We start from the raw sequence: 235,505 nt of genomic DNA, 5'->3' as shown, positions 1-235,505 counted from the left end.
GGGCTAGCTATTTATAAGCCCTATCAACTGACATGAGTCTCATTTCTGGGAAAATTGCAGGAGCTCCATAATATTCATAAGAAAAATGGCAGATAATTTCTAAAAAACCATGTTTTTCACAATTTTCTCGAAAACAGTTCTAACGATTTTCTTCAAATTATACCATAGATAGCTATTCAAAAGCCCTATCAACTGACATGAAACTCATTTCTGGGAAAATTGCAGGAGCTCCGTAATATTCTTGAGAAAAATGGTGGATAATTACTAAAAAACCATGTCTTTCACGATTTTCTCAAAAACGGCTCTAACGTTTTTCTTTTAATTAATACCATAGATACCTATCCAAAAGCCCTATCAACTGACTTGAAACTCATTTCTGGGAAAATTGCAGGAGCTCCGTAATATACTAGAGAAAAATGGGGATAATTACTAAAAAACCATGTTTTTCATGGTTTTATCAAAAACGGCTCCAACGATTTTCTTCAATTGATACCATAGATAGCTATTCAAAAGCCCTATCAACTGACATGAAACTCATTTCTGGAAAATTGCAGGAGCTCCGTAATATTCTTGAGAAAAATGGTGGATAATTACTAAAAAACCATGTCTTTCACGATTTTCTCAAAAACGGCTCTAACGATTTTCTTCAAATTAATACCATAGATACCTATCCAAAAGCCCTATCAACTGACTTGAAACTCATTTCTGGGAAAATTGCAGGAGCTCCGTAATATACTAGAGAAAAATGGGGGATAATTACTAAAAAACCATGTTTTTCATGGTTTTATCAAAAACGGCTCCAACGATTTTCTTCAAATTTATACCATAGATAGCTATTTATAAGCCCTATCAACTGACATGAGTCTCATTTCTGGGAAAATTGCAGGAGCTCCATAATATTCATAAGAAAAATGGCAGATAATTTCTAAAAAACCATGTTTTTCACAATTTTCTCGAAAACAGTTCTAACGATTTTCTCCAAATTGATACCATAGATAGCTATTCAAAAGCCCTATCAACTGACATGAAACTCATTTCTGGGAAAATTGCAGGAGCTCCGTAATATTCTTGAGAAAAATGGCGGATAATTACTAAAAAACCATGTCTTTCACGATTTTCTCAAAAACGGCTCTAACGTTTTTCTTTTAATTAATACCATAGATACCTATTCAAAAGCCCTATCAACTGACTTGAAACTCATTTCTGGGAAAATTGCAGGAGCTCCGTAATATACTAGAGAAAAATGGGGGATAATTACTAAAAAACCATGTTTTTCATGGTTTTATCAAAAACGGCTCCAACGATTTTCTTCAAATTTATACCATAGATAGCTATTCATAAGCCCTATCAACTGACATGAGTCTCATTTCTGGGAAAATTGCAGGAGCTCCATAATATTCATAAGAAAAATGGTGGATAGTTACTCAAAAACCATGTTTTTCACAGTTTTCTCGAAAACGGTTCCAACGATTTTCTCCAAATTAATACCATAGATAGCTATTCAAAAGCCCTATCAACTGACATGAAACTCATTTCTGGGAAAATTGCAGGAGGTCCGTAATATTCTATAGAAAAATGGCGGATAATTACTAAAAAACCATGTCTTTCACGATTTTCTCAAAAACGGCTCTAACGTTTTTCTTCAAATTAATACCATAGATACCTATTTAAAAGCCCTATCAACTGACATGATACTCATTTCTGGGAAAATTGCAGGAGCTCCGTAATATTCTTGAGAAAAATGGCGGATAATTACTAAAAAACCATGTTTTTCACGGTTTTATCAAAAATGGCTCTAACGATTTTCTTCAAATTTATATCATAGATAGCTATTTATAAGCCCTATCAACTGACATGAAACTCATTTCTGGAAAAATTCAGGAGGTCCGTAATATTCTTTAGAAAAATGGCGGATAATTACTAAAAAACCATGTTTTTCACGGTTTTATCAAAAACGGCTCTAACGATTTTCTTCAAATTAATACCATAGATAGCTATTCAAAAGCCCTATCAACTGACATGAAACTCATATCTGGAAAAATTCAGGAGGTCCGTAATATTCTTTAGAAAAATGGCGGATAATTTCTAAAAAACCATGTTTTACACGATTTTCTCAAAAACGGCTCTAACGATTTTCTTCAAATTTATACCATAGATAGCTATTCAAAAGCCCTATCAACTGACATGATACTCATTCCTGGGAAAATTGCAGGAGCTCCGTAATATTCTTGAGAAAAAATTGTGGATAATTTCTAAAAAACCATGTTTTTCACAGTTTTCTCGAAAACGGTTATAACGATTTTCTTCAAATTAATAACATAGATAGGCTAGCTATTTATAAGCCCTATCAACTGATATGAGTCTCATTTCTGGGAAAATTGCAGGAGCTCCATAATATTCATAAGAAAAATGGCAGATAATTTCTAAAAAACCATGTTTTTCACAATTTTCTCGAAAACGGCTCTAACGATTTTCTTCAAATTAATACCATAGATAGCTATTCAAAAGCCCTATCAACTGACATGAAACTCATTTCTGGGAAAATTGCAGGAGCTCCGTAATATTCTTGAGAAAAATGGCGGATAATTACTAAAAAACCATGTCTTTCACGATTTTCTCAAAAACGGCTCTAACGTTTTTCTTTTAATTAATACCATAGATACCTATTCAAAAGCCCTATCAACTGACTTGAAACTCATTTCTGGGAAAATTGCAGGAGCTCCGTAATATACTAGAGAAAAATGGGGGATAATTACTAAAAAACCATGTTTTTCATGGTTTTATCAAAAACGGCTCCAACGATTTTCTTCAAATTTATACCATAGATAGCTATTTATAAGCCCTATCAACTGACATGAAACTCATTTCTGGGAAAATTGCAGGAGCTCCATAATATTCATAAGAAAAATGGTGGATAGTTACTCAAAAACCATGTTTTTCACAGTTTTCTCGAAAACGGTTCCAACGATTTTCTCCAAATTAATACCATAGATAGCTATTCAAAAGCCCTATCAACTGACATGAAACTCATTTCTGGGAAAATTGCAGGAGGTCCGTAATATTCTATAGAAAAATGGCGGATAATTACTAAAAAACCATGTCTTTCACGATTTTCTCAAAAACGGCTCTAACGTTTTTCTTCAAATTAATACCATAGATACCTATTTAAAAGCCCTATCAACTGACATGAAACTCATTTCTGGGAAAATTGCAGGAGGTCCGTAATATTCTTTAGAAAAATGGCGGATAATTACTAAAAAACCATGTTTTTCACGGTTTTATCAAAAACGGCTCTAACGATTTTCTTCAAATTAATACCATAGATAGCTATTCAAAAGCCCTATCAACTGACATGAAACTCATATCTGGAAAAATTCAGGAGGTCCGTAATATTCTTTAGAAAAATGGCGGATAATTTCTAAAAAACCATGTTTTACACGATTTTCTCAAAAACGGCTCTAACGATTTTCTTCAAATTTATACCATAGATAGCTATTCAAAAGCCCTATCAACTGACATGATACTCATTTCTGGGAAAATTGCAGGAGCTCCGTAATATTCTTGAGAAAAATTGTGGATAATTTCTAAAAAACCATGTTTTTCACAGTTTTCTCGAAAACGGTTATAACGATTTTCTTCAAATTAATACCATAGATAGGCTAGCTATTTATAAGCCCTATCAACTGACATGAGTCTCATTTCTGGGAAAATTGCAGGAGCTCCATAATATTCATAAGAAAAATGGCAGATAATTTCTAAAAAACCATGTTTTTCACAATTTTCTCGAAAACGGTTCTAACGATTTTCTCCAAATTAATACCATAGATAGCTATTCAAAAGCCCTATCAACTGACATGAAACTCATTTCTGGGAAAATTGCAGGAGCTCCGTAATATTCTTGAGAAAAATGGCGGATAATTACTAAAAAACCATGTCTTTCACGATTTTCTCAAAAACGGCTCTAACGTTTTTCTTCAAATTAATACCATAGATACCTATTTAAAAGCCCTATCAACTGACATGAAACTCATTTCTGGGAAAATTGCAGGAGGTCCGTAATATTCTTGAGAAAAATGGCGGATAATTACTAAAAAACCATGTTTTTCACGGTTTTATCAAAAATGGCTCTAACGATTTTCTTCAAATTTATACCATAGATAGCTATTTATAAGCCCTATCAACTGACATGAAACTCATTTCTGGAAAAATTCAGGAGGTCCGTAATATTCTTTAGAAAAATGGTGGATAATTACTAAAAAACCATGTTTTTCACGGTTTTATCAAAAACGGCTCTAACGATTTTCTTCAAATTAATACCATAGATACCTATTTAAAAGCCCTATCAACTGACATGAAACTCATTTCTGGGAAAATTGCAGGAGGTCCGTAATATTCTATAGAAAAATGGCGGATAATTACTAAAAAACCATGTTTTTCACGATTTTATCAAAAACGGCTCCATCGTTTTTCTTCAAATTAATACCATACATACCTATTACAAAGCCCCATCAACTGACATGAAACTCATTTCTGGAAAATTACAGGAGCTCTGTAATATTCTTGAGAAAAATGGCGGATAATTACTAAAAAACCATGTTTTTCACGGTTTTATCAAAAACGGCTCCAACGATTTTCTCAAAAACGGCTCTAACGATTTTCTTCAAATTAATAACATAGATAGGCTAGCTATTTATAAGCCCTATCAACTGATATGAGTCTCATTTCTGGAAAATTGCAGGAGGTCCATAATATTCATAAGAAAAATGGCGGATAGTTACTAAAAAACCATGTTTTTCACAGTTTTCTCGAAAACGGTTATAACGATTTTCTTCAAATCAATACCATAGATAGGCTAGCTATTTTAAAGCCCTATCAACTGACATGAGTCTCATTCTGGGAAAAATGCAGGAGGTCCGTGATATTCTTTAGAAAAATGGCAGATAATTACTAAAAAACCATGTTTTTCACGATTTTCTCAAAAACGGATCTAACGTTTTTCTTCAAATTAATACCATAGATACCTATTTAAAAGCCCTTTCAACTGACATGAACTCATTTCTGGGAAAATTGCAGGAGGTCCGTAATATTCTTGAGAAAAATGGCGGATAATACTAAAAAAACCATGTTTTTCACGGTTTTATCAAAAACGGCTCCAACGATTTTCTTCAAATTATACCATAGATAGCTATTTTAAAAGCCCTATCAACTGACATGAACTCATTTCTGGGAAAATTGCAGGAGCTCCATAATATTCATAAGAAAAATGGTGGATAGTTACTCAAAAACCATGTTTTTCACAGTTTTCTCGAAAACGGTTCCAACGATTTTCTCCAAATTAATACCATAGATAGCTATTCAAAAGCCCTATCAACTGACATGAAACTCATTTCTGGGAAAATTGCAGGAGGTCCGTAATATTCTATAGAAAAATGGCGGATAATTACTAAAAAACCATGTCTTTCACGATTTTCTCAAAAACGGCTCTAACGTTTTTCTTCAAATTAATACCATAGATACCTATTTAAAAGCCCTATCAACTGACATGATACTCATTTCTGGGAAAATTGCAGGAGGTCCGTAATATTCTTGAGAAAAATGGCGGATAATTACTAAAAAACCATGTTTTTCACGGTTTTATCAAAAATGGCTCTAACGATTTTCTTCAAATTTATATCATAGATAGCTATTTATAAGCCCTATCAACTGACATGAAACTCATTTCTGGAAAATTGCAGGAGGTCCGTAATATTCTTGAGAAAAATGGCGGATAATTACTAAAAAACCATGTTTTTCACAATTTTCTCAAAAACGGCTTTAACGATTTTCTTCAAATTTATACCATAGATAGCTATTCATAAGCCCTATCAACTGACATGAGTCTCATTTCTGGGAAAATTGCAGGAGCTCCGTAATATTCCTGAGAAGAATGAATTTTGTTAAATTTCTATCACGATTTTCTCGGAAATGACTTGACCAATTTTTTCTTAATTCATACCCTGTATAGTTATATATCAGCTCTATTAACTGGAATGAGTCTCCTCCCTGAGAAACTAACAGGGGGTCCACCCCATCCCTTAGAAATTCACTTTGTAACCTCTTTCTCGTGCATGAGGTAGGTAGGTAGAGCAGTTTATTCAAAACAACACATGTAGATATTTTATTTGTCGAACAGCATTATGTGTGAGTGTACCACACCAGATTTTTGATGAATTGTAACTCTGAATTTATTGAAGATAGAAAGCTGGAAATGATTTCATTTTATTCGAAATTCAATTATTTAAATAAAGGCTGAAACAAAGGAGATAGTGATCTTTCAAGTCCAATGACTTGATTTGGCGAAACTCACAGAAAATTGGAAAAGGAACCCAAAATTCGAGTATTTTTAGGCAACTTGTGACAAGCTCTAGGGATAGAAAGTCTACTTTTCGTATTTGTGCTGTCCAATTCTCCAGATTAATTGCACGAAAAATTCAGCTTGTTAGGAATTAATTCAAAGATTTCACTTTTTTACTACCATACCTCATGAATGGACTATTTTATCAATAATTTAATTTGAATATAAATGTATCATTGTGGACACATGCTTAATTCAATTGTATAATATATGTTCAACCTTTTACAAGGATGTGCTTGAAATTATATCAGTATTCTGTATATCAGTGTAATATTTTTTTCACCCCACTTGGATGTAATGAACTGGTTTTCTTGCATCATATGGAGGCTGAAATAGTTATTTGTATATCTAGAGTGAAAAGTACGACTTTTTCTCTCTGTGGGAAAAAGTTTGAAGCCCGAGGTGAAGCCGAGGGCAACAATTTTCCTGAGGGAGAAAATGTATTTTTCGCTTGTGATGTACACAACATTTTTCCTCCATCTACATTTTTTTATAGAAACTGGAAATGATTTCATTTTATTCGAAATTCAATTATTTAAATAAAGGCTGAAACAAAGGAGATAGTGATCTTTCAAGTCCAATGACTTGATTTGGCGAAACTCACAGAAAATTGGAAAAGGAACCCAAAATTCGAGTATTTTTAGGCAACTTGTGACAAGCTCTAGGGATAGAAAGTCTACTTTTCGTATTTGTGCTGTCCAATTCTCCAGATTAATTGCACGAAAAATTCAGCTTGTTAGGAATTAATTCAAAGATTTCACTTTTTTACTACCATACCTCATGAATGGACTATTTTATCAATAATTTAATTTGAATATAAATGTATCATTGTGGACACATGCTTAATTCAATTGTATAATATATGTTCAACCTTTTACAAGGATGTGCTTGAAATTATATCAGTATTCTGTATATCAGTGTAATATTTTTTTCACCCCACTTGGATGTAATGAACTGGTTTTCTTGCATCATATGGAGGCTGAAATAGTTATTTGTATATCTAGAGTGAAAAGTACGACTTTTTCTCTCTGTGGGAAAAAGTTTGAAGCCCGAGGTGAAGCCGAGGGCAACAATTTTCCTGAGGGAGAAAATGTATTTTTCGCTTGTGATGTACACAACATTTTTCCTCCATCTACATTTTTTTATAGAAACTGCAAATAATATCATTTTAATAACTTATGTATTGGTGACAATGTTTCCTAACAACATAACCTAAAATATGAAACCTAAAAACTGGTTGTCTGATTGACACTGCCAATTGCACTATCTATCAGCAAAAGTTGTAACAATTATATCAGCTGGGCGTCTACCAAAAATGGCTGACTCCAGATCATGCGGTTCAGATTTGAATTGCAGATCAAAAATATTTGTTGGGTGGTATTTTGAATAGAATAAAATATTTTTAAAATTGTATAAATTTTTATTGTCTACTAATATTAAGAATATAATATCATACAAACATAAATATTTCATGAGCTGATCAAATTTCTGGTGTGGTATTGAATTCAGTTGACTCAATGACAGACACCTCTATTATGATTTCTCATCTGAGCTTAGACCTTCTAACCTATTACAATGTAAGTTTTAAGATAGAGATGCTTCCCATGTTATTTAAATGGGGTCACTTTTCCTCCCTAGGGAGTTTTTCTGTTTTTTACTACCGAGAGCGAAAAAGTGACATTTTAGTATTATGTTTCAGGGAGTAAAGTAAGTACTTTAGACAGTAGGTGGAGGAAAATGATTGTTCTCTGACCAGGCCAGTAAAAGTTTTATGGCCCTAGGGCTGTAAAATAACCTTGAAGTCAGCTGATTCTGATTTGATGTGAACGTGTTTACAAAATGGTTTATGAAACGGAATCAGTTTATGCTTCTAGTAATTGAATAAAGTATTTTGCAATAAGATACTTATTTTATTTGGATGAATGAAATACAAATAAGATAGCCTATTATAAACTATTCCAATTCAATTTTCAGAGTATAATAGAATCCGACCTCTTAAGACAAAAAAATAAAAGATCAAAATATTTTTCAACATTTCTCTGAATTTTTCCTTTGAAATAGCCTGAAAACACCCTTCCTGAGTCTTGGGGGTGGACCTTCTTTTGAGTAACCTCATAAACCCCCCCCCCATCCAAAGGAACATTGCCTTTTACGATAGATCAGTCTGGCGGCAGCCGAACGAAACAGTCGCTTCTTATCGTTTCGATTAGAAATATGGATGAAACAGTGAAAGTGAGATAGGAGCCTTCTGACTGTGCTGCATAACCATAAAGTGATTTCGAAAACAACGGTTTATTGTGTGTAAATACAGGAATTTCAATTATATACCCATTTGTGGGATCTTAAAAGTATATATTATCACAATGTCGGTGTGTGGGAAGTGCCAGCAAACAGTAGTTAGGGTGGAGAAGGATAAAATAGAGTGTAATAGATGCGCTACTCTTTTTCACGGAAAGTGTGTGGATTTAACAGCTACTGAGATTGAGTTGCTGAGTAAAAAACCTTGGTCATGTGTGGGTTGCGAGAAGGATTTTCGTTTAGCTCGTGCAAGCGATTTTTCAACTCCAGTTAGGGTGACTGATAATGTGATGAATAGTTTGTCTGTTTCTGAACTGACTGTTGATTCTTTGAATAAAATTCTCGCGAAGTTCAAGGATGACATACTGGCTGGTCAAGACAGGATTTACAATGAACTTTCGGCATCTGTGAGGGAGTGTAAGGATAAGTTAACTGAGTTTGGCAATGTTTTGCTTACACAGGACGATCTTATTAGAACACAAAATGAAGTCATTCAACAACTGCGAACGGAAAATGAACTCTTGAAAAATAAGGTAATTGACTTGGATGCTCGTGTCAATGACCAGGAGCAATACTCACGGCGAAACATGCTTGAGATTTCGGTATTCCCGAGTCTCGGGGTGAGAACGTGGAGGGGTTGGTCTTGGACGTGTGTAAGGAGCTGGAATTGAACTTCAGTGCTGATGCAATCAGCGTTGCGCATCGCTTGAAAATATTTGGTAACCAGCATTTGGCGGGTATTATTGTAAAATTTGTGCGGAGGAAGGATGCAGATGAACTTTCAAAAAAGCGCAAGGAGAAGCATAATTTGGCGGCGCAAAATATTGGGTTTCCTGGAGACAAAAGCCCAATATTCATAGATCAATCATTATCTCCAGGACGTCGTAAATTGTTTGCGGTGGCAAGGAAAGTCAGTACACAAAAAAAACTTTGCTATGTGTGGGTCGACCGATCAGGGGTAATCAAATTGAGAGCAACCGAAACTAGCAAGGTGGTCTCCATGGGGATGTTTCACAGAGACAAGTTCTCACAGAGACAAGTAGTGTTTTTGAACGATATTAGTGTCACAGAGACAAGTTTCACAGGAGCAAGTATTTCTATAAATGGCAGTCTCACAGGAACAAGTTCCCACAGAGACAAGCAGTTTCATAGAGACAAGGTCTCCGTCCAAAGTAGTAGCGCTATAAATGGCAGTCTCACAGAAGCAAGTTCCCACTGGAACAAGGTGTTTCACAGAAGCAAGGTCAGTGTCATAGAGACAAGGTAGCGAATGTAGGAAGAAGTTAGGCGTGTTGCCTACATCTGAACTTGAAGGCACTCCATTATTTGTTCTAGTAAATTGAATGTCTGCTGTTTTTTAATCATGCAGGTATATGATTATGATTGAAGGTTTATCATATAAGATAGGGATGGGTTGGTAACCTATTAGAATTAGATAGAAGATAACTTAAATAAATAAATAAATAAATTGAGTTCTATGCAAATGTAATATATTTCTACCAAACTCCAAGATAACTATTCCAATATATCTAATACGTATACATATAACCTTCAACCCGAAAGAATAATCAATATGAATATGAAATGGAATATATAAAAGCCAAATAGCCTACCACTGACCTATTCATCACCGCTTCTTAAAAACCACATGGCCAAAATAGTTTTTCATTATAATTCCTTCTTTTGTAATGAATTGTTTATGCTTTTGTACTCCTGAGCGAAGCTCGGTCCCCGATATTATGAGCTAATCATCTCTTCTTTTTCCGAGCTGCGGTCTCGAATTGTAAATCCAAATTGATATAATATTAACTCCAGACAGTCACAGAGTAAAGCTGCGTCAACACAAATAGATTCTATGAATTCTATTAGATTGAACATAACTTATCATACACATGATGAACATATGTGTTTTTCATGTGCCGTTTAATCTATAATAATCTGTGAGGATTAAGTTATTAACATTTTGTTAATAACTTTGGTGTAAACGCAGCTTTAGATGCCAAGATTTATCATGGCGTTCCGAGATACGGATGATAATGTCAATGAAAAACTTCATTTTCCTCATGAAATCTTTCCCATAAAAAATTTAACAGATTGTTGTTCTACAAGCGTCTCTACATGTTACAAAATGAAAATCCCAGTGAAAAACAAAAAGTGCCACTTGATAATTCCCAAATCATCTTTTTAATCGTAGCTCTGATTCAACTGAGCAATAACTTTCTGAACTTACTGAGTTAATAAAGTAACATTTAAAATTATCATAAGCGCAATGGGACTTGGGATTCCATCAATTCAGAATAAGTATTATACCGGTATTCATTTTTACAGGATTGAAGTAGTGCAACATTTAGATTAGCTCACCAATAGATTTTATTTGTAGCGGAGTGAGTTCATTACTTTCATATCAAAGTTCTACTTTTTCCATTATGATATAGTACGACTACTGCAAAACAATGTCTGGTAGCCCTGGTAATGTAATGTAATGTAATGTAATGTAATGTAATGTATGGTTGATTGGAAGTCTCCAACCAGCCTGATCAGATTTCTTAGTGGGACCATTGGCAAACATTTTAAAAAAGCCCTGATATTATTACAATGACTTTATTCCTAGTAGATAGCATTTCTAGTAGATGGCTGAATATTCTCGTTACCACATTGCAAAGGATGTTCAGTGAGGTCTACTGTTATCTGGACTACTAGAGTATTGTAACTCCTAATGTCAGATCGAGTAAGAGCTTGAAATTTATTCCTATCTAGTGTACTCCATGTTCAATAATCTGCCTTTATCTTATATTAGAAGAAACTTGCCTCTGAATAAATTAAAAAACGCACTAAATGTAATTCTGAATGAAAATGCTTATTGTTCCGTAAATTAATTTTCAAATTGTTGAAAATGTGATATTCAGTGCTGTGAGTTTATAAATAGTTTATGTCTTTTTTCAATGTATGACTTAATTTATTCAATTGTACTGGGTGATGATAATTATGACTTGATAAGACTGATTTGATGAATGATTACACTATTCATAAGATGACTACTAAGATGTTATGAATTGAATTGCTCATTTATTGTATAACAGACTATAAGCTGAATCCTTTAGACAAGGCCTATTCGCCTAATCTACATCCAAATTGTTTGTATTTATCGGTCAATATATTTCTTATTCCTAGGCGCCAGCTAAGAAAGGGGTTTCAATTTCCGTAGAATAAGCACGTAATTCAAAACTGTATGTTTTTCAAAAAATGTTGTGATTTCAAATTCAAATTTCGTTTATCACACACATAGGCTATACGAGAATTAAGAATTAATGAGAAAGTGTCCCGGAATAAGGTTTATGATTTTTGTTCTTCTGTATTTATACTAAGTGACATATTTATCAGTGATGGCTCTGAAACTGTAGGTTTATTGTTAAATAACGAGTTTGGAGCACCAGAAAAATGGGATTATATTCTATTATAATACATATTCAAAATTACGTTTCCAACCCACAATTATTGTCATGTCCTTAAAGTTACTGTAAACCATATCGGTTGAGACCAATCAAGGTTTATTTAGGGTGGTTTTAATTATTAGTTTATGTGTTACAAATAGTTCACCTAGATTTAGATGGCAATTGAAACATTATTGATCCAACTAAAGCATGATATTAGTGTCAAAGACAGAAATCTGCGTTTTAATTCATTATCATATGAGAGAGAGAGAGAGAGAGAGAGAGAGAGAGAGAGAGAGAGAGAGAGAGAGAGAGAGAGAGCGAGAGAGAGTGAGTGAGAGAGAGTGAGCCCGAAGGAAAGGGTATGTGTAAGAGAGTGATGTGGTTGAGTGGGAGTGACAGAGTTCGATATATTATATGCTATATGGTGGGTGAGGAATAATAGTGTGTCCCTTACGCTACACTCACAGATATATATATATATATATATTATATATATATATATATATTACATAAACCATATCCATAGATTTTGGAAGCGGCATGCTATCTTTTCAATCTTTTGAAACAGCATTTATTGTCTAAGGTTGGTGAAAGAAGTTTTCTGCATTCCATAACAACAATCTGCAGACTGACGTCTCGGGTAGGCTATGTGAAATTGCATATATGAGGAGTACTGTATGTTTAATTTGTTTGTTATCCACGTCTGCATCTATTTTCAGTTTGAAGAACTGGATATCAATCTTGATTATTCAAATTTTTTATTGTTCAACATACACACACATTATTTACATACATATAAAAACAAGATGATACACAATTTTTTTAGAACAATAATGCTCAAGGTAAAAACCTGTGAGGGGAGAAAAATCTAAATTTTCACATGAAAACGTCACTCGAGAATAATTATATCACCCGGCCTCACAACAGAGAGTCTTAGGGGCGATTGCTGAGATCGGGATTATCTCTTGCGCTCGGCTAAAAACCGGTTTTTGCGCCGCAGATCAAAGATCGGTTTGCTGAGTTCGGGATTAACCACGCTCGAGCGCAAAAGTTGGCCGACCGGCAATTATCGCAGGGAAAAACCTGCAGTCTAAAAATCGGTTTGCTGAGTTCCAGTCTAGGCTAAAAATTAATCTCGGTGGATTGCTGAGTTCAAGCGTAGATCAACTCGGGTTTAAAAGATAATCTCGGTGGATTGCTGAGATCGGGATCAGGCTAAAATGTGATAATCTCGGGAGCAAAAATGATGATTTTAGACTCCAACTTAGACCTGCTAGGAGGCAGGTTTAAGTTCGGGATTAAGCTATTAACTTGCTATTGTTTCGATTTTATCAAAAACCAGTGTCAAATTGGGGTTCATCTTTGAATTCTGAACAATTTCATTACCCATAAAGTCATATATTTGAAATGTTTTTCTACTGATTTTTAAAATATTATAACATAAGAGAGTGAAAATGAAAATACCTTCAAATAACAAGAAAATTCTTTACCTCTCACGAGAAGGGGTCCGAGGGGCCTCCCCCGGAAAATTTTAGAAAAATACCCTCAATTTGGTATGATTTCAAGCAATTTCTACTAGAAAATCTACATCCTAATAATGAAGTTCCTTCATGTTCAGTGGGCTTATTATTATTCATTTTTTCATAGAAAATAATATATCATAGGCCTATGATATTTCAGTTCATATAACAAATAGAATGGAAATATAATTTTATTAGTCATTCAATTGTTTCAAAAAATAGTTTCAAAGTTATAGTCTTCAAACCTATGATTTTCATGATTTTTACTCAAGTACAAACAAATATTTTGGGGGGGGATATATCCATGTTCCCAGATATTACAGGAGATTTGTATATCCTCCTGTCCCCGGTGGAAACTACTCTTTAATCATAACATTACTGGGACATTTTGTGGGTACCATACTAAAAAAAGGTGCTGAAGCATTGGCTGAGGGAACTACGTTTCAATCACATGAAATGATTTACATCCATGATCTATTCATATTCATGCATGAAACTGAATGAACAATTATCAATACATTTTATATTGAACTTTCAATTAGATTATATAAAACTTTCAATTTAAATTAGAGTCCTTGACTTGGAATAGTTAATCTCACAGTTGTACAGTCAGTGTGAGTGAGATTTTCTGCACACATCATGCGTGAATACGCCGGATGGATCGACTCGTATAATTTGAGGATGGTGATAATGATGAGGAAACATGATTCTGTTAAAAGGAATAGTCTCCATCTCCATTATATTCTTAGGGATTTGCTTGTGATCATGTTTCTATAATTTTATCAATTCGAAGATCAGCCTTCAAAAATTTAGGTCAACTTATACATTTCAACTCACGTTGCTACACGTTTCAACTTAGCAAAAGGACAGAGGGGATTAGTATTATTATTCTCTAGAGCCCTGGAAATATCTCTGTTATTGTTCTTGGTACCTTATACAAAAGGGACTCCATAATACAAAAACAAATCAGTCCTTGCCGGACAAAGCTAGAGGAAGAAGAAAAAGAAGAAGAAGAAGAAGAAGAAGAAGAAGAAGAAGAAGAAGAAGAAGAAGAGAAGAAGAAGAAGAAGATGACAGGAGGAGAAGAAGAACAAGCGAGAAGAAGAAGAAGATAATAGAAAAAGGAGACAGAAGAATAAGGAAGAAGAGGAAGAAGATGAACAATAATAAGAAGAAAAAATATAGATAGGAGAAGATTATAACCGTTGAGTACACTATTTTATCTATAACCACTCTTTTGACGAATTGAAAACTTATAAATTACTGGTGGTACTCCCATACAGTAACAGTCAGGGGTGTATTCAAATACCGTTGGATAACATCTTTCCAATATTGTTACATTCATCTAGAAGTATATAATCTGTTCTTTCTTACATTGATATCACTTATGTATAAGTTACTGCAGAATCAAAATTATTTTATATTGACTGAACAATTAAAAGTCACATTGAAATAGTTATTTTGGAGTTTGGTAGAAATAATACATTTACATGAAACTCAATTTATTCATTAAAGGCAATCTACATAATTATTTCTAATAGGTTCTGATAACACATAATGATAAAATAGGTGTTCAATGAATTAATGAAGCCTAACAACTTGAAATATATTTCAAATTATTTAAGATTAAATTGATTCTACCTCGGTGCAAGTCAGCTTCACATTTGTACATGTATCATTGTATCGAATTATTAAATATTTGATGATTTTGGTAAAACAACATTTTAATCCTGAACTAGTAGTTCTATGAACAGTAGACCTCGCGCAGTTATAAAACACAGCCTCGTCTCATACTGTCCATAAGAGTAAATCCTGTTTGTATGTTGTGTCGGCAAGATGTCGGTGTGAAAACGGCTAATGGCTGTTGGGGTTAGTGTATCAAAAATATGCTAACATCAAAATCTAATCTCCTTCAACTTACTGGCAACAGGTCAGACCGAGTTGAAAGCAGATAAAGGTCGAGAGAAAATACTATGTTTTCTTTCCGTTATTAATTGCATGCGTCATTGCATGCAATGAATAGTCAACACGACAGCTGATTTTTTACTAAGTTACATTGATATATTAATTGCATGCGTTATTGCATGCAATTAAAAATCCACTCAACAGCTGAATTATTATGGATGATTCTATTCTGATTTTTACTGTAATATTGGCGTTCGAAGGAGACTTTACCTATTGTATTAACCTTAAAATGCAAAATTTTCAAAAAACCTTGTATATACGTCGAGGCACAATTTAAAAAGAAATATACCTGTCAAATTTCATGGTAATCTATTGCTGCGTTTCGCCGTAATTGCGGAACATATAAACATAAAGAGAAATGCAAAGCCGTCGACTTGAATCTTAGAACTCATTTCGCTCGGTCAATAAATCGAAATTTTAAGAAACCACAAATATCCTGGATGAAAAGGGGAATCAATTGTTATGTATAGATTTGAATCTGAATGTCTAGGATCCACTAAACAGTCTACTAAATTCATCATTTTTTCTCCATAGGAGAAACGTTTAAAGCTGGCTTCAAATGATGTCACCACATTATTAACATATGTAAATTATATATTTATATATGTATGTCACGTGGATTGAAGGAGCGTTGTTTGTGAAGTTGTTTGTTGATTGAAGGAAGATTCTATTTTACTATTTAAATAAATCATAATGTAATTTACTTATCCACTTCGAGATTTACATAGTGATAATAAGTAGGAAATGAAATGTATAGCAAACACTTCAGTTGCTATGTAGGCCTACTGTATTGTATTCTGTAGTATCTTATTTTTTACTAAAGTGATGAAGTATCAGAAAATACTATCATTCAGCATTGTTATGTATTATTTTCAATGTCATTTTTTCTCTTTCTTTTCAATAATTTAAATTTGTTATTATTTTAAATAAGTAGATAACTTAACTATTGTTTGTTTTTAATTATATTATTTGTATTTATTTTTTTCGTATTGTTATAATACTTGATAGAGAGTTGAGTGTAAGAGAGGGTCGACTGCGCCCTAACTTCGCTTTCTAAGAAAAATAAAGACAGTCATTCTATTCTATTCATGTCACCATAATATATATGTATATGTATTAAAAAACAGACGCTTTCTAAGAAAAATAAAGGCAGTCATTCTATTCTATTCATGTCACCATAATATATATGTATATATATCAAAAAACAGATGACATCCAATTCATTAGAGCAAATGGAATGCCTTCATCTTCATGTGTAGGCAACACACCACACCAACCTTGTTCCTGTGAGACTGACCTTGTCTCTGTGACACTACACTTGTTCGAATGGGACTCTACCCCTCTTCTTGTTCCACTGACACTACTTGTTCCAGTGAAACAGACCTTGTCTCTGTGAGACTCACCTTGTCTCTGTGAGACTCACCTTGTCTCTGTGAGACTCAACTTGTCTCTGTGGGAACTTGTTCCTGTGAGACTGCCATTTATAAAACTACTTGTCCTTTATATATATATATATATATATATATATATATATATATATATATATATATATATATATATATATATATATATATATATATATATATATATATATATATATATATATATATATATATATATATATATATATATATATATATATATATATATATATATATATATATATATATATATATATATATATATATATATATATATATATATATATATATATATATATATATATATATATATATATATATATATATATATATATATATATATATATATATATATATATATATATATATATATATATATATATATATATATATATATATATATATATATATATATATATATATATATATATATATATATATATATATATATATATATATATATATATATATATATATATATATATATATATATATATATATATATATATATATATATATATATATATATATATATATATATATATATATATATATATATATATATATATATATATATATATATATATATATATATATATATATATATATATATATATATATATATATATATATATATATATATATATATATATATATATATATATATATATATATATATATATATATATATATATATATATATATATATATATATATATATATATATATATATATATATATATATATATATATATATATATATATATATATATATATATATATATATATATATATATATATATATATATATATATATATATATATATATATATATATATATATATATATATATATATATATATATATATATATATATATATATATATATATATATATATATATATATATATATATATATATATATATATATATATATATATATATATATATATATATATATATATATATATATATATATATATATATATATATATATATATATATATATATATATATATATATATATATATATATATATATATAATAGTAAAAAGACTATAGTAACATGCGAATGAACTCACATCTCTTTTTCTTTATAGTATATTGTAAGATCTAGTAGAGCAATTTATTTTATTTTTTGTTTGTTATGTACCATGCTTATCCTTTCTTTTATGTACTGTAAATTTCGCAATCAATATTCATGTTATCCTAATAATAATATGAATATTCATGTTATCCTAATAATAATATGAATATAATTTATTCACTGCAGCTGATGATAAACTGTATTACTGAAGGCAATCAGGTCCTCCCAGGGCACAGCGGCCTGTTGGCTGCCGTCCCTAATCTACCATCCTCCTAGGGCACAGCAGCCCGTTGGCCGCCATCCCTATCCTCTCACCCTCCCAGGGCACAGTGGCCCATTGGCTGCCGTCCCTAACCTTCCATCCTCCCAGGGCACAGCGGCCTGTCGGCTGCCATCCCTAACCTTTCATCCTCCCAGGGCACAGCGGCCCATTGGCTGCCGTCCCTATCCTCTCACCCTCCCAGGGCACAGTGGCCTGTTGGCTGCCATCCCTATCCTTCCATCTCCCCAGGGCACAGCGGCCCGTCGGCTGCCATCCCTAACCTTCTATTCTTCCCAGGGCACAGCGGCCCATTGGCTGCCGTCCCTATCCTTCCATCCTCCCAGGGCACAACGGCCCATTGGCTGCCGTCCCTATCCTTCTATCCTCTCCGGGCACAGCAGCCCGTTGGCTGCCGTCCCTCCTGTCTATCCTTCCTCTTCCTACTATACTGGAGCAGAACCGAGGCCATAAGGCCAATACAAAATTACATCAAAGTGGTGTCATCAGAGAAGAGAGCGACCTTCACGCCGTCAGAAGCACCAGGAGGTGCTGTCCATGCCAGCTGAGGCACAAAGAAGAAAGAAGAGGAACTTCGACTTGCCTCCTTTCCCCGCCCACATTACGACTGAGGTAAGTCATCCAGGAGCAACACCTGGGTATCAATCACCCACCTCTGAAGCTACTCAAGGTGTACGTGATAGATTGGCGCCCGCACTTGGGGCACAAGGCAACGAAGTAAGAACCACTCAGCAACAGGTGCCCAAGCTGAGTTCAGAACCAACATTTACACAAACTCCACTCATGGACACAGGCGTGGTATGTGACAAAGTAAGAATGGAGACTGTCATTCGATGGCCAGTCAGATGCTCCCAGCTTCTTAGAAAGGCTAGACGAGCTACAACAAGCCTATGGGCTCACTGGCAACCAACTACTAGTCGCACTACCTGAGTTACTAGTTGGTAAAACTACTCTATGGATGCGTAATCGTCGTGACCAGTGGAAATCATGGGACAATTTTGTGACAGATTTCAAATCACGCTACTACCCACTTACCTATGAGGAAGACCTCGAGAATCTAATTCAGGCAAGGAAGCAAAGGGAAGGTGAATTGTTTGACGAATTTCTCGAAGATGTACTGACACTCATGAGGCGTTGAGGAGGTTTACAGACGAGAATAAATTACAGAGAGTGTATAAGAATCTCCTCCCATGGTACAAATTATATATTCGGCAATCAGATGTTCATAGTATCAACGAATTGGAAAAATTCGCGAGGGAGTATGAACAAATCAAAGCAGAGGAGAAACAGAATAGACAGAATTCGAGAGTTCACATGACTGAGGACACGAAAAAGATTACAAGGCTCAAGGTTGAGACAGTTATAACCCCTACTAGTAACAGACCATCTCTTAGTGAGTCTGAACCCATGTGTGGGCAATACAAGAGAACGGGGCACTGGAGATCACACTGTCCCGATATCCCACCATGTAAAAGGCGCGGAAAGAGAGCACTGAAATGTGTCTGTGATATGCAGAAGGAGAATAAAACTCCAAATAAGACAGCAGTGATGCGAACAGCACACAGGATTCCTGTGATTGAAGAGTCATCAAGGGACAACAGACTATTCATTACTGTGACAATCGGTGGTAAAAAGTGTCGGGCGTTGCTAGATACTGGCGCTGAAGCTAATTATATGAGTAATGAGCTTTATGAAGTTCTCCAAAAAATAGGGATGATAAGGAAGGTACCAACTCATCACCACGCAATATTAGCTGATGGTCGATCTACCCCATGAAATGGGAAGCTGACAACTAATGTAACTATAGAACAAATCACAGTTCCACTAGCGGCATCTATAATGGAATGACTTGGACAAGAGTTGCTATTAGGCATGGAATTTATGTGTGAAAACAAAGTGAATATTCACACATTCACGAGAGAGGTGGAGTGGGATTCTCCCCAATTGAATCCTTCAAAACAGCGAATTATGTCACGATTGCTTTTATTGAGGACTAAGACAACATCAGTCCCAACGATAGCGGCTGTAGACTCCAAATCTCCGGACAACTAAAGTCGCAACAGAAGGATGTTCAAGCAGGTTGGTTTGAACAGAGTCGAACCCAATGCCTTGATTGATAGAAAGGCAGAGTTGTCATATATTCCAAGACAAGAATCCTGGGATGACATAGTTGACTGTGATGCCGTCCTGCCGGCCTGTTGGCTGCCGTCCCTAATCTACCATCCTCCTAGGGCACAGCGGCCCGTCGGCTGCCGTCCCTAACCTTCCATCCTCCCAGGGCACAGCGGCCATTGGCTGCCGTCCCTATCCTCTCACCCTCCCAGGGCACAGTGGCCTGTTGGCTGCCATCCCTATCCTTCCATCTCCCCAGGGCACAGCGGCCCGTCGGCTGCCATCCCTAACCTTCTATTCTTCCCAGGGCACAGCGGCCCATTGGCTGCCGTCCCTATCCTTCCATCCTCCCAGGGCACAACGGCCCATTGGCTGCCGTCCCTATCCTTCTATCCTCTCCGGGCACAGCAGCCCGTTGGCTGCCGTCCCTCCTGTCTATCCTTCCTCTTCCTACTATACTGGAGCAGAACCGAGGCCATAAGGCCAATACAAAATTACATCAAAGTGGTGTCATCAGAGAAGAGAGCGACCTTCACGCCGTCAGAAGCACCAGGAGGTGCTGTCCATGCCAGCTGAGGCACAAAGAAGAAAGAAGAGGAACTTCGACTTGCCTCCTTCCCCCGCCCACATTACGACTGAGGTAAGTCATCCAGGAGCAACACCTGGGTATCAATCACCCAACTCTGAAGCTACTCAGGGTGTACGTGATAGATTGGCGCCCGCACTTGGGGCACAAGGCAACGAAGTAAGAACCACTCAGCAACAGGTGCCCAAGCTGAGTTCAGAACCAACATTTACACAAACTCCACTCATGGACACAGGCGTGGTATGTGACAAAGTAAGAATGGAGACTGTCATTCGATGGCCAGTCAGATGCTCCCAGCTTCTTAGAAAGGCTAGACGAGCTACAACAAGCCTATGGGCTCACTGGCAACCAACTACTAGTCGCACTACCTGAGTTACTAGTTGGTAAAACTACTCTATGGATGCGTAATCGTCGTGACCAGTGGAAATCATGGGACAATTTTGTGACAGATTTCAAATCACGCTACTACCCACTTACCTATGAGGAAGACCTCGAGAATCTAATTCAGGCAAGGAAGCAAAGGGAAGGTGAATTGTTTGACGAATTTCTCGAAGATGTACTGACACTCATGAGGCGTTGAGGAGGTTTACAGACGAGAATAAATTACAGAGAGTGTATAAGAATCTCCTCCATGGTACAAATTATATATTCGGCAATCAGATGTTCATAGTATCAACGAATTGGAAAAATTCGCGAGGGAGTATGAACAAATCAAAGCAGAGGAGAAACAGAATAGACAGAATTCGAGAGTTCACATGACTGAGGACACGAAAAAGATTACAAGGCTCAAGGTTGAGACAGTTATAACCCCTACTAGTAACAGACCATCTCTTAGTGAGTCTGAACCCATGTGTGGGCAATACAAGAGAACGGGGCACTGGAGATCACACTGTCCCGATATCCCACCATGTAAAAGGCGCGGAAAGAGAGCACTGAAATGTGTCTGTGATATGCAGAAGGAGAATAAAACTCCAAATAAGACAGCAGTGATGCGAACAGCACACAGGATTCCTGTGATTGAAGAGTCATCAAGGGACAACAGACTATTCATTACTGTGACAATCGGTGGTAAAAAGTGTCGGGCGTTGCTAGATACTGGCGCTGAAGCTAATTATATGAGTAATGAGCTTTATGAAGTTCTCCAAAAAATAGGGATGATAAGGAAGGTACCAACTCATCACCACGCAATATTAGCTGATGGTCGATCTACCCCATGAAATGGGAAGCTGACAACTAATGTAACTATAGAACAAATCACAGTTCCACTAGCGGCATCTATAATGGAATGACTTGGACAAGAGTTGCTATTAGGCATGGAATTTATGTGTGAAAACAAAGTGAATATTCACACATTCACGAGAGAGGTGGAGTGGGATTCTCCCCAATTGAATCCTTCAAAACAGCGAATTATGTCACGATTGCTTTTATTGAGGACTAAGACAACATCAGTCCCAACGATAGCGGCTGTAGACTCCAAATCTCCGGACAACTAAAGTCGCAACAGAAGGATGTTCAAGCAGGTTGGTTTGAACAGAGTCGAACCCAATGCCTTGATTGATAGAAAGGCAGAGTTGTCATATATTCCAAGACAAGAATCCTGGGATGACATAGTTGACTGTGATGCCGTCCTGCCGGCCTGTTGGCTGCCGTCCCTAATCTACCATCCTCCTAGGGCACAGCGGCCCGTCGGCTGCCGTCCCTAACCTTCCATCCTCCCAGGGCACAGCGGCCCATTGGCTGCCGTCCCTATCCTCTCACCCTCCCAGGGCACAGCGGCCCGTTGGCTGCCGTCCCTAATCTTCCATCCTCTCAGGGCACAGCGGCCCGTTGGCTGCCGTCCCTAACCTTCCATCCTCCCAGGGCACAGCGGCCCATTGGCTGCCGCTCTATCCTTCCATCCTCCCAGGGCACAGCGGCCCGTTGGCTGCCGTCCCTATCCTTCTATCCTCTCCGGGCACAGCGGCCCGTTGGCTGCCGTCCCTCCTGTCTATCCTTCCTCTTCCTACTATACTGGAGCGGAACCGAGGCCGTAAGGCCAATACAAAATTACATCGAAGTGGTGTCATCAGAGAAGAGAGCGGCCTTCACGCCGGTCAGAAGCACCAGGAGGTGCTGTCCACGCCAGCTGAGGCATAAAGAAGAAAGAAGAGGAACTTCGACTTGCCTCCTTTCCCCGCCCACATTACGACTGAGCTAAGTCATCCAGGAGCAACACCTGGGTATCAATCACCCACCTCTGAAGCTACTCAGGGTGTACGTGATAGCTTGAGTCGGTGATAGATAGAGGTGCTCATTGTTGGATATTTCATTTCTATCTCTGTAGATTAGTAGCAGCTGTTGGATTAGAGGGAGAATAGTGAGCTCTAAAATAATCATGACTGATATTCTTATCGCTACAGTGGCATTCCATTCCATCTGAACCGAGCTCGTAAACAAGCGTTTAATTCTTTTCTAAATTAGCTGTAAAAGGTATTATTTCATAGGGCAGAACAGCTTAGTTGCTTCTATTTTGTTTTGTTTATGTTGTTGTTTATTAAATTTCATATATATATTTTTTTAAAGTTGTTTTACACTATTCATATAGTTATATTAGTTTTGTTATATATTATACAGATAGGAGTAAGTATAATCATATACTTATGATTAAGAACGAAAGAGAACTAGATAATCTTAATAATGTTGTTTGTCAGGAATATGATAGTTTCTCTAGTTTCAATAATTTTTTTCAAGGTGGTGATGACAATCTAAGAATTTTTCATGTTAATATTAGAAGCTACAACAATAATTTTGATGATTTAACGGTAGGAATGAGTAGCTTAAAAGAGAGTTTCGATCTTATAATTTTAACAGAAACTTGGCTAAGTGAGGATGATATAGGACAAAACTTGGATGGTTATGATGTGATAAGGACACAGAAGAAGGTCAACCGAAATGATGGTGTTCTTATTTATGTGAAGAAGTCTCTTGCGGCGGTAGGCCGTGATGTAGAAATAGGAGGAGTGATAGCAATTGATTTGAATTTTAAATACCACAATAAACCTTATAATATAATTGCGGCCTATAGAACTCATGAATCATACGTTTATACATTTATTGACGAACTGAAACTTTATTTTGCTCAACTGAATAATACATCTAAGTACATTATTTTTATAGGAGATATAAATATAGACATATTACAGAGGGACGCCAAATCAGAACTCTACCTTGGCACATTGTATGATGCTGGATTTATGTCCTGCATTGATAAGCCCACTAGAGTATCCACAATCACAGGTAGTAGCACGTGTCTTGATCACATATTTATCAAACAGTCAAGTAATGGCTTTAGGCCTATCCATACCGGTATTCTCCGGGTTGATATAACTGACCATTTCGGAATTGCAATTGAGATTATCACAAATGAGCAGACAAAGTTAATTCAGGACAAGGTAATTTTTTTCATTAATAAACAATGTTTAATAGCTGAATTGGAAAGGCAAAGTTGGGAGATTGTAACTAATGTCCATGATGTTAATCAGTCCGCGAGCAGCTTTTTTGATATCATTGCGAACGCCATAGATAATTCGAAAAAATATTAAAAAAGCCTAATGCGAAAAGTAAGCGACTCAAGCCTTGGATAACTCAAGATTTGGTTCGTTTGATAAGAGAGAGAGATAAATTAGGAAAACAGTTAAGAAGGCAACCTACTGATGTTCAATTGCAAAGAAAATTTAAGGACTTTAGAAATGAGTTACATACTTTGATAAGGACAGCCAAAAAAGATTTATTACCGAAGTAGGATAAATGAAAGTAAGAATGATCCGAAATTTTTCTGGCAAACAGTTAATGAAATAGCAGGCAGGATAAATACAAAAGATTCATTTCCTTTTGAAGGTTTCTCGAATGATTTAGATATTAGCGGAACAACAGACATAAGAGAGGCAGTTGCTGATAAATTTAATAAATATTTTTCTTCAATTGGAGGTGTTCTGGCAGATAAAATCAGAGAAAGAATAGGTGATCCAATAGATGATTTTGATCAGAACTATGTATGTAATTCTCAATTCATCCTACAGCCTGTAACCGATGATGATATAACACAGATTGCAAGTGAATTGAGGGGTGGATCAGCTCCAGGACATGATAATATATCAGCTAATTTCCTGAAGAATAATATTAGTCTATTCATTGTTCCCTTGAGACCCATTTTCAATTTTAAGTCTTAGTACTGGTGTTTTTCCTGATGTTTTTGAAGTGGCTAAGGTTTTCCCACTATACAAGGGAGGTAATAAATCTGAATTGGGCAACTTCAGACCAATCTCTTTGCTCAGTGTATTTTCAAAAATATTGGAAAAAATAGTCAAAAACCTGCTTACCAAATTCTTAATGGAGGAGACAATTTTGTCAGATAGACAGTTTGGGTTTAGAACGGATAGGAATGTGTCGGATGCCTTTTTTAGGTTGAATGAGGAGATCAATATGAACTTTGAATGTAACCAGCGAAGCTTACTAATTTTCATGGGCCTTGCTAAGGCATTTGACACGGTTGATAGGACAATATTGCTTAGGAAGTTGTATTCATATGGAATTTGCGGTGAGTCTCATGATTGGTTCAAGTCATACCTGAGCAATAGGAAACAGTTTATCCAAATTGATGATGTGCATAGTAGCCTGGAAACAATCAGGTATGGACTAGTTCAAGGAAGCACATTGGGGCCTCTCCTATTTTTGTTGTACATAAATGATCTGTCGAGAGTAAGATTACAAGGTAGCCTGTATATGTTTGCTGACGATACTGCATTGTTGCTGTCGGGTAGAAATGTTGAAGAGGTTTACAATAAGGCTCGTAGTGACCTTGAGAAACTAAAAGATTGGTTCGATAAAAATATAATGACCCTTAATGTTAATAAAACAAAGTGTATGGACTTAAAATTGAGGAATAGGACAGATGATGGCTCGAATAGTATTGTATTACATTGTTGCAATATTCAACAGGGGGGTTTTTGCAACTGTCCATCTATTGAAAAAGTAGGCACATATAAATATCCTGAGGTAATATTTGATGACAGAATGAATTGGTCCTCTCACATTTCATACATTAAAAGCAAAATTCTTAAAGCAATATTTCTGATTCATGGGCTTAAGAATATACTTAATGTACAGGAGCTTAGGAATGTCTATTTTGCATATGTACAATCAATGTTACAGTGGGGAATAATTGCGTGGGGGGGGGGTGCTATAAAACTGTTCTTGAGCCTTTAAAAGTTTCTCAAAATTCTATCTTGAGGGTCGCATTGCAGAGAGGTCCCAGATGTTCCACTAAAGAATTATATGAGGACTTTAAAGTGTTCAATGTAAGGCAGCTATTTGTGAGATCTGCCTTAATTTACATGCACTCTCACCATAACCAAATTTTTAACAATACAATAGATCATAGATACCCCACCAGAGCATCACATATAAACAATATACAGACTCCAAGATTAAATAAAACATATTCAACAACTAATATTCAGTACCTGTTACACATAATACTTAGAAACATACCTGACTATCTTAAAACTTTTCAAAATTACAGATCAGGCCAGTATAAGCGACTTGTTGAGAAGTGGTTAATTATAAGTGACCAAGAGGAGTCTGAACGCGTGCTGCTCTCTGTATATAGGTGGGGAATGTGGAACTTGGTGATCTTGTCTGTGGTCCTTCGAAATCCAAGTCCCACAGTGCTTATTATTATTATTTTATTTTATATATATTTTTTTTGTAGCCAGTGTAGTTTACTGTTACAGTATTACATGTTTTTGATTGGATTGTCCATCGTCATCACCATCTTTCATTCTAAGTTTGGAAAATTCTTTATAACTTGGTATTTAATTGCATTGCTATAGTCTATCTACCTTTTAGTTTTACTAACTTTTAGTCTTTAATTATAACTGGCTGTTTCTGCAGCCAATTATTTGTTTTTCTGCCTATAATATCAACATTTACTCATATCTTTTTTTTCAATCTGTATTTTTCTCAATTTAGTTTAATATAATATCAATTTTCATTATTTAGTTTATCGATTTTAAATTCAGCGAATTACGCCAGGCCCTCACAAACACAGGCTTTTGCGTACATGTGAGTCTCTCATAACGTAAGGGTATATATAAATGTACTGTAACTGTACTGTATTATTTGTAAATTGTGAGAATAAAAATTTGATTTGATTGCATAGCCCAACCTATATTTTCACAAAAACAGCACTGAATCCATCTAAGCATGAGAAAGTTTTCCCGGCGGAAAAAATATGAATTGAACGGAAAATATACGAGAATTTTGTGAGCCTGATTTAGAGGACACCCTGATTTAAGAACACGACCTGCAAACTCGAATTAATAATTAATATTACCAATTATTAATTAAATAGTTAATTATTATCACTTGCCTATCTCGTGAGGCTCAGATTACAGTAATTAGGAATCCATAGCTGAGGAGAACGCTCCCTCCTTCACCAATGGTATACAATCATACACTGCTGGGACACTAAAATGTGGTTTTAGTGTCATTCGCTTGACACTTAAGACACTCGCTTACTTAGTGTTGCTTGTGTCCTAATGTAATGCCAGTCCTGAGAGCTAATGCCCGCTCAAACACAAAGCTCTACTCATTCCTGGTATCTCACTGGTGTCCCAAGCCTGATGCTATAATATATAATATAATACGAGCATAAACGTATGTAATATATTCATAAATTAAATAATATATTCATTGGTAAACTATATGCAATACAATTGCAGAATAGAATGCATTTCTTTTATCGACGTGATGAATCGTGGACAAATTGTGAATCAAACTGGATCATCACATATCAGAATCAGCTCCATAGGCCCTATCATATATGTGTTTGGTACATAGGGGTATGTGTCCGGTACAGTGATATTATTATCATGAGTTCTAATGGAAATATTTATAGTCGCTCGGCTGTACTGAGTGCGATTAAATCATTACAACTCATAGAAATAATATTTTCACGGTAATGGACACATACCCTGATACTGATATGTGGGAATCCAGCTTGTTCACTTCATCACTGAGCCGTTGCTATGTGTTCACATTTTCCATTTTAGAACTTGATAAAATTTCAAGTTAATCCACTTGAAATTGACGCAGCATTAAACATTTTAAGAAACAAGTTACTACAACATTATCAATCTCTACTTTAATGAAAGCTTAAACATCGAGCAGCAGAATACGTAGTAAAGTTGGTAGTTAGTTTACCTATCAGTTATTTCTGCAACTTGAACTAGTCATTAGACCTCTGCTCAATGCTCCGTCCACTGTGGGCGTGTCTTGTCTCAGCCAAAAGCAGAGATTTTCAACATGAATTGTTTTTAGCGAATGGAGTAAGCGATCGCGTAGTCCACAGCTGGCTTGCAGCTTCTCATTCTCTATTCTTGAATTATGAAAACGTGTTTGATGTCTCGTGAACAGGTTACAATCAGCTGTTAAATTCTGTTGTTCTGTTTTTGGTAAAATTTGAACACGCAAAACCAGTTGAAAACACATGCCTTGGATATTCATGATGCAGTAACGCATCTATAGAGTTTTCCATTGAGGACTTCCTAACTGACTGACAGCTGATTGCGGTTATCTAGTTGAAGCTACAGGTGTCTAATTGGCTCTCATCTATTCAGTATGTCTTGCCAAATTACCAAGTTTTAGCGTTCAACAGCAAGTGCAAATAATGGAATTATTTATCAAAATAGTAATTTTCTTCGCAAGCGAAGTTTCGTGAGTTTCGCAAAATTTACGGTCGCATAATGGTCCTTAGGATTTGATAAGTTGAGAAACCATACGTATCCATCCGGAACACCGGAGTGACACGAGAAAAATATATTGGTCGAGCCGGGATTCGATCCGGGGACCTCTGAACCAACTCGACTACGGCCATTCCTTTTTTGTGAATCAGAAGGACACCATGCTCAGTTCAGTCGTTATGGTTGTAGGGGTTTTCAATGTACGGGTTTTAAGAGAGAAAGTAGAAAGAATAAAATAGAGGTCTTCCCCTTTTTCAAAATTTCTCTCCTACAATGTGACGTCTGATCTGAGAGCATTGGCTGGCGATATAAACCTTAGAATTAATCCCTACGGTCCAAGTATTAAATCAAAATAATAAATGCTAAGTTGAAAGAACCTTTAAAATGTTGTAAATGAAGATGAACAGAATATGGTTATTCATCAGTTCTAGTTCGGAGTTCGATGAGTGAGCATCGTCTATCAGAGCGCCTGATAAGTAGCTAGTTTGTTCCTTATCTGTCACTCGGCTTATTTTGTCCGTGTTTAAACTCAATAGTATTTCATAGTGTTTGACCTATAAATTAAACTTATTCCGCATCGAAAATGGTTAATAAGTGCAAAAAGTGTTTAAACGACGTAGCTCTAAAGCAAGATAATTTCAAGTGTAAAGATTGTGATTGGTTATTCCACGCCGGGTGCATAAATATGGACGCTTCAAAATCCGTCGCAACACGTAACAACTGGAGGTGTGATAAGTGCAGCGCTGCTACATGTGCTGGTCGCGAGGGTGAGTTATCACGTGAGGACAGTACTGTTCTCCAAGCAATAGCTGCTCTTCGAAAAGAAAATAATGAGCGATGGACATTATTAAAGCCACACTCGACGATTTTAAAATTGTTAAGGAAGACGTGAATACTCTAAAAGAAACGTCGAATCGTAACTCAGCAGCAGTGCTCGAGCTAACTCAAAAAGACGAGAATCTAAGAGGTCAAATTGCGGTATTAAAAAGGGAAGTGGCGGATTTGCAACAACAAACGTGCAAGAACAATATTGTAATAACGGGCGTACCGGTTACAACGCAGGAAAATGTGTATGCGATAATGGAAAAACTGGCAAGTGTTTTGGGTGTAGAGTATAATGGATTGACTTATCGATTGCACACAGACTTCGCCAAGGTTCAGCTGTACCCGGGAAAAACCGTGTTCCACCGTCCATTGTGGTGAATTTCGTTTCGAGATCAATCAAGTCCATCTGGTTGACAGCTAGAAAGCACAAGAAAAGACTGTCAGCAAGTGAAATTAATCCCAATTTTCCGGATCATCCTGTTTATATGAACGATCACCTAGCTCCACACACAAGGGAGATGCTCAACGCAGCAAGAAATCTCGTTAAAACCCGTAAGCTGGTGTCTGTCTGGACCAATGATAGCAAAATATTGGTGAGGAGATCAACTATTGAGAAACCATTCAGGATATATGATTTGGACGATATACGTAAAATTGATGAGACGGCGGCTGAGCAGCGGACGCAGCCCCCTCCTTCGACGGCAACTCTTCAAACAAGTTCAGGATAAGGCAAGAAGACCTTTTTGCAATTTCACTCTTATTATAAATCATGAACATTTGATTTATTATTCATTCACATTGATGTTATATTCCATTTTCATAATAATATTCATTAAGTAATATTATGATACGGTCTACTGATAATAATAATAATCGAATGAAAATATAGGATTCCTCATTGGTCTTTTATGAAATCAATTTTGGTTTGATGTATTGAATTCAAGGAGAATATAGTATTTTATATAGGTAATATTTTAGGAGAATACAAAAAAATAATTTCCTGGTTCATTAATGCAACAATAAATAAGCTTTTAAATCAAAAGATACTTGTATTATATGTTGTGTGGTTTCCGTAAAGGTAGCTCCATTTATAACATCACAAATGAATCTTCAATCTAATTAAATCTTCATAATTATCACAGTATTAAGAATGATCAATGATGAATACAAGATTTTCGTACCATAGGAATGAATGAATTGCCACAGTGATATTGATTACAGTATCAGCTGATTCAAAATAGCGTTAGAGATTATCGTGAATACTGATAAACTTGAAAGCAAAAATAATATCTTCCATTGTCAGTACCGTCAGGCCCGGCCCCAGGGGTGGGCGGACCGGGCGGCCGCACAGGGCGGCAGGTTTTGGGGGCGGCAAATTTAAAGGAACGGAAAATTTCAAAATACAAATAAATAATAAATTCTTAATATCAAATGTGAATGGTAAAATTATATAAGAAGCTTTTCAACCTCGAGCTAATGAAGAATTTTCTAAGATCAACAATGTCCCAGGAACGTCTGAGTGGTCTAGCGAACATAAAATAGTTCAGTCCAGATCTTGAAGAATTGGTGAAGGACCCCATGCAAAGGTCAGACTAGTTCTACTTAATTAAACAGGTGTGTTAAACAAACTTGTAGAAATTGCAGTTCTAATTACTTAGCAAGTTAAGTAGGCCTAAAACTATGTTGCAGTCTACGTCTTAAGGCTGTGCAAAGGCTAAAAATAAACTTTCTTGTACTGGTGATATTTTTCAAAGTTTTTCGATTTGTACCGGTATATATATCAAAATGAAAAAGTTTTCTTAGGAAAACAATTTCTTCCAATCATTACTTTTTGAGATATAAACGCCTAAAGTTTAAATTTTTGGGACAGGACATTCCAAATTCGGTACGAGATAAATTCTTCATGCTATTGTTGATTGAATAAAATAAGAGAATTTTGAAACATTTTCTGAAAATATCAATTTTTGAAAAAGTTATTCAATTTACAAAAAAAATCAACTAAACACTATTTTTGGTCATTTTTAGTAAATTGAATAACTTTCTTAAAAATTGATATTTTCAGAAAATTTTTGTTTTATTAAATCAAAAATACCATGAAGAATTTATACTTTGAATTTTATGGATTCATCTCGTACCGAATTTGACATGTTCTGTCCCAAAAATTTAAACTTTAGGCGCTCATGTCTCAGAAAGTAATGATTGAAAAAAAATGTTTTCCTAAGAAAACTTTTTCATTTTGATAGCTTGATCTTTAAGCGATCCTTGATCGTGTCCTCGCGCGCCTCTCCACTAGGAAATACTGAAATGAAGTGCAACTAACGTTTGATTCTCATAGAACATAATCTCATGAGCTTATATCATTGTGCGAAATATCACTGTGACGACAATATAGATGGTGATGATGGTTGAAGATAAAAATAAGGTGTTTTTCACAATACAATGAGCATTGTTGTCAAGTGTACCTGGAAATCTATTTGAGATAGAGCCTATACCTAGTCTCAGATTTTAGAGCACAAAATTACGCCCAGAGGGATTTTGAATTTTACATCTAGATTGTAATCGGGATATATTGTTGATCAAATACTAAATATGATCAAAATTGTATTTTTTTTTTAATATCACTCATATTTGAAAAATCATAACTCAGTACTCATTGGAGATAGAGAGTTCCGAATGATCTCATTTCATTCAGAATTTTATGATCTTAAAAAAGGAAAGAGCAAATTTTTCTGTCCGATTACTGATTTTGCCGGAAATAGCTGAAAACTGGAAAATGAACCTAAAATACGAACTTTTTGGGCCACTTTGTATTAGCACAAGGGAATTTTACATGAAGAATTTGGTTCTGAACTTCTCTCATGTATCCAAATAAAATATTAAAAAATCAGAACTATAATATAAATTGCAAGCAAACCCCCATTTTTATGTCTATATTGGCTGGACTTTACTGTTCCCCAATATTTATATTTGTCAAATATTTGTTCAAATGTCAATAAAAAATATTGTTAAACATAATTTTTTAGAGTTTACTGAGACTCTGTGGTGTCGCATCACAGCGGAGACACAATAGTAACGCTGGTTACACACTGGGCGGTTTCTGCCGCGGCGGCGAAACTGCCGTCGCCGCCTCGAAAAAAAGTCGAGCTTACACATTCAGCGGAAAAAATACCGCCAAACATCGAGCGGAAAAATTACCGCCACGTATGATAAGTAGCCAAAATAATTCTTGTAGTTCTTCATCGCAAATGTGTTGTAACTTCTCTGTTTCATGAGTGTTCAGTTAATTGTATTTTGCACATTTTTCAAAAGTATATATTATTAAGTGTTTAACTTAAAATGGAAAGGCAACAACTTTTACCACTTTTGATGTACCGTCGAAGGAAAAGAAGACAGCAGAGGAATCGCTTTGCTTGGATTCATTGAAATGAACGTTTTTATTAAATCGACAGCGATATACAACATATTACAGTTTTTTCCTTGTCTTCCAGAGTTTCTAAATCCCCCCTAATCTTCATACACACTTCCTTCCACGCATTTCTTGTTGCATCTCGATCCTTAAATGTGTCGAGGGTTTTGTCCCACAAAACTGGCCTCTGTTCTACAAATGATATTAACAACTCATTGTCTATTAACTTACTCATTTTCTCACACTCGTCAACCACTAACACTTGTAACAATAAATGAATGTTATAAACAACTTACAAACTTCACAACAAGACACAAATTAAAAGGCTGATTTTCAAAGACCTCTGACTTGGAGCAACTGGGAAAGACGACTGATCAGTGGCGACGGTAGACAACCGCCAAATGTGTTAACGCCCATTTGGTCACGTATGCCACTGCGTAGACAAGAGCGGCAAAAACACCGCCAGCCGCAGTGGCAGTGGACGGCTGCAAAGCTGCCGCCAACGGCAATATAGCCGCGCGGCGTTTCTGCCGCCCAGTGTGTAAGCTTCAATTCAAGTCCATAGACTACTGCTCGAACGGCGGCGACGGCGAAATTACCGCCCCGGCAGAAACCGCCCTATGTGTAACCGGCGTTAGGCGATCGTTCAAGGAGGGGTGGAACCCGGTATTAACAATTAAAGACGGGATACTTGCGGGGGGGGGGGCGGCAGTTGCCGATCTCGCCCAGGGCGGCAAAGTCCCTAGGGCCGTGCCTGAGTACCGTTACGCTCATAACGCCAAGTATTTTATCAGCTCTATTTACACTCAGATGGAAAAATTATTAGATCAATCAAGTATACTGAGCTTGTTATTATACTATAACATTATTTATTTACTGAACTCGAACAAGCAATTCAATATTGATTGAGGGTCCAATATTATAGTAAAATGGCTGATCAATATAGTCAAAGTTTCATTTTTCTTTCCATTTTAATATCCTTTTAATTATGTTTGCAGTTTGCAATCTGGATCTTATTCTATCCTACATTTTATTTTATTTTTTTACTCTTATAATAATTTTATTATTTGTTTTATGCTAGTGGGGTTTAATATTAGTTGAAATATTCTTTACTTGAATTATTATTATCGGTTTTCGTTAATATATTGATTTGATAAGAAATTATAGGCTCAATATTGCAATACAAATGGGTGTCTAATCACTGAGTAATTTTCGTTTATTCTAATTTTTAAATGTTTCCTTTATACCCTTTCTAATTCAGATTGAAGTTTGTAATCTGAGTCTTGTTTTATTTTTTATTTCATTTATAATTTTTATTTCCGGGTTAACATGCTCACTTTGTACCCATTCTATATTATTTGTTAGTTTAATATTAGAAATAATATTCTTATCTTTTTTCAGTAATAAAGGTTCCAATATCGCATTTCAATTGGATGATTAAAAGCCAAAGTCTTGAATTTCGTTGATTTTATTCAGTATTATTTCTGGTTATTCTGATTGCAGTTTGTGATCTGGACTTTTTTATATTTTATCTTTACAAATTTGTGATGCAAATTGGACTGATCATGCTTATTTTGTATTAATTTCTATAATATTTTTCAGTAGGATTATTAGAATAATGTTTCAGTAATTAAGAGTCCAATTAGCTAATTGCTTAGCAACTAAAATCTTCGTTTACGTTGATTTTATGCATTTTAAAAATTTTTTCCTGTACTCTCTATTGCGTTTTTTAGTATGAAACGATTACTGTTTTTACATTATATTTTAATTGGAGTTGAATATTAGAATTCATTTTAACAATACAATATCTATATAAAGCCGGGTGACAGAAGAATGATGTGCCTCTCATGTTCTTCACCGACGATGAATGCATTATAGAATCCAATTTAATTGACAGTTCAACATTCAATAGTACTCAAGCATTAGACAGATATTTTGAAATAGGAAGCATAAAATATGAATTCTATACACTCCATATGAATATACGTAGCTATAATAGAAACTTTGATGAATTCACAGTATTTTTAAATAGTTTCAACAAACTTAAAATGAGTTGTATTGTTTTAATCGAAACCTGGTTGGATGATGATGATGTAGTGATGCAGCTCCCTGAATATAATTATTTTCGAACAACAAATAAATTAAATCAGAATGACGGTGTTGTGGTCTACATTGTTGGCCGTTACCTCCTGTGATCAGCTGTGCCTGGGGAGAGTCGCCAACTGCCTAGCCCTGACCTTTAATCTGAACGGCGTGCCTTGCCACCTGTTGTTCGCCTATCATAGCCCTAACTTTTGTCTCGATTCGTTTGTTTTGGCGCTTCAGAGCTATTTTCTTAACATAAACGGTAAGGATCATTTACAATTATTCTGTGGTGATGTCAATATTAACATTCTGAATGTTCCTCCGAATTCCCCGCGGGACTGTTATCTTGATATGATGCATGAGTTGGGATTTATAAGTTTAATCAACAGGGTAACACGTCCCGCGGGAAACTCCTGTTTAGACCATTTCTTCCTGAAAAATGACAAGAAACTTCAAATGAAATCTGCTATCATAGAATCATCAATTACCGATCACTATCCCATATTAGCTCAACTTAGCTCTGGAGCGCCCAACGATCTTGGACATAGTCACGGGAGAGATCCACCAACTTACAGGGTTACTGATTGGAATGCCGTTGGCGCTGCCTTGTTGTCGACTGATTGGGGCTGTGTAACTGATGTAAGGGATGATGTTGATTATTCAACTGATACTTTTATTAGCGTTTCCAGTCAGCCATAGAAGGCAATACACGGACCAATTCAGTAACAGCTAAAAACAGGAAAATAAAACCTTGGATAACTCAGAGCCTTGTTAATTCTATTAGATTCCGAGACAGATTAAGCAAAAGAGTATTAATGCAACATTTCAATATTCAATTGCGTCAGCAATACCGCACTTATAGGATCATTTTACATTCAACAATCAGAAATGCAAAAACAAACTACTTTAAGGAAAAAATTAATAGTGCAGGAGGGAATCCTAAAAAGTTTTGGTCAGTGGTAAATGAGTTGGCATGCAGGCCGGGTGTGGCTGGGGGATTCCCCTTGGCACGGTTTCACGGGGATGAAGTTCCATCAGAGTCAGACATCAAGCGAATTAGTAATTCATTCAATAATTTCTTTTCAAATGTTGGAGCTCGTTTGGCGGGTGCAATTCCGGAGCGTGGTCCACTATTGGTGAGTGATGTAGATCATTGATCTACCGATGTGACTTTTGAGTTGCAACCTGTGACACGACTTGATATTTTTAAAATAGTCAAGAATATGCGGGGAGGCTCTGCTCCGGGTCAGGATGGCATCCATACTAAATTTATTAAAGAACACATAAATGCTGTGATCGAGCCTCTCTCCCACATTATTAATGAAAGTATCCGAACAGGCAAATTCCCAAATGCATTCATAATTGCCAAGGTCATTCCCATTTTTAAATCCGGCTCTAAATCTTCAATCAATAATTTTCGGCCCATTTTCATGTTAAGTGTATTTTCCAAAATTCTTGAAAAAATTGTTAAAATTTAATTACAGTCTTATTTAGAATCAAATAATTTGTTAGTTTCCAATCAGTATGGCTTCAGATTAAACAAGAATACATCAAATGCTGTGTTCGATATCACCAACGAAAAAGTGCAATAGGTGGGCGAAGGTAATAATGTACTTATTACCTTCCTTGATATTGCCAAGGCATTTGATGCTGTGAACCGACCAAAACTATTGCAGAAATTGGAATGCTGTGGGGTCAGAGGTGTGACACTGCAATGGTTTCAAAGCTATCTACATGAACGTAAAAAGACCACCTGTATTAATAATATTTCCAGTGATATGTATAATGTAGATTACGGTGTGATTCAGGGAAGCACACTAGGCCCTTTGCTTTTTCTGGTCTACATCAATAACCTCAGTAAAGTTCCCCTAGATAGCAAGATATTTCTCTTTGCAGACGACACTGTAGTTGTATCATTTGGGACTACCTGGGAGGATGCTTTCAGTAAGGCTACCAAGGATCTCTTTGGTGTCAGGAAGTGGCTCGATCAGAACAAACTTACTCTGAATGTTGACAAAACTAAGAATTTGCCTATTTATTTCAAATCAAACAGTAGCCCAGTTCAGGAGATCCTCAGGCTCCACTCATGTGATGACTATCAGTCCACTACGTGTGACTGTGGGGTATTGCAGCGAGTGGAGCAGTACAGGTACCTTGGCGTTCTGATTGACCACAAATTAAGCTGGGCTCCACTAGCTATTTCACTGAAGCAGCGAGTGCGCAAAATGATATATGCTGCCTTCAGACAGCTAAGAGAGGTCCTCCCTTTACATCAATTGCGGGTGGCGCATATATCCAGTCAGTTCTTATGTATGGTATCATAGCTTGGGGTGGAGCCTCCTTGTTTGCCTTGGAGCCGGTGGCGGTGGCACAGCGAGCAGTCATCAAGACATGTCTCAGGCGAGACTATCGCTACCCATCTAATCTTGTTTACCAAGAGTTTCATGTTTTTAATATTAGACAGCTTTACATACGAGTTTTAATGAATTACATATACTACAACAAACACTTCACTTTCAATAATTTAGCTCATACTCAAATACAAGAAATATAATTAACTTTGGTATTGCTCATCCCCGACTCCTACATAACTGCTTCAAAAATAATAGTAAATACATCTGTCATATATTATATAGAAACGTTCCCAATCATTTAAAACAGTCTGAAAATTACAGTATTAACTCCTACAAGCAACATTTGAGTAGATGGTTATTAGAAATTGGCAGGGATGCTGCAGAGCAACTGATTCAATCCGCCTTCTTATTCAGAACTGATTTTGCCATTCATAATGATTAAGTATAGCCTTTAAGCTACTATTTATATATTTGTCTGTATATACTTATTACCAGTATGGAATTTCATTGTGTGCAATTTATATTCTTGATTTGCTGATGAATGTTAGTTGATTCAATTACAATAGTTCTAATTATAATATGTACAAAACATGAAAACATAATCTCAATTTGAAAGAACTCACTCTCCACTCACAGACTCAAGTCTTTGTGGAGAGTATTCACTGTTGAATGTGTAAATGAATTTTATAAATTTGTACTATGTTTTGTGAATAAAAAGTTATTTGATTTGATTTGATGAGGTGAAGGGGTAAACGAATTGAAGAAGGATGGTATTAGGAAGAAGAAGCGAGGATGATAAGTTGTAGGAGACAAAAATATAGTATGAATGAGGAGAAATAAATTAAGAGAAGAAGGAGCTGAGGAGGTGGAAGTGGAAATGAAAATGAAAGAGGAAGAGAAAGGGCGGACAAGGAAAGGAAGAGTTAGGTGGAGGAGGTGGGAATGAGGAAGAAAATAGATTGAGTTTATGATAAGGGAGATGCTTGAGTTTGCCCCCCCCCACCATCTGCTTATGTCCCTACTCAGTACTCATTCCAGTTGAGTCTGTGAACTGATGAGAGGAACACGGCTGACTAGATACCACTCTTCAACTTCACTCAAGGACATTGACAGTTTTGAAATTGTGAGTTTATTAGTTTTATTTGTTCTATTTTTGTGGCGGCATGGCATTTTTCTGTCTCCCTTTAGGGACTCTTAAGAAGATTGACAATTTTGTAATTGTAAGGTTAGCGATTCCCTATTTTTCTTTACCTTTAAACTTTAAAGCGTCTCAATATTATTAGTTAATGAAGAAGATTGACAATTTTGTAAATTGTAATTTTACGATCAACTCTTCTGATGAGTTTATAGAAATGAAATCTGCACCATAAAATCTGGTAAGAAAAAACACTCTTTAGGTCTTATTCACTTATTAGTATTATTACAGTCTTATTCTTATTAGTCTTTGGTCATTCAAAGTAGCCTTTCTAGAGAATTAATTTTTCTTCCATCAACATTCAATCAATTCAAGCCCATTGAAACTAAACCAAAGAGAAGAAATAAGCATTATCAATAATTCCTTCTAAATTTTATTAAATCATCAAAATTATTGATAGAAAAAAATAATGATGTAAAAAAGTAAAAACAAAATAATGATGAAAGAGCAGAAAATAGAGAATATATTTTTGTGTCTCATACAACACAACGCTTTATGAAGCCATTAGAAAAACTTTCACAAATGATAAGTTCAATTTAGGGTATAGAACATCAGATAATAGTTCTGAATTGATCAAATGTAGAAGTACTACACTCCAAAAATCTGGAATTCATAAAGTTGAATTGTTGAAAATTCTACATTGGTTAGGCTAGTAGCACAAGATTTCAAGGGCATATTCAAGCTTAAAAATCAAGGGATATAACACAAAACTCGGCTTTTGGTGAACAATTAATCGAATGTAATTATAATTATATAGATATAAATTCTAACTTTAAAAATATCAAATTATGAAAAATGGAAATAAAAACGGTAGACCACATGTAAAAGAAGAATTACATATTTATGTAGCAGCAAAATAGAATATAAATAAATTAATAAATATAATACATTGAATTGATCAACCCCATTTTCAATAAATTCCGAAAACTAAATAATATGGATCATGTAAACATGATCCAATTGATCATCATAATATTATGAATCTAGGATCATGTGATCATATGGATCATGTCTATGTTCATCAATCATATGAACATAAACTAGCATATTCTGTGTTGTTGATTTTGTATCATTTCCACTTGAAAATCATTCTTATGAGCTGAAACTAGTTGTGATTTAATAAAATAAAGAAGGGTACTTGATATGTTTTATTATTTTCAGTAATTCTAGTAACCCTATTGAGAAAACTCAGTATAAAGGTAAACCAAAGAGCTACTTTATCAATATCTGCAAGTCATTGCATTTAGCAATGGAGTCATTGAAACATCTATTATCGTCATTTACAAAAATGAAGCAACTACTATTTTGGAGCTGGAAAAAAGCTTTAGAGAAAACCTTTAGAAAAGCCAATTTCGCTAGAAAAAGTTGTTATTGATTCTTTATTCCAACATATATGGAATATGTAGCTTCTAAACTCCAAAGAATTCAATCAATTCCTAAAATATGAAACAATGTACCATAAACATGGGGCCCATGTTATCTTGCAAGTTCATTATTCGGTTCCGAATGATGATCTAAATGTCGGATAACCCAGCCTGACTTATCGTCATTTTAGAGGCTCGTATACAAAACTTGCAATTTATATTTGACACCTTTCTCCTAATCTTTTTCATGATCGTCAACCATTTATTGGCAAGATTATCAGATATTTACGTTTTTATCATCTTTGAAAAAGTCCATTAGATTCACAAACATTATAATTCAATGGTGAGTTTGAGTAATTCAAATTTGAGTTGCATGAAATGAAGAAAAACTTTTATTTAATGCATTTTTATGATCCTGAAAGGGACGAGGTACTTTTTCCATAGATTTTGGCCACTGAGATAAGATGCAAATTTTTCACATTTGTTGTATTTTTGTACATATTGTTGAAATGCAGGAAAAGTATTTTAACTAAATCTTTGTCGTCTCCAATCAAAGAGTTGATTATAAACTCTTTTTTATCCTTAGTATAGTTGATTTGTGCTAAATTTGATGTATAATCAATCATTGATTGTTTGATAACGTCAATGTTTATTCTATTCTAAAGCTAATATAGGCCATTTTCATGAGATTATGGGTTACACTCTTCTCAATAAATTTTAGATTAGAGTGATAGATTTATGAATGTGACGCAATAGGTTGCTTTCCGTTCAAGTGTTCGTAATGTTATTTATTACTTGCAGTTGTTTATAAGTCTTCTTTTCATTGGAAAAATAATATAAAATGCGTAAATATGGAAAATAAGATAAAAAAGGTTCCCACAATAACTGACTCTTCTTTTGAATTGTATCAATAGAATCGTTTTCTAAACAGGAAAGTGATACACAAACTTTATTCCAATAATGTATGATGAGCATATGGGGATTGATATACATTATTTCATGCTGGAGTGTAACATTTTGTGTGCATTATACTCATTCAGAAGTTTTACTATTAATATTTTTATCTGAATTATTTTCTTGTTTGACTATGACTATTCCTAGTAATTGAAATTTTACAATTTTGAAATTATTTGAAAAAATTCAATTGGCAATCAATCATTGGGGTATCTATTTCTTATTGAAATTTATATGACTGTCTACTCTACAGTTTTTCTCTCCTGAACAAGATATTTGAAATGATGTATTACAAGGTGGAGGTTTACATTTAAAATTTTTTAGTTGCAACCCCTAAATATCACTTATGGGTGGGTGCCTTGATAATTCAAAAAGATGATTTCTATAATCTAATGCCTGCAGGATTTGTCTCATTCTTTAATTGATTTACAAAATATTGAACCGCTCTAAGATTTGTTGGATACTCTGTATATTTTATCATTCAAATACAGAAACTGCTAATTTGTCCCCTTCAAGATCATTTGTAAAAATTCAGTTTAAGAATCTGAAAAAGCTTTTAACAACATCAAGTGTTATTAAAAAAAAATATTTCTAATAACCTGTAGGCCTATTATAGGAATGCTCTTTTCTCCTATAAGACTTGTGGAATAGGCTCCTGAGCAAGTTCTTGACATTTTTAATACTATTGATTCAACTTTAAAATTAATTGATTCAATGAATAGTCACCTCAATCCTATTCAAATTTTTTTCTTGAGGTAAAAAGTGGATCTTTTGTGGTTCATTGTAGTTCTGTACATTAAACTATAATGTTTGTTGTGACTAATATGACATAGTCGGGAAAGATTTCATGAGTTAATGGTTATTCAACTAGTAACTAGTTTCCAAGACGATTCTGTATGAAAGTATGATAACAACAGCTTGGATTCTTCCCTGTATAATGGCTGGTGGTTGGCCTTTTGAAAGGGCATCTGGAATCTGTTTATACAATAGTATTTTATTGCTACTTAAAGGCTTGAATTTCTCCCCAACAACCAGTACATTTTTGAGGATTTGATACCTATCTAAATTTTCTTTTCTTAAAATGCAATTTTCATAGCAATTTTGCATTATAAATGAATAAAGTGTCACTCCAAGGTATTTGGCTTCATTAGCGAATGGGTACATCAATGTTGTTTATTCTGATTGGGACGTTCACATAGTTAAGACGTTTTGTTAAGAGACAACATGGACGAACTTGCTTTCATGGAAAATTCAAGTCCTGTCCTGAGTAGCTATCTCCTTGTTTTACTATAAATAATCCGAATAATTCTATCCAACAGGATAAAATTTCGATAACGAGGCATATTGCTGAGGTAACATATTTTGAAGTTACTTATTTAGACCCTCAAGCCACACTTTATGTCACTTTTTCCCAATTTTTGCTTGTGCAAAGTCTTGAGAAGATAGCGGTACAATATATTTTCTCTTCCAGAGCTTTCTCAATCGCATTCACTTGCTGAATTGTTCAATGCTTTCCTTTGAATCTAAGCTGATGGTCAGGATTGAGTGGCTTACTCTCTATAATAGGTTTAAATCGGGTGAGAAAAACATTTTCAAAAATCTTGGCCTTTTAATTGAGATATCTTGGTGATTTCAATTGAGATTTCCTTGGACATGTGTCTAGAAGGAAAGTGACCAGTAATTGTCAGTTGACTTCATATTGTCATGCAGTTGACTCGTTATGAAGAAAATTGCTAATCATCTGCTTGATGCCAGTTCATTGTAATGTTTTCCGAAACAATAGAATTGAGAGTATTTTTTTCAACAATTTGATTATTTTTCCATAAACTCACTAAATAGATCTTATTGTGCAAGATCTATTGTGGGGTCAGTCGAGGCTTTAACCGTTGGTTCTTACTACTTATAACTTCAATGTCTATTTTTCAATCATTTCAAATATTCTTGGTATCACTTGAGCTTATGCGTCTAAAGTTCAGAAGGTTTATTTTCCTGCTCCAACTTGTTATTCATACAGTTAATATTTCTACTCATAATCTATACTATTTATATTATGTTTGATTGTTAATGATACTTCTCAGTAATGTTAATTTATTAATGCTATGCTTTTTATGCTTATCTGTTTGATATTTTTTCCTTCTAAGGTTGAAAGAGGTAATTACTATTTTCAGAAATAACCAATAAAACCCCCCTATTTTCCGATTATAATAATAAATTCTTGGTACAATCTGAACCATGTGTTTTTTCACAAAATAATAATGTTCACCATTAATTTCCTCGTTTAATAGTCTGGGCGCAAAAATGTCATTCCGCGGTCATTTTTGGGTAACAGCCGTGAAAGATGTAACCAATCCTGTACTTGCACCGTTCAAGTCTGATCCAAGAATAGAAGATTCTATCATTGCAAATGTTGTTTGAAAAAGGCATGATATCTCATTATAGTCCGGGCGCAAATGTCATGAATAAGGCACTCCGTGGTCATTTTTGGTAACAGCCGTGGAAGATGTCTCAATTTCGTCGTTAGATCTAGCATAATAAGGATCGTGATTATGATAAGTCGAAATCACAGGCATACACCTCGGAAACAAGATGGCCGCCAAAATTTTCAGGGTTTTGCTATTTCGCTTGTATTTCAATAACCGTTTAAGATATCAACCGTTTTTAGACGAAAATATTTTTTAAATCTTCCTCTACAATTTTTTTTAAATAAAATTTTCCTCTAAAACGCATATTTTTTCTAGTTATAACTAGAAAAAAAGCCCGAAAAACTTTTTTTCTTAATTTTTTCAATTTCTCATTCCATTATAACTTTTTTTTGTGCAAGAGATACAGAGAAATTTTGAATCTATGAAATTCAGAGCGTTTTTTAAACTTTGGAACGATATATCTTAATGCGCTGTACGTCAAAAAAAATGAGTTCTCCAAAGAAAACCCTGCATGTTTTCTGATGCGTTTTTCCATACGCATAAGGTTACAAGCTAGAACTATAAAATCGATTCAAACTATAAAATCCAAAAGAGGAACCAATACTGCAATTCGTAATTTTGTGAAAGCTTGTGTGGATGCTTTAGATAGTAGAGAAAATGTCATGGGGAGCTGGTATGATATGAGTAGAGCATTCGACACAATATCCCATGATATATTGTTATATAAGTTTAAATACTATGGCTTTGATCGGTTTGCTTTACAACTTTTTAAAGAATATTTGTCAGGGAGGTACCAATCGGTTTATTTTAATGGGCATATCTGTCTCTCAAATCAGGGGTACCTCAGGGATCCATATTAGGACCCACATTGTTTATAATATATGTTAATGACTTACCAGCGATAGGAGACGATAGAGTGAATACATACATGTATGCTGATGACTTGGCAATTCAGGTAAATAATAAATGTTTAAATTCAGTCGAACGTTTTATAAATGATGCAAATACTGTTATAAAAGAATGGACAGCAGCCAACTCACTTAGTCTGAACAGCAACAAAACCCAAACGATGAATTTTTCCTTGGCTAATTATTCAGAAAATGGGGAGGTGAAGTTTTTGGGTGTGACGTTAGAGTCAAACATGAAATGGGGCATACACATTGAAAATATAAGTAAAAGAGTTGCTAGGGGCGTATTTCTCATCAGGAAATTTAGACCTTTTGTGAATGTTGATGTATTGCTGTCAATTTACTATGCACACATTCAAAGTCATTTGTCATATGGCATAGTGGTTTGGGGACACTCGTCTGAAATGAAAAAGCTCATGATTTTACAAAAAAGAGCTGTGAGAGCTATTTTCAATGTCCACTGTAGAACTCATTGTAAACCTTTGATCAGAGAGCTAAGAATACTAACGGTTCCATCTCTTTTTATTCTTGAGTGTCTGTTGTATGTAAAAAGTTACATGCATGAAATGCAGACAAATAATTACATTCACAATTATGGAACACGCCAGAAGACATTGTTGCATAGAAGTCAATGTAATTTACAACTAACTCTGAACAGTTTTCATGAATTTGGTAAGAAAATTTATAACTTGTTGCCAACGAAAGTCAGAGAATTAAATATGAGCAGTTTAAAAAATGCGTGAAAGATATGTTGTGTGAGCTTTGTGTCTATAGTGTTGATGAGTTTGTAGAATGTTTGACACTTGATAACACATCTATAGACATATAGAATATTATTGTTGTTGTCCTGTTTTTATATTGTTGATTTGTTATCACTATTATTATTGTTAGTGTTACAAAACGTTACCATACTTATTCATGTATTGATGAATGAAGAATGTTATAAATTGTAAATGTACCTGACCTTGTTATACAATTTGTTTTGTAATGACAATAAAAAATTTTGATTTGATTTGATATTATGTGTTAAGAGAGCAATTATGGGATATTATCCTTGTGCTCTCATATGTATCTCAAATAAATAAATATAGTTTTCTTTTCCCGAGACCTTACTTATCATAAGATGCCCTAGATAACAATCTATCCACTATGACTCTTTCCTATTATTCAAAACTGTATCAGTTAAAATGCAGGTTTTTGTTGGATGATTTTGAAAGTGCTGTGAGTATCCGCATTAGGAATATTTTCCTCGAGTTCCCCCATTTATTGATTCGTATTCAGTTGGATTAATATTGATTACCAATCTATTCGCAATATTTTCGTCATTATGAATACTACTAGTAAAAAACATTGCTGTTCTAAAGCTTCAAGCATTGTGTACTTTTTAAGAGAAAAGTGAGAGAATGACTCCACGCGAAAATATTACAAACATTTTCCTTCTGAATCATAGAAATTTATTAATAAATTTTGAAAAGATCTATATTTTCTATATTCTATAGATCTATGATCTATATTTTTCTATAGACAAGTTTGATTTTCAACTGTGATAGGTTTGTATTGTAATATGTAAGTAATTATTGTAATGTTTTAGGAATGTGGACAAGCAGCGTTTAAACAGTATGCGGCTTGCGGCTAAGAGTGTTTGCTCAGGCGGCAGCAGCAGCATAGCAGTTGCGCTCCTCGTGACTTTGGCATTGGCATCGTTCCTGGGATGCAGCCATGCCGACGAACAAGAGAGCTTCCAATGCTCTACCGGATTCACCACAAAAGGAGGTGAGTTTCATGTCATCTAAATTCAGGAGACAAGTAGTTCATGGTCCGCCTTTTCCCTCTCCAAGTAAAGAATAAATAATAAAAGTGTATTACATTGTTGAACGAAATATTCACAAGAAAACAAGAAGTCAATAAACTTCTTATAAACCAATTTATAAAATCTTATTTTTCTAGTTTGCAGTTTCAAAAATGTTTTTCAATTACATTATAACAAAATCACTGATTCGAACATTTTACACGGTTTAAATAGAGAAGGACCACATGTTTCTTATGAGTAAATTGATCAGTTTCGAACATTTTCTATGTACTATGAAAAAGGCATAATATCAGCAAGGCACTTACTAAATTATTCATAATATAAGAATAATAAATTTTACATGAACATATTTTATTTACATATTTATGAAAAAGGCATAATATCAGCAAGGCACTCATAAATACTGATATTCATGAATGTGCATAATGAATGTTTAATATGATGTCCATTTGCCGTTTTCACACTCACCGATTGTCGGCTGACATTCTTTGTCGTGACACCCAAAATCCGATTGTCCTCCGATTGGCTGAAAATCAGTTGTTAGTTAGGATTAGCCAATCGGATGACATGCTGGGTGTGGGCCAACAATCAGTAAGTGTGAAAAAGGCCATTTAGCTGCAAAGACAAGTAGCTCACAAAGCTGCTAGTTGTCGTTAGTGAAAAATGCCGTTGCCAGCTATAGTAAGGTCCACGTTATAATGGCAGTGGAGAAAGATAGGAGAACAGCGTGGCCAATTCTTTGCCTTCTATAAAGGATAGCTGATACCGGTATATCTGATGTAATATTAACTATTCATTATTGTTTAAAATAATCAATTATATTTTTTTGTCAAGAAATATATTTTTCAATGATCAAATAATAAATGCTCTTAATCAAGATCAAATATTTTGATAATTGATTATATTTCTACATCTTTGAAAAACTATCTGGCAACGTTGTGGAGGTAGAGAAGGATAACCTCATCTACTTTGTTAATGATAAGGATAATATCACCAATGTTAATCAATACTGCCATAATGTGGACCTGACTATAGTAATATGTTTTGTGTGTATGGTGCTCTCTGCCTTCCAAGTTACAGCAGCTGATATCTGTTTTTGAATACAAAAACATATGTACAGGTGAAGTAATATGTACAGGTAAAGGAAAAATACAAATAAAAAGGAAATAGTATTTATGTTCCTCCTTTCCATGTGATATTGGAAAACAGGTGACTTTTTTAGCTTTTGTGGCTGTGGATATTTTTATGCAGACTTTGCTATGAATTTTAGATTGCTAGGTTTTGTCTGTGCACCTAATGGGTGACATACTGAATATTTATAATGTATTCCAATTAGCTTTTTCTAGGAGTAATTTAGTACTGGTAAGTGATTTGTTCATGTTGACTCTTTTTCATTGTAGTCTATATATTATTGACCGAACGTAGTGAGGTCTATGTTTTAACTCAGATTTTCTTTTGTCTGTTCCCCTGCCAAATCTCATCGAGCTCTATCAATGCGTTTGGACGTAATTGCGTTACATACAGACAGACAAAAGAAAATCTAAAACATAGACCGCACATTTTTCAACTGCACGTTGATCTATACAAAAGATTTTTCGAAATTTTTCATTTTAATGATAATATAAAAAGAAAAGAAAAGGAATTCCTCCATACTCCGATATCACTATATATATATATATATATCATCTACTCTGAAGATAGGATTAATCAGACTATAGAATTATTCATAATCAATCAGCTGACAAGTTGATTACACAGATGGCTGGAGAAGCCGTGTCTATTTCACTTGACACTGGGGAGCGACACAAGAGAAATGCACCGTTTAACGGCGCATGCGCTTTGTATTCAATCGTACTTCATAGCCACTTTTTCATGAGCTGTCTAATGGTCTCATATATACAGCGCGAATTCGAGCGAGACCACTACACCTCAGAATTTTGCATTCATTCATTCATTCATTCTGCATTCATAAACTGATGCACTAATGTGTGTATAGGGCATTCCTATTGCTTTCTCTCTTAAATAAATGAGTCTTTCTCAATTTGAATAGGCTAATAATAATTATTGTACCTGATAAACTGAAAATTCAGTTAGAAAATTACTTTAAAAAATAACTGATAATTCTGAATAAAAAAAATTGGAGATTACAGAAATGTTTATGATGTTAAATATTGTCTACAACTAAAATAGTTGTTGATTTATTAGTAGATTAATTTTTATGATTATAAATATTGTCCACAGAAATAATTTAATGAAAATTAAAGATAAAAATTGAGTAAATAAATAAATTAAAAATAATTAAATGAACTGAATAATGCTGGAGAAATTATAATATTTTTGACTGAAAAAATTCAAATATTCGAGGAAAGGTTATCACGGAAATGAACAAATTCAAACGTGCACTGAGTTTGTTAACATTTCAAACAGGTGACATTAGATACTTGTGGATGAGAAAACTGCTTGAGGTTTACTGTTCACAGAACTACTAGTAAATATATTAGAAATTGTAGCATTAATTTAGTAACATCATGCATTTAAATCAAATAACTGGCTGAAAAACTTGTCAAATTGAATAAATTTATTCTTGATCTGAAACAAAACATATATCAAACTATTATCCTGGTACTAACAATTATTTGTCGTGAAACAAATCCCTAAACACCATTATGCAAAGAGCTCCGTATACTTTATTTGAATCACTAAATCTAAAAAGGAATTAGTAAATTGTACAAACATTTGTAGAGTGATCCTAAATGAAGACATATTCTATGTGAATAATTCCGACGTTGAAAAATGTCAGGGGTTGACTGTTATTTGTCACGAATTTGCAAACTTCATTTTTCTCTTGCATCTTGCATGTAGATCCACTTGAATCTGACACTTATCTAGGATAAATAAAATGAAATATGTGCGGAATTCTTAAAATTCGTATCAACTGGATGTGTGTTTTGAACTTGATTGCGAATTTTTTGATTGCTTATCATGAAGAATTTCTGGAAATCTTCAAATTCGTGGAATACAAAGCCCGTAAAAATGTCATGTCCAACTTGTCTAACACTGGTTCGCTTTGGTGGATATGATATCTGGTTGGGCATTGATTAGGAGAGAAGAGGTAGATCGATACTATGTATTCCTAGAATGCCAAAATTTATTATTATTTCCGGAAACTGCGCTAATAAAGTTCAAGAAAAATGATCAACTGTTCTTTTGGCCTTTGGTATGGACTCTATTTCCCAGTATCAAAACATGGTATCCATTTATATCAGATTTTATAGAAGATGACAAATACCTCATAAGTATTCATAGTACATTATACATGCACAGATTGTTTCTGAAATAGAACGACTAACTCCGTGAGTGGTATCCTTATATAAATATATTTCAAGTATACATGGTTCTTAAAATGATTTGTTACCGAGATAATGATAGCGGAAGATTGCATATTCTCCAAATTCATGATTTTATTGCATTTTTTTAGTATGAGGATACTAAATGATCAATTCTCATGTAAATACAGCGCCCCCGTTCATGGCTACTGAGGAATGTTCCAGTGCTCGCGAATAGCAATCTGATGAGTGTTCTCAAAGAGAGAGATTGATTGATTGATTGAGTACTTTATTTATGTAGATTACAATATATACTGGCTTATACACTTATATACAATAGCTTACAATACAGCAAAATTATAGAAGAATTTACATAATATAGACTAAGAAAATAATTATTGAACTGTATATGATATGAAAAAGTAATTTGTAATATAATAACTATAGATAATTATATTGTTATGCATCTACATAAATTGGCGGAGCTTTGGACATATCAATGTCCATTCTTCGGAAAGAATATTAAAAATATCCTCCTCCCCACTAACTCTCTACCAAAACGTTAATTTAATTAATTAAACTAAGGATTTATTTATTAATGGAAATATTGTAAAAGTTTTAATTAATATAAATATTTAAGAGAAAAAAACAGAAAATTGATAGAGTAAAATAATTATATAGGTAGATAAGATCAAATTATTGATTAATAAAATGAAGTAGGCTGAAAGTAGAACAGGGTAATCAACTTTCAGTAATATACAGAGAGAGAGAGAGAGAGAGAGAGAGAGAGAGAGAGAGAGAGAGAGAGAGAGAGAGAGAGAGAGAGAGAGAGAGAGAGAGAGAGAGAGAGAGAGAGAGAGAGAGACATTACATTTAATACTTTTTGATCGAAAAGCGGATTATCTACAAATTATTGTTGATGATCAGCTTTTTTTGTTTGAACGCAGGAAAGGAATTACAAATGAAAGAAGTTAAATCCACCAAAGATGCTGTCTTAGACTTGACAAATTTAATAGATAAAAATTTTGATAGTAATAGGAAACACTGGCTATATTTTTGGACTTGGCAAAGGCCTTTGATTCCATACCACATTCTATCATTTTTCATAAGCTAGAGTGTTGTTGGATTAGAGAAATAACAAAAGAACTATTTGCAAGCTATTTGACAGATCGAATCCAAATATTAACACTAAATGATTAAACTGACATTCAAAATATTAAAGAGTTTGGACTCCCACAAGGAACTGTACTATCGCCGCTACTTTTTTTGATTTATGTCAATGACTTATTGAAAAATGATATTCAAATGGTATTACACTATCCTTTGCCGATGACTCTGCTTTAATCTTCTCAGGCTTATCATGGAATGAAACATTTAACTCTGCTAATCGTGGTCTTGAAATAGTTAAATTGTGGTTGAACAGCCATATTTTAACACTAAATGCGACTAAAACTGAATACATATATTTCTCCCCTAACAGAAGTGGTCAGCCTCCAGATGAGCTTGAGCTGATAATACACAGTCATAACAACATCACTGTTAACTGTACTGTTAAAAGTAATCTAAATTGTAAACACCAATTTGAATATCAGAGTAATAAACTAATAAATAAAATTCTGGAAGACTTTATTAAGGATAAAATAACAAAAACCAAATTGAGATTAATAAAATCGTGGGTAAAACAAAACTATTATTTTAAAATTGAGAACTGAGTTGCTGAATCACCAATTTTGGCTAAATTGATTATTCATTATTGTGTAAACATTATTATAACTCGACAATTATTATATTATTTTTCTGTGCACTTATATTTTGTTTATCAAGTACTAGGATTATTGAAAAAAATCAAAATCGGTAGATTGTCGTCCATCAACAGAATTGTTTCATTTGTACTGATGTTATTAGATTTAAAAAAATATTTCTTATTTTTAGAACTCGTGGCTGGAGCTCAAGGCTTCTTTTTCCAGTCACGCCAAAAACTATTGTATTTTTAATGATTATTTTTATTTGTAAAAATATTTCTTGTATTTGGCAATTAATTCATTATTCATCATTCATATTCATAAGTAATAATAATAATTCAACATGTTATTTAAGATTTAAGATTCAAGATTCTTTATTGCCAGAGCAACTTTACATTGTATAAGCACGTCAAAATAATAACAATAATGTAACACTTGTGAAATAAAAGAGAAATTATGATATAAAATTAAAATTTCTATGACAAAAGAAATCATGTAATAAGTTATATGAAAATATTCAAACCATGTGAAACATGCTACTACAATAAAATATTGTCTTAGTATTAGTTAGAAACAAACTACAATTCATATTAATAATGGTAATTGATAAGCTATTCAGTGTTTTCAAAAAATTAAAAGGTACATGTTGCATCATCAGCATTCATTATAATATTGAACACTGAAGATACTCATCTACCGAATATTATGCCCTCTCTGTGAGTTTATTTTTTAAAATTTGTTTGAGTTCATAGATTGGCAGCTCTCTCTAAAATTGTTATAAATTTTTGCTTGTTGAAAAATATGGCTACCTCTTGTCTTGGAGAGTCTTATTTGAGGCAGTGATAAATCATTGCCACGTTGGGAAGCGATTGGCTCCCAGACGCGGAAAAGATTCTATATTCATTTTAACATATAGCAATTTATGAAGAATAAAGAGAGAAGGAAACGTTATAATTTTTAGACTTCGGAAACTTTCTATCTATTTATTGCAGTCGAGTCGGAATGTTTGAGTAGGAAGGACACTGGTTTTTCTTGTACGCGTGCTGTAAGTGGAGATATAGTGTTTTATTTATTCTAATTTCGTTAGTGAAGAACGATTTCTACAAAGTTAACCATGCCTCCAAAAAGGAATACCAGTAGCAGTAGCGATAAAACAGGCGGAGCTGATAAGACAGAAGCAACGGCAGATTGTGATAGCGACGAAGTAGATAAGCAGACTGTAAGTGACTCAACAACAGACGACAAACTGAACACTATTATTAATAATTTAAAAACTATTAAGACGACAAACTGAACACTATTATTAATAATTTAAAAACTATTAAGTCTGATATTCAAAAGATGCGATGTAATCACGAGGAAATGACCAGCTCGCTCGAACTCTGTCATTCATTGATTGATGAAAATAAAAAATCTATAGCGAAACAAAAGGATTTGGTGAAAACATGTTCTGATAACATTAGCTCTACTACGGAGGAAGTGTATAAATTAAAAGCTGAACTCTCAGAAGCGAAATTAGATGTCCGTTCTTTGCAACAATATACGCTAAAGAACTGTATTAACATTGTAGGTGTACGTTTCAGGAATGGTGAAAATATAATCGAGATGATAACAGTGATTTCCAATCTCATTAATTTCGATTTCAAACCGAGTATGATAAATAACTGTCATAGACTATCTAATGATGCAACTCGCAAATCCCCACCTTCAATTATCGTCAAATTTCATAGCTATCCGGACAAACAAAACTTCATGAAGAAAAAACTGAAAAAGGCAAAATCATTCTGAGTGAAATTGGTTGGAAGGATAACTCACAAACTTTCTACATAAATGATACCATGTCTCCACATAATCGTCAGCTGTTTTTTAAAGGAAAGGAACTTCAAAAGCAGAGAATCATCAAATATGTTTGGTTCAAGAATGGCAATGTCTTCATTCGAAGGGATGATTCATCTAGGGCTATTGCTATTAAGGACATCTCGGACTTTCCAACTAGTTAAGGACTTCAACTTTTTCAACTAATTATCAAAGCACAGAATTTTAATTGTGTCTATATTTATATTAGATCAGACATTGACTTTCTATTTATTCTTTTTTGATATTCAATAATTTTTATTATTTTTTTATTTTTCAATTACTCTTTTCTGAATGATTCACTCAAGTCACACATTAATATAGTTTCAAATTAATCAAGAAATGAAATTCTCATCTAGTTCAAATATTTGATCATTTTATATTTATTATTATTATTTTTATTATTCTTTTCTGAATGATTCAATTTAGTCACTCATTTACATCGTTTTTATATTAACCTAGAATTGAAATTTTTAACTAGTTTATCTATTTGATACTTATTTCCATTATCATTTCAATAATAAATTCTTGCTCTATACTATACAGTTGACAGTCATGCTCTCACTGCTTGTTTATTTCTATGCTTATTTCTGGCAAAGTCGTAATTTATTTTTCTCAATATGAGATTCGTTGTATGAATGTGTTTTGTATGAATGTTGTAATTTTTTCAAAATCAAATGGTAAGGACTCACTTATAATTATTATTGGTTATTGGACTTTTTTATTAAAAAACATGCAAACTTGTTAGGTGTAACTGCAATAAGGGAGATGATTTATTTGTGCTATATGAGTGTAATTTATATTAAATCCATTTGTTGCTATGGCGGAGGATAACTGTAGTTATATTGTAGGAATTGATGAAATTAATTCATCTCCTCTAGCGGAAGATGGTGGCAGAACCATAATGCATCAGAATATACGTAGTATAGGTAAAAATTTTGACAATTTTCTCGCATATATTAATTCTTGGAAGAAGCTACCTTCAATTATTGTTTTGTCAGAGACATGGCTACAATGTTTTGATGACAACCGTCTCTTTAATATTGAAGGCTATGAGAGCTTTCATGCTGGTAGCGAATTCACTGCGGCATCAGGAGTTATGGTTTATGTTTCTGTGGAGAGTGGCCTTCGTTGCTCTAGAATGGATTGCAGAATTGAGGGCTCTGACTATTTTCCTGGAGTGTGAGCTTCTTAATTATAAATTTACTGTTTTGTGTGTGTGTATAGGTGGCATGGATTTGATTCAAAAACCAATGGAAGGAAATAAATAAGTTGTGCGGCCAATCTTCAAATAAAAAGCAAACTATTAAACTAAAGATAGATCACATTGAAATCTCTGATGAACAAACAGTAGCAGACACTTTTAATACATATTTTATTGAAGTACCTACTAGACTTATTTCTTTCTTCTATGAGAGTAATAGATCAAAATACTATTAATAATTATAAAGATTGCTTCATATCAGACAATGTTTGTAATTTTTTTTTTAAGACCAATAGATTATCATGAGATTCTCACTGAGATACAGTCTTTGAGGATTGGTAAGTCTCCTGGTCACGATTGTATATCTTCCTATCTTTTAAAAAGAATTGCTATACCATTGGTTCCAGTATTGTATGCTATATTCAATGCAAGTAGAATTGCGGGTATCTTTCCGGATGTCTTGAAGACAGCTGCTAAGGTCATTCCCATTTTCAAAAGTGGAAATCATTTAGATCCTTCCAATTACATACCTATATCTCTCCTGTCTGTCTTCTCTAAAATATTTGAGAAGATTGTTAGAAGGAGAATTTTCAATTTTTTGAATAACTTTTCCTACAAGGGTAAATTTGGATTCCAAGAGGGTTTAAGTACTGAGATGGCTTTATATAACTTTATGTCTCAAATATATTCAGGATTAAATGTTAGGAATTCCAAGGTTACTGGTCTGTTTCTCGATATAAAGAAGGCGTTCGACACAGTTGACCATTCAATTCTTCTTGAAAAGCTGAATGCTGCTGGTATCCGTGGTAAGGCTTTGAAATGGATGACATCCCACCTGGAGAACAGACACCAGTATGTGTGTATTGGCGGTGTAAATAGTAAAACCCTCAGGATTAATAACGGTGTGCCCCAAAGTTCTGTTCTTGGGCCACTTCTGTTTCTTGTATATAAAAATGATTTGTTCTCTTATAAGTTCAATGGCTATGCAACGTCGTTTGCTGATGACACTGCCTTCTCCTACACATCTAGAAAATCTCTTGAATTACAGGTATTGATGAAGCAAGATCTTGATGTACTGCGCCTCTGGTTTGATTATAATAAATTGACGTTGAATGCCACTAAAACAAATTATTTAATTTTCTCCTGGTCATCGTCATTTGTTTTAGATGTCCCTCTACTATATCATGAGATTGATTGTGGAAGAGTGCGGTGCAAATGTACTGTTGTGGAGAGAGCTCAGTCCATGAAATACCTCGGTCTGGTTGTGGATGACAGATTGACATGGAGTATTCATGTTCTTGGTCTAAGAAAACACTTACTCAATCTGTTAAGAGTCTTTTATAATCTAAAGCAATTTCTTCCTTCTAGGTGTTTTGCGTCAGCTCTACTTTGCATTTGTAAATTTCAAATTAGATTATGGGATTGCATGTTGGGCTGCAACATACATTTCTCACTTTAAATCAATAATAACATTACAAAAGGCAGCAATTAGGGTCATAGTCGGGGTTCATAGACGAACACATTCTTTTCCTTACTTTAAACAAATGAATGCATTTCCTCTTCGATATTTGTATGTTTTCAAGGTGCTGGCTCTGTTTTACAGGATGAGTGGAAGCTATGATCAACCTATAATAATTGAGAATAATCATACCCAGCAGACACGTCAGGCAACTCTGGGTTTGTTGAGAGGTCCTAGGGCAAAATGTACTCTTTTCCAAAAAAGCTTTCTGTTTCTGGGCCCCAAGTTTTATAATATTCTGCCACCTGACATGAAAAGTATAAATACATATAGAAAGCTCAAATCGAAATTGAGGCCTTGGCTTTTTGAATATCTTCCAGATGATGTTGAGCAATGGTTTACTGTCTTGAGATGAGCCCACATAGACCAGCACTTTGAAATTATCAATTTCAGATTTTTTCTTTCCTATTTATTAATTTCAATTATCGAATCAAATTTGTTTCATCTTGATCTATTGTTCAGTTGACTGATATCTGAGTCTTGCCCTGATAATTAATTATTGTGTGTGTATGAGAGAGAGAGTGAGTGTGTGTGCGTTTGTTATTTGCAGCTAAAATCTATTATTGACTCCTACTTGCACTCAAGTGTTATTATTTACCACTTTGCAAGTAGTAATTTGTTTCACTTGCCCTAATCATCATTTGTTTCTAATATTTTACTTAGTTAGACTGATTGCAAAAAGATCAAAATTTTATTTTACTGTACGTGGTTAGGCTATAATTCTATGTATTTTTCTGATATTATGCAGTGTAAATTTATTTAAACTACTACATTTTTTTAAGTTGATATGTAAAACTTTTTTTGTTGTTATGAGCAAGTGAAATAAAAATATTCTATTCTATTCTATTCTATTTCCTTACAAGACAGTTTTTCAAGTTATTCAATACTCTAACTGCCTTTTTCTGCCTTTTCTCTGCCCCAGAGACGAATTCCATAGGAGATGAGGGATTGGAAAAGTCCATAATACACAAGTAACAAAGATTCAGCATTTAAAGATAACTTGAGTCTCCTAAGAAGAAAAACAGCTCTGAGGAGTCTCTTGCACAAACTCAAGATATGAGGCTCCCAACCCAATCTTCTCTCCAATGTAAATCGCAACAGTTTGACATTATTCTTGACACTAGTATCCTCAGGGGGGCCCCTGAACATGTTTATAAGCTGTTTTTCAAGTGTGTAATATGTATACTAGAAATCTTGTTATAGTGTATATTTTTAAAGCAATAAAACTATTCCATTCAATGTGAAATTAGCTAAGAAATCTAATAAAAGCAATTAGTCCAGGCGCTGGCTTACATTGAGAATACATGAGAGAGGCAGAGAATTTGACTTCGGATTATTGTTAGGGGGTCTTTAGTGTATATGAAACTCGATGTCGTCACGTCCCAGGGTGGTCGACAGCTTGGGGGGAGGGGGGTAAGTTGTAAAAAACGCGCGCTTATAAAATCGCCTGTCCTGCAATTAATATTCATAGTACAGCTTTTAATTTCTTCTCAATATTATGTACACATAACTGGCTTTCAATGTGATCATCTACATTTTTGCGATAAACCGCATAGTTTTTCCGTAAAAAAATAAAATATCTCGAAAAATGTATTTTTTTATTATGGACTTCTCGAATATTTAAGTTATTAGCCGACTTAGAGGAAAAGGTTCCCAATAAACGTTGTAGGCCGTTTCTTCCTGAATCCAATGATATATATATATAGTTTGGGGGTTACGATCATAGATGCGGCGATGGGAGGGGGATAAGTATCACTGTTCCTCCCCCATGAATAATGCGCGTAGTGGCCTGTCTATCGCATCGCTCCTACTAGTCTATGCATTCAAATTATGTTTTTCAGGAACGCTATCTTATGTATTTTCGGTCGCTGAACACGATTTTTCAACTCTCAAGCCTCAATAATTGATAATTCTCATCATAATATACAAATTATGGTCATAATTACAAACTTCATCTCATTCTGCAAGGAAACTAAGAAATGACTGTTTGAAATAAACGAAATTTGGGTTTCAAGAAATATATTAAGATAGAATAATGATAATATTTATATGTGTTTATGTTTTATTGTTTTTATTTCAAATTAATTTATTGTGATGCGCTGCAGGCTAAATTATATTATTAATTACACACTGGCCACGCTTACTTGATATAGTGGTCAGTTAATTTCCAAGATATGTTTGTGGAATTTCTTAGTTCTTTTTGGTGGAAATGGAATTCATCATTCATTCATTATCATAATAATTATGTTTAGTATGAAAATGTTAATCTTTCGTGAATCTTCAGTTTGTCGTGAACTTTCAAGTAATTATATCCAATATAATAATAGATATTTGTCAAATCAAAAAAATGAAATTTTAAATATTCATTCAAATTATTTCTAACAGTATTATTATAATGGTATTTCACTAAATTTTGATTGATTCATCCATTATGGTATCCCCGTTCAGACTGTTTTGAAATGGTAACAAGTTATTCAGTATCTAAATTTGGGAATAGAATAGTTTTGGGCCATGCCTGTTATTCTTTCCCAAACATATTTATATGATTTGTAATTTTATCCACAAATGAATGAATGAATGTATTCCTGCACGTAGCTAAAGTATTGATTATTCCTTCATTGATTCTTGTCACAATTATAAATCTCTGCCACAGATTTAGAAATCAAGTCTCGATGGTTGGAGAGCATATTATTGGAGTGATTCTTTTACTCTGCTGCTTCTAGTATGTTCACTACCTTTGTTTGAATTTAGACCATATACATGAATAGCTATGTCCACCTGTATCACTCCTTCTTCATTGAGAATTTCCATAACTCTTCTCATCCAAAGTTTCCATAATCTTGCAGCGTATTGAAGTTTTGAAAAGTGAAGTAGGAGTTGAATTCAGGAGAGCCATGTCATCATTATGCGAATTTGTCAACGATATTTAGGGATTTAGTCAAATCCACAACTAGTTTCATTTACAATTCATGGTCCAAGCGTGATTAAGCGTTTTTTCAAATATCCATCGGTTGTTGACAGAGATTGCGGTTATTATAGAAATGCATGCTGCACTAAAACATCAATGCTGAATTATCTTTAAACAGCTACCTAGTAAAAATACAGAGATCAGATCTTTTTGTTCTAGAATGAACTAAGACTAGGATTTTTTGTTCGATTGTATCGTGGAGAATGACAGAACTCTGTTTCTTTTTATAGCTGAGAATACACTTTTACAATTTGCCACAACTATGTTCAGATAAAAATCGTTAGAGACCGAATAATTATTTCTTTCTACGTTCAAAAGAGAATCACACACTTCTTCACTTGCTTCCAGACCATTGATAATATTATGCAGATTCTGGTGTCCATCAGAGTCTTGAAGAAAAATGTTATGTTCTCATGAGAAGGTTATGCTTCTGGAAATCATCCTCATCTCTCATTATTCTTGTTTTACTTCCTTCGATGACTTTCGTCACAATCTCCAGTGATATCCATAATGACGTCAACATACTTGAACAAAATATCTTTGATGGAAGATTTATTTATATAGTAGCAGCCATTTTAGGAAAGCCTTTGAAGGACTAGCTGTTTCAATCACTCACCTATGATTTTTAGATGATCGAATGAGGGTTTGCTCCAAAGCATGATCGGTTGTCACATTATTAAATTTTCTTTTTACAGAGAGTCAATGTATTGACTGTATACAGTTAATGTTTCCTTATTGGAAATGATTTTCTACTTCTGTGGTTTATTTTTCATATTTTATAGATATAATACAGACTCCATAACATACTTTGTGTGATTGAATGAAAAAAGTATGGGATTATTTCTCGTACAGTTTCTATGTGCAATACCAGAGTCCTTCCTTATGAGCACGAATACAATTCAAGATAATTTAAACTATGTTACAATAAACAGTCATAAATTTCAAGCAGTCATTGATTTTGCACTGTGATTCTAAAAAAACTCCACAAATAGCTTCTGACTTCTTTCAAATATACTTTGACATTCTCTCATATTTGAACCGTTCATGAGTCTTTCTTGTAGTTGTTTCATTGAATTGATTGCTTGCTCTCACGCCTTGATTATACTGATCTCCCCTCAATAGAGGGTATTCCAACAGTACTCTTTCCAAATTTTTCAGATTCAACAAAGATATATCCTATTCCACTTCCATTCAAGTACCAACCCAAGACAATCAGTCAAACTCAGCCAGATGAAAAGTATCTATTCGTAGATATAAGTTACAGAAATTAGTTGATAAAGCTGCGTTTACACCAAAGTTATTAACAAAATGTTAATAACTTAATCTTTATATATTCTATTAGCAAAATTTAGAGGACCACATTGAAAGCCAGTTATGTGTACATGATATTGAGAAAAAATTCAAAGCTGTACCATGAATAGTAACTGCAGGACAGGCGAGTTTAAAAGCGCGCGTTTTTTACAACGAACCCCCTCCCCCCAATCCGTCGACCACCCTGGGACGTGACGACATCGACTGGACTAATTATAATAATACTGATGGACATAATTTGAATGAATATTTGAATTTTCATTTCATTTTGATTTGACACATATCTATTATTATATTGGATATAATTACTTGAAAGTTCACGACAAACTGAAGATTCACGAAAGATTAACATTTTCATACTAAACATAATTATTATGATAATGAATGAATGATGAATTCCATTTCCACCAAAAAGAACTAAGAAATTCCACAAACATATCTTGGAAATTAACTGACCACTATATCAAGTAAGCGTGGCCAGTGTGTAATTAATAATATAATTTAGCCTGCAGCGCATCACAATAAATTAATTTGAAATAAAAACAATAAAACATAAACACATATAAATATTATCATTATTCTATCTTAATATATTTCTTGAAACCCAAATTTCGTTTATTTCAAACAGTCATTTCTTAGTTTCCTTGCAGAATGAGATGAAGTTTGTAATTATGACCATAATTTGTATATTATGATGAGAATTATCAATTATTGAGGCTTGAGAGTTGAAAAATCGTGTTCAGCGACCGAAAATACATAAGGTATTTTGAATCAGTTGAAATTGAAGATGATTAATTCTGAAGATAGAAAATGTTGAGTGAATTTCTTGTCCCAGACGTTTAAACCTCATAATTCCGGGTTTTTATTGTTCAAAGCATAGATTTTGCAAATATTCCATTTTTGTTCTTTGAATCCTGATTTATGAGGTTTGGGTGCGTTTCAGACAAAAAGTTAACTGAACATACTTTTTCTGAATTTATCTAAAATTTCCTTAGATTTAAAATAACGGTAAACAATAACAACAAGTATCCTATAGTGAGGTCCACGTTATAATGACAGTGGATAAAGATAGGAGAATAGCGATGCCGATTCTCTGCATCAATTAATTATATTTCTACACTGTCAAAAACATAATTGGAATCTTTGTGGACCTAGAAAAGGATAGTACCACCGGCTTTGTCGAATGATAGACAAGGATAGCAATTCTAAAGTTGAACAAATACTGTCATTATAACGTGGGCCTCACTATAGTTAAAATGAAAAATCATGCTCTTTTGGCATGTTCCCCAATATATCAATGATAATTATTGAAGTTACATACTTCCAATTGGTTTTATTCGATTTCTCTGTAAATTTTACATGGGAATTTGATCAATCAACCAAATATATTCACAAATTTATAAAATGAAAAATTTCAAGAAGAGTGTGCAGGAAACCACTCACAAAGTTTTTCGGTCTATTTCAGAAAGTCTGTTAAAAAATATCAAGTGAAAATATTTACTTTCCAACCCCTCAGTTAAAATGAGTGTGCTCGGTCATCGTATTTGAGAAATGGAGAATATAAATTGAATAAAAATCTGGTGTGGCGCACTCACACAACTTTCCTTACCGTTATGAAAATTTCCAATATAATTTAAAATCAATCAGCTGACGAGATAGATTCTATGTTGGGAAATTAAAAACTACATACTTTTAATTTTTTGCAATATTGCAGGTTGTGAATAAATTATTGATTCATTCATGAATTAATCTATAATGAACTCATGTTGTTTGTTTCATTTTGGTGGTAATTTTGTTTCAGTTACTATACCAAGAGGGGATATTGTCCTGCTGTATGGCAATCCCCTGGAGATGTACTGCAAATTGAATCCTCAGTTGACCGATCTCACTGCTGAATCGTTGGTATTTTACAACAATACTCATCGGATGGACCAAAAGCATTTGCAGATCATCAATTCGACAACATTGCGTCTTTTCATAGAAAAGCCGGAGCCTTCGTTCTCTTGGTACACTTGCAAGGTGCTCGTGCCACTCGGCAATGCAACTACTAGGGAAGAAAATATCTGTCTAAATCAAGTGTCCATTGGATGTAAGTACGAAATTATTTCAAACATTTTATCCTGCCTACATTTGCATGATAATTGAACAACAGAATTCTCAGTCAGAACTGTTCCCTTACAGTGTATATGTTCATAGATCTTTTAATAGATATTTGAGCAACTTGTGCAAAAGCAATCATTGCCAAACGAGGTACAATTGGGCCTTCTGTCGATTTTGGCAAATCGTTTTCACATCAGTTGCACTCAATATTTTTCCCTACACTCATGTTATTGTCATCCTTATAGTATTATTTGGAACTGTACTGATATCGATGTTATTTATTGAAACGGTATGTAGGAATTAGTTGTTTTTAGTTCAATAATGACAGGTTTTGCGATCGAGTGTTGGCAAAATAATTTTTATCTCTGATTAAGAATCAATTGATAACTTTAATGTTGTCAGTTTTGAAATCACGTTTATCAGTCTACTTAGAATAAAGCTGTAAAAATGCTATATTTCGTATTACACTTTCCGCTTAATTATTTTTAACAATTGATCGTCCATTTCGTAGTATAATCAGGTTATCAGATTCAATTACGATTTATCAGAATTATTATTCAGACAAGAATAAACTATTACTGTGCACGCTTTAGAGCGATAATTCATTGATAAAACGAAATTTTTTTAATGAAAGGCCAAATTATGTTAACGAAAAATTAATGTCAGAAATAATTCACTCTCATTAATTATATCTATTGAAAATGTCGATTCACATTACAAGTAATCACAACCCATCAAAATGAGAAAAAATCCTTGATTTTCCCATTCATACATCAACAACTGTTCTAAGAATGATGAATTTCAGACACTTTTTCATTGAGTTTATAGCTTATAATTTACATCTAATTCGGTTTTTTCTATTTGTTATCTGTCATTTTTTATTATAAAAGACGTTAGTTCGAGAACAAGATATTCTATTTCTAACGGGTGGTTTTAATTGAAATTTATTCTATCAATGACTTCTCCTCCTCCTCTCTGTTGATTCTAATTAAAATGTATAATATCAATTAATATTTCTACATAGCTTTGATTCTGTGTAACGAGAAGGGAAATATTACAATCAAATCATTTATCTTTCAAAGACCCCAATATACGAGGGTGAATTTTTTAAACCTCCGATCACTTATCATAAGACATAGACAAGGGGTAGAGGGATGATTTCCACAGAGCTGAACAGCTTGTAGTTTGTCATCTCCACCAAACGCCCTGAGATCGGTGCGGCCAGATCGTCAATTGCCGATTTATTGACCCACAAACATTGCCACGTCACTTGCGTCACTCTCTAAGTGCTAGTTGAGTAGTTACTAGTTTTTGCAAGAAAAAGACAATAGTTCAGAATAAATCTACCGAAGAATGATTCAAGATTACTCATAAAACGTTATGGGTGATGATGGTGTCGGAAAATTAGTCATCAGTTGAAATGACTTGCGGTATCTTTGTGACACATGACAACTCGGCCTCACAGTGCTGGTGCAACGATACGTGACCCATGACAACTCGGCCTCACAGTGCTGGTGCAACGATACGTGACCCATGACAACTCGGCCTCACAGTGCTGGTGCAACGACACGTGACCCATGACAACTCGGCCTCACAGTGCTGGTGCAACGATACGTGACCCATGACAACTCGGCCTCACAGTGCTGGTGCAACGATACGTGACCCATGACAACTCGGCCTCACAGTGCTGGTGCAACGATACGTGACCCATGACAACTCGGCCTCACAGTGCTGGTGCAACGATACGTGACCCATGACAACTCGGCTCACAGTGCTGGTGCAACGATACGTGACCATGACAACTCGGCCTCACAGTGCTGGTGCAACGATACGTGACCCATGACAACTCGGCCTCACAGTGCTGTGCAACGATACGTGACCCATGACAACTCGGCCTCACAGTGCTGGTGCAACGATACGTGACCCATGACAACTCGGCCTCACAGTGCTGGTGCAACGATACGTGACCCATGACAACTCGGCCTCACAGTGCTGGTGCACCCAAAAGGTTTCTTCAGAAAATCAAATGGCATATTTTCGATCAGCCGCCATACAAATTTGACTTGGCCACTACTAACTTGTACCTTTTCCCCAAACTCACGACATGATTTTGAGGGCAGAACTTCCAAACTAACAAGGAGCTCCAAAACAACGGCCACTTAAATTCATCTGGTGTCAACATTCTATGAAGAGGGCTTTGGTGGGCTGGTCCGTGCCTGTTATGACAAATGCCTCAAATGACAATGCCTCTTCACGGAAATTATGTTGAAGAATAATCATAATATAATTGTAAGTAAATTTCAGTGAAAAAAATATTTTATATACATTCGTCTTCTATTCATGACCAATCGGAGGTTGGAAAAATTACCCTCGTAATACAATTTCAACAATTTAAGTACAAAACTATTCAAAATATACTTGAAGCTATACCCGTGAAAGTAGAACTTGTACGTTGATTGTTTGTAGAATTAGACAACTATTAGTCAATTAATAAACCAATTAATAGTGTGAAGTTAGGTGAATATATGATTTTCCATAATTTCATCAAATTCAGAAATTCGTTATCTCTGTAATTTACAACTAATAGATGCATTACATTTTGCTGTGTTCCAGTTAAACCAAAAGAAGTTACGAATTTCACATGCTTATCTTACAATTGGGAGAATTTGACTTGTACTTGGGACATTTCTTACAATCCGGTAAAAACAAGCTACAATTTACGTTACCTCTTACCCAGCAGAAACATTGAACGGTGAGTAAAATGTGATAATTTTTATTTATTTATCTCTTTTTTCTGTATAATCCATATCTAATAACATATGCAGTGGTATTAGATGAACATTTGAAAAATTATTTTTGTCATTTCTGGCCACTTGTCTGGCATGAACTGTCTATACTTTATAACACTACATTGCTGATTGATTTAGATCTTGAATGGTGAATGTTGTTATACATTGATAATATGGTTTCGTGTTTTTTCTCTGTTTATCATTCTTTGAAATTATTGTTGAAAAGTTGGTCATATTATTGAAAGTTAGCTTATATTATGAACTTGATTCCTAAATTATTGAACATAATCGTTGACTGTGTGTAGTGAGTAGTGAGGAGTAAATCATCACAAAATTCATAAACTTGATTATAAATACATAACAATTTGACTTTATTCAAGTGTAAAATTAGTCATTCCCGAAGAAATAACTCCGTGGGATTTACAATCTTGAATAAAGTCATTTCTCTTTGCATTATGATTTGAATTGAAATTCATTTTATTTGTAAAAACGATACATGATTCATAGATTTGGAAATAGTTGACGATGAATGAATAATACTCCTCACCGGAGGATTCGAATTGTATAATTTCAGCTGGTTGGTGGAGGTTGAAAGTTTGATTTAATTATTTGCCAGCTTAAACATGGTGGTGGTACGCAATGTGTGGTACTGGTAATGTGATAATGCATTGCTGTATGTTGATGATTTTAGGTTCCCATATCCATGTCCTGATATCAGTGTCAACAATAACATTGATAAAAAAAGTTGCTATTGGGATAAATCGACTAAAATATTGTACAGATTACCATTCGAAATCTACTACTTCAGGATGGTCGTTTCAAATCCGTTGGGGAAAATCACCCAAAACATAACTTTTAAGCATTATGCCCACGGTATGTATTGATTTTGTTTGTGTCAGTTTATTCAGTTGTCAAGTCTATGTGGAGGATAATGTGTGTTATTGGAATCAATCTTCTCACCTGCAATTTCCTCGCTCTGCTTTTTACTCTTTCCGGATGCACGTATCAAATTTTTTCGGACACTTTACACAGACTCTAAAGTACAAACTTTTTCAAAGTGGTATGTATCTGCTTTTGCTTCTACATAGATGTCTTTGTGTCCGTCCTCCTAAGTGTTTGTCATCGTCCTTCTACATTATTTATACTTTTATTTTTTGCTTACACTTTCACTATATTTCTAAATTTGTCATTTCTGAAATTGTTAAATATTTTTTTACTTGAAATTAATAAGAAGAAAGTTCTTTGAATAATGCTTATATTACTTGCTAGGAGTGAGTTTATTAAGTCTGTGAATTTGCTGTATTTTCAAATAGTACACAATTTTAAATGTCATAAAACAGTAAAATTATTTTTAAATATTCATTTTTTCAACTCCTGCTTGTGTTCGAAAGCTTTGAAATGTGCTTTTAGTATAGTTCAATATTATTTTCAAGTATCTAATCATAAAAATATTGTGTGATTGTGAATATCTTTTGCAACTTGGCTTCGTATGTTCTGAAGCTTTATAATTAGCTGAGAAATGTCTTTGAAGTGTTCTTCAGCATAGTCTGTACTTTTCTAATGAACAAAATGTTGTATTCTCATGTTTCGAGCCTACACTTGTATAAAATTTATATATCCAGTGGAATAGTAATTCTGGCTGTCCAAGAGAAGGCATTGATCACATTTGTTCTATGAGATATTGAATATTTCAATGTCCAATTATTGTTATCATGATTTTTATTCTTATTAGAACATTTGTAAGTTGAGGAGTAGATTGACTTTTACTTCATTATCAAATGATGAATTATCAGTATCAGATGATTCGAAGAAAGTTTATTCAACAACGACTTACAGTTCAAAGACTCATGCCCCGTTGCAGAGTCGTCACATAAAGTTAAAAACAGGCAGTTAACTCATTTACGAAGCCATAAATTCACTTTCCGTTGCACAGATTTCAAAGTAAACTATAGCTCCCATAAAACTAAAAACGCCCAATCAGACACATGATTTCGTTGCACAGTCGTCAAAAAGAGCTTATTTATGTCTTCAATAGCTAAAAACGGTCAGTTAAGTTATGGGCCCGAAGTCGTGCTGTTAAATCTACTCCCACCAAATGCATTTTAGAGGTTGTGATAGCTTTTTTGAAAGATGTTTACGAAAAACCATCTGTATGTAAGTGAATTATTTTCTCTCTCCCTATGTTTTTTTAAGTTGTTTATAAAGTCCAAATCGCTAAATATGGTGAGACATCACGCCAAAAGCCAAGAGTAGCCATATTGTTTATCAATTTTATGTGAGGTCTTTTAGGTCTGTTGACAGTGATGTCGATTGAAACTTTCCCCGATGCCAAGACATTGGTTGGAAAGAAGCATGTACAGAAATGTTCGGAAAAAAGTGAATAGAGCTGCAGTGTGACTTATGTGTGATTCTAATTCGAGGTATAGCTAAATGGGGTTCGTGCAACGACCAACCATTTATGTCAGTGATTTTAAACTATGTCTCACATAGCTGTTTGATTTTATGTAACGAAGTCGAAAATGAGTGAACGTTTTTTCGAATACAAAAACCGATAATTCTATGTAGGCTGTTTAAAATAACTATAAATAGTAAATTCACATATAATTAATAAATTATTGAATTACTATCTCAGATTTCTGCTGATTTTTAAAATCTTAAAATGTTATATTTTAGATATGTTTTATGATTCTGATTTTATTTGTTCATTGATGCGGTTGTTGTTTGTAGTGATTCCTGCCAAACCTTTGAATTTATCGTTTGTGAATAAAACCGCCGATGCAGTAACAATTAAGTGGGAAGTCGGTCATCCAATGCTAACTTTCCCGCCCGGACTTGTTCAAAGAGTAGAGTATCGGTCGCAGTGGGATAAGGATGTTCATTGGCAGGTCAGTTCAACTTTAAGTTTCTGATAAACTTCAAATCAACTTATTACACTGGTGGTTCAAAACAAATGACCCGATTTCCAACAGTATTATATATTAACAGCAGGAATTAACAAATATTTACCAATTGTGTATATATTAAAATATAAATTGAAAGATCCTAGACAATTTATTACAAATTTTCTATATGCTCTTCAATCTATCATCTGTTAAATAAAATACAAATTGTTTTTATTAATTTATTTATTTATTCATGTACTATTGAGACTTTCCTTATAATTTATGTGTATAAGAAAGTTGTTCAAAGTGTTTGTTAGCCTTTCAAAAGTGGATTACTGATTGCGCTATGTAGAGGAGCTTCGTACTCAGAAGCATGTGTTATGAATCTCATATAGAAATTGAGCATGCCAAGAAAACGGCGGAGCCCTTGAGCGGTTTTTGGTAAAGGATATTCTTGGATTACCTTTACACGGTCTTCAGGTGCTCGAATACCGGCAGCAGATAAGCTGTATCAAAGTGTTTGTTAGCCTTTCAAAAGTGGATTACTGATTGCGCTATGTAGAGGAGCTTCGTACTCAGAAGCATGTGTTATGAATCTCATATAGAAATTGAGCATGCCAAGAAAACGGCGGAGCCCTTGAGCGGTTTTTGGTAAAGGATATTCTTGGATTACCTTTACACGGTCTTCAGGTGCTCGAATACCGGCAGCAGATAAGCTGTATCCAATAAAAGTAATCTCGGAGACACCAAAGATGCATTTTAGTGGGTTGATGACCAGGCCATACTTTACAAGACGTTTCAAAACACTTCGAATGTGATCTTCATGCTCCGCTTTAGAACGTGAATAGATGAGAATGTCATCCATATAAACAAAGCAAAAATCCAATCCGTGTAAAACTTCATCCATAAATCGTTGAAAGTTTTGTCCAGCATTCCGCAGACCAAATGTCATAAAAGGAAATTCAAATAGGCCAAATGGAGTGATAATTGCGGTTTTACCGATATCTTCCTCAGCAACTGGTATCTGCTGATAAGCTTTGATCAAATCAATTTTCGAAAATATTGTGCATCCATCAATAATATAAGTAGCATCTTGTTCATGGTGAACTAGATAACAATCTGGGATTGTTCGAGCATTCAACCTGTGAAAATCGCCACTGGGATGCCAAGTTGAGTCACTTTTCGGTGCTAAGTGTAATGGAGACGACCAAGAACTCTCTGAAGGGTGAGTTGTTCCAGCTTTTAACATGTCATCAAATTCTTTGCAAGCAATTTTCAATTTTTCAGGGCATAACTGGTGAACTCTACTTGAAACTGGAGGTCCCGGAGTTGTTTGAATGTGATGGACAGTCTCATGTTTTATATGTCATGGTAAACCAGGTGGACGAGTGACCTCTGCGAACTCAGAAAGGAGAGAAGAATAAGCAGAAGAATGTTGGATGGTTGTAATGCTGCTCTGTGACAGGTCAAGAGTTAAGCCAGGAGCTCTAAGTCCGGTGGAGGCATCAATGATATGTTTTGTGCGACAGTCTGGTACAAGGTGATAATGAGAAAAAAAATCAGAACCAATAATTGGTATGTCAACGTCAGCTACTACAAATCTCCATAACAAAAATAGCGTCGGAGTTCTAAGTCAAGACTCCAGGTTAGGAACCCATAAGTTTTGATTTTGCTTCATAGCATTTTGCAGCATAGGCCCTCTTCTGATTTGTGCGCCTTTTCATGTGCAGTGGATTTGTTTACATTTTTAGTGTTGCGGTTAGAGCTGAGTGAACGAAAACGATATTGACGTGATTGAGAAGCAGATAATTCAGCGACTTGCTTCTGTAAGTCGACAATCGCCTTTAGTAACTCATTCTCCGTACATTTCCCATGAACTGCTGCATTGACGGAAAAAGTAGATGTGTATGGTATAATCTCACTAACCTTGTCAGCCAGTTCAGCTTGTTTGTCAAGCGCCAACTCCGGTTGCGATGCGAGAATAGTTTGAACATTTTGCGGAAGGCGAGGAAGCCATAATTGACGCAACAAATTGTCGCATTCGCCAGAGAGCGGATATGGCGAAGAAACTGTGACGGTTTGCGATCGCCGAGCTCCTCCGTACTGATTAGCTGTCGAATGCGTTGCTCCTCGGACGCGGATAAACGTTCAATAATCTTGTCGCGCAAGAACGTGTATGGGTTGAGCAGAGGATGGTTCGCAATAACGTCCTCAACTTCGGCTGCCGTGCGTTGGTCCAATTGAGACACAACATGATGGAATTTGGTTATCTCGTTTACGATGTTGGACAGTGTGAACTGGGATTCTGCCTGAAGGAACCATAAACGAGGTTTGTTCAACCAAAATGGTGGCAACTTTATAGATACCCGATGTACTTCGTGGTTTTGAATGGGTTGCTGCAACTGTGCATCACGTTCACGCGGATCCGCAATTTGTTCATCCATCATGACTCAAATACTCACGCTAAAGATTTGTGAAAATTCTTGCTTTTCAATCGTCGGGGTCCTCAATATAGAAATTTAATTTGATGATTTCCTATGTTGAAATTGATTAAATGGAACTAAATGAATGATGAAATAATTTTAATGTTTGGAATCACAAAATTGAACTCTGACTGAATATGAAAATAAAACTGTTACAAGTGATAAACAAACTATGCTAGTTGAAAACATCACAGGTGGCGGTGGCAATCATATGATTTGCCACAGTTTGAATAACATCTTAATGGTAGGCCAAGCTACTCTCATGTTGTCAATTCCTAAGCGAAGACTACTCTAGTTGTTTTGTATTAACGGCTGTTGGCTTTTACTGTATAATATACAGTCTATATATGACTACTACAGCCGTTAATAAAGCACGGTTAGAGTCGTTACAGTCGTCGCTTAGGAATTTGAACTTTCTTCAACTGAAGCTACTGCCACGGTTATTGTGTATTCGTAGGCCAAGCCATAAGAGGCGTCTTTTCAATTGGCACGACAGGACAGAAAGCTCTCTGATTGGCTGATTGGGTTGGCGTATCGAGAGGAAGCTCTATAGACAGGCTGCTCGCTCGAATCAGCCAATCGGAGAGTCTCCTGTCCTGTCGTGCCGATTCGTCCAAAAACGCCTCGTGTGGTTTAGCCCTAATTCATCGATTTCATGAAGTAAGAGTAGAAAATAAATAAGTATAGAAGAGAATAATGTCGATGGAACAATAGTGACAGCAACTTCAGGTTTGGGATGCTATTGATTTTGCTGGTGAAGGGAATTTAAAAATTTGTCATCAATAATTTACGTCTGAAAAGTTTCTATTTTTTTGAGAATCTTTATATTCAGTAATATAACTTATTTAAATCGTGTAACCTTTATTTAATAGATTTTTGCTACCATTCAACCTTTTAGAAAATAAATCTTATTTATGAATTTTTCTTATATACCGTATTGTTTTTTGTTGGTTTTTTGAAGGTTGTGGACACGGGTCACTTGAGCAGGAAATCAAAGCATAAAATACTGACGATAAAAGGGTTGAAATATCCACACTCCAAATACGATATACGAGTTTTTATGAGATCTGCGGATGCTATTGGAAATGAAAGCTGGTCCGAACCGTCAACACTTACCATTACAACTATGTCAACTGGTCAGATATCTATGTTTACATTTCTTACTTCTGTTTTAGTTATTGAAAATATTGATGGTGATATGTTCACCCTTCTATAGTCTAAGTTGAGAAACTTGAGCCTCCAGTCGAACAAATATTGGCGTTGCCATAATGTGCAATTTTAGTAATTGTGAATTACTAAAATTTATTAATTGAACCTCAGATGGATGATCAGTATTTAAAATTGCATTCCTGATATGTTGGTATTACTAAGAATGCTTTAGGATTGAAGTGTTGTGAATAAGAAAATACTTTTTTGCATAAATGAAATTTGTTGGACAAATTTTGATGTTATAAAACCTCTCTAAAATTAAATAAATTGATTGCTTGTGAAACCAGGAATTTATACACTTTACTCTTAAATTTTTTTATATCAGACAAGGACTGCAGTTCGGTAGGTAAGTCGTTAAACAACCTAGCTCCAATATAAGGGGGCATTCTCTCGTACAGCTGCAGTCGGTGTTGTCTCAAAGACAGTTTATTCCTCCTTTCTTCCTTTACTTCCCCACAACTCTATGCCATAAGCCACATGTGAATAGAGCACTGAAAAATATACCATTCTTGAAACTGACATTGGAACAAGTCTCACAATGTTTCTGATAACAAATAAGCCTTTACTGACCTTGTCGATAATAAAATTTACATGCTCATCCCATGCAAGTTTTGAATCAAACTTCAAACCAAGTAATTTTACATACTCTGAATTGCTAATAACATCGTCCCCTATGTACAACTGAGGTTCAAAAGCGTTATGTCTTCGGCTGAAGTCAATGAGACTACTCTTCTTTGAGTTAACTGTGAGGAAAGTGAGTTGAAAAATTGATCGACTCTATTGCTTATCAAGTTACAATTAATCTCCATCTCATTCAAGTTTTTATGTAAAAAATCAAAGATGTGTCATCTGCATATAATGTAAGTTTATTAAGAGGAACAAGTGAACAGATGTCATCTATGTACAGTATAAAGAGAAGTGGTCCCAGAATAGATCCCTGTGGTACCCCTGATGATATTCTGATTAGGTTTGAAGCTATAACTATTATTCAACGAAAATCCTAAATAAATGCTGCAAATCACCCCGAAGACTTCTGCTACTGCAGACATTGACAACAGGGTTAACAGCTAGATGGAAATTCGATGAGAACTACTATCTAAAAATTAGTTTTTAGTGTTAGTTTAATTAGGTTTGAAGCTGTTTGTCCGTCACTACCATGAATTGAAACATACTGATACCGATCAGAAAGGTAAGATCTTATTAAATCATGCACTTTTCCTCTTAAGCCAAGCATCAGTTAATTTTTTCAAAAGCAACTCATGATCTACACACTCGAAAGCTTTAGAGAGGTCGAGCATTACTCCAGAAGTGTAGTTGCCACCTTCGATATATTTTATTATACCTTCAAAAACCCCGATGAGGGCTGTACTAGTTGACCTGTTCTTTACAAATCCATGCTGGTTTGGTGAAATTTGATTATGTTCAGAGAGGTAAGTTACCAGTCTAATAAGAATCACCGTTTCAAAAATATTTGAAAAAGCTGTCAATAACGAAATAGGTCTATAATTGTTAATGTCATGTTTGCTGCCCTCTTTGAAAAGTGGAAGTACCTTGGCAATCTTCAAAATTTTGGGAAATACCCCGCTCTCGAACATGGAGTTGATAATGCAAACAAGCGGCTGGGCAACCGCCTAACAACAGTTCCTTAATACCTTCAACGGGATGTCATCATGTCCTGTGCTACTTTTAAGTTAAGTTTTGGCTTTAAGTTATTGATTATGCGTGAGATTTCCTCTTCATTTGTAGGTGTTAGAATAAAGTGATCAGGCGGCAAAACATGGGAGCTAGGAACGCTATCAGGAGTACTATTAGATAAGTGGTGTGTTTTTTTAATTTTCTTATTTATTCTTTGAGCAGTAGACGCAAAAAAGCTATTAAATTCAGCTGCAATTTCCTCTTGATCAGTCATAAGTACGTTATCAATATCAAGCGCTAAAGATTCAATTTTCTTTCCAGTACATTTACCTCTAAATTGATTAATTACATTCCAACTCGTTCTAGATTTATTTGATGAATTTTTTATCATATCTCCATAGAAACGTTTTTTAGCTTCAGTTACTGATCGTAATACATTTTTATGTTTTTAATGAGGGATAAATTGAAATTGGGAATAGGATGCCCATTTCCCGTTGCAAATTTAAGCAATAGTCTAATTTGCTTAATTTCTTGTGTTATCCAATGAGCACTACGCGACTTCCTAACTGAGGATAGAGCTTTGGTCATGACAGGGCAATGAATATTGTAGTAGTGGAGGAAGGCGCAATGGAATAACCCGTATTTTCTGTTTGTGTCCTTTTCCTCGGTAATGAAATTCCAATTTATTCCAGACAAAACCGCTCTCAAATTGGCCAGATTATGAACACTACAATTACGGAAGGTGGTGCGTGTATCATTCTTTGGTTGGCCCATACGAATACCTTTTTGTTAGATGCAATTATATGGACTGGGCTGTATGATCAGAAAGCCAAGAATCTATGACGTTAACATTCTTATGCATTAATGTAGAGCTGGTGATTATATTATCTATAGTCGTTTTACTGGTTACTGTTATCCTAGTGGGAACTCTGACGTTATATTCCAAATTGAATTGATCCAAAATATTCAAAAAAGTCCTACGTTGAAAAGAGTCAACCAAAAAATCAACATTAAAATCTCCTGCACATATTAATTTAGTTCCAATATTGATCGACAGATTTTCTAAAACATTTATAAAATTGTTAAAAAACAAATGTATGTTACCATTAGGAGGCCGGTAAACACCTAGGAGCACGTATGGTACCTTATTTATATTGAATTTACAACATGCTAGTTCGATGCAACCCTCCTCACAGAGATCACTCACAATTAGTTGAGCAATATTTCGGAGCTGTTTATTGCAGATTATTTTGTGAAAAATTGCAACACCACCCATGCTCTACAATAACAATCAATGAGATGCATATTTCCTATATTGATACAACCTAGTTCATAATTTTTTAGGCCATGCTCAGTCAGTGAATGAATATTTCCAATCTATCTATTTTATTGCTCAACGAACGTATGTTTTGGTGAATAACCTTGACCATCAGAGAACCTGACTTTGATTTAGACAGAAATTGATTGTTGCAAGTACTATTAATTGGAAAATCAGAAAGGTTATAAGTAGTACAACTAATAGGTTGTAAAGCTGACCGAATTATATTTTTCAGTCTGACAAGATATGGCATAATCATCCCTATAGTTCATGTTAACTGTTTTATTTATATTATTCTCTATTAATTGTGCTCTTTGGTCGTGCCTAACTAATCGTTTAATTTCTTGCTTTCCACAAGCAGGACCGTAATTTAGTTTCCCACAAAGCTATGAAATCCTAAACATTTTTTTTTCTGCGACTGCAATCCTCCCTTTACTATTTAAATGCAGCCCATGCCTTGTGAATTTGTCTCTCTCAAGGTCAGTGATATCAATAATTCGTACATGATTAATTTCGTCACAAATTCTTTTTATTTTCCCATTGATTTTCGCATCTCGCGGCTCACACTGGACCAGTCAGGAAGATCATATCGGATAGGTATGGTGGTAACAAGGACATTTGTGAAATTCATCACAAGAAGAAGAGGAACCTTTTAGAACGACTGAAAACTGATTGCAATATACATCATTGGCCCCTCCCATAACAATTACATGATCGCTTTTGGAGAGATCCTTACTATCACTCATGATGTTAGTTGCAATCGAATTGAATTTCGCCCCTGGTTTAACTAATCCACTTACTGAATGCTTGAAATCAGATTCAAAGCAATTAACAATGTCACGGCCATGGCTACTCCCAAAAATTTTCACTACACCCTTGGTACTTTTTCTCCTAGCCGCCCTCGGATTCCTCTGATCAATTTCATAATTATTTGCGTAATTTGAGGTAATCTCAGAAGTGTAACAATTAGCCACATCAATCGTCGAAAATATCGTCGAAGTGGAACAATTAACCACATCAATCTGTGTGATGATACATGCGACTTAACGTAAGTATCTGACTTGGGTTTTAGAAACTTACATACGTTACTAAGCAATCTCCATCTATACCCAATAACATCAAAATTAGAATTTCCCAATAGGCTCTCCTTGAAACATTTTGTCCTATTTATTCTACGAAATTTGAATACCTCTTCTATGAAATCTCTCTCTCTCTCTCTCTCCAATGGCGCTACAGCCCAAATCGGGCTCTGGCCTCAACCAAAATACGCCTCCATCCATCTCTATCTAACGCCGCTCTCTTCCATCCCCTTAATTGTAACATTTCATTAGCATCCTTCTGCACTCTATCCTCCCATCGCTCCCTTGGTCTCCCCACAGGTCGTCTTCCTCCAGGCTGACCAACTAACACTTTCCTTGGCACTCGTGTTTCAGGCATTCTTTGCACATGCCCTGCCCATCGGAGGCGCAACAATTTAATGTGGGCCGATAATTGGGGCTCTGCATAAAGCTCTTTCAATTCAGCATTCAATGAAATACAAAGCAAATATCCCACAGTCAAAATTGTTAGTTTGTTGAATACAGGGCAGTTTAATCAGTTCATTAGTATTGAATATAGAGCTCACTTTTCCAATCAATGCTGTGGAAAACCTATCATTATAACTACCCATTGAGTCTAGACTATAAAAACGTTTTTGGGCATTGTCATACAGTAATATGCTCCAATGTGAGCCTGACCATCCGTTATTAGATCCTGCTTGGAGACTATCATTTACGATAAAGACAATAACATTATTCTGCTCAATTATTCTATTCAGAAACGATAAATCCGCTCCTTCATCGTTAATAATCATTGTTGTAACTGCCGGTAAGATTATGTAATTGCCTGGGAAAGATTCATTAAGGTAATTACAAAAACAATATATATCAGCATCAGTGAAAAGCTCTGATCTGAGAAAGGAGCTCAATCGGTCGATGAGGGCGCTGCCATGCGACGTTGGAGAAACATTTTCCTCGTTTTTCTGCACTTGCGACTCGGACAATGACATTTCCATGAGACGGATGTCCAGCTCCATCGAACGATTTATAGCGGCGCTCCACTGCTCCCCAAGTACTTCCATCCGCGCTCTCAATCGCTCGTTCTCCCGTTCAAGATTGTACAAAAAAATGAATATTGTACAATGAAGTGAATAAAAGTTATTATTATTATTATTATTATTATTATTAGATCTGCCTGCTTGGAATGATCGTGTGTGTCTGGTGCTGAAGTCAGTTACACACTATCTTCGTTATCCTCCACCGAGTCATGCGAGTGCGACCCCGAAACATCCCGCACAGTAGACAAATCGTTGTTTGTTATGAGTGAGACAGAACACCCTTTTGCTAAACATCGCCAAACATCACCCTTACTAGTTGACGGTGCCTTTCTGAACTTGAATCCCTTATACAGAATCGCTGGGTTGCCCTTGGATGTTTTACACGATTTTATTTCGGAGTTCATATTTATTAATAGTTCATTATCCATAGGCCTATATCACTGTATTTGAAAGTTTGCAGTCTACGAAATGGATGGAATCAACAAGTGTCAATAACACAGCTGACACTCGAACGACATATAACAAAAACAGGAGATAATAGGATTCCGTAAATGCTTCAGCTTACTATGTACAGAGTACCGTTCCCATAACTATCATTGATAAGCTCTTATCTTTTATCGCCATTGTGAAAAATGTTCGTAGCAATCCAAACCGTTACACAGTCAGTCAATGAATCGATAACAAAACTGTACTTATCACAATACACCGGTGGGACCAAAAAGGCGCCAACTTTTTCCCAGCAGCATTAAGTCACTCAAGAAACCTAACCTAACCTCACCGTCGTAACAAACTTTTCACACTACAAAGAGATAAGATGAAAAGAATTTGTAATTATTTTGCATCTACAACACAACACAACTTGTAGTTTCACTCATAGCAAAAACACCACCTAATTTAACTTTAAACTATTTGAAATGGAAAATTAACTCAGAACCGACGTTAACTACAGGTTCACCTAGCACATCAGGCGTGACAAACCATTCTGAGCCAATTCATCTGGCATGTGGTCCTGAACTATTATAATTATTCTATAAATTTAATTTACATTTCCTTCAATGAAATATTGATGTTGAAAGAATAAGACGTTGATGTTGTCAATACCACTATCTTTCAATACGTCAATACCACTGTCAATTCGTCTTATTCTTTCAATTATGGAGAAATACAAAAACATTACATACCATACAATCGAAATATTGAAGGTTGGGCCTGCTCAATGACTCTTTTAAATAGATAAAATACTATATTATATTATCTAATTGTATTTTAATATTTCTAATAATTCATAATAATAGAACATAACATAATAGTGACCTAAAATATTGATTAGACGTGCTCTCCCAAAAGAGCTATTCGAAAAAATGAAAAATATTTTTTAAAATTATTTAAAAAATAACAACTTTTAGTTATAGAAAAATATTTATAGCGCTATTCATATTATAATTGTATGCCATATTTCTCTTGTATTGTATTGTGTCTGTGAGAAATAGAATTTCATCATTCATTTATTAATCTGTATAATAGTGCAAAGGTAGCATAATTGTAATCTCACGAGAAATAAAACTACTTTGATGAGATGGATTGAATTCACTTAGCTAATTTGTACCTGAATTCAGTATTAATGAATACACATCTCATTCTCGTGTTACTAAGTTTACATGATCCAATAAATTTGAAAATATGTGTTGAATCGTGCAGCTCCGGCCGCTCCTCCGAAACTCACCCCAGGATGCTTTGAGGTGGTCGACTCGTACAATAACGAAATCTACGACGCAAGAGATGTCTACATTTACTGGCAGCAGCTTCCTGAGAGAATGCGCAATGGCGATCACTTCAGCTACAGAGTCAAACAACTCAATCCCGTTAATGGAGAGGAGAAGTAAGAATACACATCTTTCCAATTGAATTATAATCAACCAATAAATATTAACTCACTTGTAGAATAAGCATAATGCTGCGGGCAAACTGCATTTAAAGTCAGTTACACACACATCGATTTTTGGACATACGACTTTTTGCCGTCCTTATAGAATAACATAACATAATAGTGACCCAGCGTAGCTAGAAATACTTCTTGGGAAGACGCTACATTGATGTGCGATGGTCATTAAATCTATTCTGATGTACCATCAAACCTATCGATTTAATGGTTTATTAGATTCAATAAGGGTCCTAAAAACCGGGCCTTGAAGTGTTAGAGGATGTTCTAGAAATCAAAATATACATTTAATGGAACATTAACTTATGAGCGTCCTAGAAACTAGGCATCAGAAAATTGGCATTAAGCTATTCTATTACCGCTATTTTTAATATTATCTGCAATTTTAAAAATATAATGATGATTTATGACCATAATAAAAAGTATTGGATGAATGATAATGACAGTAAAAACATACTTAATAGTTTTGAATTCAATTCCATTCATAAGAGAAGTTGCTATAAATTGCAAGCACACCCCCTTTTTTATGTCTATATTGACTGGACTACTATGCTACGTTTGGTGAATGATGTCCTTAATAAGTGTTTCCGGAAACCAGGCATAAATCATGCATTAAATTAACCGGCCGACAGATGTTTATAGCTGGATTAGAGAGTGAAAATCCGTAAACAGCTGATCATAGTAGGCTATAGGTAGCGCATAACAAGAAGGCCTATTCCAACAATGACCAAAGACAAAATTTCCCTTTCTAATGTTCCATTAACTAATTGGGAATTGAAATCTATAGATAAATCAAATATATTTAGCTGTCATTTTGACTGATATTTATTTCAATTCTCAATGCTTAAATTTGTATTTTATTCAGAATTTTGTTTTTATTTGTAATTCAGCCTTTTGTTTAAACAAATTGATGAAATATCTGTCTCAAGGGTTTTCTGTAATTTGGACGTTTATGTAACTAAGGAGAACTAAATTAATTTTCGTAGTAAGTCCTTCTAAGTTTTTTTCTACTTTTTTTCAGAGAACTTGTTGCCAACGAAACTAGTCCGGCGTTTGCGAGGTTCCTGCACTTCCCCAGAGAGGCCACTCACTTGAAAATCTACTCAGTAAACAGCGAAGGCTATTCTAAGAATGGATCTTATCTTTTCATCCCAAGCGCAATTGATTGTACGTATCGTTGAAGAACAATTGTCATTATTTATCAATATTAAATCATATAATATAATTATGATGGAAAGATTGAATTATCACTTTTTGATTGATATTGGGGACTTGATCATGACATTGATTAACACTAACATTATTCAAGACACTAACCTTCATTTCCTTTCTTCATTTATACTGTTTTAGCTGTACTGTTTCAAGTTGTAAACTTACCTATTATATATCATACCTGAACCTACCATACTCATAACCATACATTCCTTAAATAATGTGATGCGATTTACGATTCCAGTGTTTTCCGTTGGCTTATGAAATTTTTGGTAAATTATACTTTCCTTTTCAGATGTACCGGAACCTCTTGCTTTCACAAAAATGTTATTGGAAAAGGAAGGCCATTTTAGTTTATCTTGGAAGAAACCTCAGATGAAGGATATAAAAGTAACTGGTTACACTGTGTATTGGTGTGAAAACAACAACGATAGACCTTATCCTTGTAAAGTAAGTTGAAATTTCTCAATTGAATATCAACTGAGTACTCAATGACGTACAGTATTTACCATACTCTCGATTTATTTGAACAATGATATTTCATATGTTCACATGTTATACAGAGTCATATGTATGGGAACCCTTCAATACGTTGGAGACTGTTGTAGATATAATACTGTAACTTTCAGGATAAGTTATTGGTCAAATACTCTACCTTTTGACGTACAACTGAATTTCAACCCATCATAAGGGGGTGACTTAGGGGTTGTAACTCGAATATTTTAAATGTAAACACTCATTGTGTGGTACATCATTTTAAAGGCCTTTTCGAAACATGAATGATAACATCAATTATAATTTTCTATGATACTTGTATCCAAAATGGCGGCTGATTGAAGCTCTAGTTTTTAAAGAAATGATGGGTTGTAACTCAAATATTTTGAATGTAAACACCCATTTTGTGATACATCATTTTAAAGGCCTTTTCAAAACAAGAAAGATTACATTAATAAAAAAGTTCTATGATACTTTATCAAAAATGGCGGCTGATTGAACTTTGTCATTTATTTCTTTAAAAACTAAAAATTCAATCAGCCGCCATTTTGGATACAAGTATCTTGAAAATTTCAATTGATGTCATCTTTCATGTTTTGAAAAGGTATTTAAAATGCTGTAGCACTCAATGGGTGTTTACATTTGAAATATTCGAGTTACTACCCCTAAGTCACCCCCCTTATGAGGGGTTGAAATTCAGTTGTACGTCAAAAGGTAGACTATCTGACTAATAACTTATCCTGAAAGTTACAGTATTAAATCTATAACAGTCTTCAATTTATTGAAGGGTTCCCATACATATGACTCACTCTGTATAATATGTGTCTAACAGACTCTGTTATGCTTAGAATAGATGAGACAAGTGACATTCATAATTATAATCACTTGAATTGAATTCTAAAAAATGAAATTTAGTATCCTCTCTCATTTAATTAAACACATTTTTCTATTAAAAATGATGAGTCTCATTAATTTATAATAATGTAAAAAAATGCATGACATAACCAAGACTATAATTCAAATAAGGTCTTATCCAACTAATTCCAACAGTGTGCAATACAATCAGTTGAACTATACATAAGTTACAAAGAACAACTTTCCTTAATAAATTGTTGTCTACGTTCACAAATCACAAATCACCAAAATCTCAAATCATACTGTGGATAATCTGTGAGTAATATGTGGATAATGAATTTGTCAATGACACATTTATAATACTAAAACTTCAGACGTGAATCACACTATAGTTTACGGATCTAACTAATTATATAATCCTGTTATAAGAGGATAATTTTTCCAAACTCCGATTGGCTATTACGAATGTATGAAAAAGAATAATTTTTTGACTTAAATTTACTTACACTTATGATTATTCTTCAACATAATTGCCGTGAAGATTGAGGTCAGTGGACCAGCCTACCAAAACCATCTTCATAAAATGTTGTCGCCAAATTAGTTTGATTGGGCTATAACGTTGTTTTGTAGCTCCTTGTTAGTTTGGAAGCTCTGGGTCAAACTTGAAGTCATTTCTCCAAATTGAAGGAATGGTATAATTTACTGACGGCCAAGTCAGACTCTTATGACGAGTGATCGGAAATATCCCATTTGATTTTCTGAAGAAGCCTTTTTGGTACACCAGCACTGTGTGGCTGAGTTGTCATGGATTACATAGTTTCCGAAAGTCATTTCAACTGGCGACTTTAATTTTCCGACACCATTCACATACAATATCATCACTCATAACGTTTCCTGCATTAACTTCAATAATTTATCGTTATATTCATGCTGAACTATTGCTTATTCCTTGCAAAAACGAATGTTTTACGCAACTATCACTTGGCGAGAGTAAGTAAGGCGGCCATGTTTCGGGGTCTATACCTTGACAACAATTGGCGATCTGGCCGCATCGATCACAGGGCGTTTGGTGGGATGGCAAACTGACCAGGTCTGGGAAAATCGCCCCCTTTCACTTGTTTGTGTCTTGAAAATTACCCTCTAGTATCTTACCCTGCTAGTTATTTAACACACCCAAACACAAAGCCCATGGTTTTTTATATTTGTAGCATTTTATTGTGTTTTATTTGTTTCTTAATTCTTTGTAATTTTGTTTTGTCTTGTTTCGTGTGTTTTTAATAAATTGAAAGAAATAAATTAAAATAAAAAAAAATTGTGTTCTAATAACCCTTCACTAATGTGTGGCCCAATAAGGTCCTTATTAGGCCACTTATTCCCTCTTTAGTTTTTCGGATGTTTCATCAAATATCTAAATGTTTTTCAGGGATATCTGGATTGGGTGCATGTATCAAAGGATACATTCAACTACTCAATTACTGTACCAAGTGACACCATCTATCAATTCGCTGTTTCTGCTGAAACAATATCTCAGAGCAGCAATCTTGTTTGGGCATCATGTACCATAATTCGAAATCAAGGTGAGTTTTTTTGTATTTACATTTCATGTATGATGAACTCAATAAGCTGACAAAACATGTTTTTGTGTCAATGTCGGCCACATAAGTCCTTGAATTGAGTTTCGTCATTGAAGTATTGCGGTACGACTCTTATAGTTTAAGTCTTATAATAAAAAACTTATCTTTATTGATTGATTTGATCAAATTATAACTATTAATTTTGGAATGCTTGCAACCGGCACTTGTTTAAGTTACTTAGTTTAGAAAAAGAGCTGCAATTCATATAAGTAGATTCTCTGTCTCGTCTATTAGAAATATTTTTCCCATCACCTGATAGCATAATTACTCATTTCACAACTGTAAATGACTGTTTGTAAACTAGAATTTGCAAAAGCTATTCTTGTATAATATATGGTTTGATGATCTCTGGTGTTTTTCAATATGTTTTATACTGATGTGAAACGTGAAGTTCTATTTGATTTTTATGCGGAAATGTTGGATCGCTTCAATGCATTTTTAGAAATAATAATTCCTTCTATTTTTATTTATTTCAGACTCACATTCCTACTAATATTCATGTTTTGTTTGCAGTGAGTAAAATAAAGAATATGTGGGTAACGGACGTGGGATCAACCTATATTGTTCTCAACTGGAAGCTTGAGTGCTCTGACAGAGTTGGCCAAATCAAGGGCTATCTAATCCAATATTGCGAGGCTAAAGAACCAGGATCTCCCATTTGTAAAGGTACAAAACATTCTAGTAAAACAATCATAATTGCTATCATAAAATTAAATTATTATAACGTATCATAACACGCCGAAGTTCAAGCAAAACAAACCAGTCTCGTATTTTGTTTCTCTTGAAGATTCCTTAATCAATAAGGTTTTCTGCTCTCTACAGAAAAATTCAATAATAATTATGCAGTAATCGTTGCAGTTGAAGCCCAAATTTCTAGCTGCCAAATATTACTGCGATTTTAGGCTGCGGTATTCTACATGCAATATTTTGCTAGCTTCAGGCTCCGGCTGGAAGTCGCAGAGCTTCCAGGTGTCAGTTGCTGTTAAGGCTGTTTAACACGCTAAGAAAACGTTTAACTTGTGATATTTTTCAAAGTTTTTTGATTTGTATACTATCAAGCTATCATAATAACAAAGTTCTCTCAGGATTTTTTTCCGATTATTACTTTTTGAGATATGAGCGCCTCAGGTTCAAATTTTTGGGACGGATCATTTCAAATTCGGTAAGAGATAAATTCATGAAATTTTGAGGATAAATTCTCGATTAAATAAATCAAAAATTTCCTGAAAATATCATTTTTTGTGAAAGTTATTCCATTTACAAAAAATAACTTTTAGTTGGAGTTATTTTTGGTAATTTCTTATAAATGGAATAACTTTCACAAAAAAATGATATTTTCAGGATTTTTTTGTTTTATTCAATGGAGAATTCATCCTCAAAATTTCATTGATTTATCTCCTACCGAATTTGAAATGATCCGTACCAATAATTTAAACTTTATGCGTTCATCCAAGAAGGTTCCTGGGAAGATGTTATCAAGCAAACAAAAGTGGGTTACTATAAGGTTTCTCAGTGGCTAAAATGTAATTATTTGAGACTAAATCTTGGTAAAACAAAATGTATGACCTTCAGTCCAACAACAAGAGGAGATCTAGATATGAACAGGCTTTGTTTGAATAATGCTTGTAACAGGTATCCATGTGATTCTTGCAATGAGGTTATTGAGAGTGTAAACAATTACAAGTATCTTGGTATTTTTGTTGATAAGCATCTACGCTGGTCACCTCAGATTAGCTACCTTTGTAGAAAATTAAGGGTGGTCAATTTAAAAATGTACATGCTTAGAAGTATTTTGAGTCTAAAATTACTAAAATCTGTTTATTTTGCTCTATTCCAATCCTTAGTTCAGTATGGTAATTCTATATGGGGAGGAACTTTTGATTCAACTTTAAAACCTCTATTTGTTTTACAAAAGTTAGTTATCAAAACAATAATGAGGTATCCGAGAGATTTCCCAAGTGTCACATTGTTTCAAAATTCCAATCTGTTCACTATAAGACAATTGTTCATTTTAAAGACTATTAAGAAACATGTACTCAAATTAAAAAATATTCAAAATTTTCAAAGAGTAACTAGACAAGTCGCTCAAAACTTGATCACAATTGAAAGAGTTGATAGCACCCTATCCCGTAGAAGTATTTCATATTTGAGAAATAAACTCTATAATAAAGTTCCAAGAGGATGGTTGTTAAAGAAGCCTAAAATAAAAGATTTCCATACCTGGGTGAAAGAAAATTATTTTTATTCAATTAATGATTTGGTTTAATATTGATTGATGTTATATGAATCTTAAATTCAGCTTTATGTATATCTTTAATTTATTGTTATTTCTTAGAATGGAATATTTAGTTGGTTGAATGTTAATTACTGTTAGCCTATATTATAATATTGTAGGATCATTTTATATATTAATATTAATGTATAAGTGAATAAGTTATATTAAGACTCCACGTTGGCGTACAAGTTTTCTTTTGCCGACGTGTAGCACAAAGTTGTCAATTTCCTTTCAGTTGTATTCTGTATATATTTTTGTGCAATAAACGATTTGATTTGATTTGATTCATATCTCAGAAAGTAATAATCGGGATAATTTTTTTATTTTGGTAGCTTGATAGTATAAGAATCGAATAAAATTGAAAAATATAATCAGTAAAAGGTTTTTTCAGCATGTTGCACAGCCTTAAATGCCGCTCGTGTTTGTTGTATTTTTCTACACTATGTCCAATGAAGTCAGGATAGCCGGAATTATCTAGAGCCGGCCAAGATAACCAATTCGACTAAGTCATTTCACCCTTCAGTCTGTCAGCGCTACCTGGTCGCGGGCTCCATGCCTACCGGCGGGACGTTTGAATAACTCATCTAATCATCCTCGAACTTCTCATTACTCACGCACAAGCAATCAGCTTATATGGGCATCATTCGCAATAAAAAAAACCAAGGCTTCACCGTCTGAGGAAGAAAAATTTATTTTCTTGTTTAGGACAAACATTGCTCCTATGTTCAACAACTGGCTTGTATGCACCCACTCCGGAGAAAACGCATCGTATTCTAAAATGGTCTTTCCAGGAAAATGCTCATGCTGAGAATGTAGTACCTTTCACTTCCAGATCTCCGGATTTATCTCCAAAACCGCCTGAGGTAGCTTTGAAAGTGAATGATATTATAATGGATAGTTTGAAATGTCCATTGTTTTAATATTGATATCCCGTTACGAATTCAAGCTGGATAGAACGTGGTGCATTTCACTCTCTATTATAAGAATGCTTAAATAATAGAAATGCAATCGCTATTATTCCAGTTTGTTGAAAGTATTTGTTGTATTCTCTCTTTCACACTAGTTTGTGAAACTAGAAACTCAATATGCGATATTCAATAGCATACGCAACTTGATTCAGCATTGTTTTTGGCGGCTAGGAAATCAGACCTTTATGGCATGTTATCATTCAGATTATTCTATAGATGATTCACATTGTAGAATGCTTATGTAAGTCAAGTAAAATTATATTTCATTTCTAAATGTCCAATTCCTAAGCGACGACTGTAGCCGCGCTGTTTAAACTGATATAGTCGACCGACATATATTGACGCCTATAATATACGGTAAGTTAATAGACTACAGCCGTTAATACAGTAGTCGCGCGGCAAGAGTTGTACAGTTTGAAATTAATATTGGTTATGAAAAAAGAACCCTTGAGAAGCCGGGGTGAGATTAATACATCACTTCTATATTGCACCTTCTCTCTTCTGATTGTTTTGACAACATTTTGCAACATATCGCGATGTTTGAATCCTACTAGTAGGTGTCAGTAGTATCTGCTTAATATTTTTAAATATCTTCGTCGTCTTCTTATTTTACTTTAGCTCCTTCTCTTCGTCTTCCTTTTTACCCACCACCTCTCTTCTCCGTATCCTTCTCTTCATGCCTGGATTCACGTCTGGACGTCTAGTTTATTGGGTTATTCAATTCCATTGACATAATTTGAATATCTATTTAGTTGAACTCATTATTATAGCAGCAAACTAGCCATTGGTTTTGCTAGCAACGCCTGTACGATTATTTGAGAAAAATATCTATTATTTCATTATTTGACTTCATTTCAATGTTGAGGAGCACTGATAAATTAAATAACCCCTGGCATCATTTATTTTATTAATCTCGGATATTTGACTAGTGCTTTTGTTTTTGGATATTGTTTGGCATCATTGCAAATAAATAAGTTTGGAATGTGTTTGAATTTTACAGATAACAAAGCTACAACAATGCGCGTGCCAGACACGGAACCAGCTAAAGGAAACATCACAGGCTTGAATCCATACAAAACGTACTTGCTGTCAGTTGCCATTCTGATGACGAACGATGAAAAGGGAGTATTCAGCAAGGCACTTGTTTTCCCAACTTTGGAAGGCGGTTAGTGTGTTTTTATCCAGTTAGAACTATGAAAATACTGCGTGTTTCAAAATGCATCACTCAATTTCAAACGGTTTCATTTACCACAAAAAATCGCATAGTATCAACATATCACTTACTAAAAAGATTATGATACTATTTTTCAATATCATGCAAATATAGATGGTAGAGAAATTATTATTTTTATGGCGAATATGATTGCTGAGATCCTGATTTTGCTATTTGAAATTAAGTTGAGCTTGCAATGTGAATTATTGCAATGTCTGATCTCAGTCTTCAGCCATCTGAAACTGAATAACATTCCTCCCTGATACTGAATGATACTGATTAACAGTGACAGTGGATAATTTGCTATGTTGCTTGTTGTCGTTTGTGAGCCTACTGGAGAGCATACTTAACGTTTTTATGATCCAATTCTATATGCGCAAGTGTCTTGTGTTATTGATGAAATGAATACTATTAAATGAATAAAAATTTCTTCATTTATGAATGAAAAGATGAAACGTACGTTACAATGGAAAAGCAATTTCATTGAACTAAAATTTGAAATTTCATTTTTTCTTCGTCACTCACATGCAGTGTACAACAAAAATATACAAACAGTATGAAGAAGGCTCCTCATATTGGCTAATTCCTGTGATTGAGTAGTGATAACCAGAAAGCAAGACGTTGTACCGGAATAAACGTGATATCTGTAAATTACTGTATTCCTCAAAAGGAATTCCTAAACTAATTGATTTCTTCTTCAATTGAAATTAGTTCAAAAAACGTACTCCTTTTAGATTACATGATAATTGAAGTACGCATTTACACAATTTCATATTTGGTTTTCTTTTTGTGCAGCTCCATCATCACCTCCCAGGAACATGAGCGTGTCAGATGTTACCAATACGTCTGTGGTCTTGACCTGGCTTCCGCCTTCAAAAGACCAAAGAAATGGTGTGCTGCAAGAATATAGAATCAATATAAATAATTTAACTGAAATCACAGTGCCTGTCAATGGAACTGACGAGCTGGATCAGATGAAACCGGTAAAATTAATTTGAAATTACATTTTTAGACTTACTTACCAAAAACTCACAATACGAAAGAATTTCATTTATAAACATCTATCCAAACAGAAATTCAACGAAAATCACTGATAATATGTTTTAATGATTTTCATATTGTATTAAATTGGATATTATTAAATACATAAATAATTATTGTCAAAAACATGAAAATGTCATAACAACGTCAGTTCAAACTTACAGTAGTCTAATAACACATCATATATAAATATATATACACATAGTTTAATAGACATGTATTGCCAATTCTTTTGCGATCCTGCATACTGACAATAATTAACTCTAATATTATTTCTATGCCTAGTTCCATAGCTATGTACATTACTGTTCAACACATATTCACTAATAGTTCTCTTCATTGATGTTAGGCATGCCAGTATATACAATGATGGCACTGTCAACAGTCCCATACTAACAAATAAATCTGTGCATGGTGTGAGAGGGCCCTTCTTACATATTATTCTCAAAGCCTTTTTTTGAAGCTTGAACAAGACATGGGAGGATGAGGAATTTCCCCATAGTTGAATGCCATAAATTAGATGGCTATGAATATGCGCAAAGTACACATTCATTAATACTGAGGTATCTACAATTTGGCTCAGTCTCCGAAGAAGATAGATGCCTTTGTTAATTCTTTTTGAAATGTGTCTAACATGTTCATTCCATGTTAAATTTGTGTCCAGCATCATTCCTAGAAATTTCATGGATGTTATTTCTGTTGTACTCCTATCAAAGCTAAATTTCATGTCAATTGTTTTCTCAACGTTCAAGCTCAAATTATTAGCCGCACACCAATCATTTATCAATGAATTACATTTATCGCTTACATAGTCCATAGAACGTAAGGTATTTGTCAATATATTTTCATTTCATGCAACATTTTTATAGGTACCAAACTCAAAAATCATTTTTAATTATCTTAGTACTTCCATAGTATTGGTTTCCTTACTAATGTAATTTGAAGCTATAATTATAATTTTTATCCTATTTAATTTTTAATTTTGGCTAATTCAATAATTTATTGTTTTATTTTCTCAAAAATATTGGAAATTTGATTATTGTTTTGAATAATTTATTTATTTTATGCAATTGCTTTTTCAGGGCACCATAGTTCTCGAGGATTTGCTGAGTTTTACAACATACAAAGTCAGCTTGAAGGCGTGTTGTGCACGATTTCAATGCTCTCAGTACTCTCCAGTAATGAATTTCACGACTCTCACAGGAAGTGAGTAAATCAACAATTCATTCAGTTAATCAACCATTCACTTCAATTTACATACATCAAAAATTCAAATAAGTCTTATTGTAAGAACATTAAAACCACCAAATATGATGGGAAGAATCTAAGCTTATTTAGAATCGTCTTGATAACAGTTAACTTCTGCATTTTGAAAAAATCTCTCAAATGATAATAATTTCAATAGCCTATACAGTTATTCCAAATTGCATTATTGCCTACACATTGAAAAATAAAACATCATTAGGTGCGTTTAATTGCTTTGTTTTTTGCTTCATTATATTTGTAGAAAAGGTTTTCTTCTGCAAACATATTTTTCATGAATGTCTTGTTTTAAATGGTCTTATATAGAACCACTTATGCCAACTTTTTAGTATTATGTAATCCATAGGCTCTACAGTCTTGGTTAAAATAATGGAGTTTTGTAGTAGAATTTCCATCATGATTTCAATATAAATAGAAGCTGTTAAATTATAATGAAAAGTTAAAGTAGGTTTAAAGCTCAAAGTATTAACTTTTTTCCAGAAACTTTTTCTTTCCCGAATTTTTATAACACCATGGTCTAACATTATAACATGAGTCTATTGCTTCTTTGTGCTTCATGTAATATAAGGTTAATTTGTTTCTAAGTTCTGTATTTCATCTAGCTAAATCCATGTTGTTAATTTTTCAGAGCCCGGTGCAATTGACACCATTCAGAGAGAAACGAGAAATGGCTCCAAAGTGTTGATATCATGGAATCCACCTTCGTACCGCGGGGGACCAATTAACTACTATGAACTCATGATAAGGACTTCGAAAGGGACCAACCAGCCTATCAACTCTTCCTTTACTACTGGAATAAATAGTAAGCGCTGGCTACTTTTGATTAATTCTGTTAATTAATTACAGTACATTCAATTACTTTCGATTCTCATGTTAAAAGGTGAATTTCTAACTGATTACCTCAATAATGCTTGAAGTCAATTCCCTTAACTAAGAGTTATGAGCTTTCCGGTGGTTCCACTTAAAACTGTTGGCCTATTCATGTTTTATATCGAATTCCCTCCCATTCCCCACGCTCAATCCTAGAACTCATTTGGGTAACACCTCAGTATTCTAAATCCAGAGCAATGAATAAACTCATACTGGACAAAATCTGCAAAACATTGATTTTTTAACATATTTGTTGCTTTTTTAATAGTATCATAGTATGTCTTATTGAAATTTATTATAAACATTCATCAATTTTCAATTGTTTTGAATTATGTAAATTATGTGAAGTTAGTTCTCTTTTCAGTTGCGTTCACTGATTATGCATCTGTTATGAATAATTATCCTCATTTTTTCTCCCCTACTTAACCAACTCATTTTTTCTCCCCTACATAACCATCTTATTTGTGTACTACACATTATCATGTTACGTGTTTTTTCAAGTACTACACATCTTATTCATCTACTTTTGTGATGTACTTTCTCCCATAATATGAAATTGGTTTGTTGCAGAAACGGAGAGATACGTTGAAGAAAAATGTGATGAGGATGAGGTTTCGTCAACCATGTATTACTATTATGTTCGTGCTGTGAACATCGGCGATGATGACAACATCACTTATTATGGTAACTGGTCGAAAGCTGCTGATCATAGTTGCCACACTAAGGGTGAGTTCTCAACGCCAAAAAATAATGCATACATTTCAGAAGCTTAAGAAAATCGCTGATATAACCTCGTTAACTGAATTATTTTACAAAGTTGTTAATTAATGAAAACTTTTGAAATTGAAACTGACTTTTGATTGAATTTCTACTAGTAACCTGTTTCAAAATTACTGTAATTTAATTCTTAAATGTTGATTGTCACTCAAGACGCTTAATACTCAGTTTGTTTTTGGAGATTGGCCTTATTCTTTACTTTCATTGCCCTACTACCAATATTGCTTTCACAAAACCATAAAGTTACGAAAATTTCATGATTTCTGTACGTTTTGAGGCCTCCTGAGAAGTTTTTCCACTTCTACCTGAGTAATAATAGTATTGCTTACAAAAAATAAGCGTTGATCAAGCAACATGTCGTCTTTTTTTAAAATAAATAATATTGAATATCATCTGTGCCTATGTAAACGTACCTATTATGATATTTTATATTTTCCGTTGTGAAATATTGTAATGTCTGTATTCCTAGAACATTTTGATGCATTCTTTTAGAACATATTTTTTCAAATCGCATAACATGATAAATGAAATTTTACAAGTTTGCTTAAGTGATTCAGTATGAGGAATTCATGATAATATCATATTATGTTTCAAAATTTGAGCTTCAAATTTGAACTAGTTTAGTGCTTGTTTAAGTTGTGTCCAGTGAGAGAGCAGAGCAGTGATTAATTGGATCCAGCTCCTATAATAGTGCAGTCAATTAGTTTTCATTTTAATTAATGGCAGTAAGAATTTTTGATGAGAAATTTTATGTTTAATTTTTCAAGTATTTTGTTAGGATAGAAAAAACTAGTTCATTAGTCTTTAGACTAGATGGTTATAGTATTGACAAAAAAATTAGTTTCCTCAAAATCAGCCCAATTAGAGGTATTGAAAGTCCATATAGGTATATTAAAGTCCATTCACTTTCAATTTCCCTTCATACTCATATTGGATGTAATGATACTTGCATGAGAGAAACTGAGAGCTAATAGTAATAATTATGAGTTTGTATAGAATTTTACAAATATAAAGTTCGCCATTAATATTTTCAATTTTCGCACAAATATCGGATTGAAATAGTTGTCAAAACTTCCTTTTCATGTTCTGAGAATATTTGAACTTTTCAATAGCTATCCTATTTTTTAAAACTGTAATTAACAAAAATCTTTACAAAAACAAACAAATAATAGTAAATAATGAATCCATGATTGAACGAAAACAGCTAGTGTCAACAGAATCAAACCTGCAGCATCTGCTATCTCACATGGTAATTTCCTTCAATGATAGGAATATCAAGCTGAGAAAATTGAATAAGAACTTGTAGAACAGCTGGTCAAGGTGGAGATTAGGAATATCATTTGAATATAATAGCCCATCCTAATTCTTCAAACATTTTTTACTTGGAGAAAAAATTCTGTTTGTGACTTTATTCATTCATACAATAAGTACATAATCAAAATGATAGGAAGAGAAAAAATAAGGTAGCCTTGTGATATTCCTCTCCCAAATTCAGATAAGGTTACACATAGTCCGAAATAGATCAAGTCTTGAAGTTCTTCACTTCACAACATTTTCAGTCCTTAATTATTTTCACAAAGTAGATTGAAATAAGTGAAATATTATAAAAAATCATGGCAAGGAAAGTAGTGTGAGTGTGCCACACCAGATTCCATAGATTGCAATTTTTCAGCTCACTAACTTCATGATTTCTTTGTTCCAGGTTTTCCAAAATCTGTTATTCTTATCATCATAACGAGCTTTTTAATCATTCTCATCGGACTTATTGGCTACCTTGGAAAAAGGCAAGTTTTCTCAGTAGTCTCATTTGATTCTATTATATTACCAATGCAATTATAAAGTGTAAATTGTCAAACCGTGGTGGAAAATATCATTCTGTGTTACTTTCCAAACAAAAATTTGAATTGTGTTTATTACAATAATTAGTATTTTTGTATTTTAGTATAGGAGTTTTTGCAGTATTTGCAGTTAACAGTATTCAAAATAGATAGATTCACGCAATGTATTGGTATGATTTTTCAATGCTTTGATGTCAGTGGAATTTACATAAATTGGCTTAGTTCACATGTGTTGTTGGTCTAGATGTCTTGAGGGACCGGAAATTGAGAGATCCCGGGTTCGAATCCTTGCCCAGACAAATATTTTTATAACGATCATTGCCCAGACAAATAACGATCTTAGAACTTTCTCCAGCTATAGTGAGGTCCACGTTATAATGGTAGTGTGTAATTTGCAATGGTGTTGCTATCCTTGTCTATCATTCAAAAAAGCAGATGGCGCTATCTCTTTCACGCTTTGCGATTTTGCCACATCGTTTATCAACAATGTAGAAATTCAACAAATTGACAAAATATTTAATCTCAATCATGAAAATTTTTTATCACATCTTTAAAAAATATATTTTCTTGAGAATTAAAATATGATTAACTATTTTCAACAATAATGAACAGTTGAATTCATCAGATATACCAGTATCAGCTGTTTAGGTGGCAAGGCTGAGATCTGGCAACCCTTTTCTCCTATCTTCCTACACTGCCATTATAACGTGGACCTCGCTATACCTCTTCTGTTGAGTTTGTTTTCATTTATGTTTATATTTGTCAGCATTATTTGCAGAAGTCAGAGGATCTACATAAGTCAGAGTACCACTTATTCAGGGGTTTGCTCAATCTATGATGTAATTCTATTATATCTGGTGAAATAACTCGCGTTCTTTCCACATTCCGAATATTATTTTGTAGTCTCATGATATTGTTATAATTTGAAAACTTGGATCCACAGAACTTGGACATGGGCGAATTCGAAGTTTTTTGCCAGTCTTGGAGTGAAGTTGCCACCCGGACTTGATCCTCCCAAAAGAGTGAGTACAATATTAACTATACTTGTATGATTATCAAATAGTCTCATATAGTGAACAGCAGACTGTGCGCACACATGTGAATCACTTTTACCGCGCCAAAGTTAAAGAGCAAAAATACAAAATACTGTGTATCTTCTCCTCTCATCATGGATTACTACAAAGTATTCTAGGGAGAGAGAGTATTCAAAGGAGCCTCACGGTTCTCTGAATGAAAATATCTAGAACTTTTCTTTATTCGGAATAAGCTCGAAATTATAAATTTATTTAAATAGGAACATGATGTTGCCTCTTCTATCAATGCTTTTCATTGCTTTCTGGAGAACTATGGTGAAAAGCAAGGCCGATAGTACATCTCCCTGTCTTACGCCTTCAGTGATAATGAATTCCATGCCCTAATTAGTACCATGCCCTTTGTGTCAGTCGAGGTCATTTTCTCCAGACTGATTAATTTTCTAAGGAATCCAAAACCTTCTAGCGCCTCCCAACACTTCCACCTTCTTTATTTGGTCAAAAGCCTGCCTGAAATCGATAAACAGCATGTGCAAGTTTATGTTGTGCTCGTAGAACCTCTCCATTATTTACCCCATGGTAAATGTTTGGTCTGTAGTACCTCTGCCAGGTCGGAATCCACACTGATGCGTTCAACCTAAATGTCAGTTTGCGAGTGAAAATTTTATAGGCTAGTAAAGTGATGCCTGGATAGTTATCAGTGTGATTAACTCATGCATCCACTTTACCAAAGCTTCTCCTCCATATTTCCTCATTTCTGCAGTAATCTTATTCTCTCCAGCTGCCTTCCCATTTTTCAACTTGATTATGGCCTCTATATGTCCTCAAGGCTTGGTTCTGCTACTTCCACGTCAACAGTATGCTACTTTGCTAAACATTTGTCCACGTCTGGAGGTTCTTCTGAGCTTGTGCCAATCTTTTCAAAATGCTCGGCCCACCTGCTCATTATTTGGGTTTCCTCTATGATCACATTAAGATCTTTGTCCATGCATGCCTTTACCTTGGAATGGAAACCTAAGCTTATGACTTTCTGGGCTTTGTAGAATTTTCTTGTCTCATTCAGGGTGTTCAATTCTTCTAAATGCTGAAGCTTACCTTTCATATATTCACGTTTTGCTTTTCTTTTAATTTTATTGGCAATTGTCCTTCTCTCTTCATATGTCTCCAGCTTCTGACGGGTTTCTCTTTGAATCATTGATGCTCTGGTCTCATTATTTTTAAGCAATGCTTCTCTACATTCCTCATCATACCAATCTGCACATCTTCCGCTTCTCCTTTCTCCTATTGTCTGTTTGGTCACTTGTATTATTGCTTGTCTCATTCCATTCCACAATCTCTCAACATTACTGTCATCATGTTCCATGACATCCAATGCTTGGTCAAGTTCTATGCTCATTGCATTCTCGAATTGTTGTCTTGATTCTGCATTAGCCAGTTTCTCTAGATCTCATTTGCATCTATCTTTTTCATGTACTTATCTGCCATTGATAATCGCTGAAGAAATGTTGTTCTCACCATGAAATGATCTGAATCCCAGTTTGGACCTCTTGCAGTTCTTACATCTTCTATAGAACTTGCGTGACAGTTTGAGACAAGAACATGATCTATCTGGTTAACAACATTAAACACAAATTTTGTTCCTGGCATTTTCCAAGTACCCAGTTGTATAATTTTGTGCTGGCAATAACAAGAGAATGTTCCTCAGCAAACTCAGCTTTTTCGTTGGATTCATCATTGAGGCTATTTTTTCTTCAACCTCTGCCAGGAAGACTTCTTTCCCTATTTCAGCATTAAAGTCTACTAGCAGTTGTCATATCATGTTTTGGAATTGTGCCGCATACAGCTGCTAGTTGATCATAGAAGGCTAATTTTGTCATCTTCTGATGACTCTTCTGTGGGAACATAATTGATGTATTCCAGAAACGACCCTTGATCCTTATCCTGCACACTCTATCTGATATTGGATCAAAGTCAATCAGACTTTTCCTTAGAAATAATTTATCATGATTGCAGACTTTTCCTTAGAAATCATTCAACATGATCGCTGCTCAATACATTCCAGACTTGTATAGGTTTCCACTGTAATAAAGGCTGAAGTCTTTTTGTCAATTCTCCCTGATCCTTTCCATCTGACTTTTTGCAGGGCTAAAATATTCATTTTGAACTTTCTTTACTCATTACATACTTCCATTGTCTCTCCCGTCTTCAGTAGTCTGCACGTTCCAGGATGCTATCTTCACATTATGTTTTTGTTTCCATTTCCTTCCATTTATTTGGGGTCCATTTCTAATTTCCGTTTTTCCTGCCCTAGTCCGAGGCTGATTGCTTGTGCTGAAGCGTGAGTTAATTTTGACAGGGTGAGGCTGTTAACCTCACGCCCAAAACCCAACCGGCAGGACCAGGGTCTATTGTTTTTAGTTGCCATCTCCCAGGCACTTGCTTTCACCATAGCTTTCAGAGCGTAACCTACCCTGGATTTAATTTGGGTTTACTCCCTAGGCTCTTCCGCCCTCTCCGCCGTTCGGATTTCTCCTTATACGCCTTCGAGGCTGTTGACCGGTTTGCTAGTTTTGGTCCGCCCCGACTTCATTCACCCATTCATGATCCATTCACTTCATTCATTTCACCCGGTACCACCCATATCTGGGAGGCATTCCCCTATCCACCAACACCTGGGGATTATTATCTACTAGTAGGTAACCTGTGCTTCGCAAGGGTCTATTTTAAATCTTTGCAAACTGAAAACTTGACGTAATAAAAAATTCGAAATTTGAAAATAGGTCTATAACCATCCTCGGTTAATAAAGAATCTTTATGCAAAATTTCAAATCAATCAGTCCAGTAGTTCAGATGTGATGATGCGTCAAACATAATTTCACGTACGTGTATGAGCCAGCTCTTCCCATTATTATAGTAAAGATGATGGATAGATGGATGATTTATCAACAGTATCTTTGAATGACAATAACTTTTGAACGGTTTGAGAAATCGGTGCGGTTTTCACCATTCATTTTCTCTTGAAATTCTGTATTATAAATGACCAGCGTTAGCTTTCTGTCTTTTAACTTTGTCATATCTCCAATTTAAAAAAATGAAATTGAATTCAAATTGGCAGAACAAAATTTTGATGCGACAGAAAATCAGTTATTTTTATTGGAATAGGATCCCCAATCATCTGATTAGCTATCATCTAATGTCCCTTTTAAAAAAAATGTTCAGCTGCTTCTATACAACAACTGGAAGCATGACAAATTGAAAACTTGACGTAATGAAATCTTCTTGAAGAACTGAAAATAGGCATATAACCATCCTCGGTTAATTAAGAATCTATATGCAAAATTTCAAATTAATCAGTTGAGTAGTTCAGACGTGATTATGTGTCAAACATAATTCCCTATTCCTTACATGTATAAGCCAGTTCTTCCCTTTATTATAGAAAACTGAAGAAGACATAATACTTGAAAACCACACAGAATCATATTGATTTTTTCAATACATCAATAAATTATAGTATCGATTAGATCCTCCTCAATTTGAATCAGGCAGCCTTTTGTTTTCCCAATTCCAAACAAAATACCTAAAATATTCGTTTCACTGCGAATTTGTGTCTGATAGTACATTATAACTGAAGAATATAAATTATTACTTATTTTATTGTGATCTATTCATGTATTTCTTATGAAATTCAATGATAGGCCTACAGCATGAAGACTATGTCCATTTTATTTGTACTGTTGACAAAATTTCACATTGAAAATAATTATTTGATAAAATCCAAGTTCAATTGTAATGAAACAAATTCCTTCAAAAAATAATTGATAATAATACGTTTCGAGGAAAAAAATTAAGAACAAAAAAATTGGGAAGAATCAGGATTCGAAACGAGGAACCGAAAGCGAGCGTTTTACCGTTATGCTACACGGCTCCGTTCGAAAATGATTGTCTTGTAACAGCATTATAACCTCCCCATGAAAAAACACACTTCTGGGCTACAACAATGTAGCCTACGGAACTTCATATACGGTAGCATGAATGAAATTTGAACATTAATTCTGAAAAATCTAGAAGGAAAATTGAAATTTGGGCTACCAGTTGCACGAGATTGATATTTTTAGAATCTATGTGCAAAATTTGGAGATCTAAAAGATTCCCGTTTTTCCGGTATGCAATCCTCAAGTTAACATGTTTTGATGCAAAAAATCGAACAAATGAACACACAACCAAACACAACCCTACTCTCTTTTATTATATAGATATAATAAGAGAGAGTAGGGTTGAGTTTGTTTGTGTGTTCGTTTGTTCGCATCAAAACATGTTCCTCGTTTCGAATCCTGATTCTTCCCAATTTTTTTGTTCTTAATTTTTTTCTTCGAAATGTATTATTATCAATTATTTTTTTAAGGAATTTGTTTCATTACAATTGAACTTGGATTTTATCAAATAATTATTTTCAATGTGAAATTTTGTCAACAGTACAAATGAAATGGACATAGTCTTCATGCTGTAGGCCTATCATTGAATTTCATCAATCTCGTGCACCTCGAAGCCCAAATTTCAATTTTTCTTCTAGATTTTTCAGAATTAATGTTCAAATTTCATTAACGGTACATACGATTTCATAAAAAATAACCAAATCATATGATCAAAATTAAAAAAGGAACATCTGTTTTATTATTGCTTTCTACCTGATACCACTTAACCTCAATAAAATTTTTTTTGATAATTGATAAATATTTTTAATAATAATGATAATATTCTTATCATAAATATAATAATAGTATTGCTTTGATAATTATTAAATATTTTCATTTTCACAAACTCTGTATAATAATATGGTGAATGTGAAACAGCTGCATCAAAGAAAATACCTCAAAAACATCTGTTTAGAAAAAACATATGGCTAGTTGTACGTAGGTCGGCGTTAATGGACATTAACGCCGATTAACAAATCAGCGTTAGTTTTATGGATTAATTTCTGTTCCACAAAGATCGGCTAGTTTTTAATTACGATTAATTTTTCCAGTTAACTAACCAAGATTTTGACGGTTTCACAATCCGGCAACTCTGTAGTTTAACCGACAGATGTTATTATTCTGAACAGTTATAGAATTATTAATCGCGCTTCGCGCTCGGCGGGGACTTCGCCCCCTGCACCCCTATTTGGGGTGGGTCAGCAGCCTCCGCGCTTCGCGCTCCGGCTGGAAGGCGGGCTTCGCCCGCTCAATCGTCTTTTATTACTGTATAGTGTTGGGTAGCAGCCTCTGCGCTTAGTGCTCCGGCTGGGAGGCGGGCTTTGCCTGCCCAATCGTGGGAAGGTTAGGTAGAGTAGGTTAGATAGGGTGGGATAGGTGTTTAGGAAAAGTAGGTTTGGTAAAGTGGGGTGGGTTATGTGGGATTTGTTTGTTAGAATGGATCAAGTATAGTTAGGTTGAATAGGCTGGATAGAGTTGGGTAGTTGGATTGCATTGGTGAGGTAGGGTGGTTAGGTTGCAGAAATTAGGTTGGGTAGGTTAGGTAAGATGGCTCATGTAGCGTTTGTTAGGTTGTGTAGGTTAGGTAGTGTGGGGTAGGTAATCAGGTAGAGTAGGTTGGGTAGGATAGTTTAGGTGTGGTGGGTTAGGTAGGGTAGGTTAGGTAGGGTGGGAAAGGTAGTAAGGTGGAGTAGGTTGGGTGGGGTAGTTTAGGTTGGGTGGGTTAGGTAGAGTAGGTCAGGTAGTGTGGGATATGTAGAGTAGGTTGAGTAGGGTGCAACTGTATAGGTTCGGGTTGCAGCCTCTGTCTTCACAACCCGATTGTCTTTTACAACTGTATGGGTGAAAGCTGTTTAATTAGTTCAGGTAGAGTATCTTAGGTAGGGTAGGTTGTGAAGAGTAGGTCAGGTTGCAAATATTATGTTGAGAAGGTTAGGTAGGTTAGTTCAGGTAGGGTGGGTTAGGTAGAGTAGGTTAATGGGCGTTTTAATGGGTTTGTGGTGTTGGGGATAGGTTATACAGCATAGGTTAGTTATTGAAGATTTTTTAGATTGTAGATTTAGATTGTCAGTAGATAGCAGACTCAATCTAATGAGAGATTCGTTTATGTCATGGCCATCACACTTTCAACCTAGTACACATAACTAACTTCATTACTTATTCAATGAAACTGTAATGATGGCAGGTTATGTTACTTGGTTATTTCCAGACTTTGGACCAGCATCATATGAAGCAAACATTCCTCGCATTTAGTTATACAACTATTCAATATTTTGTAAGTTAATCATCTGTTCCAATTGTAATCAATATGTAGTACATTTCAAATAGACAAACAAAACAATGAAGAATGTATGCATCAGATGGAGGTGGTTTAACATGCTTGTTTTTCAATTCTATAGCTACTGTTTGGTTAAAATTTACACAAATACTAAGGATTAGTCTGTCACAGCTAGAAAATTTGCTAGATTCAACAATCCCATGATATTAGGTTAAATAGTGGAAGCATTATATGCATTCTATGGCAGAAGATTGATTGTTTGTTCCATCATGAAGGTTGAGTTGGGGCTAGAATTAAAGAGGTTGAGCAAGCTGATTTTAAAATAATGTTATAATTTGAGTACAACTTTTCAACTGATTTAGGTTCAGTACTAATATAACTACAACTGATACAATTATTCGGTTATAATTATTTTTCAAAATTCATATTTCATAAAGCTATTTATCAAATATTGTTAACTTTGATCAATCCAGAATTGAATGATAAGATCTAACAAGAAGAAACGATATCTCTAACAAATATAAACATTTCCAATTCATATTTTATTGGAAATAGCAATTATTGATGGTTCGAATATGATATTTTGGTAGATAGATTACATCTATAACATTCTAGAAGGACATAACAGTCTTGAACATTTAAAAATATCCAGAAAAATATGTGATATCCCATTCATTCTAAGATACCATTGTTGGTTGAAGAAGAATATATTATAAGATTATAGTCATGTTTGACTTTCCTTTAAAATTAACAATTGAAAAGGTGAAAAAATTGAGGGGGTCCTGGGTGGCCCCCAAAGTAGAATATCTCGTATGTAATATTTTTTGGCTGCCAAATTGTGAGTCAAAAAGTTCCTTGACCAGAGTTAAAAGAAAATCAAATTAATGCCCTAACATCCTTCATCTATCATCTCTTTGAGTTATCATATGATGAATAGCCTCATTTTAATGTGCTGGGTAAGATAGTTCCTCTTAACTTTGCTATAAAATTAACCATTGAAAAGCTGGAAGAATTGAGGGGATCCTGGGTAACCCCCAAGTAGAATCTCTCATATGTGTAATTTTTTTCTTTCATTAAGATCACTTTCAATAATTTTTTAACATATTTAAACATCATTATACCGTCCAGTGTAACTGCAGATTTTTCAAAATTGCCAAAAATCACACAGCCCCCCTCGAGTGCCCCCTGGATGTAATTTTGGGGCTTATGATACAATATCAGTTGCATAGACGGAAGGTTGAGTGATTTCAACATTGAAAACTGATGTGAAAAATACAGAGACAGTCAATTCTTGGCTGCAAAAATCCTGGAAAATGAGCCAAAATTGACAAAAATCGAAAAATCACCCTCCCACCACCACTATCTTTTTTTTCAGTTAGTTTTTAGGATAGTAATGCTTTTTCAGCTGCTGGATTCAATTTTGAGAATGGAAATCCAGTAAATGTGATCCATGACCAGCACTGTATATGAGGGTCTGCCCCACGCCACTGGAGTTTGTTATCTTGGGTAGGGTATGTTAGGGTGTCAAGATTGAGTTAAATAGTTTAGGAAGGTTAGTTATGGTAGGGTGGCTTAGGTTGGGTAGTATTTTTTGATAAGGTGGGTTAGGTAGGGTAGATTAAGTAGGTTATATTGGGTAGGGTAGGTTTGGTTGTCAAGATTATGTTGAATAGTTTAGGAAGATTATTTCAGGTAGGGTGGCTTAGGTTGAGTGGGTTGGGTAGGGTGGGGTAGGTAGAGTAGTTTAAGTAGGGTACAATAGAGTTGGTTGAATAGCATAATTTATGTAGGGTGGCTTAGGTGGGGTAGGTTAAGTAGATTGACTGATAGAGGGTTGAATAGGTAGGTTGGGTGAAGAAGGATAGATAGGGTAGGGTTCGTGGGATTGGTTTGGTAGGCCAGGTGGAGTATAGGCTGGGTTCAATTTTTAAAATGGAAATTTCGAAAAATCTAGAGGCACTGAACAAAAGATTTCTTTTGCACTTTGCTAAGAAATGTGCAGTTCAAAAGTTGAAAATATTGGGGGGTCCAGGAGGACCCCCAAGGTGAAATGGGTTATTTTTGCTATTTTTCATTCACTTTTGGTCATTTTTTGACATATGACAACATCATTTCACAGTTCAGTGCGACTTCAGATTTTTCGAAATTACCAAAATTCCTACTACCCCCCTCGACTGCCCCTGGATTTAATTTTTGGATGGTTGATACACCATCAGTTCAATCCATCCAGTTCTCATTTATGATAGATAGCCTTATTCCGATATGCTGAGTAAAATTGTTCCTCTTGACTTTGCTTTGAAATCAAGCATTGAAAAGTTGAAAAAATTTAGGGGGTCCTTGGTCCCTCCCAATGTAAATTCTGTCATATTTTTTCATCACTTCCAATCATTGTCTGACATATTCTAACATCATTATACCGTTCAGTGTGACTGCAGATTATGTGACTGCAGAAACAATGTTTCAAGTGGGCAATCCTTGCTAAACATGTGCAAGGAGTAAATCCTCAACGAATCAATGAGAGATATCATCATCTCATTGAAAAATACAATTTCAATGGAATTTCTTTCCCTACCACCCATCAATCAAATTGACCGTTTCAAGAGGGATAATCCAAGTGTGTGTAACTGTCAATATATATGGGATGGATTCCAAGTGTATTATTTATCCGAGACATGTTGCCAAAGAAATTTCAATTAACTACTCCTCCATGACAATGATGGTAGTGAAGCCACCACCACCACCAGGACAGCAGTGAATCCACCACCTCTACAACTCAGGACAGCAGTGAAGCTACCACCACTACTCTTGAAGAAGACGAAGAGGAAAATATCAACAGTCACTACTGTTTCATAAAAAACTTCAAAAGAATAGTAAGATCTCAGCTCACAAAACATTAAAGAGGGATAATCATTTGTTGTAGATGTTTCACACACTACACCATCAACAATAATGGCAAGCAGAGGATGAAAGATCATGAGGAGTACTGTGCCAACAACAAGACTGTTAGGATCATCATGCCTCAACTCAAGGAAGATGGAAGCCCACCAACGTTGAAATTCGAGAAACATTTGAATAAATTTAGACCACCATTGGTGGCCTATGCAGATTTTGAATGTCTACTGAAGAAGCCTGAGGAAGAGCAGCAATGAATTGGGAAGGTGACCAAGGTGATCCAGCATCACACAGCAATGAGCTACTGCCTCTACTTTGTTAGAGATAAGAACCTATTTCCATCATGGCTGACACTCACCAACCTCATCCCTAAGGATCCAATTGTCTACAGAGGACCTGATGCAGCCGAACACTTCATCAAAACTCTGACCATGCATGCAAGAGACCTGGATGAGGCAATCAATCATTGTCAAATAAAGATACTTCTTTTGAGAGGGAGAAAGCCAGACAAAATGCTGCCACCAACTGTGAAGCCTGCGAGAAACCATTCAATGGTGACAAGTTGTATGACCATTGTCATATAACAGGAGTCTACCGGAATGCTCTGTGCAACAAGTGCAACCTTCAAAGATGTCGTACAACATTTATCCCTGTTTTTCTTCACAACTCTTCCAATTACGATACTCACTTGATTATACCACACCTTGGAACCGATAAAGAGCAGCTGTTTGTCATCCCAAACACATCAGAAAAGTACATATCATTCACCAAACGAATTTCCCAACAACTGCACCTACTATTCATTGAACCCTTCATATAGGTAAGAAATCACCTTGCTATGCTTTCAACAAAGGCTGTTTCAACGACCCCCACCCCACCTCCCCTTGTCACATGACCAATGGCCACGCCCACCAGTCTTTATCAGCATCCACTTCCAGTTCCAACAAGTTTGTATGACGTCATCTCTCAACTATGCCTATACATCTCAATAATGTTCCCACTGTAGGGCTAAGAGTGAGAGAGGATGAGAGTGAACAGTGAGTGATCAGCGAGTGAACAGTGGGTGAGGGAGTGAGACAGTGAGTGAGAGAGAGAGAGAGAGTGAGAGTCACACAAAACTATCACTATACAATCCTCATGCCAATTGTACAATGTTTTGCAATCAATTATTTACAATTTTCCTTGTTCAAGTCATCTCACAATGCCAAATGTAGGCAGTCTGACATCTATAATTAAACTTGAGTGCAAAGTGTAAAGCTGAGTTACACATACCTCTATTGTAAGCATTCTTGCAAGTTGACTAATGTGAAAGTAGGGTTCACATCCACTGTTATCTGTTGCACTGTAACCAATGCTGAGTGCATTACTAAATAAATAATACTTGACTTTGAGAATTGAGTCTCAATTTCATCTTATTGGAAATTTGTATCTTTGGATAGGATAGAATAGGAAACAAAAGATAACACACAAGGTTACAATAATTTTCTTTACTTTTTTAATAAATTATTATACAAACATCAAGGCATATCTATGTCAATCAGATACAAAAAATAACTCATTCCTTATTTATACTGGGTGTATATTTCAAAACATCTAGCTTGATTCTAATCTTATAATTCAAATCTATGTTAGGGTTCTCAAATTCTTCCTCTAACCAATAGTTTGACATATACAATGCTTTCAGGTTTTCAAACTGTAAAATATATCGACTCTTGTTTCTACAGTATACCTGTTTGATTGCAATAATGACCAATTCTGTCCCTTCTTGTAACTCTTCCAATCTTCTGCAATCCCCTACTTTCACTTTACCTTTGATTTCCAGCATTGTGATGTTATTATACTGCTCCACTTATTTTTGTGTAAAAGGAGTGTCTTCCAAGTTTTTCCATACATCTGATATAAACTCAAGTGATTCTATTCTAGGAAATGTATGACCATTATAGCTTGTCATACCATTGTTCTCTCCCCTTGGTAGACAAATGATTTCTTTTTTGTCACTGTAAGGGATTACAAAATAGCCCTCTTTCTTAAGAGTTTCTATAGCTTTGTATGCTTTGATAAAAACATTTCAATGGTACCCCTTTATAAAGTAGACATTTTTCAAACCATCTTTCTCCCCCAGAACACCTACATATGGGAATTTCCCAGTATTATTCACAGTAAATGCAGTCACATTATACACCCCACTTAGATCAAAATTTAGCCAGTGTGAGTGGAAATATGGTTCAAGTTCCTCCCTCAATTTTTTTATTTCTTTCTCAAATTCTGCCAGCTGCTTATGCTGCACCCTAAATGATTGTGTGGCTCCTAAAAACTCAATTTTCCTCCGTTTTAGATCAATTTCATCTAGTTCCAGCTTAGGCTTCTTGGCTGATAGCACTGTGATAGGAGACAAGGGCTGTATCTCTTAATGAGGTATGGAAGAAGCTTACAGGTTATGTTTGCTTGTTTCCTTAAGACTTGTGGTATCAAGTTACCTGTATCTACAAGACCCAACTTATCTAGGTTAACAACTTTGGATATGGTAGAGAAAACTGTGGTTGACTTGGAGAAATATGTCTCACCACTCTTAATGTAGCACTCTTGTGAGAAACTGATATTATTCTTGTTGGATGCATCCTCGAAAATTTCTACATAATTGATAGGTAGTAAATTGAAACTGAATGCAGAAATAACATAAGAAATTATTTTATCTCTATGTTGTGGGTCAGTACATTTTCAATCTCCAGTCAATTTCTTGGTATTGCTATTACCTCAGTAAACATACTGTAGAAGATCATTATAGACCAAACAGCAACTATTTTTTAGATTATCTGTCAGTTTTGTCCACATTTTGGCCAAGGACACAGAATAAATTGGAGCCTTTTGTAAATAATTTCTACCATTATTCAAAAGTGACAAGCTATCCTGAATAGGGTCAAAGTTTTTGCTATTGTCTCTATTTGCTAAACTGTAGTTATAGATTGTAGCTTCCAAACGTGTAATACCATGCATTTTGGCTGCATCAGAGGTAAAAGTTTCCCATAATCTTGTATCTGGACAGGCAATAAAGTCTACAATATGGTTACCTAACTGCTTGTTCACACCAGGGCTTGTGATTTCATATACAAACTTATTATAAATTTTCACCCTCACATTACTATTAACCCAGGTCAAGTAGTCAATCCCAACAGTTTTGTTGTTATCCACTATCACATTATAGTCTTCTTTATATTCTCCTTGGAAGCAGAAACAATGATTTGTAGTTAGAAAGTCACACATCCCATATTGTCCTGACTTGTAGAGGTGGTGGCTTCACTGCTGTCCTGAGTGGTGGTGGTGGTGGCTTCACTACCATCATTGTCATGGAGGTAGTAGTAAATCGAAATGATTCTCCTTCATTTCTTTGGCAACATGTCTTGGATAAATAATACACTTGGAATCCATCCCATATATATTGACAGTTACAATTGGATTATCCCTCTTGAAACAGTCATAGTTCGGTGTCTTGAAGGCTATGTTCTGAAATTCTTCCTGCTCAATGTTCTTCTCATCAAGGTGGCTGTATTGGTATGTAGCCTCCAACACCAGGTTGACCTTGATTGGCCCATGTGTCTGGAACTCCTGACCTATCACATCAACAATCTTTGTCTGCAGGCTGTTCAGCAGAGAGTGGAAATCCTTTGCTGGGTTGGGTGAAGAGTTGTTGTTGTTGTAGAAGAGTGTCCGAAGGTTGTTGTTGAAGGCCTCCTCCAATGTACAAAACTCTCCTGATGAGCTGCTGGTCTGCTGGCATCTGGTAGCTTTGTTCATCTGTAACATACATACAAGCAGATTAATAATGATGCAATGTAGGCAGCGATCATCTAGAGTGACACAGTCATCTTGAATGACATGTCTTGCACTCAATCTAGATGTTTACTATATATATATATATATATATATATATATATATATATATATATATATATATATATATTATATATATATATATATATATATGCTACTGAGAACCAATCATAATATGGTAGTATGTTCGGAAAGAACAATGTTTGAAATCAATATTTTGAGGTTAGGTTAGGTCAGAAGAAGTTACTAGTAACTTCTACAGACCTAACCTAACCACAGTTCATTGTCTACAATTGTTGACTTATTGTTCATAGAGCTCTACAGGCAGAAACATACTTATTCACAAAATATATTATGCATTACATTATGAGGTGACATACTTGAAATCATTGGAAGGTTAGGTCAGGAGAAGTTACTAGTAAATTCTGCAGACCTAACCTAATCACAGTTCATTGTCTACAATCATATCAACCTGTTGACTTATTGTTCATAGCTCCACAGGCAGAAACATACTTATTCACAAAATATATTATGCATTACATTGTGAGGTGACATACTTGAAATAATCATATGAATCTGCTGACATTTTGTTTATAGAGCTCAACAGGTATGGAGACTAAATTAATTATATAAATATCTATTTTTATAAGTAGAATAAGACAAATTTCTTCATCTCTTTTCAAAACATATCATAAAAAACATTTGTGTACTGACCTTTTTTATACAATTGAAGATCAAAATGGCAGCCATGTGTGTTAGGATACTTTTTCACAAAGAGAAGTGTGTGGTTGTGTGCTGAAATGCTGGGTCCTAGAACTGAACATGGGAGATGTGTCTTCTATAGCTCTTGACTGAACACTGATGGTCCCCCCACTGTTGTGAACACTATATATATAATCCAGAGTGGGTGGGAAGCCTCCTGATTTATTTTTAATTTTTCATTATTATTATTATTTTTTTGAATTTCATTATTCATTTTTTTTCTCTAATTTTTTTTTATATTTTTTTAAAGTATTTTTTCTTTTTTTTTTGAAGTTTTGACCTTGACCTTAAGGTTAGGTTGAAAATTTTTTCCTAAGTTAGGTTAGGTAAGGTGGAGAAGTCTGGCGCATGGTGTGCCAGACTTCTCATTTTTATACTACTCAAGCTGATCAAAAAAATAAGGTCCTATGCACCTTTCCGTTATATCTTCAAATGAAAAATGAGTTTTGTGGGTTGTCAAAACTCCCTCTGAAAGGGAAACTATTCAACTTATTCTATCTTTTAGTGAAATAACAATAATCATCCAACCATCTATCTTCTTCTATACTATAATAAAGGAAAGAACTTGATTATGCACGTTTACACGTGTAAAATATAGGAAAATTATTTTTGACGCATCATCACGTCTGAACTACTGGACTGATAAACTTGAAATTTTGCATATAGATCTTGCTTAACCGAGGATGGTTATAGACCTATTTTCAATTCTTCAAGATTTGATTACATCAAGTTTTCAGTTTGTCAAGTTTTCAATTATTTGTCAAGCTTCCAGTAGTTGTATGGAAGCAGCTGAACATTTCTCTTAAAAGGGAACTTAGAAGATAGATATGATAGAAGATATGTATGATTGGGGATCCTTTTCGAATGATAAAAACAGGTTTTCCGTCCACCCAAATTTTTTCCGCCATTTTGGAACCGCCATTTTGAATCCAACTTATTTTTTTTAATTGAAAGGTGGGCATATGATACATGATTCCGATACAGGATTTCCAGAGAAAAGGTGTGGTGAAAAACGCACATCGATATCTCAAACCTTTCAAAATTTATTCTTATTCATTTTTTTTTTTTTTTTTTTTTTTTTTTATTTATTGTTGAAAACACTTAACAATGTTATAACAACGTCAGAACAGTAGCTAGAAAATTACAGAAGAATAAGGTTAAAATTATACAAATGATACAAGAAACATGTAACAGTAGCAAACTTAAAGACACTCTAACTCTCTCTACTCATTGTAAAATCAGAATTCAAATAATCTTCAATAGAGTAAAAACACTTTTCAATCAGTATTCTCTTTATAAAAGACTTAAAATGATTTTTATCCATAATTCTAACCTCAAATGGTAATTTATTAAACAGCTTAATAGTCATGTAACGCCAATTTTTCTGAGCAGTAGTCCAATAGTGAGAGTCAATCCTTATATTTAGCCTACTTCTTGTATTGTAATCGTGAGTCTCGGCATTCAGAGTATATTTGTGCACATGCTTCCTCATATATAACAAGCATGTAAATATATATAGAGAGGGAAGAGTCAACATTTTTAAGTTCAAGAAAAGGGGCTTACAAGTTGCCAGTGGTGGCGCATGACAAATTATTCTTATTGCTTTCTTCTGAAGCTTGAAGAGTGTCGGTAGTTAAGGAACTGGAATAACCAACCGGCTTTTTAAAAAGAATTATTTATTTCGACATACTAATACATCTAATACATGGTTATAAGCGATGTACGCTCTACGAGCTCTGGCAACAGACTGACTCGAAAAAGCAACTAAACTAATGGCTAGTAAATAACAATGCATAGCTACATCAGCATTATAAAGGGGGTTACCAAATGTAACTCCTCCCCCCCAAGTGTGAAGCTGCCCTCAGCTTCAAAAATAAAATAGTATTAAGTCCAAGTACAAAAATTAAGTATTAGTTACATGGCAATCTTGGATACATTTGTTGGGAATCGGTATTAACAATATCGTTATCCACGCCAGAATTACAATTATTTGAGTTAGAAATGGACAGTTTTTGCCAAATTATTTTAATAAAAATGAATATCAATAAAATTACAACCAAAATAAATAATATAGTAATTACAACAATATAGATGATTCTATTGTCTTGTAGAGGTAATTCATCAATAATATCAAGTTGTTGAAATTTTATGTTTGCAGTATGTACTTCATCAAAACTAAAATTAGAAATCTTCTTATTTTCTATAAGTTTAGTTGGCACAATAACTTCATTTTCCCAAAATATGTTTGGTCTGTAATATCCAATTAAAGTCTCTGAGTTATCAATTTTTAACAATTTAGTTTTTCTGTTTGGAAAGAGAGTAACATTTTTCTTCTTGGCAGAACTGTAAATTATACATGAACTTACATTAAATAATATAAAACTATCAATTATGTTAATATATTTCACTAAAGAAGATCCATCTTTTAAAACTAATTTATTACATCCATTTAAATCTCTATCATCTAACAATTGTTCAATACATAAATTTTCAATACGACTTATATTACTACAATAATAATTATCATTGATAAGTTCGCAAGTTCCAAAAAATAATTTATCATTACGGAGTACAAAAGAAGGATGTACAATTGTTGTTACAATTTCATTTTCTTGAATGACAGGATATGACAACAGGAAAAATGTTTCATAAATTGCCGACTGTAGCGGTACTTCAATGAAATAAGAAATGTGGTCTTTAAACATTGCACAATGGACTTTGCTGAGTTTCCATATTACACTGACATCGTTTGAAATGAAGCTAAAATTCGAATTTCGGTGCATGAGAAAAAGTTCATCGTGAGAAATAATAGTCGAGTGGAGTACATTCAATTTACAAAATTCTAAGCTTGTTACAATATCAGAAATTTTATTATTTAAAAGCAAGAGAGAGTCAAATAACAATGAGGATTGCTGATTAAGTTCGATTCTGTTTGATTCATTATACAATGAATTAAAGTAATTACTGATTTTCATATTATTTGATCGTATTGTTTTCATTTCATTGTTGAATTCCTCCATTAATTTATGATTAACAGCAAATTGTTTTTCTACATTATTACTAAGATGGTATTCGTTTGATTGCACAGTTTGTAAAATTTTATCATATCGTTCCTTATCGTTAGCGTCCATATTACCAGTGAGCCAAGAAAGTGCAGATCCTACACTATTAAAAAGGCCTCGTTTTTGTCTATAATTAATTGATTGGATTTGATTTAATTTACTCTTCGTATACTTTAAATTTAATTTCATGATGCTTAGGCGACTCTTATCAATATCCTTATTAGCTAAAAAATCAATAAATGTTTCTATATTACTTAATTCTAATCTTAAATAGCTAGTACTTATTTTATGAACATATGTGTATGTCGTGTTAACAATAAAGGAGTTCTGAATTTTAATGGGAGCAACACCGGAGGATTTGCTCAGATCAATCATTTCATAAGGTGCTGCTGGGGCCAGCAACAGGAGAAGTAGGATTGGTATCATCGTGTCCTGTAACACATAAGTTCTTTCGTTTCACCAGTTTTTTGGGGCGTTTCATTCTATTGGGGTGTACTTTAAATGGGCGTTTCTGAATTGCTCGAGGGTTCGTAGCTAGTTTATCGTCTTTACTGTAGTTTACTTTGAAGAATTTCGGTTTAGTTTTTTTGTTAAAAGTTGTTTTAATGTAAGGTTCTTTTTCAATTTCTACATCCTTTTCACGATTGACATTCAGTTGTTCAGTGCGTGTTTGTTTTTCGGATTCAATTTTATTCTTTATCAACTTGTGAACTAAGTTCATTCTTTCTAAATATTGTTGAGACTGTTGTTCTGTTACCAATCTTTCCGTAACTCTGTTAACAAAAGGATTGTTTGATATGCCATAAGTTATTTCCATGGGAGTCATTTTCAGAGTTGAGTTGAGCGTATTATTAAATGCTATAACTGCTAGTTTCATGTTTGTTTCTGTTGAATTGTTTTTATTCTCCAATTGAATTGCATTTAGGATTTCGATAAGCGTAGAATGAGCTCTTTCAATTAAGCCCTGAGAGTCTGGGTGTCCAGGAGTGACATAGTATGCTTCAACACCGTACAATCTCAAAAAGTCGCGTAAACCTGCATTGTCAAACTCACGGCCGTTGTCCATTTGTATAATTTTGGGTAGGGGAAAAGATGAAAAATAATCATTCAGGCGTTCTTGAATATCGATTTGGTTCAAACTTTTTAGGGGATGGACTGTTAATCGTTTGGAAAAACAATCAATCATTGTCAAAAACTTTATTTTATCGTATTGGAAACAGTCAATTTGTAGTTTTTCAAATGGTTTATCTGGAGTAGGAGTGACTTTATATGTGACTCTAACAGGTTGTCTATCATACTTTACTTTCAGGCATACAGCACACTTGTTAATGTAATCTGTTACGTCTCGTAGCATTGATGGCCAGTAATATCTTCTTCTTACCTGATTATACGTTTCATTGATACCTCTGTGGTACGTCTTTCCTTCATGGTGATTTGAAATTATCTGTTTTTGTTCATCAGTATCCACTATATCTAAATTCATTTTCTTATACCTTTTCAGTTTTATCGAATCGAACGTTTCTAATAACACATTTTTAAAATTGTTGAAAATTTTCTCGTACTCATCATACAAAACACCTTCTCGCGAACAGAAAACTCCATATACTGTTTTTGGTTTCAAAAACTCAATACATTTATTTTTCATGTCATCATAATCGTTAGCGTTCCTAAAATAAATGGTCAATCGTCTTTTACCAAAAATTTTTCTTAATTGAGGGGCTTGGTCACCTCTTTCAAGAATAAGTTGGTTATGCTCAATATTAAGCAACTTATCATCATCAGCTATAACTACCTGTTCATTTGAGCTTTCTTGCGAGTGTATCGTAGCTAAGCTGCGATTATCGTTCTCGGCTTCTTGTTCGTCATCATTATTATCATTACTCACGATATTCTCACGATCAATGTCATCATAAGCATTATTATTTACAAAGTTTCCTTGATTAGCATTATTTACTAAGTTATCATTACCAGTATTATCATTCCGCTCGCCTAATGTACCTATTCGTTGAAAAAAATCTTCGTAGGTACTACTATCTATCGAGGGTACGTCAGTGTTAGTATTGAACCTTATCAAATCGTCTATACTTATATCATCATATTCGTGGGGGTCATCACTAGTATTCTCCAAACCTTGAAAATCATTCACAAAACCTCGAAAACCATCCTCGAAACCTCGAAAACCATTCTCTTCATTTTCCATCATAGTGACGTCATAAGGACGGGACAAAGCATCCGCTACAAAGTTGGTTTTCCCTTTTATGTAGGTAATGTCAAAATCGAATTCTTCTAACAAAAGTTTCCATCTTATCAATTGGAATTTGGCTCTTTAATACTATGAAGCCATTGGAGAGGTTTGTGATCAGTCTGAATTAAAAACTTACGTCCATATAAGTAGGGCCTAAAATATTTACAACACCACACAATAGCCAATAGTTCTTTTTCTATGGTTGAAAGATTGATCTCATTTTTGTTCAATGTCCTTGAAGCATAGGCAACAGGTAGATCTTTACCATTGAAAATCTGTGAAAGCACTCCTCCAATAGCAAAATTGCTAGCGTCAGTAGTAACTATGAATTGTTTAGAAAAATCGGGTAACTGCAATATTGGACTGTTTTGTAGCATTGTTTTCAGTTTTTCAAATGCATTAACGTACTCCTTATTAGAAATGTCAACCTTGACATCTTTTTTCAAAGCTTGAGTCAGAGGCTTAGCGATTTTTGCATAGTTTTTGATCATTTTTCTGTAGTAACCAGTTAATCCTAAAAATTGTTTTATTTGTTTTTCGGTTTTGGGAATCGGGAAGTCTTTGATTGCTTTCAATTTGGCGGGATTTGGTTGAATTCCTTCTTCTGAGATTACATGTCCTAGGTACAACAATTCTCTTTTGAAAAATTCAGTTTTATCGAGCTGTATTTTAAGATTGTGTTCTTTCAATTTTTTGAAAACGGATCTCAAATGTTTCAAATGCTCCTCTAAATTGTCAGAGAATACAATTATGTCGTCCATATACACTAAAACATTCGGCATTCTAGCAAATAGTATGTTCATATTACGCTGAAAAAATGGGGGTGCATTTTTCAATCCAAAGGGAAGCCTTAGAAATTCGAAGTGGCCGTCTTCTGTTGAAAAAGCTGTTTTTGGGACAGACTCTGGGTCCATTTCAATCTGATGGAAACCAGAATATAAATCTATCGTCGAGAAATACGTAGCTCGTCCTATTTTTCCAAATAGATCTTCAATATTTGGTAGAGGATATTTGTCAGCTATAGTTTTTTCATTGAGTTTTCTGTAATCGATTACCATTCTAATTTTCTTTTGACCAGAAGCATCCATTTTCTTGGGAACTACCCATATTGGAGAGTTGTATGGGGAGTTTGAGGGTTGAATTATTTTGTTCTTTAGCAACTTTTCTATCTCAATTTGAACGTCTTTCTTGAAAATTTGAGGGTACCTATAATTTCTTGTGTATACAGGATTGTCATCAACTGTGTTGATTTTGTGTTTGAGTAAGTTCGTCGACCCTAGAGGGATATTTTCAAGTTTGATTATTTCGGGAAATTTAATTACTAAATCAAATATCTCCCTTTTCTCTTCATCATTCATATGATCTGTACGCAAAGTTTCAAAAATCAAATTCTTCACTAATGCAAAATGTTCGGGACTCTCGGTCACTGATTCATTAGTTGGCTCATAAATAGTTTCTATCTCATCTATTTCCATGGGTTCAGGACTGATGGTCATGAGTTCATGAGAAAACGCTAGACATGTACATTCATCATTAACTATATCTACTATACCTTCTTCAATACTAAATTTATCATTTGTTACAGGTTTAAGCAATCCTCGTCCTACATTGGGAATAGACCTAACTGGGACAGTTATCACATTAAAACCTGGTTTCAATTCAATTTCGTTACTACTAGAATTCATTACAAATAATAATTTTTTCGATCCATTATCATAATCTAACGTCTTATCCTTGAAATTAACATTGGCATTGAGTACACTTAGAGTTTCATGTCCTAATAAAATGTCATACTTCTTAGAAAATTCAAATAAATACATCTTAATTCTAGCACACATTGGAAACACTTGTGACGAGTTCATAAAAATATACTCATCTCCTTTTCTTTCACCAGCAGGTGTCTTCACGATAAATTCTTCCTTAAATCTAGTCACATCAGGTGGTACAATAGCGGGATTTATATAGTTCTTCACTGATCCAGTGTCAACAAGCCATTTTAGATTAGAATCATCGACAAAGTACGGGAGGGATTTGTTGATAATCTTCAACTCGAACTGATTGGCGGGTCCCCCGAAGGAGCTGGGCCTAATCCTAAAAAACGGTCTGCCAATTCGTTTACAGCTGAAGTGAGAGAATCGATTTGAGTTTGCATAGATTGAACGAAACTAGTTTCATCAAGTGGAGTGACATTTACGTTAGATTCGTCAATGCAATTTCCTTCCATATAATGAACATCGTGGAACGAATTGTTCCGTGCAGAGTTGTTACTACGATTGGTTGAAACAGTACGCATTGAGACAGTATTTTGAGAATTCCAATTTGGAGACTGTCGAACGTTTTGTGCACCGCCTTGGAAATTACGAAAGTTACTGTTGAAGGATTTTGGTTGGACAGTTTGAAATTGAGACTGCTGAAATCTTGCGTTAAATGGTACTAGATTCTGTTGAGGCTGTTGAGATTGGATTTGTGGAGGTTGTTGGAATTGGTTGTGTTGAAACCTATATTGGTTAAAAGGAGCAAAAGTTTGCTTGAAGGGTTGTTGGAAACTTCGAGGTGAATACTGCCTGAATTGGGGAAACACTGATCGCGGTTGAAAGAAGTTACGCTGCCGAAATTGAGGATTGATAACTGCATTATCAGACACAGATTCCGTAAGTTTCAATTGATTTAGCACAATACTGCAATCACTGCGAAGGGTGTCGCGGGCTTCGTCCAAGTTCTTAAGCTTGTAGACTTGGAGATGAGCTCCGAGTGTTGGATGAACACCGTGAATAAGTGTCCTTACAAGTGTCATGTCAAGTTGTTCAAGAAGGTTTTTGAGTAAGTCGCCGGATACACCGTCTAATTTGTAGCGAGTAACTACCCTGGTTCGTTTTTCGTTTAGTCTGTCAAGAAAGTCAAGGGGATGTTCATGTTGAAAAGTTTTCATGATAGCAATCTCTGCTATGAGGTCTGGAACAGTACGTTTATCGGAAAAGTGTTTCTTTATGAGTTGAATAAGTTCGATTACATTGGAGCACTCACTATTTTGAACTACGCTATCAGCTGTGCCTTCTAAGTTGTGAAGTGCAGCGGTATACAAAAGCCAGTGGTTCTGGTCACGTTGAGTTTTTTCGATAGCATCATTACAGTAAAGTCTGAAAAGTTCTTCAATGGATCTGAGAAATTTGGGAATTTTATCAGGTGTCCCATCGAACTTGGGAATAAAGTCCAACAGATGTTTGGGGATAGTTGCCATAGTGGAAGAGTCTAATTTGGAGGGCTTGATGAGTTGATTTGAAGCAGAAGAAAGTGAAGCTGAGGTAGAAGAATTCATTCGTTACTTACAGTAGCAGCAATGGTAAGAACTGGATTTACTTCCGGTTGTTGGATGAAAGCGTTCCGGAAGGAGTCTGCCAGTGTGGTTGCCAAGATGAAAGGAGTCCGGTGGCGTGGTTATCCCGTGTAGAAGTTCCGTTGAAGTTGAAGGTTCACCTCACTTAGTCCTCCGATAGGTTCCTTTTCAAAGTCGAAATAAGCGATCGCGACACGAATCGGAAAACTAATATTGTCAAACGAACAACATCGGAAAACTGCGCGAGGGTGGTTCGGGCGCCAGTTAAGGAACTGGAATAACCAACCGGCTTTTTAAAAAGAATTATTTATTTCGACATACTAATACATCTAATACATGGTTATAAGCGATGTACGCTCTACGAGCTCTGGCAACAGACTGACTCGAAAAAGCAACTAAACTAATGGCTAGTAAATAACAATGCATAGCTACATCAGCATTATAAAGGGGGTTACCAAATGTAACTGGTGACATAGAGCTATTTCCCCACAATTGAATACCGTATGCCAAATGACTATAAATATGAGCATAATATACATTTATCATCACCTCATGTCTTACAATATTTCTTAACCTACGTAACATGAAAATTCCCTTTGCAAGCTTACTACATACATCAAGAACATGATCTTTCCAATTAAGATTGGTGTCAAGTGTTAATCCTAGAAATTTGAAGGAACTGAGTTTTTCTGATTTTCTGCTGAAAGTGAATTGCAGGTCCTTTGTTTTAAGCTTGTTAAGACATAGAGCGTTAGAAGCACACCAATCTTCAATTGCTGTTGTGCAATTCTCAGTTGTAGTGTTGATTGAAGCTTCATTAAGACCACTAACTCTTAGTCCTAAATCATCTGCAAAAAGGTATGGGTGACTATCATTACAACATTCATTGATAAAATTAGGCAAGTCATTTATATAGATTATAAATAGAAGTGGTCCCAGTATAGATCCCTGTGGGACCCCGAAATTTATCATCTCACCACTTGAGAATTCCCCATTTTCAATTACATATTGTAGCCTGTTGCTGAGATAGGAGTCAATGAGATTTACTGCTGCCCTGTCAAGACCATAGTAAGATAGCTTATCACATAATTTTCCATGCTCTACTGTGTCAAATGCACGTGACAGATCAAAGGATCTTAGATTAACTTTTCTCTTTTGTTCCAAACTACTTATAATATCATGTACTAGATCCAACACATTGTCGCATGTACTCAAGTTTTTTCTGAATCCGTACTGATTTTTTGATAGTAATTTGCTATTTTCGAAGTATTCAGCTAGTTGCTTGTGGAGGAGCTTTTCAAATATCTTGGAAAATATCTGCACTATGTAAATGGGTCTGTAATTTTCTATTTTCGACTTGTCACCTTTCTTATGAGTAGGCATCATTTTAACTTTTTTTAGGCCGTCAGGGAATATGCCAAAGTCTATACATTTATTAAATAAGTGTGTCAATACTTCAGAGACCCTATTAGCAGCTAATTTCACAATAAAAGAGTTTAAGCCATATACATCTAAGCAGTTACTGTTACCTATTCCATTAATAGCAGCAAATACCTCTTCAACTTTAACATGACTGAAGCTGAACTTCGTAACTGGTTGTGGTATTTTCTTGACATAATAGCTGGAATCAAAATTGCTCTTGGGAATGGTTCCTATCTGCTTGTCCACTCTATCTATAAAAAATCTATTTTTGTCATTGATTGGCATATCACATTCAATTTTGGAAGATTTACTATTCCTACAAACATGTCTGTTAACTATTTCCCAAGCCGCTTTAGTTTTGTTTTTACTATCTGAAATAAATTTACTGTTAAATTCAAGTTTGGCTTTTTTTATTGCTAATTTATATTGCTTTTTACTATTATTATACTCCTCTTTTATTGTGTCACTAAGGCAGTCTTTATACAAATAGAATAATTGTTCACACTTTATTTTTAACATTTGCAGTTCAGGTGTATACCATTTATTATAATCTCTACTCTGATATATCTTCATTTATTATAATCATTTATATATCTTCATTTATTATAATCTTATCTTTATTATATATCTTCATTTATTATAATCTCTACTCTGATATATCTTCCTTTTAACTAGCGGATAAGCCATATTAACCGCCCCCATAAACAAGCTTTGAAATTTTTGTATTTTATGACTAATATCATCAAGCTCATAGACTGAAATCCAGTTTAAGGATTCTAGATATGCCAGGAATAGGTTTGTCCTATCTGCACTAATTTGTCTTAGTAGTATTGTTTTTTTCTTTTTATCGATACAAGACTTTTTTTCAATTTTAACTTTTAGACTCAAGGCATAATGATCTGAAAAAATTGTATGTAATACTTTACTCTCCCATCGGCTGAAATGTAAATCAGTGGCAATGTTGTCTATACACGATCCTTGTGAATTAATATTATTAATGTTTGGTCTGGTTATTTCCTTAGTTGTAATAGACATATTAAAACTAGCCAACAAGGTACATAGTTCATCTCTGTTCTCTGATTCAACATTGAAATCGACATTAAAATCAGCTCCCAAAATAACATTACAATTAAAATTAAACAAATAACTCAAAATTTCATTAAGCACCTCTAGGAATTTTCTAAAATTGCTCGTTGAAACACTATATGGCCTATAAACAGATACAACAATAATATTCAATTCCGGTATTCTAATAGCGCATGCTTCACATATCATTTCCACTGACAAATCCTTTATTTTCTCTATTTCCCTGAATTCAAACTCATTTCTCAAAAAGATAGCAGTCCCTCCATGAATTCTATTGTTTCTAACAAAATATGAACCTAACTTGAATCTATCAACACTTACATAGATTATATCATCCTTTTTCAGCCAATGCTCGCTCAACAATACAATTTCAGTATTATTCTCATGCAAAATAGTTTCCAGGTAATCAATTTTATTACCTAGTCCCTGAACATTCCAGGAGAGTAGATTCACATCAGAATCCTGATATCTCACGCTATCTAGAGGTTTAATACTACTTGTATGATAAATTGAAACATTAGAGTGATTCCTTACATTAGTTGAAAAATTAGCCAAATTATCATTTTTGTCAATGTTTACAAGTTTAAATCAAGAGATACATCTTTATCAGTTTCATAATTCAAATAGGCTTCCTCTTCATTATCATAATCTGAAGTGACATCAGTATTACTACTCAAACATTGACTTTTTTCCCTATGATTACACGGCTGTACCTGATCGCTGATTGCCTGCTGCTTGATTTGATTGTAAATTAATTTGCTTAGTTCGACCTTTCCCTTTCTATTCATATGAAGTCCATGTCGCGTGTGCTTATTTCTTTCAAACATCCATATATTGATGATGTTTACATTGAACATGTAAGGTAGACTACAAATCACACGATTCAATTTAGAAATCATTTTGTTCTCATTTGAGTCAGCTTGCAAGTCATATCTGTAAGGCACCGTGGTTACTATGATATTCTTATCACAATTTGCTCTTACAGTTCTCACAAGATGATCTGCATATTCTTCAATATCTCTATCACTAAAATATTTATCTACACTATTTGTTCCTCCTATTATGATATTCCAATCATTTTTCGACTGATGACTATGATCTGCACTAAGAAAAGTATTTGAAAGTTTTTGAAACGGGGCCCCAGAAGAAATGTAGGCCGTGCACTTATAGGAAGGTAGCAAGCGTTGTAGAAGCTCTCTGATTCCCCTGCCGTGACTATCAGCCCATATGTTGATATTTCCATCGCAGTCCTCTGTCGGTGGACATCCTTTTATAGCTTTAGAAGGGGGGCTTCGGAGAAAAGTTACTTCCCTTTTCAACTCTTCAATTGTCTCCTGAAGCGAAATGTTGAGTCGATCTGCCTCTTTTATTTCTCTTATACATCCCTCCAAACAGATCTGCAAATCAGTAATTTCTTTTTGAATCTTACTATTGTAATCTTTGTAATATTCCAAGCTTCTATTGTGCAGTTCAATCAATTGCTTCGTAGCAGTAGATTCTACTTTATCAATCGAGTGATTGACGCCATCATGAGATAGTAATATTTCATTTCCGGGATCATTCTTTCTAAAATTATATTTCCTCTCTCCTGTAAATTATCGTTTTCGGTTTGGATTATATCAATTTTCGCAGTTTTATTCAGTAGATCTTCTTTTAGTCGTTTTTTATCCATCTCTAGAATCTCAATACGCGATTTCAACAGTCTAATCTCTTCCTCAGTCTTGTCCTCATACAACAGAGAGTCCTCAAAATTTACCTTCCTTTTATTTCTTTCCTCGTCCAGAAGCCTAGACAATGCTTTATTTTCATCTGAGATATCCGTCAGTGTTATTCTCAGATCATTATTGTCTGAAATAGACTTATCCAGTTTGTTTAATACTTCAACAATATTTGGAATCAAGTCAGCGATTGAATCGTTTGTGCATAAATCGGCAATAATTGCAAGTGTTCTTCTTATATTTATCGCAAATTCAATTACTACCTCATTACAAAGTTCGTCCTTCAAATTACTGAGTTCTAAGTTTCCTCCATTTATCAATCTTTCACGTCTGCTGCGCGTCACCATAGGCTTGTTCATTTTAGATTATTTTGAAATCGGGCGCTGAGGCCGCACTGCAGACCGTTGCTAGGATACGTCAGTAAGCAAGGATCACCTAAAAACAGCTGATCGTCACAGGCGTCAATAAAGCGCGGGAAGAGATATGCACTTTCGTATTGTATTTTATCGCAATTATTATCGTTGTGGCTATTAGAATTATTGAAGAAGGAGGGGGATCGACGGGAAGAGTGATAGCCGAGAGAGCAGTCAAGGCAGGACGATCGGAAGCTCCTGATAGTGAGAAGGAAGGGGATGGGTAAGGCAAGTCAGTGAAGGGAGATTGCTATAGCTGAGCTAAGAATTGAATTACTCACAGCTTATAAGTTGCCGAAAATCCAAGTGAACCTTATCTTCAATTTCGATAAGAGTTTGAGATTGAAGACAATACTGAAACGTTTACACTGCTCACAATCCAACCCTTTATCGTTAAAAAACACACAATTACACACAACCGAACGGGAAATTCGCGATTCTAATCAACTCAAAACAACAAGAAGCTTTAGTACTACAGAATGCACCGTTAAATTTCTTTAAATTATGAGAAAAACCACTCGAAAATCGAAATATTTACAAAGCGTTACGAAACTCGACCAGTCACGGCAGACTGCTCTGCCAACTCCTTTATTATAGTATAGAACTGGCTTAAACACGTATACACGTGTAAAGGATAGGAAAATTATGTTTGACGCATCATCACATCTAAACTACTGGACTGATTTACTTGAAATGTTTCTTATAAATTCTTAATCAACCGAGGATTCTTATAAGCCTATTTTCAATTCTTCTAGATTTCATTACGTCAAGTTTTCAGTTTGTCAAGTTTTAAAATAGACCCTTGCTAAGCACGGGTTACCTGCTAGTAGTAGTATAAGAGTATGAAATGTTTCCTTTTCCCTTCATACTATCCTTAAGACGCAAAATATGATAAAAATTACACATACGTCTTTGTGCAATTCAAAAATGAACATTCCTGCCTAATCTCATGAAAATATGTTGATGCGTTTGGCTGAAAATACGTCACATACATACAGTTGAAAACAAATGCGGTCGAGTTTTATTATTATTGTTTTGATTTTCTTATAATTTATGATTGAGTATAGTTTAAAGTAGAAACGTATGCCTAAAACTTCTGTAGAATTAGGCTCATCTTATTTACCCAGTTTCTTTTCATAATGAAAAATACTGTTTATTTACAAACTTTGAGTAATATTTGAAAAAAAAAATTATAAATTCATTAAAAAATGGCAAATAAGTTGTTATAAATGATTTCATAAATACCCATGTATTATGAAATTTGGGTATTCACCCCGAGTTGTAAATACCCGGGTATACTACATCTTTACGGATACATTATATATTTTTTTTGAATGCTGAGATTGTGGAAACACTCAGTTCCACCAATGATTGTTTTATCATCAATTGACAAGTATTGTTCTATCATCACTATAGGCCAATATTATCTCCTGCTCTTATCTAACTCAAGCGCAAGTTGAATCATCTTTGTCTGGTTTCTATTTTCCAGGAGGTGGATAAGGAGTCAGCTGTATTCTGTCCATACAAGCATGGATCCCTTCCACCGGAGAAAATGATAATTGATGGTTACAAGATCGACTCTCCACCGGATCAAGAGGTATTTAATCTAGATCTTAATTCCATCAAATATTATTGTGTATTATTACTTCTAACCCTAGAAAGGAAAAATAAAAAGAAAAAGGAAATAAAACATAAGTTCAGGAAAACCTAGAAATACCATATTCAATACAGAAAGAAAAGAAAATACTCATTAGAAAAGAAAAAACCAACAGTTGCTACGAAATATCTTTGAATAGAGTAATTCATCAAAAACCAGATTAAAACAATATTCATACATATAACCTATCATATGATAAATTGTGACACAATAAAAAACAAGAGAAATACCAGAATATTGTAATCTGCTATGGTTATCTTATTCACTTAAGGTATTGACAGGAACCTTAATTCTTGGAAAAAATTATCACATATCCATTTATTCAATATTTTATTATTTTGTCAATGAGCTACAAATTCTCCAGGTACCATGTTGATAAATAAGCTGTCTGCGAACTATACTCAGGTTGCTGTGATATACTTGTATTTTCTCACTAGGTCTGAATGAATAAGATGGCCTGTCAGATTCCTCAAAGTGTTGTATATAGTTATTAATGTATTTTATCAGCATTTTTATATATATAATTGCCTCAGAGTCAGGTCAGGTCACATCAAAGTCTCTGAATACCTGCTGTGTAGAATAGTCTCTGGTTTTAATTACACCTTTTTGTGTTATAGACTATTTAAGTGAGAATCATATGTACCTCCCCATACTGTCGATTCCATATCTTAGTATTGATTCAACTAAAGCAAAGTAAAGAACTTTTATTTGCTTTCTGTCTAGTATTTTATTAATTTTATGGAATTTATAATTTATGATTTTTTTTATTCAATGATGAACTTTATGTGATGATCCCATCTTAAGCACTCATCAACAATGACACCTAAATATCTAATAAAATTCACATTCTCAAAGACAGGACAATTGCAGTCAGAACTAACGGTTGCGATTTGTTTCCCTGAAGCAAATTGATCACATTGAGTATGTAGTTTTAATTTCAAAGGCATGAGTGGTTTACCAACAACATTTGCTGAGAAAGTTATATATTTAGTTTTACTAAGGTTCAAGCTAAGTGTATGCTGGTCCAGCCAGTTCTTTATTAGAAACATATCATTTTCCGCATTTTCAAAAACTTTTTCCCAGTTGACATCTGAAAAAATGACTGCAGTGTCATCAGCGAAAGAATAAATTTGACCATTTTTCAATTGAATATTCAATATTTCGTTGACGTAAAGCAGGAATAGAATGGGTGACAAAACTGTACCCTGAGGCAAACCAAACTCACTCAATTCTCTTTTATTTGACTGATTTTTGAGTCTTGAAATCTGGGATCGCTCACTCAAATAATTTCTAAATAAATCCAATGGCAGCCCTCTTATCCCATATTTTCCTAATTTAATCAGAAGACTATGATGTGGCACCGTATCAAACGCCTTTGCCAAGTCCAGAAACACTGCTATCACTTTTTTACCACCATTAAGTTTTTTTGTGATGGAATTTGTGAATTGTATCAGTGCATCCTCTGTACTTTTTTTGCCTGAAACCCGAACTGGAATCCTTCAGAACATTATTTACATTCAAATAGTCTACCAAGCGAATTTCTATTAATTTTTCTAAAATTTTCGAAAGATTACTTAGCAAGCTTATTGGTCTGTAATTACTAGCTACTTCTGGATCACCCTGTTTGAAAATAGGTTTAATTTTAGCGGTTTTGAATTGTTTTGGGAAGGTTCCTGTGCAAAAACACATATTAAAAATAAAAGACAGTGGTTCAGAAATAAGGTGTGTTATATTTTTAAGAGTTATACTACTGATGTTATCTACTCCAGGTTTAGAGTTGCTCTTCAACTGTTTTATTACACTTTCCACATCACAAGGGTTAACAGGTTTTAGAAAAAAAGAGCAAAAGAGAAAGAGAGTTGTTGATATCCAATCCAACATCTGCTGCCGGTATTCGAGCAACTGAAGAACGTGTAAAAGTGATTCAAGGTAATATCCTCTACCAAAATCTGCTCTAGGACTTGGCCGTTTCTTGGTATACTCATTTCTATCGGAGATTCATACCACACGCTTCTGAGTACGAAGCTCCCCTACATAGCGCAATCAGTAAACCACTTTTAAAAGGCTGTCAACCGATTGGTTCGACCTGAACTCGAAGCGTTGATTTAATTAACCACTTGATTCAATTACTGATGCTTTTAACCATTCAGATGGAGCATGCTTACAACTGGTTGAAGGCGTATGGTAACCTCTTTCTTTTCAAAAAAATTATCTATGAAAGAAAGTTGCTTGCCAGTATACTATCGCAAGCTACTTACTGTTTATGTAGCGGTGCAGCATTTCCGCCACCTCTTAGAAGGACATTCCTTCACTATATACACAGACCACAACCCTTAATCTATGCTTTTGAACAGAACCGTGAAAAACTTCCAACAATTCAACTTAACCAATTATCATTCATCTCGGGGTTTTCAACGGATTTACAAGATATTTCAAAGGTACCCAAAACATTGTTGCTGATACAGTTTCACGTATTGAAGCTGTTAATTCAACACTTGATTATGAGTTATTAGTCAAATCTCAAGAAGTTGATGAAGAACTTTAGAAGATAACACAAGAGAAATCTCTTCCATTGGAACGTGTGACCATTCCTGGGTCACCAACTGGAATAATATTTTCTGAAATTGATAATTGGAAAATCGAATTCGTGAAAATGTATCCTCGAAATTTCATCAATTTATCTTCTGAATAAATCTACAGTATTCAAATGGGTACGCGCCACCTTAGTCCTCCGACACACCCAGAACCTGACAGGAGTGGACAGCGACTATCTCATCCATCGACACCGTACGCCAGCGACAGGGAAAGACTGTTTTGAAAGAGTCTCGAATTGGCGTGTGCGTTAGGCGCCAAAATCGGACACTTTTACATCCGTACAGAAACGACAAAGTCAGACACATCGAATCTCTGACACTTCAAAAACAAGACGGTCAGGTTATACTTCTTGGACGGACTGTACTACGCAGAGCTGTCTGGTTTTCAAACAATGGTATTGTTCTGATGAATCCCCACATGTAGGCTATTCTCAACAAGACCATTGACAATTTATTTCTGAAACCTATCACTCTTTTCTATCCCTCTTCGTAGTAATATCAGGCGATGACTTATCTTGTAACTGTATAATTCCTATTTATCAGTCCTATATATCTATTTATAAGTCCTATATATCATTCCTATTTTGTGCAGTTGTCTCTCTTTTCTGCAGTTATTTGGAGCTTAAATAATAGAACTATTAGTAAATTTCTTGACACAAAACAAAAATAGCTTCACTTAATAGGTCAATTGTCAATATTAGTGAGTACACTGAAACTTCTCTATAATTCGTAGTTTTGTCATCAAAAACACTGTAATTAGTATTCCCATAAAGATAAATACACTAATATGCCATAGTAACTCCAGTAATGAGTTCATCGAAAATTATGCTACAGTAACTAATAACTCCAGTGATGAGGAGACCGAAAATCACATCAACTGATGAAGTGAATTGGAAAAAAGGGTGTTGTGATTTATCATTAGTAAGCTGGAATATTAATTGCATGCAATTACCACAATTTACCCATTTATTCATAACAGCTAATGCTATTTAAGAATAATCACATATACTGTCCTTAATGCCCCGAATTCAGCTTATTAATATACAAATTTTACATCAACTCGCTTTCGTTAATGTCTGTCTGCCTGTCTAGGTATTGTTTGTTTCCAACATAGCCTATATGTATTAGATAATACAACTTGTGATAGCAATACCTTTAACGTTATAGTAATTGGTATTATTAGTTTAGGGATTCTGAATTATGATTGTGAATTATTTACCCATACGGAGTGAACTTTAAAGTTCTATGGATTCACATATAATAATATAACTAGAGACACCCTTGGTTGAAGAACTCGCTCATGAACAGTTGTATTGATCTCTGAAATCTTTTACAAGTATGTCAAATTAATATTTAACAATATTTTCTTATATTCATTCATAGAGGCTATATTATGAATTAAGTATGGGCAATGATGGGATCAGTATCAATGATATGATTTTCTCGTATTTTGTTTTATCAGCCTCGTTATTGCAGAGCTTGATATATAATTCGTCACCCTCCAAAATTCGTATTAAATGCTTGGTCCCGTAAACTACAAATTATATAGGTTCTACTGTGTTGAATGTAGTCTAGGCTTACTGGAGAGTTAATTACTCGAACATTGAGAATTTTGAATATAATAAAATTATTCAGTATTGTTTTTCATTTTGAACGTCATTTTCAGTACTGGAAGATATACAGTTATCATTTCCCAAAATAGCGGGAAAATGTTATTTTTTCATGATAATATTTTGATGATTGATTTTTCTACGTTTCAACGACGGGATTTGCTTTTGTCTGTATATGTATGTTGGCATGTTTGTAAATTAGCTTTTGATGATTACAGCTTGGCAATGCTCTCGGTTTTATTTATAACAGGTAATATTGTCAATACACGCCAATCAGTCATTGGCCGTTTCAACACTTACGATTTCTCGTCACGGTACCGGTTTCTTTTTTCCGATGTCCGAAGGGCTAATTGGGGTGACATATTGACAATGAGATCGGTTTATAAATGCTGTACGAGGTCTACTGTTCACAGAACTACTAGCTACAAGTATTCAACTGCAGAAGTCGGAAATAGACATTTCATTTTACTCATGGAAGACACCCACCCTTATCTATCTACTTCACGTCTATGAAGATAACAATATCAAAGAAACAGAGTTGAAAGTACAAAGACATAGAGATGGAAATTTAAAAGTGAATGAATTATTATAATTCAATTACTCAGGTATATTAAAACTGACTACTTTAGCATTTACCTGATTAATATTACCGCAATCATTATGTTTCAAATTCAAATTTGCGTTGCGTTGCTGTCACTCGGCTGCTCTCTGCACCTATTTTCTCGATTCATGCAATAACTTCAAAAAAATGACGTCAACAAACTTGGTGACTCAACACATCTGTCTCGTTTTCAACTGACAATGGCAAACTATCTCGATCAGCTATTTTCAACTGACGATGAAAAACTCTCTTGATCAATTGTTTTCAACTGACGACGGAAAACTCTCTCAGTCAGCTGCTACTCGGTTGATGAATATTATTACCGTACCTAATCATTTTTAAGTTCCCTCAGTGAGTTATCCTAAACATGAGTCCTAATCCAAATGATGATTTTCGTATCACAAACTCTATATTTCAAACTATATACTATATTTCAAACTTAATCAAAATCGTTAGAGCCGTTTTCGATTTCCATCAGACATACAAACAAACTAACAAACAGAAATTGAATACGATGATGAATACGTCTATAGTAACATCCATATGGGAACGTCTGTTATAGTAGACTGCACAAAACTAATCGGAGCTGAGTACCTCCTCACTCCTTACCATAAACTTTGCCAATTCTTCAGGTGTACTGTATTATGAAAATATCAATATTAATTCTTACTTATAATCAGCTGCCTAGGGGGCCTAGGCCCCCCTCAAGGATCAGATAAATAATGAAAATGCGGGTCTATCTACACGAATCCTTAGAGTCTCATAATGATTTAATACTTTTCTGTATCAGCAGTAGTATAATTCCTTCTACAGTATCAACAATGTAGCAAAATTGCCTTGAAAGTATGGATACGGGTACAGAGTAATAAATAATATATTTTTCTCTGTGGTATAGTTTGAATACAGAATGGGTACACTTATTGATCACAGCACAATAAGTGAGTTATTGAATAAATTTCAATGTGAGAATTAACAAGTTGCAAGATGTCACAGTGAAAGCAAAAGAAAGGGCACAATCAGACAATCAAAAATGTATGTAAAGGGTTGTTGAGAATTATGGGAACAGCTTGATGTATCTTTAGCTTTCTAACTGAAAGTTATTTTCCAATTAGAATATGATCCCCAATGAAATTGTTGAAATTGTCATTGTAAAAGAAAAATCTTTTTCCATGATTTTTAAGAAATCTGTTTCAGTGTATTCCTACTCTAGGGCCTCTCTGTAGACCCATATTTCTAATAAATATTCCATGATTAATAACTAATAATGTATATGTTTGTATTGATACTTCAACCACATTTCTATAAAATTGGAAAAAAATGAAGCATATAATAACATCTTCTAATGTAACATTTATGGGGAAAAACCCAGGTCGCTCCATCCTTTGGGGGTATTCCTCCCCCCCCAATACCTCTTGGTTTTTGCCCCCCCCCTTTAGCAGTTTGGTGAAATGGCACCACTGAAGTTGAATGAAATCAACTTCAATTATTGTATGGTAATTGTATGGCAAGATTACGATACTTATGAGCTCTACTTAGAAATGGATTGTGAAACAAGATAATTGTACTGGAATGTAATAAACTGTGATATTTTCATGATTATATAAAAGCAATTAAGCCATTCATTTCAATCATTGAGAGAAAAACCAATAAGATGCTCATATTATCTTCTCAAATCTTAATACATTAACAATACACTACCGGTAATTCACGTGTAAATAATACTGATGTGGTCGATTTCAATGAACATTAAATGAAATGTTTGTTTTCTTCTAAATATCTATACTTGAGCATTCTGTTAATTTCGAACAGAGATCACTTTTACGGAGTTTTCTCAGATGATGCAGCAATCACTGAGGAATATCCAACACATAACTCAATAATCCAGGAGAGAGTCATCTAAAATTAAAACTATTAGTGCAATATTGCTAAATTATTAGTGTTTTTCAATAAATTATTAATCCCATAAATGTCTCTCAATTAAATGATAAGTTATGGAGTTCCAAATATTTTTCGCATTCCCATTTTTCTTTCTTTTTTTTATATTTGAATCGCTTCATTTGGGTCACTCGTTGTTCAGTCGAATATAGTATTTAATAGTATTATTCAGGTATATCTATCACATAAATCTCTCTCAGCAGCTACTATATAAACGCTTAAAATAGGTTGCTAGGGAACGACAATGATAAGAATATGTGATGAATAATCTATCCTGTTCTAGGCGAGAAATATTTCTGTATCACAGATATCCAAAAACTTCAACACTAAAATGTGAATATCTTTGAAACGGTTTGATATATTTATGAGCGATTTCCACCATTCATTGTCTCTTGAAATTCTTTATTATTTAAATCTTGTATTAAAACCTTCCCATAGAAAATTTTTGACTCAATGTGGCGGAACGAAGATGGCAGACCAAAATTATTTTGAAGCTACCTACAGAATTTTTTTCCAATTTGAATAAGAATCCCAGTGGAGCCCACTGTTATATTATCTTTGGAAAAGGAACATTAAGCTTGTTTCCTATTAATATTACGCTGTAGGCCTACGTGAATCCATAGGACTTCATAGGTTTTTGAAAGGCAATGATTCAGAATCAGAATTCAAATTTTGTTAAATCAATAATACCAACGACATAGCAACTGCCATCACAATTTGTATCATCAATATTACGCGTATGCTACTGAAGGATAATTGTAAGGCAGACAAACAGGAGCAAGTTATTTTGTCTCATGCAGTACTTTCAATGTTACTTTTATATCCTGAAAAAGGACGAAGAAGTGAGTAAAATATTTTGTTGTTCAACGAACTTGACCTGTAAAAAGGTTCGAAGAGTGCGTGTTCAAAATTTGAAGCTGATCGATCAACTCTTTCTAAAGTTATTGTAGTGCATTCAAACAAACAAGCAAACCCACAGACTGGCAACAACTTTGAACTTGAGTAAAAAGTAAGAACTTGCTAACGCTCGTTCAACAAATATTATTGAGAGAACAACGGGCGGTATTATCAAGTTGAGAGCACATAACTTGAAGGAGTCAAATTATTTCAGTGTAGGGGATTGTGTATTTCACAAGAGAGTGTGGCTCTGAGGGATATAGGCCTATAGTGAGAAAGTGAAGAAGTGAGGATTTAATTGAATTGCAGTTTTAGTTTTTTTTGGACGGCCGGCCCTCTCTCACATTCAACCATCAACCCTCTAGTACGATGCTACATCAACTATATTATACAATCCTACTCGGTGGAATGGGGGAATTCACAATATTACAAACAAGAGTTGATAGTAATGAATATTATTGACACAAAGAAATCTACAAATCTAGGCATGGGAAAGTCAAATTCAAGATAGGTTGTAGATAATTATGTCTGAAGCATTGTATGAAATAATAACAAAACCCTGAGGGGTTTTGAAGAAAGGAGAGCATTAGCACACAACCGGGTAAGAGAGAGAGAGAGAGAGAGAGAGAGAGAGAGAGAGAGAGAGAGAGAGAGAGAGAGAGAGAGAGAGAGAGTGAGTGTTAGACAGAGAGAGAGAGTGTGTGAGAGAAAGGCGCAGGAGTGATAGAGAGAGGGACGGTGGAGGGGGAGAGAGAGAATGAGAGAGGAAACAATAGAACTAAATAAGGTTGAGATAAGAGACAATGTCACGCAGGAGTACTGTCCAATGGTGGTCACACACACACTTCTACAGTCACACTAAGTTCTAAAAAGAATATTTCAAAGAAAGTACAGTCTGTGCCAAAATTGAAACCAGTTTACTTCCAAGCTATTATGCCAGCTTAACAGACATAAGCGTCAAAAGCTGATAGCGACAACCAGAGACTGTTTTCCAGGTAGAGAAATTAGTCACGGACTCGCCCCGCCAAAACAAGACACTTCTTTTTCAGCACAAGAACGACAAAAGTAGCCACCGCCAAAACAAGACTGATTTTCAGTGCTAGGATGGATGTGTCTGACTTTGACGGTGGTGTATCCTGACACCTTTCGCCCCATTCAAATCTTTAAACTTTTAAGAACGTCACCAGCAAAATGGTTCCAAAAAACATCCGCAAGACCTTAAATTGACTTTTTCCATGATGATTTTTAAAATTGATTTTTTAATAGTTTTTCGACATTCTGAACCTTATGGCTGAACTTGGTGTCGCTGAGAACGAATCTGCAATCAGAATTCCTCTATCTTGAAAAATAACGAAAAACCCTAGCTGCTGATCATCCGGCAACCGTTAACAGTCATCCTGCAATGCGGCCGAAACACTTCCCATTCAGACATGCATCTCAAATGACAACTCAGCCAAGCTGTGCGAAACCAGCTTGCACTGCGGCGCTAGGTTTAGACCAGTTATAGAATAGACACGCTCCATTGTATATTCATACTGAAAGTTGATGAAGCCAACATCTACTGCCATATTGCCCCATTGTGACGTCAGCATCGGATAGAAAACTTTTCTGTAGAGTTTGTTTACATTGTTTCTCATAGCAGATTATGTCTATTTACCATTTACCATTTTCATAAATAATTACTTACTTCCATCTGAAATATACACAATCTGAAAGTTTTCTATCCAATGATAACGTCACGATGGGGCGATATGGCAGTAGATGTTGGCTTCATAGGCTAGACTTCCCAGCGTGTCTATTCTATAACTGGTCTAAGATCTATCCTCATCTATTCTTACCACAAGCCTCTCTCTGTCTCACACAACACCGTAATGCCCTTGCGCAAGTAACGGGTTTTTGCCCATTCCATTCAGTCAGTTCTTTGTATGTAACGTTCTATGTAATAATGGTTACCAAGCACTGTGACTGGAGCTGGCAGCGAACAGTTAAACCGTTCATTTGCAACTCTTAAAAAAAGGATTGTCATTCTATTTGATTATAATATTATAAGTCCAGTCAAGGAAGGGTTATAGAGGGAAAAGTTTGAAAGACAATTTTTGACCCAGCAGTTCTGTTTAGGGTAGTAAGGAGTTGAACATATCAAAAGGCCCCACCCCTACCCCTTGTACTAAGGGGGTGGGGTTGGTTGAAAGGTACTATTTTTTGGTTTCTCGCATATAACACAAAAAATATGAAATATGATTTTTAGTAATATTTGAAGAAAAAATCTATTCTATTTAGTTTTTGATCAAAAATTTCTTCCGATTGTTACCATTTAGATGTATTTATAAATCCCTCTGGGCGTATTTTTGTGCTCTAAAATCTGAGATCAGTTAGAGCGCTCTATCTCATATAAGGTAAAGTGGTACAACTTTGACACATCTTTGAATTTTCCCTCTCTAAAAAAATGCAGGTCTGAAAATAAAGATATTTCTGGTTAGATTATCTAGGAGGCATTATTGTAGACATCTCCCACTAAATTCAGGTATAGGTTATGTATCATACAGCTGTAATTTGAGTACCTTTTCAGACTGACACTGAATGACCAAATTTTTATGAATTGAAACTTTCAGTAAAAACACATATTCATAAAGGTAAGTGATTTTTTCAATATATTTACTATATACTAGTCTAGTTTCAATAGTACACACCAAAATATTTGCGAAAATGACTAAATTTTATGGTTTGTAGCAGCATGGCTTCTTTGAGGTTAAAATTGACACTGTCAATGTTGACCCACATTAATGACAATGTTGACCAACCATACAAGTTACTATTTACTGAATCATAAATAGATACATTTTAGTTACAGATTATGAAGATGAATGGTTAATTTAGCAACAGGAAGCATTCAAATTGAAAGTTTAAGTGATTCATTAGCTGAAGTTCAATTATAATTTTAAAAAATATTTAATTTTCAAATGTTTATTTGGGAAGAAAATTTGATTTTGACAGCAAACATTAAATTTCATAAGACTACATTTTTCAATTTTACAGCTTTATCAAAAGGCTAACCTAAAATTTATATTGAAATAAAAATTTGTTCTTTTTGTCTTGTTCTAGATACAATGACACGACCAGATCAACCAACTGCCAAGAAAAGGATCTACAAAACCTACAATGAAGAAAGAATGAAGAGAGCTGTTCAAGATGTAAATCAAGGTAAATACAGTGTAAAAAAGGCTTCTGAACTCTATGGGATAAACCGGACAACACTCATGAATCATGTAAAGGGATATAAGTGCAAAAAATAGGCCATCCTACAGTTTTAAGTTTTGAGGAGGAAAAATTGTTGGTGCACTCACTTACAAAACTTGCTGATTGGGGGTTTGGATTTGACAGAGCCCAGCTGCGAATATGTGTTAGGGATTTTGTCAATAGGATGGACCATCCAAATCCTTTTAAAGACAGCATGCCAGGTATAGATTGGTGTAGGTCATTTGAAAAACGTTGGAAAAAAGAATTGAGTCGCAGGGTTTTCCAAAACTTGCCAAAAAACCGTACAGAATCATGCTCAAAAGCTGTGATTACTCATTTCTATGAAAAACTCACAAAAATAATAAATGAGCATGATTTGAAGGACAAACCACAGAACATTTTCAATTGTGATGAGACAGGCTTTCAAACTGATCCTGGTTCTCAGAAAGTGCTCTGTAAGAGAGGCTGTCGGAATCCTCATAAAATTGTGAGCAATGTAACTAAGGCAACATATACTGTGTTGGTAAGTTGCAATGCTATTGGAGACTATTTACCATTATTTGTCAATTACAAAGGACTACATTTATATTCTGATTGGTGTCAGAATGGACCACAAGGTACAAGGTACAATTGCTCCCCTTCAGGGTGGATGGAATCTGATCAGTTTTTGAACTGGTTCGAAAAACTTTTTATACCAGCAACTGCAGGACTTCAAGGAGCGAAACTGCTCATATATGATGGCCGTAACTCCCATATTTCATTAAAACTGGTAGAATTAGCAGAGAAGAACAATATTTTGCTCCTTTGTCTACCAGCACACACCTCACACATTCTTCAACCATTGGATGTGGCAGTGTACAAAGGTGTGAAAAGTGCTTGACGTACAGTACTGAAAGAATTTTTTAATGAAACAAAGTTTCACAATGTTGACAAACCAAATTTTCCTAGAGTGTTGAAAAAGCTAGTAGAAAGTGGCTGTCTCAGTCGTGCTAATGCCATTAGTGGATTTGAGGCTGCTGGCATTTTTCCTATCAACAAAGAAAAGGTTTTGGATAAAATGCAAACCACAGCTGTTTTTGAGGAACCCATTGAAGATGACGTCACACCTTCCACTTCTGGAACACGATCACAATCAACCCAGACAGCAGCAATCACTCCTCAAATTTCTCCCAGAAAAGCTTTAGAGGAGTCACTGCTGTCTGTTTTGAAAACTACGCACAAACCCCAACAATCCATTGGACGAAAGAGATTGACACGCACATTTGCTGAGAGCCTGACATCTCCAGAAGCCAAGAAGAGATTGGAATGTGTTGAAAAACAAAAGAGGAAGCAGAATGTTGAAGGAGCCGAAATAAAAAAAAAGAAATTGAAGAGAAAACTCATTGAAGATTATGTCAGCTCTTCAGATGAAGTTGATGATCCTACCAACTGTAGGCCCCTGGAAGATAATGCTAACATTTTGAAAAAGCCAGACTCTGTGACAGAGAAAGATTTGGTTCTAGTACAGTTCTCTGTGGAGAACTCATCAAAGAAAATTCACTACATTGGAAAAATAACAGATGTAAGTAATGATCAGATAGAATGTGATTTTCTTCGAAAGAGGAAAAAATGCTTTATTCGTCCAAATGTACCAGATGTTTCATCTGTTCCTGTGACAGATATAGTTTGTAAGTTGAACTAGCCAAAAATAAGGAGAGGATTACATGAATTCAATCTACATTTTATAAAAGACCTGGTTATTTATTAAGTAAACCAATCATCCAATGTGTTTGAAAATGTTATCTTGTTTTTACTTCAATTTATGTATGTAGTCTCAAGTATTTTCACATCAATAAATGTTTTTCATGATTCTTATACAATAAATTCATTCAACCTGGTGTCAAACTAACACCAAATATGTCTATATTTGATATTACATACAAAATATACCAGGTGTCAATGTTGACCCACACCTGGTCCAACATTGACACCTAACAGAGTGACATAAAAATAATTATACTCATACTTTCATACCTTTTTTTTGTTGATTGCATATTGCAATAAGTTTAAGCATATGTTCAACATAAAACCTATGCAAAAAAATATTTAAAAAGTTAAGAATCCAGTTTATTAAAGTGAAAAAATCAGAGATGTTAGACCATTCACCTTAGATTTTCAGGTACACCCGACAACAATGCTCTTTGTATTATGAAAAAATACCTTATTTTCAGCTTCAACCATCATCACCATCTACATTGTCCTCACATTGATAATTCACATAATGATATAAGTACATGAGATCATGTTCTATGAGAATCATCCGTTAGATGCACTTCATTTCAGCATTTCCTACTGGAGAGGCGCCCATAAGGACACCTCAATGATAAGAATTTCAAACACTTATAACTTTTGACACAATGCTCAGATCTCATTGTACTACACTTCATTCTTCTCAGCGCTCGGCAAGGCGGTCCAAAATCATGCATCATATCTCGAATACGGTCAAAAAATGGAAAATTGAGTGCACTTAAGCCCATATTCCAATACACAAAAAATGGCCAAATTCTAAGCTATGTATCTCAGTAACCCGTTATTATAAAAAATTAATATTACTTCTACTTAAATTGAGTGCTTTTCTGTCGCATCAATCAGCTGTGATTTTTGGAGTGAGTTCAGTTCTGTTTTCTGGTTTTTAAATTTCGAAACAATTCAATGTTTTAAAGAATTAAATCACAGTTTGGTGCAAGATTTTTATTCTTTTCGGGTTTCAATCCAATTGAATTCTAAATTTTAGTTTGTATATTTCTGGACTCGGAATTTGATTCAAAGTGAAGCAACATAACCTACCTTTTAGACATTGCCTTACTACTATCAAAATTCGGAAAGGGATCAGTTTTTGGCTAGGCCTGTTGATCCTTTTCTAATCATCTATTTGATGTGTGTATTGTTAAATGTAAAATAATTAAATAGATTGTTAAAATCAAAATTTTGGTCTGCCATTTTGAATCCAACTTCATTTTTTCAAATTGGAAGGTGTTCATATGATACATGATTACAATACAGAATTTCAAGAAAAAATGAATGGCGAAAACCGCACAACGATATCTCAAACCGTTTAAGTTAAAGAATTTCTCATTTATTATGCCAATTACTTGAAATTTAAAGAACGAAATATGCAGTACATTCTATCAAAATATTAAAAGCCATGAACAGGGAAGAATGGAGGTGTGTTGTGAAGGAGGCCAGAGCTCACCTAGGGCTGTAGCGCCGGATAAAGAAAGAAAAAGAAAGGGTCTCGGCCGGGTGAAAATGTTTTATAAGGAGCCAAAAATGTTGGCACTTTCCCCCAGCTATCACTCCCACCGTAATCCCAAACCACAGGACACTCACGTATATCATTCAAATCTCTTTATTCTATCAAATCTATCAAATTTCTTTATTTCTTTACTATCCTTATCTGTTAAGTTCTCATACAAGTTTCATCTTAATCATTCAATCCAGATTCACCCTTACTCACAGGCAATAGCCTATGTAAGGGTATTTCTCATTGCTGTCATATTCTGTATTTTGTACAGAACAACAAATTGTTACTACTGTTACTATAGTCTTTATTATGCTATGCTTATGAATTTTATGTTATGTTGTAGTAGTACTGTATTTAATGTTGTGCTGTGCAATATGCATAAATTTTGTAAAGTGTATATTTTGAAGAGAATAAATTTGATTTGATTTGATTTGATTTGATTTGATCATAATGCCGGAAAACTAACTTAACTTTTTGCAATATGGGTTTTGATCTGCTCGGTATCTCGGTTATTCAACGACTGGTGCTGCTGCTAGTGGAGCAGTGAGTCGGTTGTCACTTGATTGGGCAAGCGGGTCTGCAGCCAGGTGTGCAGTATTCCTCTGTGAAAATATCTACAGGCTACCGCACATCCGCCGTGTCCTTGCTTCGTGGAGCCAGCCCCCTCATCCCTCACAACTAGCAAATATCCCTCAATTTGCTGCTTCTCACAGTCGTGCACACATAACTTAGCACAATCTTATTGTCGCTGCAATAATACTACTTTCTCACTAAATTATATATTTTCTCATTAAGAACCATTGAATGGCTTCCTTCCTTGGCGTTGGAGGAGCATAGTTCGGGAGTTTGACACTCGTAGCGCTAAGTGTAGTGAAGCTTGCAATGCAATCTCTCTCTTCCCCCACTTTACCACCAGACCACTTCCCCTCGAAAAAGAAGGTATTCGAAATAGTATAGTAACATTAGTAAGTCTTTCATGAAAGAACTCACCCCCAATGAAAAACTCTATTCACAGTTGCAGGCTTCCGTAACTAATTGATTGTTATAGACTGGCCTGAAAATGTTCTTGGCCCTTGAAGCCTCTTGAAGAGGCTAGCCACTTACTGTGAGAAGATCCACTTTCAACTGTCAGCAATCCTCATGAATAACATCAATGCTTCCCATTCAGTCAATTCTGACCGACTCGGGTACTCTAAAGGGTAGTTCACTTCTAACAGTCAGTATTGCTAGTGAATAGCATCAATGTTTCACCTTTAACTAATGCTGACACTGTCTCAGTGTAAAGCTGCTTGGTTGTGTGTCAGCGTACCTAATAAATAACATCGAAGCTCGTCACGCTCAACTAATGCTGACATTTTAGAGTGAATCTCACTATAGAGCAGCTTGGTTGAATGTCATCATATCTCGTGAATGATATCAATGCTCCTTGTTTGGTAAGAAGTTTAGAAACACCCCCTGTGTTTTGTTCCACAGACGTTCCAATAGGTACTCAATATGAATGTTCATACTGAAGCACACTGCTAATTTATGATGTCAGAATAGTGTGATATTCGTAGAAAGTCACTTGTTGCAAATCTTGAGATTGACACTCAAAACTAAAACTGCTGCAACAGTCGTATGGGAATGCGTGAAATAGTCGAATCATGCATGAAATGAGAGATAATTGAATGCTCTACAATCTCGTAATTAGCACATTCTTGTTTCATCAATTGTTGAAATGTTATAAGACTTGAAAGAGCGAAAATATGGAAGAGAAACTGGTTTTTGGAAAATGCATCACTGTAGAACATAAATATCTCGAAAAGTATAGGATTTATCGAAAACCTCTACCAAACAAAACTTGTAGGAAATTCATTAAGCTTCATTTTTATTTAGTTGATTATGTCAATAGAACACATTGCTTCCAAGATATTTGCATGTAAGTAATAAGTGGAAAAAATGTAAAGGACAAAACTTGTTGGTAATTTTGTAAGCTTCAATTCTGCACAAAATGCAAATGTTCATAAGATGCATAGTTTCCGAAATATATTCGAAAAATGAAAAAAAAATTACTCTAAACTAAATCTACTACAGGCAATTATTGATGCGCCCACCTTTTATCTGTCAAAACAGAAGTCACCCATACAATGCTCACCACAGTCAATGAATACAGAACAGTGTTCTGTGTTCTTTATTCATTCACAGTCTGTTTATTGGACTGTGAGCTCACTGTAATTCTGCTACTGTTTTACGTTACTGTAATTACGGTGCAGAAAATGGTGTTTCAGATCACCTGATCATAAAGATTTTTCAAGATCATTTTGAAAATGATCCAAATCATAGCATTGGATTCAAAGCATAACGTCTCCCATGTTTACATAATCAATATCGGGGACCGAGCTTTGCTCTGGAGTACAAAAGCATAAAAATCTGATGTGGCGCACTCACACAACTTTCCTTGCCGTTATGAAAATTGATCAACTGACGCTAGTGTTCACGCGCATTTCAAGTCTACTATTCTAAGATCTGAGCCAGCTGGTGACAGGACAATAGCACTTAAAACACACAAAGTCTGCTATCTCTTCATAGTGGATGATTTAATAGAATCAACAGTTGCCAACAGTTTGCAGTTGAATAATCTTATTTTCTCGAATTTCGAGCGTATTTTCAATTTTAGGTTAAAATGTTACGAAACATTAATTGTAGAGATTTTCATGCTCAATCTTTTCCACTTGATTTTTTTTTTGTTTAAATTGTATCTGAAGCCTGATAATTGGGAATCTAAAATCAAACTTTGCATAGATGGGGCGAAGCTCCTGAAACTTTTACAGATATGGGACTCGTGACAGTTAATAGAGCTTATCAATGAATTTTTTAGGTATGAATTTGATCAAAATCGTTGAAGCCGTTTTCTGACAACATTTTCGCCATTTTAGCCGCCATCTTGAATTGCATTTGATTGAAATTCTTCGTGTCGGATCCTTATAGTGTAAGGACCTCAAGTTCCAAATTTCAAGTCATTCCTTCAATTGGGAGATGAGATATCGTGTACACAGACGCACATACACTCATACACACACACACACACATATACTGGAACAAGGCCAAAAACGGGGAGGTGAGAAATGAACATACAATGCGGGGAGGCTGATTCACACACATTTACACACATGTGAGAGATTCAATTTTTGTTCTAGAAGGTTTATTAATATGTTTTTAATACAATTGTAACATTTTTTTCATGTCAACTTGAAAAAAAATTACACATTAAACCTACAAAATGGGGAGAAATGTGTGTACACTTTCACTGCACAAACCGGGGAGAAATGTGTGTACACTTTCACTGCACAAACCGGGGAGAAATGTGTGTACACTTTCACTGCACAAACCGGGGAGAAATTGTGTGTACACTTCTAACCCACAATCCGAGGAGAAATTGTGTGTTTCGTTCAACTTACAAAGAGAGGAGAAAACCGGTTCTCAACACAAGTTTTGGCTGCAACACTCATTTTGCGAGGCTAAGATTCAAATTTGCAGGGCCGCCTATAGCGTCTTATTCAAATGATAGTGAATATTTTTTTCACAAGTCGACAAATTCAGTTGGTTGATTCAGAGTTATATTAAATAAGAGCATATGATTAATTGATTATGAAGTTCTAGATACTTGAATTGAATAAAATTGCTGGGATGATCTTTCTAGACTTCATTCATTTTATTGAGGACTTGAAGATTCTCCTTCATTTATGCAAGATACGGAAGGACCATCTTGAAATATGAAATACAGAGTGGCGCAAAAATATGGGAACGTTTTGATGTGATGTTGGCAGAATTAAGAAGGTCAAAGAAACGCGATCAGCATGGCAAGTGGTACACTGGAGACACTGGAGTGTACATTGGAGATTCATTATCCATGTAACAGTAGACCGTTCAAGAACGTGTACTGTTAATTGACTCAATATCTCTATAGACTAATTTTTGGAGATCGAGTTTTTAAAAAAGCGTAGTTCACACAGCTTTTCCTGTAAAAAAGGTTAAATCCTCACTGTCATAACAGTTCTATGGACGAACAGAGAAATTTATTGTTTTCAATTCAGTTACTATAGTAATTTCTATGTTTTACATTGATCTTATAAGTATTTATAATATTTTAATTGTACTTGACGTTTTAAACAAATTGTATTTTTGTAACGACATTAGGACAATGAATGATTTTGATTTCGTTTGACTTACGAAATAACTGTAACAGGACGGTAACAGTCTTTGGTTTCCTCTCTATTGTTATTATTCCGTAATCCATTTCATTTGGGGTGTGCTCTTGAGATGTGTATATAGCATGCAAATAGCTATGGAGAGCACAGCTTCATTCTTTTTATTTTTAATTCAATTTTGTCCAGCTTAATATCATCACGGATCTCTCACTCACTACTTGTTATTATATCTACAGTCACAATATATGAAGTGAGATAAACTAATTATTGACCGAGCGAAGTGAGGTCTAAGACTCAAGTCGACGGTTTGGCATTTCTCTTTATGTTCAAATGTTTATATTATGTTGCGCATTTACAGCAAAATGCAGCTATAGATTTTCATGAAATTTGACAGGTATGTCCTTTTTGTATTTCGCGTTGACGTATACATAAGGTTTTTTTTTTAATTTTGCATTTTAAAGATAATACAAAAGGAAGAGTAGTTTTATTCAAACACCAATATTACCGTAAAAATCAGACTATACAATTATTCATCATAAATCAGCTGTCTAGTGGAGTAGGATACTAACTGTTCAAAAATATCGAACATCTTGAAAATGTATCTTTCCATCAACGTTAGTAGACAGTCTAACTTTTTCTTTCCATAAGCTGAGACCATGATTCTAGTTGAAGATTGAAATTGCAACAAATATTATTGTAAAGAAATAGATTTCTTAATCATGAAAAGTCAGAAATGAAGTTTGTAGGAAATCAGCATTATGGTAGTTTATTTTTTTAATTTCAACACATCGATTTTTCGCCAACACAACACAGAATGTTCTCTGATGGGTTGATTGGATTGGCGTATCGATGGCAGCCAGACCTGATAACAGCGCTCACACTCACATTCCGGGACGACAAGTCACGGTACGATAGAACAGAAAGCTCTATGTATATTTATGATTTTTTCTAGACATTTTTAATTGATAAATTATTTAATTATTTTTGAGGAAAAATAACAACAGGTCAATGTAATTTACTGAGCGCGAGGTTTAATGTTCACAGAACAACTAGTTTATATACAGTCAGCACTGTCAGCAGTCTTTGACACTGTGATTTTTCGTTTTAGGATGGTTATAAATTGTCTTGTCTTTTCAATGGAAATTGTACATTAAAACACAAAACTTAAACACAAAAATGTATTCTCCTTGATTTGGCATAAACAAACGTTTTCAAATTTTCTCCAAAATCCAGTTTCTTTGCAATTTAATTTTCAATCAAGAGTATTGCGAGTGAATATTGAGCCTTTCTTGTGCCATTGTAGAGCGCTAATACATTTTAATAGGTTTGACTTTGCTAAAACTACGTTCTGCACTAACCACGGGAATTGCCAGGAAATTGAATTGTGCAACCCACAAGTTTGTAACATGTCTTTGCTGTTGAACTTTTTAAATTAAACTCAACACTTCGCTCGGTATGAGCAGATTGGAGGGGATAAAAATGCTTAGAAGAAGAAAACAATAGCCTATTCTCAAATTCGGAGAATTTTCTGGTGTCTCTGCTTGAGTACCGTACAAGAACATGAGATCAGTAAACATCACATGCTCCTGTTTCCAAAGAAATCGCTTTAGACAACAAATACCATAGTAATCTGTAACTCATTATTTTACATTGATCTAATATGCAGATAATATATAATAAAAGGCGCCAGGAGCTTTCTGACAGTCAAAACACAACATAATGTACTCCGCGCAATCAACTACGATCACTCATATTGCACGCAGGCATCAGATTAACAACTAGTGAACAGTATATTTATTAATTAGAAGAAGATTGGAGATTATCCACTATCACAAGCTGTTCAAATCTAAAATTGGGCATAAATTTAGTTTTTTTTATGACGCTGAGGTGCCCCCCAGGCCGCGGCGCCCAAGGCGACCACCTCAGTCGCCACACCCACGCGACTGATCTGTATATGAGTCACTGTTTTTGACAATTTTGGTGGGACAACTTTCGAACCACTCTATACCTAGTTCAATCACTCTCCCAATCAAAGCCACAAAACAAGGAGGTTTTTGTGTACACTTTCAACATACTATCCGGGGAGAAATGGGATTTGTAGATAAATGAATACTTTTTTTTTAATTCGATCAATTGCTACTTTCATGATTACCTTGCTGTTGAGAAGCTAACACCAATGACCATGATACTTTTTTTTTATTACTACGATATATTCATTGCAAATCAAGAAGAGGATTCTTCTACTTCTATAAGTTCTACTTTCAATAACCAAAAAACAAAGCATGCGGTAACCCTTGAAGATAGAATATTGGAATGAGATATTATACTTCTTTGTTTTGAAAGATCATAATTAGACAGTTGTTGAACATAAGTGTTTGGTAAGGCATCAAATTCTCGATAAATTTATTAATTATTCACAATAATTCATTTATTTATTTTGCCAAAGGCTTTGTTATGACATAAATGTCAATAGATTACCGTAGAAATGGAGATCAAATTTCGACTTCTTTTTGGGCACTCTGTAATTCGCTGTACTCAGAAACCGTTTTAAACCTATATTATATTAGACTTATCAAGGATGCCTCAATTGGAAGATCATTTCCAGCCCTCTCCGAACTTTTTATTCATGTGAAGATTTCCTCGCGACAGCCAAGACGACAAACCACTACTCTAACCCCAACCATTCTTGAGTGAATCGACTGAAAAAGGCTTATTTTGAATATCAGCTGCAACATAGATAACAACAATGAAGTTGTTCAGATTAGCACTGAACTTCTCTTAAGGCCCCCTTTCACGACAGATCCAACGGAGCCAAATACACAGAACATATCCTTGGCTGATTCTCACCAACAGCTGTTTCTTAGCCAATTGGAGGATATGTTCTGTGGATTTGGCTCTGTCGTGAATGTGGGCCTTTAGAGAAGTTTTATTTCGTTATAACTTTTCATCAATGTTACAAATCTCAATAGGCTTCTTCCTCAATATATATAAGATATATAAATAGAGAGAACGTGGGTGGCTCGTTGGAGCAAGTCAGTAGTTCTCAAACTTTTTTTTCGAGCCCCACCTGCATAATTCAGCTGTAAGCCGGGCCCCCCTACATGTATAAGCATAGACTACTGTGCATGTTGTACATATACGTATACGTACGTATATTACCTACATATTTTACACTCAATATCTATTTAGTTGAGTTTAGCACGTTCTATACATAACCCAATGGGGCTATAGTCTCAATCATAATGAAACAACTAATTCTATAAAAACAATTATCATTTATTCAGGTACTATCGTACATAGTTGTTATTTTTGTTGCAATTGAACAATAAAAAGAGCCTAAGTGTGAATGATGAGCTCGTTTTTTTCGCACAGAGTTTATTGAAACGAGGTGTCAGCTCTGATAACGCTACCCTACTCTAAGTTCCTGGGTCACAACCAGTCTTGATCTATATTTACTTTTCATGGCAGTTAGAGCAGTAAACCCAGTTTCACACGAATAAATTGTCACAAATGGAGTCAATATCTTTAATACATTATCACTCGCAAAAATTTGGTGTTCCATTTGCACACCAATCCAGAAGGATGTGAGAGAATATTCTTCAAACTTCATTTTAGGAGTCCCCTTGGAGATCTATGAGGTTTTCTCAACTCATTGATTGAGAATTTAAATGGGTTTTGAATCCATGCCAAACCATTCAAGTTTATATTTATATTAAATAAACAAATTATATTTATATTTATACAAATATTTTCCGAAACTACTATTGAGGATTTCTAAATTTTCATAAACGTATTTCTTCTCATTGGCTGGAGTTAGATACATTTGTATGAAATGTTAGATACATTTCTTCAGTAATGATCTTAAGATTAGGAAATAGCTCGAAGTGGTCAATTCGAAACCGCACTCGTACAAACTTAGCTTCTTCACAAAGTTTTCCATCATTTCAGTCCATTGCAGAATGTTTGCATCTTTTCTCTGCAAAGACTTGGCTAGGGCATATATTTTCTCAAAGATATCCACCATGCATGCTAATTGCAGCAAAAAATCTGAGTTGGTGAAAAACTTTGAGTTCTGGTGGTTTTTCCCAAGCAAAAGTGTAAGGACTTCATGTCTGAGCTCAAATATTCTAGTAAAAGCCTTTCCTTTTGATAGCCAGCGAGCTTCAGTAAGAAACAGTAGAGCTGTGTGTTCTGAGCCCATGTCTTCACAGAGAATACTAGAAACTCTTGACTTCATGCCCTTCAATGCTGTTTGGTACACTTTTTTATTTTTATTTAAATTGAATAATCTTTTTCAATATAATTGTTAAGATCTCATAATGATCTTAACAACCCATAACTCGCTTATTGGACCACTTAAAAATTTCAGTTTTTTTCACTCTTAAAATGATCTTAACAATTATATTAAAAAATATTATCCAATTTGAATAATAAAAAAAGTGTACTGAACAGCCTTAATGAGATTGACTGTTTCAACGACCATCAAGATGGATGTAAAACTCCATCAAGTTCAAGAGTCATACCTTTTGCAGCTAAAGTAGCCTAACTATGAATCATACAGTGTGTCCATCTAGCTTCTGGTGCTACCTTTTTGATCAACCCTCGTAGTCCAGTGTACTTTCCTGACATAGCCCGAGCTCCATCTGTACAAATTCCTACACATTTGCTCCAATACATGTCAATGTCCTTCAAAAATGTATCAATCATTTGAAAAATGCTTTCACCGGTTTGTGGGAGAGTGGTGGGGGCTTCGGGAAAGTCATTATTTTTTTCTCTCCCTTTAATTTTGATGATGTACTTATTGTATCAATCAATAGAGAATGAAAGAATGAAAGAAGAAAGATGCTTATAGTAATTATTTTAGAAGTAAATTCATATAATTTTTCAACCAAGCTTCGCGCCCCCCTGACGAATCATCGCGCCTCCCTTTAGGGTCGCACCCCACACTTCGAGAACCACTGGAGTAAGTGATTACGCAACGGTCTGACAATCAAGAGAACTCGAGTTCGAATCTCGACCCGGGCAAAAGTTTTTGACCACAGCACAATCACATGGATACGGCCACTCCATCTTTCGGAGGAGATAAGTCGTCGGTCCCTACTACCTAAAAAGTAGCCTAGTCGTCATCTCTCATCATCATCCCTTTCACTCAATACCCACGCACAAGCCTAAGAGCTTATGTGGGCATCACCCTCAATATTATTAATATTATCATTATATATTTCGAAATTGTACGTCCTTCCTTTCGTTACATATCTTGCGTACAGACGTACACAATTAGAGATAATATTGTTCAGTTGAGTACTAAATAATATAAATTATGCTTCTTTCTTGAAAAGATAGAGATGTAACAGTAATTATCAAGGAGGCTCATCAATTAATTCATGAACTTGGAAATGTAGAACTCCGCATTGTGGAATCATATTCCTATGAATATAAAACGATCAAAAATTGGTTCTTTTATTAGCCTACTCATATTCATGGTTGATTTTTCAACACTTTAGACTTGACATCTCATTCACATATCTATAGAACAAAATTGGTTGAGAACTCACGAAGATATCATGCATACAAGAATCTCACATTTATTTCAGTTTTATGTAAAAATGAAAATTTAAAGTACAAACTGCCAAAACTGATTAAGTAGTTTCAATCGAATGAATGTTCCAATCAGAATTGTGGTAGGAGTAGTCCGTTGCATGTGGTCTACTTTTGTTCAATATTTAACCCCATCACACATTAAGGTGAATCACGATTCAAAATAAATTATATAGTTAGAACATTGGCAAAATATTACAAGAACGTCAGCTCACATATCAATATCAACAATATAATAACACATAATCAAATGAAATGAATCTTGAAATGATTCACATCATGTACAAATTAAACTATAAAAACAATATTATAATAAATAGGAATAGAACTCCTTGATAATTAGTTTTCAATAGTACAATATTATGAAATTATCACTTTAATAAACCATAAAAGACGACTTATTTGAATAATTATCCATTCATAATAATCCATTCAAAATACTCCCCAAGAAGTGGAATTCTCTAAAGAGTAGCTAAGAATTCAGTCATCTCATCAGAAGAGCCATCATTATGCCCTGAACTAGTCAACATAAAACCGACTAATCTCATCTGCAGTTGCAGAACTCTGGTCCAAATTACCTGATTTGCGTCTACGGAAATCGATGAAACTCCAAGCATCCCTACATGGATTTGCAGCCTCTGCTATATGAATAGCGCATTAGCATTTTTCTTAACTTCTCTCAATCTGTGTCGTCGGTATGCTCTTTTCAGCCTACCCGGAAGTGGCACTAGATTATACCTGGTTCCAGACAAATAATGCATTATCATTAATTCTTAAATGAGATATTTGGAAATGATAGTCTATCATATCCAATCTCTCATTGGTTAAGCTGCGAACCAATCCTTTACTTGTGGAACAGACTCTATTCTGGCCAAGATCGATTGAATTGAGGTTTTGAAATGCCAAAGTAATAAACCAGAACTGCCTGACAGGTGCTTATTTATAGTTCAATGTATAATACAACCCCACTTAAAGTTTTCCGAAGAATTCTACAACTGACCATTTCTACAGTATTTGAATAAAACCTGGATACATGCACCAACTTATTTTATTCATCTTGACAAGGACAGGATTCATATAATTTTCTTTTTCTTGATTTCTGTTCAAGATTAATATTGAAGCTAGGATAAATAAACTGGGAATCTATAACGCTCTCCTGATTGATAAATAAGTTATTTTTCTGATTGAGAAATAAGTAGTTAATATATGTAGTGTTTATATAAATTTCTTTCGCGAATTTAACATGCGATTGATGGAATCACTATCCTTCCCCACGTTTATAAATTATTTTTATTCTAATTCATTGTCGGTTATGATTGTGACTAGTATAAGTGAAACAATCCATAAACTGAAAATTCTAAATTAATAATTTGGCTTATCATAATAATACTTTTATAACATTCAAATAAACATTCCACGTATGGATATAAGCTACTCAGTACTGGGATTCAAGAAAGTGCACGTTTCACAGTGCCTCCCAACCCTAAATTGCGAGTTGGTTCTCAACATTGCTGGTAGGTGAGGGAGTCCGTAGAAACATTTTTATTTGGGAACCCCTGGTCTACATTGCGTTTTTGCTATTTGTGCTTATTTGAAAGAATATAGATTTCGGAACTGCTATATCTTTCTGATAGTGATAAATTATCGTACTCCATTTTATGGTGCATTGTTGAGAAACTTTCAGCTACCCAAATTGGATTATTCAATAATATGAACTAGAAGGACTCACTGCTCACACAACTCTGATTCCTCATTCTTCATTTTCTCAAAGATAAATCATTTTGGAATGCCTTGACTCTTTGAGTAATAGCCCGCGCGGTCACCCTCCCTATCTGAGAACTAGTGACTACAATTTGAGCAGGGTATGATTACTAAATCTTTTCTCCGGAACAAGGTCTTTTCACACGGAGTGAGCATATCATACACAAGTAAAATATTCAATCTGAGGTTCACAAGACTGTTTTCGCAAGGATATTGACAGACACAGAAGGAAATGGCAATATGGGGAGAAGCAAAGAGACAAATTTCATCTTATCATAGGCTATCCTGGTCTTGAGATACAATGTTGGGTTACCAACTTTTTACTTTACTGTAAATCAGTAAGTTAATTCTCAGTGAAGCCTGTTCGAGAATATAAACTTACTGACGTGCTATTCTTGAATCTTAACAAACCTCCCATTCCCATCATTATAGCAATAGCCCAAATTCAATTTCTCAGTCACCATTGATTGTGATGAACCTAGTTTGGCGTTGAATTGTAGAGGATTTTGTGCTCTTGGAAACGGTTCTGGATTTTTTCACAATGAATGGTTTTTGAGTTATATGGAGAAAAACAGGTATTTTTAAAGACTGTGAGGTTAGCAGAAGGTATTTTTTGTGAAGAATCATCATTTACAGACTATTTGTACCAAATAACTAAAAAATCAGTACTACAATACATTATGCAAGCATATTTGTATCCTCGATCCCCTCTCATGTCACAAGTGAATGAACAGAAAAATAAACTATGAATTCGCTAAGCTGTGAATCGATGAGTCTGAACGAAACAGGAAATAAGCTGCTGATTCATGAATTCACGGCAAATCCCATAGCAAACCAGTTACTTCGAACAGTGGAGGAGACAATGGAGATTTGCAGGGATATGCAAGTAGCCGCATTGTATGCTCAATCCGTAAATGAGTTTTGTGTGAGTGTGTATTAGCGATCGTAGCACAACGTGGTGGCAATTTTGGGAACTGGAGTGTATCCCAATTAGGTAGAGTACTGACAAAATGGGGAGATTTTTTTTATTAGGTTTTTACATGGTTTTAAGCATGTAGAAGTGATTTTTACTAAAATACTTGATTGTCTCCCCGTATTATACCTTGTTCCAACACACACACACACACACACACACACACACACACACACACACACACACACACACACACACACACACACACACACACACACACACACACATACAGACCAATACCCAAAAACCACTTTTTTGGACTAGAAATTTAGAAATTGGGGTACTTAAATTTCTTTCGGAAAGCAATACTTTCCTTACCTATGGTAATAGGGCAAGGAAAGTAGAATATGTATTACGAAAGAAGAAATTATAATAACGTTTATACAGAAATGTTCTACTTAATCACAGTAAATTGAGATTAATTCCGAAAGGGAAGGCGAAAATTTCCCTCACAAAAGCCGGTTAGATTTTAATATATGCATATAATGCACCACAGCCTAATCTATAGCTCAAATAGGCCTATCAGTACTATATAACCAATTTATACCCAATTTTCAATAATCCTTCAGAAATAAGTTATTTTCCATACGATTTAAACAAGCTAAGTGTTGTTGTCCAAAGAAAGTTATCCCCAACATTATTTTGTTGAGAGCTTGGTTTTGAACTTATCAAGTGTTAAAAGTTCAAAGATGAAACATAGGTCCTAATAAATAACTTGATTGGTGTTATAAATGATGAAAAAACGAATATCATTCAAATACCAAAATTATTATATTGCCTGAGTTCTGAGTACAAGTTAAAAAAATCGCAAATTTGTATAGAACAGTTCACACCGAGCTTACTCCAGTATTTCCTAATACCAGATTATCCTACTTTATGAAAATAATTGAAAATTGAAAAACTTTGTTGAAAATAACATCAACAAACGTGATAATATAATACAATGATTTTAAATACAGAGCAAACTATACAAAAGTAAATAAAGAAGCATAGATATGCCTACACAATTGAACCACAAATTTATATTATTTAGTGTACACACTACTCTGTTTCAGTTCTGTTCACTGGGAGAATGCAAACATTTCTAACTACCAAAAAATTTAGTGTTCACATTGAATTAACAGAAGTAATAGTATAATAGAACAGTATGACATTGACAACGTCTGGCACAGTGCAATCGGTCACAAAATCAGGAAGCAAACCTGGACGAAAGGAGTCCCCAAGGTCATTACTCCCGGCCACTCAGCCAGTCCAAGTGGAAGGAGACAGCTACCGAAACTGCCCCACTCCTACCTCCCCAATACTTTACGCACGCACGGTGCTTGCGCACGAGCCCAAGTATAAACATTGGCTTGTTCAACCAATTAACGTTTCTAAACGGATACTTATAATGAGAAACAAAAAATTGCATTGGCTAGCGAGTTAAAACCCACGTATGCTAATATAAATAAAAAACTGAAAATTTCACTGTAAAACACAATAAAAAATCGATATTTTGTAAAAAAACATGAATATTTTATAATTAAGAGTAGACCACTTGAAAGAGCATATTTTGAAGATGATTGTCCTAAAGTTTCATTGCTGTGGTGTTTATTGTTTGCATTTGCAGGAAGTACGAAAAATGCTCAAAATGTACACTTCAAAGTCACACATAGGCCACAATAATTTTTTTTTGAATTTTTTCAAAAGCATATTCGGTTTTGACTCAATGAACTTTAAAGCTTCCAACAAAAAAAAAAGTTGAAATTTTTTTTGTTCAAACAGCCTTAAAGTCCAACTACGGAAATTATTATTTTAATATCAGAGTCTTTTCTCCTGAAAAATCTTAAATCTAAAACACACAAAAAATCTATCAATAAAATAAGCACTTAAATCCTACCCATGTCACACTATAATAAAGTAAAGAACTGGCTTATACACATATGGGATAGGAAATTCATGAATGACGCATCATCACGTTTGAACTACTGAACTGATTAACTTGAAATTTTGCATTTAGATTCCTAATTTACCGAGAATGGTTGGTTATTGGCCTATTTTCAATTCTTCAAGATTCCAGTAGGTCAAGTTTTCAGTTTGTCAAGTTTTTTTATTGGATCCTTGCGGAGCACGGGTTACCAGCTAGTATCAAATATTTAAACTATAAAATAACATTAAACATATTGAAAGAAACATACTCTAAATTATTGTACCGTAATAATTATGTTCGACACATAAATATAAATTCTTAGATACATACCCGTATTTATTTTGTTGTGTATTGATTGTAGCTGCTGCTCATGAAAAAATCGAATACTGAGTTTGTGGGAGATGGGGATGGGGATGCGGATGGCGACGGTGATGGGGATGGTGACTCTTCTGGTTGCTCATCGGCGCATGACAGTGTTTCTTCATCAATAACTTCCGGCACTCATATCTCCGACTCGGGGACAGAGGCTGATCATGATCAGGTAATAATCAACTTACACATTATTGAGCAATAAATTATATAGATCCATCTGTAGAAGCACTCACCACTTTAAATACAAGGCTTTTCAGGAGGAACTACCTGTTTTTTTTTACAAATGTTAAACTTGTAAATAAATACTAGCATGGCTTTACAACCATGAAAAAAACACAGGTCACAAAACAAATTTTAAGAATTCAAAACAAATAGCCAACATTCAAGATTTTCGGGTTGGGATTGTACGAGAGGCCCTAGAAATAGAGAAACAAGAGAGCCTTAACAAAAGGGATGACAGTACAAATATCTCTTCCCTTTGGAAAATCATTCTCAACACAGCACAAAAGCCAGACACTTCACTAGGAATTCCATTCACCCAGCAGCGCCAGGCCGAGCACGTGGAAGAAGGAGAGGGGAGGAGGTACTCCCTTCGACCACGTTGAAGAACTTCCAAACACAGGCAGGTGTCAGTGTAGCATTAACTGCGCTCCGAGGATGTCATTTGAGATAATGACGAAACGTCAGCAAGTAAGTGAAACTGCTTATCGGATGTACCCGGTTGATAATTAGCATGTTCATCCATCCGCGAATTTTTAATGATATTAACAGGAGACACAAGACATAAATAGATTGAAAACACTTAGAAACTTACCTCCTAGGTAGGAAATGAACTCAGTTCTCAAAAATTTCCGTTTCTAATGTAATTTTCTAAGTGTTTTCAATCTATTTATGTCTTGTGTCTCCAGTTTTAATTTATATTACAAACTTTAAAGTGTCTTCTGTTATGTGCTATATATATATATATATATATATATATATATATATATATATATATATATATATATTCAGTCTTAGTCTAACAGTCGATGAGTAAACATACATCATATCGTAGAGTAGTTTTAAAAACAGTTGTAAAAGTAGGTCAATAGCAAGGTGTTAGCTTTCAATAGCGAATACAGTGTAGTTATCTAACTTCCAAACATCAGATTAATCCGATTTAAATCAGCAAATGTTTCATTCTTTCATTCACCAACAAAGCCACCATATGGATTAATTTCGGAATACGAAGAGGAGGAGGAAGAAGAAGAGGACGTCAACCCACAGGACAAGGAACAGGACCAGGAAAGGAAGGATCAGCCAACAGAAGGTAAAATGCATAGTAACATAACTTCAGTTATGAAATCGGAATTTGAAGAAGACATTCAAGATATTAATACAACTATTCTGGAGCTCAAAGAATTGGCTGAAGAAGAATTCGAGAGGAGGAAAATCTTGCGTGCAGATTATGACAGGTTTTTAAATATAGTAAGTCGAGCTACGGAATCTGTGATTAAAATTGATACCCGTGCAACTTTAATAAGCCAGTTAACATCCATATTGAGCTCAGGCGGCCCAAAACTGAAGCAATCAATTATTTACTTGAGTAGATCTGTTCAAGAAATTAATAGCCCAGTCAATAAAGGTTTTTTCGATCCGAAAATTAAATAAAATCTGAATCTTCTACCATCGATAGAACCCTCCCAGAGGGTCATTCTCCCAAAAGTTGAGCACCCCTCAAAGTTGAAAAATGCAGGTAATCACGGAAAATCAATTATCTCTGTACCCATTGATCGGAAACAGCTCTATTATATGCCATTCGATTCGTTACATTATGGACTACAATATTAGTTATATTCATTTTTTCAATAAAATTAACAGTTTTCTTGATAAAATAATATATATGTAACAATTTAGGGGGTTTGCGATTTGATTTTTTTTGTTTTCTTCGATTAACTTCGGAGCAAGTAGTTTTAAAGAAAAATGAGACGAATAATTAATGTAGCCACTCTTATTGCAAATCCATTGATGCATATTGTTATGTATTTGCGGTTCGATTTGACGCCGTGGAAGGGGAAACAGTCGACGCGGAATGGCGCGGCTGACTCTCTTAGCCATAGTAAACAGCAAACTGGAAATCAATTATCTCTGTAACTATTAATCGGAAAAAAATCTATCATATGCCATTCGATCCGTTAAATTAAGGACTACAATATTAGTCGAATTCTTTTCCTCAATAAATCGAACAGTTTCCTTAATAAAATAATATAATGTAAAAATTTAGGGGTTTTTCGATTTGATTTCTTTGTTTTCTCCAATTAACTTCGAAGCAAGTAGTTTTAAAGAACAATGTGACGAATAATTATTGTAGCCACATCCATTGCGAATCCATTGATGTATATTGTTATGTATTTGCGATTCAAGTTGACGCTGTGGAAGGGGAAACAGCCGACGCGGCTGACTCCCTTCACCATAGTAAACAGAATAATACTGCTGTCTACATTGCATCTCATGTACAGTATGGCGCTCGAAACAATCAATTTTGTCTATTGTTTTGACATGCGCTGTATATAGATTTTCACTTTCCAATACTCTTAAAAAATATTACAATTTTCTTGATTTAACTATGCTCATGATAAAAATCAGGATTTCGCTGTTTTCTCACTGAATTTATTATATTAATTTGAAGTGTGCCTTCTCCATACGAGTCAGAGGTAACACAATTTGATAACTCTAGTTTCAGATATTGATGTTTTTCAACGAAGTTTCATGATATATTATGTGTCCAACTCCTTCATCTTATCCTTATTTTGTGAAAAATGAAGATTCAAAATTTATTTTCGTAGCTTTTCTTGCGTTTTAACTTGTTTCATCACTCTTTATAATTTAAACACTTGATAATGGAATGAATATCATCAGATCACGTGAACAAAAAAATTTTCAAGCTGAAAGTAGATTAATTTGTTGCACATTCGGTTCAAATATTAACAAATGTTATCAAATATTATCACATATAGTGAGAACGAATTATTCTGAAGCTTACTATTCTCACTGAACATGAAGAGGCAATACCAAGCCAGAATCGCAGTTCCGTTCAAATCATTATTATCAGAGCTTTCAAATTGATGCTATGTAACTATGGATGTTATCCCAATCTCACAATTTCCCTATTTATCCTTATCCTGATTCAGAATAAAGTAGTTGATCTCTATAATCACAAAAATCAATGTACAGTACCTATAATAAATAGTAAAAATAACAAAATTTCTAGTGATAATGCAACTTTTTCTAGGTATGAATTTCAAGGCTCATAAAATGACTTTTTCTCAATCACAGGCAGAAATTCCAATGATTATCATAACAGTAATTTAATGAAAATTGTTGATATTAAACATTGTTCGACGTAAGATGAGCTACATCTTTAAGGTAACCAACGTATTTAGGATTATCATGTTTATGAATGAAAGCGAGACTGTGATAGAAGATTGGTCAAACTGAAATATAAACATTATAGACAATCCATATTTCTGATCAACTATAATTATAAATGATAGTATCAAGTCGTAATGAATTGAGCAACTGAATTTCAAAGTTACTATCCACTGTTCAAATCGCACTGTGATTTCCTTTTACTTCCAAATGGATTGAATTGCCTCACTCTTCAACGTAACAATTATTGAAAAAAACCAGTGGAATGTGAACGTCATCCAAATAGCATTTGAATTTCAATTTTCAGATCATTAAATTCATAAAAAACTAATTCTTGAGAGAATAGTGATGAATTGAAAACAGTGCAAGTAACATTGATACAAAGCGATACAATGAAAGTCAACATCAATTAATTTAATATTGGACTTATCAAATTTATATTATTTATAAAGCTTATAAAATGTAAAACCAACATTTTAAATTTTCTCTACTGGAGCAAAACATCGATAGAAAATAAAGAAGAGCCCATCATAAGCACAATATACTTGTGTACTAGAATTCACTTGAACTAACTCATCACTTCAACCCTTCAATGATCACAATGAACTAGAATGCTATAAAAACCATGGAATTGATAATCAGGTACATTTTTCAAATAGCTTCACCCAACTAAATCTGTGAATGCTAAGTCATAAGAAATCATGTTCAATAGATTCAATTTGAATGCTTCAAATAGAAAATGATCTATTCTTTTGGTGTCCTAATCAAAATCAATTTCAATCAACATTAATCAACATAAAGAAAAGCTTCTGCCAACCTCGTATAGTGAATGACAAGATGCGAGTGGAGGTGAAAAATCGAAATGTTAACAAAAATAATAGAAGATGATGAATCGTCTTTCAATTAATCTTATACGGTAGGGTACTTTGTGGTTAAATGTGAAACACTTTCGTGATTTTCCTACCTTTTATGCATGCTTACTCTTCCTTAATTTGTATGTTTGCATGGCTTTCATCTTTAGAATCTACTGAATTTTCATATTGGACTGTCTAAATAATGTAGATTCAACTAGTAAGAACGGAAGATAAGCTACTTTACAGAGAGAATCATAGAAAGTTTCGACTCAACAAGCCCAATGTATATTTTTTTTATGCCTCAGCTGTCTTATATATTTGGCTCAACTGAAGGTATATTATCAACCTGGCTTGAAGAATATTAACTGTAGAAAACAGCAAACACTGCACGCTATGATTTTTCAGGAAATTGCCACTGTTAACACTATTGTAATCTATGATTTATCTCAGTTTTTAACATAACTTATGATAAATTTTAGCATAGAATTATGATCATACACACATATTTTAAATATGTATTATATTATAAAATGGTATGAATATTTTATCAGTTGCAAACAATATCTTTGTCTGTCATAGAATGCATGATTTAACATATCTATAACAACAAAATGATTTTAGAGAATTTAGAGAATTAAAATGTAAAAGATTAGTTTCATCGCATGTCAAAACAATAGACAAAATTGATTGTTTCGAGCGCCATAGTGTGAATAAGATGCAACTTAGAAAGCAGTAGGCCTACTACTGTATTTTACTGTTTACTATGGTGAAGAGAGTCAGCCACGCCATACTGCGTCGACTGTTTCCCCTTCCACAGCGTCAAATCGAATCGCAAATGAATAACAATATACATCAATAGATTCGCAATGAATGTGGCTACATTAATTATTTGTCTAATTTTCTCTAGATTATTTGCTTCGAAGTTAATTGGAGAAAACCAAAAGTCAAATCGAAAAACCCCTAAATTTTTACGTATATATTATTTTATCAAGGAAACTGTTTGAAAATTGAGGAAATGAATATGACTAATAATTTAGTCCATAATGTAACGAATCGAATGACATATGATAGATTTTTTTCCGATTAATGGTTACAGAGATAATTGATTTCCAGTTTGCTGTTTACTATGGCTAAGAGAGTCAGCCACGCCGTTCCGCGTCGACTGTTTCCCCTTCCACAGCGTCAAATTGAATCGCAAATACATAACAATATACATCAATGGATTTGCAATGAGAGTGGCTACATTAATTATTCGGCTCATTTTTCTTTAAAACTACTTGTTTCGAGGTTAATCGGAGAAAACAAAAAATCAAATCACAAACCCCCTCAATTTTTACATATATATTATTTTATCAAGAAAACTTTTAATTTTATTGAAAAAATGAATATAACTAATATTGTAGTCCATAATGTAACAAATCGAATGGTATATAATAGAACTGTTTCCGATCAATGGTTACAGAGATAATTGATTTCCCGTGTTTACCTGCATTTTTCATGTTTTAGGGGGTTTGGGCGGAAAGCTCCAAGGGGATTTTTTGGGACTTTTGGGAGAATGACCCTCTGGGAGGGTTCTATCGATGGTGGGAAATTCAGCTTTTATTTAATTTTCGGATCGAAACTGCTTTTTTGGACCTTCATTGACTGGGCTATAAGAAGCCCACAAGTTTTGCTGATGTTATTAAACTGCCAAAAAAATAGCTTCAGTTGTCCAAACTACAAATAACGTCAGGAAGTTACAAGCAAAAGAGCATGTTGTTCTGCTGAAACCTTCCGAGTTGAAAGGGGACGAGAAGCAAAGCAACGAAAACTTAAAAATAAAGCTTTAAAAGAGAACATCCCAAAAAAGACAATTAGGGTCAAGAAAACATTCAACGTGCGAGGAGGTGGACTTCTTTTAGAACACATTAGAGGATAAGAAAAAAATACTTCAAAACAAAGGCTTGCATACTTCAGGAACCATTAAAATCACGGAACCAACCAACAAGAAGCCGAATATAATTCTGTACGATGTACCTTCTGACATCACCAAAGAAGAGCTATCTGAAATTGTCTATAGTAAAAAACTTTAGTAATACTGAGATTTAAAAATCAGATTTCAAGAAAGGTTGAATCCCAGCTTTCAAGCTAGGCCCTAAAAACAAAGAAACGCTGCATTGGGTATTAGAGTGTGACCCTGAAATCAGGAAGCTCATCATAAATAAGGTTAAGATTTATATTGATTTCACTAGTTGTAAGGCAAGTGATTACATCTCAGCTCAACGTTGCTTTAAATGTCAATCTTTCGGACATATAATGAAGCACTGTAAGAGGGAGCAGGAGGTTTGCGGTCATTGTGCTGTTTCAGGCCATAATGCCAAAAACTGTCCTTCTTCCAAGGAAAATCCAACATGTTCTAATTGTAAGAAAATAAACCGGCAAATAATGCCAAATGCCCATGTTACAAAAAGGCTTTGCAACAAGTAATTGACAGAACTAATTATGGGATTGTTTAAAAAATTGAAAAATAGAATTTTGAACCACGAAATTCAAAGTAAAGTGAATATTAACAAAAGCGAGTTATGGAAAATACTCAGACATCAATTTATCATTTCCCTATGTAGGTAAAAAGAAAGTTCGAGTGTCAGATGGATTGTCAAATTTACTACAATCGAAATCGCTGACGCTCGAAGAATGGAATAACCTTGATTCTATTTATTGCCAAAATAGAGTCACATCTGTTTTATTTCAAACTTTAAAAAAACCTGACAAACAAACTGTACGTAACTTCGTGCTGCCAGTGAGTACTGAAAATGTTCTTAAGGAAACTAAGAAACTATTATCAGAGATAAATGAGTGGGCATCAAATAATTACCCACAATGATTACCATCAGCTCGCTGATATATCATCTGTTGAGTTGCTCAGCTTCATCTTATCAACTGGTCATTTGAAATATATATTCTTTCATCGAGGCACTGTTAGTATGAATTTTCTTGATATTCCCGAAGCAGAACGACCGGATGAGAACGAATGTCCAAGAGGCTATCTACCGGAAGATGATATGAACAATAGATTTGTCAATAGAATTGCATGATAGAACTTAGAAATCTTTTACAGCAATACGATAGAGTCAATGGAACAATTTTCAAAGAAGTTTTGCTGCCACTCCAAAGCACAAATATACATGATTCTTCGGCAGTTTTCAGAGATATTCATTTGAGGGGTATGAATGTGTATAACAACGAACTGAAAATGTTTTTAAAACCAACAAGTTCAAAATACAGAATGGGGTTTAGTCTTGAGGGAGGCGGAATTTATGTACCCTTCGATAAACACGATAAACACAGGTTCAAAACTAATGAAAAATATATTATTGTTAGTAGAGATGTTAAATGAGGAACTGATCGTATTCTATCATCAAAGTTAATATAGCAAAATGTGTATTACCAAAGGTCAGATGGATAGATGGTGTACCTGGTAGTGGAAAAACACAACTAATTATAGAAAAGCATGAGCCATTGAAAGACCTCATATTAACTCAAACAAGGGCAGCAGTTAGAGAAATAAGAGTAGCCATACAAAAAAAATACGAAAATAAATATAGTTCTATAATCAATTCCAACTATTGAACAGTGTCGTCATTTCTGATAAATGGACCGCACAATAAGAAATATAATCGTGTGTTTATCGATGAGGCCGTACTAATGCACGCAGGCTTCGTAGGATTCGTCTCTGCGCTGACGGACGCTGATGAAATAATTCTGTTTGGTGATTCGAGACAAATTTCGTACATTGAGAGAAGTGATTTACCGGCAATATGGAAACATATTTCTGTGTTTTCGGAGCCAAATCATTACCAATCAGTCTCTAACAGATGCCCAATGGACGTATGCTGCCTACTGTCGAATTACTACAAGGGTACACGAGGAACAAGATTATATGCTCAATCATGCCAACAATCAGTAACGGAGGCTATCATCAACTAGGACCAGATACATTAATCCTTACATTTACACAGGCTGAGAAGCAAATGGTGAGAAGCAAAAGGCTCCTGTCGGTTCACTTAAGGTACTCACAATACATGAAGCTCAGGGTCTAACATTCAAAGATGTTGTATTGGTGAGGAAAAATATAAAGCCGTTAAATATTTACAACAGTATCCAACATGTGATCGTTGCACTGAGTAGGCATACCCGGTCTTTCAGATACTTAACAATTGGGGAAGAAGATTTGATGTTGTCATTAACGAGGAAAATACTAGATATCAAGGACGAGGATATTCTTAACTGGCATATAAATAACTACAAATTTTCAGTGAACAATGGATAACAATGATGTTCTAACATTGGGAGAAGAACTAGAGGTTTTCGATGAGATATATGATGTATGTGTTAATCAAGCAAACAACTTAGTAAGATTGCTTGAAGAGTACAACTTGAAGATTTTCTGTCTCAATATAGAGTAAGAAGTATAAGAAAAAACTTCAATCAATTGATGGTACAACTGCAAGATATGTCTGTAGAATTCGATGTTATTGTTCTTACTGAATGCTAGATAAAAAATGATAATATCCCACAGCACATGGAGGATTACAATATAATTTCTTTGGTAAACAATCCACTCCAAAATGATGGAATCGTCATTTACATCAAGAAATGCTTCAATATATCTTGTTCCGAATTAATAGTTAGACAGGCAAATGTACTGAATTTGAAGTTGGAAACAAGAAACAACTGTTATAACATCATTGCAATTTACAGATCTCCCTCGCATCATGACATAACAGATTTTTTATGTGATATGAGAGAAGTTCTGGATAACCTGCAATGTAATCAAGTCATATGTGTTGGAGATATGAATATAAACACACAGCTCCGTCACCCACATCAACAACTACAGGATTATCTGAATTTTTGTTGTGAATATGGTCTTAAACATTGTATCAAAAAAGCTACAAGGACTACTGGAGAGACAGCTTCCTGTATAGACCATATTATGATCAATTTCGAAAAGCAAGTATTACAGTGATGACAGCTCGAAAACTTGTCCGTTCGATTTTGTTAATTATCATTTCTCTTTTAAGTTTCTTTCTAATCAAGTGAGTGCTCTTATAAAGTGTAGAAGTTTTTATTCGCGTGTGTATATATAGTTTTGAGTGTGGAGTGCAAATGTCTGTTATTAGCACCAACTATCTCTTACTAACCTACAAATAATCGATGAAAAAGCCGGTTGGATGGAGCTGAAATGCTTTGATTGAACTTTGACCCACCTGCTAAGAACTTGACAAGTGGAACTGTCTCAGTTTTTTCTTTCCAATTGGCAATAGGGAGATTGCAACCTTGACGGCTCAGGCGTGGCTCATAGTAGATCTCCATTAAATCTGAACTGATTGTTTGTAAGTGAATTGAACAATAACTGATAGTGTATAAAGATATAGATAACGGTATTGCGACAAAGATACATCTCTGAATTGTTGCTTTTTCTCCTCGTGTTTCCTATGACAGGTTGATATGGTATCACGGCTCCACCTGTTGATCTGTTGATCACTGAATAACAACATTAAATGAATGATTCTCGACTCTTTATCAATAATTATCGTTGTTGACAACTGTAATAATTTCTCAATTTTCTAACTCAACTCTTTTTTCACTGACCTGCACTATTGCTTTTCTGATTTCATTTTAAATTTGAACTATTCAAATGTCTTGAAATTTTCCTGTTACTTTCACTAGTCGTTCTACCCGTTCTGTGATATAAGTATTGTCATTTATCTCATTTAGAAAGAGTATTCTTTCATATTATTCTGATTATAATGGCACCAAATGAATGCGGTATTTGTAACAAGATTATCAATGCACGTCACGAGAATTTGCATTGCGAGCTATGTTCAATAAGACATCATGTAAGCTGTCTCAATGTAAGTGAGGACGAATTGAAATTTATTCATGACTCAGGCGCTATAAATGTCAGCCCTGTATGACGAAATCAACTATTCGATTTGATGATAATACACCAATTAGATTTTCTAGAAGCCTCCACTCGACAAAGAATGATCTTCCTGCTAATGAATCAAGCCTAAACGACGGTGATATCTCGCCTCATAATGATTCTATGAGTATGCTCGTTAATTGGAAAGAGTTCTTTACTAGCAAATTTGATATTTTGGAGAAATCTAATATAAATCTACTGTCTGCAATCAGAGCTGAGATGACTGCTGTAAAGTTGGATCTTGCCGCTGTGATAGAGGAAAACAAATTGTTGAAAGCTATAATAGAAAATAATAGATGTGGGATGAATGAAGACATTGAAAACCCATCTAGTGTTTCCAAGTTCTCTTCCTCAAATAAGGTGAAGCCTTCCAATAAGAATTCTGGTTCCACTAAGAAAACTGATAGAGAGAATAAAAATGCACCCACTCATAGTGCTCCACAACCACAACCTGTTCTAAATGGGCCAACCAGCACTGACAACAACGTGCATGAATCTAATGCTCCGGGGACATCGGCCAATAGCTCTGATTGGTCCCTAATAGTTCGTAAATCCAGAGGCAGAGGGAAACGGACTGAGAAACAACTTGATAAGAGTGGCCCAAAGCCAGATAATTCATCCCCTCAAGATAGAAAACCTAGCAGACGGCCTGTTGTTCTCGGCTCCAGGAAAGGAACCAATGTGAGCATGAAGTTGAAAACCAGAGCTCTATTTGTTAGTCGCTTCACACCGGAAACTACTGAACAAGAAATATCCAAGTTGATTAGTGACTCAATCACCCTTGACTTCATCTCGTGTACTAAGCTGAAGTCAAAATTTCCCTCCTCGTACAGCTCCTTCCATGTTCTGGTGTATGAAAGAATTTCAAAGAGGTATGTCATCCTGATATCTGGCCAGAAGGTGCTATTATTGCCCCATTTTATGGCCCTCTCAAGAGCAATATAATTTATTCAAACCCGGTTAACCTAGCAAATGAGTTTGCTCTTGAATATAAAATTGTTGAAAAGAAACAGAATGAATTGGCAGTGGGGAAAGACTGCATCAATACTGATAATGAATGAACTTAATATCTATTACCAGAATGTCAGAGGTCTAAGAACGAAATCTTCTGAGTTCTTTGCCTCAGTGGTGAGCAACAGATTTGACATAGTGGCATTATCTGAAACTTGGCTTGGGGATGTCCATTCCAGCTCAAGCTTTTTCACTGAAGATTACAATGTGTTTCATGCTGACAGGAAATATGATGAGGTTGGACAATCAAGAGGTGGTGGCGCACTACTCGCAGTGAATAAATGCTTTCCAACTATCAGAAGGCATGATTTGGAGCTGATACCTGAAGTTGTCTGGGTTCAAATTAAATTTCGTCAGAGTCACTTACCATTGGCATGTCACTATGTTCCTCCAAACTCACCTTTAGCAGCTTTTTCATCATACCTAGAGAGTGTTGGCAATAAACTCATTGATATATCTCATGGTTTTTTTATCAGGCCGTTCAACAGTGACCAATTTGGCAAACTTTCTTTCAAGTGCTGGCCCTTGTGTTGAACAACGTGGGCAGGTTGACGTAATCTATCTTGATATGGAAAAAGCATTCGATAAGATGCCACATGATCATCTCATCAATAAACTGGCTGGTTTTGGATTTAACCATGCTCTCACAACATGGATTTCATCTTACCTCAACTGCAGGAAATTTTATGTAAGATACAATGGTTGCAAGTCTACTGAGTTTGAGTCCTTATCTGGTGTTCCCCAAGGCTCTAATCTTGGACCCCTGCTCTTCAATCTTTTCATAAATGATATAGTGGATGATCTAAAATGTGAAACTCTCCTGTATGCAGATGATCTGAAAGTCTTCTGGAATATAAACTCTAGTGAAGATCAACAACGTCTTCAGCAGGATATTGATCAGGTGATCAAATGGTCAAGGGAAAATTCAGTGTCCATGAATACTAAAAAGACATTGGCAATGACATTCACCAGGAAAACTGTCCCACTTATAGCTACATACAAGATTGAAGGGGAAGATGTCAGAAGAGTGAACAGTGTTCAGGATCTGGGAGTTCAATTTTATCCCAAGTTACTGTTCACTTGACATGTGGAGAATGTTGTCGCCAAGGCTAGAAAGAAGCTTGGCATCATGAGGTGGATTTCGAGGGATTTCCAAAATGCCAATACAATGATGTGTCTCTACACAGCACTTGTGAGAAGCCATCTGGAATACGCCTCTGTGATCTGGAACCGGGATAGACTCTGCACATCTGTCATGCTGGAGGGGATACAGAGGAAATTCATTAAGTACTTGATGCGATGCTTCATTCCAGGCTCAGAAGACTTATCCTACAGGGAGCTGTGCTTGGCCATAGGCTTGGAAAACTTGGAATGGCGGAGGAAGAAGAATGATGCCATGTTTATACATGCTTGCCTTCATGGTCAAATTACCGTTGGTGAACGTGGTATCAACTTGATTGTACCGACTCAACATTTCAGACGGTTTCATGTGTTCAAACCCATTATACAAAGCTACACATCGCCAGTAGAAAGAAGCATTGGAAGTGCAAATAAGCTTTCTGAAAGAATGGACTTTCTCATGCCAGTGAAGGTTTTCAAAGCAAAGCTTAAGTCTCTTACAGAGTATATTTTTTAATGCTGGCAAAATTGCTATACTGATCATTTGCATGTCACAATTTCACGACACAAAGTTATTTGTTATTTTGAGCAACTCGAAGACATTTATATCAATGTACCTGAACTTTCTCTCTTTTCATTTTTGACTTGTGCAACTGACAAAGGCCTTGAGCTGTTATTCTGCACGTCAAAAACCTACTATTATTCTGTGTATTTAGATGTGTTCTAACTTGTCTATTTGTACAAATAAATGTATCATTATTATTATTATTACCTATAATTTATGAATCCAGCATCAAAGACCACTTCAGCATAATCCTGGGATTGAAAGAAAGTTCTTCTACTGATGTCAGCAGCAACGACAGCAATACACTTCGAAAATTCATAGATTTGATTAGACTGAAACAGCAACTTTCTACAGGGAACTGGGAAGGCGTCATCAACGCTCAAGACACCAACATTTCCTACAAGAATTTCATCATCATCCTCAAGAAACACTTAGGAGATAATGCCAACTACTACCACCAATGTAAACATCTCAAACCTATCAAACCATGGATCACAAGAGGACTAATCTCAGCTATAAGGAGAAGGGATCTGCTCAACAGAAGGAGGAAGATGCGTCCTGACAACTTTGAATTAGCACAACACTTCAGACAATATCGCAACACTTTAGCAACATTAATTAAAAATACAAAGGAAGAATATTATAGAACAAAACTAAATGGGGTACAGGACAATCTAAGAAAAACCTGGCAACTGATAAGGGAGGCAACAGATGCAGTGAGAAGGAATGAGGATACATTGAGTAAGATCATTATTAACAACAACATCCTGTCAATCAAAAATGATCACGAAATCATTCTTGAGAAGACTAATGAGCACTTTGCTAACATTGGAGCGAATCTAGCCAATAATGTTGCAATCACACTTGAAAAGTCACTCCATGTTATAGAAAACGAATATAGACAATAGACCAACTATAAACTCGCCATCTTCGATGTATTTTCAACCAGTAACAGAACAGGAAGTACTGGACACTATCAATACTCTTCGAAATGATAGTGCCCCAGGGCTTGACGAAATTGACAACAGAACTCTGAAAGTAGTAAAAGAGCACATTGCAATACCACTAGTGGATGTTTTCAATAAGAGTCTTTCAAGTGGCGTCTTTCCAAATTCAATGAAAGAGATCTGTATAAGACCTTTACATAAAGGTGGCGATAGATCTGAACTCAACAACTATAGGCCAATAGCATTAGTCAGTAATATTTCAAAGATCCTTGAAAAATTTGTAAAAAACGATTAGTTGATTATTTTGAATCAAAAAACCTGTTGTCACCCAATCAGTATGGCTTTCGACAAAACAGATGTACAGATGATGCTATATTTGAGTTGACAAGGTCCGTAATTAACGATTTGGATAATGGTAAGAAATGCCTTGCAGTATTTCTGGAAAATCGTAGGCAGAGAGTCAGGATTGGGAGAAACCCAAGTGCAGGAGATGGCCTTCCAGTTAGCTTCGGAGTACCACAAGGAACCGTTCTTGGACCAATACTCTACCTCATCTTTGCCAATGAGCTGTGCTCTATGGATGTCTGTGGCAAGATTATCGCCTTCGTTGATGACACAGCAGTATTATTCCGGGGAACCAGCTGGGATGACGTCTTCAGGTCAGCTGAACTTGGAATGGGAAAAGTTACCTCCTGGCTCTTCAATAACATTCTGATGATTAATGCCTCAAAAACAAAATTTATTGCTTTCTCACTAATAGATTCCAAGAAGCCTTCTAAGCAGACAATCAAACTACATCATTGCAAATTGGATAGTATGAATTGTAATTGTCCTTTAATAGAGCGCACAAACAATATAAAATATTCAGGAGTCATAATAGATGAATTACTTTGCTGGGATAAACACATTTTACATCAAATGGCTAAAATCAGAAAATTAATTTACAAATTCATCCAACTCAGGCAGCTACTATCAATAGACATGATCAAAAATGTTTATTATGCAATAGTTGAGTCCATAGCAAGATATGGCATTTTGGCCTGGGGAGCTACAAATTTCTGCCACATCAATCCTATCCTCAAGGTTCAGAAGCTAATTTTTAGGATAATAGGACGCAAACATCGCCTCTTCCCTTCAGTACTACTATACTCGGAGCTCAGCATCAGACAGATTTACATTCACAGACTTCTAACATTCACCAGAAAGAACCCACAACTCTTCATCAATTTGAATCACCTGCAAGGAACACGCAGAAGGAACATGGACTTGACAATTCCCAGGATGACAACATCAGCTGCTCAGAGGTCAGCCACATATTTATGACCAAAAATTTTCAATAAACTGCCAATAGCTATTAAAGAAACAGTTCCAATCAATTCATTCAAATCGAAAACAAAAAACTGGCTCCTGTCCAATAGAATCAATCATGGAGAACAATTAGTTCTATGAAAAATTTTCCATACTGTTTCATTCTCATTTTCTTCATTATGATGATTTTTTCCCATGAGTATTATAAATGTTTTTTATGTTAAATTTTTATAAAATTTCTACATCTTAGGTTATCAATTTTCTTTTTTAAATTTGTTTATAGAAATGTGGTTTTTATGAACTTCTATGACTCGCAAAATGTATCTTTATTAGAATTTTTAACTTTTAGCATAAAATCTTGAACAATAGCAAAATTCCGACATATAGCGACATTCCGACACATATTTATATATAGTGGGGGCCACATTTTCTTAGATCAGCAAATAGTCAACCAATTGTATTAATAATTTGTAAATAATTGTAACTTATATGTTTTTTTGTAATCATGTCTATAATTTCAATAAACTCCTCTGGTCATGTTGTACCCTCAACCAGAGACATTATATATATATAAATATGAATTAAAACAGGAGACATAAGACATAAATAGATTAAAAACACTTGAAAAACTTACATTAGAAATGGGGAAATTTTCGGGAACTGAGTTCCCTTCCTCAACCAAGCAGACTGCAGTTTGAAATCCAACTGTCGTGTGACCACAGAGTACGCACGGAGAGTCAATTGTAGCAGCAGAGACCACAGATTACGTGGTGCAGATGGATGGAGAGAAAAAGGATACAGATTCAGGGGACATAATGGGGTATTGCAGGGGGGCGGTTACAAACTGGATATTAAAGATTTGAGTGGGTTATGAATAAGGAAAGATGCAGCTTATGAATTGATGGAAAAGAGGAGATTTAAAATTAGGAATCAAAAAAGAATTAGACTGAAATTGGAGAAAGGAATTGTAGAATTGAACTTGAATGAAACTCATTTTTCATTTTTATTGAATATTTAATATATATTTGATAGCTGTGAAATTTATTATGATATGATAAAATTTATTTCAATTTAATTAAACAGTTGGTAGCTATGGTACTATTGCTGTCTGTTGAGACCAGGACTGGAAGCAGCTCGAAGCACCCAAATAAAAGCCAATTCTTTCCTCTTGACATCTATGGAGGGGGCTGTGGTAGGGAGGGTGGCAAGGACTTTGACTTTGAAGCATTGGTCAAAGTTTTTGTTGTGCTCAGAGCCATGGGTAGGAATGGGTAGGGAAGTATTATTTTTAAAGGAAGCCCTGTGATTGTTGATCTGGAGGTTTAGGGCAGTGGTGGCTTCACCTATGTAGAAGGCAGGACAGAAGTTGTAGGAAAGGAGGTAGATGCAGTTTTTGGAGATGCAATTACTGGATTGATGGATTTGGTGAGTGTAGTTGGTGATAGGACTGGTAAAGGAGATGGAAGAATCAGTGATAGGACAGGTTTTACAGTGGGGGCGTTTGCAAGGTAGGGTACCAGGTGGAGTTAGGATTTCATCAGAGGTGAGTGATTTGTTTTTACTGAGAATTTTCTTGAGGTTGGTAGGTTGCTTATAAATGAGGGTGGGAGGTTGCTGGAAAAGGTGTTTGGTAGAGGGATTGGAGGAGACGACATGGAACAGATCTTTAAGGACAGGTTTGAGGTTTTCAATTCCAGGGAAGTAGGTGGTACAGAGCTTTGGAGTTTGTGGATTTGGGAATTTTTTGTGGTTGGATTAGTGCAAGTTTTGGAGGAGATTTGTTTCTGTAACAACCTTTCAGGATAGTTACATTTCAGGAGGGATTGGTGGAGTTTTTTGAGGTTCTGGTCAAGATGGTGGAGATCACTGCAAATTTTTCGGCCTCTGATTGAGAGGGAACGTGGGAGGGATCTTTTGATGTGGTAGGGATGGCAACTCTCAAAGTGTAGGAACTGTTGAGTGTGGGTGGATTTGGTGAAAGTATTGGTGGATAAGGTATTGGAGTTGGAAAGGATTACATTGACATCTAGGAAGTTGATGGAGGATTATGAAATATTCCAGGTAAAGGAGACAGAGTAGTTGGAGTTGAGTTGATTGAGGAAGTGGGAGAGGGTATCATATCCATGGGGCCATGTGAGGAATATGTCGTCAATGAAACGGAGCCATATCAGGGGGGATAGGGTTTGTTTGGAAAGGAAATCTTGTTCAAGGAGGTACATGAATAGGTTTGCATAGGATGGTGCCATCCTGGTGCCCATCGCTGTACCCTGGGTTTGAAGATAATATTCATCTTCAAACCTGAAGGCATTGCTTGTGAGCAAAAGTTTGGCAAGGTTTACTAGGAAGGAGGTTGAAGGGTTTGAAGTAACTTTTAAATTAATAAAACAAAACAAATCCAATAGTACCCCTTAATTTAAAGTTTGTGTTAGAAGAGTCTGGCGAAAGGATGTTGATGTCTGAGTCCAAGAGGCCTTCAGATGGACCGTATTACATCAGAAATATGGTCTTTCTGATGCAATTTCTGATTGGAATTTCTGATTCAATACGGTCCATCTGAAGGCCTCTCGGACTCAGACATCAACATCCTTTCGCCAGACTCTCCCAACACACCACACTTCTATCGTCTTCCAAAAATTCATAAAGAAGGCAATCCTGGTCGTCCCATTGTTTCAAGCATAAATAGCCCAACTGAACGAATCTCTGCCCTTGTTGATTTCCACCTCCAACCCAGTGTTGCCTCCTTACCCTCACATATCAGAGACTCCTTCCACTTCATAGATATCCTAAGAAACACACCCCTTCCTACTGACCAACAACTCCTTCTTGTTACCATTGATGTAGCCTCCCTCTACACTTCCATCCCTCAATCTGAAGGCTTAAAATCCCTTGAGCATTTCCTTTCCTCACGACCCACACCCTCCACCACTTCAACCCCTGCAGTCTGCTCGGTTGAGGAAGGAAACTCAGTTTCCGAAAATTTCCCCCATTTCTAATGTAAGTTTTTAACTGTTTTCAATCTATTTATGTCTTGTTTCTCCTGTTTTAATTTATATTACAAAGTTTAAAGTGTCTCCTATATATATATATACAACTCTACACAAACTGGGTGGGTGGTTGCTGGAAAAGGTGTTTGGTAGAGGGATTGGAGGAGACGACATGGAACAGATCTTTAAGGACAGGTTTGAGGTTTTCAATTCCAGGGAAGTAGGTGGTACAGAGCTTTGGAGTTTGTGGATTTGGGAATTTTTTGTGGTTGGATTAGTGCAAGTTTTGGAGGAGATTTGTTTCTGTAACAACCTTTCAGGATAGTTACATTTCAGGAGGGATTGGTGGAGTTTTTTGAGGTACTGGTCAAGGTGGTGGGGATCATTGCAAATTTTTTGGCCTCGGATTGAGAGGGAACGTGGGAGGGATCTTTTGATGTGGTAGGGATGGCAACTCTCAAAGTGTAGGAACTGTTGAGTGTGGGTGGATTTGGTGAAAGTATTGGTGGATAAGGTATTGGAGTTGGAAAGGATTACATTGACATCTAGGAAGTTGATGGAGGATTCAGAAATATTCCAGGTGAAGGAGACAGAGTAGTTGGAGTTGAGTTGATTGAGGAAGTGGGAGAGGGTATCATGTCCATGAGGCCATATGAGGAATATGTCGTCATTGAAACAGAGCCATATCAGGGGGGATAGGGTTTGTTTGGAAAGGAAATCTTGTCCAAGGAGGCCCATGAATAGGTTTGCATAGGATGGTGCCATCCTGGTGCCCATCGCTGTACCCTGGGCTTGAAGATAATATTCATCTTCTAACCTGAAGATGAATATTTGAATATATATATATATATAAGTAGATAGTATGATGACAGAGCTAGAGCACTTTTGGAGTGGCTAATATGCTTTTTTTCAAAGCATTAAAATTAACTCATTTTTACTAATTTTCGATAAAATTCATTACATTCTAAGAGAAAATATCATTTTTTCAATGAATTATTCATAAATAACTCAAAATTTCATAATCAAAAATAAGTCAAAAAAATCACTGTTAAGTATCAGAAAAATTTTTTGGAGTGACTTATTTTTCAACAAAAATTGGAAAATATCATTCAATTTGATTTATTAAATAAATCAAGAAAATAAATTAATAAATTTATTAGACATGATAATCACATAACAATTTTATCAATGATGAAATTTTAAATTTATTAATTTATTATTAAATAAATCAAGAAAATAAATTAGTATAAAATAAAAATAAATAAATTAGAAATTAGAAATTATAATTAGAATATTTTGATTTTTTTATAAAAAAAATCAAAATATGATCATATTTTCCTTTCATCTCCTATCCTTACTTTATGATCTATATGCATGGCCTTTTACGTGATCACTATGATAATCACATGACGATTTCATCAATGATGAAATTTTTGCATACAGATCATGAAGTAAGGATATAGGATATGAAAGGAATTTTGGGGGTTATTTTTTTTTTAACCCCCGTGAGGAACGACCCCTAGGTCGTCTCATAGATTTTTAGTGAAAATACCTACTTAAGATATCCGTTGGGCCCATTGGATAACAGTTCAGTAATTTCACGACATTTACTATGTCCTCAATAATCAATGGGGGACATCTGGAATTGAACCAGAGTCCCCCATTTATTAGTCAAGCACTCTAACCACTAGACCACTTGACCATTTTATAAATTCAAATTTAATTCTTAATGTTAAGTTTCAAATAATTTTCAGTGATCAAAAAAGTTTGGTCCATTCCGGGATTTGAACCCAGAGTCTTATGCATGAGAAGCAGACATGCTATCCAATACACCACAGAGACTCATAGTAACATGCCATTTGATTCTTGATCTTAGCTTACTTTATTATGAAATAATTAAGATTCATGAATAAGGTTGATGTTAATAAATCTAATTTAAATAAATCTAACTTATTTAACTTAAAATATATTTATATTAAAATATTTTAATAATATAATTCTTTCATTAATTAAGATTCATGAATAAATTATTATTAATTAATTAATTAAGATTCATGAATAAGGTTGATCTTAATAAATCTAATTTATTTAACTTAAAATATATTATATTAAAATATTTTAATAATATAATTCTTTCATTAATTAAGATTCATAAATAAATTATTATTAATTAATTAAGATTCATGAATAAGGTTGATGTTATTAAATCTAATTTATTTAACTTAAAAATAGGATCTAATTCATGAACTCAATTAATCTAATAATATTCTTAAGATTTATCATTTTCAAACAATATTTATCAAGAAATTATAACAGAATAATTTTTTCAAATACCTTAAATTTTTTCTTATAAATAGTAACTGAAAATCATGAGTGATCAAAATAAAATCTATTGTAAAATTTGTGATGTTAATTTTACAACTGATTATAATTTTAATAGACATTTAAAATCTAAAAAGCATCAAGTTAATTCATCTATAAAATATAAAAAATTCTTAGAATTAAAGAAATGGGCTGAAATGAATCATATTCATGATTATGATAGATTAAATGAAAAAGCATTATTAAAAATTAAAGAGGATTTTAAAATCAATGAAGATAATTATCAAATATTAAATTTTGAAAAACTTAAAGATATTGGAAAGAAATATGATGTTAATAATTTAAATAATTAAGTAGAGAACAACTAATTAATAGATTGGAAAAAATTAAAAAAATCCAAAAATTTTAAGGTTAAGAAATATAAATTATATTAAAAAATTAGCTGAAGAAAATAATATTAAAACAAATAATAAATCAAAGAAATATTTAATAAAAGAATTAGCTAAAAATATAAATGAATCATCAAATAATTATATAGTGGATATTAAAAATATAAATTCTAAGAATGATTTATTCAATAAATATACACTTAAAGTTTCTCCTGAAAGTAATAATATTAAAAATTATTTAGAAATTTGTAGAAAAAATTTAACATCAATAATTGAAGAAAAATTTAAAATTCATAAAAGTATGAAAGGTCAATTGAATCTAGGTTGCACTTATGAAAGAAATTCTCCAACAGATAATACAATTCAAAAAACCATAAAATATTTTCCAGTAATAACAGATCATATTTTAGATATAAATGAATTTATTGATAAACAATTTGAGAAAACTATTTTAAGAGAATCACAACATCAACCTAATGCAGGATCTGGATGGTCATTAGCTAGTTGTGATAAATTAATTTTAAAATTGAATAAAAACAAATCATTAAATGCAGGATCATATATTGATTTACCAGAAAAAATTAAAAATAAAAAAGCATGTATTAATTTTAAAAATAAAGATAATTATTGTTTTATTTATTCAATTAGATGTGCAATAGATATTTTCAATAAAAATAAATCAGAAGATCCACATAGAACTAAACAATATGAAAAATATATATATGATGATATTTTTAGTGAATTAGAATTTCCATTATCATTAAAAGATATTAAACTATTTGAAAAAAGGACTTTTAAAAAATATAATGATTATCCTACAATTTCAATCAATATTTATACAATTGATACTGATAATGAAAACATAATACCATTACAAATTTCTGAAATTCATGATTCTGAATTAGAAATTAATTTATTATATTTTAAAAAAGATAACAATTCTCATTATTGTCTAATAACTGATATGAGTAGATTAGTAAGTAAACAAATATCAAACCATGATGGTAAATTATTATTTGTAGAAGATGTTTATCACATTTTCATTCAGAATATAAATTGGATGAACATTTAGAAATTTGTAAAAACTTTGAAGCAGTTAAACCTATTATGCCAAAAGAAGGATCAACAGTTTATTTTAAAAATTATAATAAAAAATTTGAACATCCATTTGTAATTTATTTAGATTTTGAAAGTATATTACAAAAAATTGATCATTGTAAAAATAATCCAAATAATTCTTCTACAACTAAAATTCAAAAACATATTCCATATTGTTTTACAATTTATTTAGTTAATAGAGCAGAAAATATATTTTATAAACCAATTTGTTATAGAGCTAAAAGTAAAGATGAATTAGAAAAAATTCCAGAATATTTATTTGAAAATTTAGAAAAAATTGCTAAAAAAATAGCATACAAATATAATTCTGAAAATCAAATTCCAATGGAATTAACTAAATATGAAGAAATAAAATTTCAAAAAACTAAAATTTGTCATATTTGTGAAAAACCTTTTAATGATGATATAAATTATGAAAAAGTGAAAGATCATTGTCATCTAAGTGGAAAATATAGAGGTGCAGCACATAAAAGTTGTAATTTAAATTTTAAACTTCCACAAACTATACCTATTTATTGTCATAATATGAGTGGATATGATACTCATTTATATATAAAAGAGTTATCTAAAAAATATAAAAAGGTAGATCTTATAGCTAATACTGATGAAAAATATATTAATTATTCTATTAATTCAGGATATGGATATGAATTTGGTGAAGATAATAAACCAAGAAAAAATATAAAATTTTCATTTGTTGATACATTCAGATTTATGGCTTCATCAATTGAAAAATTAGCAAAATCACTAAAAAAAGAAGATTGTAAGCATATAAATAATTTTATAAAAAATGGAAAAGTTTTAAATGAGATTATTAAAAGAGAAGATAATGATGAAGATCAAATTTTTAATATTTTAAGTGGTAAAGGAATATTTCCATATGAGTTTATTGATGATTTTGAAAAATTAGAATATAATAAAATTTTAGAACAAGATAAGTTTTATAGTTGTTTAAATCATGAAAGTATAAATACAAAAGATTATTTACATTATAAAATGGTATGGAATAAATTAAAAAATAAAAATTTAGGAAATTATTCTGATTTATATAATATACAAGATGTATTATTATTAGCTGATATATTTTCAGGTGTTATTGGATCTTCAATTGTAGATGTAGATTCATTATAATGAAAATCATTTTCATCTTCATCTTCAAATTGAATTTTTCGAAATGGAGTACTAACTATGTTTGGATTAAAAATTTGAATATCTTTTGAATTTTCAACTTCATGAATTCTATTTTCTTTTAAAGCTTTAACTATTGGTTCATATTTTTTTCTCTTTCTTTTAATTCTATTCCTTCACGAATATGATGTGATTTAAATTCATCTTTAAGTTTTTTTTCTAAATTATGAACATGTTTAGCTTCTGATAATGTAATTTCATCTTTTTTCTTATTCATTATTGATTCATTAAATTCTAATCCATTATATGGATCTTTTTTAATAAGTTTACTATTTTGTTCAATTTTATCTCTTTCTTTTATTTGTTCTTTTTCACCTTCTTTGAATCTTTGTAATAAATCTTTTTCAATTTGATTTAACTTTTTCAAATCTTCATTTTTAAGATTCTTCATTTATAAATAACAAATTTATTATTATTCAAAAAAAAGTTAAATAAACGTTTTTAAACTTTTTAAACGTTAATTTTTTATAACATTAAATGTATGTTTTTGAACGTTAATTTTTTATAACGTTAAATGTATGTTTTTGAACGTTAATTTTTTATAACGTTAAATGTACGTTTTTTTATTTAATATATCATTTTTCAACATTAGTTTATATTTTCCATCACATGATTTTCTAGTCATATCTATTGTAATAAATCCATAAGGTTCATCCCAACATTTTTTACATAAATTTTGAAATTTATCAAAACTCATCTCTGATCCTACATAATCATCATAAATTCGTTTAGTATAATATTTATTTTGTCTAAAAATAAATAATAAATTTACATTATTTCTTATAACTCTTAAATCTAAATGACTATAACTTTGACTTAAATAGATACATGAAATATTTTTATGTCTTCCTCTTATAAAATATTCTTTAATTTTTGTTTGTTCTTCCATTAAACAATCATCAAATACAATTAATGAATTTTCATAACATTCATCTATTGAAATTAAATCATCACAAGAATTATAGAAAAAAGCTATTTGAGTTTTTATTTTATTTTCAATTTTTTGATAATGTTTTTGTAAATCTGTATATGATCTTTGTTCTAGTGATTTACTAAAAACATAAAGATATAAATTTTAAGCCACTTTCTTTTTTATAAATTAAATTTAATAATAAATTAGTTTTTCCACTACCAGAACTACCAATAATAATAGCTCTCAATGGATGTGGTAATAATGAATTATTAATTTTTTCTTCATAAAAATTTGTTATATCCATTATTTATTTCAAAATGATTTTATTATAAATGAAATTATTAAAAATAAGTGGATCAAATTCTAAATTGAGATTACATCTTGAACATCCAATTTATATTAATGAAGAGGATAATTATAAATTAACATTATTAGGATTTTATTCTGATAACAATATTTATAATTTAAGAGAAGATGGTCAAATATATTATAAAGAAAAGAAAGAAAAAAATTATAAAACTATTAATTTTTCAAAAAATTACTATACTTTAGAAAGAATACAAACAATCATAAATATTCATATGGAAAATGAAGATTGTAATGTTATTATTAGTAGAGATGATAATAAAATTCAATTTATTACATCTCATTATCTATTTGGATTTTCAGAATCAATGAAAAATTTATTAGGATTAACAAAAAATGATATAATTTATCGTGATACATTCTATAATGAAAAAATTCAAAATTTAAGATCAGTTGATGTAATTGAAATACATTGTAATTTAGTAGAAAAGAGTCTTAGTAATCATGAAAATCATTCACATAAACATAATGAGAAAGAGTTACTATATCAATTTTTTCATAATACAATTCGTGGATCTAAAATTTCAATTCAACCAAATCATAAAATATCTGTTCCATTGAAAAAAAATTTACATAAAATTCAAGAAATAGTAATTTCAATTACTGATCAAGATAATAATTTAATAGTGAATCCTGATGTAAATAATATTATTTATTTAGGTCTTAAAAATAAAATATATATATTTTTTTATAATAAATGAATAAAGTTTTTGAAGAATTCTTTGATGATATAATCAAAAGTGAATATAGGACTATAAATCCTGTTAGTGAATTAAATTTCAATTCACCAAATAATTATACAATTTTTAAAGTTGATAATGGTGATTGTTTTTATAATTCAAAATTCCAAATTCATGTAACTGGTAAATTAATTAAAAAAGCTGGAGGAGGTGATTATGAAGATAATTCAACAATTAAATTGATTGATAATTTTTTACCATTTTTATTTTCAAGAATTGAACTTAGAAAACATAATACTTTAATAGATTTTATTGATTTTCCAGGAATAACTAGTACTATAAAAGGATTAATAAGTTATAATAATGGTCATAAACAAACATTAAATAATACTGGATTCATTTCAAAATTTACTGGTGGAAAATTTGAAGTTCTATGTACATTAGGACAATTAGGTTTAGGATTTTTTGATCATCTAAGATATCCAATGTATAAAGGTGGTTTTGAAATAATATTCACTAGAGCTGAAGATCATGATGCTATCTTTAGATGGAAAGATACAACACAAGGGGCAATTGAACCACAAGAAGGTAAGATTATAATTGAAACATTTAATTTAAGGGTACCAATAGTTGAATTCTCTAATATAGCTAAAATTCAAATAATAAATAAATTAAAATCAATAAGTGATGACAAAAAATTGAAATATGATTACTTCCAATGGCAGTGTATAGATAAAAAAGGTGTATTTGGATCAACATTTAGTTTTGATATTACAACTTCATTTAGAAATATCTATAATCCAAAATTCATAGTTATATGTTTACAAACTGATAAATTAAATGATCAAAAGAAAGATCCTTCAACTTTTGATAATGTTCAATTGAAAAATGCTATTGTAAAAATTAATGGTGAAAGATATCCTTATGAATTAGAAAATTTTGATTTTACTAATAAAAAAACAGCTATTTTATATGATATGTATCAGAACTTTAGAAGAGTTATGTTTAGAGATGATGAAGTATATTTAAATTATGATGATTTTATAAAAAAATATCCTATTGTTGTAATTGATACACATTTACACCCTACAAATTTAGGACAAATAAAAAGTGATATATTAATAGAACTTGATTTTTCAAATCCTGTAACAGCTCCAAATGCTAATAATGGTACAATTGCATATGTTATTGTTTTTTCTGAAATGCACTTCCTATATGATATTAATAGAAATAGTATTAATTTGATTTAAATTTTTTTATAATAAATGGATTTAATAAAACATAAAGTCAATTTATCAGAAAGACAAAAAAATAATTTTAGAATAGCACAAAAGAAACATAAAACTATAACAATAGGATTAAAATATGATCAATTATCATCAGGTGAAAATGAAATTTTATTAACTAATAAACAATATAATGATGTAAATAAAGCTTTAAAAAATGAAAAAGGTATAAGATTATCCTTATTATATAATCAATTTGGTAGTGGATTATTGAATGATTTAATAACAAAAGCTGAAAATAATATTCCATTAGTTAAAACTGTAACACCTTATTTAAGAAATGATTTAGCTCCACTAATTAAAGAAAAACTTGTTCCTTGGTTACATAATTTAATTGATAAAGAACTTGATGATATTATTAAAAATGATCAAACAGGTAAGGACTTAAATCTTTTATAAATAACAAAATTGATTCAATTTATTCTAATTTACTTAAAAAAAAACAAAAAATAACTCCATTATCTATTAGTGATTTAGAAAATTATTCAAGAAAATTAAAATATTTTAAAGGAATTTTCATGCGTGATAATATTCCTATGAATGAACCATGTAATATAGAATGTGGAATTATTAATTTAGATAGTATGTTTTCTACAGGAACACATTGGACTTGTTATATGAAAAAAAATAATAATGTACTTTATTTTGATAGTTATGGAAATGCTAATCCACCATTAGAATTACAAAAATATTTATTGAATAATAAAATTTTTATTTCAACAGATGAAATACAAAACGATTATGATCCACCAATATGTGGACATCTTTGTTTATATGCTTTGAAATTATTTTCAGAAGGATGTAATTTAAAAATAATTTCACAAAAAATTTTTAATAATAAATATGGTTTCTTATCATTCATTGATATTTAATCAATTTGGTGATGATATAAAATCAGAACAAAAATTTGAAATTGATGAATTACAAAATATTATAAAAGAATGTAAACATAAAATTGATAATATAATGAAAGAGTCTATAACATTGGATTATTTTAAAAATTCTATAAAAAATATAGATGATAAACTTAATGAAGAGTTTATAACAATGGATTATTTTAAAAATTTTATGAAAAATTTAGATGAAAAACTTAATAAAGCTATTCATATCTTATTTGAAAAACTTGATAAAAGTAGTATAGATAGAAATCAGGATACATATAATAATCTTAAAAATGAAATAAATGATAAATTAAAAGTTTTTGAATCTAAAATTGAACATAAAAATTCACTTTAAAATAAAACTTAAATTATTTTTTTTAAATTTGAAATATGACTTTCCATTTCTTGATGTTTTTTCATATATGTTTTAGTAATGAATTTATCACATACATCACATCTAACTTTTTCTAAAATTTTATCTTTATTTTTATAATAGTAATTTCTAACTTTTTTAATATCACATTCTTTACACCAACTTGATATATTATTTTTACAAGTTTTACTTTTATAAAAATTATCATGAGTTTTATCTATTGCACATTTTGAACATGTTTTCATGTATTCATTATTTATTTTACATCTTGAACATATATGATTTTTATTTTCCATTTATATATAAAAAATTATATATTTTATAATAATGTTTTCTTCAATTCATCTTCATAAAAACTACCAATTATATCTTCATTATTTAAATCTTTCAATTTATATGTTATAGGATCTGTATAGATAATTTTAGTAATAATAAAAATTTCTCTAGTCCAATTATTTTTATATTTATTCTCAAATGATTTTTTAAATGATGGAATTCTAACTCTATCATCTATTTCAAATTTTGGTTTAATAATATTATTTGAAGTTTTGAAATTATAAACAGTATTCAATAATATTTTTTTATTCTCATCAACATCTATAGGATTCATTTTTATAGTACTATGTTTAGTATTATTATATTTTTCAATAATGTTTTGTAATTCATCAATCCATCTAAAATTTTTATTTATTTCAAAAATAATTTTCAATTTATTATTTAATGTTCTATTAAATCTTTCAATTATTGCACTTTTTTCTTCATTTTCTGTATGATATAATTTTATTTTATATTTTTTTAATAATTGATTAAATTCTTTATTTCTAAATTCAAGACCTTTATCAGAATGTATAAGATTTGGAGACTTATGATTGACTTTTTTGGTATTTTTGAGAATTTTTTCAAATACTTTAGTTACTTCTAATCCATTCTTCTTTTTTAATGGTTGAACCCATACAAATTTTGAAAATGTATCTATAACATTCAAAATATATTTATATCCATCATTTTGTTCATGATACTTATCAAATATCATAAGATCTATAGCCCATAAATTATCAATTCCTAATGTTAAAATTTTTCTTCTAGGAAATTTTTTAATAACTGGTTTATGTATTTCAATAGCTTCAATTTTTTCTTCTTCCTTAGTTAAATTATTTTCAATAATTTTTTTAGTTACTGATGATTTTATGAATTTACTTTTATTAGTTTTACATACCAAACATTTAGCTGCTATTCTATATAATCCATTACTAGTTTGAACTATTTCTGAATTCTTATTTTTAGTTTTCTTTTTACATTTTTGACAATGAATAAGATCATCCATTTATTTAATAAGAAAAATACATCCATCATCTTGAAAAATTACTTCATAATTTTTAAGATAATGGATGTACGTTTTTTATTAAATAAATTTTTTAATAAATGGAACAAATTAAAACATTCAATTTAATGATTTATAAAAATATAAAATATCTTAAAATTTTTTCCATATAAATAGAAATATAAAAATGTCTTCATTAATAAAACAATTCAATAATTATGGAAAAATTAAGATAACTAAAAAAATAAAAGAGTTAGAAATTAATAAAGAATATGAAGTTTTAAATATTAAAAAAATCAAAACAAAAAATGGATGTTTCATGTCAGTTGAATTAGAAGAATTTATAACATATTTACCAAAAAAGTATTTAGAAATGTTTGATGAAAAATCTATTAAAGAATTTAATCAACTTAAAATAAAATTAGTTTTATTAGGTTTAGATGATGATAAATATCCTATATTAGAAATGAGAGAATTTTCATAATTTTTTAAAATTTATAATGATTCTCAATTATTAAATTTCAATGATATTTTCCAATTTTTGTTGAAAAATAAGTCACTCCAAAAAATTTTTCTGATACTTAACAGTGATTTTTTTGACTTATTTTTGATTATGAAATTTTGAGTTATTTATGAATAATTCATTGAAAAAATGATATTTTCTCTTAGAATGTAATGAATTTTATCGAAAATTAGTAAAAATGAGTTAATTTTAATGCTTTGAAAAAAAGCATATTAGCCACTCCAAAAGTGCTCTAGCTCTGTCATCATACTATCTACTTATATATATATATATAATATATATATATATATATATATATATATTCAAATATTCATTATTTATATATAAGATATCTTATATATATATATATATATATATATATATATATATATATATATTATATATATATATATAATATATATATATATATATATATATATGCTAATATATCAACCGGGTACATCTGATGTTTCACCATTATAACAAATGACATTCTCGGAGCACAGTTTTAGCTACACTGACTCCTGCGTGTGTTTGGAAGCTCTTCCACTTTGTCGGAGGGAGTACCTCCTCCCCTCTCCTTCCTCCACGTGTTCAGCCCGGCGCTACTGGGTGAATGGAATTCTCAGAGAAGTGTCTGGCTTTTGTGCTGTGTTGAGAATGATTTTCCAAAGGGAAGAGATATTTTGTTCTGTCATCTCTTTTGTTAAGGCTCCCTTGTTTCTGTATTTCTAGGGCCTCTCGTACAATCCTAACCCGAAAATCTTGAATGTTGGCTATTTGTTTTGAATTCTTAAAATCTATTTTGTGACCTGTGTTTTTTCATGGTTGTAAAGGGTTGAAGTGGATTGTTTGTTTTTTATGCTCAATTTGTGTTCCTCTATCCTGGCTGATATTCTTCTATTTGTTTGACCTACATACATCTTGTCACAATGCAGGCAGGGAATACTATAGACGCCCTGATTTTCTAGTTCTAATCTCTGAAAGGGTTTCTTTAGAAATTTCGTAATAGTTTGGAGAGGTTTGTAGACTGGTTTGATTTTATGTTTTTTCAGTAATCTTCCAATACGGTCGGTATTACCCCTGATGTATGGAAGAAGGACGGTTTTTTCGAATGCTTTCTCTTCCTTGAGTTTTTCTTCGGGGATTGGATGATTGGAGTTTGATAGATGAATGTCTTTATTTATACAGAATTTAAATATCGTAGGCAAAGTTGAGGCAATAAGAGCCCACTTTTCCACTTAATTCACAAAGTAGCATTTAACATAAGCTGGAAATCTAATGAAACCATTCCCTGAACTCTAATAGTTCCGGATATAGCGCAAAAGTTTGTGTTTGAAAAACAAAATTTGATTTTAACTCCGTTGATTCGCCAATAAATAAGTGAGAAGTACAATTTAAGTTGCAGTGAATTTAATTCTGAAAATTTCATGTTAATAAAATTAACTTCAACACGTTTTCAATTTCATTTCTACGTTTTCTAGTTGAGGTTGTTCCTTTTAATTGATTTCAAATAGAAAGGAAAGTTTGATGAATACATGCATATTGTAAGTAATCAAATCTTTGCTAGTAAAATTCTTCAAACGTTGGTCGTTTGCCGAATACATACCTCAGGAATGGCAACCGTTCAAGTATTCAAACGGTACCTAATTTAATCAGAACCTAGCAGAAAATGGGACTCAGCAGTAGTTGACAAAATGTCCCCTGGAGCTCAGTATGTAGGTACAAGTGGACATCCATTCCTTAAACATTGGGATGCTTGGTTTTGAGGCAAGATGGAATAACTTTCGGCTCTTTCCACCAACTTCCACCAGCATTCTTTTATCTGGTGATTTGTTCTATGCACTGTAATACCGTATTACATCCAAATTATGCTAAATGTGTTTATGTATTGTTTTTGAATCATTGAAATAAACTTGCACTTCTATTTTAATGTATCCAACTTTAATATTGAGAATACTGTATAAGATGTTCGAGTCGATTTGATAATGATCCTCATTGTGGCTCGAATAATAATTATTATGTGTGGGATGTTTGCAAAATTTGGTACTTGTGAACCCGCAGTGCTACATTTTAATATCAGGTTCTTGGAAATGACGCTTAAAAACATTTGACACTGATCTCTAACCAATTTCTTGGTAGTAAATCTGGTTCAAGATCCTCTTTAATAATCAGTTAGTTGAACATTTTACTGCCAAAAATATTTTATCCATCAATAAAATATTCATTTTCCAATTAAAATATTGATCAATAATTTAAATTTAGCACAATTTAAATGATATTAAGTAAAACAAATCACCACATGTAAAATGATCATTTTTCTACATTGGCACTTTATTTCCAATTGAATTTAAATTCAATCTTTATATACAGAACATAATTCTGAAGGTAATTGGTATTTCCCCAACACATATAATTTTAAGTGGGGTGTATATTCATTCATCATATTATCTATGCCTATTAAGAAATTATTCAATGCATAACACTTCTTTGTTTTATTTGTATTAAATGTTATAGTATAGTATCCAAAATTTTTATTGTAGGCTAATTGTTTTGATGAATAAACTTTGATTTTATTTGAATTCTAAAAGCACACAATTCTGAATGATAATTCTGAAGGATTAAAGGATACTGTAGGATTCTGTATCTGTATTTCGTGTCACAATTGCAGTAAAGAAAGAATAAATTTTACTTTTGATTATTTTCCTCTACTCAAATATCTTCGGGCCTTGGAATTGAGGAGAAAGCAATATCACTTTGAAAGCCTGTGATTTTTTGGTTTCTTGCATATATCACGAACAATATGCGTCAATCGGACATTTTCATAAAAAAATTGAATTAAAGCTCATAAATTAGCCTACAAGTTCCATTTGTAACATTTTTCCCATATCTCTCATAGTTTTCCAGATATGGGCTCTTGAAGACATTTTGATGAAAAATCCCTTTGCCTCCGATTTGGTCATCTTTTTCGCCTTTCAACTTTTAAACGATTGATTGGAAAAATCCTTGCCAATTATGAACTCATAGAGCATCATATTCTCTTGAATTTCATATAAATATGATTTCATCATTCTATGCATCTCCCTACGACTGTTGCAGTACTTCAGTGTTGAGTATAAGTTCTTCAGTTTGACAACAATGGATCAATTGACAGGGTAATTTGGAGGCAGTGTTTGGAACACAATATTTGACTTCTCAGCTTTGTTTTAAATAGTTAAGAGGTAAACATCAAAATACCTCATCCCTACCCCTTGTGTTTAAGGGATGAGGGTGGTTCAAATTTTGCGTTTTTCCATTTCTGGCTGAACAAAAATTATGCTAGATTAAGTTACAAGTTTTACAAGTTACAAGTTTTGTAAGTATAGTTACAAGAGTTACATTTAGAGTTAGTGTTAGTTACGTTTAGAGTTACATTTACAAGTTTTGTCTAGTAGACTTTTGTGATATCTTCATTCGTTTTCGAGATATTCACTCTTAAAAGTGTAAAAGCTTTGAAAAGACATTTTTTCATCCAACTTTTTGCTCTTCAAGGGCTTATTAATAACCAACAATGCATCGACAAAATAAGTAATGAACGTTAGATTGTAGAGCATTTACTTCTCTCCAATTTTATGTATTATATCACCATTTGGTGCTTTCCATCAATTTCGTTATAACAGATTTAGTGCTAAGTGTGGAATTATTAGTTCTGCAACATTATATTATTTTACAATGAAATTTGGACACAGTGTCTGGAACACAAATATTGATGCTGCAGCTTCATTGAAACTAGTTAGGGAGTGAACATATTGAAAATCCTTATCCCTAACACCTGTGCTAAAGGTGGAGTATATTAAAGTTGACACTTGCTGGTGAATTGAAAATTTCACACTTTTCACTAAAGCTGCTATAACAATTGATGGAAAGCATGAAATGGTGAAATAATACATCAAATTGAAGAGAAGTAAATGCTCTACAATCTAACGTCCATTACTTATTTTTTCGATGCATTGTTGTTGAGTTATAAGTCCTTGAAGCGCAAAAGTTGGTCTTTTCAAAGCTTTTACACTTTTAAGAGTGAATATCTCGAAAATGAATGAAGATATCACAAAATTTGTAGGAAATTTATCTAGCTTAATTTTTGTTCAGATAGTCATGTCGCTGAAAGGTATTGTTTCCAAGAGGCGTGTAAGCCAGAAATGAAAAAACGCAACTTTTAAACCACCCTCATCTCTTAAGCAAATGGGGTAGGGATGAAGACTTTTGAGATGTTCACCTTCCAACTAGTCCAAAAAAGCTGCAGTCAAATATTGTGTTCCAAACACTCCCTCCAAATTTCCCTGACAATATTGATCTTTTGTTGTTGAACTGAAGATTTTACACTCAACACTATGACTGCTGCAACAATCTTAGGGAGATGCGTAAAATAATGAAATCATACATGAAATTGGAGTAAATATAATGTACTATGAGCTTATAATTAGCACGGATTCTTTTAATCAATTGTTGAAAAGTTATAAGGCCAAAAAGATGAAAAAATCGGACGCAAATGGAGTTTTATTTGAAATTTTACACCTTGAAGAGCTTATATCTAGAAAACTATGAGATATATAGAAAAGTGTTACAATATGATACTTGTATACTTGTAGGCTAATGTGTAAGCTTTCATTTCGTATTCTATGAAAATGTATGGAAATGTATGAAAGAAGCATATTGTTCGAGATATATACGAACAACCAAAATATGGTACTTTTAAACCACCCCCACCCACTTGGCACAGTGGGTAGGGATGATGAGGACTTTTGATATGTTTACCTCTAAACTATATTTCTCAGTTTACGCTCAATCACTACTGAAGATGATGCCATGCATGAATTTGCTTTAAAATTCATTTTTGTTGTGTTTTTTAATTGGTTACAGAGAGCAGAATCGCCGGATGGAGTGTTCATTGATGTTGGGCGTGTCTGTATGCCTGTGCCAGAACTACCTATGGCCACCAACGCATACTGCCGTGTTGGAATGGGTGACGATACCCCATACTGCCGTGTGGGCGACAACGGGTATGTCAGTCACAGCATGCCTTTCAGGCCTCCTGTCCCCAAGCCCCAAGTCAATGTCATGCCCACTGCTATGGGATATGTGATGGCAGGCAACCCAGACCACGTTTAAACCAACTCAGAGCAGCTCAAATATCTGTCCATCATCACCCATTTTACTTCGTCGACTTAAACTTTCAATGCTATAATACCTACTCAGTGTTGTATCCAATGTAATTTTTAGTCTCTTTATTAGTACCTAATTTAGTTCTATAGTTTTCAAGTTCTATTTTGTAGTTCAAAGTATATAATATATTCATATTGATGCAAACGTTTATTTGAAATTAGTCATTATACATCATTACCTACCTAATTTACTACAAAAGATATTTTCTATTTTCCAATGTAAAGTATGTATCTATATTACCGCATACCATCTCAAATTAGATATTTTGCATAATATGAGTACATAATTCACTCCAATAATAATCTATATTTTCTATATTCCATTGTAAATTACATTAATATAGCAAAATTTATATCAAATTAGTCATACGAGTACCTACCTAATTTACTCCAATAAGCATCAATATTTTTCCATTTTCCAGTGTAAATTGTATTCGTATTCCAACGATTTATCTCAACTATTTTTCAGATTGCTCAATAGTAGTGCTAATCTTTGATGTAATTGGTTTTTGATGTTTAACCAAGTGCTAGAAAGTTAAATAAAATGTGTAACATTTTCAATGTTAAATGTTATTAATATTAATAATTCAAAGTGATGTATTCTATGTGTATTTCCATGATCAAAACATAACACTTTACATCTTAACATGGTGGCATAATCAAGTGCCTGCATCCAAGTACGCTTGGTTAATCCACCGTCCTACATCTTAACATGGTGGCATAATCAAGTGCCTGCATCCAAGTACGCTTGGTTAATCCACCGTCCAAATGTGATTGTTCCAACATTTTCTAATACAATAGTCAGTTGTCATTACACGTAATTTTGCTCTAAATAATATGTGATTTTTGTTGATTATTCGTATTCGATGGACTTCTTGAATAGTTTTCTCACTTTCACACCTCAATGATGGAGTAAACTACTGTTACTCTGAATTTATTTTCTTAAATGTTACTTCTATGTGTAGGAATATTATGTCATTTTATTCTTCTAATGACACTAAGTAGTGAATTTTGAACTATTGATACTGTTATTAAAATAACACTATGTAGTGAATGAAAGGATATCTTTTAAAAAGCATTCACATGCTTTTTATAACTAACTGAATATCTATATTTTACGGGCAAAGCCTAATCTGTGGATAAAGCACAAAATAGGAGCGAAGTTTGCTGTATGGTACAGTCAATATCATGACTTACCCATTGTTCAAGGTTTAGAGTAGTTGGTATTTTTATTATGGCAGTATACTAATATAATTATAATAAAAAAAATATTAGTAAAGTTGATTTATATAAAAATACTACAAAAATCAGAACAACAACTCACTTCTCAACCAAAGAGCAGTCTTCCAGATTCTCCACTTCTATCAAGATAATTCAGATTTCAACTTTTCATTCGGGTAGTTTGTTATAATTACTATCATTAACAATTATTTTTCACTTAGTCGATTTTAATGAAAAATTGTTACGAAATTCATAACAACTCAACCATAAAGTGGTTTTAGAGAACTTGGTTCGCCCTTCCACCGCTTCCTTTTCAGCAATAGTATCGATAATTCTCTAGTCAATTGCACAATAATAGTCTCAATTATTGGAAAAAAAGCATTCATAATATGTTCTATATAACCTAATAATAACTATTTATTATTCTTTTTTGAACTACAAACTTCTTACCAATTTTCACTTTCTTAGTAAGGTTTACTCGTATATTTACATAAAAATTAAATCCAAGGTACCCTTTTTTCAACTTCATTTTACAAAACAAGTTTCACTGTGAGAAATGTGTATACATGTCAGAAATAGAATAAATTTGAAAAAAGGGTACTTGGTTTTTTAATTTTTTATGTTCTTACCAATTATTGATGACAATCCAAGCCTCTGACCGTCCATGATATAGAAACTTGATCATTATGAGTTTTGATAACTATACGATGAACATAAACAAGATTAATGATTCTTCCGGACAGACCTAGTATTGTCCACTTAAAGGGCTTTGTCCGTAACATGTGCATCATGTAGATGAAAAAGAATATGGAATTTTATGATAGTTAAAGTATTTAATGTTAAGTAGTTGATGTATCCATATCTCCACAAACGTGTATGAGATATTTCAACCAGTGGCATATGTATTGAATGTCACCAACCATTGATGCAGCTCTTAAAAATTTTGGACAGGGTTTTATTTTTGTGGATAGTGAGCAAGTCTCCTCCGTACATAAATCACTAATTACAGCAATATTTAATCATCATGTCTTGTTATTTACTTATTCAAAATAACATTAATTAGTTCATAGAATCGACCACATTTGAATATATTTGCTTCAACATATATTAAATGTTGGATAATATCTTCGTTGATGCTTTCCATGCTCTGTTATTGATTCCATGTCGTGTTGAGATTCACTGTAAATCCCTTAGCTTCATATTTCAATACAATATGTGCCATAAAATAAATTACTGATGTGATTAATAAAATAACAATGATTATTAGATGTTGTTATTGCACAAATTTGTTTTGTAAATAGTTTTACTTGAAATTAATGATAGCATATCGTAATTTTCATCCTTTCTATTCATAGGGACTGGACACATTCTTCTCAGCAGTTTACTCATTTTCTTGTATAAAATTTTACTTTATCAACTGACACGATCATACATTATTTCAATGACTGTATTTTTGTAGGAAATTATGTGTAAATATAAGTTGTTTCAACAATCTTTTTCATTTTTGTATTTCCATTGTCAATATTAATAAATTGTTGTATTATTTTAAGTGTATGTAAAATATCTTGACATTTTAAAATTTGTAACCAATAAAAATTTATTAGAATCAACTTTCGAATTACTTTCAAATCAGCCTGTACTTAACATTTTTGTTATTCAACAAAACTTATCTAGACACTCAATATCTTAATAACATTATAAATAATTTTGTAATTATATATATATTTTTTTTTGTATAAGATTAATAGAGTCTTTTATGTCTTACGATTCACTTCATTCAATAATTAATCTTGTTGTTTTTGAAGGGACGGATTCAAGGATCCAAAGGTTCAAAGAACACCACACGTCAACCGAAGCTTATTGTGTTCCCAAGTACTATGTTAGGCAAACCAATACCTGTGTCCTTTACAAGAACCAGGAGTTTTTCCCTGTACTAGCATCCCATTCATCACCTGGTTGCTTTTCGCAATACAGTGTGATATGTTTGGCAGTCTCTTCAGACTGATTAGTCCTCGTGACCTACGTGAGTTCCACTCCTGGCCTTCTTTGAAGGTCCTTCCGCTGAAGAAGGGGTGGTCAAGTTGCCACTAGGGCGCCCGGCCACCCTTGACTCAACCTCTTGACCCACATTTGTGCCTGGAGTTTCACCCGTCTCTGGTCTTTTGGTTTTTTTCCCTTTTTACCCCTCCGAAACTTCGCAGAGTCAAAAGCCTCACCTCTCCCAAGAAGTTTTGCCTGAATGGCCGCCCTTCTTTAAGCAGTGGTGAGTTTTGGCCTCTACCCACAAACTCGTGACCTACGTGAGTTTCAGTCCTAGCCTTTTTGTAGATCCTTCCGCGAGCGAGGGGACGCCAAACTACCTCTAGGGCGCCCGGTGCCCGGCCACTCTCGACTCAGCCTCTTGACCACATTTGTGCCTGGAGTTTCACCCGTCTCTGGTCTTTTGGTTTTTTTCCCTTTTTACCCCTCCGAAACTTCGCAGAGTCAAAAGCCTCACCTCTCCCAAGAAGTTTTGCCTGAATGGCCGCCCTTCTTTAAGCAGTGGTGAGTTTTGGCCTCTACCCACAAACTCGTGACCTACGTGAGTTTCAGTCCTAGCCTTTTTGTAGATCCTTCCGCGAGCGAGGGAACGCCAAACTACCTCTAGGGCGCCCGGTGCCCGGCCACTCTCGACTCAGCCTCTTGACCCACATTTGTGCCTGGAGTTTCATCCATCTCTGATCTTTTGAGTTTTTCTTTTAGCCCCTCTGAAACTCTGCAGGGTCTAAAGCCTCACCTCTCCCAAGAAGTTTTGCCTGAATGGCCGCCCTTCTTTGAGCAGTGGTGAGTTTTGGCCTCTCCACCCACAAACTCGTGATCTACGTGAGTTCCACTCCTGGCTTCTCTGTAGGTCCTTCCGCTGATGGAGGGGTCGCCAAATTGCCTCTAGGGCACCTGGTTACCCTCGACTCAGCCTCTTGACCCGCATTTGTGCCTGGAGTTTCACCCATCTCTGATCTCTTGGGTTTTTCTTTTCACCCCTCCAAAACTGCCCTGATGGGGCAGGGCAGATTCAGTGGGTTTGAAGGCAAGGCAACTTCTGGAGTTCCCTTGGGGTCCCTTTTAGTCACCTCCTACGACAAGCAGGAATACTGTGGGTGAATTCTGGTTTTCAACACATTCTTGAGTACGATGTTCGACTCAAAGCTCCCCCAACCCACAGGGAGCTAATTAATCTTAAATTCTTGATTAATTTCATAGCTTCAATAGCAAATTCTGCCTCTGAAGAGTATTTAATGCTATCGCATTACCTAGATCATGCATCACATGAAGGTGTTTTAAGAAGCAGATCCCAAAAATAATCTGCTTTGAAGAATATTATTATTTTATCATCACAAGAGAAAAATTTATAACACAAATAAGTTATAGGTATAATTTTAACTGGAGTTATTTTTATCAGACAATTTTTTACAATTTTACTTCCCGTACTTTTGTATTCAAGTGATTGACTAGTACTAGAGATTTTTGTGATGAGTGATTTTTGCTATTGTAATGATCAAGAACTCCATATTTTAGTTATTCGTTGTATATTATGTTTATCGCAAATTATGAATATTCTTCGATTAGATTTAATTTTTTTCTACCTACTTATTTATACTATTGTTATAGCAATATTCATATATTTTAAATTAATATTCTCGCAATCAACAAGTTAATTTTAAAGTTGGGGCTTTAATTTTTTCAGCATTGTTTTCAATTTTGTGTATAAATGAAAATGAACAATGACACAACTCATCATAAAAAATGACTTCTAATTCAACCGAAGTTCTATTTCAACCTCGTATATGAATGAATGAATGAATGAATAAGTGCTTTTATTTTAACATTGTTTCCTAGATAATATTATACAAGAACATAATTTTAATTATGAAAAGCATTAAACCCTTGGTCAACGACCGTCAGGGTGAGGTTTGTCATGAGTAGACTCTATACAGAATTACACATTCTTGTTTTTAAAATACTGTTCATTCAACAGTTCACAACGAACTATCCATTGAACTCTGAAATCAAGTAGTGTCTGTATTTCCATGCACCAACACAGTATGCACCTATCTTTAGCCAGTCATCTCCGTTTAGGTAGTTCTTCAGATCTTCCCGTGACAATGCTGCTCTGCCAAAGTGTTGCCATCTGAACTCGACGAGTATGGGACATTTTCCAATGAAATGCGTGACATCCTCCTCCTCCTTCCTATTGCACAATGAGCAGAGTCTGTTCCCGTTGAATGAATACTTATTGAGTCGGATCAATTCATTTCTTGCTTTGAAGAACCCAACCTCGTATATGACTAATATAGTAATAATCTCTCGCATTTTTGTAAATCGGTCGGTGATGGTCGATCATGAGGGGGGCGCCAAAAGTAAAGCTTGCCCCCCCCCCCTAGAAAAATTGGTAGATCCGGCCCTGAAGTCACCCCAAGTTTAACCTAAAAGTTACCTCTTGTAAATACAATCTGGAAACAGAAAACAGAACCATAACCAGTTCAACTATGGATATTATGGATCTACCAATTGAAAGTATTGTATAATAAAAAGGCAAAAATAAAATGTACTCACCAATATCATAAGTTTTCTAATACGAAGTTTTCCGATAGCGAAATCACAAGATGAAGCAAGCAGTTTGGTTTTATGTCGATAATTCAACTAATATATCGAGATTCGACAAGATATCGATTGTAGAACCTCGATTATGATCAGGCAAAAAATGTTTGAACATCGATTTCGTATAACAGAGATCGGAGAAATAACGGATTTGAATACTTTTCCGCGATGGGACAAAGTCACCCCGGGGTAGACGGTGCCTTATTATAATTTCTGTACAATTTTCCCAGACTTAATGATAGTAATACGCTATTCTGAGATTATTTTACCAGACTATTGACAAAAATACGCTAATGTGAAATCATTTGAGCATCAGCTACAGTAATAATGAGCTTCTCTATAATAGACTGTGTCCGGTTGGTTATTAATGCAAGCATTCCAAGTGAGCAAGCTGGTTCCAGACCTGGCATATAAGAAAATCACAGAAGGGCCACAACTGCCAATCATGCAGGACCTTCTGCCTGGCCATACTCGGCTGAAGTCACGTCACCCTCCAATGCAAACAGCTTCCCAGCTGATAGCAGATGGCTTCTCGGTGGGAACGCGCCAACCATTTTCCCCGAAAACTGTTCTCCCCGACAGCCGATCACCTTTTCAAACCAGTTTTTAGGGTATCGGTTGTCGCCGGTCAACGCCGTCAACCGTTCTCCTTTTCGAGCAGGTTTCAGTAGGGGATCGGATGTCGGGGAGAACAGTTGTCGGAAGCGCTCGAGGAGAACGGTTGTCGGGAACGCTTCCGACAGACGTTCTCCTTCTTTTCAGTAGGAGAACGGAAGTCGGGGAGAATGGTTGTCGGAAGCGCTCGAGGAGATCAGTTGTCGGGAACGCTCCCCTCACCACATCACATGAAATCACCATTCTGGCTGGCTCTCTCCTTGAAACTTGAAAATGAAGTCACATGAATCCTATGTATCATGCTATTAAACCAGATTACTAGATACTGTACTATACAACTAGTTCTGATACTATACAACTAGTTCTGATATTCTGATCGTCTTTGTTAAGTTCTGATATTCTGATCATCTTTGTTAAGTCTATATTCAAATTAATATTCTTGTGCAATGTCAATGCACATTACTTCAAAAGTTCTGAAATGGTTTGGAATTAATATATATGAAATGAAATGTTCAAAATATATATTAATAGTCATCTAAAAGCATTGTGCATGACAAGGACGCAGCATTGATCGTTGCATTGATATTAATTTTAACTTCATATAATTATTTACAAACGTTAGGCGAAGGCACTAAAAGAATTTATTCGAATGATTTTGATGCAATCTTCAAATCATGGGCGTATCCAGGCAGGGGCAGAGGGGGGCATCTGTCCCCCGCTAGAAGTTGACAGATAGATTTTTTTTTGTTATTTATAACTAAATTGTGGAAGTTACAGGAGTAACTCTCCATCTGAGTGTCAAATTGAATACTTGAGAAGGTCTTTGATAATTCATTGGAGTTTGATTAGGTGGCTATTAATAATATTAGATTTAATCATTAATTATCATTAATCTATTAATTTTTAGCTTCTTACTGAATGGAGGGTTAACTTATTTTTCATACCGCATATCCACTCACATAAAGAAAGACTTAGGTAGATAGACCTACCTTGTTTCTGTTAAGAGTCTTAAAGAGAATTAAATATACTTTTTTTCAATTGAGCTGGTGTTAACAGCCTGAGTAGTAACTTATTACACAGTATTATTTAGAATCGAGGTTTTCTTGGGATATTGGAGTCGTTCAGCATCCAGCTGTGAGGCCTTTACCATCTCATAAAATAATTCCTGTCTGGATGTTGGTCAGGAACTTGCAAAAATAAATCCATTTATAAATTCTGTGCTCATTATTAGGTCTAGAATTGTTGATTTGTGTATGCTGCGACCGAGGGAGCCATCTTAAACCTGGAGGGTCTACCGACCGCTATCGGTGAACATCAAATATTTACCACAAAGCACAAACATAATATATGCTGTACGTATTTCGGTTCATAAGAAGATGTAGGTTTTATTGTACGCTGAGCGCCGGCATAGTTTCGTAAAGCACCCCTTTAGCAAATTATTCCAGCTCGTTGCATACAATTTTTTGTTTTCTAGAGTGGTTGTCAAAACATCCATTGTTGTGAAATCAACAACGGTCATCTATAAACTACCGGTATAGTCTCTGCTATACAATAACATCTATGATGACTTACACCTTACCTTCGGTCCTAGGGCTGCCCCAGAAATCTTTTGTGTTAATAACCAATAAAAAACAGCCTCAACACAATAGATTTTTCAACGACAGTAGTTAAAAACTCCTTTTTGTAGAATTCAATATTTTCATTCAACATGTATAACTACTGTAGTATCACACTCACAACTACTGGTACTCAACAAGTGAAAGTCGTCAATGCATAGAAAAAGTAAAAGCGATTTATACTTGATTTATGATGATACAATACTCGTTAATATCTCTGATAATTATCAGAAGGCATTGAATTCTGGACTTAGCAAATGAAATTCTTTCATTTAGGAGTAGGTTATTTAATTCCTACTACAATAATTGCGCATGGTGTACAGTCAACTAAGGTTTTCCTATTTCATCCTTTAAAATACGGAAAAAAGGAAATGCTAATTAATTATGTTATATGATCCTTGTAATTTTAATTATAATTTTTCTATTCTCATTATAATTTTTGTGCTTAACATCCCCTCAACTATTGATCAATCTATCTATTTTCTAATCCTATGTACCCGAATTCGATTGTAGTTCAACACTGTTCACATCAGGTTCCGTACATGGGAAGTTCATTACCCTCACCGTATAGGCCTAGACCACCAGCACTCGTTCAGGACGTGATATTTTTGAAGGAAGCAGACCTTGACATAACAAGCAGAATCTGGACAGAGATACTACAACAAATTCCAAAAATAATACATTCTACCTATTCAATGAATCCAACAATCTATCTGCACTCCCACGCTCCACAGATAATATGGGTTTTTCCAACTCAACAATCCTAATTAGCGGTGAGAATAGCTCCCTTGTCTGGTCTGGGTTAAGGCCTGTCGAACATAACATCTATTCTTCAATCCCAAAACGATCATCCAAGACTTAATGATCCGTACATTGACCCATCCAATTATAGGCTACACTTAGAATCCAGGTACATTGTTTGGTTTAGTGAAAGGGTAGGACGTGTTATTTTTTTAATTATTGGTAGCAGTATCCGAAAGGCAAGATTCTGTTTATGTCGATTACACATTCCTTCAAAAATATTACAGAGGGTTCTGCGTATCTCATTACTATCTCGAGTTTACTACGAACTAACTCATTCATTTCAATTGGTTATTCAGGATGAAAGGAATAATAGAGAACATTACAATATTATGTTGATTTCTAATAACTAAGTAATTTCTAGTAATTCCATGAAATCTCACCTCTTGTTCGAGTTCATTAGAGGTAGCCTATTTAATTGGTGGAGCGAAAATAATTATTTGCGAATTCAGAGTTCTAATTTAGTGAGAACGTACAAAAATTAAACAGAAAAAGTTAAAAGTGATGGTCATCTTCTGATAGCCTACTGTAATTACAAATATTAGTAACCACATAAAATATGTGTGGTGGCGGATGGAGGCGGTGAATCCAATAAAAACATGTTGGATGACAGATTAAAAATATTGAATGCAATCTAATGACAGATTTAATTGAATCTACTATAGATTCATGCGTTAATCGATATTATCAATTAATATTATTATAATAATTATTGATTAGAATCTCGACATACTGCCATATAAATATACAAAGGACTTCTGCTACTGCAAATATTGACATTATAATAATAATAATTATCCAGCAGTTGGTGTACTGCAATATTTAATTTCTTCCATCATTATCAATTAATTTATTTTTAAAAATGAAAAAAAGTCGCCCTCTCTTCAACTAGCAAAGCGGTTTTAAAAAAAAATATTAAATATGAGAAATAATAAACTAAGTATAATAAGAAACTTCAGTCCTATAATAAGGTCTTAAACGATATTTCAGACTAAACAATGCAAAGTTTTTCCGTTTTGCCCCCCGAATCCCCTTTCAGTTTAGGAGAGTTGAGAATATATACACCCTTAGCACGTTGGAACGTTACAAAAAGGGGCTCATGTTGTGTGTTTGTGTTACAGGTTCAAACCTAGCGAAATGGGGTTGAACTGTGTATGTCTTATAGGTTCAAACCCATCTAAATGGGGAATCGAAATCGTTCCTGGTCTCTAATGTTCCATTGTTTCAGGAAGAAAAGGAATTATGAATCTTTTAAAATCTGTCTATAATACTTGAGGGTCATATACTCCGATTTAATATTATGAAATTTGTTAAGTGAATTACAAGCGCGATTGTCCCTCTACAGTCACAATCCATCCTTCCTTTTGAATGGATTGATTCCCAGTTATAGAAAAAACAATTACTGTATATATTTAGCTCATCAGTTCATCAAAAACTAAGTTAAGGAATCATACTAGCATAGAGAATATTCATAAAATTAAAAAAACATTTCCTGTGGAAACTCCATTATTGATTGAATCAAGGATGAAGGATCAATGGGCCAAGTGAATAAAAACGAGTAAACTTTTCGTAGTACAATCTGTCTAGTGAAGTATTTGTTTACTACCTAGTGAACGCTCGCCCAGGAAGTAAACACTTGCTTAAAAGTGAATAAACCTAATACACTCTCTTTAGTGTTTGTTCCCATAAGAAAATTTAAGTGTACAATGCAGGATTGGTTGAAAGCTAAGCATCTTTATTCAATACAAGACTATGCTAGACACGAGCCTGGACGGTCTCAATTTTGTTTAAATTGTGTGATGTAGTCTCTGTACCTGATAATTTGTTTCTTATCTGATTGAATGTTCCTAACATGACAATGTCAATGTATTTTTATGTGAATACCATGACAATTGAATATGTTCTATTCCATTCTATCTTCTAGTGTTTACTAGGAAAAACTGGAGTCTTCACTATAGAGTAACTTAAACTATTCAGCGGTTTTATTCACATAGAATCTCCTTAGTTCTTAATAAGTTCAGCTATTCATAGATGTGTTCGCAACCAAATACAAAAAGTTTACGTCTACCTGAATAATTTCTTCTTATTTCTTGTAGTCCTATTTGAATGATTGAATTTTTAATCTCTCTAATATAGAAGAAACTTTGACACTCTTGAGGATATTTGTTCGTGGATATGTGGAAACTGTTCTCGAATGAAATAGTCAGTTTGAAATTGAAAAAATGTTAAGATCAAATTATTTTGATTTACAGTTTAATTATTTAATGAATTAGCAGGCTTCATCCATCAGATTATTTTCAAAGAATAAAAAAAAATTGAGGATATCTGTTCCGTTTTAAAGTGAGACCATCAGTTTAAAATTGAAATAAATTTCAGATTAAGAGTTACCAGTTTCAATAATTACTCCTATTTCCCCCAGCTAACCTATTTCCATATAAAATTAATTATTCAATCAATTTCAATAATAGTCATTTTCATGAAATTTATATTTATTTATTTGAGTAAAAATATACAATACGAGGAGAAAGAAAACAATCAATCACCCAGAACTTCTTCTATTCCTTATTTAGTCACATAATAATCCTTGTTTTAATTAAAAAATTACAGGAAATTAAAAACTAGCCCCATTTTGGTTTTGGATATTAGAATTTCATTTTCAAATCTCCAAATCCTTTCATGATGGAATCCAACCACCGCATTGAATGAATAGGCTGGACAACGAAGCGAAATTAAAATACAGTACCATGCAACGAGTGGGCCAACAAATCTATTTTTGTACTCGGTTAGACCTTTTTGGAATTTCTCAGGTGTTGGCCTATTCCTGATATTTCTCAGAAAATGTAATTAAGAGTGGATTCTAGTCACTCTGATAAGTACAGTTATGTGTAAAATATTTGTTGTACAGGTGTACCTCTTTTTATTATATATTGGTCAAATTAATTTTCATCCACTTCCCGACGAGCTAGAGACTTGAAACTTTCAGAATAGATCAAAACCTAATGACAATGCAACTTTTGGATCGAATCAAAACGTTGGTTTTTTCAATATATTCATTATCTTTTTAGTTTTACATGTAGGCCTATGTATGCTTTTCAGTAAGTTCATCTGCCAAGAATTTCACGTCACATTTTGATAATTTTCAACCTGTTCAGGATAGCATTTCTTTTCCCAGATGTCACAATTCATATCACAGAAGGTGTTATTCATAAAATACTTTTGCAACATAATCAATATTATTTACTATTAGCTGATGGAATGAATCTTTTTATTGATTTCTTATTTATACATTAATTTCTCCATATAAAATTTTGTTTTGTAAAAATTAATCAAAATACAAAATGAATCATAATGAAAACTATTGAAGGTTGCATTGTAATCAGGTTTTGATCTATTCTGAAAGTTTCAAGTCTCTAGCTCGTCGGGAAGTGGATGAAAATTAATTTACAAAATTCCACCCTGACAGAGATGACCCAAAGCAAGATAAGTAAAACGTTGTAAAAATAAATATATTTAATTCAAATTTTATTTTAATTTGAAAGAACTTTCAAAAACCAACATTTTTAAATCCGATTAAAAATAAGAGAATAAATTGTATTGTATGAATAAATCCATGAATTATATTGTAATTGACACACCACGATTATTGGACTTTTTTCCATAACCTTCTATCTTTCTTTGGGAACAGGCCTTGTGTAGTATTTTGGCTGGTTGGGAAAAATTGAGGGGAAATGTATCACTTCTTGACTTTGGTTTTTATCTTGGCACTCGAATTGGTTCACCTTCTATTCATATTTATATTGTTAAAATTGCGACTTGATAGCAAGTATTTTAAGTAAAGGTGATGGTGAGTGAGTGAATGATGATGTTTACAAGGAAAACATTACTTTTATAACATCTTCCTAATTGAATACCGGTCTTTGAAATGATTAATACAAAGTTTCGAATTTTCTTTCACTTCAAAATTTTTATGAAAAATTTTTCTAACCAACATGTCCACTGAGAGTTTGTTTTTATGAAACTTGAAATAGAAATATTATTTGAATCACTGTAGTTGAATTCACAATCAGGAACAACACGGACGACCTATTTGTAATTGATTATTCGATTTTGAATAAATTATTATTTCAACATGAAAGAAGATAAACCGGGAGTGTAATCCCATTGTCAACTTAGTAACATCCAGTAGGCTTACATTATGAAATGTACCAGAAAATAAATTAATGAAAAAAACATATATTTTTTGTCAACATAACCAAAATGCTATGGAATCATGAATTTGGAATAGTAGAGCAATTACTCCCGCCATTTTCATACAATCGATAGGTATAGTCTGTCCAAGCAAAGAAGAGCTTCTGGCAAGATGAGAAAATGACTCCAGTTCGGTCAATATTGGTTCAAAAATTATTGATTTGGTCTCAAATTGTAGATCAGAATGTTTCCTACTATTATGACAGAATCAATAATTTTCCAACAAATATTGTCCGAGCCGGATTCATTTTATCATCTTGCGAGAGGCTCTTCTTTGCTTGGACAGACTATACCATAAGGAAGTTATATACGGAAAAAATGCAAAATCGTCGTCTTAAACTAATAGCCTACTCAATAATGAATAATGAATCTTAGACTAATAGTGTCTCAATAATAGCCTACTCACAGGATGGCCATTTAACATTTAAAAGAAATATTATTTGTATGATTTGCTCATTTGTCACACTTTCCCTAAAACGAACGAACGACATTAAAAATCTATTTTCAGAAATTAAATATTGAGAATTATTAAACCGATGGAAACTGACAAAACAGCATAGGTGGATTTCAGTTCAGAAATGAATCTTCCTAAAAAATAATACTAATATTGTGAATACCTTGAATCTTTCCAACAAAACAGATGATTCAAGTATTGTTCATCTAATAAAAGAAGTAAAATTGATGTGAACACAAACTTTATTTGAAATATACTATATCAAATTTGACCCAAAAATACTTCTTGAACTTCAGTTGTGTATTTATATCCTATTATGAATTTGTTAATAAATAAATGCGAGGACCATCCAATTTTGGCTCTATATCCATCCCTTACACCTTACAGGCTCGAAATCCTCATTAATTACTCTAGTCGTAAATCTAACAGGAAGAATCAAATTGTTTTGATTGTATCTTTTTACTGATTAAAATTATTCATTCATTCATGTGCAGGAGTTTGGGAATATAAATATTCTCTTTCTTCTAATATTTGCAGTTATATAAATCATAACATCAACAAGCTTTACTTCCAATAATCAAATTCATAGAATGTGTTAAACAGAGTCTGTGATGGTACTACTTTCGCGCCTGCTACAAGTCAATGCCCAATAGGGGATCAGATGTCGGGGAGAACGGTTGTCGGAAGCGCTCGAGGAGAACGGTTGTCGGGAACGCTTCCGACAGACGTTCTCCTTCTTTTCAGTAGGAGAACGGATGTCGGGGAGAATGGTTGTCGGCATTGGCATATTTTCAGCAGGGTATTGGCTGTCGCCTACGGTCAAAATCAAGAGGAGAATGGTTGTCGGGGAGAACGGTTGTCAGCGACCCTTCTCGGTGACTGGAGCTTCGAATAAAGCTTGCCAGCTGGCAAGAGATCCATAGAAATCGCGATCCATAGAGATCAATAGAGAGAGCTTTCATGGCCAGAATAAGACGTTGGTGAGCGACCCAACACTACCTGTGGGCGGTATGAGTTTGCTCTCACTAATCGTTTCCGCACAGGTGTGGGAAGATGCGGCTACTGGCGGACCAAATGGGGCCTAGCAAATGATGGGTCATGCGACTGTGGAGCTGAGACCCAGTCCATGAGTCACATTATTGAGGAATGCCCCCTGCGTCTTTTCCCGTGCGGAATGGTGGGCCTTCACGGTGGCGGCAATGAGGCACTGAACCACTGAACTGGCTGGGTGAGCTGGATTTGGATTTGTAGCGCGGGTATCAGCTTAACTTTATCAGCTTAATTCTCTGTATTTTAAAATATTGACGTGAGCACGATTGCTACATTGTTTTTAATTGTTTATATTGTTCTAGCTGACAGTGAACCGTACGATATATATAAGGAGCAAGCAAAATATTCTCTTTCACTTCAAGTGGAATTTTAGTATTATTATAGAAATGAGTTACCTGTTCTTTTAAAATGAATTGAAGGATAGAAGATTAAAATGTTTTATTTGTATTCGTAATCTATAAGTAATAAGTAATACAAATTAATGTTGGTACCTGAAGTATGTTACAATTTTTTTCTAGTTCAATCCCTATCAACAAAAATTGTGGTGGATTGGTTGGCTCAACAACTGTCTCCCACGGTTCGCCCATGGTATGTATTGACCAAATCGCCTCCAAATATCAAATTCAAATTCTATTCATTTAAACTCACAATATTTACAATCAGAATCAATAAGAAAAACAAAAACACACAGCTCAGTAAGATAAAAATAATCAATAAAAGATTAATAAAATAAATACTGATATGCTTTATTAGTAAGAAATTTGTGAATTGGAATAAAAAACGACCTGCTGGAAGCAGCACAATACTCCACAATTGCTAGTAGGAATGAATATTACTTTAAATTCATGAATAAATCGAGAAAGAAAAAGAAGAGAGAAAGAAAAGACTATTCACTCTCACATTTACTCACCTTTTTTCTCATTTCCAATACTATCAAATTCACTATCATTTTTATTTTGATGTCATGAGTACAGTTTCTTCTATAATGTTTTTATTGTGCGTACGAGTCTTATTAGTTCTTTCAATCAAGTTATTTGTTTTTCTCATATTACTTTCAAATAATATCTACCCAGGTGGAGTAGTATCTAAACCCAATTGTTAAAACTATCCTCCATCTTCAAACAATCTCTTTTATTGATTTTTTGATTTTGTATTGTCATGTTTCTCTGCGCGGTAGTCATTAGTTTGTATCTTTGCAGCTGGAGTGCTAGTGGTCCACTGCCGACTTGATACTGTGCATTCTTGTTGCATATTTTATTTATCTTTGTTCTAGTTTTTGGATATGTTCTGAAGCCTTTGTCATTTATTATTGTATTTGTCAATTTGTTGTTCGGCTTTCGGATATTTTTTGCATCTGTTTAAAGATCAATTTTTTGGTGATTTCTTGATCAAGGTAGCACCTGTTTGCTATCCATTTCCTGTCTTCACTGCATCATTGTTTGTCTGTCTACCAGCAACTTTGTGTGTGTCTCCATTTATTTCTACTTTATTCGTGAAAATAGTTTCACCTCGCCCTGTTTTACTTGTTTTATTTGTTGGAGACATTTTTTCGGTTCTTTGGAGCCATCAACTTTGGAATTCGGACAATTAGTTCATTTGTTATTTCATTTCTAATTTGTCAACGTGTTCGGAAACTCTGTGTGTGTGTGCATCTAACTTAATATATGAAAGTTACAACTTGAACTCTCATCTTTTGTGAAAATAGTTTTTGCCTTGCCCTGTTTGTTTATTTCAATTGTTGGATATTCTCGACTGGTTCTGTGGAGTTATTTTTAGTTTTTCAAGACTTGAACACTTGTTTCAATTTTACTTATTTTATTTCCATTACGGCATTCTCAAAATGGCTGCTTGTGTGTGTCACTGCGTCTATCTACAAGTTTAAATTTGTTTTACATATTGCAGACTCTTGTTTTACATCGCGTGCTAACCTTGTTTAGTAATTCTTTATTTGAAATTTTGGGACTGAAAGTTTACCCATCATTCATTCTATTGATATTTATTGTGATATATTGCCAATATCACTGTTAAAGTGACTCTCAATTGTAAATCACATTTTACAAATATTGCAACTGATATTTCCAAAACTCAGGAAATATATGCTTCAAAACATTAATTGAAAACTCTTCCTCTACAACTGGCTGCTGATTCATCCGCATTTCAAACAAGTTGTAATCTTGTTTCTCTTCTGATGTGTCCATTTGAGCTATTGGAAGCTCACGCTGTCTTTGAAGGCCCTAGACCAAACCGGGACCTTGACTTTGGCCTATTCGAGCTATTGGAAGCTCACGCTGTCTTTGAAGGCCCTAGACCAAACCGGGACCTTGGTTCTTGCATTTATGTTCTGCAGCTAAGTATTTTTTTATCATCTACTTTGTATTCTTATACTGCCCTAATCTATTGTTTTTATCTTTCAGGTTAGGAATTCATGGTTGTTCATATTCAACCTCACTTTATCTTTGAGTTATTTGATCAGTCAAACTGCTCTTGAGACTTGTTTGTCAGTTTTTGTATTCAATTCATGAATGTTCTGTGAACATTGCAATTATCAATCCTTTTGATTCCTTTTTATCATTCTTTGATTATTGCTAAAGCTTAGTTTCTGCATTTTGCAATTAGGCTATTTCAGTATAGGCTACTGTTATTATTAACCTTATGGTTAATTTCAACCTACCTGTTTTCTTTGTTAGTATCAAACCAGTTCAAATGTTGAAGCTTTGCAATTTAACATATTTACATCTCAAATTTCCTAGGTGTTTGTTATTTGAAATGACAATTGTAGGTTTAAACTAAAGACTACTTATTATAGACTCTGGTATTCTATAAACGTTTGTTTAGTAGCCATTACATTATTCCATTTTGATACCAGATAGATTATTTTCTATGTGTATTGCTGTTATTTATTTACTCTGTTCTTACTAGAAGCATTAATACCGTTTTCAAATTTACTTCATGTATTCAATCTTATCTCTTGTTCATGTGTTATGACATTCTTTAATGCTGATTGAAGTTTTGTATTTTACTAACCTACTTTTTCATTTGGCATTTCACCTTAGCCTACATGTTAATGATTAGTTTTAATACTGAGTTGCCTAAAACTGTTTAGCATTCATTCCAGTGCACAGGTTTTTGAATGCACAACGGTTCTTGGACTCATGTGGAGTTTCAGTCACGTGTCAAATCAATCAAGACACATTTGTTTCTCTTATTTCAATTTGATTCATTCTCTCCTATTTATACAGTCCACTCTTTTCTAAGACTAAATTCCACATGATGTTTGTTCCTCACGTGCCGGATGATTTGATCCTTGTTCAGTTGATTAAAATCTTGATTTTAAATGAATGCCAAATGATAAGGTATTTTCTGGATTTTTCTCATTGTATGTTGTATAACATTGTCTTAGCTGTAAATAATATATTTCTTTTCCTGGTTTAAGGAACTTGATTTCTCTCGGCGCGCTGCGACGCGTTATCATGACATATTCAACTTGTACTGCTTGCGAGGTGAACGGACACAAAACTGCGCATATCCATGCAATACTGCATCTGAACCCAGTTCAAGCCAACCGCTACCTGTGCCATACTCAAATTGAAGGCATCCTTTACTTAGAGACAATCTCTAGTGTCAAGTGTTCACCAGCAGCATATGTATGTATTTAGTTTTTAAGATCTGACAACTCTATTCAAGCACATTGCTATCTTCAGGTATTCAAAATGCCATCAGATAAAGAAGTGAGCCCTCATATTAACAAATGGGTTAATATTGGTAGGGAAATTATAAGGCTTTATGAAAAGCACTCTGAAACTGTAATTGAGACTGATGAGCATTATCACAATTTTTTAGTTGTAAGAAATAGGCTATCAGTGTTAGAGCAGGCCTATGATCAAGCTTATTTCTCACTTGATCCTGAATCAATTGATCAGGATGTTCATGATAACATAATGGATAAATTCACTAGCATAGTTGCAAGACTTACTTCTGTTTGTGAAGCATTTGAGTTGCATCAGGAAAAAATGCAACATCAAACAATTGAATCTAATAATGAGTTACAAAACTGTAATGAAAATCAGATTGCATCTGATACATCTAATTCAAATCAACAATCAAGTGTAAGGCAAAACAACTCTCAAGAATCATTGCCCTGTTCAAGGGACACACCTCAAGTTCAAGTATCACCCTCTTCAGGGGAAAGCTATCAGCTGCAATCATTACCTCAAATGAGGCAAGAGCCGGTGGCTCATTTGCAAAATTTCAAATTACCTGAAATTCCTCTCCCTACATTCAATGGGGATTTCGAGCATTGGCTAGAATTTAGGTCTTCATTTTCTAGTGTTATTGCTGACAATGTATTTGTGACACCAAGTATCAAATTTCATTATTTGAAACAAGCCCTCAGTGGTGAGGCACTCAATAGAATTCTAAATGTACCGCATGGACGTTTCGATATAGCATGGGCTTTACTGAAGCAAAGGTATGATAATCCACGTTTAATTGCACAAACTCATGTCTCTGCCATATTAATGCCACCTTCGCTTGATTCAAATTTTGCACATTCTTGGCGGAACTTTATTGATCATGCAAAAACGAACATTCATGCCTTAGAATCCATTGATTTGAAAGTAGACATCAAAGACCTGCTATATATGCATCTTTCCACTTCACGTTTTGATGCTAGAACCCTGAGAGATTGGGAACGTTTTATTGCTAACACCCCTGTACCATCGATGGAAGTCTTATGGACTTTCATGGAAGGGCAACACAAAGTAGCACAGGCTATTTCATCAGGTTCTAGTGGAAATAAGCAGGACATGCTCAAGCACACTAACAATTCTAAATTGTTGCAAACTGTCAAATCTGCTAGCTTGCAACAGAGTTCTAATCATAACAAATTTAAAGCTTATAATCAATTTCAGAAAGTATCAACTTGTTTGTTTTGTAAGGATACAGGCCATAATGTGTTTGGCTGTTCTACCTTTTTGCAAATCGCTCCTGCAGCTCGTGGTGAGGCAATTAAAAAGAAATCGTTATGCTTCAACTGTTTGAAGCCATATGTTAAGGATCATCTTTGCACGGGCTCATGTCGACCTTGTGGTAAACGACATCATAGTCTTTTACATCATTCTTCATTCCACTTCAACAAGGAAAATAGTAAGAACGTCCTATCAAATAGCATTCAATCCTGTTCTATGCAGCCCAAATCTGAACTTGTTCATAGTTCAAAGGCTTCTATGGCCAATTTGTCAGCATTGTTGAATTCCATTGGGGAATTAAATCATCAAGCATCTGGGAAGCGCTCTGTGGAGCTCTCCCAATCTGGCAATGGTGTGAATCCTGCTGGCAGAGTACAGCATTCACAGTCACTATCAACACCTGTGGGTGATGTTTTTAATAATCATGTTTTAGTTAATTCTAGTTGTAAGATACCTGAGAATACTGTCTTGAAATCTGCTATTGCAATTATGCCTACAGCAGAAGTCATTGTCTTTGATGTAAATAATCAACCTGTTGTGTGTCGTGCCCTATTGGACTCTGGTAGCGACTCATGTTTGATTTCTGAAAGTTTGTCTGCTCATTTAGCACTTCCATCATTAAGTAAGGAGACAGTAATTCATACTGTGTCAGGTAGTCCTAGTGTGACTTCAGTTGTAAATTCTGTCACTGTCAGTTCTACAGACAAAAATTGGTCAAGTACTGAGGAGTTTATTGTAGTGAATAAAATCACATTGAACATTCCACCCTTTGATTTAGATTATTCTAATTTCAATATTCCAGGAGGAATCAGATTGGCTGATCCTAATTTCTTCCGCTCTAAGGGAGTTGATCTTCTGTTGAGCGCATCTGTCTTTGCTGCGGTTATGACCAATGGACAAATTTTTGTAGGTCCTGGTCACCCCATTATCCAAAACACCCTGCTAGGTTGGGTTATTTTTGGAGCATTAAAGTTACTTCGTCCAGTTATTAGTTCCAACAATGTATACCCAAATTTCATCTCAAAGTGTGAGATCTCAAGTCAAATTGAAAAATTTTGGAAAATTGAGGAATTGCCAGAAGTAGTTTGACCTACTACTGAAGGAGCTAAAGTTGAAAGGCATTATTCCGAAAATACTTGTCATATGGAAGATGGACGATTCATGGTATCGCTTCCATGTAAGGATAATTTTTCCACCTTGGGGCAATCTGAATTTCAGGCAAAAAAGCGTTTTAGTCTCTTGGAAAAACGTTTTGAAGAACAACCTGAATTGAAAGTGGTCAATACTTTTTCCAGTCTTGTATCAGTTAGTAATGTCAAAAATTATGTATTTTCAATTTTGTTCACTCGTATTTCTAGCTCTATCAAAATGATTTGTGTTCTTGCCTTTTGTTTGCGTTTCATTCACAATGTTAAGGGTACTAGGGAGCGTCATGTAGGCGAATTGTCAGTTACAGAAATTCAAGACGCTGAATTCCATATACTTAAAAGTGTTCAGGAAGAATTTTTCGGATCAGAGTTGCAGCATCTACGTGCAAAAGAGGAGCTGGATGTGCGGAGTAAGATCCATTCTCTCTCACCGTTTATCCATCAAGATGGCCTGCTTAGAGTAGGAGGCAGATTAATGCATGCTGATGTACCATTTGATGTTCAGCATCAAATTTTATTACCTGGTAAGCACAAATTCACAAAGGCTTTAATCCTAAGCACCCATCAACGTTTGTGCCATGCTGGAGTCCAGGCCACCATGGTTTCTCTTCGCCAGCGTTTCTGGATTCCATCTACTAGTCAAAGGCATCTTGCGCACTTGTATAAAATGTTTTCGTTTTTCACAAAATAAAGCTGTTCAGCTTATGGGGCAATTGCCAGCCATTCGTGTGAATATTAGTGCACCTTTCTTAAATGTAGGCATTGATTATATGGGACCTTTCAACTTAAGGCTTGGCGGTCCTAAGTCTAGATCTTTCAGCAAAGCTTATATTGCATTATTTGTCTGTATGGCAACTCACGCTGTGCATTTGGAGGTTGCCACTGAGTTGTCAACTAAAGCCTTTCTCGCCGCATTAACTAGGTTCACATCAATTCGTGGCATGCCCAACACCATTTATTCTGAGAATGGTACTGCTTTCACTGGAGCCAGTGGTGAACTTCAAGAGCTCTACAATTTTTTGGATGATTCACGGAATCAACATTTGTTACAGAAGTCGGCAGCTTCTTGGAGAATTCAGTGGAACTTCATTCCACCTTGCGCACCTCACTTTGGTGGTCTTTGGGAGCATTCAATCAGAAGTTTCAAAAGCATTTTCAAGATTGTTACTTTGAAGCAAGTTCTCAACTTTGAAGAATTACATACTCTTAGTGCTCAAATTGGAGCCATCCTCAATTCTAGACCCATTACCCCATTATCTGAAGACCCTCATGACCTAGCGTATTTGTCACCGGGACATTTCTTGATTGGTAGGCCTATAAATGCACTTCCCATGAAATCACAACCGACAAAGCATGTAAATCACCTTGCACTCTGGAAAATTATAGCGGATTTGAATAGGCAGTTGTGGGAGAGGTGGTCACAAGAATATCTAGTCACTTTGCAGCAAAAACACAAGTGGACGTCTTCAAGTGACAACATTGCTGTTGTAAATTTGGTATTGTTGAAGGATCCTGGTGCTCCACCCGCTGCTTGGAAATTAGGGCACATCACTGAGGTTTTTCCTGGTGTGGATGGGAAGGTACGAGTTGTGATGGTGCTTACTGAGTCTGGAATTTTCAAGCGTGCAGTTTCCAGTATTGCACCTTTACCAATCGTTGAAAATCAAGAAGATGGTGAATAAGTTTTAACATATTCTTTTTCTTTCTTGGGCAATTCTTTGAATTTCCCAACGGGGCCCACTTTATGTTAAAACTATTCTCCATCTTCAAACAATCTCTTTTATTGATTTTTTGATTTTGTATTGTCATGTTTCTCTGCGTGGTAGTCATTAGTTTGTATCTTTGCAGCTGGAGTGCTAGTGGTCCACTGCCGACTTGATACTGTGCATTCTCGTTGCATATTTTATTTATCTTTGTTCTAGTTTTTGGATATGTTCTGAAGCCATTGTCATTTATTATTGTATTTGTCAATTTGTTGTTTGGCTTCCGGATATGTTTTGCATCTTTTTAAAGATCAATTTTTTTGGTGATTTCTTGATCAAGGTAGCACCTGTTTGCTATCCATTTCCTGTCTTCACTGTATCATCGTTTGTCTGTCTACCAGCAACTTTGTGTGTGTCTCCATTTATTTTTTATTTCTACTTTATTCGTGAAAATAGTTTCATCTCACCCTGTTTTACTTGTTTTATTTGTTGGAGACATTTTTTCGGTTCTTTGGAGCCATCAACTTTGGAATTTGGACAATTAGCTCATTTTTTATTTCATTTCTAATTTGTCAACGTGCTCGGGAACTCTTGTGTGTGTAAGTTACAACTTGAACTATCATCTCTCATGAAAATAGTTCCACCTCGCCCTGTTTTACTTGTTTTATTTGTTGGAGACATTTTTTCGGTTCTTTGGAGCCATCAACTTTGGAATTCGGACAATTAGTTCATTTGTTATTTCATTTCTAATTTGTCAACGTGTTCGGAAACTCTGTGTGTGCATCTAACTTAATATATGAAAGTTACAACTTGAACTCTCATCTTTTGTGAAAATAGTTTTCACCTAGCCCTGTTTGTTTATTTCAATTGTTGGATATTCTCGACTGGTTCTGTGGAGCTATTTTTAGTTTTCCAAGACTTGAACACTTGTTTCAATTTTACATATTTTATTTCCATTACGGCATTCTCAAAATGGCTGCTTGTGTGTGTCACCGCGTCTATCTACAAGTTTAAATTTGTTTTACATATTGCAGACTCTTGTTTTACATCGAGTGCTGACCTTGTTTAGTAATTCTTTATTTGAAATTTTGGGACTGAAAGTTTACCCATCATTCATTCTATTGATATTTATTGTGATATATTGCCAATATCACTGTTTAAAGTGACTCTCAATTGTAAATCACATTTTACAAATATTGCAACTGATATTTCCAAAACTCAGGAAATATATTCTTCGAAACATTAATTGAAAACTCTTCCTCTACGAATGGCTGCTGTTTCATCCACATTTCAAACAAGTTGGAATCTTGTTTCTCTTCTGATGTGTCCATTTGAGCTATTGGAAGCTCACGCTGTCTTTGAAGGCCCTAGACCAAACCGGGACCTTGACTTTGGCCTATTCGAGCTATTGGAAGCTCACTTTATCTTTGAGTTATTTGATCAGTCAAACTGCTCTTGAGACTTGTTTGTCAGTTTTTGTATTCAATTCATGAATGTTCTGTGAACATTGCAATTATCAATCCTTTTGATTCCTTTTTATCATTCTTTGATTATTGCTAAAGCTTAGTTTCTGCATTTTGCAATTAGGCTATTTCAGTATAGGCTACTGTTATTATTAACCTTATGGTTAATTTCAACCTACCTGTTTTCTTTGTTAGTATCAAACCAGTTCAAATGTTGAAGCTTTGCAATTTAACATATTTACATCTCAAATTTCCTAGGTGTTTGTTATTTGAAATGACAATTGTAGGTTTAAACTAAAGACTACTTATTATAGACTCTGGTATTCTATAAACGTTTGTTTAGTAGCCATTACATTATTCCATTTTGATACCAGATAGATTATTTTCTATGTGTATTGCTGTTATTTATTTACTCTGTTCTTACTAGAAGCATTAATACCGTTTTCAAATTTACTTCATGTATTCAATCTTATCTCTTGTTCATGTGTTATGACATTCTTTAATGCTGATTGAAGTTTTGTATTTTACTAACCTACTTTTTCATTTGGCATTTCACCTTAGCCTACATGTTAATGATTAGTTTTAATACTGAGTTGCCTAAAACTGTTTAGCATCCATTCCAGTGCACAGGTTTTTGAATACACAACGGTTCTTGCACTCATGTGGAGTTTCAGTCACGTGTCAAATCAATCAAGACACATTTGTTTCTCTTATTTCAGAATATGATTTATTCTCTCCTATTTATACAGTCCACTCTTTTCTAAGACTAAATTCCACACCGATTGTTGTTGTTTTTTAATTTTATCAAACAGGGTTGAAGTTATAGGTCTTAAGTTTTTCTCACTTATTATTTTTGAAATTTGAATCAATTTCAATTTATCGTTTTTAATAACAGCCTAAAGTAATGGGTGTAGATATTATCGTCAGTATTGGCACAGGTCTTTCCTTTGTGAGTATGTTTGGATGTGTATGTATATGATTGGAAGTATGAATGTGAAAATTAAACTGCCTCTCGTTACTTATAGCTCTCGATTGCTCTCACTCAGACGCGGTTGTGGACTGCAGCTCTCGTTAACAAACAGTTATGAGTGCTGTAGATGGCCGTACCGTACTGCCGCGTCGGACACCAAATGTTTGCTTCAAAATAAACTACAGCCCTACTCTGGTTTCCTTAAGATAGCTCATGTTAATGCACAGTCTGTTGGTGGTCCACATTGATGAATTCAGGGTTATTTTCGAGTCAAATCAGTGCGGTGTGGTTCTTGTGTGTGAAACATGGCTGAAGCCATTTGTCTCGTCACGAGGAGTTGATTTGGATGGTTACACTCTCAATCAATCAATAGTTTATTTTTCCTTCATACAATGCATACATGAATGTATAATTACATAAATAGAATTGACAATTAAAAACCTGAGCGCAGGGGCCGAGTGTTATTACTAAAAATTATATTATTTTCAAGATAAATAAAATTGGTGGATTCGAATTAACATCTAAATTTGAAAAAAATACAAAGAAGGAAAGTAAAAAAAGTAAGAAAATAAGAGATAATAAAATAAAAAAGCAGACATTCTTGAATGATTGTGAACTTATCCTAGTTACAATATTACAAGAAATCACTTATCCTAGGATGTGAAGAAGCAATCCATAAATCTATCTCTCTCAAAAGTCTTCCATTTAAATTATCTGTTATAAAAAATCAGGTATCACATTAATAAGCGTATGGACAATATAATCAAACTGTCTTCTACAAATGGATAGAACTGCATTGTGTGGTTCAAAGGTAATGGTTGAGGGACGGAGATTGTAAGGCGATATACGGAGGTTGAAAAGTTCTCTATGTTTATTAATGTAAATAATTAAATTCTTTATATACAGCTGCTCAATACATTCAATTCAATAAGAATACTGTCACTTGGAAATCGTTTAGGTTTACCCAAAATTGCCTTTAATAATGCTTTTTGGATGGTGAATATCTTATTGAGGTGATTCGAATAAGATGCACCCCGAATTTTTATACCATACTGGAGATGAGATTGAATGTAGGCAAAATAAACTAATTTTGAAACAGCCATGTTACCCAACCTGCTGATATTATAAAATTTGTTTATCCAGTGCTTGAGTTTATTACAAAGCTTATCTATGTGAATATCCCATCGCAAATGCTGATCAACTATAACGCCTAGATATTTAAAATAATTTTCTCTTTTCAATTTTCAGCAGCCACAGCTATCGTTCGATATTGAAAGAGTACAGTTTAAATCATGAATATGAATGTGGTCTAGATTAAGTGGTTGGCCAACCATATTGGGAGAGAAGGTCATGAAGACGCTTTTATTCGAATTAAGTGTGAGAATGTGCTCATCTAACCAGGTCTTAACAGTCTTCAATCCCAACTCTGCAGTTTTCTTCACCTCCTCCCAAGACGGTCCAGTAAACACTAAAGCGGTATCATCCGCAAAAGCGAGTGTCACACAGGTTTTCAATTCAAGTTTGATTAAATCATTAATATTGTCTAGATCTACACTTACTGATTGCTTAATATAATGCTATGGTGAATTTGAAATTACCATATGCTATGGTGAATTTGAAATTTAAATAGTAATATGAAAATTTGATAATATAAAATTTGAAATTTATAACCCAGGTGCCACATTAATTATTAGGGAACGACCCTCGAAATTTGAATAAACAACTACCACAACATAACTCTCTAGCAGAGACATGAATTTATTTGAACTATATAAAAAACAATGTACATTACTTTAATAAAGACGCAGTCCAGCAATCAATGAATGTAGATCTACACATCTTTCCCAACTATATTAGTAGGGTTTTGTGCCGATTGAGCATCAATTTAACACCAAGGTCAAGGTCGAATTCAAGGTCAAATTCAAGGTCAAGGTCAAATTCAAGGTCGAATTCAAGGTGAAGGTCAGGTCAAGGTTGAGAGATGCTATCTCAACCACCACCCACCAACCACTGAATTCTCTGTTGGAATGAGCCCGGTATTTATAGTAATTTTATCCAGTTCCACAAACATGTTTGAACAGGTCTGTGAAAATCTAGAGAACTGATAACAGACATGTTTGAACAGGTCTGTGAGAATTGATAACATACATGTTTGAACAGGTCTGTGAAAATTGAGAGAATTGATAACAGACATGTTTGAACAGGTCTGTGGAAATAATTTGATAACGTTATACAGAACAGGATTGAGGTCAAATTTAAGGTCAAATTCAAGGTCAAATTCAAGGTCAAGGTCAGGTCAAGGTCAAGGTTGAGAGATGTTATCTCAACCACTGCCCTGCCCCAACTGAATTCTCTGTTGGAATGAGCTCTGTATTTATAGGCCAGGGAGGAGATGTTTATAGCAAGAATTTCTATTGAACACTGAGGAAAATATTTTTATTAGGGGGGCATGGCCTAATTCAATTCCCTCCCCCACACCCCTAAAAGGCGTGGCCTAATTAAATTTCCCCCTTCCTAAGAGGTGTGGCCTAATACCATTATTATTTCCCACTAGGTATACAACCAAAAGTCAAATTCAAGGTCAAGGTCAGGTCAAGGTTGAGAGATGTTATCTCAACCACCACCCCGCTCCAACTGAATTCTCTGTTGGAATGAGCTCTATATTTATAGGCCAGGGGAGTTGAAAAATCTGTGTACTTACATGAATTATTAAACTATCTTCAACAAAAACTGTGAATTACGGTGTCGAGTGTACAGTGCTTGGTATGGTGAGACGGGATTCATAACTTCAATAGAGTTTTTTGAGTAAACAATTTAGAAATCCTCTTTCGAGTTTCGGTTAACCTAACTGTGATTCAACTTCAAGCGATCAGAATTGGATTCATCAAGCAACAGCTGATCGGGGCAAAATTGGACTTGCGAGTGAATCGAGGAAGGAACAGATAATAACTGTGCTGCGACGACCTTGACTGGTGCATTACGTAAACTCACCCTTTGCTTCAATCATCCTTATCGCAAGATAGATAAAAGCATCTCTAACACCTGTTGAACGCCCAAGTGTTTAACTGTGATATAGGTCAAGAACTAAATTCTCGTTTCGTATCAATTTGTTAGCACATTCAAACAGTTATACATGGATAGGTTCTTATCATCGGGTAGAGGGGATAAGCAAGATCGTTCATCACCGGAGAGTGAGCCAAATGCCGCAAAGAGGGCGACGGTAGCAAGCGCCGAAAAGCAAGGAATGCTTGATGATATGACGGAAATTATTGGAAAACTTCTTGATGAAAAGCTAAAGGTTTTAGCAAATAAAGAAGATATGGATGGCTTAACGAAAGAAATTCAAAGGCTTGTGAAGGAAAATGCTGAACTCAAAGAGGAAGTTGAGCATCTGAAGAGGAAAATAGTTCAAGTGGGTGAAAGAGTGAATAATATAGAAGATCGTTCTAGGAGGAATAATGTAATATTCAAAGGACTCCAATATAATTCCAATGAAGACTGCGGAAAAATTGTGGCGGATTCTGTAAAGATGTTTTGAAATGCAGTAAAGAGATTATTATCAATAGAACCCATGTACTAGGACCAAAAAGGAACAATGCACCTCTCATCGCCCATATCCCTAGAGACGAAGACGTCGCAAGTATCTTCAGTCGAGTGAAAACACTGAGAGGCACCGGCTACATAGTGCACCGAGATTTCTGTGAGGAGACGAGGAGGAAGCGGGGAAAGCTGGCGCGTCTGAAGAAGGAGATCGCGCAAGTTGTCGGCCAGACACGGATGTCAATCGTCGCTGACCGACTCATCGTCGAGGGAGTCTCGTTCGCCTTGACTGGAGAGATGTGGCTTCACTGTGGCCAACAGGACGGTGTACAAAAATTAAAAGAGATGTTCAACTACGATTTTTCAAAAATTTTAGAAGACATTGCAAAAGACGCTAGAAATGATGAATAGGAAAAATGTGTCTGTCAGGTGCAGGAAAATGATAATGACTGTAAAATTCTAGCTTATAATGTTGCAGGCTTGAGAGGTAAGTGCCAGATACCAGGTTTTATTGATTTTGTTCAAAGTTATGATATATTTTTTTTGATAGAAACTTTCGTGGAAGTGAAAGACTTCTGTAAATATATAAATTATTTTTCAAATTACAATCTTGAATGGGTATCAGCCGAAAGAGAGAGGCATTTTGGTAGGGCGAGTGGGGGAATTTTGTTAGGATTTAAAAAAGCTAGGAAAGGAGAATGCAATTTTCTTAAAGTAAATGGGATGCAGATAATAACAATGACCGTTGAAAGAGATAGGTCTTTATATTTGGTTCCAAGTTATTTTGTCAGTAGCTCTTCATGGGAAGCTGATTACAATAGAATGTGTAGTTTATTGGAAGCATGTGATAATGAAATAGAAATGATAATTATGGGGGATTTCAACGGTAGGATAGGGGAGGGACAGGTTCTTCCTGTCGAACTTATAGAGAGTGATTGGGGAATCGAGTCGATTAGATGCTCAAAGGATAAGGTTGTTAATGCAAGAGGGCGTATGATTATGAATATGTGTGATGAATTTGGTTTGACGGTGTTGAACGGTAGAATGAAGGGTGATTGGGAAGGAGAGTATACTTTTATTGGAGCTATGGGGTCTTCAGTTATTGATCTGTGTTTAGTATCAGCAAGCTTATTGGGAAAGATACATGATTTCATGGTGAGCAGTTGCATTTTCTCTGATCATATGCCAATTACTCTACGGTTAAAGCTTAGGATAAAAGACCAGCCCAATCAGATACTCAAGCCACAGTCGAAATTGAAATGGAAAAAGGAAAACGCGGATATTTACAAAAATGAGCTGGAGGTGAGATGTAGAGATTTCAACTCTGAGGGGGATGTAGATAATAGTTGGTCTAATTTATTGAAGATGATACATGAGGCTGCTGGCAGACAGGCGATTGATAAAAAGAGAAATTCCAAAATTTGTAAAAATATATGGTTTGATTGGGACTGTAGAAAAGCTAGAGATAAAAGTTTTGCTAATCTGCAGCTGTTTAGAACTTGTAATAATGAATGGACTAGAAACATGTACATAAGTGCAAACAAAGCATATAAAACTATGTGTACACAGAAAAAGAAGGATTATTACGAGAGCATTGGGAATAAATTCAAAGCAATAAGGGATACAACAGAATTTTGGAAGCTTGTTAAAATTTTCAAACAGAGTACATATAAGTTTTCAGTGGATATAACAGTGGAGGAGTGGGTGATTCATTTTCAAGGTCTGTTGGCTTTAGAGGGGAGGGTGAAGACTATCTTGTATGCTGAACCTTGTTGGCAAGATCATATTTATGACGCTGAGATAAGCCGTTCCGAAATAGTGGCAGTATTGAAAAAGTTGAAAGATGCGAAAGCAACAGGAGTGGACGGCATACCAGGAGAATTTTTCAAATACACCCCACAATGTTTCGTAGAGGTATTGCTTGGAATTTTTAACAGCGCTATTGGGTTCGGGCAACTGCCGGCCTGTTTTGGAAAAGCTATCATTTTCCCTATACATAAGAAAGGGGACATTGCGCTAGTTCAGAATTATCGAGGTATAACATTCATAGATGCAGGAGTAAAAGTGTTTGCGGGGATATTACTGAGGCGATTCGAGAGATGGGTGAGCCAAAATAGCGTATTAACAGAGAGTCAAGCTGGTTTTAGAAAGGGGTATTCAACGGTAGATAATATTTTCAACTTGAGAAGTATAGTCGCATTGAAAACAGCAAAAAGAAGAAGTAGAGTGTATTGCATGTACGTGGATTTCAAATCTGCATTTGACGTTATAGATAGAAGGGCTCTCTGGTATAAGTTGCATGAAATGGGAGTACATTCGAAACTGATCAAGATGACACAAGAATTATATAAATGTACGCGATCTGCAGTGTGCACATCGAATGGGCTTACTGGCGAGTTTGAGACATGTTGTGGCTTGAGACAGGGTTGTTTATTGTCACCCATTCTCTTCTCGTTATTTATTAATGATTTGTTGGAATATGTTGGTGAAGGGCTATGGATTCGTGACAGAAACATTAGAGGATTGCTATATGCGGATGATCTGGTGATGTTGGCAGATGCGCCCAAATCCTTGCAGAGAATGATGAATAGACTAAAGTGCTACTGTGAAGAATGGGGAATGAATATAAATATGGATAAATCTAAAATCATGGTTTTCCGAAAAGGGGGAAGATTGGCGGGGCATGAGGAGTGGTATTGGGGAGAAGAGAAAATTGAAGTTGTCAACTCTTACAAATATCTAGGAGTGACTTTTACGTCCACTATGAAGTTCCGAAGACATATTGCCGAAAGAGTGACAGCCGCTAAATGTGGACTTAATTCTGTGTGGAGTAGTGTCATTACTAACAATATAATTCCAGTGAAGGCAAAGTGGGAGGTTTTTGACGCAGCTCTGAGAACAGTTGTCAGTTACAGCGCGCAAGTCTGGGGTATTGAAATGTTTGAGGGGTTGGAGATTTTTCATAGGTATTTCATGAAAAGATTATTCTCTCTGCCTTGCAGCACCCCCAATTACATTCTATATTTGGAGACAAGGAGGGATCTGCTATTCTTTTACACATTCAAGATGCACTATAAATATATTCTTAAAGTATTAGGGCTGCCAACATTACGACTGACACGTTTTCTGGCGGAAATAATGATTGAAAGAAACATGGGTTGGTTCAAGGAATGGAGGATTCTTAACAACAGATACCAATGTGAGGTGGGTGTATGTCCTATTAGTGTTCTCGATCGAGCTGTGGAATTGGAGAGGCTCCGGGAATGTATGATTCAAGAGTTTCGGAATAAATGCTGGGAGAGAGCGGGAAGGGCTACAATCCATGACATATATGTGAAATTGAAGCACGATTTGGGAGACAACGATTATATTCATGCCAACCTAAATAGAGCAGAAATAGCCATGATAGTCAAGTCAAGAGCAGCACTATGGCCTCTAAATTATGGAGTGGGAAGGGAGGGTCGTCAGTTGCTATGCTCGATGTGCAACAGCGGACAAAATGAAGATATCATCCATTTCTTGGGTAAGTGTTCAGTTTTGTCGGAGTTCAGATTTAGTATATAGGGAGTGCGAGAGCTAAACGAGCGACAGGTTATTGATGTATTGAACGGGGAGAGCTGGGAGAAATTGATAAAATTCATAAGAATAGCCTGGAGGTACCGATCTCACCTGATTGAGGAGTTCAACACTTGATAATGCAATCTTTCTCCTGATTTAATTACATAATAATTTATTTTTGTAGAATCTAATAGTAGTCAACTCCTGGCAGACGGCCTGAAGGCCATTGCTGTATAAAATCTATCAAGTTATTATATATATTTTTTGTTGTTGTGGTTGATGTCAATAAAGATTTTTTGAATTATTATTATTATTATTATAGGCCAGGGAGGAGATGTTTACAGCAAGAATTTCTATTAAACACTGAGGAAAATATTTTTATTAGGGGGGCGTGGCCTAATTCAATTCCCTCCCCCACACCCCTAAAAGGTGTGGCCTAATTAAATTTCCCCCTTCCTAAGAGGTGTGGCCTAATACCATTATTATTTCCCACTAGGTATACAACCAAAAGTCAAATTCAAGGTCAAGGTCAAATTCAAGGATGATCCCTACTTGGATAAAATATCTACTGCAAGTAAAACTAAGGGAGAGAGTAATGACCGCTGGATATTCTCCAGCAAGAGAAGTTCATACTCTTCCCAATGCAATAAGAGATCTCATACCTACTGGATATTCTCCAGTCAAGAGGTATTAAATCCATCTATTGCAATCAAATCTAATCTAATGTGAAACCAATCTAAAACTAATAAATTGAGTCTACCTAGTGCAAGGGTAGTGGGAGAATAAACAACTACTGGATATTCTCCAGTCAAGAGATGTTATCTCAACCACCACCCCGCCCCGACTGAATTCTCTGTTGGAATGAGCCCGGTATTTATAGTAAATTTATCAGCATCAAAATCCAGTTCCCATGGTTTTTCGTATACCGTCTTCCAAACATGTTTGAATAGGTCTAATAATTAAATAATAATAATAAAAAATAATTAATAAATAATTGAATAATTATAATAGATAAATAATTAAATAATAATTTAATTATTATTAAATAATTTCAAACAAAAAATAATTATTAAATAATTGAATAATTATAATAGATGAATAATTAAATAATAATTTAATTTATTATTAAATAATTTCAAACAAAAAATAATTATTTAATAATTGAATAATTATAATAGATGAATAATATTAAATAATAAAAAATAAAATAAATTATTATTTAATATTATTCATCTATTATAATTATTCAATTATTGAATAATTTTTTTTTATTATTATTATTTAATTATTAGACCTGTTCAAACATGTTTGGAAGACGGTATACAAAAAACCGTGGGAACTGGATAAAATTACTTTAAATACCGGGCTCATTCCAACAGAAATTTCAGTCAGGGTGGGGTAGTGGTGGAGATAACATCTCATATCACAAGATTTTTCTACACTAGACTGAATGCTACAACAATTCTTCATTGTGAGGTGACCTAGTTCAATGTAAGTATGAATGACCTTCAGGTAATATTGATTTATCAAGTTACAAAAAAGTTCTCTAATCACCGGGATTCAAACCTGAGACTCCAGATTGGTAAGCCGTAATGCTATCAACTAAGCCACTAAACAAGATTTGAAATTAATCGATCAAAACAAACTCATAAGTTTGTTATCACAAGAATAGATACTGTAATGATATTATTCACAACTTCACTAATCAGTAATAATTTATTATTATTATGTGGTAGATTACCAAGAGCTACTTTTAAGTAATGTAGATATTTTAAATGAATCTCCTAAAATGAATTGTGAATTTGATATTGTTTTTATAGTTTTAAAAACTTTATTCTTGGCTCAACTAATTGCTTGTTATTGCATAACTTGTTATTAAATAATATTTCTATTGTAAGTTCAATCTAATTAATAAATAAAATGATTTAAATTGATGGATTTAGTGATAGCAAACTAATGAGATCGTTTATTACCAAGCCAGTTTCCGCGGTCTGATACATATGGGGCCCCAGGTTCGAGTCCCCACATTATGAATAGTTTTTTGACTCTTTGAAACAACTTTTGAATTTTGTTGAACAAAACTACTCATCAAAATCCAAACTGAACTTGATTTTCTTGGTAGGAAAGATCTTTATAACCTTAGATTTAAGCAGGAAAGATTATTGTTTTATAATTTTCTAAATAAATTAAGCTCAGTACCTTTTTACAGGTTTTTTATTAATTTGAAAATGAATTTCAACAAATAAATTGTATTCTTGATTGAATTACAAATCTGAACATTTTTCAGTTCCAGTTTATTTTTATTTTAGAAGGAATGTTGGACATTACATAGGTGTTAAAAAATTCTCTTATCAGGTGGATTCAACATTATATTCATACCAAAATTTGAATTTATTTTTTGAAGTGGGAGGGAAATGATGAAGTAAGTTTGGATCAGTTAAATACATCCATTGTTTCTTATTATTAAGATCAACATTCTTTGGTAGATAATAAGAACCGAATTTTTTTGCTAAACTAACGATATTCTGTAATATATTAATTAATTCTTCACCCTCTTGATTTCCACTTGATTTCTCTTGTTTTCTACTCAAATGACATCCAAATTTATCAATACTCATATTTTTTTTTATTATACTTCATGTATGTATATGAATTTTTCATCAAACCATGCTCTAAAGAACCAGGGTTGTGTTGTTTCAGTAGCATACTTTTCATACTTTGATAATAATTGTGGATCTGACATTGCTTTGAATTGTTCATTATTATTAAGATCAATTTCTGGGATATTATGAGCAACTAATGGGATGAATTGTATAATCCTTATAAAATTCTGAATCAAATTTCTAATTTCAACATTAATATTATTCTTCTTATTATTATTATGTAAATATGGACCAAATTTATCAATAGACATTATACTAGAGTATATTTTTCTATAATACTAAATTACCACCAATAATTATTCCAATTTCACGCAACTCTTCTATGATACTAATAATCTCTGCATCATGTCCAGTGTGCCCAGCTATTTTTGAATTTACCAATAGATTCAATCTTTCACATAACTCATTTGGGTTATCCCAATAAACATATTGCTTTTTCATTTTTTTTCTTGGTACTACAATTTGCATATCTTCTTGTTCTAAACTACTATTACCAGCACCTCTACCTCGAGTAACTCCTTTTTTAGGTGGGAATAATTTCTTAATAATATTAACATATTTGTAACTGGTATTTCTCTTAACTCGACCCAAACTATCAAGATGAACTGATGTTATTTGAAGTATATTTTTATAGGTTTGCAAATCAGTTCTCTTGTAAATATGTTTATCAGGTACTGCTTTGAATAATAATTCCAATAACACATGTGTAAGCATGAATGATTTGCTGTTATCAATGAGGATATCTTTATCATAAAATTTTACAACTTTATTACCAATTTGCCACTCATTAATATCAGGATTATAGTGAACTCCATACAGATTTCCTCTTTTTGTTGCTTGCATGAAATTATCTATGTAACTAGAAATGCTAGCTCTATGGGCATTTGATGTTAATCTTTGAATTGTTGAATTTAATATTCCTCTAATTCCACTTTTATCATCATCAGCACCGGTAGTTATAGATCCTTCTTCTTCTTTTTCTTCTCCTTCTTCTTCTTCTTCTTCTTCTTCTTCTTCTTCTTCTTCTTCTTCTTCTTCTTCTTCTTCTTCTTCTTCTTTTTCTTCTTCTTCTTGTTCTTGTTTTTCCCCTCCTTCTTGCTCTTGTTGTTCCTGCTTTTCTATATTAATTTTTCTTTCAATGGGTTGATGTTGTAATTGCTTCAATGATTCTGTAATTGGTTTGAATTGTTTTTGAAAGTGTTCTTCTTCACTGACTACATTATGTGATAATTCACTACCGTATGTTTTCTACGAATTGAGTCACATAGTTTTTTAATTTTTTTTTAGCACACTCCACTCTTCCAAATCTTTTTTATGCATTTTTATATTATAACAAATCTATCAAAACCAAGTCTGTACCGACCATTGTGTGTGTCACATTCTTTATTAATAACTAGAAATTCATTATTATTATTTCTCCATGCTTGAGCACATAATGCACTGAATTCACCCTTACTCATATCAGGGTATACATGATCATGATATATATGTTGTAGGTTACGATTATCCTGCTTGAAAGCAACAACTAGATTACAATTATCCCTAATCAATTGTTTGGGAATACTAGAGTAAGTTTGACAAATGTAAAAACAATCAATTTTATTGTGTCTTCCCATACTAAAATAGTTACGAATATTTTGTTGATTCTCCATACAAATATCATCAAATATCATAACTGAATTTTGAGGCATATCATTTGGTTGTTGAATTTCATCATTATCTTTGTACAAGTTAGATTTAATTTCAGGTATCTGTTGCATAATCTTTTTCAAGAGTTGGTACTTATCTTGCTGATTTGATTTAGTGAATATATTCAAGTGTAAGAATTTAATCCCATTCTCTGCAAATAATAAATTGAAAACTGTATTTGTTTTCCCAGAATTACTTGGGCCACACACAATACATCTTATAGAGTTTGGTAAGAGTTCACTGTGTCTTTTTGAAATCTTAAGTTTCCTGTTATCATTTAAATACTTGTCGAAGTTTATTAATGGTAGTTTTGATTTATGCTGTTTGAATTTGAACATATTTTTTATTTTATTACATCATATCATCACCTTCAACCCATGAATTATATTTTGAATCAAAACCAAGCCATTTAACATACATCTTACCATCTTTCTTCTTCAGTACTTTCTCAATTAGATTGACATCAGGATATTTTGTTTTTTGCATTTCATATTCATAGAATGTACCTTTAATGATTTCATTACTAATGTCTCTCAGATGATACGTGAAAGGAATGGTAGGGAGTATATTGTGTACAGTGAATATTTCATTTGCTAGATAGCCTTTATCAAATATTCTTTTGTAGCGACTAATTCGTACTTTATTGCCAATCTTATACTTTGGTTTCATCTGTTTGAATGTTTTACGCATGCTAGCTTTCTCTATATTCATCAGCACATATTTCTCATTTTTCCTATTCACCTCAACAGGTTTCATTCGAATTGTTCTGTGGACACTGTTATTGTAATTAGTTATTAGTTTAGGTAGTAGTTCCAGCCATTCATGATTACTCTGTATTGTGAATTCATGGAACATATTCTCTTTGAGAGTTCAATTGAAGCACTCACAAATTGCTGCTTTTTTATCACTATATGTACTGTAATGATTGATTTTATGAGTTTTGAATAGATTCTGAACAGCTGCGTTGTAGAATTCTTTACCTGCATCAGTTTGGAAATTAACTATTTTGTGCTTCTCAAGTATTGGCTTCAATGCTGCTGCCACCTCATTTCCAGTTTTAGTTTTCATTGGTATTGCAAATGCAAATTTACTGAAACAGTTGATTACAGTTAGTATGTACCTAAAGTTTTTATTAAATGTGCTGTAGTTGGACATGTCAACAATATCAGCTTGATATAGCCTAAATCTGTTAGACCTTTTATTTCAGTGCGACGTGTTAGGAAATTACGTCTGACTCTACCATGCAGCTCATGTGCAAGTTTCTTTGTTGTTGACATTATTTTTTAATTGATTATACATTTTTGTTCGATGGCATTCTGTTAGTATACTTTCTACAATTCTACCAATTCTATCAATTCTATCAATTCTATCTTGAAAACGTAATCGATCCATGCAAGATTGTTGCCAGATTGTCCCATCCCTGGATTGTTTCATTGCATAGTTATAGGTAAAATATTCATTGAAACCAATCTATTTTCAGGAGAAAATCTAACTTTTTTCATGTGTTTTTTTATCTCACAATGAAATAGGTTCAAAAACAATTAGGAGATTATTTTGTAGGTTTGAGACTAAATCAATCAGGAATAAGTTCAATTTGTTATATTCCTCAAACATTGTTTTAGATTGCAATTTAACCTATATAAATAGATGTATAACAACTCCATTCTCATTTCAGTACCAGATTTACAATGGACCACAAGCCACAAGCCAGATTGCTTTCCTCTCTATATAAAAAAATGGTGACGAGTATTAATGGTAATGTTATCTTATATAAATGGACAGAATTCTTGACTACTGATATTAAGATACTATTTGAACAATTTAGACCAACTATTCTGAAAATAATGCTTTCAAAATCGAAAAAATTTAATGGAAATATTAAATGGTTTGTTAGTTTACAAGTGAAATTAAGAAAAATTGTAACTGATGTTGATCAATTGGAAATCACACCTACATTTCATGGAAAATCAAGATCAATTATCAATATTCATAATAATATCAATGAATTTCATAAGCAATGGGAGGAGGCTGAAAATATAATAAATGAAAAGTTTGATAAATTCATTCAAAATGGTAGTGGGTGGGTAATTGATGAGTTTCAAAGATTTGATTTGAATATAGTGAAATATTCATCCATACATGGAACAGGTTCATATGTCTTGACACCCAAAAGAATAGCAGTTAAAAGAGTCATTTTAAATATCAGGAATGAAGATGATTTATGTTTTGTCTGGTCTGTTCTAGCTTATTTTCATAATAATAGAACACATAATAGAGTTAGCAACTTGAAAAAATTATTAAATCTAATTAATATCAATGATCTAAATTTCCCACTTAGTTTGGAAGATATTTCAAAATTCGAAAAACAAAACCCAACTATATCTATAAATGTTTTTGGATATGAAAATGAAATTGTCTATCCATGACTTACATCAGAAAATCAACAGGAAGAGCATAAAATTACGCTTTTACTTTTAGAATCAAATGGTAAGAAACACTATACTCTGGTGAGGAATTTGTTTAGACTTTGTTCCTTAAATTCTATAATAATAATCTATTAAATAATTCTATTAATAATTCTAAATAATCTATCAAGATTATTGTCCAATTACACTAAACATGGACATAAAGTAGAAATATGTCCACACTGTTTTCATCGATTTACTAGGAAAAATGCCCTACAAAAATTGAACAATCATATTGAATCATGCTCTCTGGGGAAAACTCAGAGAGTAGAAATGCCACAAAAAGGACATGAAATTTTAACACTCAAAAATTTCTCCTATACACTTGGAGTTCCCTATATCATTTATGCAGACCTTGAGTGTCTAATCATCAATGGAGAACACATTCCTTGTGGATATGGATATGTTATTGTAAATGAAAGTGGAAATATTCACTATGGTCCTAAAATTGTAAGAGCAAATTCCCTTACAGAATCTGAAACCTTAATTAAGAAATTTATAGGTGAATTAGATGAATATGGTATTATTCTGAAAGATAAATTAAATCAAAATATCCCCATGACCATTAATTCTGAAGAGAATGGGAAATTCTTAGAGGAAACATTGTGTTGCTTATGTAATAAACGTTTACTGTTTGATAGGGTTAGGCACCACTCACATTCAAATGGGATGCACCTGGGTGCAGCCCACAACAATTGTAATTTAAATGCAGAAAAAGTTGAAAAGATACCACTAGTGTTTCATAATTTTTCAGGATATGATTCACATTTTATAATACAAGCATTGACTAATTATAGAAAAAAATAAGCTGTATTGCCAAGACTAGTAAGAAAATTATCTCTATAACATTGAATGATACACTAAGATTTATTGATTCTTTCAATTTCTTGAATTCATCTCTTGAGAAATTGGCTGAGATCAATTCAAAATTTGATCTTCTATCAAAACATTTCTCCTCAAATAAAGCAGACCTATTGAAAACAGAACAATTTTACCCATATGAATATATGAATAGTTTTGAGCGATTCCAAGAAATGAAATTACCTACTATTGATAAATTCTACAGTAGACTAACCGACAGTCAAATCACTGAAACAGAAAATCAGCATGCACAGAACATTTGGAAGCATTTCAACATAAAAAATCTTGCTGAATACCATGACCTTTACTTAAAAACAGACATTCTTCTATTAGCAGACATTTTTCAGAATTTTCGAACAAGTTTCATGTGTACCTATAATCTAGACCCAGCTCACTTCTTCTCTCTTCCACATTATTCTTGGTTTGCTATGTTGGGATTGTAATAATTTGTATGCCGTAAGTATGTCTGGAAATCTTCCACATTCAAAATTTGAATGGATGAGTGAAAGAGAAATAGAAGAATTTGATCCTCAAAAAATAACTGATTCAAGTTTAGGGTACATGTTGGAAGTGGACCTGGAATACCCCTCTCACCTTCAAAGCACACACAATTGTTTCCCTCTAGCACCCTTGAAAGAAACACCACCTACTGGTAGATATGAGAAACTAATAACAACATTCACAAACAAAGAAAAATATGTAATATCAGTTAAGTAGATAGGAATAAAACATCTCATTCAAACTCAGACAAAGGATGATTGTTTATTTAATCAACATCATAATCTTAGCTGTCTCCATAGAGATAGTGAAAGACGTCAGCTGAGGCTTCCATAACTACCCCCCTCCAGTCTTTACTATCTCTATTATAGAGATGTAAATAGAACTCATAAAAACAAAACATGGAAAACAACATAATAAAAACATTTTGGAAATCTTTCCTTACTCATCTTCATTATAGTTCCTTTTTGATCTTCTAATCTCACTCAAATGCACAATTTCATGTCTACCTCGTCCATTGTTGTGTTGCTTTTTTACCTCCACTCGGTTCCTATGTAGTAGATCAATCACTTCATATGGTCCAACAAATCTATGATCCGATTTCGTTCTCTTGTGATGATTTTTCTTGAAGATTATGTCACCTACTTTTATTTTATTCATGTCTTCAGCCACCTCCAAATTATACTTTTTTGTCCTCCGAACTTTCTCGTTCATGATTTTTCTCTCCACTTCTCTATGCTCCTCTGGATGCTCAACTAACTCAAATGGTGAAAAATTTGTTGAAGAATGTATGCTACTATTATATGCCAGAATAGCTCTTGCCATTGCTTCTTCCCCACAGATGTTTCTATCAACTTCTAATAAGTGCAAATGTTCAGTTAGTGTGCTATGTAAACGCTCCATCATTCCATGAGATTGCTGATGTCCTACTGTAGTGAAGTGGCTGTCGATACCAAGTTCCTCTAAAAGTTTTTTGATCCGATTGTTGTCGAATTCTTTTCCTTTATCCATTAACAACATGTTGGGGGTATTGAAGAGCCCAAAAAATGCTAGTAAATTTTGTTCCATGCACTTGGCTGTTTTATTCTTTAAAATCCATGCAGAAGCAAGCCTTTTAAAACAATCGATTGTAGTAAGATACTTCAGTTTATTGTAATAGAAAATGTCAACTTGAATTATTTCTGCTGGTCTTGCGGGAGTAGGTGTGACCATCTGAGGCGTCTTGTAAGGCTTTCTGTCATATTTTGCTATATTGCATGCTGCACACTTTCCCAGCACATTTCTTATTGTTTTGGCCATATTCAGCCAATAATACTGCCGTTTCAGGTGTTGTAACATTTCCTTTTCCCCTATATGGTTGGTCCTTCCAATGTGATATTGTTCTACAACTTCTTGTTGTTCTCTTCTATCTTCAACTGTTTTAACTTGTCTATCACAAATTATCAAGTGTATTTTTGAGTCCCAGCATTCATCTTTATGAAAGCTCTTAATTTTACCAATAAAATCTTTTTCCTTGGAAAATATAAAATAAACTTTCCCCCTTACCATCAACTGCTTTATTGTATGTTTCAGTTCATCATCTGTCGCCTGAGGGCCAATTGTAATTGTATAAGTATGAATTGGGCCATAATGATGGGTAGTTTTTGTTATACCTCCAAAGTTTTGTCTTTCAAGAATTATTTGATTACGTTTATCATTTATAATGCAATTTTCCATCACTTCCAAATTAATTTGCTTCACTTGTAGAGGATTTATATTCCAAGATAAACAATCAGCAACTACATTATCTACTCCTTTAATGTGTTGAATTTTGAATGAGTAAACAGCCAATTTTTCTTTCCACTTGGTTATCCTGGCGGATGTTTCTTTCAGCTTATTCATCCATGAAAGTGGCATGTGATCTGTTCTTAGCACAAATTCATTTCCGTAAAGGTATGGTCTAAAATTCTCAACACACCATACAATAGCAAGAAATTCCCTTTCAATTGTACTATAACGCCTCTCGGCCGGAGTAAGTTTCCTGCTTGCAAAAGCAACCGGTTTCTCATTTTGGGATAGTACACCTCCTATTGCTTCCCCACTAGCATCTGTTGTTAATGTAAAGGGTTGTTGAAGATCTGGAAACTGAAGGCTTTGAACAAATTGCTTCTTTACACTTTTCAACTGCTTGGATAACATCTGATGATATGTGGAACTTCACACCTCTTTTTAATAAGTTTGTTAATGGTTCAGTCATCTGTGCAAATTTGTGAATGAATTTTCTATAATAGCCGACCATGCCTAAAAATGTTTTTATCTCTTTCAAATTCTTTGTAATTGGAATGTCTTTTATTGCACTAATTTTCTGGCTGTCAGGACGAACTCCACTTTCCGAAATCACATGACCCATGAATTTCACTTCAGATTGACACAAGTTAGTTTTTTCCTTTGACAGCTTAAGGCCAAACTTCCTTATTCTTTCAAATAACTGTGTGAGATGTGCTTTATGATCTTCGAGATTCTTGCTGAACACAATGATATCATCCATGTAGATTTGTATTGCTTCTTCATTTATGTCTTCTAAAAATTCATCCATCAGCCTTTGAAACGTTGGTACTGCGTTTTTCAACCCAAAAGGCATCCTTGTAAATTCATAATATCCTCTCTCAAAGCTAAATGCTGTCTTCTCCATGTCCCTTGGATTCATTCTTATTTGATGGTATCCTGACTTTAGATCCAGAGTGCTGAAAACTTTAGCTCCGTGCATTCTGTCAATCATATCCTCTAGCCTTGGAAGGGGATATCTCTCCAACTCTGTTTGATGATTTGAAACTCTGAAATCTACAACCACCCTATGTTTTGGCGGTTCTCCAGGGGAAGACTTTTTTGGTACAACCCATAATGGATTACAAAATGGAGAGATAGACTTTTTTATAATGCCCTGTTCTAGCATATCCTTAATGTGTTCTCTAATGATTTTTTTCATTGCACCTTCTGGCTTTTATAAATATTGGTTTTGATGACTTTAATTGAATTGAGTGTTGAACTCTCCCTGAGAGAAATCCTCGGATTTCCTGGAACTCCTGAATTGATCTGATCAAATTCATGAGACATTTCACATCAATAAGTGGTGGTTCTTTCCCGGTAATTTCAATATTTGATGCAATTTCCTTTTTCCTCCTTGGCATTTTCAAAATCTATCCGAAAATTCCTATCAACTGCAACTAAAAATACTAGATAATATTTTGGTTTTGGCACCAGTTAAGTAGATAGGAATAAAACGTCTCATTCAAACTCAGACAAAGAATGATTGTTTATTTAATCAACATCATAATCTTAGCTGTCTCCATAGAGATAGTGAAAGACGTCAGCTGAGGCTTCCATAACTTATATTCTGATAATCTAAAACTCCACTTAGAATTGGGTATGATGTTGAAAAAAGTACACAGAGGTATAAAATTCGAACAAAGTAGATGGATGAAACCTTTCATTGATATGAATACACAATTAAGGACAGTAGCAGATAATGAATTTGATCGAACCCTTTACAAGTTGATTAATAATAGTTGTTATGGCTGCACTCTCATCAATGTTAAAAACCATACAGACTTTGAAATTGTAATAGATGAAGAGAAACTAGACAGAATCATCTCCAAGCCAAGAGTAAAAAATTGGTTTCCATATAATGAGAATGTTACTGGTGTGTGCTTGAATAAAATTAAAGTTGTATTGAACAAACCAATTTTTGTTGGTGCTGTAATATTGGAACACATCAAAAATGTTATGTACGATTTCCATTACAATCAAATCAAGAATATATTCAAAGACAAATGTGAAGTTTTGATGTCTGATACTGATAGTTTTATGTATGTGATACAGACTGAAGATATTTATGAAGATATTAGAAAATATAAACATTTATTTGACACATCAAACTTTCCTAAAAATCACCCATGTTATAATGAGGAGAATAAAAAAGTAATTGGTAAATTTAAAGATGAGAATGGTGGCAGGATTATAACTGAATTTATAGGATTACAAGCAAAAATGTACTCATTTATATTCTCTAACTGTGAAGAAAAGAAGGTGGCCAAGGGTGTTCCAAAGAGTGCTCAAAGAAACCAAATACAATTCAAGTTGTACAAAAAATGTTTGAAGGTGTTGAGCATACAATAAAATCTGTACATATTGTAAGTAAACTACATATTGTCACAACTGAAAACCAGGAGAAGTTTGCTCTTAGGCCCTATGATGATAAAAGATTCATAAGAAATGATCGTATAAATACATTGGCTTGGGGACATAAAGATATTCAGAACAGTAAAAGGAGGTGTGATGATGAGCATGCTGCTACCAAAAGGGTGAGATCACTATCTAGCTAGGTAGGTAGGTAGGTAGGTAGGTAGGTAGGTAGGTAGGTAGGTGGGTAGGTAGGTAGGTAGGTAGGTGTGTATTTGTAAGAAAGGTAGGTAGGTGTGTATTTGTAAGAAAAATATTTAGAATTATCAATTATTCCTGTATTTCTTCAGTTATAATATTAAAACCTTGTAGAGGTTTAAAATTAATTATTCTCTCTATTAATTTTTATGAAAAATTTCCCACTTTGATGCTTTAATTAATTCTCTATTATAAGGTTTTATAATTATTGTAATCTTCTACATTACTTTCCTAACCATACCACTTAATGGTGTGCATTCATACACATTATCATAAAGAATTAGACAGTAGGGAAAGGTTTTATCAGGTATATTTTCATTAGTTTCAAATGTAAGTTTAACATCTAGTGCACCAGATTTCAACAATTCATTTTGACGACTGCAATCTATTACTATTATTGCAGCCTTTTCAATGAATGTATTATATGATATTGAAGTAAGATTGTTACTGTTAGTATGTGGATAGTAAGCATGTGGGAAGCTACTAAACATATGATAGAGCAAGTGTTTGCTTCCCAATATATTATTGTCATAGGGGAAGTATTGTGCATTCAAATAGAGACGAACATTGTGTAGTTTACATAGATCAAAATATGACTTGTTTGCACTCAGTTTATTTTTCTTATCAGTTTGAAAGCCTAGAATAATAAATCTAGGCTTCTCCATTTGTGAAGCTGTTTTAACTGTCCATTGATGAGTAGTAGTTTGAGGAAGTGTTGGATACTCATGTATTTGCCATGATCTAAAAGGTATATTAATTGGTTTATCTGTGTGTGATAGGTTCAACAAATCAAGCCGAATGTGATCAGAAACATGTATATAGGGTACTTTCCATTGTATCTTTGTAATATTAATTTTAACTGTAGCTCCATCAGTGGTAGTCACTGCATCTGTATCTGTTGAAGATCTTATTAGAATAATTTCCTGACAAACATTCAATATAACTTTCTTGTAGTCTTCCATTACACCCAACCACATCTCCAAAGGTATACAAAAACTGAATTTTTCAATTTTATTCCATCCATCCAATTTCCATCCTGCATTCTCCCACACTTTTGTATTGAGTGCTGTTTCACTGAGAAGATTTTTCATTATAGTTGTAATACCAAGATTACGTGTATGATCAACTTCCACACCACCAAGTTCATATCTGATTTCATCAAATAAATAAGCTACTCTATTATCAATTAGTGAATAATTTTCAGTTTTAGTATCATCTGCTTTCTTAACCTCAACTTGTCCTTCAATTAGAAGGAAACTTCTACTGGGTAGTGTATAGACATCTTGTTGATTCAAATTTATATGTATTTCATCATTGTGGTTGAATGATTGAGATGCATAAGGAGTGTGTGTATGATATTCAAACTTTGTTATACTCTCATCAAAATTTGGTTTTTCTGAGACATTGAATATTGTATCAATAGTATTCATATCTTTTGGATGAGACATCATAATTATTTCTACTCTTATTTTTATTATATACAATAAATCCTAATCTTTGTAATAGTTTAACGTTTTTGGGGGTAAGTTTATGTTGATTTATCATTGTATTATCATTATTTCCACTACTTGAGAATATCAACATTATTTTTATATAGTTGGTGATTTTCTTACATGTAAACAAACAGTTATAGTTTCTCCTCGGAAATTGATCAATTCATTATTTTGATCTATTAGTTTCACATGAATGTGATCTATTCGGTTTGTATTGATTGGTAGGTACACTACAGTTTTTGGAGATACAATTATTTTGAAACCTAGTGGTACAGTTGTATAGAACTCATACAGTATGTGACCTTCACTACCATTATCATAAGATCCTTTTGCAATATTACATTCTACTCTGATGCTATTCACACGCATAATGTGAACTGGTTTTGTAGATATGTGCCATTTATTAGCTTCTAGCTTCATGTGTTGGAATCCAAGAATTGGAGCAACACTATCTTTCATACTGATATCAATTTCTCTATCTGCATATAACTCACACTGTAGTGTATTATTATTAGCTTTGATTTTCAGTTGACCACTTGTAAGAGATAATTTATTTCATATATAATCTACTATATCATCCAATTCATATGACCCTACTGGTATTTTCACTTGTTTTCCATTATAGCTAAACTTATCATTGATATTGTTTTCAATATTTGGAATTGTATTATATGTATATAGACCTATTAGGGCTACTTCATATTTGCTAGATGTTTCCAGTTGTACTGGTGGGAAAATATCACTTACCAGTAGATTTTGATTTGCAGTTAATGAGAACATATTTTTTATACAACCACAATAAACATAAATGACCACATACTATTGAATTGTCATCGATTTCTTGATACTTCTTATAGTTGTAATGTATTTTTATATCTTTCATATAAGCCATAAATTCAAGTGGAGGACTCAAATTTCCAAAACTATCAAAATAGTCACATGTATTGTTATATTTAATATAACATGTCCAATGACTTCCTGTACTGCTTTCATCAACCAAATTGATTACACCAATTTCTAGATCTTTGAGTGGTATTTCTGGTAGACTATCTCTCATGTAGACACCTCGTAGTGGTAATTCAAGCTTTCTTGCATAATCTATTATTTCAATGTTTGTAAATGGTGCTTTTTTTTTAGGATTTTCCTCAATGTCTCTTGTATCCTCTTCTGATTCACCTTCTTCTTTATTGTTTTATTCTTATTCTTTTGCAACCCACACCCTTTGTAGGGTTTCAGAAACAACCCATACCCTTTGTAGGGTCTCAGAAACAACCCACCACCAAATTTAGTCTTGGCATTCAATAAGTTTGTTACCAAGTATGCTGATGAGCGCTCTCCAAGGCTAGCATCAGGTGATTTGACTTTCCCAAGCCAGGGCAGCTAGTTTCTTATCAGCTTCTGTTCTATTCTGATTAGGATTGCTATAAGCTATATCATGTTCCTGGCATGCATCATCAAGTTTATTTATTCCTTTATCACCTCTCTTCAATCTTTTTTCAAGTTTTGTGCCAGGGCCACAAAAATTGTAGCCAGGGATATGAAGTTCAACAGGTAGTAAGTCAATTGCTTTGTTCAATATAGATCCGATTATTCCAGATCCAGACACAACCTTCTTCTGTTTTATTTTCTTCAGAGTACATTTTTTTACCATGTATATATTTATTTATTCATCTATTTATTGATTAATTCATACAGTATCAAATCTTTGTTAATCTCCAATCTCCGATCTCTGCTTGAAGAAATCTGAGATCTCCAATCACTAAAGATGTCATATCTCTCTTAATATTCATTATATCTAAATAAATGATATGTTTATTGATTTGTTATTAAATTTACTAAAAAAAGTTATTCCTGTATTTTTTTATAACATCAACAGGTTCTTCATTATTTTTGTAATAAAAAAAATTAGGTTCACATTTTCATACAAGTGGGGATCATCCTTGACCTTGAATTTGACCTTGACCTTGACCTAGAATTTGACTTGAATTTGAATTTGACTTTTGGTTGTATAGCTAGTGGGAAATAATAATGGTATTAGGCCATACCTCTTAGGAAGGGGGAAATTTAATTAGGCCACACCTTTTAGGGGTTTGGGGGAGGGAATTGAATTAGGCCACACCCCCCCAATGAAAATATTTCCCTCAGTGTTTAATAGAAATTCTTGCTGTAAACATCTCCTCCCTGGCCTATAAATACAGATCTCATTCCAACAGAGAATTCAGTTGGGGCGGGGTGGTGGTTGAGATAACATCTCTCAACCTTGACCTTGACCTGACCTTGACCTTGAATTTGACCTTGACCTTGAATTTGACCTTGACCTTGAATTTGACCTTGACCTTGAATTTGACCTTGACCTTGAATTCGACCTTGACCTTAAATTTGACCTCAATCCTGTTCTGTATAACATTATCAAATTATTTCAACAGACCTGTTCAAACATGTCTGTTATCAATTCTCTCAATTTTCACAGACCTGTTCAAACATGTATGTTATCAATTCTCACAGACCTGTTCAAACATGTATGTTATCAGTTCTCTAGATTTTCCCAGACCTGTTCAAACATGTTTGTGGAACTGGATAAAATTACTATAAATACCGGGCTCATTCCAACAGAGAATTCAGTGGTTGGGGGTGGTGGTTGAGATAGCATCTCTCAACCTTGACCTGACCTTGACCTTGAATTCGACCTTGACCTTGAATTTTACATTGACCTTGAATTTGACCTTGAATTCGACCTTGACCTTGAATTCAACCTTGACCTTGGTGTTAAATTGATGCTCAATCGGCACAAAACCCCTACTCATATTGCTTAACTCCATGATTAAAACAATGAAGAAGGGAGGGGATCTAATAATACTTGTGAAATAACAACACAAGGCAATTTTGAATCATTAGATAATTATAATGAACATAAGCAAAAGGCAAATTGAAAATTGACACTTCACAAAGAAACAAATGAGATTTTCAATGTTGATTAAATATATCAAATGTCCTTCAAAATTTTAGTAATTACTCTGTTAAGCAGAGCACCAAACTATGAAATATAATAA

General features: G+C 34.0%; 2 protein-coding genes across 5 annotated transcripts; one reads left to right on the top strand and one right to left on the bottom strand.

Moving 5' to 3' along the window:
* Positions 1 to 38,573: 38,573 nt before the first annotated feature.
* Positions 38,574 to 189,209, top strand: LOC111050953 (cytokine receptor). 4 transcript variants are annotated; one of them, XM_039443184.1, is made up of 22 exons: positions 38,574 to 38,671; positions 45,984 to 46,165; positions 61,928 to 62,215; positions 64,840 to 64,978; positions 65,707 to 65,888; positions 67,743 to 67,900; positions 71,342 to 71,516; positions 78,336 to 78,516; positions 79,598 to 79,743; positions 80,084 to 80,238; positions 82,562 to 82,715; positions 83,286 to 83,438; positions 87,016 to 87,180; positions 88,024 to 88,211; positions 89,352 to 89,475; positions 90,161 to 90,334; positions 90,973 to 91,128; positions 92,882 to 92,963; positions 93,961 to 94,039; positions 122,549 to 122,656; positions 151,663 to 151,842; positions 152,874 to 153,338. In XM_039443184.1, the coding sequence occupies exons 2-22, from the start codon at positions 46,012 to 46,014 to the stop codon at positions 153,321 to 153,323; spliced, it is 3,591 nt and encodes a 1,196-aa protein (XP_039299118.1). In that variant the 5' UTR covers positions 38,574 to 38,671; positions 45,984 to 46,011; the 3' UTR covers positions 153,324 to 153,338. The 4 variants fall into 4 exon arrangements, with proteins under 4 accessions (XP_039299118.1, XP_039299119.1, XP_039299120.1 ...); XM_039443185.1 differs by lacking the exons at positions 38,574 to 38,671; positions 152,874 to 153,338 and adding an exon at positions 186,077 to 189,209; XM_039443186.1 differs by lacking the exons at positions 38,574 to 38,671; positions 65,707 to 65,888; positions 152,874 to 153,338 and adding exons at positions 65,915 to 66,075; positions 186,077 to 187,837.
* On the bottom strand, positions 110,756 to 114,983 carry LOC120354975. The gene is given in 2 exon segments (XM_039443182.1): positions 110,756 to 113,157; positions 113,160 to 114,983. Coding segments are annotated over 2 exon segments (3,729 nt in total). The 5' UTR covers positions 114,949 to 114,983; the 3' UTR covers positions 110,756 to 111,217.
* Positions 189,210 to 235,505: the final 46,296 nt, after the last annotated feature.

The sequence above is a fragment of the Nilaparvata lugens genome, chromosome X (assembly GCF_014356525.2).
Source record: "Nilaparvata lugens isolate BPH chromosome X, ASM1435652v1, whole genome shotgun sequence".
In the NCBI taxonomy this organism is placed as follows: Eukaryota; Metazoa; Arthropoda; class Insecta; order Hemiptera; family Delphacidae; genus Nilaparvata; species Nilaparvata lugens.
This window is presented reverse-complemented; position numbering and strand designations above follow the sequence as displayed.

What these genes read in the sequence shown, in the direction of transcription:
- LOC111050953 (XM_039443184.1), top strand. Translation starts at nt 46,012, where the DNA reads ATGCGGCTTGCGGCTAAGAGTGTTTGCTCAGGCGGCAGCAGCAGCATA. An exon ending in CCCGTTAATGGAGAGGAGAA is followed by an intron (nt 78,517 to 79,597) that starts GTAAGAATACAC and finishes ACTTTTTTTCAG; the next exon opens with AGAACTTGTTGCCAACGAAA. An exon ending in GACTTGATCCTCCCAAAAGA is followed by an intron (nt 94,040 to 122,548) that starts GTGAGTACAATA and finishes TCTATTTTCCAG; the next exon opens with GAGGTGGATAAGGAGTCAGC.